Genomic DNA, 274,824 nt, shown 5'->3' on the forward strand with positions numbered 1-274,824 from the left:
CAGGATGGCTTCTGTAATTCCAGGACTGTCCCTGGAAAATAGGGGCACTTGGAAGGTTTGTGCTAGTGGACCCTGGTGTGGGCTGTGACCCTTACAGCTGCCCTAGGGGGTAGGGTCTGGGGTGAAGCCTGCTGGAACCTGATATTCACTGAAAACATTTATGTCCTTAATCTTCTTACAGCTCATCTCCTCAGTCCTGGTCACACTGAGCTCATTCAGATCCTCATCTCCCCAATTATGCACCAGCATATTCCTAATTATGGAGCCCAGCTGGCCTCCGATTTCCATCTCTCCCAGACTGAAGCCAGGGTCAGGGTTTCCAGGCAGCAGCCTCTGCATTTCAAAGGAACGATGCCTTAGAGACAAGCTAATAAAACTGGTAAAAGTGCAAATGTAGAGTGTTTGTATCTGAAACACCTTTCTAGAAGTCATTCACATTGCAAGCAGCTCAAACTGGGCTCGGTCGAGTATTTAATAATGGTTGAAGCAACATGCAAAATTCTCCCTGTCTGCAAGCATTAACTAAGACTCTTCCCTCCTGCGGTTCTCTCTTTTATACAGGAATGTGTTTAAGATTCATAGCAGAGTTTTCAGTTATAATACTGGAAAAGTGAAAAGTTAGCTTGTCATGAGAAGCTTCATTACGGGAATTTCAGTTTTTGATCTTTCTGCTTTGTGGAACTGTCTAGGTTTAGTCCCATTTCCCTGACGGGGCCCCTGTCCTTTCAACAGTGGCATGATGGGTAGAGATGGAGGAGACGCAGCTTCCCCAGCAGGGGATTCTACTGAGAGGGAACAAAGCACTTCCCAGAAGCCTCTGTCAGGTGGCCAGGGCTGTAGCTCAGTGGCGGAGGACATGCACCAGGTGGCGGAGATACCAGGTTTGATCCCCGCCATCTCCAGCAAGGGCTGGGGGAAACTGCCATCCGAAAGCCTGGAGGAGAGCTGCTACCCTGCCCATCAGCACAGTGGTACCTCGGGTTACATACGCTTCAGGTTACAGACTCCGCTAACCCAGAAATAGTATCTTGGGTCAAGAACTTTGCTTCAGGATGATAACAGAAATCGTGTGGCGGCAGCGGGAGGCCCCATTAGCTAAAGTGGTGCTTCAGGTTAAGAACAGTTTCAGGTTAAGAACAGACCTCCGGAACGAATTAAGTACTTAACCCGAGGTACCCCTGTATAGGCATTGCTGAGCTGGATGGACTCATTGCAAGGCAGCTCCTGTGTCCCTAGCCTTTATCTGTGAGGTAGGCTTACAATCTCAGAGGCGCTGACACGTCCATCCCCTCCATAATCTAACAGCCGAGCTCACATCAGCATCAGGTGAGGTGACAAAATGTGGCCGGACTGCCTAGTGCAAGATTTGGATCCCTGGACACACCAAGCTAGCATATCAAGGAGAATGCTACCACCCACAATCAGGCATAGCACGGTGGGGTGCCGTGGGTGCTGTGGCCCCGGGTGCAATTTTGAGAGGGGGCCCAAACAGGCACCCCCACAGCAGGCTCCTTCACCAGAGCCTGGCTCTGCGCCTTGGCTGCAGCGCTTGTGCCTGTTGCAGTTCCGCCCCCCGGCTCAGGCCTGGCCTGGGGAGCAGAGCAGGCCGGCGGGTGGCAGTGGAGATACCTTGCGTACACAGGCTCCAGGTTGCCCCCAAGATTGTGGGAGGCCAGTGCACATCGTGCAAAGTCACACACTTCTCCTGGAGCTATGCAAGCTAGTGATGCTAGCTGCAGTGAGGCCCGACGGGGTCCACTGCAGCCGCGGGAAGGCCTGACGGGGCCTGCCATAGGCCATGGATTATTGAGGGCACTTGGTCCCCTCCTTGCAGGGCTGATACAACTTAACAGCTTGTGATTTCAAGGTTCCCAGGAACAGTATCTTTCAGTCATCAAGCGCCTGTGGGAAAAGTTAGGTTTCTGAATTCCTCCAGAATGTAAATAGTGAGAAGGACAGACGTATCTCACCAGGGAGGGCATTCCATAAATGAGGGGCAACCACCACAAAGGCCCTGTCATGGGTGAAAGCCAAGAGGGTAGCACCCAATGGTGGCACCACCAACAAGGCCTACAATCTCTCCTGAAGTTTTAGGTACTATTTTAGGTACTATTTAAAAAAAAAAAACCAACCACATATTTTTATTAAAAATTTCTTGGTTGACAAAAGTATGTGCAATGTCTCTTTTTCAAGTTACATTTTCTACAGATCAGTTTCATTTGTTGAGACATTAGTGTTACCTTAGGAAGAAAAGGGGGAAAGAGGTGGAGGGGGCCATGGTGAGTGGGGGTGGAGTCGGGTGGTGATGTTTCTATTTTACTTAATGTATGTGTGGGGTTTTGTGGGTTCTCTTTACTATTCACTTGTGTTCCTTTGGTGGTGAGAGAGGTTGGGGTTGGCCTAAGGTGTGGTTCCTTGTTTGTGACTGGCTGTGGTGAACTTTGTTTTCATGTGTGAATGGGGTGGGTGGGTGTTTTTGAATCAGGTTAGCCATATTGATTTGTATGCTGTTGGTGGATTCTTGTTGTTGCATAGCTGTCAACTTTCCCCTTTTTAAAGGGAAAATCCTAATTGGAATAAGGGAATTTCTCTTAAAAAAAGGAAAACGTTGACAGCTTTGTGTCGTTGACTTGTTGGGCTGTGTATGTGATAAAGGGGAGCCATACTAGGTGAAGGCATCTTTCTCCATTTGTCCCTGTGTCAGTTTCAGTTTATTGGTTAGTTTTTCTAATAAGGCTGTTTCCCATACTATTGGTCCATGCTTACTCCTGACAGGTCTCTCCAGTGTCTGACTATGATGTTTCTGGCTGCTGAGAGTAGGTGGATTATGAGCTCTTTGTGATGTGAGTGGACATTATTATATTGAAAGAAGTTTGGTAGGGCTAGTTCTGGGGTGACTTCTAGTACTGGCTTAGTTATTTTGCATATTTCTTGTATGATTGTTGGATTTTGGGACACTCCCACCACATGTGGAGGTATGTGCCTGTGGAGGTGCATCCTCTCCAGCATTTTGGTGAGGTTCCTGGGTGTATTATTATCGCTAGTTTCCTTGGTGTTGGGTACCATAATTTCAGGTACTATTTAAAGTTTTGTATGTGCTAACACCTTGAAGTGGGCCCTGGAAGCTCACTGGCAGCCAGCGCAGCACTTTCGGTGAAGCTACATGTAGTAGCCACATTTTGCAGTAGCTCATAGACTCACAGAATGATAGCTACTGCTTCCAGACCAACTTCAAGGGCAGCTCTACATAGAGTGCATTGCAGTAGTCCAGATGGGTGGTTACTAGAGCATGGGGAACTGAGGGCAGACTATCCCAATCTTGGAACGTAGCAAGTTTAGTGTGAGCCTGGATCTGACACACCCAAACAAAAACTGATGGCTTAATTCAAACACAGCTCTGCCCCCCTTTTGCTATTTTCACTGCATTTTCAGTCTTACTTGCAAATACCGAGCCAGAGGACATGCTTTGCAGAGTGGCATAACGTTTTGACAGGAGGCCTTGCCTGTCCCAACGTACCAATGTGTGTTTTCGGGCTATTCTAAAATTGTTTCCTGAAATCTCTGTTGTTTACACCAAAATTACCTTGATGTTATGGGAACAGTGGGATAGAGGTCCGTGATGCTGAGCCGAGTTTGATCTAAAATTAATTATGTCAGGTGGTGCCTGGAGCTGTCTCTCTCTCCCTCTTTCTCTCCCAGGTCTCCTCATCGCTCGGTGTATGTTGCTAAGGGAAAAGCATCAGAGAGAGCTGTGGGAGGCAGGAGGCGAAGATTATGCTTGCATTTCCCCTCCTCTTTATGAGCTTTGCGCAGCTTTGCCCCAGCTCCCTGCCCAGCAGCTCTCCTTGACCTTTCCAAAACTGGGCTGGCCCCAGCCTTGCAGATGGCAGCTCTGCAGTCAGGCCACATCTTCTGCTTTCAGTTCAGCTGATTTTCCTCGAAATGCAAACAACAAACGACAAGCCACGTAATAAGGATGCCTTTGTCGGCAGAGGAGAAGCAGCTGAGAATTCTAGCAGGGAAATATGTTTCATTTTGAGAACGAGAGCCAAATGAATAAGCAGGAGGCCAATTAGAACAGCCTAAGCAGGTGCAGTCAAGAAAAGTCTGCTTTTCTCAAGGACTTAAAAAATTACCCGATGGGCCACTGTTCAAGACAAAACTAGAAAGAAATCATGAATGGTGTGGAGACAGTGGAGAGAGAGCTTTTGTCCCTCTTTCTCAATACTAGAACCTGGAGTCACAGGACAGAGGAAAGGAAATCATTTTTCACACAGTGCATAGTTTAGCTATGGCATTTGATCCTATAAGATGGAGTAAACTTAGCTGGCGGGTCTAAAAGGCAATCCAACAAATTCAGAGAGGCTGAAGTTATCAGTGCTGGTCAGTATCAGAAGCAGTATGCCTCTGAATGCCACACAAGCCGAAGAGGGCAGCGCCAGATTAAGGGCGGTTGCCACCTTTGGTTGGGCAAAATAAAGGACAGGTCAGGCAAAATATGGGACAGGTCGGGGGGGTGGGGGGAATTTTATGCCCCCTTTCTGCACACAAAAAGAAATTTGTCTCCATGGTACCGGAGCAAGCGTACGCTGCTGTAAACCCCTTGAAAGTGAGAATTTGTTGTATTGATTACTAAATTGTTTATAGCGATTTTGTTAGCTTTGATTATTCACTTTGGCAACAAACTAGATTATTGAGGCATATTGTTTTATTTATATTAGCTGCAGAAAAAGAACACACACACACACACACACACACACACATATATATATATATATATATATATATATATATATATATCACACATTTTCCCCAAAGTATCCTGGGAACTGTCGTTTGTTAAGAGGGCAGGGAATTTCATCTCTGTTGCAAAGAATTCTGCTTCAGCGCAAGATCAATGTGCTTTAAATGTATGATGCATACACAGCCAAAAATATATATAAATGCATTATACACCCATCATGGGAGGCAGCGGTGTGCATTCTGAATCTGGTGAGGTATGAGAGCAAAGAACAATGCGCTCTGGCCCTTTGTCTTTGTCAAGCGCAAGTCTGGCCTGATTGCACACTGGCTCAAAGGAGTCCAGCTTTGCACAGAGTGCCTGGAATTGCCAACAGAAGAGTGGGCAGCTTTCCTGACACCTCAAACAACTACGAGGATAAATGAAAGCACTCGCCCAAGCTTTTATCCTTATGGCGTGTGAAGCTGAAAACACAAGCTCTTCATGGAATGCACATCATTATATCTGCCTGCCAAGGTGTAGTTGAACTCTTACACTGTCATGGGGTGATGGGGGGGGGGAGTAAAGATTCCCACTGCTGAGATGAGTGAGAAAAGCCTGAGCAGGAGGGCCCTGGAATGGTGACATTTTAATGATTGTTTCAAAGCAACAGAATGTCTGTGCTGGAAACAAGCTGCCTTCCATTACCTTTGGACACGAATCACTGTCTGCTATTAGGTTCAGAACCATCTGGCAAAATCAGGCAACTAGCCTCTCCCTGCTTACTCCTGGGCATGAATTCTGGGGGCAAGGACTGTGTGTTGTGTTTTTAAAGTCTGGCAGTGATTAGTTTCTTTTAAAGTAGGTTTTTTTAAATACAAAATTTTATGAAGCTTTTTTAAAAAGAAGAACAAAATGAATGAATACAAAGAACAGCACAGAATGTAAAATACAGAGAAAGCAACAGTGACCAAAAGACCTCCACCTTCGAGATAAATAATTCCACAGAGAAAAGGATATAGAATCATATACTCTGTGTGTGTGTGTGTGTGTGTGTGTGTGTGTGTGTGTGTGTGATTCCAGCTGTAGTGTTGGAAGGCACCACAAGCGTCATCTAGTCCAACCACCTGCAAGCTTTTGTCCAGCATGGAACTGAAACACACAACACTGAGATTAAGAGACTCATGCTCTAGTGACTGAGTTATTTATATATATAAGTTGGAAAGCCTGACAGTTACAATATTGAATTATAGACTGTCTTAATATTGTCTTGTTCTCCAGCTAGAGTCACTGCAAAAATCTTCCTTCCTTCCTTCCTTCCTTCCTTCCTTCCTTCCTTCCTTCTTTTATAAACTTTACTGGAAAAAAAATAAAAAGTGTTCTGCAAATATTTCTGTAAAAGCCAGAAATCACCATCATCATGTCCACAGGCGGGCAAACATACATAGGTAGCTCAAGCAGCAACTATCAGCATTTTAAATGGGTAATCGTCTGGGGAATTTTTTTAATAATATAATTGATTTTTAAAAACAGAAATTACATTTTGTTCATTATACTGTATTTCATAAACTACAATGGGGATTCTTATAAAATCCAATAAAGATACCATCATAAATCTGATTTATCTACAAATATCATATCATATGTACTGCTAAGCAGTAATTACGCTCCTGAGTAATCATTTTATTAAAATGCTAGTATTCAAAAGGTACATTCTATAACCAATTCCAGTTTTCATATTCTTGCCTTGTTTAGCTTCTCCCTTGTGACATGAAATTTTATCATATGTGAACATTTCACTAATACACAAGGCATTCCAAATTATTTTTAACCAATTGACTAAAGAGACCTTCAGTAGCCTTCCATTTACTAGATAACTCAATTATTGCAGTTTTTATTAAGTTACTAACAATTTCTTGAATGTTCTTTATGTCCTTTATGTTCCTAAGCAGGAATCTAACTGATAGCATTGGAATAATCTTCACGTTTAAGAGATTCTTCAGTCACCTTCCAAGCAGTCCAACAGCAATATAAAGTCATGGACCAGGATATTTCTGCTGTGCCTATTCTTAATCCATTTCGCAGGAATGAGATACCATTTGTATATAAATCAGTAGCGATTTTTTTTCTTGGAGGCGGAGTATCTGATATCATTAAGGAAGAGAACTTTCTACTTTTCATCCATTAATTCCTCTCGTAAGTTACTGTGGAGTCAGTGGGGAAATTTTAATTTTAAATGTTTACCATCCAACTTTTCCTATATCATGGTCGTAAACATTTGATAAAAGATTCTGGAATTGCTATTTTTTAAATCAGCAAACATGGTTACATTTCTATTCACTCCATTTTCTCTTACAAATTGTACTAAAAATAAGCTAAAGTACTTCATGCAGCGCATAGTTAAATTATGATACTTGCTCCTATAGGAGGCAGTGATGGCCACCAATTGAGATGGCTTTAAACGAGGATTAGACAAATTCATGGAGGAGAGGACTATCAATGGCTCCTAGCCATGATGGCTATCTTCTGCCTCCAGGGACGGAAGCAGTGATGCTGAAATCCAAAGTTGCTGAAATCCAATTCAGTTGCTGAAATCCAAAGTTGCTGAAATCCAATTCAGTTGCTGAAATCCAAAGAAGAGTGTTATTGTGCTTGAGTCCTATTTGCAGGTCTTCCACAGGCATCTGGCTGGCCACTGTGAGAACAGGATGCTGGACTAGATGAGTCATTGACTTGATTCAGCAGGTTCTTATTATGTTTTTATGTTCTTAAATAAATAATACAAACATACATACATACATAAACAATTGGAAATACTGAATTGTGCGTCCTGGTCTCCATAATCACCATACTCACTAAAGTTTACCACGTTCAAAAAAACCTCCCAATTTATTCACCACATTCAAAAATCTCCCAATTTAAAAACAAATCTATAATCTAATTGTAACTATAATTTGCATATTATCAGTTCATGAATGACACTCCATGGGCAGGGGGGGGTGGAGATTATCCCTACAGATGACACTTTAGAACTAAGTTTGCCTTTTACTTTCTCTCAGCTCAAAAAGCATGTTTTCCTTATGGAATACTTACCATTACGGTGTGACTCCCCACCCCACCCCCTCTTTTCAAGCACAGTTGGTAAAATACCGCATAAAGTTTTAGTTTTCAAACACATTTTCCTCCATATAGACCTAGTGGTGAACCAGCACAAGAACAGACCAGGACAGGAGAAACATGATGGATCTCAGGAGGAAAATATGCACAGCACAACCTATGCATGTTTACCCAGAGGAAAGTCCCATAGATGATAATGGGACAAGTCTGCATTGTATTGCTCCACTGATCTGTAATCATTGTCAAATTCTGAGATCCAGTATAATGTTATATACAGGGACGGATTTAGGTTTGATGAGGCCCTAAGCTACTGTAGGTAATGGGGCCCTTTATATGTCCAGCTGTCCTTTGTCAACAACAAAATTGTCAACAAATTTTGTGTTGAATATATGCTATATGGTAATTTATGGACCTAATAGGTATCTAAAGCCATTTGCACATAACAAAATATGTATTTTATCAAAGTTGAACTGAAATACAATTAAGAAGAAGTATACAGTGGTACCTCAGGTTACAGACGCTTCAGGTTATAGACACTTCAGGTTACAGACTCCACTAACCCAGAAACAGTACCTCAGGTTAAGAACTTTGCTTCAGGATGAGAACAGAAATAGTGTGGTGGTGGCGCGGCGGCAGCAGGAGGCCCCATTAGCTAAAGTGGTACCTCAGGTTAAGAACAGTTTCAGCTTAAGAACAGACCTCCAGAATGAATTAAGTTCTTAACCCGAGGTACCACGGTATTAATAGTGGAATTTGGGGGGGACCCCCAAGAGAGTGGAGCCCTAAGCTATAGCTTGTTCAGCTTATATGTAAATCCAGCACTGGTTATGTATCTGCGCAAAATGTGTTACAATGAACAGAACTCAAAGAAAATATTTGCTATACATTGTCTCCATCTTTTGGATATTCTAGGAAATGCATTTCAGAAATCTATCCATGCAGTATATGTAAAACAAATACACCCACTAAGTTCAAAATTATGTATTATTTTGGTGTGCTTTCCACTCAGTTACTTTGCAGTGAAGTTCTTTGGGAGGGGGCAAGAGAAGTGCCCCACCCAAGTTGACTAGCATTGCCATTAAAATGGTGTGGGTGTGCTGCATCATGTGATCAGTTATGTAGAGCAGGGCTTACCTGCCCCCCCCCCCAAAATATTTTATTGGAGTTGGCACTCCTGCTACATCTTAGTTGTGACACCCTGCAGCACCCCATAGGCTTGGCATCCAGTGCGAAGGAACTGGTCACACTGCCCTGAATACATCTCTGCCAGTGAGCAGCTCTGTTTTGCGCAAGCTGCAGCTTCTGGGCCACCCTTACATAGAGCACATTACAGCAGACTGCTCTTGAGGTTAACAATGTGTGAGTCAAGAGTAGCTGTGGATGTGAATGAACCCTGTAACATTCTCATGTGCCAGATTTCCTGAATGGCAAAGTCACTTCCTGTATGGTTTCTTGAAAAAGATTTCAACGTTTCTTTATGCTTTGGGTTATATTTTGTATATTAATAAAAGGAAAATAATTTTAAAAAGAAAAATGTGATTGGAAGGAAAAGATTCAACTTTAAGTTCTGCCAGAATAAGATCAATACTAGTATTGTTAAATTGTAACGCAACACAAGCACTGTAGGAAATGGTAGGCTATTAAATCAGTGTATTCATTTATATTCTGCATTTTTACCCCATAGACTCTATGATTACATCTGCCTTCTGGTTTTGCAACATTGGAACTGGCCATGTTCCTCCTGGAGAGGCTATTTGTGGACAAACTCCGGGGTTACATCATGTGTTTCCTTCTGAGAGGAAGGGTAGGATATAAATGTGACCAGATAGGCAGACAAATAAAATAGCAAGGCATAGGCTTGCTTCTAGGAACAGGCAACATGCATGTTGCTAAGATGTCATATTCACTTGCAAACATTGTACTTCTTTTGGATAAAATGAAGCGCAGGGAAAGCCAGTGCTCTCTTTACCAGTTGTGGTTGCTATGGCAGTTGGTCTACATTGTTCATTTTAAAACAGTGCATTTTTCCATGATTCACTGAATATTCTTAGCCATTCTTCCCTTCTACTTTGAGCCATCCCTCTACTGCCTGCCACCTTATTCTCTGCTGTTAATAACTGTTGGCCAGGTTACAGCACGCTTGGAAATGTTTAAAAAGGAACTGACTCTGAAAGTCAAATTTCCTGAGCACCTCTTCTCTCAAACAAGCAGTTCAGTCAATGTTACAGAACTTACCTTGAGCTTCAAAAGACCATTCAGACTGTTTGATCTGCTTTTACTTGCTTGCTTTATTTATTTATGTTTACTGCTTTGGGGATTATTGTGATGTTTATAAGTGCTACAAATAAATAAACGAATAAGTAAGAACCTATTCCTATAAATACACAGTAAGCCCTTAACACTCTTTAAGTACTGTACTATTTGTACAGATAAAAGTTGAAATGAGTTTACATTTAATGCAACCCCCAAAGAATCTTGAAAACTGTGCATTAAACATCACTGAAGTTCATCCTAAAAAGGTTAATTTCCAACCTTAATTTCCCACTCCAAATCATGGGCTATTGCAGATGGAGAGTGGGCTTGGAGGGAGGCAGTGCAGAAGGTCTCAATGTCAAAACATGGGTAAGTTCCACTCGATGTTAAGGAAAGGGGGAGAGAGCTAGAAATGAAACTGCTGCTTATTGCAGCAGTAACATGTTTAGCACCATATCTAGTTTGGCCGAAAGACAGACTCCTTCAAGCAAGGATAGGAAACCTGTGGCCTCCCAGATGTTCTTGGACTCCAACTCTCATCATCCCTGACCATTGCCCATGCTGACTGGGGCCAAAATGAGTCCAGCAGTTTCTGTTAGGATTTTTATCTATCCAAGCTGCTCCAGCGAGTGGTACTAGGATTTGTATACATCATGTGAGTGTCTGAGAGAGCATGAGAAAGGAAGTCTGTATTATCTCTTCCTTCTGAGTACTATTGGAAGTTAGTTTCACTTCTGTGTGTGTCACAGTTTTCTGTACTGGTGTTCAGAGAGCAGAGACGTACTGATGGAGTCTCTGTATATAAGACTGCAGATAAAGTAGTTTTAGAACTACAATTGAGTCTTTCTTCTGCTATGATATGCCAGAAGACTGGCGTGCTCTTTTCAGGAGAGAAGGGTCGCTTATTACCGGCTACTCTGGACTGAAGGAGATTTACAGCCAGAGGGGGCCACCGGCGAATGCTCCGGAGACTTGGGAAGTTTGCAGCCTTCCCAGGGCATGTTTCCCACAGTTTCTAGAGGGCCACAGGTGCCTCATTTCTGCTTTCAGGGGTGACAAAAAGATGGTCTACACATCTGGTTAGATGCTCCCCCAACAACAACCTCAAATTATGGGGAAATTGTGTGAATCATACATCCCATTCCCAAGCAATGATATTTGAACATCAAGATCTGCACAGATACACAGACGCTGCACTTTCTTATATTAAAGTGTGCACCGATAATGTAACAACAGAGAGGTGCATTAGAGTCTATGGGAACTGCAAACCCTGGATGGCTGCTGAAGTAAGGTCACTCCTGAAAGCTCGGGATACTGCCTTCAAGGCAGGGAACACAGATATATACAGAGGGGCAAGAACAAAGCTCAGGAAAGGCATTAAGGTGGCAAAACAACAATATAAGCTTAAGGTGGAGAATTGCCTAGCCGATAACAACACGAAACAAGTGTGGCAGGGACTGCAGCACCTAACCAACTACAAGGGCAATATGAGGAACACGGTTAAGGCCAATGATTTGTTGGCAGAGGAGCTGAATATCTTCTTCACCCGCTATGAGGTAAAAAGATCAGGTATCATAGCTCCTGCCTGCCAGCCTACAAACTCTCAGCCACTTATTCTATATCAGTGTTTCCCAACCTTTTTTGGGCAAAGGCACACTGGTTTCATGAAAAAAATCTCGAGGCACACCACCATTACAGCCCCGTGACGTCAGCGCGCAGCGTCACGCCGGGAGGGACATGAATTGCTAGCAAATTACATAATCACCTCCTTGAGGGCTGGCTCATCTTCTCCGAAGGCAGAACCCCATTAATTAACAGCACAGACTCACACCATAGCCAAGACGAGGGGGAAAACCTCAGTCATGCACAGTCATGCACATGTGGGGGCTAAATGAGGACGAAGACCGGGCAGAGAACAGGGTTCAAATCACCCCACCTGGCCAGGACAATCCCTGGGTGCTCCCTTGGGCCACTCGCCTGACCCACCTCGCAGGGCTGTTGTTGCGAGGATAACACGGGGAGAACCACGCGCGCCCCCGGGAGCTCCTTGGAGGAGAAAGCGGGCGATGAATGCAATGCACGAAATATATGAGAGGCGACCAGGTTTTGCAGGTGAGGGGCCCCCGCCAGCCTCCGCTTCCAACACCCGGCGCAACGACGCCGAAGTTTCCCCCCGGGCTCGGCTCGGGGAGCAGCGCTGCTCCCCCCCGGCTCCCCTTCGCCCTCCCGGCTCTCTCTGCCGCCCACTGGGGACCCCCCTCACCTGCCAAGTCCGGAGCGCCGGTGGAAGTTGCATGCATGCATGCAGGGCACCGCGTTGCCATTGCATTGCACTGCACTCCATGCAACGCCTGCACGCATGCATTGCCTTGCACGCCCGCCAAGGGGTCTCCCCGCGGTCCGATGCGTCCCCTCCGGCGCGGATGCAGCATTGCAAAAATAAACCCCCCCCGACGCAGCCCTACCTGGGGGGCAGCCTCCGCCGCTCCGCCTCCGCGGGGATCCCCGGCCTCCATCCTGCCGCCCGATCTCCGCGGGGGCGCAGGCAGGCTGCGCGGGGTCTGCGCGGAAGAGCCCCTGCCCGCCCGGCCGCCGCCGCTGCGCTCATTCCATGGCCGGGAGAAGAGCGCTTCAAACAAAACGCCCGGCCCGCCAGGCCACGCTGGGAAACGTAGTTCGCGCACCCCGCGCGGGCGCGGAGCCCAAGGACGAGGGGACTACGGATCCCGGCAGCCCCCGCGCCGGGGACGGAGGGGGAGAGGCCGGGTGCAGGGATGGAGGGACGGGTGGGCGAGCGAGTGAGTGAGTGGCAGCCGCCAAGCCTTGGCCGAGAGCCAGGAAGGGCCTCCCCGGAGGAGGAGGAGGGAGGCGCAGAGCGGGAGGGAGGGAGGGAACCCCAGGGGTCATCTAGTGACGGCGCCCCAATCAAAAATTTGACTTTTAAAAAAAAATCTTTCAATTTTTTAATTTTTCCCGCGGCACACCAGGCAACATCTCGCGGCACACTAGTGTGCCGCGGAACAGTGGTTGGGAAACACTGTTCTATATGACCATCAAGTGAAAGCTGCATTGAGGGCGGTGAATCCCAGTAAAGCTGCTGGTCCAGATGGGGTGCTGGGGATAGTGGTAAAAAACTGTGCCGATCAACTAGCAGGGGTCCTGACAAGGATTTTTAACATCTCTCTGCAAACAGCTTGTGTTCCATCATGTTTGAAAGCAGCCACCATTGTCCCAGTCCCAAAGGAAACAGCAACTAACTGCCTAAATGACTACAGACCTATTGCATTAACACCTGTAGTGATGAAATGCTTCGAGAGATTAATCCTTCAACACCTTAGGACATGTTTTCCAACGGATTTTGATAAACATCAGTTCGCCTATAGGAGAAATAGGTCAACAGATGATGCCATAGCTACAGCCTTTCACCTTGCAGTGAGTTATCTGAAGAGACCGGGGAATTATGTTAGAATGCTGTCTATTGATTATAGCTCGGCTTTTAATACCATCCTTCCGGACATTCTTATCAAAAAGTTGGTGGAACTAGACCTTTCTTCTACCATCTGTGACTGGATTAAAGACTTTCTGAGGGATCGGACACAAACAGTAAGGATTGGGCCTGTTACATCTCCCTCCCTGAAGCTCAGCACTGGCACCCCACAGGGATGTGTGCTGAGTTCCTACCTGTACTCGTTGTATACATATGATTGTAATTTCATCTGATCCATCCACTGTAATTATTAAGTTTGCAGATGATGCTACCATAATGGGTCTAATTACAGGTGGAGATGAATCAGCGTATAGGGAGGAGGTTCAACAAGTCTCCACATGGTGCCTAGAGAACAACTTGCACCTTAATATCAGCAAGACAAAGGAGATGGTCAAAACAAAAAAAATTCCTTCCAGTAGCACCTTAAAGACCAACTAAGTTAGTTCTTGGTATGAGCTTTCGTGTGCATGCACACTTCTTCAGATACACACAAGGAGATGGTGTTGGACTTTCAGAAGAAGAGAGGGGTACTAGCCCCGTTGTATATTGGGGGGGGGTGGAGAGAGTCTCTTCCTTTAATTTCCTGTGAGTTTACCTTAGTGAAGACCTCACTTGGAAAAACAATATAACTCAGGTGATTAGGAAAGCCCAACAGAGACTCCATTTTCTCAGGGTCTTGCGAAAGAACAGTGTTAAACAACAATTGATGACCACCTTCTACCGGTCCACAATAGAAAGTGTCCTCTCACAGTGTGATACGTTGGCTTGACAGTCACAGACAGAAAGTCTTTACAGAGGGTGGCGAACACAGCACATGGTATTATGGGCTGTCACCTGAGCCCGCTAGATGACATCGCAAGGGATTGTTGTCTTAGGAGAGTGAGAAAAATTCTCAGGGACGATTCACACACCAGCCAGCACCTCTTTAATCTTCTACCCTCAGGCAGGAGATATAGAAGTATAATCAGTCGTGCCAACAGGCTAAAAAACAGTTTCTATCCATGGGTTGCTGAACGGAAAATAATATAGTGCAACTGACCTTCGGGGTTGGTGTGTTGTGCGACAAGCACACAGAGTGTAATGAGACTGAGTGTTTGGAGGGAAGCTCAGTTAATTTTATTGTACACAGGTTGCACATTGGCAATAAAGGTATGATGATGATGATGATGATGATGATGATACTGTTACTGTAACTGTATCTGATTAAAATTACTGGCTTTTTGTATGAGAGCTTTTGGCTTTGAGATATGATAATATGAAAAAAATTGTATATATGTTTTCATTATTTCATTATTTTAAACCCACTATGTCAGGGAAGAAATAGGCCACTCCTCTTTTTTGTATGGAGAAGCATTCGACCATGTAATGACTCTCCTTCAGTCAGAAGTGATACGACGACAGTTTGAGAACACTTACCACATGTGCAGTACATGTAGTCTGGATCAATCACGGTGATGGTCCTCTGATCTGATAGAACATCACCCTCTCAGATTTTATGTGAAAGGTTGAGTGTTTGAAAGCATCCCCAGTGTGAAAACAAAACTCCACACATCAAAATTTTACTGCCTCACAGTCATTCATATGGGATAAGTGATGGCCACATTAAAACTGCGGTGGTACAGTCAGTCCATACATGCAAGGACTGAACCACATAAAAATGAACATGTCAAGCTGGGAGGGAAGCAGTTTTGCAGATAGGCTCCCACCCCAGTGAAAGTAAGTTGGGAAAAGTGGAGAGAGGGTTTTTCAAACCCGAATTGGTTTTGAATAGTAGTTTTAATATCAACATTTGCTGATTTGCCAAAAACAATCCCCTAAGTATCCAGTAGATGGTGGAAGGACATCACAAATGCTTCTCAGTTCAAATGGTTTTCTAAATGCAGCAGAGTTAAATATATTACAGCAATCTTCTCCCCTATCCATCACCAGACATGTTTTTATGTAAGTAGTTCTGCCATTTTCATCCTCTTCATATACTATTCATATACTATTCTTACTATATAATCTGATCTCATGAAATACTGAGCTCCCTCCTGCATATGATATTTTGAAATCTTATAACCTTTCTATACACTGCACATATGTATCAATAAGACCCCTAGAGGACATATATGTGTTGTAGTGCTGTGAAAGAGAGGGAGGCTTGGTTCACAAGCACATCCTGCTACTGTGTGTGTGTGTGTGTGTGTGTGTGTGTGTGTGTTAGAGAGAGAGAGAGAGAGAGAGAGAGAGAGAGAGAGAGAGAGAGAGAGAGAGAGAGAGAGAGAGAGAGAGAACCATTAGATTGTAACAAAACTAAGCGGCTGACAAGAAATATTAAAAGTATCAACAAAAGCAGTTAAAAGCAAGTAACTAAAAACATTTTGAAACAATTTGAAAATGCCATAAACTGAAAAGAGATTAAAACACATCGACAGCTACCTTTCTGGATAGGCTTGCCTAAACAAAAATGTTTTAAGCAGGCCCCCAAAAGGATACAGTGAAGGCACCTGCCTGATGGAAGCAGTTCCAAAGTGTCGGTGCTAGCACACTAAAAGAATAATTTCTTACAAGTATGGAACACGTATTGTACCAGATCAAAGTGGTCAAGTGGTAAGGTAATCCTGAAACTAAACTGGTCCCAAGCTGTTAAGTGCTTTATATACCAATAGCACCACCTTGACCGTGGTTTACCCTGGTAACAAATCAGAAACCAGTCCAGATCTCTGAGCAGAGGTGTTAGATGCTGGCAGGGTCTCGCTCCTGTCAACAGCAGTGCTGCAGCATCCTGCACTATCTGCAGTACAGTCATACCTCGGGTTACAGCCGCTTCAGGTTGCGTTTTTTCGGGTTGCAGACCGCCCAAACCCGGAAGTACCAGAATGGGGTTACTTCTGGGTTTCGGCGGTCGCACATGCACAGAAGCGCTAAATCGCACTTCACGCATGCTCAGAAGCGCCAAATTGCAACCCGTACATGCGCAGACACGCAGACACGGGTTGTGAACGCTGTGGGTTGCAAACGTGCATCCCGCACGGATCCCATTCGCAACCCAAGCATCCACTGTATCCTGATCAAGTGAAAGGGAAGCTTCACACAGAGTCCACTGCAGCACTGAAGCCACCGCTGCCTGGCCTACCATGGTAAAGCTCTCACAGTCCAGGAATGGCTGCAGCTGTCGAACTCTAGCCACTGAGTCTACCTGACTTCCAGTGGCAGAGCTGGTTCCAGAAGCATCCCCACACTGCAAACTTCAGGGGCAGTCCAGGGAGCTTAATGGATCGATTGCTCTGACACATGAACCACTCGCTTACAGTGCCTCTGTCTTGCCAGGATTCAAGTTCAGCTTATTTTCCCTCATTCATCCCACCACTATGTCCAGGTACCAGTCCAGATCCTGCACAGCCTCCCCTGATCCAGATGTTATGGAGAAATTCTAATGACAGCTTCCAGTGGTTTCATATAGATTTCGAACAGCATGAGAGAGAAAACGGCGCCCCGTGGAAATGCCTAGCACAACCACTAGGGGCCCCCAAAAGCACTCTTCCAATGCTTGAGAATAACCAGGATTTGTTCCCAAAGGCAAGACTGGAACCATGTGATTCAGTCAATGGCACTGTAAGCCACATGAGGGACGCAGGTGGCACTGTGGTGTAAACCACTGAGCCTTGGGTATGCCAACCAGAGCCTTGGGTATGCCACCAACCAAGGTCAGTGGTTCGAATCCCCGCGATGGGGTAAGCTCCCATTGTTTGGTCCCAGTTCCTGCCAACCTAGCAGTTCGAAAGCACGTCAAAGTGCAAGTAGATAAATAGGTACTGCTCCAGCAGAAATGGCTTAGTCATGCTGGCCACATGACCTGGAAAAACTGTCTGCGGACAAATGCCAGCTCCCTCAGCCAGTAAAGTGAGATGAGAGCCGCAACCTCAGAGTCGTTTGAGACTGGACTTAACTGTCAGGGGTCCTTTACCTTTTTTTACTGTAAGCCACAGAGAGGTTAAGAAGCAGGAGCAGAGTGACAGTCCCCTTGTCCCGCCCTCTGTAAAGGTCACCCATCAAAGCTCCTAAAGGCACACACCTTCCTTTCCAATCAGTACATATCCCACAGCTTCCTGCTGAAATCCTGTTTGTACCATAGATGTTCCAGTTTATTTTTGCCCCACTTTTGTTGTGCAGTACTGCCCCTCCAGGCAGCAATAATGTGGTATCTTTGGTGAAGCATCAGAGAACATACTGAAGCAGAATAAATCTGCCAGTAAACTAATGCACAATGATTGTGCCAAGAATGCACCCACAATAAAACACCACTCTGGAGGGGCCCTTAGTCAAATTTGTGTGGGGTTTTTTAAACCCCCATCATTTATTATTTTACCTACTTGGTAAAAAAAATTAATGTGTGGGCAGATTGTTTCCAACAACTTGACTTTTAAGACCTACCGATGACACCCTGCTCTTAATGCCCTGCTTCCATGGGGCACAGAGATTTTTTGTTGTAACCGCAGAACTCTGTTCTTCTGGTCTTTTATCTGCAGCTTCTGATATTCAGTGCTATATTGCCACTGTACATTTAGCTATTGTCCCACTGATAGACCTAATATCCTCCATGAATCCCCATAATCCTTTTTTTTTAAATCCTTTTAAAATCCTTGTACTGTAATGGGGAGGAGCTGCCTTATTCTAAGTGAAACCACTGGCTCATCTCGCACAGTTCTGGCACTACTGACAGCAGCGTTCCAGGTTCTCAGGCAGAAGTCTTTCCCAGCTCTGCTACCAGAGGTTATTTACCCAGAGATATTAGAGAATTGAATGTCAAGGCATTGTGCACGCAAGGCATGCGCTCTGTGACTGAGTTTGGGGCCCATTATACATGTGCTTTGCATTTCCTTGGCCTGTGTCGACACAATAACCAAATCTATAATATCTAAAATGTATGTTTGATCTAAAAACCATTCTCTTCCACTGTGTATTCCATTTGAACAGCAATCATAAATGCATACTAGCAGAAAGAACAATCCTCAGAGTTTTTAGTTGGTGTGGGTGCCTGTAAGCCTTCCCCTCTGCAGCTAATAACAGCTTCAGAGTGGGGGTGGGGTGGGGGTGAATTTGCACTGGTGAATCAGTAAAACGACAACACCATTAAAAGAAATCACACAATGGCCCTGATCCGAATCCCACATGCACGCATATGCATGGAGCTTTATTCATGGAACCCACACATAACGTCTACTGTGGCCCTCAGAATCTACACTGGAGTAAACAATGTTTGCTTACTCTTGGGTGTTCTTTGCAGGTGAACAGATTTTTCACATAAAAACACACTAATAGGACTCAGCTATATAGCTGCAAATAAAACGTTTTAAGTGCCGTATACAATGTGACACTAGATGGTGATTGTGAGCCTTATGGAAAATTCAATGTATTTTTTTTTTAAAAAAGCATTTTCAGAACGTTTTTTATATGTGTATAGATTCCACCTATGAGAATTAGGTAAATTCCTTAAATCCATCACGAAAGTACAGGGGGAGGTGTATGTAGATGATGTGCTCAATTCAGAGAGCCATACCTATTTTAAGCAAGTGCCCAAACTGTAATCAGTGGTCTCCCAAAACAGTGTCTCCTTGTGACCACTGAATCACATATCTCACAGATGGCTGTGAGTCAGAAACTGTATGTGTGTGCATGCTCATATAGTGGTGGGGAGAAAGGCTGGGTGACTAGGATGGTGCGGTGTTTGTGCTTGAATAACCATTTATGTCTGAAGATAGCAGAGAGCTGCAAGGAGAATATCTGAAAGAATCTGCTCTCTGTGAGTGTAGAAATGGATGCGGAGTGACAAGTGCAAGTTGCAGGTTTACTTAACTGGAAAACTGGTAATACATCTAGAGTTCATGTTGTTATGTGCGGTTCCATAATAAAAGCCATGACATCTTTGAACAGATTTAAAACCCATAGGATCTGGAGAACTATTATTGCAGGTGAATAAATTGTCACCATCATATAAGCCGCCTTCAGCTGTCCATTTTTCCACGGGAGGAGGGGAAAATGAGAATAGCAGCACTCATTCTCTATCGCCTTCCATGAGCTGGAGGGCAACTGTCTCTGCAATGGGGAGTCAACACTGCAAGTGAAAGTTCCCCATGCATTTTAGGACCCTGGTTTTCCAGGACTTTAAAATGCACAGGAGTCTGCATGATAGAGCAGGCTAGGAATGGACAAATCTGCTCATTTTTCCAATCTTAAGTTCAGATCTCTACATTTCTGCATCACTTGGTGAGTTAAAAGTCCTCATGAAAACCATGAATGTATTCAGTTTTGCCTAATATTTGCAAGCATTTCCCCCTAATGTAATGCTTTAGTATCCACACCTTTTCCTAATACATGCATTTCTGTGCACATATTTTGGTTGAAAACTGCATGTCAGAATTCAGGAGCTGCTTTTCAGTTCATGTATCATCATGGGAAGTGCAAATCAGATAAGTCTGAATTAAATTGTGAACCAAGCTGGATTTCTTCTTCCATTCTTACTGCAGACATTTACCCTCCAACTCAACTGGAGCCACCCTTAGAAGTGTACATAGTGCTCTTGCTTGGCACAGCATTATCTAACCTCCCTATAACAAATCAGAATGAATGCTCAATAAATAGCTGGTGTCTTCTAACCTCCCTGCAAATTTTGTTCAAACAAATGATGAATGCTCAGTGAACAGGTCACCTGGAAATGACCTCAGGAGTTGTGAATATTTTACAATGCCACTAGTCTATCGATTGGAAACCTCCATTTGCTTCATTAAGATGACACAGTGGAACTCATTTGGCTAATGAGACAGGGTTTCCACATGAACTTCTGGATCTGAGCACAACTGCTCCTTTGTCAGCTAGCTCCCCCAACACAAAAGCCCCCGCCCTTCTCATTGTCCTGGAAGGGGTTCCTTATTGGTGTCCTTGCTATTGCCTAGCTTTGAAATCTGGCTTGTTATTTGGTTATATCTCGGGTTGCAAAAAAACTGATACAGTTGATCCGGCTTCCATTGTGAGGGAATGATTTCATGTAAAGCAAGCGAAAAGGCACCAGTTTATTGGCTGGCTGAGTGGAACTGAGAGTGTGTTGCATACAATGCTCACTTTAACAATGCAAATCTGGCACGATTCTACAGAGAAATTCAATGAACAGAGCTGAGTCAAAACAACAGTATCTCAGTCTAACACAAACCAAGAGGGATCACCTGGTTGCAAGGAGCTGATACATAAAGGAACTGAATCTAAACTCTTGTTATCTTCCTCCATCAGGAAAAACATCATTTACCATATGATATAGGTAAAGGTAAAGGGACCCCTGACCATTAGGTCCAGTCGTGACTGACTCTGGGGTTGCGGCACTCATCTCGCTTTACTGGCCGAGGGAGCCGGCGTACAGCTTCCGGGTCATGTGGCCAGCATGATTAAGCCGCTTCTGGCGAACCAGAGCAGCACATGGAAATGCTGTTTACCTTCCCGCCGGAGCAGTACCTATTTATCTACTTGCACTTTGACGTGCTTTCGAACTGCTAGGTTGGCAGAAACCATATGCTACAAGCAGCGGTAAAACATGAGTGATTCAGTGTGCATTCAGATAAGGGTTGAATAACCTTAACCAATTACAGAAACCAGTAATAATAATCACCAACCTATTGTTCGGAAGAGTCCTGCAAGGCATCTCAGGAGGAAGGGGAGAGGGCAGTATTTATTTCTTAACTATTCTTTCTACAGCTGTTGAAGTATTAGGAATTTGGCAATCCTATGGTTCTACAGCTAGCATTTCTGGAACACAGAATTATGCTTTAATAAATCCACACTGCTCCCAGAAAGTAGCCAGGATTGGCTGAAACACAGAATTTATTTAATTAGGTCTGGGGAAACCCCTGACATTGACTAGCATTAAAATGAGCATATGGTGTTGGCATCCTATATCACTAGTAGTTTTACATGAAAGAACCGCCCTCTAACTAATCTTCACTGAAAAACTGAGCTATTTGCTCCAAGAGTGAAAACATCTATTTTTCCACCAAGAACTTTGAAACAAGATACAATGTATAGGAATATGAACTTCTCATCTTTTGCATTTAACTTCAATACACCATGTGAACCCATAGCCTTAAGGCAGCATCAGTCTCAAAGTAAGATTTTAGGTGACAAGCTGCATCCAACATTTTGGGAATACTCCTTCCTTCTGCACTTAGGGCTCCACTAATGGAATGGGGGATTGCCAAATCCTCCTCCTTCTTGCAGCCCTCCACACCACTGCATCTGCAGTTATTGAGGATTCTTCTAGAACAGGTTTTGCAGGGACACAGGGGACCACAGGAGGAATGAAAAATATCCCCTTTCCCCTTCCATTAGCACAGGCTTCTGATGTATCAAAAGCCCTTCTGTGGACAGAATGACTTTTTCTGTTCATGGAAAAGCAATGTTGGATGCAATCCTTCAGCACCATTAGGTGGAATGTCAGGATACAAATTTAATAAATAAATACCAACATAAAGGTAAAGGTAAAGGTACCCCTGCCCGTATGGGCCAGTCTTGACAGACTCTGGGGTTGTGCGCCCATCTCACTCAAGAGGCCGGGGGCCAGCGCTGTCCGCAGACACTTCCGGGTCACGTGGCCAGCGTGACAAAGCTGCATCTGGCGAGCCAGCGCAGCACACGGAAACGCCGTTTACCTTCCCGCCAGTAAGCGGCCCCTATTTACTTGCACCCGGGGGTGCTTTCGAACTGCTAGGTTGGCAGGCGCTGGGACCGAGCAGCGGGAGCACACCCCACCGCAGGGATTCGAACCGCCGACTATCAGAAGGCCCTCGACACTGGACCTCAGTGTCAGGCAGAACGATGAGGGTGGAGATGCTCCTTCAGGTATACTGGGCCGAGGCCTTTTAGGGCTTTAAAGGTCAGCACCAACACCTTGAATTGTGCCCGGAAACGTACTGGGAGCCAATGGTAAGTCTTTCAGGACCAGTGTTATGTGGTCTCAGCAGCCACTCCCAGTCACCAGTCTAGCTGCCGCATTCTGGATTAGTTGTAGTTTCTGGGTCACCTTCAAAGGTAGCCCCACATAGAGTGCATTGCAGTAGTTCAAGCAGGAGATAACTAAAGCATGCACCACTCTGGCAAGACAGTCCGCGGGAAGGTAGGGTCTCAGCCTGCGTACCAGATGGAGCTGCTAAACAGCTGCCCTGGACACAGAATTGACCTGTGCCTCCATGGACAGCTGTGAGTTCAAAATGACTCCCAGGCTGCGCACCTGCTCCTTCAGGGGCACAGTTGCCCCATTCAGGACCAGGGAGTCTCTGATTCGGGTTGCGAACACTGCAGGTTGCGAACGTGCCTCCCACACAGATCATGTTCTCAACCTGTAGTAGAAGGTTATGGCAGTATGCTTCTACCTGGAGCCCCCAGGTGAGCTTCCATCATTTCTGACCATAAGTCTAAAAAGGTTGGGATGATGGGACCCAACATTGAAGAGCACAGGGCTATGAATATGTGCAGTCCTGGTTATAGCTGGATTGCAGAGTTGGGAAGACCAAGAGATCACAAAGAGCACATGGCAATAGTCCAGCATCAGTACCTGGGTTGGTGCACCATGTGAGCCAAAGGCCATGTCAAGGCTCAGGTAACCTGGAGCCAAAGGGCAGGTCATCTGAAGAGTCATTCCAGCACCAGACTAAAGCCTGATTGGGCTGCATTTGGAAAATGCATGCATTTCTCTGCAGAGTACTGTTCTGCATATAGTTGAATACAGAAAGGATGCAGGAATTGAAGCGATTTCACAGTGACTAGTTAACAGAGAATGAAGGCAATGAAAGTTACTATAGAATTCATCCGATAGAAGTTAATGTTTAAAAATGGTGAATCAATGAGCCTATTCAAGGTTATTCCCACTGAGGGACTAGAACCATGGAAGCAGACAATGAATCATACCCAAGTAGTATGGGTAACAGTGTAATAGAGAGGTATGGTAAATAAAACTATGATTCCACAGCTATGGAGCAGAGATTGACGAGACAGCCAAAAACATTATTTAAGATAGAGATCCTAGATACTTTTCCAATTAGATAACTGGCAACTTGGGCAAAAATTAAGCAGCAGCAGCATTTTCACAAATAAAGTCTCAGTCCAAAAGTCTTTCCAGACATTTTTGTGGGAGGTATTCTGGAAAAAGGAAATTGGAATATCAAGCACAGCTGATTAATTAAATTAACTGGCAGAACTGGAAAAGTCCCAAGAGTACAGATTGGATGCAGCAGGAATCACTACAGTGGTGCCCTCCAGATGTTGTTGGACTGAAAACCCTACCAAACCTGCCTATTGGCCATGCTGCCTGGGACTGATGTAGCATCTGGAAGGCAACACACTGCCTACCCCTGTGATACAAGGTGGGTAAGAAAAAGGTCTCTCAATTTCCCCCTCCAGCCTTCAGGAGCCAACATGTAGGAGGAAGTCTTTCGACTTTTGTTGCCTTAATTCATGTAGAGAAGGAGGCCTGAATTCCTCACAGTTTCTTCTGTTGCCAACCATCACTTTTAAAATTACTAAAACATAGTGGGGTTTTTTGTTTCCATGGACATTTTTCTCAGCTGGATGTGGAGAAGTAAATTAAAAATTTGTGCCATGGAGCAAAACGTGACGTCCAAATCTATAAGGGCAGCATATGCTTGGTCCCATCAGAAAACGGTGTGGTTGTACTTGAAGTAACAGATGGCATGACTAACCCAATGATATTCTGAAAATGCTAAGAAGAGAATTAATGTACAGTTCGTTGACAGAAAATACCTGATGCAAGGGACAAAGCCACGACAGAGTGGCTGTCTTGGCAATATGGCATGGCTCTAATTGTATGGTATGTTTTGTTTTTTTGAATACAAGGAGATAATTATGCATTATAACAACATATAAGAATAAGCTTAAATTTTCATGGGGGAGCATCTATATTATTATTACCATTATTTATTTGACACATTATACCCAAAAAAAGTCTCAAAAGTGTCTTACTGTCATGGAATTCTACTCAGTATTGATCCACAGTAGATTCCAATGTATAGTTAGCAGATTAACAACTTAAACATGTTGCAGGATTCCCAAAAAATAGAGGCAATTGTATTTCATCCAGCAAAGCTTTACTGCTGCTGAAGGCAAATGAGCATAATGGTCACAAATGCAATACATTCAAGATTGGCACTGTCCATAAGAAATCCAGTTGTGGCAGACTTAACTTAAACTTACAATAACTTATAATAAGTCTAAACTTTAGCACTAAGCATACTATGTATAGAACACCACACCAGAAGGAATAGAGATACAAAGAGAAAGTGAAACCCAGGCTCCTTCAGGCCCTACTTTTATAGTCAGCATGACCTTGACTGAAAGACATAAGAGAACCAGTTTAAACCAGTTGTACTCAGCTTCTCTGAAGGAATAACCCAAACATCATGAACCTTCTACTTGTTTCTTTCATACAGATAAGCTTCCAGAACCCTCTTGAATTAATTAGAATAGGAAAGATCTCTACACATCAGATCAATACTTTCTGCACTAATAAATGCAAACTGACACTTACAACATTATAAAATAAAAAAATGCATAAATTAGTTAAAGAGCAAGAAAATCAAAATATAGTGAACAAATATTTCCTGGAGTGCCCAAACAGCAATACAGTGGTACCTCGGGTTAAGTACTTAATTCGTTCCAGAGGTCCGTACTTAACCTGAAACTGTTCTTAACCTGAAGCACCACTTTAGCTAATGGGGCCTCCTGCTGCTGCTGCGCTGCCGGAGCATGATTTCTATTCTCAACCTGAAGCAAAGTTCTTAACCTGAAGCACTGTTTCTGGGTTAGCAGAGTCTGTAACCTGAAGCATATGTAACCTGAAGCGTATGTAACCCGAGGTACCACTGTACTCTTAAAAGGATACATCCTACCTCACCCCACTAAAAGATGAGAACCACAAAAGAGGCCCAAATCATACTAAGTATCATCCAAAGCTAACAGCCAGAGGCCTGGGGGAACAGGAATGCCATAGCCTATAAGTTAATAATGATGGCGTTGGATGTATTTTTCTGGGGAGAACATTCCACAGACAAGGAGCCAGCACCAAAATTGGCTGTTCCTGTGTTGTCACTTCCACAGCTCACCAGATCTGCTTCATCAGGTGTATATGAAGGAAATTCAGTTAACAATATCATCATTTTTGTTCTAAAAGGAATGGCATGCGGAATGCTGGCACTGCCAACCTAATGTGGATGAGAACAGGTTTCTAGGGGGAGAAATTACTATAGAACAGGTTTGGAGAAGTTTGGGTCTCTAGACCAGTGTTTCCCAACCTTGGGCCTCCAGCTGTTTATGAACTACAATTCCCATCATCCCTGACCACTGGTCTTGCTAGCTAGGGATGATGGGAGTTGTAGTCCAAAAACAGCTGGAGGCCCAAGGTTGGGAAACACTGCTCTAGACAGCCCCAGCAAGCAAGACCCATTGCAAGGGATATGGGGAGCTCAGCAACATCTGGAGGCCCCAAGGTTCCCCACATCTGTTTTAGAGAGTCATAATCCTGTAGACTTCTGAACACAGCAGGTGAGGCTTCCCCTCCTTTGAATTAAATATTACTTATCATTTCTGTGGTGTTCATGGCATTCCTCAGGGCATATCTCTCTACACCACAGACTTAAAGTTGTTTAACAGATATTCATTCTCTTCAGGGAACCGCTGGAACTGTAGTTCTGCAAAGGTGGCTGGGGATCTCAAAGAATTCTCAGCAACTCATCATCACACAATTCTCAGTATTCTTTAGGGAAAGCCATGACAGTTCTCCAAAAGCATAAAGCTGATATAATTTTGTAGTGCAAAGTAAAAATTTAGAGTCGTCAACTGCAATCCAAGCAAGATCACCCCAAGAAAACGCATTGAGGGTTGAATCCAGAGGAGACCCACTGAAATCAACGGGGCTTAAGTTAATCATGAATAACCTAAGCCCTACTGATTTCAGTGGACCAATTCCAATCACAGCGAAGTCTGGATCCAACACAGAGCTCTTTCCATCTCTACATTCTACATCTCAATACTCTGGGTCCTGGTTAGTCATCAGAAACTTTGACGATGGAGTTCCTCATCCTTGCTTAAAGAGTCAAGAAAGATCTCAGATGGGCCCTGGAATTGCCTTTTCACTCCAGGTGTGCTGGACTACAACTCCCATCATCCATGACCAAGGGCCATGCTGGCTGGGGATGATGGCTTCTGGAATCCAATATCTGGAGGGCCACAGGCCTGCCCATCCCTGTTTTCAAAATAAATCAGAAAAATGATTAAGTGTAATAAAGAAGCTTTATACAGTTGCTTAATTAGCATTAAGAGGGCACACTTTTTCTTCCTAAGGATGGAGAACAACAGGATGAGCTCCTCATAAATGCATATTAATGGCATCAAGCAACAAGATTTTATTATGCACTGTAGATTACCCCAGGAAAACGAAGGAGTCCCATATGGTGTCTCAGCAAGAGAAGACATCATACACCTACTACAGAAGAAGTCGCAGTGACCCACTTGAGAAGGTAAACAGAGGGCAGGCAAGAAAAGAACTGGGTTCCCTACTTTACTGAATATGAAATGTAAGTGCTATGTGACACTTAAGGAATTGTCGTTTTATCAGTTATGATAAATAGAGCAGCTGGGAATGAGATTTTTTTTAAATTCCGTTTTATCCTTTTTCTTTTTATAGAGCTTTTGTGTTCTAGCACAATTGATCGGCTCCTTTGTATTTTGTCTCCAGCAATACCATCTTTGCCATGCGGGTGGTATTTGAAATAGGTTAAGTGCTCCACGTTTTGGGCAAATGATCTTTTGTGCTCACATTTGTCTGCTGTTAATTACAGTCAGTGTTTGCTCATCGATCATTGTACTTCTGTTACTGCATATTGGTTCTCTGCTGAAGTATAGCGGAAAACACTGTATTTTTGGCACCACAGAAACACCAGCAATACAGCAACACAGAGGGCAAACCTGTCAAACACACTCAGTTCAATTGACCAGAATAACTGCTTTTAGCTAGAAAATAAAAAGGCAAGCTCAAACAACTCTGCTCAAGTAGTCCCCTTAGGACAGGGCAAAGGGCAAGCAAAACTCAGCTGCGTTCAGGATGGACAGCAGGAGCAATTGTGCTATGTTCACACAGGAAATGACAGGCAGCACCAAAAGCAGGGAGTTACTGCTTCTGGTGTGCCATTTACCAAGATTCTCTCTCTCTCTCGTGTTCTCTCGCTCTGTAATGATGTGCAAGGATTTCAGCCGAATCTTTGAGTTCAGGGTGCTTGGCTTTCACTCTGTGAGAGAAACCCTTTTTGCACCTCAGTAGGAGCACTGTTCCTGGTATCTGCAGTTGCATGGTCCTACAAGGTGGTAGAGCAGGAGAAGCTTCTGCGGACCCCAAGGATGATGGAAGAACCACATTCTCATGATGGAGTTAATGTGCTGCTGAAGGGCTCCCCCTCAAGCGAAGTGGCTGTATTATCCAAATCACAGTCCTCCTCAGGTCAACACGAGGCCTTGAAGCTGAGGACATGAAAATTTATAGCAAGGGGGTGACAAGCCCCTGGGCCAGATCCATTCCTTGAAGGCACTTCTGGTGGTCTGCCAGTCCTTGGTCAAAATTAGTGGGAGGCTATGGGGCCATTACAAGAAGGTAATGGTCAGGAAAAAGAAAGGCGCTCTAAGACCTTCTTGTAATGGCACCCCACCAGAATAAGGCAAAAGAGTGGACAAGATTTTCTGCCTCTGTTTTTCTACCCACATGGTGCTGTTGGGCTAGGAGAAGATATAGCAACTGCTTCATTTGATATCTTAAATCTTTGGTTTTGATTCACTATTCTGATGGTCATAGGATCTTTGAAGGCTAGGAGTACAAAAACCCATCACAGGTTAGGGCCATCCATCCATCAGCCCCACACAAAATAACACGCACAATCTACACATGCCTCCAATTCCCTGTAGTCTAGTATGTGGAAATTAGGACAAGTTAATAGACACAGATCCAGCACTCAATGACTGTGTCAGTCATTTCAAAGACAACGTAATAAGGTTCAAATGTAGACTGTCCCTGACGCTGAGCAAAAACTAAGGTGTAAGGTTGAACAGAAATGACAAATACCCGATGGGGTTGATTCATTTACTATTGAGACTTTTATATTCTTTTGTTTATATGCATCATTCAGCATAGTTCCTGTAATAGGAATTGCTTATGAATAGATAAAAGAAAACTGCTGTACATGAACCAAGATCAAAAGCCTTTAGGTAGGTGTGGTGGGATGATGAGCTGCTTGTGCGTAAAATGCAAGTCCCTCAGAGTTTGATCAGGTTTTCAAACCTCTGCCTGTGACGGAGCCCCTCCGGCATGGCTGCGTCAATCGCTAGTAGAATCCGAAAGTGGTTGCTTTCGGAAACGTTTCCAACATAAAAGCTCTTTCACGGAAACACGTCTTCTGGACTCTCTGCGTGACAGTTTCCGGCGAGGCGTGGGTGTCCCTATAGGAGGTCCTGAGACCTCTCCACTGTTTTCGCTGGAAACGTCTCTGAGCCACCCCTCCGACTCACTTTCCCTGGAAGTTCCTGCTCGCCCCCTACTGGTTCCCTCTTCAGCTGCTCCGTCTCTTTCAACCTGAGGGAGCCTTTGCACCTCCTGTCCTTCCGATGGCAGTTCCCTGACATCCACCTCCCCTCCAGGGCCCCCTTCACCCCCTCCCGTCTCCTCCCCTCCGGGCTGGGAGGAAGTAAAACCCCTGAAAGAACCTTCCTCATCGTCCGAAGTTTCGAACACTTCCCTCCACCTGCTACTGTCCCTCGTCTCTCGATACTCCTCGTCTTCGGAGTCTATTCCCTCTTCCAACTCCGACTCCGTGAATCCTTCCATTTCCTGTTCCTCGTCGGTGGTGCCGAAGTACTCCCTCCTAAACCTTTCTACCGGCTGTGGTTTCCTAGGGAATCTTTGGTGGAACGTTTCTGTTAAAACCTCGTCATTGACCTCCCCTGCAGTCACCCAGGTGTTTTCTGACTCCGGTTCCCCTTCCCACGCCACCAAATACTCTACCTGATTTCCCTTCCACCTGGAATCGAGGATTTCCGCTACATGGTTGCTGCGTTCCCTCTCTTCCAAGGCTGGTCCCCTGACGTGCTCCCCTTCACGTCCCCCCCTGTATGGTGACAGTAACGACCTGTGGAACACTGGGTGCAATTTCATGTGGTTGGGTAACCGGAGTTTGAAAGCCACCGGGTTGACCTGCTGAATGACCTCAAAGGGTCCCAATCTTCTGGGCCTCAATTTCTTACAACCCCCTTTGAACGGCAACCCTTGGGTTGACAGCCACACTTGATCCCCCACCCTTATGGTTTCACCTTCCCTTCTGTTCTTGTCTGCCTGCTTCTTATATTGTGCCTTGGCCCTTTCTAAGTTGAGCTGGAGCTGATGATGGATCGCTTCCATCTCTTCTACAAAATGTTCAGCCGCTGGAACGCTCCATCTCTCCCCTCCCTCCCCTGGAAATGCCCTGGGGTGACACCCGTAATTAGCCAAAAAGGGGCTCATCCCTGTGGACACATTCTCCGCATTATTGTAGGCAAATTCTGCCAGCGCCAACTTTTCGACCCAATCGTTCTCTCTGTCATTGACATAACACCTCAGATATTGTTGAAGAATGCCATTTGCTCTTTCCGCCTGCCCGTTGGTTTCAGGGTGCCGGGCCGTTGAAAAATTGACTTCCACGTGCAGCAAGCTCATGAGCTTCCTCCAGAACCTGGAAGTAAATTGTTTGCCGCGGTCTGAGATCACCCTCAAGGGAGCCCCGTGCAACCTAAAGATGTGTTCTACAAACAACTTCGCTGTTTCTTCCGCTGTGACTGCATGTGAGCATGCTACAAAGTGGCACATCTTTGTTAACAGGTCTACTACTACCATGATGGCTGTCTTCCCCTTGGACTTCGGCAGATCCGTCATAAAATCTATTGATACCGCTTCCCAAGGCCGTTCTGGTGTGGGTAATGGTTCTAATAACCCTGCCGGCGCCCGTCTTTCCCCTTTGGCTCGCTGACATTGGTCACACCCTCTTACATACTCCCTTACATCTTCCCTCACCTTGGGCCACCAGAATTCCCTGGTAACCAACCACATGGTCTTGTGTTGCCCAAAATGTCCCGCCGTGGGGCTATCGTGCAACTGCTTGAGTACTCTCCCCCTCAATTCACCTTCGGGTATATACAGTGCCCCTTTGTAATACAATGCCCCATTTCTTTCCTCAAAACCTTCGGGGCTCTCGCCCTCCCCCCTGAGTCCTCTGAGCTTATCCTGGGCATATTCATCATTTTCCGTTTCCTCTACCAGTTCTCGTTGCCCCACCAGCGCCGCCCCACACACCCAGCGGTCCTCAGGGATGACATGTCTCTCTTCAATCGCCCCCTCCCCCTCCCAATACTCTGGTTTGCGTGAGAGAGCGTCCGCCCTGACGTTTTCTGGACCTGGCACATAACAAATTTCAAAGTTGAATTTAGAGAATTCCTGTGCCCATCTCACTTGTCGTTGGTTGAGCACTCGAGCTGTTCTCCAATACTCTAAATTCTTGTGGTCGGTGCACACTTGCACCTTGTGTTGTGCCCCAATTAATAAATGTCTCCACCTCCGGAACGCTTCGTGAATGGCAAGTAGTTCCCTGTCATACACCGTGTAGTTCCTCTCGGATTTATTCAGCTTCCGCGAGAAGAAGGCACACGGTCTCCACTCTGACATACTCCTCCCCGGTTGAAGAAGTACCGCCCCTACCGCCCGGTCGGACGCATCGGTTTCCACTCTCATGGGTTTTCGTAAATCCACATGCAGAAGTTGTTCTTCCGAGGCGAAAGCCCTTTTCAGTTCTTCAAATGCTCGCTCCGCCTCCGCCGTCCAAACAAATTTCTTCTTGCTGCTGAGGCAGTCGGTGATGGGCGCCGTCAAGTGGGCAAAGTTCTTGATGAACTTCCGATAAAAGTTCCCAAACCCCAAGAATCTTTGCACATCCTTCTTGGTCTTCGGTGTCTTCCATTCCAGTACCGCTTGGACCTTGCCTGGATCCATGGCCAATCCCTTGTCTGACAAGCGGTACCCCAGGAATTCCACCTCCTTGGTATGAAACTGGCACTTCTCCAGTTTCACCCACAGCTGGTTGGCTTGCAGCCTGCCCAACACTTCTCGAACGTCCCTCACATGCTGCTCCTCATCCTCCGAATACACCAACACGTCGTCTAAAAAGGCCACACAGTTCTTGTAGAGCAAAGGCCCCAGAACGTGGTTAATAAACACTTGAAAGCACGCGGAGCCTCCTTGTAGACCGAAGGGCATAACGAGGTATTCAAAGGCTCCCAAAGGGGTGAACATGGTGGTCTTCCATTCATCTCCCTTCCTTATGCGTATCAGATTGTACGCCCCCCGCAGGTCCAGCTTTGTAAAAATCTTTCCCTTCCTTACCCTGGTCAAAATGTCATCAATTCGGGGCATAGGGAAAGCCAGGGGTTCCGACACTGCATTCAAGGCCCTGAAGTCACACACAAGTCTCGGCTTATCTGTGTTTTTTTTGTCCACAAAAAACACTGGGCTGCCCCCCACCGCTCGGGACTCTCTGATGAAACCTCGCTTCAGGTTTTTGTCAATGAACTCCCTCAGCTCCTGCATCTCCCTGTCGGACATGGCGTACAGCTTGCCCACTGGGAGTTGGGCCCCAGGGAGTAGGTTGATTTGACAGTCAAAGGGTCTATGCGGCGGCAGTTTGTCTGCTTCCCTTTCGCTGAATACGTTGCTCAGATCTGCGTATTGCGGGGGCACCTTCCCTCTGCCCATTACTTCCATCCCGGCTAGGGTGACTCTGTCTCCGCCCTGAACCTTCCCCTGCTTGCAGTGTTCTAGGCAATGCGCTGACCCAAAGGAGACCACCCTCTGATGCCAGCCCACTAGCGGATCGTGTAGCGCCAGCCAGCTCATCCCCAAGATGATGGGAGCTCCTCCCAAGGTGGCCACATTAAACGCTATCCGTTCGGTGTGCCTTGCCACCCTCATTATCATCGGGACAGTCTGTTGGCTAACTTCTCCTCCCAACAGCTCTCTGCCATCAATCGTGGTCACCTGCAAGGGATTACTTAAAGGGATGGTCTGTATCTGGTGCTCAGCTGCAAACTCCTTACTCATAAAATTACAGGAGCTGCCTGAATCCAAAAGCGCCTTGACCTGTAGGGGGTGTCCATTTGGCAGCTCTAGTGACACTTCTATCACTAAAGCAGGTCTGGGTGGTTCTGGCGTGGGCACTTTCACTGCTCTTTGGCCTGGCTGCTGTGCCCCGACGGTGGCAGCCAGGCGTTGGCTTTTACTTGCTCCTTGTTTTCCTCCTCCCTTTCCCCCACAGCTCCTGCCATCCCTTGCCATTCCTTTCTTTGTGGGCAGACTCTGGCAAAGTGCCCTGGCTGTTGGCAGAGATAACATTTCTTGGCGCTCTTTCCCTCCTTCTTCCGCCCTTCACTGGGATTTGAAACTGCGCGCGCCCGCGCTGTTCCAACTTCCATCGGCTCTGCCGGCGGGAAAGGTGGCTCTGGAATGTCCGGAATGCGCAGTTCCCTCCAACGTTCTCCTTTCCCTTCCCGCCTTTCCAAAGCTCTCGCTTCCTGGCGCGCTCCTATGGCCAGCGCGGATTTGGTCAGCTGGTCCATAGACTCCGCCCTTGGCCCCCGGGAAAGTTCATCTTTAACGGCCGAAGAAAGCCCCTCTTCAAAAAGCATTTGGATGGGTTCCGCCGATAGGTCCCACCCCAATTTATGCATCAGCATAGTAAACTCAGTCCAGTACTCACGGACAGATCGGCTCCCCTGTTTGCAAGCCATTAACTGCCTTCGTACCACCCCCTGCTCAATGTCACTGGAAAACATCAGGTCCATGGCACGAAAAAACTTCCTCGTGTCCTTTAGTATCTCATTATTCACTGCCATCAGGGGTCGAACCCAATCCTTCGCCCCCCCTTCGAGATGGCCAATTACAAAAGCCACTCGCGATTCCTCGTCGGGGAAGTCATCATACTGCAGGTTGAGAGCGTATTGCATCTCAGTTCTAAAGGCATGATAGTTTCTGGGATCTCCCCCGAATTTCTGCACCAATCCTGGCACCTTTCTGGCTATCGAGGTGGTTTTCTCCTTTCCCTTTTCTGCATCCTGAGCCCTCCTCTCCTCAAGCCTCGCCGTTTGCATGGCCAGCTGGATCTCCAACGCCCTGTACCTTTCTTCCAGGCTTGGACCTCCTCCAGCTGCTCCTGCTCCTCCGGTTCCGGCTGGGTCGCTCATGATGCCGCTGCTTGCACAAGCTGGCTTTCAGTGACTTTCGGATTGCTGTGGTGGGATGATGAGCTGCTTGTGCGTAAAATGCAAGTCCCTCAGAGTTTGATCAGGTTTTCAAACCTCTGCCTGTGACGGAGCCCCTCCGGCATGGCTGCGTCAATCGCTAGTAGAATCCGAAAGTGGTTGCTTTCGGAAACGTTTCCAACATAAAAGCTCTTTCACGGAAACACGTCTTCTGGACTCTCTGCGTGACAGTTTCCGGCGAGGCGTGGGTGTCCCTATAGGAGGTCCTGAGACCTCTCCACTGTTTTCGCTGGAAACGTCTCTGAGCCACCCCTCCGACTCACTTTCCCTGGAAGTTCCTGCTCGCCCCCTACTGGTTCCCTCTTCAGCTGCTCCGTCTCTTTCAACCTGAGGGAGCCTTTGCACCTCCTGTCCTTCCGATGGCAGTTCCCTGACAGTAGGGCTCCAACAGAGGTCAATACTGGATAATTAATTTCCAGGGAGTATCAGGAAGTTGAATTATTTCTTTGATAGTTACTGCAATCTGAAATATGAGACTCTGGAGCTCCATATAATGAATTGAATTACACTTTACAATACCCTTAACCACTGTCAACATCTTAACTGATACAGCCTGCTTGTATTAAGGTGCCTAGAAGCTTTGCACCAGGCCAGTGTGTGACACCTACTGATCCATCCAGTCAGAGCCAGAGTGTCATACCTGGGAAACTAGGGTTCAAAGACCCACTTGGCCATGAAGCACACAGGGTTACCTTTGGCCAGTCCCTGCCTCTCAGGGTTGATGTGGGAATTAAATGAGAGAACTATGTATGCCTTGAACACCTTGGAGGAAAAGGTGAAATATAAATGCAATAATTAAATAAAAATATCTTGCCCCTGCAATCCACTTGTCACTACAGCGATCACTCTGGAGAATGCTTCCATGGCTGTGTTAGTAACCTGGGGGACAGAGTTGCAACTGGATGTGTGAAATCTGGGTTTGAATTCCAACTTCAGTCATTTGGATTTGAGCAAGTGAATCTCTGCAGGGACCCACATGGCACTTTCTCCCCAAACAGTAATCTTGGGTGGATTCCTCTTTTTTGTAAGCCATATTACACTTGTGCAAAAGCCACAAGCGTGATTCCCCACACAGCCACATGGCAGATGTGGGTAGTAGGTGGCACAATCCACAGCAAAGTGTCATATACAAATAAAAGTTGGTCACTCATTTGTCTTTCCTTGTTCTCCTCCTTTTGTTAAAATGATGGCCTATTTTAAATGCTTGTGCAGGCCTCAGCTTTGCAGCTCTAATAATCTGGAATAATAATTTTATCTTAAAAGTTCTACCTTGCAGAACTTCTTTGTTTCAATTTGCACACTAGATTTTGACTTTAGAGGGGCTGCTAACCGAAAGGGTTGTTAAAAGTGAGGACTGTGAAGAATGTAAGCAGAAGTTTGATCCTTAAGAACACTGCATTCCTCCTCACTCTGAAGGCTTCTGCATCAGCTGCTCCTACATGAATATTTTTGTTGGAACAGAATGCTGGACTAGTTTGGCCTTTGCTTTGAGGCAGTTTCCTTCTCTCTCTCTCTCTCTCACTTAGTTTGTCACCCTTTAACTTTCTTGCCTTTAACAGCTGCATCAATAGAAATTCAACAGGTCCCACCATGATTACAAAGGATGTGTCAAGGGGTAAGGTAGGTAGCTGTTACTGCAAATACCATGTTCTTTCCCAGGCAATGTAAGGTAAAAAGGTAAAGGACCCCTGGACAGTTAAGTCCAGTCAAAGGCAACTATGGGGTGCAGCACTCATCTCCGCTTTCAGGTCGAGGGAGCCGGTGTTTGTCCGAAGACAGCTTTCTGGGTCATGTGGCCAGCATGAATAAACCACTTCTGGCACAACGGGACACCATGATGGAAACCAGAGCGCATGGAAACACCATTTACCTTCCAGCCACGGCAGTACCTATTTATCTACTTGCGCTGGTGTGCTTTTGAATTGGTAGGTTGGCAGAAGCTGGGACAGAGCAATGGGAGCTCACCCCGTTGCGCGGACTTGAACTGCCAACCTTCTGATCAGCAAGCCCAAGAAGCTCAGTGGTTTAGACCACAGCGCCACCCGCTCCCTCCCAGGCAAGGTGGACCCAGCTGCCCCTAAGGATTAGCTTCCCCAAGACCTAGATCTTGGGCATTGCCCCTCCTCCCTTCCTTCTCCTTTCCAGAAGGGCTAGTCATTTGGTGGGTGGAGGCGGGGAAGGATACAGCCTCCTCCTCCTTCCCAAGGACCTGTGCTTGCTTTTGGCAGGCAGAAATCCCTCAGGTTCAGCTTCGCCCCCGCCATCGCCACACCTGTTGAATTTCTGCACCAAAGGCGCCTTCCGCAGCACCATTAGAAGGAGCCCTGAGGAAGAGCCACCCCACCACCCCCACGAGCAAGGCGCCGCAGCCATGACTGCCTGGCATGGGAAGCGAGGCGCCGCGCCCCGCCCTCCGCGCGCGCCCTTCCTCGGCTCCTCCTCCGGCCCCGGATTTTGCGCCGGAGCCCCGCGCGCGCCGGCGCCCCTTCTGCCCAGCCACCCCGCCCCCGCCCGCCCGCCTGCCCTCCTCACAGCCGCGGCGCCGCTTCCAGAGCTGTCAGTGCAGCAGCAACAGCAGCCGCCGTCCAGCCGGCTCTCTCCCGCCTCCTCCAGCAGCAGACGGCGGCGACGGCCACTTCAGCAGCAGCAGGTACATGGCGAAGCGCCACCTACAGCAGCGCCCCCAGGGCAGCTTCCATTGGGGGTGCGTGAGAGAGGCAGCCGCCCGAGGTTGCTTTCCCCACCTTTTCTTTTTCTCTCTCCCCCCTGCTTTGATACAGTGGTCTCTCCTCCGGAGAGGGGGCAATGAATGCTGTATATGGAGGGTTTGAAAAGGAGGAGGGGGTTGTCCTACTGTGAAGCGGGAACGGGGGGTGTCTCTGTCAAGTATTATCCGGGGCAGATGGGATTACCTATTTGATGCATGGCTTATCTTTATGGAGCTTTGTTCTGGTCCGGAAGGGGGAGTCTGGATGGAGCCTGCGGGCTAAAGCCCCGTGCAGAATCCTGGCAACGGAGACAGAGAGGCATTTAGCAAGATATAGATGGTGTAGCCCTGGATATAGATAAAGAGCCTTGTAGGTTTTCTTAGTCAGCTCAACCCCCATCCCTATTCTAAGGTCCTTACAGGTGACCCCCTTTTCCAGGTGTCCTTCTCCCCACTGATCCACTCCCCCCCCCACCTGTCACTGATCTAAGAAGCCGCCAGATCAAAACGTAAAAAAGAAGGGATGTTTTAGAGTTGGGCTTATTGAGGCGGGGACACCCCCTATTTTCTATGGAAATATGAAAATCAGTTAATGCCAATAGAGCTAAAGGGATCAATTCATGTCAATAGAACCAAGGTCCAGCCTTTTAAAAATGAAGGACACCTCCTCAGTCTGGGATATTTGACCCCTGAGATCTCAACTGGAGCGCTGTTTTGCTAACCTCCTCTCTACACCACAAGGATGGGATATCATCCGCTCTCTCGTTCTATTTCTCATAATCTTTGGGTTCCCTGACTGCTTTCTCTGTGGGACCAGGGTTAGAAACTGAGGCAATACTGGAATTTGTGTGTGTGTGTATGGGTGGGCATTTCAATTCATGACACAACATTATCTGGGAAGGCATACAGAGAATCTCTCTAGTCGGTCTCTGGAGTTGAAACCTGAGGACAGAGTTCTATTTGGCCAATTTTTTCCAGCAGGTAAGGAGCAGGAGGAGGAACAGGGTGTTAAACCCAGGAAAAATGTCTTGAGGCTCATTTCTTAACATTTGTTTATTTGCCTAACATTGTGAAGCGATTGCCTTCTGATCAAGAGGCCATCCCGATCCAGGGCAATGTTGCCACAGTCCTTGCTGTGACCTCTTCGTGAGCCCTCCTCAAAGCTCCTAGGAAAGTGGGTCAGCTTCTCCTGAGAAATCTATCTATCCGGCACTTTCTTTGTGAGTTTCTGCACTGCCAGCTGGTTAGGAGGCTGCACTCTGGCCTCTGTGTTTATGCACATATTGAATGCACTTTGCTTCAATTATTCATTTTTGGTGCTACAGTAATTTCCTGCAGCTTCTCTTCTCCAGGGAGCTGGTGCGTAACAAGATTTTAGCATACTCTGCTTTTGAGGATATCATCCCATTTAGCCACATGGCAGCTGTCTTTATTTCTGTGCTTAATATCGGATACGTAACCAATAACAGGAAAATCATTCCGGATCTGTCTGAATACATCAAGGGTCTCAATCATAACAAGTGTGGGAGGGAAGTATCCTAGCATTTCAACGTGAGGCTGAATGTGAGGTGAAGTCACATCTAAACCAACCTTTTCCATCTTTTGGGCAGGGGGGCAGGATTACTGGACTCATTTGTATGAATGAATAGCCTGCCGTGACCATAAAGCAAGTAACTAACAGTAAAACACCAACCAAAACAGCCCCCCCCCAACCTTCAAACGTTACGACTCTTATATTTGCTGGCTTCACAATTTTGAATGACAGATTGTAAATTCAGTCTGTCCATTACATCAGAAGTAATGGAGGAATTTTATCAGGGTTCATGGATGTCAATTCCTTTCTGTGTCTGCAATTTTAGCCATAAAATCTTGGTTGCATGCTACTTATACAAATAACCATTCCCATTTCTTCATCCGAAGTTTCTGCAAACAATGCCCTTTGTACATAAATCATGCATCCCTGAGTTCCAGGTTTGGTCTCCTGACTCGGTTATGCAATCAGATTAAATAGATGCAAATATTCTCACCTTCCTACATTCTGGTGTTTTGCCCATTTAGATTTTGACACTGGATCCTTTTAAATTTTCTTTCCAAAGCAGGGTTGAATAATATGTGCAGGGAAAGAAGGAAGGGAGGCCATGGTTAGGGGGTTCAGCCATTGCAGAATAGCAGCACGTGGGATCATGACTGATAAATTTATGCTCAATGTGTGGAAGCCTCAATCACTGACCACTGGAAGCCCCCACAATTCCTTCCTAGTTTTTGAGGACCTTTCTAGACAATCCAGGTTAGTTTTGATGCAGCCGCAGTTGCAGTGGAAAAATACTCATCTCTTAATGCCAACATAGTAAAGAGGTGGAGTAAACAGTTTTCAAATGTAGGAAGGGAAGAACCAGGCAGAAAGGTAGCTTAATGGCTGGCATTTGAAACCCCCAGAATGGCGAGGGAGGAATTTAAATCATAAGCTGTTGCAATGATGTCCCAGGCACTGTCCCAATATCAGCCCACAACACCAGCACAACCACTCAAGTCTCCACACAGCATTTGCAAGAAGTGTGAGGCACACTTCATCAGCAACATTGTGCTGTTGTTTAAGCACTTAGAAAATGTGGTTTCTGCTGAAACAAATCAGCTCATCATAGAAAATCGTCTGGATCATGTATGGCAATCAGATTTCTACTCTACATTCTGCACAATCTGGGAAGGACCTGAGCCATTAGCAGATATTGCCCTCATGTTTCCAAGCCTTTCTTGACAGCCTTGTGGTCTGGACTTTTCCCCCCTCCCCACTTCCTCAATATAAAAGGTGACATACTTACGGAACCAAATTTTGCATTTCAACAAAGGAGTCTGTGTATACATGAAATATACACACCTGGCCGTGCTTAGAGTGATGCAAATTGACATAGAACAAGAATGGACATTTTTCTCCCCTTGCCACTTTAAAACAACACCTTCTAATCTGCCATTCCCTTTCAAAGGCAAACGATATTATTCCAGGACCATTTCAGGCTACATTGTTGGATTTGAAAAACAGAGAAAGTCAAAGCTCGAAAACCTAAAACCAACATTTCATCATCAAAGCCAGAGTTTTATGGGATTCAAAGCTATTTGCCTACTTTTGAATTCAACCAATTCAAGCATCAGAGCTATGTCTGATTTGAATGTTATGTGTGATTTATTTCATTTACCACTATTTAGCAAAGAGACCCCCTGATAAAACATCATACTGGGGTAGTGCCTTCTCATCCCATTCTTATGCCTCTCCTGCATTAGTTCTGAAGACAGTCTATAATATTTTGGCAGAGTCAGTCTAAGAAGCTAAAGTCTGAACTCTGCTTTATTACCTAGAAATAACAAATCTCAGTTTCGCAGGTTTATTCTTTCATTTAATCCATATATTTATATACCGCTTAAAACTTGAGACAATCTCTAATTGAGTTACAAAAAAAACAAAAATGACATGTATACCATTAATGTGGCAAGCTTGTTAATCTCACCCCATTTGTTCTGTGCATCCCTCGAATATTCAGTTCTTAAAAGTAAAGACCAAGCATTTTGAGTGAAGGACTGAGGGCTAAAACAGACAACATAGTGACCATGGAGAAAGCACTATCATTTGCATGCCAGCAGTGACACCTGCCCTGGTCACTGATCACTGGCATGTTAACCCTACATGAGTATGGGCCAACTCACATGGTAAGTGTGTGAGACACGGTAGTGCATGCATTAAATACTTGCATTGGAAACATAATGTAGGCACACACTTGGCTTATGCCCGCTCTCACATCTGCTGTCTGCCTCACTTTCTGGATTTCCCCAGAAATTTCAGAGATCACTTGATTGCAATCAGCAATCAGGAGAGGCAGAGATCCTGGCTCTTATATGTCTTAGAAGCTCATTACTCACTGAAAGCTTGAGCCTGTGGTTCTATTTACACATATAATCAGCCTATGCATTACAAAGGAGAAAGAAGCAGGAAAACCTTTGCTCCAGCTTACCTGAAGCCAGGATACAGTTGTACCTGCTCAGGTACAACTGTCCCTCCCTACCAGGGAAGGTCAGGGAAGATGTACATCAGGAACAAGAGAGGAAGAAAGATTGGCGTTGGCAGCTGCTGCCCCTGTGGATGCTGCCACCTGAGGCGGTCCCCTCACCTTGCCTCATGGGTAGGCTGCCCTTAAGCAACCCTTCTATGTTGGGGGCTGGAGGCAGCTGACATAGCAGGACCAGCAGTTTCACTGATAGTATAAGTAAGTGCAGCATTAGAACAAGGCCACAGTGCTGCAACTTAAGAATCCAGATACATGCAATGTTATGCTGCTTAACTTTTTTCACTGCAACTTGAGTACTTCAATGTTCTCCAACTGTTTTTATGCAGCCACATGCAGCCTGCTGGAAATTTCTCTCATCCCCCTTCTGTGTGTTCTTTCGTGTGCCAATTCTGGTACCTCCGTAGTCCTTTACTGTCTCTCACCAATGCTTTGTAAATTACTGGCATGCTCTAATCAGAGTAAAGAACAAGAGAGAAAATCCTTGCTGTGCCTGATCAAAGGATTGAGGCTTCCAGTAGGAATCACCCTGCTAGGAGCAGGAACTGATCACAGAGCCAAGCAGCAGAGATATCCATCTAGAGGCTGGTAATTGATTGCAAAGGCTACAGGAGAGGAGCAGGGAGAGATGAGTTCATGGTGGCAACCTCCCCCTCAGCCTCCTGTATTTGTCAAATGCTAGAATGTCTACCTTAGCGGTGCTGAGATGAAGACTCAAGAGTGGGGCAAAGAGAGACTGGCGATGACTGTAGAGAGAATATTAGTTGGAAATTACAGCCATTTTTGAACCTATGCAAATCAATATCAGGGCTTCAAGGTATGATGATGTACTGCCTCTCCCACCTACCCTTTTCCTTGCTTCAGTTTTTCCTGATCCAGTTATAAAGGGCTGGATCTGTTCCAAGGGCATCAGAAATACAAAGCAGGTAATGTGGTATCTTCAAATCAGGGATGGGGATCCTGTAGCCCTCCAGATGTTGCTGACTCCCTTCAGCCTCAGCCAGCTTGGCCAATGGTCAAGGAAGATGGGAGTTGTTTTCAAGCAACATCTGGAGTGCCGCAGTTTCCCCATCCATGCTTTAAAGAGATCCATGTATTCTTACTGTAAGGGAAGCTGCTCCCATAAACTTTATGACACAAACTATATAATTACTTCCTTTGCATCTCTGACATGAATTTGAGCCTCATGTGATCCCACTGATCAGAGGGAGGCCAGCAGGTCAAAACCTTGTTTAATCATGTTAGGGAGATGATTAGTGAGATTCCAGCAGATTACATGTTGGAATTGTAACTGTGCGTCCTAAATCTGAAAGTCTCATCAGCCATGAACTCATCAAGTGGCCATGGGAAGATAACTTTCTCTGTTTTGATTTGTAATATTGGACAGAGAAATGGCAGCCACCTAACTCATAGGCTTGCTACTGAAACGAATTGAGAGAGAATGATAAAGCATGTTGCACTCCAGAACTACTCTGGAAATTATGAACAGTCATCATATGGATATCTTGATTTGCCCTCACTGGAGGAGCAGTTACAGAGGGTGTTCGCTGAAAAAGGAGTCTGAAGTCAAGTATATTAACTGGAGGTATTGTGTCGTGCATATATATGTTGCCAAGGGAAAGTATCTTGATCTAGAAGGCATGCGATTAGTTTTTGGTTTTTTACTTTCCTGAAGCGTAGATGAGGAATGTGTCTGAAGAAGAAATCCCATCTGCACCTTTGTCAATATCAGCAAGACTTGTAAAAGGCATTAAAATGTGGAATGTGGAGTATTTTGAGCATTTCATTTTCCATTAAGACAAACCTGATAACAATTAGCTGTGCATTGTGTCTTATCCATACTGCATTTTAAGGGCTCATCCAGATTTCATTTTGTGCTGCACTCCTAGACACAGGTCGCGGCTTAATGCTCCATGTTTCAGTGGTTTTTGTTTCGCCTCTGCACTTTCCCCAAGAAAACTCTCGTTTTGCCACTGAATCTGAGCAAATGTCAACCTGCAGAGAACCCAATTGCCATTTGCTCTGATTCAGTTTTCCCAGGGGAAGCGCTGGGGAATATACCAAAAAGCTACTTGGAAACAGAGATTTAAAGCACAAACCTGTGCCTGGAAAGTGTGGCACAAAAGGAAATCTGGATGAGCTCTAAGTCTTACAAGAACAGTGAACGTAAGATCAACTGACAATACCAATAGTGGAGCAGTTTCAAACCATGGTGTCACACTTAATACTCTGTTAATGAGTTGAAGCCTTCTTTTATGACAGATACCATTAGTGACTCGAACCATCATCTGGAAACTTTGAAGATTATCTTCAGAATGAAAATTCTACATAGTTCAGTTCCTTTTAAAATAAAAACCAAAGATTCCAGAGCATATGTTTTCAGTCTTTAAACAACAATATTATAACTGGGGAGATGCAGAATCTGGCAAGACTCAGAGCTGCAGCCATAGAGAATCTGAAGATATACAGACTGATCATGAAAGTTATTATGTTTATAGGAGATTCATTCACTTTGTATTTTTTATAGGAAATGAAGCCTGAGGATCACAGCCAGGCTCCCTCTCTCATCAATAAAAATCAAAAATTACATGCTAAATCTCAGAAAAGAACAAAATCCTTATTGATAATATCAGCAATCAAAGGCTATCTGCATTGAGCGTATCATAATCCTGGCTTAGTAGAGGGTGCTTGATGCATTTCTTAACAGAAAAGGAGACAAAATTAAACCAGCCGTATGAGGAGGAGAATTATGAGATAATATCTTTGTTGATAAGGCATATACCGGTATATATTTATATATATATATCTCCTGACTGAGATCCTTTGACTAAACCCTGAAGACTAACTAGCCAAAGAGATGTCTTCTCTAGGTGGAACATGACTCAATAAGAGTGTGGAGTCAACAAATGAGTATGGTTTAGTGGGAAGAACATTGGGAAGAATTCAAAATAATGTTCTTCAGCTTGCCAAATGGAACACCTGCCAATTCCCTTTGAATGCTGTTCTGAGGGTTCTCCTGACCCCTCCCTGAACCAATTTCAGGGGGTGGGCATGTAGGACAGGGGGGAGGGGAGCCCCATTGTGCAAGCAGAAATTCTTCCACAGTGCTTCCGCTGACAGGACCCATTCAGTGAATCGTGCCATTGAGTTCAGCATCATGCAGACTATTCAAGTTTAGAATTTATGATTAATTTACAAATAGCAGCAAGAATGTGAATCGGAAACAAAGGGGATCCACATTTAAAGAGATCGGCATTTGGAAGACAGGTATGGCTATCACAGTGAAACACGCTATCTTTGTGAGAACGCTGACAGCAGAATGATAATCTTATGAATAATTGGTCTGAATAGCACCTTTTGAACCGTCAAATATCCTTGCAATTTATTTTCCATGTTGTAAAATCTGTTTGAATAAAAACACATTTGGACAGCCATAAGAAGCTCACTGAATCACTTTAGGCAAGTTCCTGTCTTACCATCTAACCTACCTCGTGTGGTTGCTGTGAAAATGAGATCACCCCAGGTATGCTGCTGCAGGGTTATTAGAGGAAGGGTAAGATACAAATAGGGTACGCAGGTGGCACTGTGGTCTAAACCACTGAGCCTAGGGCTTGTCAATCAGAAGGTCAGAGGTTTGAATCCCCACAACAGGGTGAGCCACCCTGCCCAAAGAAGCTGTAAATGTAAACTATGATATTATTGGGTATAGGGATGCAAGTGGTGCTGTGGGTTAAACCACAGAGCCTAGGGCTTGCCAATCAGAAGGTCGGCGGTTTGAATCCCTGCGACGGCGTGAGCTCCCGTTGCTCAGTCCCTGCTCCTGCCAACCTAGCAGTTCGAAAGCACGTCAAAGTGCAAGTAGATAAATTGGAACTGCTCTGGCGGGAAGGTAAACAGCGTTTCCGTGCGCTGCTCTGGTTCACCAGAAGCGGCTTAGTCATGCTGGCCACATGACCTGGAAGCTGTCTGCGGACAAACACCGGCTCCCTCGGCCAATAAAGCGAGATGAGCGTCGCAACCCCAGAGTCGGCCACGACTAGACCTAATGGTCAGGGGTCCCTTTATCTTTATTATTGGATATAAAGTAGGGCCTTATCGGTTGAATACAGGTATTGAAATAACATGGTGATAAGTGTTTCAACAAGGTAATATACCGATGAACAACAGGCTTAACAGCTTCCCAGGAGGTAGCCCAGCTGGACCGATACTTTACAGATACTTTGCAGATAATTTGCAGGCACCTGGTCTCCTGCTTTGTTTGCTCTCTCCCTCCTCCCTCCTAACCTAAAGGATAAGAAGATAGATAAGAAGATAAGCCCTCACACAAACCAGTAAACACTTTCAGCTTCACCTGTATCTTTCCACTTAGGTAAGCAATAGCAAATATAATAACTCACACAAAAATTAACAAGATTCTCTGAAATATATTCTCTGGAATATGATGTCAGTTTGCAAACATAATGCCTGGATCTGTGGCAGAGCCATCTAATGTGGTGACTTCCAAATGCTGTTGAACTACACTTCCATCAGCCCCAGCCAAAATGGCCAATCATCAGGGATGGTGGGAGTTTGTAGTGGCCACTCTGGCTACCTCCGATCTATATATTGTTGCTGTTCATTGCTTTGCATTGCCTAATGGGTCATATCTGCCATTCAAAATGTCATGTCATATTTATGACATGAATAACATATAATATGGCATGAAAGTGAATTGGGAAATGTTAGGATCTATGTGAAGAAGGAGGTAGTGTAAATACAAAGGAAGCAAGGCAGTGGTCTTCAGATAACTTGCTGCTAATGCCCACTCTAAGGTCCCAAATGAATTAGGCACAGGGGGGAAAATCATTTTCCTGTGCCTATTCATTAGGCACAGGGGAAAAAATCATTTTGAGTACAAACCTGTTTTGATTTGTTGTTGTTTTTTTGAAAGGCTCTTGAGAGAGTTTGTAGTTTTTCTTCTGCAGGTATTAGCCATTTCCAAACACCTAAAAAGACAGCTCTGGGGGAAGTTAAAGATCATCGGGTACCAGGAGGATGAGAATTGCATTTCTTCCACCAGCCAAAAACCAGAGGAAATCTCTCTGGGACCAGAAGGCTGCAGAGCAACTGCTGGAAAGGTGTTTTTTTATTACTGAATGCACAACATAAACCGAAGCTGAGGAATTAGACTCCTATACTTAAGTCTTCTCATTGAGGCTTTGCCCATTTGACGGTGGCATATTAACACTGAAATCCCATGAGGTTTATGCATTGTTAGAATGCACAAAATTGTATGGAATTTTCCCGATGTCATATTCTCTGGGATTTGTAAGAATATATTATTGGGGTGGGGAGTGCAGAAGGATCAGGTATAGTGGAATGGGAAACACTGTAAATCACTACTCATGCACCCCTCAAAAAGTGCCAATCCATACTGCTATATAATCAACCTTGAGCGAAGTGTCATAGTGAATACCCTACCACAGGCACTTGAAATAGAGTCCACATGCTGGGAAGTTTTAATGCTCTGCATTACGGTGGGCATGCACCTTCATAGAGGCCACTCTTCTGTTTGAAGGGTCCAAGTCTGGTTTAAAGACAAAGAACCCTAAGAAGAATGAACAAGAGCCTTGAAAGCAGAAGGGCTCTAACTTAGTGGCAGAAGGTCATGCAGAAGGTCCCAGGTCCTCAGCATTTGCAGGTAGGGCTAGGAATGTCCCATGTCTGAAACCCTGGAAAGCCACTGGTAGTCAATGTAGACTATGCAGAGCTAGATGGACCAATAGTTGGACTTGCTATAAAGCAGCTTGCTATGTTCCTATGCTGCTGACCATCCAGAGTTAATACCTGGACAGCAGACTGGGTAGGTACACAGGTCACCTTCTCATAGTCTTCCTCGCTCAGTTGTAGTTACTATTTCTACAAATGGATCCATGCGTATAGATTAGCATAGGCAAGGCTTATGCAAAAGTGTGTCCTCTTTTTTGGCAATGCAGACAACCAGGCAGGCAAAATCTTCTACCACGAACAGAGCCTTAGTTTCATATGGATTCAGTTCTTCTAAGGTATAATTAACTTTTTCCTGTGATGATGCACGCAAATTATAAATTGCATCAGCATCTGATACTTGGGATCAGCATCCTGTGAATGGAACAGGCAGCACACAGTATCAGGGCAAATCAAAGAAAAAGCTTTATCACGTCTCTGCTAACCACAGGGCATGCAGGCTGCTCATTGTACAGGCTTTTGATGATTCATATAATTGAGACACTTGCAGCTGTCCTAAGACATTAGGGTGATGTGTTACAGTGCAGCTGGCTAGAAAGTACCAGGATTTTTAAAAAAAAAATGCAGCTCACGAGATATTGAGAAGTACTTATATCATTCCGTGCAGCTACATCATTTCATGCGAGTTGGCATTTCACATTTTTTCGACCATGGGTCTAATCCATTAGCCATATGTCCAAAGAGTCTGTGTTTGTGGAACATCTGCAGTGTCCAGATAGAACTGTGCTGTGCCTCCTCATAAAATTCTGGCCTCATTAATTAGATGAAGGCTCACCTTTCCATAGCCACAGATTCATTATGGGCACCACCTGCAGTCTTAACACCATGAACATAAAAATGCAAGGATAAACTTCACCTACCATTTTGACTTTGCCAGAGGTCAGAAAAACTCCTCTCTAGCCAATGTGAGGCTATTGATAATTTGTTTCCCTGAGAAAATGGTGAAATACAGGTACTTAATTTCTGAGAGGGGCTGAAAGTAGTGGCTGAACATGTGAACTGTTAAATGTTTCAGCTCTTGACTTCCCGGTCATTAATTTAATAGCAATAAGATGAGTCACATGTGGGTGCACTCTGGGTGCTATAACCACATAAAAATTGCCATCTGTTCATGATTGATGGCCAAGAGGCTGACTTCATTAATAAATAACATTTACAGAGAAATCGCCATCTAATTTATGTTCTGGACTCATTTATATCCTGCCCCAGTGTGCTTCAGAAGATATGCAGCTGTATAACCTGAGTGTAGCTGTGTTGGCCCAAGGATTTAAGGTACGCTTTGCACCTTCAGGGGAGCACCTTAATTTGTGTGTCTGTGTTTTGGTTGGTTTTTTTGTTTTTTGTTTTTTTTTTAAAGAATGGCAAACTGCCACATGCAGCGCCTTACTTGGATGTGTCTGGAGTCTTGGAAGCTTGACTACCCTACGTTCTCCTACAAATGGACCTTGAGCTTGTTTGGAGGTTCTGGCAGGGGAGCGCAGCTATCGTATACCCTTGACCGAAGAACGGTACACTCCTTCTATCTGGGATGGTCGTCCTCTTCCACCGAGCGTGCAGCTTCGGGAGGGACGCACATGGAGCGGTGAGGGAGGAAGGGGACACCCGCCTAGCCAGCCAGATCAGCCGAATCAACCCTGGCGATCAATGGGGTGACAGATGTCGCAGCCAGATCGCCCTCACAGAGTTTATGGATGTTCAGACTGAAATTTCTCTTCTCTTGCCCCTCATCTTCTTAGATAGTCCAGGCAAAGTGATCCTGTTGATGTCTGGAAGTGGGCTCTTGCCTAATGATGGGACCCAGCAAATGCCTGGCTTAGCAGAGAAGGATCTAGTTGTTCAACTGCCTGATTTCCAACCCCTGGAGCAATGTGTCCACATGGAATCTCTCATCCCTTTCACTTCCATGGGAGTCTTCTCAATGGGACACACTAGTTCCAGAGCTGCACTTTAGATTTAATTCTCTTCTTTCTTTCATGCATACCTTTTTATTGGGGGGGAAATGCATTTTGTACATTAACAACACGAGGATTGGTGAAATAGCCATCAAACGCAGTAATTAGCTAAATATTCCTAACCAATGCAAACAAATCACATAACCACTTTTACTTTTGTAAGCATTTTCTTATCCGGGGAAGATTTGAGAAACTATATTAATATATGAGGACAAAAACCAGTGATACATTCAGATCTGGGTGAGCCTGAGGATAAATAGTGCCCTAGCCAAGGAGCACCTTGGTCAGTGTTGTAGTGTTGCCAAGATGTTTGGCTTGGAAAACTGAACAGTGTTAACAGCTTCTCCAGCTCCCAAACTTTTCCAGCAATAGCTATGAAAAACTGCTTCATTTCACCCCTAGCTCACAACATACAGTCAAAAAGCACCAGGCTTTGCTCAGTGCTCCTTTCCAGTCAGCACGCAGGGTGAGCCTGCAGCTCAGTCAGCTTAGAGATGGGTGAATATGTCAATGACGGTTTCTCCATTTTCCCTTTTTTCCACTTTTGAATTCAGTTCCCCGCATTTCCACATCAGTTCGTGCTTTGAAAAAGAAGTCCTTGTGAAAATTCATCGGCATTTAGTACGAATTTCTCCTAATACACACATCTTTGTATGGAATTTTGCCTAATATAATCATTTTTGCAAAGCATATTTTCCCTAATGTAATGCATGTTTATATGACATTTTCACACTAGTATATACGCTTTTGTCCATATTACTTGGCTGGAGAAGGGCACTGCAAAATTCAGAGAAGTATGAATCTGAAAGGATGGCTGTGTTTCAGTTTCCATCTTCTTTCAGAAAGCGTGAATTAAGTAGGTTGTCCCTTAATGTGAATTGAATGTATGCATATACAAAGGCATTTCATGATATTTGTGTGGTTTAAAAATGTTTGCAGATAAAAGTAGCTCAATAGTCCCCTCTATTTCTGATGAATGACTATTGATTGAGACAGAAGATCAAAAGCATTCTGACGTCTTTGTCAAAGGGAGATTTGGAATTCTGAGAAAATGCAAATAATTTGCTGACTATTTAGGAAGAGCTCTAATTCAAAATGAAACTAAGTGGCTACTTCATCCAAGAGCTGCTGCAAAGCGGCTAAATTTAGCCTTTTCTATAATGACCTTATATCCGGAAATTAACACTGAAGCAGTAACAGGGCAGTTGTTGTTTCAGGGACCGTGGGGGTCAGCATTCAGTGGAGACGTCTTCAAGTCTGCAAGGCCTTTTTGCATAGCAGCTACCAGCTGCCTCTCTGAGAAATGCTGAACCTGTCCCAGAGAATAAGACGTGCTTTGGAACAATGCTGGCTACATGCTGTCAAGCTCAGTCCTTTGCTGTCATCCCCAGCCTGAGTATGAACAAAGACATAGCAGCCCTCCAGGGCTTCCGTGCAATCTTGTGGCCATAATATCTGAATGCACTAAGGATCCACAGACTGAGACTAGAGACAGTTGAAGGTGGTTTGAAACAGATTGCTTCTCGTGACATGTACATTCATCCCATTTTCACCTCTGGTAAACATGCTTTTCAGGGTTTTGCAATTGTTTCAAAGCACCTCTGCATACGCACAGTCACACAGTCTTTCTCATACCACTTTTAATGCTCATAGAGACAATTGTGTGGCAGATACAAAGCTGTCCTTCTGTGCCGTTCAGAGCTCCTGGGTGGAGCCAGTTCCTGTTAAATGTGGGGCTTGTATTGGACACTGAATTTAAGTCTCTTGTAGGCCTCACCCCCACTATGCATCTAAAGCACTATGGTACCACTTTAAAGAGTCATCATGGCTCCCCCCCCCCCAAAAAAAATAAACTCCTGGGAACTGTAGTGTGTTAAGGTGTTGAGAGTTGTTGGGAGACCCCCTATTCCCCCTGCAGAGCTACAATTCCCAAAGTTCTCTGGAAAGAGGGATTGACTGGTAAACCACTCTGAGAACTCTGGGAATTGTTAAACCATTATGGGAGAGGAGTGTGGTGAGAGAGTCCCATTTGACAAGTGGAAACTGCTCACAGGATCTGGTTTCAACCTTATAGTATCTTAATTTAGAAGCAGTTACTTAGATAAAAACTGAAACATGTGTCTTTGCAGTAAAAAAGTGTACTTCGAGCAGCTTTGAGTGAAGGCGTATTTTTTTCCTGTTCTGCGAATGTGAAAATAGTGAATGTGTTTACTATTCTATCGTACCAGAGAATTGAGAGGAAACCTTCTGTAGACACAGTCTTCATAGCTTTGGGGTAATGAGCGTGCAAAGGTTTTACATGAAAGGGGTCTGCTTGAAAGCCCTTGCTGTTTGCAGCACATGGGGATAAAAGAGATCTGATATTTCCCTCTATTTCTAATTATGCAACTGCTGATTTAGACAGAAGATCAAACCATTCAGAAGTCCAGATTTGTGCCTGGAATTTGAGACACAGGCCTGAAAGTAAAGACAACCAGGACTGAAATTCTCACAACAGTATTTTGTCTTTCTACCAGCATCTCTCCCTAGAAGAGGATTCCAACACCTGTAGGCCACTTGCTTTACTTCTGCTTGTGCTTCAGAGTTTCCAGACACACACACACACACACACACACGGCGAACCGTATCTTTTTCATGGTACCTCTAGCACTTTGCCTTTGAAACCCTTTGATGCCCACAGCACAGCCTTCTAAATTCATAGGCTGCCACCTGGCAGTGGGCCAGCTCTGAAGTGACAGACAGTGCAGACAAGAGACCCCAGCCATTGAGCTCTCAGACTGAGTGATGTTTTAATGAGCACAAGAAAGAAAGGACAGTGAAAAGAGCTCCATGTCTATGCCATGACTGCCAGGTTTGTTCTCAGGCTGAAAGTGCCAATAGATCATGCTTTGGCCTCTTGCCATTAGGATTATATATATTGGAGTGGGGGGGGATGCATTTATTTCTTTCTCATCTGTGTTTCTCGTGGACCATCGATGGTTGTTTATGGTAGGCAACCCAATCTATTTCTATCCCGTAGTTTGGATCCCCCTCCCTTTCACGAAAGGTCTGGTTTTTACTGCTAATATAGACATTGTATTTTGTGCTCTCTGGTTCCATCCCCTCCTGTGTGTGGAGCTGCATGCAGATTGCCTCATCCAGGGGGTGGAACTGGATTATCTGTCTGGAGTTTTAGCCTACCAAATGATAAAATCAGGTTTGTGAACAATGGTGTATTCATTTTCATGTTGTCGTCCCCCCCCTCACTTTTCCCCTAATTTTCCCAGTGAAATGCCCCTACTGTTTGTGCTGGCGGTGAAGTAGCCTTTCTGGGACCAACCAGGGAGCAGCCCTAGATCTCAGCAGCTCTGTTTACATTTGCCTACTTCAGAGCTAAGGCACCTTAGGAAAAGGAGGCAGGGGAGACTAGCAGTCGAAATCAGAGTGAAATGGGAAATACATTCTAAACCAAGGAATTATTTATCACAATAATTATTATAGCAAACCCTCCAGAAATAAATTCTTAATAGGCTAAAAGCTATGCAATATCTTTGAAGATGAGCCAAACCCATTTATTTGATGCTTTGGTGGAGACCATAAGCAGATTTGGCCTATTAAGGATTTATTTTTGGAGTGCTTGTATATATGATAATTTATTTTATTGTAATAAAGAATTCTATACATTTACCTCCACTACCACCCCAAGCTCTGTTTTTGAATCTAGCCCTGTTAACAATAGTTTCCGGACTTCTTGCTCTCAATGGGCAAAGCATCTTGAATTAGCAATCAGTGTTCCTTAAAACCAGACAGCAGTGTTCAACTGAAAAGGGAGAGAAATGTCAATAGTAGGTTTAGGTGAACAAATACTGGTTAAAAATGGAGAAACAACTAAAATATTGGACAGAATTAGGTTGCCATAGCAACAAATAGAGCTCTGTTTAGACGTCTGCAGGGCTTGTCTGCAGACACATGTTGAATGCTTGGATTCACATGAAACTCCAGCAGTCTCCTCCACTATCACCCCACCTTCCAACACTGATCCATGATGACTCATGTCACAGCTGGCACTTAAGAAAGTTGGCCAGCCCAACTTCCCCCATGCCACATTTTCCCACATCAAAGGGTATTGTTCTGGATGGTTTTGATTTTAAACAGTCAGAGTTGGATATGCCCTTGGAGTTCATTCCTGAGCATGTTAAGTGTCTTCATGTTTTCAGTCCCAAGTAACCATACATAAACGTGTGGGCTGATGCCAGCCGACTGGTCAAGGTATGGTAGTCTTACACGGATTGCCACAGGATCTTTGGTGCTTGGATTTCAAATGCTTCCCTCCCTGCTGATAACCTGTTCCAGTTTTGAGTGTGATCGAGCTGCAGCGCTGAACCTGCTCTTACCTTGTTTTGAAATACTTCAACTAAAATGTTGTCCCCTTCACTTTTTTAAAAAATTCTTTAGATATGACGACTCAACTGAGAACCCAACTTTTGTTTGGCTTCCTGTGTCAAATCACCTGCTCCATTGTCTACGGCTTCCCTGCTGATTCTGGATCTGAGTTCCGGTCTGCTTTCTCCGTCGCTAGAACCAGCAGTATGGAAGGCAGCACTGAAATGGTGATCACCTTTGACAAAGTCTATGTGAACATTGGCGGGGACTTTGACCCCAAAGCTGGATTATTCCGATGCCGTATCCCTGGAGCCTATTACTTCTCCTTCACGGTTGGAAAGTACCCCAAGAAAAACTTGTCCGTCATGCTGATGAGAAACAAGAACGAGGTTCAAGCCATTGTATATGACGAGCATCACCGTAAAGAGCGGAAAGTGGCAAGCCAGAGTGCCATGTTGCAGTTGGACTACGGTGACACAGTCTGGCTGCGCTTACATGGAGATCCCAAATATGCCCTCTACAGCAATGTAGGTCCCTATACAACTTTCAATGGGTACCTCATCTATCCAGACACGTCCAGCTATTTTCAAAACAGTGTCGGCTCCCAGGAGCTAGGAGAAACTTCAGGGCCTTCTTCACCTAATGTAATTCAGCAACTTTCAACGAACCAGAACGAAATCTCAGAGAAGCACCTGTTTTCGGACCAGCCCAGCAGATCGCAGGATACTCGCTCAGCCTTTTCTGCTGCCCGTTCGGAAAGCCTCCTGGGGTCAGATGAGAAGCAAACCCAGCATGAGCCAATCACATTTGACACAGAATTTGTGAACATTGGGAAAGATTTCAATTTCTCCACCGGCATCTTTACGTGTCGCGTTCCAGGTGCCTACTATTTCTCCTTCACCATTGGCAAGATGCCCTTCAAAACCATGTCCGTGAAACTGATGAAGAACCACAACGAGGTTCAGGCGATGATCTACGATGACAACCACTCCAAAAGGCGTGAGATGCAGAGCCAGAGCATTATGCTGCCTCTGCAATATGGCGACACCGTCTGGCTCTACAGCCACCAGCACGATGGCTATGGTGCCTATAGCAACCATGGCAAGTACATCACCTTCACTGGATTCCTGGTCTATCCCGAGACAAAGACAAAACCGCCTCCAGATGCCAACATGTCTCCAGGGTCAAGAATCTAAACAGATATATGAAAAGAGCATAAGAGAAGCCAAGATGCAGTAGGCTCTGGTGCAGGTCCTGGACGGACGTCATCTTTCACATGACAATGTTAAGAGCATGCTATTGTATGTCCAGTGCATTCCTTATGCTGCACGCTTGTGTTCTGACTGCAGAGCCATTGTTGTTTCTCCCACTCATTCATTCATAGAATGACATTCACGGGATATGTGTGTTTTGTTCATTATTGATGTTTGATTTAAGCATAAAGCATGAGGTAGCTTGGGGAGTAGAAGAAATAGGGGCAGTGAAATGAGATGTGAATAAAGGAACTGCTTACGGAAATACTGGAAGAACTTATGAAAGACTCGGCAAGGCACTTGGGAGTTGATAACATCCACTGCAAATGCAGACCAACACTCTGAGAGAGGGGTGTCTGTAATGAAAATAATGAACTCAATAAAATCCTGAGAGAAAAGGTACTGGGTTTCCTTGTCTGTTTTGATTAGATTAGATATAGCTACCTCCATCATCAGTTCATGGAACATGGTAGTATGTTTTGGAGCTGCCAATTATTAAAGAATGTGAGGCAGATTGGTTACAAAGAGAGGTGATCAATTAACTAACAGGCAATTGTTAATTTACATAAATTTTAATATTGCCAAAAACTCAATATTGAAGGAAGTGTGAGTTAATAAGCATTAACTACTTCCATAAAAAAACTGGAACCAACATAACCTTAAACCCAATAATACGTCTGCCCTTAGCTGGCCCCTGCAATTAAAAATGCCCCCCTCTGATTAATCAACTAAATAGGGTAAATCCAATGGTATTTATTCACAAGCAGAATACAGATGGTGGAAATGATTCCCCTTTCCCCTCTGTGCGCCCCATAATCTGCTCTAGAGGGTTGGGGCATTGTCCAGAGCAAGACTGGAGGAAACACAGAAGACTGCATGAGAAACAGGAGAAGGATGAAACTCCATCATGCGTGATGTGGAATGTTGCCCACTTAACACTTCTGGCCTCTGTAGGTGTGCACAGCTGTGTTGTTAACACAACAATGTATTATTGGCTATTGCATATATTGATGATTACAGATGCTGCCTTCAACAGGTAGGTTAGGTGCCTGAAGAGCAACTCAGTTGTCTCCATATTAATAAGCTTTGGAGCTGCAAATGGATAAATTCTATTATCGAAGCCAGACATAGGTCCACCGGGCAAAGCTATGCGGCTGCCTAGAGCCACTTTAACAGCAAATGAATGGGACCCAAACCCACTGAGGTCTGTTCGGTGGTATACGTTTTTCTGCTGTTTTAAAAGCATTGTTTCCATGTTTGGGTGCTGGGGCATCTATTCCATGTATGCTTAACCCTGGCATGGTGCAGTTTGACCAATACAACTGGTGTAGGATTGGGATATTCTGGCACAGACACCTGCTGAAGCCCACTTCTGCAGACAGACAATGATTGATTAAGTTAAAAAGCCAAGGGCAAGACTAAAGATATTTCTTGGCTGAGACAATGCTGTCACAAGTTTATATATTCACATTTTAAAAGGTAGCATAGCCCTTAAAAGTTTATATCAGGTCCCAACCAGAACATATGCAACACCCTAGTCTCATTTGCTTACAAACTCTGTTAACTAATCCCATACAGACTGCTCCCTAAACCGCACATTCCTTAATACATTCAAAATTAAATTCCCACAAGTGTTTGATACCACAATTCACCTATGGCTTCCCCAGTGCACTGTTTATCACACAAAGGAAATTTGAGTCATATGTGGAGCCAAGCAAGCTTGCTTGCTTATGGTACATGCAGTGGTTAAAGTTGTAGGTTGTGGAACAGACTTACTAAATTTGCTAACTGCTTCCTTCAAACGGTCTGGATACAGGGGCATAGCAAGGCGGGTGCGGTAGGTGCGCCCCCCCCCCTGGGTGTCCCCACTGAGGGGGGTGACAAAATGGTGGGCAACACTCACCACAGGGCCTGCAGTGCGCCTGAGCCACGCTTCTCTTCTGGGAGTGACACGGTGGCTTAAGCACCCGCAGGCCCAGCGCTGCCCCAAAGAGTCCGCCCATTGCCTCCCCCTCAGCTGTAGGGCGGCTTAGTGGGAGGAGGCAGGCAGACTCCTTGGAGGCCTCGCTGTGCCCCCATGAGCAGCTGGCCCCGCCCCTGGGCGCAGGGCACGCGCGCCATCCCAGGTGCCCAATCGGCTTGCTCAACCACTGTCTGGATGCCCAACCTGGTAGAACTAAACTAACCCTTTTCTGACATAGTGGCTTTTAGGGCAAATTGTACACTGTACCTGAAGAATTTTATGTTATACAAGAAGAAACACTAAGCTGGAAGGACTGCCCCATTAGGCATTCAGTCTCATCACTTTCTTTCTGACAAAAAGCCTCCTGAACTGATGCTTGTCCATAATTTCGTAAAAGCTCCCTTCTAAGAAGATACATGTTCTGTTGGTAAACAGTTCTTACAATTCGTAAGATCTCCCTAGTGTTTAACATGGATCTGGTTTCTTGTAATTTTCGCTACACACAGAATTGCAGTGTAACACATAAAAATGCCAAGAGCTCTCTGACAATGGTCACTGAGCAGGGACATGTAACTCCATGTTCCTCAGTAACCCAATTCCAATCAAAAGCAAAGTGCCATCTGAATTGCGTGTCCTATAGAGAGCGCAGGGCAGAGGCCTTGAGCAACATGCTAATCATAGAAATCCAGTGAAAAGCTAAGCAGCAGCTACACCAGAGATAAGAAAACAGGAAGGGTGACACTTCTGTGCACATTCCTGGAGAATGAACCTAAAAATATATATTTGCATATTAATTTGGCTTAGAGGGACCAAGATTTCCCCTTTATGGATGAGAGTCTCTTTGGGTCCTGGCTAGGCTAGACCGGTAGAATTTCTTCAGTGCAGAAATATAGACAGGCATTTCCTGCCAAGGCCTAGAGGCCAGAAGCTGAACAGAATCCATAGATTCCTTCGAACAGAATCGTTTGCAGAGATCACGGAGTATTTCAATAACCAGCTGAGAGAAAAGGTTGATCCAGAGGTTTTTCTCCAGGCCTTGAATGGAGCGAATTTGGTAAGCACAGTAGACAGTGGTAAAGATGAGCTTCTTGAATTCCTGTGGAGTTATAGGGGTGTCAGACTGTGAGAGGAAGTCCAGGTACTCTTCAATCCCATCTGGGTTTTTTGGAATCTCATGCTGAAGAACCCGGAGTAATCGCTTGGTGGGACGCAGAGAGGCAAACTCTTCATCCTCAATCCTGATTGTCTCATTGGCCATAATTTCAATTCCTCTCCAAAGTAACTGAAAGAAAAAGAATAGAATTGTGAGGATCAGCAGACAGTTTTTTCTCTGTGGTAAGAAGTGATCATGCTCGAGAATTAATTTTTGCTCAGGGCAGAGTGGCTAATGGCCAGGAGGATAAAATTTGCTTCTATTGTTGCATGTGACTTGACTTACTTGCTTGCGTCATCTGGGTTGTGTTATTAAACTATTCCTGACACCATTCAAATGGCTTGTTGTGGACTCTTCTCTATTCACAGCATCTACAATCCAGCTTAGATTGGCTCATGAGAAATAACTGGTGATAAAAAGGACACTTGGCAGTCCTATCTTTGGGCCAATGCAGGGATGGGGAACCAACATCCAGATGTTGTTGAGCTATAGTTCCCTTCATCCCTAACCGTTGACCATTGGGGTAGTGAAGTCCAACAACATCTGGAGGGTCACAAATTTCCATAGCTGTCAACGTTTCCCTTTTTTTTTAATGGAAATTCCCTTATTTCGAATAGGATTCCTCACAAGAAAAGGGAAAAGTTGACAGCTATGCAAATTTCCCGTGCCTAGAGCTAGATTAATTTTATCTCCATTCTAGCCCTGTGACTCCTTATCCAAAGTTTCCTTTCCAACATAGCCTGTACCCATCTACAGGCATGTTGTCAAACTTGGGTGTCTTTTAGACGGCTAGGCATGGCAGATGGAGTGAGGGATCATCAAGAGAATATTGTTCACAATGGCAGGATTGTGGAACTATCCAGTACCACATCATTCCTGCTCCTAGAGGAGATTTGTTTCCTGCATTCCTGATTCTAGCTCTTTAACACAAATAAGGGCAGGAAGTTCTGAAACAGGCTAAGCAAAGCTCACGAACATTAAGTGAAGATTACTGCTCAGATACCCATCTGCATCTGGCTGCTTGAGACCTCAAAATGAATTGTGCTCCAATATAATAAACAGAGTTCATCACTGATATCACCACTGTTTTGGTGGCAATGGTGTGTGTGTATTTAAGATTATTTTTTAAAAAGGAAGGGTGTGGAAGGTTCACACATACAGAGGGAGAATAAATATTAAGCATGGGTTCCTTGTTGAAGGTTAACAGTGGGTTCCAATTCTGAAGGATGAAGACCATCACCTTAAGAAATACTGCTGTTAAAGAAAGTGGTGAAACAGCAAATGTTGGTAGCCCAGTACTGAATGTGTTCTCTGTCACTCAACTGGCCTGTTGCACAATCAAGAGTTCAGAATCTTTCCATATCTCCTTCCTATAGCCCAGCCAGCTAGCTCAGTCTAATGAGCAGAAGTAGCCCAAGGCTGCCATCTGGTGGACTATAGTTTACATAAGCAGAAAACAGTGTTTCTCGGGAGTTCCATGTCTCCTCACTGAAGCTTCAGCCGATGCCTTAGCTGAAGTAAAAGAGAACCTGAGATCCTTAGTAATGTGGAGCTGCTGTAAAAAAAGGGGGCATTGTGCAGTATAATGATCTCTGTCGAAACTGAAGAGCCAAGAGAAAACAAATCGGAGCACTAATGTTATTGAGGGCCATTGCTACCATACCCTATACAAAAATTTTGAAATTTGCTTCAAGCATTGGTAACAGTAGCCAAGTGCTGTGGTAGAGAATCTGCTGGCAGAAGGTCCCAGATTTAATCTCTGGCATCTCCAGGTAGAGCTCGGAATGTCCCCTGCATGAAACGCATAATAATAATAATAATAATAATAATAATAATAATAATAATAATAATACTTTATTTATACCCTGCCCATCTGGCTGGGTTTCCCTGGTCACTCTCAAAAGCTGCTGCCAACTCAATACAGTGGTACCTCAGGTTACATACGCTTCAGGTTACATACGCTTCGGGTTACAGACTCCGCTAACCCAGAAATAGTACCTCAGGTTAAGAACTTTGCTTCAGGATGAGAACAGAAATTGTGCGGCGGCGCAGCAGCAGCACCAGGAGGCCACATTAGCTAAAGTGGTGCTTCAGGTTAAGAACAGTTTCAGGTTAAGAACGGACCTCCGGAACGAATTAAGTACTTAACCCGAGGTACCACTGTATATGGTAGATTCCTAAGCTCCTAGATGCACAGTGACCATCTTCACACCTAACACAGCCACATTCCTTAGTACTAAAGAAGGGGCAGAAGTGTGTCATTGTTCCTACACAATGACAATCACACTTCTCCTCCTGGCACCAACAAAATGAAAGGTTGGGTAACTGTAGGCCAAGAAGTTGGAGCTGTTGCAGTGATATCAGCAGGGCATGCCAAAGGTGAAGGAACCTCACATCCTTTTCTTTGTGGATTTGCTTTTGCCTAAATTACCTCTAGTATGATGCCAGCATTCTCAACCCCATTTGTATCTGGAGCATCCTGGAGGTCAATTTGTTCATCTGGAAAAACAATAGAGAAAATAGTATTTAAATCAACATCTCTTCACCTATCCTCCTTCACATATATGCCTGATTTTCTGAGATTTATTTTATTGTGTTCAATATTAACCTGAGGTAAAAATCTCAGGTTATATATAAAACACTTATTATAAAATAATCTTTATTATTGTTTTTTAAAAATGTATACCACTTTTTATATGAAGATCACAGGGAGGTTCACAATATAAAAATACAAAATAAAAACACAAAATACATAATAAAACAAAAACAAAACGAATAACCCACTTCCCAGAAACACATTTAAAAGGCCATAGAATGTTAATCAGCCAAACAGCTTGTGAAAGGGAAACGTTTTCACCTGGCACCTAAAGGTAAGTAATGAAGGTGCCAGGCAAGCCTCCCTGGGGAGAGAATTCCACAAATGGGGAGCAATAATGATACAATCTGTTTTGTTCTCTCGGGTACACCAGTAAAGACAGATGTCAAATTTGTTCAATATAATGTGGTTTCATTTATTTAACAATCAGAGTATAGCTTTGATATTTACTTCATCATGGTCTTGTTCTCTCCTAGCTCCCTCATACACAACTCCAACAGACAGTCTGCCTCTGGCTGAGGCTCCATCCTTACATATAAACCTCCCAGAGGGTTTCCCCTTCAAAAAGTTTCAGGCCTTTTAAAGCTGGTTGGACTAAGTCAGGGGTTGGGAACCTCAGGCCCTCCAGGCCTTTTCAGCTGGCCTGAGGGATTTCCTCTAGACAATGGCTCCTCTCCAGATCATGCTCCTCACTTGTCCTACTTCTGCACCCTTCTGGGTTCTTTGTCTGACTGGAGTGCGTTGCTTGATCTGCAATAATGCCTCATTCTCATCAGGACGGAGAGACATGTGAGTAGGGACACTGGATTTTGCAAGGCTGGGTTGTGCTGTGTAAAGCCAAGCATCACATCCATTCTTCCACCCACTTCTGCCTCTGACTCCACCCACCAGTGACATGTGACCCCCCCACCTTGTGTGTGGAACAGGAAATACTGCTTGGCTTAGAGATTTGGGGGAGTATTATTATTATTATTCTGCCCCGTGGAGGACCTTAAGGTCCACAAATGACAACATTTTGGAGGTCCCAGGTTGCAAGGTGGTTAGATTGGTCTCAACTAGGGCCAGGGCCTTTTCAGTACTGGCCCCAACTTGGTGGAATGCTCTGTCACAAGAGATTAGGGCCCTGCGGGACTTGACATCTTTCCGCAGGGCCTGCAAGACAGAGCTTTTCCGCCTGGCCTTTGGTTTGGACTCAGTCTGACCCTTATGTTTCCCTCCCCTTATGGTCTTGATTTATCAGCTACTTTAAAATGAGGCTGCATTTTAAATTGCATTTTAACCTGTATTTTAAATTGGGGTGTTTTTTTCCCTCTCTCTTTTTCTCCTGTTATGTTTTTATTGTGATTTTATTGGTGTTAGCTGCCCTGAGCCCAGCTCTGGCCAGGGAGGGCGGGGTATAAATAAAATTTATTATTATTATTAGGCATTTTCAGTGGGAGATCTGTGTCCCAGTAGCCCCAGTGGACCAGCCTCCGCTGCATGCTGATAAAGTTAATAAAGTATACTGCAATGATCACAGTAAAACTTAGAACTACTGTATTTTGTTCAAAAGGATGAAATTTGCTGTAAGTGAGGTAGCCTGTTTAAAGGTCACGGAACTTCCTCCATTTCATGTTGTTGTACTGTATATTGTTTTAACTTAGCATGCTAAGTTATACTGAAGTCTTATCTCATCACTTTATGTATTCTTACTTAGCTGGTTCTGCATTTACCGTAATATTTTTCTCTGTTTAGGCATTATTATATATTTATTTATATCCTGCATTTTCCCCTGGCAGGGACTCATGCGCTCCATTGTTACAACCCGTAGGCTAGACCAGAAGTGGGGGCCCCGTGGCCCTCCAGATGTTGGTGAAGTACAGCTTCCATCAGCTGCAGCAAACATTGTGAGTGCTCAAGAATGATGGAGTTGCATTTCACCAATGACTGAAGGGCCACTAGTCCCCAAACCAAACAGTTCAGCTGTTCCCAGATTTCTTTGCTAGGGACTGTGGGAGGCAGCACCAGGCCATATTTTGCAAGTGGAGTTGCATACAGAAGCAGGTCTGGAGTGCATTATACTGTGGAGTCCAAAACTAGGCAAGTATCCTGGAATGGCGTACCAAAGATGAAGAGGTTAAAACTGTGATAATACATCGGGCTAAAGATTTTGGAAATAATATTCAATTAGAATCATGGGAAAGGTTATGGAGGGAAGGTATTAATTTTACTGCATGCAGCGCACTTAAAGAAAATGTTATGAAAATGATGTATAGATGGTATTTAACACCAGCTAAACTTGCCAAAATGTATAAGACAAGAACTAATGAGTGCTGGATATGTAAGGAAAAGGAAGGTACGGTATATTTTAGCACATGTGGTGGACTTGTAAAGAGGTAAAGGCTTTCTGGGAAATGATATATACCGTAATGAGTTAAAGAAATTGTTTAAAAATACTTTTGTTAAAAAACCAGAAGCCTTTTTATTGGGTATAGTGAGTGAAGAGATACTAAGGGAAGATAAAAGACTGTTTATGTATGCAACGAAGTACCAACAAAAGAAGAGTGGCAGTTGAAGATGATGGACTTTGCAGAACTCTGACAGGAAAAAATCCTGACAGAAGCTGACAGGAAAAATCGAAAACCAACAAGATCAAGTGTTTCAAAAGGACTGGAGTAAATTTATACGATATCTGAAAGATTATTGTAAGCAACTAACATCACTAGCAGGGTTGTTTGAAGTCTTGCAATGAGAAACTTTCTACCTTTCTATATTTATTTAAATTTTGAGTTATTTTGTAATGTGTGTAATTAGAATCGGAAAACATACAAAATGCAATGATATAAAGGTTAATTCTGAAAGCCATGAGGCGGGAGGGAAGGAGGTTGACAGTCTCTAAAAAGCCAGGGACGTAAAGTGGAGTGTAATGATATATATAAACTAGGCAAGTACCCTTGGGAATAAGGCACAGAGAGGCTCAATGTATTGTTGGAATGAAAAAGCCAGTGGGAACTCCTGATCTACAATATTTTCATTTTTGGCACAGATGTAAAAAGTTAAGGTTCTCAACTCACAGAGGCAAGATAAGAACTAAAATAGAGGTTAGGCTTGCTCTAGAAATGTATTTTCTGAATTTCATCATTGGGATTATTAGATTAAGCTAAGGAGGTGCCTGCAAGAAATATAACATCTGCTGTTTCTGTAACTTTCCTTATTGCAGACAGCTTCCAGCTTTCCCTTCTAGAGTAATTCTCCCCAGAGTCGTGGAGAAAAACTCGCAGAAGTTGCTTGGAGAATGAGGCTGTGCACTTTTGCTTAGAAAAGATGATGCCTCTAGCCAGGTTGCAGTCTCCTGATCAAAGCCATCTGTCTTCAATTTTGGATTAAAGCTCAGATTGCAGCTGCATTTCATTTCTCCATAATACATAATTCAGGAAGTCTTTTGAGACTGACAGGCAGGAACAGAAATATTCCATTAAAATAACACTAATGGTGAAGGTAGTATAGTTCTCAACATCTGTTTTGTTGAGTTCACCCAAGTGACTTCCAAGCCTTTAAAAAGAAAAAAGTTCTGTTGGCAGTGGCAGGCATCCTATGCCTTCAGTAAATGATATGAAAAGCCCTATTTTGTGCTACCTTTAAAAATATTGCTTTTCCCCTGGCCATTGCCACCCGAGGTGTATGTTTTTGGGACCCATCCAATTATTGTGAATGTGGTTTGTTTTAGACGGCTGTATTTTAAATTGTTGTAACTTAACCTTTAACATTTAACTTAATCCTTGTGGTGAAGTATAATAAATTAATAATAATAATAATAACCCTGCCACTTTTTTTTAAGGCACAAGAGTTGCTTTCCTAACCAGGACCTGGCAACTTCACATTTGATTACCTTACCAATGCAATCATATCACTACGGTAAATTCAAACTCCTGCTTCTGAGAGTGAGGTATCAAGAAAACGGCTACGGAAATTCAGTATATAAATAGACCAGTCAGAAACTAGCCCTCTCTGGAATTGTTAGTCCAAAACCATTTGCCATTTTGTGAATGCAACAGTGCGAGCAGCAATTGGAAGCAGAATACAGCAACAGAGTAATCCACTGCAGAAATAATAATAAAGTCAAGATTTTCCTCACAAAGCACCTGCCTCATAGCTGCCACCTATGTTTGAAGGCTGCTGGAAAATTCCCAGATGATGTTAACATGCTATTAATTCCAAGAGAGAAGAGCTGCATGAGTGTCCCATACAAACAGATGCTTGTTTCAGAGATTAAACAGAGGAAAAGTCGTTGATACGTATAGCATTCCTTAGAAAGTATGTGAAAGGGGTGTGTGAAGACTCAGTAGAAAGTATCTGTGTCTGTTTAACTGTCTCACTCTAGCAAGATCCTGACTTATTTTCTTTGGCACAGTAGCAGTCCTTTCTTGAGTTTTATCAGATAACCTTAGTCCTGAAAAAAGCCCATGAAAAACCCTCCACTGGCACTCATGCACAAAATAGCCCGATCGGTTGCATTGATAATAACAGAAATATATTGGCTGCCCACTGCAGAGCAGCCTTCTCCAGTTGTGGGTGAGCTTCCTACCTGTCTGTCTCCGGGATCCAGCAAACACACAGAGCATCAGAGCTGCCCACAGGCAGGTTCCAAAGTGCAGCTGCAGCATCTGGGCCATGTCAGGAAGAGTCCTTACCCCTTTCTGCAGATAAAACACTTTGGGTGAACCTGAAGTTGTTTACTGCTGTGTAGTTTCTTTCTCCTCTCTTTACAGTCCAAGAAGTTGCTGCTGAGACAGCTGGCCTTTCTCCAATTCCAGCCCAGGGCAGGGCTTCCAGTTCAATTCCCAGTTCCTAACAGATAGTTTCCATCATAATGAAAAAGAAAAGAAAAGAAACTTTGAAGGCTCAGGCTCCAGATTCTCCAAATGCTCTGCCAATGCAAGTCCCATTTATTTCCACTTGGAGCATCGGGCTGTTCCTTATTTGGTTTTTGGCTCACCAGGTTAAGACTTTTATGATTCTACCCCTTCCCCCAACCAGCTGCGAGCTTTTAAGAAAAGAAAGAACATGCTCTTAATAACCAAGGATTTATACTGACAATTTGAAACGTGCATGGCCATAAACTAGTCCTCCTTAGAAAGGCCCATTGATACTGCCTGAAGGACAATGGAAGTGCAGCTTGTTTCATTTTGCTTCAAGTCATTCTTTTCCCCCTCAAAGTTTGCTTTCCAGCACTGAAATCCAACAGAAATTCTGACGTGCCACAGGAGGGTGGGGCTGGCAAATCTATGCCAGAAAGTATTCAGTAGAGAGGAAAGAAAGGTTCATTTCTTCAACTCCGTTGCTCTTGGAGGAGAAAGAGTACAGTGACCTGTCAGAAACCAACACACACCCAACCGTCTCCATCAGCCAGCTATCTCCACATGGGAGGACCAGTTTTAAGAAGTTTGATATTATCATCCGTTTCAGCCATTCATAGGAATTTTCCACAGCACTTTCCCACCCCCACATTTCAGGAAAAACAGGATTTATGACCTATAACCCTGCAAATCCACTACGGCACTCCAATTGTTGTTGGCACTACATTTCCCATCATTCCTGAGCATTGGCCGTGTGGGCTGGGGCTGATGGGAGCTGGAGCCAACAACCGGAGGGCCTCAGGTTCCCCATCCCCTGCTGTAGGATCTCTCTCTTTTAGCACCATCCCAATGTTTTAAAAGGCTTGCTGGATTCTATATATTTAAATAATTTCATGGAGTGGGGGACTGGTAAGAAACTTTCTGCACGTACCCAGTTCTCCCCCCCCCCCCTTGTACCAATATCAAAAGCTTATCAAGTTTGACCCAATGCTGTGGTTCAGTTTGCACAACAGACGTTTGCATGTGCAATGGAATTCCCCCTTCCTCTCCCCTGCAGCCCCCTCATGCACCCTCAACATGTATCCCAGAGGGATGTGGGTCCTTCCAAAGCAGATAGGGCAGCATTCAGACGAAGGAGAGGAAGGGCAGTGCCAGTGTGCAAATGGCAATCCACTTGTGCAGTGTTGAAATACAACCCAAATCCCATATTGATACACCAATATCTAGAGGGCCTTGATGTTGTGTGTATTTCAAACCTATAAAGACACCTGCAGTCAAAACAGTATTGTTGCCCACAATCCTCTTCATTTTCATCTTTCCCAGCTACTGTATCATTTTCAGGTTTGGTGCCTCCACAGGCTGAATCTCTTCTTCCTCTCATTAGGAATAGAGACAACAAAAGTGCCACAGTATCTTAATGCTACCCTTCTTTCCAAAACAGGTCTAAGCACACACTAATCCATGGAGTTTGATTCATTGCATCTAAGCCAGTTTTCTGGAAATTTTACCAAATTGGGTACTCCCTAGAAGTGCGTGTGAGAAACCTCTAGAACATGTCTTGTTGACAAAGGATCGCTGAAACATCAAAAATGGCCCTGGACTTGTCATTTAAGTTCACTCCAGTAATTCTTGACAATCTGCAAAGTGTTGCAAAGGCACAAATCCATTGTAAGGAAAATGGCAAATGCTCCCCATTATCTAGAAAAGGGGAAGATGTTTGGGAAGATTCACCCACCCTACTCCCTCCAATGCAAAGTGGAAAGCACTCTGTAGCTGATTAGCGCCACATGTGCTGAACTCCAGCTGCTCAAATCTCTGCAGTGAGCTTTGGCACAACTTCTGTTGTCTCTCAGAAATCCCCCATACTGCTGCAACAGCAGCTTTTTTTAAACAAATGAAATTTAACTAGAACAAAAGCTTAAAACATCTGGATTCCAAACATTGTTCTGGGTTCAAACCCTCAAGAAAGGAAACTTTCCATATAATATATCTGAGGTCAAATTAAATCTATTGTTTGTAGCCCTCCACCCGCTCATCCTCCCCCTTCTCTTATATCACACCCGGTCCTCTATGTTACAGCCTATGCTCAGGGATGGGGAACCTGTGGCCTTCCTGATGTTTCTGGACCGCAATTCCCATCATCCCTGACTATTAGCCATGTTGGCTGGGGCTGGTGAGAACTGGGGGTCCAACATCCAGAAGGCCACATCCTCCCCATTCCTGTCCTAAGCCCTGCAACGATCTATGCCTTGCTTCTGCAGAGTGTTTGGCTCACTTTTGGTGCTTAATGTTTATTCTCAGTAGAGGGGCAACCAGAAAACCACAACTCATATTGCTCCACATTTCAAGGAGCAGCCTCCTTTATGGCCACATTCATTATTGAGTAACAAAGCCATATGCTTGCGGTCACATTTACTGCAGCATATTGGGGTGGGGGGGTCACAAATGAATTGGCAGATAGAGACATTAATAAAATGTATCCAACTTCATGGCCTAGAGAATTTCTCAATAACCCGCAGACACTGCTGCCAGTGTCCTCCAACAGCAGCTGCGTGACCACAGCTTGTTTGAAGACACACAAATAGGCCTAACAATCCAATAGACTTTGTGTGCAGAGTTCCATGGGACTTCTCCTTCCTCTCTGCTCCCCCATAGCCTCAAAATCGGCTTGAGGGTCTTTCTGGATATTTTGAGGGGGGGGCACAGGGGAGAGGAAGGGAAGTTCCACTGTGCACGTGGAAGTCTGCTGCACTAGCAGTTGAATGCGACCCGTTTTGCTTGTTTCAACAAAAAAATATCAGTTTTCCAGCTACACAGAGTATTCAATAATTCTAGAATGGAGCCTTTTACCAAAAGTGAAAAAGCAAGGCTGGAACTTTGGTGCCTGCAGTGTCTCTGGGCAACTGAGGGTCTGTGCTTGCAAACAGTTGATGGTCATAAAGCATGGGATCCTTCTTTCTTGAGGTTTTTGTTTCTTTCCTGAAGGGAAGCAGAGTCTACTGTTCTCATAGTGCTCTTTTAAAAAACAAAAAACACAACCTCCCCAGTTCTTTGTACTCTTCCCTGCTGCTCCTTTGTATACCTTGAACCCTGCTCCAATCTTCTGGATATTAATAACACCTTATGCATGTTTCACAGCCAGTCTGAAAGCTGCATTTCCCGCACATATCAGACAGACAAAAAACCTTATGTCAAGTTTTTTTATTGATATTTAATATATATAAATACTTAGATCAAACAGGAAGGTGGTAACACAAGGATATCTCTGGCTTCCTCTCCTTCTTTCCTGCTGCTATTTCTCATCTCCTTTCTTCTCTCCTGCCTCTATCTTGATGGTTTGCGGAGCCTCGCGATAGGCAGGGAAAGTCTCCCAGGGACTGTTCAGATCAAATTTGCGGAACTCCTGAGACAGCTCCACAGGCTCTGCCACCACTCGCTTCACCTCATCATCATACCTGACCTGAAGGAGGAGAAAAGGCATTAAGATGAGCGATGGTGATGGCGGTCAACTACAAAAACATACCTGGAATTTTAGAATTAAGCTTCCTCCTCATTTGTAGGTTGCTTAGTATAGATCAACAGTCAATTTTCCAGTTAGTTAAATTTTCCAGTTAGGCGATAAAAGCAGTATCTCCAAATCTACAACTCCTATCATGCCTAGCTAACAGGACCAGTGGTCAGGGATGATGAGAGTTGTAGTCCCAAAACATCTGGAGGGCTGAGTTTGCCTATGCCTGTGCTAAAGCTTCTCAAGTGGTTTGTGAGCCCAAAAGTCATAAAGTGTAGGATTCTCAGGACATTATATTATGTAGCATCAAAGGCACTTAATCAAAGGCATGTCTCAAAGGGTGCTTAATACATGGACTTTTGGTCACAGGGCAGGACACCAGGCAGGAAAGAGTTAACCCACCCACCCACCCCAATCAAAAGCATTGCCAGCAGAGTCAATGTCCCTTCTGAGGATGAAGTTCCTCCCACGTCCAGGACATGACTTCATCCATGCAAAATAGGAACTCATAAACCAAGGGTACAACATGCAACAGCAGAACCATTGCCCTAAGGAGGCTAATGAACAAATATCAGAGAACATATCCACAAACAGGTGAGCTTCCTTTCCCTTTTCTTGAATTCTCTGTTGCCTGTACAGTAAGACTTCAATGTAACTCAGTTATAGGGTTTGATGTTTATTTAATATTACATTTATATCCCACCTTTCAGCCACAGAGCTCATACATGCTTCTCCCCTTCCCTATTATATCCTTCCCACAACCCTGTGAGAATTAGGCTGAGAGCTGCTGACTGGCCTACAGGACTTCCTTGAGCTTCGAACCATGCTCTAGTCCAACACTTGAACCACTATGCCATACTGGGCCTCTGGAAGGATTCTGCAGTTGAGTCTAGCTTTTCCAAATGCTCATACCTCCACGTATCCAGAAAGAGGGAAGTCCTTCCGGAAGGGATGACCCTCAAACCCGTAGTCTGTGAGGATTCGCCTCAGATCAGGGTGGTTAGCAAAGAACACTCCATACATATCCCAAACCTATGAATATGGGAATCAAGTAAAGAAACAGCAAAGTATATCAATTTTGGTCATATATATATATATTCAAATTTTACATTACAAATTAAACATATTTTATTATACCATACATTTATTGACTTCCCTCCCCTTCCAAGGGTCATTTAACTTTCTCACCATTCCTCCATATATTGATATATCCATCTAATTCTATTTTCCTATCTTACATCACTTCAAATTATACTGTTGAATTTACTTTAATACTGTCAGCGTTTTCAATTGTTCACAATTATTTTCAATATACCCGACAAAAAATTTCAACTCCTTCTTGAATACCTGTTCTTTTTATTCTCTTATTCTACTTGTTAGACCCACTAACTCTGAATATTCTAACATCTTAAGTTGCCAATCCTCCTTGCTGGGGACACCCCTCACTTTCCATTTTTGGGCTAGCAAGATCCAAGCCACTGTAGTTCCATAATTAAGTATTTTTTTCTGTCTCCTAGGAACCTCTGTCTGAATAATTCCTGACAAAAATGCCTGTTTTTTCCCCCTGGAATGTTGTTTTGAACGTTTTTTTATCTCATTATATATCATTTCCCAATATTCTTTTACATTTTTGCATGCCCACCACATATGAAATAAAGTTCCTTCTACACAAATCCAATTCTACATTATACATTTTAGCCAATCTACACAGAGTTAGATACCATCTATGGATAGAGTTAGATACCATCTATGGATAGAGTTAGATACCATCTATGGATAGAGTTAGATACCATCTATGGATCATTTTCATAGAGTTTTCTTTCAGTGTGTAGCATGCAGTAAACTTCAAATCATTCTTCCAAAGTTTCTCCCTGGCTTCTCCTCAGATTGTATAAATTTTTCGCCTTTTACAAAGTATAGCAGTTTTGAAACCTAGCTTGGGCCGATTTATATGAACATTTTTATTACCTCACAAATGCAAAGCATCAGGCACTCATTGCTAGCTGGCTGAGACACCTCATAGGCAAGGCAGCAAGTGAGATTCAATTGTATAAATGCTGAAGATTTAAAAATACATCAATCACTTGCTTAAACTCTACTATTTTACATCATTTATATGCTGCTTGGATAAAACATCTAAGTGGTTTCAATTGTCCTGAAATGGCAACAAACACTCTCCAAATAACGCCAAACAGAAGTTATCCAGGACCTTAAGGCCTATAGAATTGAGATCATATCATTGGGAAGGAGTGATCACTGATCAACACCTAAAGGGCCATTGAGCCAAAAGGGACAGAATGTGATGTTTGCAGAAAAGGAATGTGCACACAGAAAAATGCGAGCGGCACCAGGCCCTTTAGGGCAACCTGGGCCACAGGGACTGTGTTCAACTCAAATTAAACAGTGGGCTCCCTTTTCTTCCAAGAAAACATACCAGATCTGTCCCCTCTTCCCAAATGTCAACCACCTTGCAGCTTACCTCTCTTTCATACCAGTTTGCTGCTTGGTGCACTGGGACTGCTGATTCAATGGGTGTCAATTCGTCAGTATATGTTTTCACACGAATCCGGGAATTATAGGCTATGGATAAGAGATTATAGACAATCTAAAAGGAAAAGGTAAAAAACAGCATTGTCATGTATTAGTACACATTATCAGATTGTGACATCACAAAAAAGAATAACATGTATGATTATAGTACAGCCACATAAAAAGACACAGGGAATTTTTTTTTTTTAAAAAAGTTCCTTAATGTTGAAATGATTTCCAAAGCTAACAGTATATGCAACAAAAGGTCTTGTCTATACATGAAGAAATGGCTACTTCTGATAATGATCATATACAGTGGTTCCTCGGGTTAAGTACTTAATTCGTTCCGGAGGTCCGTTCTTAACCTGAAACTGTTCTTAACCTGAAGCACCACTCCTGCAGCTGTGCCGCCACACAATTTTTGTTCTCATCCTGAAGCAAAGTTCTTAACCCGAGGTACTATTTCTGGGTTAGCAGAGTCTGTAACCTGAAGGGTATGTAACCTGAAGCGTATGTAACCCGAGGTACCACTGTATCTCTGGTTTATTCCCAAGATATACAGTGGTGCCCCGCAAGACGAATGCCTCGCAAGATGGAAAACCCGCTAGACGAAAGGGTTTTCCGTTTTGGAGGTGCTTCGCAAAACGAATTTCCTATGGGCTTGCTTCGCAAGACGAAAATGTCTTGTGAGTTCCTGCAGGTTTTTTTTCCTCCCCCCCCCTTTTCCCCCAAGCCGCTAAGCCGCTTATCAGCTGATCCGCTAAGCCACTTATCAGCTGATCCGCTAAGCCGCTTATCAGCTGATCCGCTAAGCCGCTTATCAGCTGATCGCTAAGCCGCTTATCAGCTGATCCGCTAAGCCGCTTAACAGCTGATCCGCTAAGCCGCTTAACAGCTGATCCGCTAATAGCGCTAAGCCGCTTATCAGCTGATCCGCTAATGGGCTTGCTTCACAAGACGAAAAAACCGCAAGACGAAGAGACTCGCAGAACAGATTCTTTTCGTCTTGCGAGGCACCACTGTACAGATTTCTTAAGAGCCCATCTGTCAAAGTTTGCAGCACTGTGGCTTTTTGATCAACAGAACAAAAACTGAGAAAGTAACCCAGAAGTAATATACTAGTAGTCAGTGAGCATAAAGCCAAGGCAGTTAGCAAAACGGAGGGCTGGGGCACCAACATGGGGGGAAACTAGGATACTCTCACATTCTTGTTTAGCCATGTGAATTTTTTTGGAAGACTGTGTCTTCCTTAGAATCTTCTTTGTAGCATAGCTTGAAGAGCAGCTCCTACCTCAAAGCGGTTCTGTCGAGATGGAACATCGATTGCCGTCAGATCAGCTAAGTTTTTGAACTGGGCGTTGGTGTGATCTTTAAGAAAGGTCAAAACTGGAATGATCCCATCTGGATGAATTAAGATTTCTAGCTCGTTGAAACATGTCACCTGTTAAAATGAGAAATAGTAAAATTTTGTATGGATCAACTTCATCCAAATTCTAAGAACTTAGACAGAAATCTCGTTAAAACCAATGAAATGACTTCCAAATAGATGTGTTGAAAACTGTAAGCAGTTCAGGCTGCAGAACAGCAGACCAAGGAACAATTGTATACCTTTCCAGCTCCTTGTAGCACTCATTAGCTTTCAGAAAAGGCTTAGTACTGCCTATTAAAGTTTCAAGAGAGAATGATACAGTTGATGGAACCCACCTGGACTTGTTGAACGTACTTGGGCAGAATTTCAGCCACATATTCTCCAAAAGCACACAGCTGCTTTTGTGTCACTTCATCCTTTGGTCTAACAGTAGCTGAAAAGAAAGTTTACGGTGGTGAATTCTAAAAAGAACAGCACCAGCTCATAGCCAAGCCAGCTCAATGTTATTCCAACTGCTACCACAGGGATGGGAGCAGTTCAACACTGGTCAACATGGTCAGATATACCTATTGTACCATTAACTTTTCTGCTGTGTGTGGGGTTCTTTTTTGGAGGGGAGTGGGCCAATCAGCACTATAGGAAACGTAATTATTCAAACTCTACAGCAGATTAGTGCATGCCTGACAGATAATATAATGTCTAGTAAGTATTCAGTGTCCACGAAACTGATAGTATTGTCTCAGAAATCAGGAAGCCTCTATAAACATTAAGTTTACCAGGAACTTAAGAATGAATTAGATGAAGTCATTTGCACATGTCCTTTTTAACATCAAACTTCATCTGCTTACAATCAGTTGGTACATAGTTTTCACTTAACAAAACTGTACTTATTGTAATGCAAAATAAAGGATGAGTTGATCAAACACTAAGCAAGTCAGACTTACGTTGAGTCACAGCAGTATTCCCTTCAAACCGAGCTTGCAGTAGCATTGCAGATCGCCCAGAAACTATAAAGAGTGGGAAAAGTGTTAAATTGCCATTATTTACAGCCATAGCATCTACTGATCTCCACAAAGACGTAGCTTCAAATATACCATAAAAATGTACAAATAATAAAAGAAAGATGGTACATTAATATACATTTCTGCAAGCAGTAATAAACATGGAATTAAAGGTATTTAAGCAGACCAATTGTGAGTAGGATTGCAGTCAAGATAATCAAGTTTAGAATGGAGTGCTGAAACATAGCATCTACAGCACTGATCTTCAACTGGTGGACTAATCTGAAGCATATTACAATAGGAGCACTACCATCATGCAAATATATAGTAAAAGGTTAAGAAATGGGTCCCCAAATGACTGTTTGGGTTAAAAGTGCTTACTAGGGCTGAAAAGATTGAAGTCTACTATTCAGCTCAGCAGGAAACTGCTGACTAGGATACATAAACTCAGGGCCCAAAAATACTTGAAACATCTATATCAGGCCTGCTCCACATTTTACTAACACCTATACATAAAATCTTTTCATCTTTTGATTAAGGGTGGTATAAATATATAAGAAATAAATGGAAATACCTTATTTTATTTTTATTTCTTATATTCTTATACCACCCTTAAGAATTATTTTTAAATGGTTTAAAAACCTATGTATAGATTTTATTGTGTGATGACAGCACGTGTGGATTTCATATAGATCCCTTCCATGCATTTTTTTTTAAGTGGAGCGCTAATTACTGGGAACTGTAAGTGGTGTCAAATGCTTGCAGGGTTTCTATAGGCATTTGGCTGATCAGTGTGAGAACAGAATGCTGAACTATAGCTGGGACTTTGGACTGATCCATCAGGGTTCTCCTTACGCTTGTAGAAAACCAAGGACTGCACTGTGAACTCACACTGAGAACTGTTTTATAAAACAGGGATCAACTGCAGTTACCAGTGTCCCTCCAGATGCTGCTGAAAAGTTTAAAACCAAAAACCCAGCAAGGGACTGCCTCGGGCAAAGACCGATAACTGACCCATCTAGCTCGGTAAGTATTGACCCGTGCGCTCGTTTTGTGGTTTGTCCATTTATTTGGCATAACCTAAAACAGGATTTCGAGGAGCAAAGTGTGCGGCGGCGGCGGAGACAGCAGGAGGCGGTGAATCGGTGGACAGAACGCCAACTGTTTCGCATCGCTTTCCCCATCATGGCGCCCTCCAAAGCATTCTGGGAACTGTGGTTTCGTGAGAGAGCTGAGAACACCGCAGCAAAGCCTGGCCCCCTCCTGACGGAACTACAGCTCCCAGAATCCTTTAGGAAGGAGGGAGGAAAGGAGGCTATGCCCTCTGCAGACAAACACCCCAGCGTCCCCTCACCAGCAACGGCCACAGCCCCTCCAGACGGGAAGCCCTCAGTCTCCTCCTCCCAACAGACCCCGCCAAGTCGCAGGCTCACCTCTCAGGCCGGCCCGAGCCAGCCCCAGCGCGGCCGTTAACATCTTTGCCTGCTCAGGGTCCGCAGCCGGAGCCTCACAAGGACACCGAGCGAACTCGTAAGGCGCACGCGCGCCATCGAGCGCTCTCTCCTATTGGTCCGACGTAGCAGAAAGCGCTGCGTCCCGCTCGCGCAAGCTTCCACCACCGGAAAACCAATCCGCGCGAGCGGGGCGGGACGAAATGATCCGGAAGTCAGAGGCGCGCGCGGGCGGATCGAGTGATCGGCCAGCTTCCGGGAGCGCTTAAAAGAGCGGCGTCGGGAAGTGCAGCCCCTTCTGGCGTCCCCCTGAGCCATTCCCGGTGCGAAGTTCCGAGCCGGCGGAATGAAGGGAGGCGCCTCAAGTAAGAGCTGCCGCCCGCCGAGGCCGGGGCGCTTCTCTCCTCGGGGCTCAGCCCTGCCCGTTGCGGGGGCGGGAAGGTTCGGTTGTCGTCCGCCGGGGGTGGGGCGGCGCACCCGGACGCCGGGAGGGGGCGGCGCCGGAGCCGCCTTCCAACGAGGCGCCTCAGGGCCCGGCTCGGGAGCGAGAGGCCCTTCGCGCCCCGGCCCCGTGAAGGGCTGGGCTCGCTCGGGAGCTCGGCGCCGCCGCACTCGGTGCAGAATCGCCCGGGATCTCCGTTCAAGTTATGTTCGTCACGATGTTGGGACGGGGCGCCTCCGCTCAGTGAGCAAAAGCATCGAGAGACCTGTTTCCAGATACCGTCCCTGGCAGCTCATTGAGCCCTAGCTGCTTTAAAGCAGATACCGAAACAACCGCAGGCAATTTTAGACTGAGGCTTCATTGCTATAGAGTACATTGCTTGGTCTAGGTCTTATTGAACTCTAGGGGTCTCATTTCTGAGTAGCCTCATGAAAAATTGCTCTGCCTTGTTTTTGATCTGTCCAATGGTCAGCTTTCCCCTTCCATCTGCCTCGGTGGTCTTTAGGGCTGCTTCGTGCACTATAGAAACCAAAGTACCTTTTTAAAGATGGTGTATGCACGGCAGTCAAACCCAACCCATCACAAACTTCCCAATGTCGGTGTACAACTTGTATACGTCTTTCAAAATGCACATTTGTCATTCTTCATATATTGCAGTTGTAATGCGCTCACCATGTAAGCAGAGCACAAAAGGCTTCTGAGCTTTTTAGTGTTCTGGTGATATCTGTACAATATTTTGGGGATAGTTTTTAAAACAACATAAACTTCCTGCAGTTCATGGGGAAAGGAAGCCTTGTTAAGAGTACTTCTCTTCAGGTTAGCCAAGTTCCATTGATTCATACTGGGGTGTATTCCCAGTATGTTCCTCATACTCTACGAAGTCTGTGATTACCCACCGTTTAAGGATTGGTCTAACTTTTGAGTTCTTGTAAATATGGTGCACTATGTCACATACTACATAAATGACTTGATCCTGTTATGGTGTTACTTGGATACAAAACACTGGTACACAAAGAAGTAACACAATCTTTTGGCTGCTATTTCTACATGATAGGACATGTGTTCCTTATCTGTAGCATTTGTTTTTCCTTTCCTTTCCTTTTTATTTGTTTGCTTTAGTTGAGATACAGTACAGCACAAGTCTGTGATAAAAGAATCTCCAATGTCTGTTGTATTTCAGATTACTGGAGGTCAGATCTAAGCGGCAACATGGACTCACTGGAGGAGACTGGAGGTTCCTCAACAGAGGAAACTGGAAATTCCTTAACTGAGAACTACTTTGTAAATTACACTTTCACTGACCGTTCTCATTCAGGCCGTGTGGCCCAAGGAATTATGAAGTTGTGCTTAGAGGATGAGCTCTTTGCAGATGTCACCATCTCTGTAGAAGGCAAAGAATTCCAACTGCACCGGCTAGTTCTCTCAGCTCAGAGCTGCTTCTTTCGTTCTATGTTCACTTCCAATCTGAAGGAGGCACATAACCGGGTGATTGAGTTACAAGATGTTAGTGAGAGTGTCTTTCAGCTCCTTGTGGACTACATTTATTATGGAACTGTAAAGTTGAGGGCAGAAGATTTGCAGGAGACTTACGAAGTAGCAGATATGTACCAACTAACCGCCCTCTTTGAGGAATGCTCCCGTTTCTTGGCTCGAACAGTGCAAGTGAAAAACTGTTTGCAAATTATGTGGTTGGCTGATCAGCACAGTGATGTGGAGCTCTATACGGCTGCCAAGCACTGTGCCAAGTCATACTTATCACAACTTCAAGAAACTGAGGAGTTTCTGCACCTTCCTCTCCGTCTCCTGACAGATATTGTCTCAGGTAGGTAGTATGGTTACTGAGACCTGTGGTTACTAAGGCCTTTCTGAGAGATATGGATTAGTACCACGGCATTTCAGTTTCAGACCTAGTTTTGAGTCAGATGCCTTTGATTGCCCTGGTACATGGCTCTAAAGTGGACAGGAGGAGCACCTTCCTGTTGGATCTGCTGCACCTCTCAGAGGCTTTTGGTACAATAACGTGTGGTATTCCAGGTTATTTAGTGAAGATGAGGCTTGGAAGCACTTTTTAAACAGATTCTAGTCTTTCCTGGAGTAACAGTTATTTAAGGTGGTACTGGGGGCCTCCTCATCTCTTTTGCTTATGAAGTTCCACTGGGCTCTGTTCTGTTCCCCGCCCCCTTTCCCAATTGTAATTTGTTTTACACATTTCTATACCCTTGTTGTTTAGTATCTACATGAAACCACTAGAAGTGGTGATATAGAGACTTGGAGGTCTATGCAATCAGTGTGCAGATTACATCCTACTCATTCATCACATTCCAGGGAAACTAGCAGTTTTAATAGAAATGGGCTGGATGGCAGTTAGTAAATTGAAGCTTCAACTAAATACAGTGGTACCTCGGGTTAAGTACTTAATTCATTCCAGAGGTCCATTCTTAACCTGAAACTGTTCTTAACCTGAAGCACCACTTTAGCTAATGGGGCTTCCCGCTGCTGCCGCGCCGTCGGAGCACGATTTCTGTTCTCATCCTGAAGCAAAGTTCTTAACCCGAGGTACTATTTCTGGGTTAGCGGAGTCTGTAACCTGAAGGGTATGTAACTCGAGGTACCACTGTAATAGCCAGTAGTATATCCAACCTAGAACTAGGGGGCAGTATCCACCAAAGTAGAACCACTAGTTACGATCTTAAAACCCTATATGGTTTGGGGACAAGATAAATTTCTCCTGTATTAGCTTACCCATGCATTCAAATGCTCTGCAGAGGCCTTTTGTTGGTTCTACATTCATTTGGTTGGAATGAAGGGGAAGGTTTTTTGTTGGAACTCCCTGGATGTTGATACTGCCCTCTCCTTGACCATCTGCTGCAGTGCAAAGCTCTTTCCATTTAAAAGGGCTTTTGGCTTTTAGTAGCTGGACTATACTACTATACTACTGGTATGTACTCTTTCTGTCTCATATATATTTTATTGCTGTTTAATTGCTTTATTGCTTTTTGTTGGGCCTTGTTGTAGTTTATGGGTTATCTGCCTATGGGTGTTAGCAGATCTCTAGACATTGACTTCTGTTCATTCAAGCAGGGCAAACCCATAATCACCAATGCCAAGCAAGCATCTTGCTGTGAAGCCACTAGGCCTAGAATGCAAGATTGCTTGCTATGTCTTGCCTATCATATTTACACCTTCAGAAACCCCACAGCAGCGAGGTTATGAAAGCTGTTTATAACCCACAGCTCTAATTACCCCATCCCCTCAATCTCTGGATTAAGACCTAGCAGCTCTGTTTGGTGGTTGTGTGCTTTTCTGCTGTGGGGAACATGAAACGGACCCTTAGAGCCTCTGCTCTGTTATCCTCTCGAGGGAGCTCTTTTTTTAGTCCGCTATCTCTAGGAATAGCAAAAATCCATTTTGCTTGCTGTTGAAAGAACCACCTACATCTAGATTCATGTTACCTAGGAGTATGTTTTCATAAGCTGTAAAATGTAGTTCAGAGTGTTTTGTTTTCTAGCTGCTTAAGAGGTTTTGTTACAGTCAAGCAATATATTACATTTTGTCAAAATAAAATAGCTCCTTCTGGAGATAGATTTTACAGTAGCCATGCGTTCTTCAGTAATGCTAAATTCTTAAGTTTAATGTGTTTCACATTTGAGTTTAACATAGTTAACCCTGATAACCACAAATACCCTTTTGTTACTAATGTTATAAAAATATTTCACTTCATGCATCTAATACACAGCTCTTATGTAGTAAGGGTGTACCCCTTTTCTTCTGCTCTTTGTTTTTACTATCGCAAAATTGTTCTATAGGAAGCATTTGTGGACAGAATGCAGTGAACTTGTTCTGTCAGCGCAAGAATTTCTGCTTGTGCAACAGAATTCTCCTCTCCCCCATGCGCACCCTCCACCCTCCCCAAATCATCTGCAGAGGGCTAGAGAAAAACCCAGAACAGATTTAGGGGGCACACAGTGGAAGTTCCATTGCACAAGTGGAATTCCTCACTGACAAAACAAGTTACTCGCATCCTGCCCTATATGTTTAGCCAGGCCTGTGGAAACATGTCAGCCAACATCACCTAATACAGTGGTGCCTTGCAAGACGAAATTAATTCGTTCCGCAAGTCTCTTCGTCTTGCGAGTTTTTCGTCTTGCGATGCACGGTTTCCCATAGGAATGCATTGAAAATCAATTAATGCGTTCCTAGGGAAACCGCCTTCAGACCAGGTCCGGGGACAGTCTGTCCCCCGACCTCTTCTGAAGGCTGGGGGGGGGCAAGGGCTTTTCTTCCCACCCCCAGCATTTTAAAAAACCCCGGGACAGCGGAGGACTTCTCCGCTGTCCGGGGCAATCTTAAAATGCTGGCGGGCGGCATTTTAAAATTGCCCGGGACAGCGGAGGACTTCTCCGCTGTCCAGGGCGATTTAAAAGCCCCTGGGAAGGCAGGCAGGGGGGACAAAGATTTTCGCCCCCCGCCCGCCTTCAGAAGAGGTCCTGGAAAGTCTTTGCTCCCCCCTGCCTGCCTTCCCGGGAGAGCGGAGAAAGGCAGCGCGTTTCTCCGCTGTCCCGGACGGCTTTTGAAGGCAGGCGGGGGGGAGCAAAGATTTTCGCTCCCCGCCCGCCTTCAGAACAGGTCCTTGACCTCTTCTGAAGGCGGGCGGGGGCGAAAGTCTTTGCTCCCCCCTGCCTGCCTTCCCGGGAGAGCGGAGAAAGGCAGCGCGTTTCTCCGCTGTCCTGGACGGCTTTTGAAGGCAGGCGGGGGGGGAGCAAAGATTTTCGCCCCCCGCCCGCCTTCAGAAGAGGTCCTTGACCTCTTCTGAAGGCGGGCGGGGGGCGAAAGTCTTTGCTTCCCCCCCCCTTCAAAAGCTGTCCTGGACAGGCTTCGCGGACCTCTCCGCAAGCAGCGGGAGCGCTCCCGCTGCTTGCGGAGAGTTGCCAGCATGCCAAAGCCTGCACGCGCTGAGATCAGCGCGCCCAGGCTTCGCGGCCCCGCCGCCCGGCATCGGAGCTTCGTTCCGATGCCGGGCGGCGGAAGGAGGCGTCCCTGCCCCGCCGCCCGGCATCGGAGCTTCGTTCCGATGCTGGGCGGCGGGAGGAGGTCCGAGGACAGTGGGGAAGACGTGCTGCGCTTCCCCGCTGTCCCGGAGATTTCCCTATGGGCTTTTGTCTTGCGAAGCAAGCCCATAGGGAAATTCGTTTTGCGAAGCGCCTCCAAAACGGAAAACCCTTTCGTCTAGCAGGTTTTCCGTCTTGCGAGGCGTTCGTCTTGCGGGGTACCACTGTATGTTTGGCTGAGGGAAGGGCGAATTGTATGCAGCTCTGGGTGGTCATGCAAGAAGACAAATCATATGTCAGTATATCTTTGTGAGGAATTGAATAAATCTGAAATTTGTTGACTGCAGCTCTGGTAAAATTAGCATTGAAAGGGAAATCCCCAGATCCACCAATAGTTAGGATAAATGTCCGGTTTCCTATGGCAACCACTTCTGGCTCTCTTCATCATCTAAAGGTCCAGCCACCTCCTATCTGGTTTTCTGATATTAATGTAGTTACAGAACTTCTTGCTGTTGGTCTTTGTTTTTAGCAATGTGCTCCTCAATTTCTTTTTTTGCATCACTTTTCGTCCACTTGCATTTCTTTTGCTGAAGTTTGTGTTCTCCTTTTGCTCTCCTAATTTGAACAAGGCTTCCATTTTATAACACTTGCGTGTTAACCAAGTGGGCAACCTCTTGGCTCTGGTGGGACCTTTCTCAATCTGAGCATCTAATATTGTGATTTTAAACAACTCCCAAGGAGTAGCATCCTCCTTTCCATGACAGCAAAGGAACGGTCATCCTTGGAGCGTGACGAGCTATCACGCTTCCTGAAGGCCTTGGCCACCAAACTCTCTTCCTTTCTCAGACTCTCTTGGTCAGCCACTTTGGCCTCAAGGGAGTGAATCTGTTCCCTGAGAGCTCACTGCATCAAGGACAAACCCATTTTTTTACACCACATACAGGGGTCAGCAGACTTTTTCAGCAGGGGGCTGGTCCGCTGCCCCTCAGACCTTGTGGGGGGCTGGACTATATTTTTTGTGGGGGGGAATGAACCAATTCCTATGCCTCACAAATAACACATAGATGCATTTTAAATAAAAGGACACGTTCTACTCATGTAAAAACACGCTGATTCCTGGACTGTCTGTTGGCTGGATTTAGAAGGTGATTGGGCCAGATCCGGCCCCCAGGCCTTAGTTTGCCTACCCATGACATAGATGGTGCACGTGACAAATTGTGTAATACACTGGAAAGCAACCCCCCCACACCTCTGCTGGCATTCTACCTGCATATCTACTTTTGCAGTTTGTTTGGGTTTACTTTATTTGGAATTTGTTACGTCAGAGGGTGGAGGAACAGTGTGCTGAAGAACCTAGAAAGGGATTGGACATTACTTCCTGAATAATTACGTACTAGGTTGAAATTGATTTAGAGACTGAAGACCTCGACACACAACTCAAAAATTCTATGCAGCTATGTACTCCAGGTAGTTTTTAATACTCAGTTACAAGGGTCATAATTAGTTATGATTTGTAACATGATAGTTATATTACAAAGTTTATTAAAAATTTAAACTGAGACAATACATTGCTTAGTCTTAAATATTTATTTATTCAATTTATATCCCAACCTTCCTCCCAAAAAAGCCCAGGATGGTGCATGATGTATGTAGTTTCTCTTTAAGCAACAGCTAATGCCAGAACTCAGAGCTAGAGGAAACTCAGAAAAAAGCAAGCTTAATGGCCAGCATTAATACTGAATAAAGTTTAAGATTTATCTGTTGTTTGGCCTATTGACCCACTTTTTCAACTGAAATCCCTATTAACTTCTGCTGGTTTCTACAGCCACTGATCTTATTACTAGTAATGGGATTAACCAAGAACCAGCTTTCCCACAGAAGCAAAGGCCTGCTATCCTGAAGAGCAGGAAGCGGAGTACTTAATTGAATCAGGCAATGGAACTGTATTTGACTGGACTTACATCATTGTACTGAAAGCACGGAATATTTAAAATTATTTCCAATGCAATGCAATGCAGTAACTTAAAACATGTCAGGATTTGTGACGTGGTTAAAAGTTTCTTTGTACGCAATACTGTCACCAAAAAATATACTAAATGTTCTGGTGAATAGCTTTTCTAAAATGACAACAAAATTCATGTCTGTTGCAGCATCACTTCTTAAATGTCGTTCTTTGTGAGACATATGACAAGAAAATATTTTTTAAAAAATAAACCAAAAATTAAGCAGGACAAAATGAAGGCCTAACTGTTTAACTGTGGCAAGCAGAGAATGTAGTCTGGTCCTGTTAATAATCTTGAGGCTATGGTTACCAGATAACAAATTCATTAAGTCGATAGCCTTGGGCAGGAAATATTTTTGCTGCTTCTGTAGAATAGGAATGCTAACATGCAATGGCTCCTGCTCTTGTTTATACCAGCTAAACCTGGTATGTGTTGGGGGGAAAGGGAATACTGTACTTGCTATGCCCATGCCATGAAAATTGTATACTTTAAACATTTTTTTTTATCTGCAACCCTACAGATGGGGTTCCATGTTCACAGAATCCAGCAGCTGCCATAGAAACCTGGATTGGCTTCAATAAAGAAGAGCGTGCAGGTTTCTCAGAGATACTGCGATCAAGTTTAAAGGTACATGACAAAGCAGTCTACTCAGTGTTTCAGCCTGCCTCCCTTAACTGTAATCAATGTAGAAAGGTTTCCATAGTTAGAAACGTGGGCTGCTCTTGACACTAGAGTGATGTAAGCAGTGGCAATTAGTCTGATGTCATAATAGAATTGTAAGTTCATTTTCAACAGGGGGTGGAGGAGGATCCACTGGTGGGTTGCTTCTCCTACTCGATCCACTAGGGGGAATCAGCCCTGCCCTTTCAGTTCCAGAAGGTACAACAGCTAGCTGTAACCAAAAAAACAAAAGCATGGCAAACCAAGAAGGAAAACAAAATACCCCATGAAACAGAAGATTAGAATTGCAGAAAGTTAACAACTGCACTATCATAACCTCATTTCACCCAACCATGGATACACTTCTATGGTGGTTCAGAAAATGAACTTATCACTGTAAGTCCAGTGTTCGGTTTTCCTGCAGTGGAGGACGGGATCTGTGGTTGGGATATAAAACAGCAGTAGCCAGGAGGCCACTGCAGGGACCTCCTACCTTGGCACCACTTGCCAAAGCACCTTCCTGCCAAAAGACAACACAGCAGAATTAAACGTAATCCTCATGTAGCGCTTCAATAATGTGAAAACAGGTGGTCATTGCTGCTCTGCAGATGTCAACTCAAGGGGCATTAGTGCTAAAGGCAGCAGTCAAAGCACTCCTGGTAGTGTGATCCAGAAGCTACATAGCACTTAGCTATGCACGTCCATATCCATCAAAACAGAGTTGAGGAGACATTTTTTCTTGCAAAGTGCTTGGCTAAAACAGAATCAGACTGTCTCAACTCCTTTCCTCATCCTAGGTAAATTCACACCAGCCTATGAACATCTAGTGACACTACTTTTCCTTAGGACCTGGCCAAAAATGATGGCAATTAACTTCCTGAGCCCTGTGAAAAATAGAATTCCTTTTAGGAATGAATGTAGGGTGAAGGCCATTGAATCTGAGTGGAAGATACAGAGTTCTTTCCAAGATGACAGGGCTCTCTGCTCTGAAATCCTTACAGCAGAGGCAATTAACTACCAAGAAAACCACCTTATGGCTCAGACACTTTTAAGGCTATGGTTATAAAACTTGAAATGTGATTTTGCGAGGGCCTTGTTTAGGTCCCAGGTAGAAAAACGATATACCAGGGGAAGTTTCAAGTAACTCCTTATAATAAAAGGATGTGAGGATATGCAACCCTTGCATCCCTGAGACAGGAGAGAGAGCTGCCACTCGCCTTTTTGGAGTATTAGGTGTCAAGCCCCAATCCAGACCATCCTGAAGGAAAGTGAACACCCAGTTTGATGTTTGCATGCAATGTGTCCTCATCTTTTCCTGCACCACCTCACAAAGGCCTTCCAGATTTTCTCATAGGTGCAATGTGCACGAGTTTTATATTAGTTTAGAAAGGTAATGACTGCTCTGTGGTCAGAGCCTTTATGTTCTAGACCCCTCCTCTTTCAGTTGTTAAACAGGAAGGTACAAGGTCTGGGTGGAGAAAGTGTCCCTGGGATCTCTCTTCTCTCTACCAAAAGGATCCCAGTCCCATCAGATTGAAAAACCAAGCCATGCTGACCCAGAAGGGAGACACAAACAACAATTTCACCCCCTCTGCACACACCCTTCAAATAACCCTTTAAGATCATGGTTGTGGGTGGAAATGTTTATAACCTGCTCACCTTGGAAGTTGTCTAAGGACACAAACAGATTACCTATATATGGATTCCCTTCTCAGCTGCTGGAAAATACTCAATTGAAATGCTAGTTTAAACTTGCTAGCTACATAATTCAGTAACTGAACCTGCATTTCTTAACTGTTTATCTAGTTTTCATCTTGCTCATAATATAGGAAGTTGTCTGTAATGATTGACAGCAAGTCTCCAAAATTTCAGACAAAAGTCTTTTCCGGCTCTACTTGGGGGTGTTAGGGATTGAACCAGAGGCTTTCTGGATGCCAAGCATTGGCCTGGAAAGCTATATACATTATGGTTATAAAATGAAATGGAAAAAAATAAGAGTCACAAAAGACTTCAGTCCCAGCATGTCGGCTATCAATGGCCTAATTCATTGTGGTAACTGTGGAATAGGTTACTAGTACAGTGGTGCCCCGCAAGACGAAAAACTCGCTAGACGAAAGGGTTTTCCGTTTTTTGAGTCGTTCCACAAGACGAATTTCCCTATGGGCTTGCTTTGCAAGACGAAACGTCTTGCGAGTTTGTTTCCTTTTTCTTAAAGCCGCTTAGCTGGTAATAGCCGCTAAGCCGGTAATAGCCGGTAATAGCCTTGCTTCGCAAGACGAAAAAACCGCAAGACGAAGAGACTCGCGGAACGGATTAATTTCGTCTTGCGAGGCACCACTGTAATTTGAGCTGTGAAACCCCAAGCTAATTTGCCGTAGGTATTTCTTTGCACTTATCATTGGCCTCCTCTTGACTGAATTTCTGCATGCATACCTATGCACAACTTTAATGAAATTTTGTTTTATTGTTTAGGAAATTGGAGAGAACGTTCATATCTACCTGATTGGAAAGGAGTCATCCCGTACACATTCCCTTGCTGTCTCACTGCATTGTGCAGATGATGACTCCATCAGTGTTAGTGGTCAGAACAGTTTGTGTCACCAAATCACTGCAGCTTGCAAGCATGGTAGTGACCTCTATGTTGTTGGAGGATCCATTCCACGGCGCATGTGGAAATGCAACAACACCACGATAGACTGGGAATGGTGTGCCCCCCTGCCCCGCGACAGGCTACAACACACTCTGGTTTCTGTGCCCAGCAAGGATGCGATCTATTCACTGGGGGGCAAGACACTGCAGGACATCCTCTCAAATGCCATCATATACTACAGAGTAAGAGACAATGTATGGACAGAGACTAGCCAGCTGGAAGTTGCAGTGTCTGGGGCTACAGGTGTAAATCTCAATGGTGTCATTTATTTGTTAGGCGGGGAGGAGAATGACCTTGATTTCTTTACCAAGCCCTCTCGGCTTATCCAGTGTTACGATACCAATACAGAGAAGTGTCATGTAAAGCCTTACGTGTTACCCTTTGCAGGCCGCATGCATGCTGCTGTGCACAAGGACCTGGTGTTCATTGTGGCAGAGGGGGATTCGCTGCTGTGCTATAACCCTCTGTTGGATAGCTTCACGCGGCTCTGCTTGCCAGATGCCTGGAGCTCAGTACCATCTCTTTGGAAAATTGCTAGTTGTAATGGCAACATCTACATCTTCCGGGATCGTTACAAAAAGGGAGATGCCAACACCTTCAAACTCAATCCAGCCACTTCTGTGGTGACTGTCACCAGTGGCCTCAAGGTGCTACTCACGAATTTGCAGTTTGTGTTGGCATGAAGGAAGAAAGGTGCAGTGCCAGAACAACAAAGACATTCCTTTAAACAGCTCAGAGATGTATAGACCCCATAGCTCCAGCTCCTTGAGAAAGATCACAATACTTTAGAGAGTTCCCTGCCCCACCTTCCAACTCCTGCTCACAAGCAGCAGCATTGTAGCCACACATAGGCGGCATCCGCATTCTGTCTGGATTACTGCTGTCACTGTGGTCCCCTGCTGGTCAGCTTCTTATGTCTCAGAACCCCACAGCTAAGAGGCTTCTTGGGCCTAAACCCTTTACCAACAAGCCCTATGCAAAATAGATGAAGTATTTATACTGTCTTACGTTGCAGGCTATCTAGTGCAGCAATCTGTCAAGGTACAAAACATCCCTTAGAGCTGCAGCTAGCAGATAAAAGTGAAGGCTCCCTCCTTTATCAGGGCTACGAAGGACAAATCTAGCAAGAGGTACTGAAAGTAACATTAGCAATGCATTGAACTAGGAATAAAGGAGGCAGCTATCCCCGACTGTGTTACTACCTGGCAAAAAATGGAAAGCTTGGACCCTTGCCCTCATTTAGAGGGCTCATGCTGTGACATACGGGGGGGAAAGACCATGTTAAAAGAGGAGAATCATGTCAAACCTATTTGTTGATACTGTAAGATCCTTGGGGTGCAAGTCTCAATAAAGGCCTTCCGGAACACCACAACTTGTTTATAATTGCTTGTATTTGAGAGGGAACAGCACTGGCAGTGGTCCCATGCTGGTGCACTGAGATAAGTAATAATAGAGACCAGCAGTAGAGGCAAGCCATGTTCAACTAGCAGTGATAAAGCTGGAAGCTACCAGATCTCCTTTGCTCTCATGCTTCAAGAAACTTTGTGGTAGCTGAGACAACAGTCTACACCTAAACAATATGTTAGGAACCAGATGTTTTCAGGGGACGGTTCTGCACGTTGTGTGTTGGCTTGTTCTTTCCTTGCTGAATCTTTGGTGGCTCTTGCTGTGCAGGAGTTCCAGCAGATACACACGTATGAAAGTCCTCCAGCAACTTCATTTGCTTTTCACGTATGATTATATGAGGACGTATCTTAAGAATTGTGGCTATTGCTTGTTGAGGGGTACAGTGGTGGAGCTGCAAAGGCAGAAAATCCAAATGAAAAACTATCTAAGCTGGGAACTAACTAGCTTAAGCAGTGGAATGGAAAAACAGATAGTGAGAAAGGGAAGTTCAGAAACAATGCCCTCACATTTAAAAGAATCCCAAATATTTGTTGTCATTTGTGAGTCTGTTGGCTAAAATCTGCCTTGTCTGATCCTAGCAGATTACTCAACAAGTGTTATACTTAACTATCTCTTTTTTGCTCCTGCTGGAGGAAGAATGGCTTCTGCATTGCTTTCCATTCAATCTCAAAGCATAATTGATTATATTTGAGCTATATGCTCTATCCAAGTATCCCAGCATGATGAATGTATACAAGCCTAGACAAAGATCTTATTTTCAAAACTAAATGATGTACAACTGGTAAGGAAAAAATGCACTAATAGTCGTCTATCTAATATCCTACACATTTTCTCCCCACTTTCAAGGCAGCAAGGGGCTTGCAAGTGCAAGCATTTTTCATTCATACTGCCAACTTTAATACAGAAGTGGAAATGACTCCAAGTACATCCCAGTCACAGGGAAGCTGACAGTCATACTCATTTTCTCTCCCAATGAGTACTAAATGAAGTGCTATAACCTAATTAAAGCCAATAAATTAAGACCATGTTGGAAGCAGAGTAGCAGTCCTGGGAAGAGTTCCGCTTCTCTTATTCTTGTTTAACAGAAGCAGTTTGTGTACAATTGATCCATTACCACTTTCTCAGTGTATTGGAAGCTTTCTTACCTGAATTAAATATGCAGCAACCATAGTGGCACTGCGAAAGCGGCCAGCTTTGCAGTGCACATATACTGAGTTCCCTGATGCACGATGCTTCATCACAAACTCAACACCTTTATGCAGGTTTTCCAATGATGGGACGCCAGTCAAATCAACAGTACTAAGGCGCAACTGTTCTACACCCATTTCTGCCCATTCCTGCAATTAACCCAGAAAACACAGAATCATCCATTTGGAAAAGAGAGGCAATGACCACTGTCACCTTTTCATAGGGCACAATGAAAGTCAAGGGAAAGATGCCACAAGAAAAAGTTGCTAATTTGGGCTGCATTTATCTTCTGAACCCTACTGAACTCCATGAGACTTGGAGTAGACACACATACAATTGCACTGTTAAAAGTTATCGAGGAAAGCTGAAATGAAGACTGCAAAAACGGGACTAAGAAAATAATGCGGGAGACAAAATGGTAAAATTAGGTAGCAGTACAGTGAGGGTAACTAAGTGGGGAAAGGGGGAAATTTATCTGAGAATCATTCCCACTGACCTCTGCATTTATTCAGAAGTATGAACAATTATGTTCAACATGTCTTTCCACCAAGTAAACATGCACATAATTGCAGCCCAAGTCAAGACGTTTCAGTGAAAACATGGCCTGAGGCTTGCGCACCATGGGAGGGCAGTTTGGTGCTAATGCAGCAGTTTGCCTTCACCCCCAGAGGCACACTCCATTGTCTCTCAAGACAGACGGGTGCCAACAATGTCTGTGTAAACATGCACAGATATGGTAGCATAACATGCAGTTCTGATTCAGTAAGATTGTGGGCTGTCCTGTACAGTGGTACCTCGCAAGACGAATGCCTCGCAAGACGGAAAACTCGCAAGACGAAAGGGTTTTTGGTTTTTTGAGTTGCTTCACAAGACGATTTTCCCTATGGGCTTGCTTCGCAAGATGGAAACGTCTTGCAAGTTTGTTTCCTTTTTCTTAAAACCGTTAATACAGTTGCGACTTGACTTCGAGGAGCAACTCATAGCACGCGGTGTGGTAGCCTTTTTTGAGGTTTTTGAAGACTTTGGTGATTTTTGAAGCTTTTCCAAAACTTTTCCGACACCGTGCTTCACAAGACGAAAAAATCGCAAGACGAAAAAACTCGCAGAACGAATTAATTTCGTCTTGCGAGGCACCACTGTATCCCCCTCAGACAGCATTCTATACTGATGTTTAAATATTCCCTTCTGAGGGAGCTTGTCAGTTGGATCCCCTCTTTTCTTGGACACAATGGAGCTTGTGGGGGGACTCACCTCAGAGGAATAACACAGGAAGCGAGTCTCATACTCTTCGTTCATGGTGACCACTCCTCGGACATTCTGCTCCTCTACCAACTGCAGGAAGAACAGACAACTAAGTCCAGGTCTCAATATATTTCAGTATCTAGCCCATCCTCTCCTAATGGTTCTCACTCAATATGTGCCATAAACAGAAGCTTCCAGACCGAAGGCCATAGAAGCAGGTACCCTTTTTTAACCACTTTTGGTGGAATCTAAATTGTTGTTCTGATTTTAATTTATGCTTTAGTTTTGTCAATATGTTCTGCTGCCATTTTAGCTATAATTTTTGCATATTTTATTTTGTTCACTATTGTTCAGTTTTCTTCTATATAATGTTTTATACATTTATTCTGGAAACTGCTGTGTGATTACCATACAATGAATAGCAGTCTATTATTATTATTATTATTATTAAATTTATATACTGCTTAATGCCAAGATGGCTTCTGAGTAGTTTACACAACATAAAAACCAATTGTACAACATTGTTAAAACACACAGCAAAACAATCCCATAAAGCAATAAAATATAATCATCCACGATGATTGAAATATGCAATCAAACAATTCCATTCAAACAGCACAGCAATTAAAACATGTATCTTCTAAAGCAAGTAGAATGTCAATACAGATGGGGGTCCTCTTGTATTTCTGCAAGGTATACATGCCTCAGCACTGATACCAGCAGTTTAAAAGTCCATCTCTGCATCATCACAAGCCAACAATCATCAGGTTGTGGCAGGACTAACTGGGATCTTAATGCTTTTACCTGGCAATGGAGCAGAGGTCAATCAGATACCTGGTTCAGGGTTGTTTAGGACTTTGTTGTTGTTTAGTCGTGTCCTTTACATCAATCAATCAATCAAAGAACTAAAAACTGGCTTGGTGGCCAATAGGCAGTAAGTGTTGATCCCTTCACAGTTGAGGTGTATATCCAATAATGGAACACTACTTGCCACCTGGACCTCAGCATTCTAGACCAGCTGCAGCTTCCAGAGCAGCTGTCAGAAAAGTTCACAGTGCATTATAGTAGTCTAAACATGAGGTTACCAGTGCACATGTCACAGTGGCCAAACTACATTGTCCAGAGTCCAGGAAAGTTGACTAGGTGTTCTTCACCAGCGAAGTCCCTCAATGCTATTCTCTGAGATCCATCATGCAAGCTGGAGCAGAACCACCACCACGGAACAGTCTATAAACCTGATTTATAAATCTACCATTGCAGGTTACAAATTGATTTGTACCATTAGTGGCAAGAGATAATTTATTCCTTCTCCTCAGTGCTCCACTGCAGTGGGCCTTGGACCCAAGAGGGGCAGCTGCCCGCGCTTGAGTTGAACCAAAGTTGGAGAAAGGCTTGCTCAGGAACGTTTCCAGGGCTCACTGCTCAGCCCTTCACATGAAACAACAGAAGCAAGGATAACTTGTAGCTCTTGTACCCCCTAAAGAATAGCCCCAGCTGTTTGCTGGGTTCGAATCACGATGTGCTTGCAAACTTTGAGTTTCTGACAGATTTCAGCCTCCATCTTCTTCCATGTTGACAATCCTACACAGGCTACCCTCTTGTTGATGGGGTCTTGAGCACTTTTGCTGGCAGATACCTTGGTATCTTTCAACAGCAGAAATCAAAGAGCTAAAGGTTTACCCATAGGATCTACCGAGCGTGTCCAGCGCAACAGAGTAAGCCCGAGCCGAGTTCAGCATAGCAGTGGGCGCAGGGCTACACCTGAGTTTCTAAAGGGAAGGATGCATCTAAAGAAGCAGAAACCTCGTGCGCCGTGGGAGCTATTCCGAGGGACCTCGCTGCTCCCCAGCCGAGTGACCCGCAGAGCCAAAGCCTTGGGAAGAAGGCGAGGAAACGGCGCCTCGCGCTGAGCCACAGCTCCCGCCCAGCAGCTGAAAGAGCACCCGCGGGCGAGACGCCTGCTCCGCCCGGCCCGGCCCTCCCGTTACCTGGCGGCTGCGTCCCCGCAGAGGCAGCGCCCCCAGCAGCACGGAGCGGTCGACGCGGCTGAACCAGGGCCGCTGCGAGCCGGGCAGCCACTCCCGCACCAGCGTGTACAGCAAGGTCGGGTAGAACAGGACCCGCGCGGCTCCGGGACCCAGCGCGCTCAGCACCATCGCCAGGCCGCCGACCTCTTCGGGGCGGGGAGGGCCGGTAGGGCAGCTCATTGCGCTCGGCGGAGAGGGGGCCGGGCCGCAGGCATCTCGGCGGCGCGGACGAGCGCGCGCGCCCAGACGCAGCTACAACTGTCGCGCGGATGGGCGGGGGAGAGCAGCGAGCGTGCTCATTCGCGGACGGAGGGGCGCGCGCGCGGGGACGAGTCCGCTCGTTCTCTCGCGCGCCTTTATCTCGTTGGTGCGCCTCCTGCCCTGGGATGGTCTTTCCCGGAAGTGCCGCCATCTTGCGAAACCGGCCTGAGGCGGAGAGAGCCGAGCGGGGCGCGGGCGGATCCCCCGGGGCAGGCGCGAGGGCGGCGGCCGCCAGGAGGAGCCCGGGAAGGGCAAGGAAGGGAAGGCGCGCAGCCGACGGTGAGTCCGCTCAGTCCATTTCTCCGCCTTATTAGGACTCTTCTCCCTCTTTTAATTGGGCCTCGTTAGGACCCGAACGACTTTCGCTTCCCTTCCCCGCTGGCGAGACGGGAGTTTGGGCGGGGGGGGGGGGGAGGCTGCGCTGTCTGCCCCTTTTCTCTGCCTCACAACGGCCGCTGCCTTGACGCTGACGAGCCGCCAGCTGCGCGGGTTGCCTGCCTTCCGCGGGTGGCGGGGCGGGAGCGTCTCATGACCAGCCGGAGACTGTCCCAAACCCTGGGGGGGGGGGTTGAGAAGGAGGGAGAAGCGGCTCTCAGGCGCTTGGGTGGCGGGCAGCGGCGGGTGTTGACGCTTGTCCCTTCTTCTGGTCTTTGCGCTTCTCCTGAAATAGTTGCTGGCGAGACATTCCGGGGTGGGGGAAGAATTTCGCAGGCGCGCTTTATCGCCCGCGGGGCTTGGGGGCACCGCAAGCCGCTGGCGTCGCCATCCCCGGGCCCAGGGGGCGGGGCTCGCCTCCGGGAGGCTGAGGGTCTGACGCCACACGTCTGTGTCTCTCGCCTCCGTTACGGAGCTCCGCTTTACCTTTGAGATATTACTCTCAACTTCCACTCCCTCGCCGGCAAATTTGATCCCCCGGGCCGTGATGATGACCCGCTGGAAAGTGATTCCGACGAGGGACGGGATGTACGATGTATTCCTGGCGGTTTAATGGACCCCAAGTGGAAGGAAAATGAGGAGGTCGGAATCCCTGGAAGATCGACCACGTGCTGCGATTTAAATGACGACCCCCTGACTCTTGTGAAACGTCTCCCTGGCTTATAATGGCAGCCCCCTTAGCTCTCCCCTGGCCACTTGGCTCAGTCAGAGTAGTGCGCCACAAGTAGTTGGGGTGTTGTGTTTCGAAAGGCATTTTGCCAGTAGGGGAGAAATAAACGCAGTAAACTTAGAGCAGAGGCAGATGAGTGAAAAGGTAGTCAGTGAAGTACAAATGGAGGAAAGAGGGACATGAGGGAGATGCTTTAAAAAATCTGGTGTTTGCGCTTCTCCTGAAATAGTTGCTGGCGAGACAAAAAATAAAATAAAGTATGGGTTGTACCAATACTTTAGTCATGTTATGTGGGTATGGTTCAGTGCTAAACTACAAAGATACTTGCATGGTTCATATATGTGGTTTCTTGTGTGGGAATTGCTGTACTGCACTTTCTCCCATAAATTTATTAACTTACTCTTCGGATACTAATATATGAGAAAATACTGCATGTATATGCTGCTTCCTTGTTCCATGTACTGCTCCATTGCAGGAACATACAGTACTAGAACAGTTTCTCTTGCTGCAGAAGAGGGAAGTGTTGCTGGGAGACCATTTTCTGTACAGTTTTACATGGTCTGGAATTTACTTCTTTCAGTTTGCTATAGCTTGGTCTTTATTCTTCTTCAAATGCTTCTAGAACTATTCACTTTTGCCACTTACATAAAACATTCATGTAGTTCCTAATGTTTCGTTTCCTTACTATGTTCTGAATACAATAGAGAAACAGGATATTGGGAAGTGGCTGTCAAGGTGGACAAGAAGAGAGGGCATTATCTATCCCAGTGTTTCCCAACCTTGGGCCTCCAGCTGTTTTTGGACTACAACTCCCATCATCCCTAGCTAGCAAGACCAGTGGTCAGGGATGATGGGAATTGTAGTTCAAAAACAGCTGGAGGCCCAAGGTTGGGAAACACTGATTCTATCCTATGCCTCTGTGTAATGTGTTTTCATTGCAGTATACTATACTGCTATGATGGCTGCTGTTTGCTTTGCCCCTCGATGGGGTGGAAGCATACTGAAGTTGGCTGTCAGACAGAGTGGTCCCTCTGCTTCCTCCAGGGTCACACTACCTGTTTCAAGGCAAGGGGAAAGGTGTAGTATTGGGGTAGATGGACAGAAAGGATAGGGCACAGAATGGCTTGAAAAACTGATTTGAGGAGGGAAGGGGTGGAGTGAAGGGAAATAAGGCAATGAGCAAAGAGCGCTTCCTCCACCCCAAGGGAAAATGGGATATTGGTTCCTATTTCTAAAAGTGTCTGAAACTGCATACTTTTTTACTTTCTCTCAGATATGTGGAGTGGCTATCTTGAAGAATACTGCTCCGGGTAACCCTGAGATCACAGGATGGAATAATGTTTTTGAATGAAATTGCTCTTTGAATGTTTTAACGGTTTTGGAATGTTTTTGTTTTTAAATTGTGGGTCTATTTGCTGCCCTGGACTCCTTCAGGAGAAAGGGTACGGTATAAATTCAATCTATCAGTCAATAAAAATGCAACACTTAGATATATTACTGAATGATGGTGGAGACTGGCCTTTCTCCTATGGGGAGGGGATAGAGTTCCTTAGTCCTTCCACTCCAAAATCATAGGCATTCTGCTAGTTGATTGCTAAACCATTTTGTGGTGGCTTTGTCTACTATTCTAGAGTTGGATTTTTGTAAACTGTAAATGCCCAATTATTCACTTGATATACATTTGGCAACTGAATGTTTGTGCAGATTTTTGCTGCCCTTACAAATTATTTAGTGTGATTCCTGACTGCATTTTTGTGTGCATTTGGTCATTAGGTTTGTTCTTTCCATACTTGTTTCATCTAGTTAGAACATTCCAAGTGGAGTGTTAAAAGTTAAAACACACTGAGCTGATTTGCATGTCATGTTCAAGCCAGGGGTACCTAATCTGTGTCCTCCAATTGGTGGTTGACTGCAGTTTTCACCATCTCTAAGAACATAAGAATAGCCTGCTGGATCAGACCAGTGGCCCAACTAGTCCAGTATCCTGTTCTGACAATGGCCAATCAGATGCCTGTTAAAAACCAGGATTCCAACAACTGGTATTCAGAAGGATTGCTGCCTCCCAACTGTGGAGGTGGAGCATAGCCATTATGGCTAGTAGCCATTGAGAGCTCTTTCCTCCATGAATTTGTCTAATAATCCTCTTTTAAAACCACCCAAGTTGTTCACCATCATTGCTTCCTGGGGGAGTGAGTTTGACTATGTGCTGTGTGTAGACCAGTGTTTCCCAACCTTTTTTGGGCAAAGGCACACTTGTTTCATGAAAAAAATCTCGAGGCACACCACCATTACAGCCCCGTGACGTCAGCGCGCAGCGTCACGCCGGGAGGGACGCACGAAAGTGTAAGTTTCAATTTTTTCCCCTCCCCCTTGCCTTCCTTCTGTGCCAACCGCCAAAAAGCCAAGAAAAAAGCCAAGACTTTAGGGCAGCAGGTCAACACGGAAGAAGCTCCTACCTAAGGACAGGTGTGACGGCCGTGTCCTCTTCTGCCACACTTGGCAGCCCTGCCTCACGGTCGTGACTCCCACCCTGATTTCTCCCCGCAGGTCGAGCGGCACCGGCAGCCCAATGTGTCCAGCCCAGACACAAGCCCCGCTTCCCCACTCTAGATCCTGAATGCGACCAAGTGCTCTGGACTCCCGAGCAGGGTGGGAAAGAGGACTCGCATCTGGTAGCCTCCGGGCTCCTCGCCTGCTCGAGGGATGGCATTGCAGGCAAGCTGCCGGCCGTCGCCATCGCCGCCCCCTCATGCGAGTGGACCTGCCCGGAGTGGTGGGCCGGGGGAGGCTCACTCTCTGTGGGGATGTGGCCCGCACGCGCGGCCCCGCTTCCTCCTGCCCAGGGCTGAGCTCCTTACCTGCGATCTCGGTCTCGCGCACGCGGATCCCACTTATTCCGAAGCTCGCGCCACTAGCCGGGGCTCTCACACCGTGCCAGGGCGAGGCGGCGAGGCCCACTGACGTCATCGCGGCTCGCCGCCGCCCTCGACTTCCCTGTTCCCTCCCCTCCCTCGGGTCGCCATAGTTACCGAGGACTGCAAGCTGCTCGGGCGAGCGTGGGGCATTAAGTGGGAGAAGGAAAATTAAAATTAAAACTCGCCTGAAGGCCGCCTCTCCGGATATCTTTCGAATTTTTTAATTTTTCCCGCGGCACACCAGGCAACGTCTCGCGGCACACTAGTGTGCCGCGGAACACCGGTTGGGAAACACTGGTGTAGACGTACCTTCTTTTATCTGTCCTAAATCTTTCAACGTTCAGTTTCATTGGATGTTGATAAGTATTATGAGACAGGAAGAAAAAAAATTATCTGCACTTTGTCCATTCCATGCATAATTCTATAAGCATCTATCATGCAGCCAAGGAAAGCCCTCTCCCTGGTTCCAATAAAAAAAAGATATATATTGGTGGGACCAGAAGTAGGACCAGAAACAAATACACAATCTGAGTCCATATTTGTTCCTGCAGCATGGATTAGATCATGTGTCTCTGTTTTGCTTTAAATGAGGCTTGATTATTTTTTGCTTGCAGTCATGCATAGCTGTCAATGCAGAGATAGAGGTAATCCAATCTATGTGTCTCAGAATGAAGGCTGATTGGTTGAAGGGATTTTTGTCCTGTGTAAAATGTGATACACCAGAGTGTGTATCATCCCTGACACATTTTAAAGCATATGGAATCTGGTGCTTTCCATATGCACTTGTCCTTAATATATTTCTTGCTGTAAGAGTAGCTGCAAAATTGGAAATGCCCATTTTGTTTAATTCAAAAATACAATGTCCTGAAGATGTCTTCATTACTTCTTCATCTCTGGATGATCTTACAGAGTCTCTGGACACTTCCTATTCCACCACCATTTGTGTTTCTGGGTATCTGGGCAATGCTTGTTTAACTTACCGGTAAATACAGTACCATTGTTTATGAAGAAGTCAGCCTAGTCCTTGAAGGCCTCTTCTTACCCAGGGTCTAACTTATTTAAGAGCTCAACCTTATCAGCTTAAATCCTGCCTTGTTTTCCAGCAATTTTTTCATGCCTACCATCCACTTCCTTTTTCCCCTAGTTTGAGCATGCTGCATAGTGATTTTCTTGCTGCCTGTCTCTGAAGCTGAGTTGCATGGCAGTGATAACCTCATTGCAAGGCCGAGAACATTGCAAGGCCGAGAACAAGGCCGATACTAGTACAGGCCCCAGAACTAGTATCCTTAAAAGTATTATTATTAAAAAGTACCACTCATTTCTTAATTTTACCATTGTGAAACTGTAAAATTTTCTTACGCTGTTCAACCTAACTTTATTTTTAAATTTATGCATGTGCTAAGAAAGACAGTTACCTTAATTTCTGCCGCCCCATTTATTTTTCACAGGAAAGTGAATATCATAATTCCTAGACCAAGCTGTCAAAATTATGTCTGTATTTGTCACCTTGCTCCTGAATTTGTCTGTATCACTCTGTCTTTTTTTATGAATGTAACTAGTCTGCATGCATGCATATCCTTGTCTGTCCCATTGTTCAGAAATTTTCTGTAGTATCCACTTGTCCATTAACATTTGAAAAGTGGGTGAGTTTAACACATTTTCCCCTGTCAATTAAGTTTCCTTGCATCTGTTCATGGCATCTAGATTTTTGGTTATATAAATTGGACATTTTCTTCACTAAACATATTTTGCTACATTTCTAAATGTGAAATAGCTTTGTTAACTCTCACTGGGTATGTATATATTAGCGGGCAGAGCAGAAGCTAGTTTCTCTTAGCAACCATGTAAGGGTAAAACCGCTGAATTTTTTGCTCCTCAAGAGAACGTGGAGCTAAAACAGTTCTTCGTGTCTTCTGTATTGGTACAAATGCTGCAGACTAGCTTGCAGAGTGGATGGCCTTGTGTGTCGCATTGTATTTCAACCAGGCTTCCAGTCTCTGCATTTGCCAACCTGTTAGTTTGTATGCATTTTTGCTACAACTGGGGGCCCAAGCAAAAGATTATAATGTTGGTCTCTGGCAGTGCTAATGGACTTGGAATATATCTTGCTGATAAAGTAACTAGTCTGTGAATGAGTTAGCTCAGAAGATCGGAGTTTTAAACTTTGAAACAATGAATATTTTTCATCGGGGGTGTTTGAAGACCCTGTCATCGGTTGGGAGAAATATATTTATGAAAGGGCATTATAAATTCTGTAAATATTTGATAGTGTGGGCCCATAAACTTTGAGTTGGCATACACACCAACCATTATGATACGTACTTAGAAAACTTGGGAGAGGGGTGAATTCGTGCTTGGGTTGGAGCTACCAAACCAGGGAGACTTGTGCTGCTTCTGCCTTTGAAGTCCAGTGCAAAATGAAAGGCACTGCCCCATAGGACACTGCGTTCTAAGGTTTTGCACCACATATTTTTACTGCTTGCTTCCTGTGATGGTATCTCAGGAATATAGTGTGCTGCATTTTGATGCAATATTATCTCCCAGATAACCAGAGAGATTTAACATCCATGAGCAGTTCAAAAGCATACTGGCTCGACTAGGTAAATAGGTATTACTGTGGCTGGAAAGTAAATGACATTTCCATGCACTCTGGCTTCCATCATGATGTCACGTTGTGCCATAAGTGGTTTACTCATGTTGGCCACCTAACCCGGAAAACTGTCCGTGGACAAACACTGGCTCCCTCGGCCTGAAAGCGGAGATGAGCACTTCACTCCATAGTCAAATTCAACTGGACAATGGTCACGGTTGATGGGAGTGCTATTACTACTACTACAGTTTATTACCCCCCCCCCCTTTATCCTAAGATCCCAGAATTAAAATGCAACATTAATATTCATACACTGGTACCTTGGAAGTAGTGTCCCAGTTTGAGAACTTTACCTCGGTCTAAGAATGGAATCTGAATGGTAGAAGGGCACCGGCGGCGGGAGGCCTCATTAGGGAAAGCGCACCATGGTTTAAGAATAGTTTCCGTTTAAGAACGGACTTCCGGAATGGATTAAGTTCATAAACCGAGGTACCACTATACAAGATTTTCCACAATATTAAAAACAGTTTAAAACAACTTAAAATTACACAAATAAAATGTGTCCTTAAAATATACATCAATTGTCAAAAGCAAGGCTAAAGAGGTGTAGTCCAGAACATATGGGGGACACCAGGTTGGGGAAGGCTGCTCTTTTCCCACTTTCTGTATACAGTGGTGCCCTGCAAGACGAATGCCTCGCAAGACGAAAAACCCGCAAGACGAAAGGGTTTTCCGTTGTGGAGGCGCTTCGCAAGACGAAGTTCCCTATGGGCTTGCTTCGCAAGACGAAAACATCTTGCGAGTCTCGCCATTTCCCCCCGCTTCCCCCCCCCTTTTTCAAAGCCGCTAAGCTGTTAATAGCCTTTTAACAGCTTAGCCGCTAAGCCGCTAATAGCGCTAATCCGCTTAGCCGCCAATGGGGTTGCTTCGCAAGACAAAAAAACCGCTAGAAGAAAAGAATCGCGGAACGGATTCTTTTCGTCTTGCGAGGCACCACTGTATATATATATATATATATATATATATAGACAAACATTCACAAACATGCACACTGATTACTTTCCTCACATCTTTCCCCCTATGTTACATGTTAACTGGAAGACAGTAGCCTCTTGGAGGAGCCAGAAGGTTTAGCCTGTAAGCCTTGCCCATGAAAAATAAAAACTTTGTTATAGCTGTAGCTGGTGTCCAGGAGAGAGTTCTGTTTAGTTGATTGCTGTTGTTCATTGTAGATCAGCTTCAGTGGGGTGGCCCCAAAGAAGAGATTGCCCCTTTGGGTTGGGTGTGTGGTGAAGGCAGTTGGGTGTGGATGGGCTTGCTCCTACAGCCCTAAGTGAGATATTCAAGCGAGGCAGGAGGGATGGATATGAATGTACTGGCTTCCAAGTTAGAAATGCAATGCTGGGGAATTGTGTCTGTTGTGAGAGCAGATTGCACCTGTGTGGTTGGAGATATTTGTTGATATTGTGATCTTATATTGTTTGGCATTTACAGTCGTACCTTGGTTTTCGAACAGCTTAGTTCTCAAACATTTTGGCTCCCGAATGCCACAACCCCGGAGGTGAGTGTTCTGGTTTGTGAACTATTTTTGGAAGCCGAACGTCCGGCAGGGCTTCCGATTGGCTGTAGGAGCTTCCTGCAGCCAATCAGAAGCCATGCTTTGGTTTTCGAACGTTTTGGAAGTCAGACTTCCACAATGAATTCCGTTTGACTTCCAAGGTATGACTGCACAGTACTTTTATACTTTTTTTGAATTAATATGCTGTTCATCACATCTGGGGCCTTCAGACCAAAAGCTGTTTATATACAAATCATAACATGAATATTTGCACACAAACATGCAAGCATTCACAACCATGAAACTTAACAACATCATAACTTACTTTCAACACTCTCCATACCCAGTGCATCTGGTTGAAGGTATGTATGAAGATACAGAGTGCTCTGTGTGTGTTTATACAAATATTTGCCTTCTACTTACCCAGTTTGAAATGTTTTATCTCCCTTAAACAATACAGTCATACCTTCGCTTACCTAAACTTCAGGATACGTAAGCGGCAAACTCGGAAGTATATTTCCAGGGTTTTGCCACATGTGCAGAAGTGGTCCCTCCAGTTGCGGAAACCTCAGGATCCAACTGGAGCTCCGGAACAGATCCCGTCCACAACCGGAGGTACCACTGTAGAGAATTTTAACTAGGTCAAATAAAGATGTCCTGTTTGGGTGTAGCCAGTCTACTACGTGACTGGCAGTCTTATGTTATACCATACACTCTTGCCTGGAAGTAAGTTTCCTTTGAGATCAATGGGATTTACTTATAAATTAGTATTGCACTGATACAGTTATCTACATTACAGTTGTATTCCATCTGAGGACCTTAGTGTTCTAGCTTCGCTAGTTGTCCTGAGAGATGTGAGCTCCTTGTCCCAGTAAATTTCATAAGCGAGTGACCCACTTTCTCCAGCCATAGGCACTGCCCTACTAGATCACCATCTAGTCTAGTCCATCATTCAGTTTCCAGGAAGGAGAAACAGGGAAGATGGAACAAGCTTTTTTTCCTGCTATTCCAGAGGGTAGGAACTGAGCGATTGGATTCAAATTACAAGATTCCAACTAAGCATTAGGAAGAACTTTCTGATGATAAGAGCTGTTTGACAGTGGAACTGACTCCTTTGGGAGGTAGTGGACTCTCCTTCCTTGGAGGTTTTTAAGCAGAGTTTGGATGGCCATCTGTCATGGATGATCGCAGGGAGCTGGACTAGATGACCCTTGGGATACCTTCCAACTCCATGATTCTATGAAACCAATTGAGTCCTAGGAAGATTGCAAGCAGCCTTCTTGTATTATTAATCTTCTAGTCTCTGGCATCTTGAGGTATGTTTCCTCTGACTGAAAAAGCTGCTTAGCTATCATGGCTGAATTTTGTTAATTTTAAATTCTTTTAAAAAACAATCTAGGCTATTGACCATCACCACGTTGTAATGAATTGTAAAAGTTGTTGATCCATTGTGTGGTATGCTGCTTTTTCCATTGGTGACATAACCTGACCCTGAGTTCTAGGGTAACTCCCCAGAACAGATTGTCTTTTTGGGAGGCTTCCAGGGGCATAAGCAGATTTCTGTTGTGCAAGTGGGTGGACATCATTGGTCAGCTCACATTTTCTATACTGGGATGGCTAATCTGTGGCTGTCCAGATTTTGTAAGGCTACAACTTACATAGGGGTTGTATCCAGCCAAATCATTTTGCATGTCAAACAACTTCTGCAGGTATAACAGAACTTCCACTCCCTCTTCTCTCTGGTGTGAAGCCCCAGTCTGATCTGGGGTTTTCCCCAAGCCTCAGAGCAGATTTGGTGGTGTAGGGGGAGGAAGGGGAGAGGGAGTTCCATTGTGCTCACAGAAGTTGCATACACAGTGATTTAGGTGGAGTCAATTTATAATTGCTGACCATTGACCGTGCTGGCTAGGATTGATAGGAGTATGAAGTCCATCAACATGTGGAGGTCACAAGTTAAGGTCCCCTGTCTACATTATTTGAGTGATTACAGCAGGGCTATCTTTAGCATTTGCACCGCCGGGGTGCAGAGATCCGCCCAGCGCCCCCAATTTTTTTTGGGGGGGGGGCGAACTCAAAGTTGTTGTGCTTTTTTGGGAGGGGGGAGCCAAAGTTGGGTAGGAAATAACTGCTTTTGTTTCCTGACTCGTTGGGAATATTTGACACTATGGGGGGGGGCAGGAACTTTCGCTCCATTGCTTTTCAGTGCCCCCGATCGAGAGGGTATGCAGTTGGTATGCATTTGGCACTCCCCAGAATTCGGTGCCTTGCACCCCTGGGTAAAGACAGCCCTGAATTACAGCTAGTTTAGACACACCTAATTGTATGTGTGAAGTTAGGATTTTTTGCTGTAATGAATATCACTTTGCTACTCATTTGCTATTTTATTGCCCATTTAGTATGTGTGAAATTTAGCCAAATCACTGGGGGCTTGATAAAATTGCTGCAAATGCAGGATGTGATCCATGAGCTATCAGTTGACCATTCTTGCTGTGTATTATAAAAGCATGAAAGAATGATTTCTTTAGCATTGCCCAAACCTCATGGGGGACTGTTAACACGAACAACCTGCCACATGGAGCCATACCCACTTGGTTGAATTGCAGGTTGCCATCTTCTTTAGTTTTTGTACATAAACAAGCCATTATCTCTTGTGGACAGACATGTTCCTACGCTGCCAAGGATATTGGACTGAGTGTTGCATTCCCTCCCCCTTTAGTTAAGTAAATTTAATAAGCAGCAGAGCTACTGTGGCTTAAAGGATGTCTAGAGTAGTTTGTAAACTAAAGTTGTATACTACCATGAACCAGTGTCAGGAAAGTGACTTTGGTTCTGTTATGAGAGGTCAGTTCACTGGATCTATAGGTTTTGGTCTCAGAGAGATGGCTCATATATCACAGAGAAGCACACTTTGTAACATGCAAAGTGGGACTCTTATTTACTGCTTTTGCTGCAGTTAAATATACTCATCCCCCATTTTGCATGTAATGGCAGAAGCACAACCAATTCATCCTTCTGCTTCCCCCCTCTTGAGTTTAGAATCCTCTGTCTTTAACCTCAATTGCTGATTTACACACCTCAAAAGAGAGGAGTATTGAGTGTGATGGGGGGAAAGATTTAAGGAAGTTGGGTTACATAATCATAACAACATAAGAGACTAGCTGGATCAGACCAAAAGCCCATCTAATCCAACTTTCTGTTCTCACAGCAACCAACCAGACGTCTGTGAAAAACACTCAGGCAGAACATGACACATAACAGCACTTCCTACTTGTGTTTCCCAGCAACTGATATTCAGAGGCATATTGCATATTGCCTCTGATAGTGGAGATAATATACTTATTTTGAACAATAGTGATTGATAGCCTTATCGTCCATGAATTTATCTAATCTCCTTTTAGAGTCATCAGAGTTGGTGGTCATCACTTCTTCAACTTGTACAAGTGAATTCTGCTGTAGAAAAAAGTGATTTTATCTGCCCAGAATATCCCACCATTCAGTTTTAAAGCAAAAAGCCCCAAGCCTAATCTTTCCTCACAGGGGAGATGCTTCAACCTCCTAATCATTTTGGTTCTCTGTGTTCCCATCTTCAGTTATTTTTATTGAGGTAAATTATACTGACTCATACTTCAAAGAAATCCATAAGCGGTTAATCATCTATGTATAGCTAGTAAGTTTGAGTACTACAGCTTTAGGACAATGAGCACGCAACTGCCTTTAACATGACAGTCATTCTCCAGAAGTGGTTGTTGAAGCAGTAAATAGAAGCCATCATATTACCAGGCACTTAGCTTCTGACCTGGTTTACAAGTAAGAACAATAGAAGTAATAGAGACTAGCCAGGAAATAAGCAAGCTAACTAAATGGAGATTGGTACATTCAACAGGTATCAGAGTTGATTTCTACGGTAGTTCAGAATTAGCCTTGAAGGCACCAAGGAACCCGAACTTCATATGAAAGAAGACACTCCATGGTAGGTGTAGGAAAGTTAATATGCATAATTTACCCACCTTTTTTTTAGAACTCTGTGTCAGTTTGGTAAAACTTGCGTCTGAAGAAGGTTTTAACTAATGTGTGGGAAAGCAATTTTGGAAAAGGAGAAAGGACTTCAACTTAATGCCAGAGCTTGAGAGTTTAACACTGTGAGAATTTCAGACTGAATTGTGTATTGCAGTGAAAAATGCAATCGATGATTTTTTTCATATCTTGTAGCTAGCATATTAAGAAATGACTTCTTTGGCCAGGAGTCTCTAAATTTCACCTTGTTTTCCAAGTGAAATTGGGAAGTTTACCAATAGGTTCAATTGGGATTTCTCCCTGTTCTATATGCAATACTCAAGGCTGAAGTGAAATGTTGTTCTATTGAAGGAATTAGAAATCTTGCCCAGCCCCACATAGCAAGCATGTTGAGCCTGGTTATATATATGTTGAGCCAGGATTTAATAAGCTTCCACCATCTCATGAAATGTGATTAGTTGACCTCAAACCAGGAAAGCAGTGTAATGATGCTTGGTTTAAGAATATTCTACCTAAAGAAATATTTAAGGGCTCATACTTTTGTGGTAGTGAGTTTGATTGGAAGCTATGAAGCTAGTTTGTGTTCTTTTCTGCTCTGTTGCACACAACTATCTTCATGGATCTGACACTCTGTTTATCTGACAGTGCACTCAGTACTGCTTTGCCAGGGAAAATTGCACAAAACAAGCCCAGTGCATCAGCATTTTCATTGTGTACTGAGCTGAGTCTCTCTTCACATGGTCACATCCCCTTTTTAATCCTGGTCCTCATGTTTCTTTCCCAGTCCAGCCTGTTTTTGTGGTGTCTGTTGCTGGTCTCCCCAAGCTTGTGTTCTTGTGGTTTGAGTGTTATTTTGTGTGGATCACTGTGTTAAGACTCTCAGAAATTAAGTGGTGGTGTTCAATTGGTTCGACAGGACAGTGATCTAGCATTAGTGGTTTGTGGTAAGCAGAGAAGTGATGGCTGCTTTTAAGTTGGATTTCCTCCCAGAAATGATGGTGGATCATTGCTCCTTGAATGCCAGCCCTATGTGAGTATTTTGTTTTCATAGCTAATCTACATTAATGCTGATTGCTTTCAATTTGTTCTTTTGAAGGTAATTGGTGGGGAATTTTATTATTGTTCTGTATTAAGGGAAGAACCAAAAGAAGCATATAAGACCCTAGAGTTAATTTATGGAAGAGAGCCTAAAAAATGCTTGGAGTTGATACAAGATGAATAAGAACTCAATTGGGGACAGTATGTTAAGTTTGTACCCAGCATAGGATTATGTTCCAGGGTGAGTTAATTTTAGAGAAATACACTTTATGGTTCACATAGCCCTTAAGATACAAATAAATTAAATTCTGCACTATATGTGGCACATCCTTGCAGTTCAGGAGGGAATGCCAAATACATTCTTGTGAAATTTCATAGCTTGATTTGTAACTATTGTACTTTTTTAGCATGTTAGATTTGCAGTTTTACACATTAAGTTAATTTTCTGCTCCTTGTATGTGCAGACACCTTAATATACTTCAAACACAATAGTAAAGTTTACTGATCAAAATTATATGGTATGGATGCATGTAGCTATCAAAGCATCATTCAGAGGCATTTAATGGTCGTGGTATTAGCTTCATTGGAATAAACTGTTTTCAGGTAAGTGTGGGACATCTATTTTCTTGATTTTAATCCAGAAAGATCCCAAATGTGTGTTTTAATCCCAAAGGATCCCTATTACAATTGCATTGGGGCTACTTCTGGCCCCTTCGATATCTAACTTTGCTCTGGGATAGCAATTTAACATACATAGTAGAAAGCGACTAGCATGGTTGGTTGCACTATGTGTGTGCATTGTGTTTCAGAGTACAACAGAACAAACTCTACATAGGGAACTTACAAACACTCATAATTCAACACTAGGTGATGATGTAGTGTATTCATTGGAGTCTGAGTACATGGGGGGAAATAGTATTATTTCAGTAACATGTATTTGGACTTGGTTACAAAAGGGCAAGGAGACACACCTGTTTATACCTAGATCCAAACATGTTGTTTGGGGGTTGTATCCAATTAATTATACTTGGAGTAGACCCATTGAAATTAGTGAACCTAAATTAGTTATGTTTATTGATAACTTTGGTTGATGTTTCATTCGTAACTCTTAGTAGTACCTGCATTGGATACAACCTTAGGAGTCTGTAATCCAGTCAGTTTTGTACAACTGACTACACTTGTTAATTTATGGATGCCAGAAATCCTGATGCATAGGCCTTTTAAGAATCAGCTATCTGTATCAGCTGCACTTTCAGTACTTTCATGTATCACAAGCAATATGTGAAAATAAGGGCTGTTGATTTTATTAATCGTTTAGATATGACTTCTAGAACTTAGCCCCTCTCTTTTTTATTAAGAATAAAAAGGCAAGTTATTTTCTCTCAATTGAGTTTACGGCTTCAGATTATTTTTTTAAAAAAATCAAATATTTTCCTGTTGAAAAATGCTGGGAAGCTTATTGCAATTTCTAACATTAAAAATACAAATAAGAAATTAATAACACATAAAACAAACTCATTGTAAATATAATATTGGGAAGCACAGCAATGAGATAAAATATTGAAAGAGTAATAATATTATCTCTTAGGCTTCAAAGCCCTGTTGAAGAAGCCTTCCTTGGTTTTTTGATAATCAGTAAAGATAATTCACATTTGCTTGTCCCTCACAACTGAATTTCACACTTCTAGGGCAACTGCATAAATTGCTCTATTACATCCTATTGCGGTTTTAATTTTCTTGAAAGATAGGAATTTGAAATGCATTTTAAAAAAAATTGGACCTGTAACATAAAAAAATAACTATTTGATGGTTGAATACTTCAAAACTTTTTACTTCAAATCCTTAGTTCCTTTAGTTCAAGGATTAATGTGAGGAAAACAAGTTCAGTTTTCCAAGATTCATTTTCAAAATGTTTTTAATTATTCAGAGTTTGGCATATTGGATCACTATAAGATGCCATCTTAGAGTAATTATGTAAAGTAGACATAATTAAAAATCCAGTTTTATTCATTTGAAAAATAACTGGCCTGCCTTGTTCTGATATTTCTTGATTCTACATAATCTTACTGTTCTCTTAGGTGTGGAATGGTGGGTAGCCATTTGAGGTAGCAGTGAGATCACACAGATCCAGTTTTCGGAGCGTGTCCTAGAAGTGGGATTGAAGGCAGTCCACAAACAGGCAATGCGTGTTGCACACCCAATCCAAATTTGGTTTTATTCTTTTCTCTCTCTCTCTCTCTCTCTCTCTCTCTCTCTCTCCCTTTCTTAAAAAATCTTTTAAAGGTGTGGGTCCCCTGAGGAGTCACAGATCGAGTTAAATGAAGCATATCCACACTTACTGATACTTTCATACAACAATATCTACAGCAGAGTAGCATACAAGTCCATAAAACATACTAGCAGTAAAAAAGGATTTATTTCGGAATAAATCCTTTTTTACTGCTAGTATGTTTTATGGACTTGTACCTGATTATTTAAATTTTTTTTAAAAAAACATACAGTCAGAAACCCTTTAAAAGCAAAATAAAACACCAAAATCATACCATTTTTGATAGGAAAGGGGTTAAAAATAAGTTACATATATAAAATAAGAAAAAGAACAAAACCACCCAAATCTCTTTATAAAACTTTGCTGTGGAAAAAATAAATCAACATAACCTATAAGAGCAGCAGCCTGAAAGAAACATAAATGCTTTTCACTTTGTAAAGTCTTGCTGTCTGGTTGCCTGGAGGCAATTCTTAACTTTCAGTATTGGAGAAAACTAAAAACATTTTTATAGAGTTTATGAATAAATGGGTCAGCCATCCCCTGATAATAATCACTTGAAAATAATGGCACTTAACGTGGTTCACAAGAAGGAAAGTGACAAAAAAAAACCCCACTGAAGTTAATACTGTACAAAAAGTTACTCCCTTGCTGTTGCAGCATGACTTTCAGATTCTGCAATATTAGCCCTGTGTATGTTGTATGAAGTTGGATTGAACAGTGTATGCCTTTGGGTAGCATGATGTTAATACAAGTCTACCTCCTGTCCCTTCACCACAACCTTATTCTCCTTTTTCCTCCCTGTAGCTAGACTGTAAAGCAGGGATGAAAATCTGTGTTTCTTCAGATGTCATTGAACTCTATCAGCACCAGCCAGCATGGCTAGTGGTCAGGGATTTTGGGAGATGTAGTTCAGCAACAGCTGGAGGGTTGCAGATTCCCTAGTCCTTATCTAGAGAAACCACATAGGCAAAGGAAAGCTTTAGCAGTTTTTTGGTGGTCTGTGGTCCAGATGCCTAATTCTTTGATACTGAGATCTGAAACTCAACTGCCTAAACAATAAGTCCATGGTGGAAGCAACATCTAGTAGGGGCAATCAGTATGTTCATACAAAATTCCACAGAATGGAAGAACCTGGAAGTCTTAGTAAATATATTATTTACAGTCTGTTCCAGTATTCTGAATAGTGCTTCTTCCTTTGTCTCAAATTCACAGATTATCAATAGGATTGACAAACAGTCAGTTGACTGACTGTTGTTTGACTTTGATCCAGTAAAGCTAAGAACACCACTGTGGGTTTTGTTATTTTAAATTTTGCAACTATACACTGGCCCTGGCATTCTATGGTAAAAGTCAAAAGACAAAAACTGTTCAGTGAATTATTTCAGTCAGTAGAAATAATACTTGACATGGTTAAAAGTTATAATAATTCATTATTATTATTAAAAATCCAATGTTTTACAATAACAATTTGTTTTTATAATTAATGTAAGTATTAAATGTTTTGATGATGACAGTTAATTACTAGGTTGAATCTGTGTGCCTTCTGATATTAAAGCAAGGTTGCTATTTTTCTTCCTGTTCAGTTTTGAAAAAATATGTCACAGTGTCTGTGGATTATGAAATACTGGTTTAAATAGGAAGACACTGAATGCCTATAAGTGGAATGATCAAATGGGAAATTCAAATTCCTTTGTACAATGCCCTGCTCATTTAAACCTGAAACTCAGCAATCTACCATTGTAGCACAATTACCCTAAAGTGCTGACTACTGAGGTTTGGGGCTAGGGAACAGGAAGGAAGCTGCTCATCTAGCCACAAATCTGAGTGGTGCAGTGCAGTGAATGGATGTTCCTGTTTTCTTCTCATCCTCCCAAAATATGCTGCCTTTAAGCTTGAAAGGTGAAACAAGTTTGAATGTGCACCTCATAGTGCAGGGGTGGGTAACTTCTGCTTAGCAGGCGAAGTTTGGCTTGCTGCTGGTCCAGTTTGGCTCATGAGGCCGTTTCCCCAAAACCATGCCTGCCCGCCCATCTTATCAACATCAGTTGATAAGCAGGAGGACAGGATTTTATCCTGCATTGGCTGTGCCACTCTAGTGTCTGCAGGGAACAAATCACGCTGCTGAGGCAACAGGATTTAATATCAACTCATTAGATGACATCACATGACTGACAGGTGGAGAACCCTTGCTGGAGCAGTGTGAAAATGAGGGTGGAGGTGCTTCAGAGAGCAATTGGCCAAGCCCGCTCTCTGCCTCTCTTCAAAGAACAAAGGGTCTTAACCTTTGCCCAGCAGCTGATGGGTGAGCCTTGGCTGCACAAACCTCTTCCCAGCTCCCCACCTCTGCCATAGGGGCGTATCTGTTCCCCATCTTCCTTTTTTCTCTAACTGTCACTGAATTGATCTTCACATGTCATTGCTCCTGGATGTCTGTTCAGTCCATTGAATTGCCAAAGTATACAGACACAGTTCAAGTTTGTGCAAATAGTAAACTCAGTGATCCTAAGTGACCTATCAAGGATGATGCTGAGTTTGGTATTAGTATAGATATGTGGCACCTGCACAAAAACGTTGCAGTGTGTCGTCACTTCTGAATATGAGTGCTTTTCAGAGTTTCAGCTGGTCTTTTCTTCCATGCAGAGTATTATACCCAAACCAAACCATTGGTCTATTTTTAGAATTCCCATTCAGGAATTTTATTTTTATGGTTTTTAATTATTTTTTTTAAAGTTCTATATGTCTGCAAACATTGGGTTCTCCCAGGCAGGTTGACACCTCCCTTTTGTTTCTCAGTGGCCCTGTTTTGGCTCCTATTTTTGTTGACACTCAGCACTTTAGTTTGCTGTTAGAGGGATTGGTGATATTTTTTCATCTTTATGCTTACTACTAACTTCATTAGTTTTAAGTACACCAACTTTTAGCTCAGTTTTCCTTTTTCAATAAACCATTGTTTACCCTTTATACAAGACTATAATACATTCTATTTCTAAGCTGCTAATGTTTCTGGGGGAGAAAACGGCAAATTCGTCTGAGACATCTGAAGGCAATCAAGTCTTTGGAGAAGTGTCTCTTCTCTCTTCCCACCACGTGCTTGGTTTTCAGTGGACAGAATATGTTCTCTGAATATCTCAGATAAGCAACACTTTGAGTTTAAATTATTATCTTTCTAATACATTTGAAGAAGGGTTGGTTGGGACAGAGTCTAGGAGGACCCTTACCATATGTTTGTCATTGACTCATGCAGCTCAAAGAAAATGAATGGCACACTAGACCATCCTGACCAACCGGACATTGATGCCATCAAGATGTTTGTGGGCCAGGTCCCACGGAGTTGGTCTGAAAAAGATCTGCGAGATCTGTTTGAACAGTATGGTGCTGTCTATGAAATAAATGTCCTGCGGGACAGGAGCCAAAATCCTCCTCAGAGCAAAGGTGAGAGCCCTCTCTTTTCTTTTTACTGGAGGTTTTGGTCCAAGATCATTATGAGTCTTCTTGACACTTATTACTCTGAGAAAGCATGTCTTTGTGTTGTTTTGATATCACAATCCATGCATGATCTTCATGTTACTGCATTTGCTTTGGTAGCAAGAAAAGCAGATAGTAGGAAGGTTAGTTTAAATGTCTGTTGTTCTTCACATGCAGATGCAAACTTGGGCATGTCACTACATGTTGACAGTTTTATCGTTGAGCTGTACCTGCATAGTTTGCTTATTTTATAGGTTTTCTCCTGAAAAAGCATAAATGTGTGAAGTAGCCCTAAGTTGGGGGGCATAATTCACATAATGTTATTCCATTTGGGTGTCTTACTGATAAGATTCAGAAGCAAGGAGTGTCCACTTGATGTCCATTGAAACATTTTCTACAAGATTGATCTGTCTTTTGACCTGTGCAACTCAGTCTCAAAGTGTGAAACAAGGCTCTCAAGAGTTTCAGGAAGTTGCCACAAAAGGTGTAAGCTCCTGACCCCCCCCCCCATCTACTTCTGCCTTGAACTATTGACCAGGCCAGGAGGTAAGACTGTAGGAAAAGGTTTACTCTTAGTGTTACTAATAAGCATCTGATGAGGTGAGAATAAGGTGCAACCATCAGCAGTTAACTTGCAATAGTAAAAAAAGGGGTTTTATCTGCTGTATTGTGAATTCTGAAAACTAAAGAGTCATGCAGTGGAATGAGACCTCAAAATCCAAATGTCCATAGTGAAGGACGTTGCTTCAAGATGCAGATAAAGGGGACATTTTTTTTGCTCTCTCACTAAAAAAAAGCTCCCTGCAAGTTGGGAAAAGATACTATTGTATTCGGGACCCTGTATCTTAAAAAGCAGAGGCATCACCTTGCCAACAAAGGTCCGTATAGTTAAAGCTATGGTTTTCCCAGTAGTGATGTATGGAAGTGAGAGCTGGACCATAAAGAAGGCTGATCGCCGAAGAATTGATGCTTTGAATTATGGTGCTGGAGGAGACTCTTGAGAGTCCCATGGACTGCAAGAAGATCAAACCTATCCATTCTTAAGGAAATCAGCCCTGAGTGCTCACTGGAAGGACAGATCATGAAGCTGAGGCTCCAATACTTTGGCCACCTCATGAGAAGAGAAGACTCCCTGGAAAAGACCCTGATGTTGGGAAAGATAGAGGGCACAAGGAGAAGGGGACGACAGAGGACGAGATGGCTGGACAGTGTTCTTGAAGCTACCAGCATGAGTTTAACCAAACTGCGGGAGGCCATGGAAGACAGGAGTGCCTGGCGTGCTCTGGTCCATGGAATCACGAAGAGTCGGACACGACTAAACAACAACATCATTCAAATGAGGAATAGTTGATTTCTTGTTAGTTCAAGTTCTGCATACCTCCAGCCTTGGGCCTTGTGAATACGTAAGTCACTTATATAATTGGGGCTGAAGTATGTTAAATAGTGAAGGCATTAGAAACATTAATTTTGATATGAATCTTACCCTTAAAATATTCAGAATTCAGTTAGTGGCAGCTTTTGACTTAATGCATTCTGCTATCAAATAATTTATGCTGGAATGGATTATTTTTATATGTTATGCATCATGTAACTTGTTTGCATTACAGGATGCTGTTTTGTTACATTTTATACCCGTAAAGCTGCACTAGAAGCACAGAATGCTCTTCATAACATGAAGATTCTCCCAGGGGTAAGACAATAGTTATCATGTATTTAATCTGCTCTTTCAATATTTCTGCATGAATCCACACTCAGGATGCCATCTTTTCTGGGATGGGGTATGTGGAGCCCCTTGGCTTGACTAATATAAATACAGGCAACTCCTCACGTACATGGGGGTTACATTCTGGGCCCCCACGTGCACAAGTGAAAAAACACATACAGTGGTACCTCAGGTTACATATGCTTCAGGTTACATACACTTCAGGTTACAGACTCTGCTAACCCAGAGATAGTACCTCGGGTTAAGAGCTTTGCTTCAGGATGAGAACAGAAATCGTGCTCCGACGGCGCGGCGGCAGCAGGAGGCCCCATTAGCTAAAGTGGTGCTTCAGGTTAAGAATAGTTTCAAGTTAAGAACGGACCTCCGGAATGAATTAAGTACTTAACCCGAGGTACTATTGTAGTTGGGAGTACTCTCTCAACACCCTTTAAACACCTTCTCTGCTGCTCTCTCTTCAATCGGTACCAAAAATAATGAATTGAATTGAATCCCTGGGGCTGGCAAGAGGACATACGGGAAAGGGGCAGCTGCTGTTGAGCTATCCTGCACATCAGCTGTTAGGTGGGAAGGCTGAGCAGCATAAACAAAGTCCTGCTGCATTTCGGGTCTCTTCAGGTGCTTCCTCTGTCCTCATTGACATCCTCTTCCGGATTCAGGGAGGGTCTCCACGAGGACTCTCCTGCTCTCTCCCGCCATTTCCGGGTTTGAATTGAATTACTGAATTATTTCCTGGCACTTCGTGTGAGTTGATTGTGCAGAAGTGGGGAGACGCCTGTACTGTCTTCTCTGTCCTCTGAATTAGTCTCTGTAAAAATGGATTTCTAAGTTCCCTGGTTACAACAGCTTTGAAAGGAATGTATAGTTGTGGCTGGAGGTGATTTACTCCCTAAAACTTGATTTCCACCTCTGCACCACTCCCAATCCTAATTGCTTTATCTTTGTTACAGATGCACCATCCCATCCAAATGAAGCCAGCCGACAGTGAAAAGAATAATGGTAAGTGTATGTAAAGCAGGCTTTTTTCAGATTAATAAGTCTGTTATATGGAAAGTTCATTGATTTTGACTTAGAAAACAGCATCCAAGTTACTACAGCATCCCATACTACTACTGCCTTTGTGCATTGCCTTTTGCTTTGCACTTAAGAAGTGAAAGAAGCTGATCCGTCTCCCTTGGTTGAGGAAATGCTAATAATACTTCTACAGGTTCAGCTTCAAGTTCTATAAAAACATATTCATTGCAAAGGCTTCATTGTGATCCTAAAAGAAAAGGGGGAAAGCAATATATTTGCTTTCTCAGAACGATTTTGTTACCTTTGCTGCCTAGTGAATGAAGATAATCTCTGGCACATAGTTTTGCATCTAGAATTACAAGGCTGCTCTATATACACAACTTTCTCTTCTCTTACTATAAACCCTTCTGTTCTAAAAGAAGATTATAGTCTATTACAGTATGCAAAGATTTATTTTTTTAATGGAGCATTGTATTCAGGCTTGCAAGCTTGTTTCATACTGGAAATTACTTTGTAAAATCCACCTATGTTAAAGGAGAAATCACTGTCTTCTATTTATATTAAGAGGATAATCAATTTCTTAGTGATAAAAGCTGGTCAGTGTTTTTTGCACTGTAGACTAAGCTTTTCATTTTCTGTGGTTTATTGATGTGTAATACATTCTTTGTTACAAATTATGTAATTATATAAAATACAAATATGTGCTCATTTGTCTATCAGCTTGTTCAAGAACGAACAAGTTGTTCATGGTTTAAATTCATGGTTTACATTTTAAATATGGTTTTACATTTTTGTGTACTGGAACAACTTATTAATATTGCCAACAAAAATATGCCAAATAGCAATGTACAATGAGAAGATCTCTCTATTTAATCAATTCTTAATCTAAGTGACGGTATCCAGTGCTCCTGTTCTGCTAGTGGAGTTACACTACAGAACAGAACTTCACTTCCTCTCCCTTACAGCCCCCCTGCCCCCTCAAAATCTGCTTCAAGGGCCTGGGGGACCAGATGGAGAAAATTTTGGGTTCATGCGGTGTGTTTGTAGATAAACTGTGAAGAAATCTAATTATATAACTTTACTTACTTCTTTAGTCAGGGCAGATAAGTGACTTCCCTTTTTGTTCTTCTCTTAGCTGTGGAAGACAGGAAACTGTTCATTGGGATGATATCAAAGAAGTGCAATGAAAATGATATCAGAATGATGTTTTCCTCCTTTGGGCAGATTGAAGAATGCAGAATTCTACGGGGTCCTGATGGCCTAAGTCGAGGTAAGCATGGGGAGCTGGTATGAAACTGTTGATCGTTTTGCAGATCTCTCACCCCCAAAGTATCTTACTGGAAAGCATTTTAAATCTTTGAAGTCAGCAGAATGTCCACCTCCGCTTTTTTTGTAAAAGTTTTGTGTAAACTTAGCAAGTGAATTTGATCCTATTATCTTCCCAGGTTGTGCTTTTGTGACTTTTACAACAAGAGCTATGGCACAAACAGCAATCAAAGCAATGCACCAAGCACAGACCATGGAGGTAAGAAACGTTTTTTAGAGTAACTGGGATAGTTTGCATTGAGCATACACGGGCCTTAACGGTTGGAAAGAGCAGAAGGTTCTGTAACTCTGAAGTTTTCAAAGTGTTGCGGTATTGTTTCTTGGTTTGAACCCCAGCTACTGGCACGCCCACACATATCCCCAATTTTATGATAGATTAGATAAGATACATTAACTTTAAAACATGGGAAAACTGGGCTAGAACTCGGGAAGCTAGGAGATTGCTTTAATAAGATTGGTGTATTTTTCTAAATGATCAGAGTTATTTGTGGCATTTGGAGGTAATGTATAAAGTATAATTATGTGAATTGATATTGCAGGGATGCTCTTCTCCCATCGTAGTGAAATTTGCAGATACCCAAAAGGATAAAGAACAGAAACGAATTGCACAGCAGCTCCAGCAGCAGATGCAACAAATCAGTGCTGCATCAGTTTGGGGAAACCTGGCTGGACTGAACACCCTTGGACCCCAGTACTTAGCAGTGAGTTTCCCTGGCAGTTTCTGTGCAAAATCATTTGGTTTATCCACAATAATTTCTGTTGCAAAACTCTGTGTTTCTGTTCTGTTGCAAAACTCTGTGTTTCATGGGCAAGTTGGTGAGTGTAGGTAATTAAGTTGCTACCATTTAACAGCATTCATGTGCTCAGGTTGGTGAGGAGGGATCTGTCACTGTTTCATGAGGACTAAAGTACTGGCCTTCTAAAGGTTTTCATTTGGCATAAATACAGAAAGGATCTGTGTTATTTTCTGTGTTTAGTATGTGCGTAGTGTTTTCTGTGGTGTGAGGCATTTTTGCAATTACACAATCAGTGGCACACTAGCCATGAATTGAGAGAGAACATTTTGCATGCAGTTGTGTGGGCAGTGAGATTTCACCCTTTTAATGGTATTTGGGAATGCTATTGCTTTGTGTGCCGCTTGATATGGTCTGTTTGAACAGTGGCTATTCCACTTAGGACGGCGCTCTGGCTGTGGTGTAGTGCAGTGTCTCCCAGCAGTGGAGCCAGCCCTCATTCTCACTCTTGTTCTGTTTTTGGTGTAATGTCTAGCTTTATTTACAGCTCCTTCAGCAGACAGCAGCTGCCTCCTCTGGAAATCTGAACACACTGGGCAGCCTCCACCCAATGGGAGGTGAGTGTTTTCTTTCCTTGCCCCTTGGAATCTGAAAGTAGGTTCGATGTCATATTGAAAAAGAATCATGAGAAGGCTGTTAAGAAAGTGTGGCATGATATACTAATGTCAGTGAAGATGGCTCTCATTTGCTTATGATAGAGAAGAGTCCGGAGTTGAATTTTTACTCTTCTCTCTGCACTGCCTCTTCATTATTTCTAGGGATTTTATTTCAAATGTGCAGGAAGTGTTCTAAATGCAGAAGAAGTAAGAAGTACAGTTGCAGTTAGGTGACTGTCCAACTCATGTTCCTCATACTCAGGCATATTTAATATATCTACTTTTCTATCTATTCTGGAATCTTTGTAATGGTCAGACAATAATAGGAAAAATATTGCTTCACTTTATATAGTGAATTTCAAGCTGTGTTTAATTTTAGAATCTACATATGTCTAGCTCACTAATATGGATTTTTCTGGGGGAGGGAAATCAATTGGAATTAATTTATTTTGGGGGGAAGGGGATTCAGTTTGCAATAGAAAATTTACTAGAGTAACTTAATTTGGCATGCTTGTTTTTAGTTGTATTTCGTAAGTATAGATATAGCTTTAAAAAATAGAAAGTGGCACCCATTCATTGTTACTAATGAATCTATAAAATTAAGAATATTCACAGAAAAATAAAGCACCAGAAAACTTCAGAAATTTTTCCACCTCACATCACTTGTCTAGCATCTGTGCTTTTGTGTTTGAGCAATATTTTTGTTGTATCTCTTACAGCTAATAGCTTCTCTTTTTTTAAGAATGGAGAAAATTAGCCAAATAAGGCAAACAATTCCTGTCCCAGTACCTACAATTTACCATCAGGGTAACAAAAGCTTTACATATTAAATGTAAAGTAATTTTTAAAATACTGCTTTTGAACAAGAGACTACAATCATCAGTGAAGAGCCACAGCTATCTTTAATAAGCTTTCCATTTGAAAGTATTAAGGGTAATGGAGAATGGTTACATGGAACAATATTGTAAAGGATAAAAATGTATAAAATTAGATGGTGCATACCTCATACGCTGAATTAGAGGTGGGATGACAGGTTAATGTCAATACAGTGAATAAGGGGAAGAACATACAGCTGTGGTCAGCATTTTTACTCTTCTCTTTGCACTGCTTCTTCATTATTTCTGTGTTTAGTATGTGCGTAGTGTTTTCTGTGGTGTGAGGCATTTTTGCAATTACACAATCAGTGGCACATTAGCCATGAACTGAGAGAGAACATTTTGCATGCAGTTGTGTGGGCAGTGAGATTTCACCCTTTTAATGGTATTTGAGAATGCTATTGCTTTGTGTGCTGCTTGAACAGTGGTTGGACTATATGTCCCTTAGGATCCCTTCCAACTCTGCAATTCTATGAATCAGAATAATTTGAATTCTGCTTTTTCCAGACAAGATACAGTCATACCTCGGGTTGAAGTAGCTTCAAGTTAAGTATTTTCGGGTTGCACTCCACGGCCACCCGGAAGTAACGGAGTGTGTTACTTCCGGGTTTCGCCGCTTGCGCAGACACTCAAAATGTCGTTTTATGTTTACTTCAGAATGCGAACGGGGCTCCGGAACGGATCCCATTCATATCCAGAGGTACCACTGTACTACAGAGTCCCTCTTTAACATGCTGCATTCACAGGGATTTCAAGTCATTGGCAGTTGTAACTGGGAAATGTAGGACAGCATGATCAAGAACTCCTGCACCATTTAGGTTAAGTCCCTGGAGAGGTTATGGAATCATAGAATTGTAGAGTTGGAAGGAACACCAAGGGTCATCTAGTCCAACCCCTCGCAATGCAGGAATCTTAACTAGATCATATATGACAGATGGTCACCCAACTGCTGCTTAAAAACTTCCAAGGAGAAAGAGTCCACCAACTCTTGTGAGAGTCTGTCCTACTGTAGAATAGCTCTTACCATCAGAAAGCTTTTCGTGATGTTTAGGTGGAATTTTGTTTCTTTTCACTTGAATCCATTGGTTCAGTTCCTAAGCTTGTTCTATCTTCCATGTAACTGGCCATTAGATATTTGAAGATGGCTGTCATATCTTCTCACAGTCTCCTCTTACCAAGCTAAACATTCCCAACGCCCTCATAATGCTTGGTTTCCAGACCCTTTATCATCTTGGTCACCCTCTTCATGTGATCTAGCTTGTCAGTATCCTCCTTAAATTGTGGTGCCCACAATTCATCCTGATTTGCTTGCACCAGGCTTACATAGCACATAGTTAAAATACAGTGGTGCCCCGCAAGACGAATGCCTCGCAAGACAGAAAACCCGCTAGACGAAAGGGTTTTCCATTTGCGATGCGCTTCGCAAGACGAATTTCCCTATGGGCTTGCTTCGCAAGACGAAAACGTCTTGCGAGTCTCGCCATTTCCCCCCCCCGCTCCCCCCCCCTTTTTCAAAGGCGCTAAGCCACTAATAACCTTCTAGCAGCTTAGCCGCTAATCCTTTAATAGCCGCTAAGCCGCTAAATCTCTAATAGCGCTAATCCTCTTAGCCGCTAATGGGGTTGCTTCACAAGACGAAAATACCGCTAGACAAAGAGAATCGCGGAACGGATTCTTTTCGTCTTGCGAGGCACCACTGTATGTAACTCACTCCCACAGGAAGTAGTAATGGCCACCAACTTGGATGACTATAAAAGAGGATTAGACAGATTCATGCAAGATAGGGCTTTCAATGACTACTAGCCATGATGGCTGTATTCTGCCTCCATGGTCAGAAGCAGTATACTGAATTCCACTTGCTGGAAATTGCATGAGAGGAAAGTGGTGTTTGCGCTCCGGTCCTGCTTGCAGGTTACTCACAACCACCTGGTTGGCCACTGTAATAACAGGATGCCGGATGAAATGGTCATTGGTCTGATCCAGCAGGCTCTCCTTACGTTGTTGCCCTGTAGGTCAGAATATTATTTTTTAAAAATTCTTGCATCAGGAGGTTGTGGTGCTTGAGAATGTTAGGCTTCACTCTCCTCCATAAAGCAACTTCTGAATGCTGTTGCATTCACTAGTGATTTAGTGCTTAGTGGTACCAGAACAGAAACACTATTCATTGATGTGTTGCAGGATTGAATGCAATGCAGTTACAGAACCTAGCTGCATTAGCAGCTGCAGCCAGCGCAGCTCAGAGCACACCAAGTGGTACCACTGCACTCAATTCTTCTAACAGCCCTTTAAGTGTGCTCACCAGTTCAGGTAAGAGAGCCATGTCTTGGTATAATACAGTTTTGCATATCTTAAGGCCACATGACAATGAGCCGGCTACTCATTAAATCATAAGCTTTTTTGTGGGGAGACTTGATTAGGCCTGCCTCCCCAAAACACATTTCTGCTGTTTACACAACATGAAACAAATCAGTGTAGGTGTCTTCAGCATATGTGATAGAAGTGGGTGTATGTTGCATCTGTAAATAAAATACATTTCTGCTTAACATGTGAAGTAGTCCTCAAACATCGAAGCCATCTTCCACAAGAAGGTGTTCTTTTTCGGAATATAGTTGATCTTCTCTCCTGTGTTCTGATTCTCCAATTTTCAACTTGCTTTAGAATATTGCAGGGTCAAGTGGAATTGAGAGAAGGGTTGCATGTCATAATTAGTTGGGAGAAGATAATTTGCATTCTGATCACAGATGCAGGCACACCAGGCCACGTATTGCCATTTCCTAAGTGCAGTGCTGTACTTTGATACATGGAAATGAATGGTGGCTTTGAAGGAAATTAAGGGATTTCATTTAAGGACTTCATGAGAAAGAATGGAAACTAAAGTGGTCCCAGTTATCTAGCAAGTCCGATGCCAGAGTAGGAGTGGGAAACGTTTTTCAACGTGAGGGTCACATTCTCTTATGGGCAGCCTTCTGGGGCCTGCAAAGCAGTGATGAGTGGGATAATGGATGTGACTCTTTACCTTTGTACAGTAGGCTACAGTCCAGTCACGCAAAAGGTCAGATGTTTTGACACATGCATCTCTCCATCCAGTCAAGCAAGAGGTATTATTACAGTTTAAGGACACATTCCAGCCAGGCCAGAAGAACTAGAGGGGGGTGAGGAGCAAGGCTTTGAAGGGCTGTGGCCTGTGAAGAGCCCTAAGAGCCTGATAGAGAGGCCTGGACGGCCACATTGGTCCTGGACCAGACATCCCCCACCTCTGTGCTAGAGTGTAGGAAAGGGGAAGTACTTGGGAACTGATTGGGTATATCATGATCAACTACTGAGCAGTCAACAGTTCTGAGGTAGTAGAAGAACTAAAATGTCAGTAATGCAGCATGGTACAAATTCATGTCAGATCAGCTTCCATTGTGCATGCATCAACATATCTAGCTGCCAGTTGATCAGGGAAAGTGTTCCCAGCCTCTGTTGAGCAAGGCACCCAATACTGTGCAGGTCCCTACCCAGAGGTCTCATTTCTACTGTGGTTTCCAAGCAGGTTACCAAACAACAAAGGTCCCTTCTCAGCAGTCCTGCTGGTTTTTTATTTTCTCCATACACCATACAAATGAGAGAGACTCCATCTCCCAAGGCATCTGTTCATTTCAGAGATTCTGAGGAGGAAATTGGTGATGACCTCAAATAATGGCTGGCTTGTAAACTATGCCAACATTTGTGGACCCCTGCCTGCCTTAGTGTCTAGGCACAAAGTTACCAGTGAAACAGGCTTTGAGGTTTGCACCCCCAAGATTAGCATGTACTAATATGCTCAGAGTTCCATACAATAAAGTGAAACATGATTAAATCTGAATTTTCTAGGGTCATACAAGTTTACAGCTGGTCAGATCCCAGGGCTTCCATTTTGTATAAAAATACACTGCTGTACACAATTGGGGAATTTTAAGTTTTGGTATTTTAACGATCCTTGGTATAAATTACTGAAGCCTTTGATGCAACATTTTTTAGTGCACATTTTGGAGAAAGTAGTAAGATGTGATTGTGTTGGAAGCAGCTATTGGTGTCTAATGCTTTCATTTTAATAGCAGGATCATCACCCAGTTCCAGTAGCAGCTCCTCTGTTAACCCAATGGCTTCTCTTGGAGCACTGCAAACACTGGCAGGGGCTACTGCAGGCCTCAACGTTGGCTCTTTAGCAGGTATGTTTAGCATGAAGAAAAGAATGAGCCCTTTGTTCTGGTTGCCTCTCAGCTTCCCTTAATAATAACATATGATTTTAAAACTGGTTGACAAATCAGTCACTGACATTTATTCAAATTTTCTGCTTAGGAATGGCAGCCTTAAATGGTGGACTAGGCAGTGGTGGTCTCTCAAATGGCACAGGGAGCACTATGGAGGCCCTATCTCAGGCTTACTCTGGGATCCAGCAATATGCCGCTGCAGCTTTGCCCACACTTTACAACCAGAGTCTGTTAACGCAGCAGAGTATTGGTGCAGCTGGAAGTCAAAAGGAAGGTAGGTGAAAGACAGTGGCGGGAAGGTTGGTTCTCTAAGAGCTAGAGTCCTGTACTTTTGCAAGAGAGAGAAACAATAGAAACTACAGACAAATATTATGTTGAAATATCAAATATTTTGGCTCCCTGGCCTCAAATGGCTAATGTACATAGACTGTTTCTAGTAGCCTTTGGCTATTGTTACGCATCCAGGTACACACACTCTCTCTCTATATATATATATTCCTTTCACTGCTGCATTTAATTTTGAAAACCTTCATAAATTTTGTTTTTATCCCTTCTTTTAGAATCTTTAACAGTTCCAGATTCCTGGGAAAGTGGGGAATGGTTTTCATATTTCAAGCGGTGCATTTCATACACAATAAATTCTGTCTGTACAATAGTCTAGTAAGGTGGTAGGACACTGACTTTATTGAGAATGTAGAGAGCACATTGGTGTGCTCATGGTAAATGCATCATTGATGACTGGCTTTGAAAGGTATAGGAACTTGGAAGCTAGTTTTGTGCCCACATAATTAGCTGTAAAGATTCATTTCACATTTGTATGAAGTTGTGAGATTTCCCCCCCTACCTGCTGAAGACATGATTTAGAAACTAAGACTGAGAAGACACACTTTTAAAAGCTGCAGCTTTTTGGCAGGAAGTGGACAGATTTTTCACTGACAGAGCCAAGTTTGAGTTGAATGACTCTTAGTACTCTGGAACCATCCCTAGCTCTTGAGAACTGAATGGGTTTTGATCTCTGCTTCAATATTAATAGCCAAAGAGTTGTGCTTTCTTTGAATTTTTCTCTAAATGGATATTTTCAAGGTCCAGAGGGAGCCAATCTGTTCATCTACCACCTCCCCCAGGAGTTTGGGGACCAAGATTTGCTGCAGATGTTCATGCCTTTTGGGAATGTTGTCTCCGCCAAGGTTTTCATTGACAAGCAGACTAATCTGAGCAAATGTTTTGGTATGTTGGGTATATTTTGCAGAAATGTTCTTAATTCCTTTCCTTAAGGTAAAATAATATGAAAGAAACTTTTGTGTGCATAGCTCTTCACTGCTGTGTGAGCATGATAGAATCACATGAGCCACTTGTATCTCTCAAAACCTAGCTTAATGAGATTCAGACCATGAAGATTTGTTTTGCTACCTTGTAGGATTTTGCCCCTTCATGAAGTAATATCTGATGAAACTTCTTTGATAACTTGATATTCACCAGTTCATTGATATCTTTGGTAATGAGGACAAGCCTGTGCAGCTTCATACTCACCAGTGGGAATGCAGCCCACGAACCATAAAGCTTGGCCTGACCTATGCTTGACAACCCATCCCAATATTTCTTCATGTGTTTAACTTATTTCAAACACATGAAACACCTTTTGTAGATGTATGAGTCTTGTTCTGCCGATTTTAAACCAACTTATCACATCATTGCCTCCCCCTTTCTGTTCTAATGTAGATTGTTTTGACACAGTGGCTTATGTGTAGATTCATTGTGGAGGCAGGTGATACCCTCCAGTATGTAACATAACTTATTATAGCAGAAGTAAACATGAAAAGAATAGTTAATAATTGGCACATGTTTCGTATGACATCAAAACTTTATCTTAGTTACCCTTTCAATTACCTTCTTAATACTAGAATTTCTTTGCTATCAGACAGGTCCTCTTTTTGGCATTTTCAACACAATTCCTAGCTTTTTCCAGACCTAGGTAGGTAGCAAAACAAGGTTTATGAAACCCTTTTGGATCAGGATATGGTGTTCTGTGTTTGCACAGAGCTTTTCAGTTCCTTCCATCCCACAGTAGTCCGTCAGAGGCCTTTCAGAATGGCACTCCAGGAGGCACCAAGGGCTGCTTCCAAAAGGGAAAATAGACCCCACCACCATATCTCACTTGCACTCACACCTCACTCTACGTAATAAACAGATAGTTTTCTAATGCAGTGCACTATTGGCTTAACATTATCTTATAATCTTGTGGCTTTGAGTCCTGACTACTTACAAAGTTCTACGCAATTCCCATTGACATTGGTGTGACTTGTATGTATTTAACTGGGTATATAATTGCAGGCAGGTATATTTAGTGTTAATGTGTTTTGCCTTCCTGGGAACAGAATTTTAAATTCAGCAGAAGGGAACTTGACAGAATCCTCCTATGCTCTGCAATTTAGTGATTAAAATGCCTATTTGTTCAATCTCCAAACACACTCTACTTGGTGGTAGCCTTTAGCATTGTACTGAATTCAGCCGTTTCCCTATTTATACTCGCTAACACTTTACGTTTTACCAGCTGTCTGCCACTAGTCATCTCAGCTCTCCTTAACACAGCACCCTGTCTGGTGGTCACAATCCCTGGCTGTACTGGGCTAATACTGTACTGAACTTAATGTTTAGAAGCAGCTGGAGCAGAACTTCAAACTCTGCAACTTACACTTCACATAAAATATCACTGTTATGTAAGAAGTCATTTACTATAGCTCAGAAAAGCACCTGCGTACTCTTTCGTTTGAGTCATAAGGAAACTGGCCTCCCTTGTGATTTTTTTAATAAAAAAAATATCGTAGCCCTCTTATATTCTCTAAACCTGTGAACAGTTCATACACTTCATGGTTGCAGTACCAATGCAAGCACAGATGATGATGTCAGGATACAAAAACAGAATGGGTTATTCCCATTCCAGTCTGGCCATAAATGTTTTAAATGTATGTTTTCCTTTTCTTAGGTTTTGTAAGTTATGACAATCCAGTCTCTGCACAGGCTGCCATCCAGTCAATGAATGGATTTCAAATTGGCATGAAGCGACTGAAAGTACAGCTCAAGCGCTCTAAGAATGACAGCAAGCCATACTGAGCGCCCCTCCCCTCTGGAACTGGAGTGAGAAGGATCTTCTGGTAAGTTGGGGAGGAGTGTGCCTGGTGATTCAAAAACTCTTTAAGGCTGTATTTTTACAGTCACAGAAGCTGATTGATGTCATTCTAACTGGCACATCTTCCCCTGAAGACTCGGCTGCAGCCTCTACTGGGAATTCTTCGGATGGAGGACGAGTTTGTGATTCTGTTTCCAGTGTTTTACTTTGGAGTTTAGGTGCCATATCGCTGATTATTATTTTTTTAAGTTTGCTGTGTTTGTAACCAGTGTGTTTTGAGAAGGACCAATGCCAGCCACCTTGGGGAGATGGGGAGATACCAGGTGCAATTGGAACTGACATTGCATGACTTAGACTTAAGAAGGAGAAAAGACCTATTGCCAGGCCCCAAGTTATATTCATGAAAAGAGGGAGGGAGAGAATCTGAATCCAAATCACTTGGTGGCTGGTTAGTGAACAGACCCTCAAGGAACATTGCCAAATCCTCATTTGCCCAGCTTTACTTAATTAATGCCTTATGGGAGAATGTTACACTGAATCAGTCACTAGGGTGGGAGAAAAGTAATTGGGCAAACAGATTCATGTATTAAAGGAAAACTGCAGTAATTATGAGTGTGTGGTCAGCTTACAAAATGATCCAATTGTGTTTCTAGAGCAAACATTTACAATCCAGCCAAAACAACCTTTAAAAATTGGATACTTCCAGTTTTCCAGTATTTGTTGTTTAATGGAAACTAGGCAATTTATAATGGAGGTATACATCTTAGCTCCACAATTTGCTCACGATCTGCTGCAAATTCTGTATGTCTTGATTGAATTTCCTTTGCGGCTTCTGCCCCAGTTTTACAGCTTGTACATAAAGATATTACTAGAATCAGTGTTCATAAAGCACTATTTAAATCCTAAGTACTAAACTGACAGATGGCTTCTAAATAAGCTCATGGTTCTTTGATTCCTGACATTCTGCTTTTTTGCGCACACTCTTTAGCTGAACATTCAGAATAATACTGCCCCAAAGATCAAATTTTTTGCTTATATAGTTTGATTTTTCGTATGTTGCTGTTTTGCTACATTGCAGTTTTCCTTTGAGTGCATGGGCCAATATAAAACACAAAGGGCTGAATCTGCTGCACAGGATCTTGATCCTGCTATTGTTTATCACCCAATATATTTTAACTCACAACTCAGAATTCTTCCCCTTCTAATACACACTTATTTTTTTCCACACGTATGAATTTGCCAAAATGTTAAAGGGTGGTTTGTTTTTTTTGTACACACTGATGACATGGGACTAAAGGGAACTTTGACATTCTGGCCTCAGCCATGGCAAGAAGTCAGTGTAGAAGCTAGCTCTAAAGCTACAAAAAGCCACCTCTATCTGTGAGGAAATGAACGGTGTTATATATAGATTCACTGCATTCCTGTGTCCTCAGTCTATTCGTCTCTTTGGCCCCATTTTATTATTATGTTTTTTTCACAGCACCCCAGTCAATCCACAAATTTTGTGTTTGGGAATCGTGTTTAGGGGAGCAGGGAGCAGGTTGCTTTTTTTAAAGGCTTTCAGTTCACTCTGTCAGGAAGAGCCACAAGGCTTGTTGAGCCTGAAATGCCATTTAAGAATGTGCCAGAAACTTGGAAATCAAACATAACCAGGGACTGGGTCCCCTGGTGTATCAAACCTCAGAAGTATAAGATGTATTGGGCCTTCCTTCTCAGGTTCAAGTAATATTTTTCTTGTGAATTTGGAAGTATTGTTAATGCAAACTGTCAGTATTATAAAGCACACAGAATGGTGGCAAAAAAGGTTGAATGGTCAGATTGCCAAATTTCCCATTTATGCTGGCATATGGTACCCTTCTGTGTTCAGTATTTGGGTCTATTCAGAAGCATATGCATACATTTAGGTGAACTGTATACATTTGAATTTTGTGCACTAGGAAAAGTTGTGTCCTGATATTCTGAGGGGGGGGGGGAGTATTGGAGTGTTGAGGCTTCCAGAGTTGTCATGGGATTTTTTTTAAAAAATAAATAATATACTTTTCGGGGGGCGGGTGTCATGGTTGGGAGCAGCTGCTCCATTTGCAACCTGATATAACCAAGAATGTTGTTTCTATTTTTATAGAAGTTTTATACTGCTCCAGGGTGGAGAATATTTATTATCTAAATTATTTCACTGGAAAAAACAGGGTTTTGCATAATCCTGAATGTGATTGTGTTACACATACATACAGCAATGTGCATGATTGAAACTACTGACTTTCAGTGACCTGTCTGCAGTTGGAAAAGCTGCTAAATAGGAAAAGAATTAATGCTGTGAACTAGCGGAGAGGGAAAGCTGTGCTCAAGTTTCTCTATAGTCACTTCTCCCAGTACTTCCTCTCCCCTGCTCCCTCAGTTACATTTTTGTTTTTGTTTTGACTACCCAAATTAGTTTTCTGTGAATTATCTGTTCGCTCACCCTTTTATTTAATGTCCATAATATTCCTAAACAGCATATATGCTCTCATCATGGAAACTGTGAGGCAAATCACCTCCTGTTAAATTAACATGACAGCAAGTGGGTATAGATGGTTTTATAATCTGAGAAGTGTGATTTATGTGAGTGCTCTCATCCCACCTGAGAATTGCCAAAGTAAACTTTCCAGGTTAAATTCCAGAAATCAGGACTCTGGTGTGTATTGGCAAAGTTGCTGCGCCTTCCCTGCTGGTGCTCTGAATTACTTTTAACTAGAGGAATTTAACCCCATATTCCTCTCCTCTCCCTCAGTTTAATTCTGATCTGCCCATTCATGCTTTTCAAAACAAGCAATAAAACTAAGTCTCTGGAGTAGGTTCTCTATTGGCAAGGAAATCGTGCACACAAATTCAGCTTTCCACTTGTAGGATTACGGCCTATTTGTCACATTGTTGGTTGTTCTGCACAGTTTTTAATTTCCTCCATCCTTTTTCTTTTCCAAGTTTGAACAGATCCTTTGACATAAAACCCTGAATGTTACCTTTTTACTATCCCTCTGTAGGAGACCAGATTATTATCTATGTTTGATCCAATATGACAAAGGGATCAAATTGGGAAGCACAGCCAATTTTAGTTGTTCTTTATTAAGAAATACAGGCTGCTATGTATCAACTTAAGTTGTATTTAACCTAAAACAATCATAGATGTATTTTAGATTAAAACAAGTTCTCAGAATAAATTGGGTGTCTGGTAACATGCAGAGACAAATCTGTAATCAATAAAAGAAGAAATGTTGAACTGAAAAGTATTTTGGGCTGACTTTGGCATTCCTGAGGCATATCCCCCCCCCCAAAGAAAAGCCTTATTCTTGTAATTAAAAAGAGGCTCTCAACAACTGCTGATGAATTTGCCTCACAATAGTGTGCATTTCCTCTGTAACATTTTAACTTGAGTAAATATATGTATATCCTTCAGCCTTGTGAGTGTGTCCTGGGGGCTGGGGGGGGGGGAGAATCTACTTTTCAGATTCTGCTTGATGTACATGTTAAGATCAAAAATCTAAGACAGTAGAATAGCTTAGCACTTGTAAACAGAAGCTCAGTTTTCATTTGGGAATTCACACACACAAATAGAAAAATAAACTTTTTAACACTGAAATGAAATGCAACCGTATGTTTTAAATCAGAATATTATATGCCTTTAATTGTAATTGGAATAAAAGTTACAGTAAACCTAACAAGCCTGCTTTTTCCAGTAATCACATGCTGCCTCAGACAGTTTTCCATGTCATTAACAGAATGCTTAAATGTATTTGTCATGCAAATCACATCTCTTGTGTTGTGCCCTTATTGGAGATTCTATCATTTCTGAGAAAATGTCAAGATACTCAGACAAAATTCCTTCCACTCAAACTGGTAACAGTGACTGTAGAACTTATGAGAGCCCAGAATTCCACCTCACAAAGTCAGGGAGAAGGATTTATTTATTGAAAAAGTTGCAAACGTTTATTTGTAGGTATTAAATAAAAAGGGCTCAGCTGAGGCAAGTCTTGACTTGCAATAAAGTCTTAATTCCTTCCTATTTCAAAGGGTTTCACTTCTATTTATGTATCTTATGTCATTTTTTGGTTCTAAAACCAACAGCCAGTATCCTTGTTTCCTAAAGAATAGCTGAAACAGAGGATGGATTTCTTAGGCTAGTACTGCCTATGTATGTCGCATGATAGGAAAGAAGAAAGTATAATCAACCATCAACCCCAGTGGTTCCTCCTGTGTCCCCCCATCTCTTAAAATCACCCTGGAACCACATTTTATGGATTCAAGATCTAACAGAGGAGGAGTTCTGTGTTGTCTTCCTCAAGCAGAGGTAGCAGGAGCACTGGCTCAGGGCTGTGGTGACTGCACAGCTGTCTGTATGCCACTAAGCCATAGTCCATTCTGTAGCTAGTGTCTAAAGGAAATCCCAGGCCTCTACTTCTATCTGGTTTCTGGTCGTTTTGATATTTATTTGGTGTCTTATGCACTTCAACTTTTACTTGTTTGTTGTTGGCATGTGCTGCCCTTCCCTGTCAACTCCCCTCCCCAAGAGGTCTCATTGTACAGTGCCCATTCTTGTTCTCTCTTTCTCACTCTCACTCTCTTTCTCTCTCTGTTTGGATGTACTGCTCTGTGTAACTCAGTGGGTCTCCTTCTTTCTGGTTTGTTTTTTTTCTAGATTCCTGCCGTTTGTTCATCGTTGTGCCTAAAGCATGTCGATGTGGCGTTCAAGTACATCGTCCAAATCCTTGTCTCTTCAGCTTCTCTGATGCTTGAACTCTCACCTTTGACCTTGTGTTGACTTTTTGATGCTGATGTGTATTTTTATTATGTTTGTTTCTTTTCTTTTCTTTTTTTTTTTTCTTTTTTGTGCTGCCAAATTGGTTTTGCTAGAAAGACTGCTGAAGGGGAATATTTAAACTTGCATTTGAATATAAAAGAATTCTATTTTTCTAGAACTTCGTAAGATAACCACTTGATTTTGTGATTCTGATTCTTTGTAACTGTCTTCAGAGCAGCCTTGCTAGCATACCTCGTGGAGTATTGTATTTCTGTGAACATACAGCCAATCACTTTCTAGGCTTAGTTTTTTCTGTGTGCTTAGTTTTAAAACAAATCTTTGAAGGAAAAGGTAAAATGATGCGACTTTAAAAATTTAGGAGGCTTCTGGTCACATTTTGCTGAATCTATTTTCTGTGCTTGAGGAGACAGCATGTATTCTTTGACTTGAGTAGCCTCAGCAGAAAACACTTGAACTACACTTTCTCCTGATTGTAGCTGCATTTTTGCCCTGGCACTTACTGTTTTTTTCCTTCCTGTGTGATTATCAGCCTTTGTCTGCAGTGAAATTTAATCAAAGTTGATGTTGTATTTTGTTAAACCCTAGCATGCTTAGTTTTTTGTAACTACAGTATCCTCATTAAAATGTGAGATTTTTTTTCCCTTTAAAAACTCAGATAACACCCTTGTAAACGTTTTGCATGTTTCCTGCTGTGTTCTTCACAACCTTGTGTATATAAACACCCTTCACCTCTGTTTTCTATAGTTTGTGCAAAAACTGAGTAATTCAATAGGTTTCAGATCTATCCTTTTTTGGATGCCAGACTTGTGGTCATATGTCACGTAATGACATCTCCTGTGCATTTAGACTGCTTTACACGATATCTGCACCTTGCTCTATCATCACAGCTATTGAAAGGTCTCAGGGGGCTTGATTGCACTGTTCAGGTGGTGGTGGCGGCGGCAGGGATAGAAGGAAAGGTGTGGGGTGTTTGCAGTAATATTGCTTCTAAGATCCATTGGAGCGAAAGCTCTTTTGGGGTAGCCTTAATTTGTACCTCTTGTTTAATATGTGGCTTGCTTTGTGAGGTTTAGCACCATTAAAGCTCAGTGGATGGAAGCTTGATTGCTCTCCAGTCTTTACACTTGAAGTATCATGTTCTGCATATCCCATAGAAGGAATCTGTAAGTTTAGGCACAGAACTGCTGACTCTTTCCCCAAGCGACAAGCACAATATAACAGCCTAATAGCTGTTGCCTGAACAGGGTACCAACCCCGGCTCCTTTTCTCAGGGGCCTTAGCTGGGGGATGATCTCTACAGAGATTTTTTTTTTTTTTAAGTTCTCAAATTGGGTAAGGAGTCATGCAGTCTTTCTTTCTTTTTTTCTGGCCTGATGAAGAAATAGCACGGATTATCCTTCTCTGGGAAGCATGCGTCAGCCTTCCTGCATAAACGACCTACTGTAGAAGCTGAGACTTAGTACTGGGTTTCACAGCACCTGCAAGAAACTCCTGTGGTAGGTGCCTAATCACAAGGGGCAAAGGGTTGGGGAAGCTATAAAGGAACTTCAGACAGGAGAAAGGAATGTGAGCAAAACTTCATAGAGTAGGGATGTTTAGGAGACCTGTCTCTAGGCCATATGGAGTGTTCTAGTCTTTAGGACAAAAAAAAATTCTGCTCCATTGTTGGGTGGGTAATATTTCTCCATGCTTGTTAGATAAATATGCATAGGTAGCTGTTCCCTCAACCTTGTGGTCTTCAACTTTTGAGGGTGAGAGTTGCTTGCAAAGAGATGATTGCAATATCTGGGTATACAGCTGTGAGATAGTTGCTCTTAGGCTCACAGTCGCAATGCACAGGGATGTCTGATGGCAGGGAATGTGAGACCCTGCAGTGTATTGATTAATTTTGCCAATACATTTCTTTACAATGCGCGTATAGTTTCATGAGGAACTCTGGGGGAGCCTGTGGAAACAAAAATCTCTGGAGAAAACCAAAATGCCAAACGTTGGATGTTCCTTTTCTTCTTTCCTTTCTTTCTTTGGTTGTTTTAATTATTCTGTGGTGGTTTTAATGAATTTGAGACAGTAACGCAGCAGCTGCCTTTTATTTCTGGCTGCTTTTTGTGAATAATTTAAAAAAAAAAGAAAATTTACATTTTGGAAACAAACCTGTGGGCTTTTTTATTGGTACACACATTGTATTTAACACTAGGGGTTTTGTACAGTTTTTTGGGCTTTTCTACTAGAAAACAATGTAAAGTGATTCACAAATGTGACAAGAAAACAAATTGCCACTATGACCAAATGTAGAGTCTGTTCTGCAGTAACAGGATTTAATCAACTCAAATTTGTGATTCTGTTGTAGCAATGCTTTTCTTTCCTTGTTTGAGCTGTTCCTTTTTTCTTGTTTGATTTGCAAAATGTCCTTTTTGTGTGAAATTGTGTTGTACTCTGTAGAAAATTATGGCTTTTACTTTAATGGTTTAAAAACAGAAGCACATGTTGCTTTTCTGATCACGGAGTTTGTGTAGTGGATTTAAAAATGAAAGTTTTGTTAAGTTTGGAACAAGCGAGTATGTATTAAGGAATTTTCTTCCTTTTGTGTGTGGTTTCTTTTTGTCCCACTGGGGAACCTAATGCCGTTTTAATTGCACAGACACACAGACAAGAAGTCATTTTGTATATGCCAAGTGTGGTACCTCCCTTTGTTTATTTGCTATTAAACTGTTTGAGAAGAATTTTCTGTGTCATTCTTGTTTTTGCTTGCACATGACTGGCTAGGTGGGTACATGAATTCTAGAATATGAGAAGGAGGACTGCTCTGACTGCCAAGACTAGAAGACAGAATAAAATTTCTTAATTGTATAAACATGGGCATAGCCAGGATTTTTGTTAGCGGAGAGCAGTCTTTTGTTAGGGGGGGCAGAACCTCAGATATAAATTGAAGTTTATTGATTTAGGGGAGCAGCTGCCCCTCCCCTTGGCTATGCCCATATGTATAAACCAGTGGCCTAGTGTTCGTAGGTACACCTTGTAATCTGTCCTTGGTTCTTTATTTTTCCTTGTCACCCTCTCTTAACTTAAATTAACCTCTTGCTGATCACATTTCCTATCTGTGTGTGAGTTTTACTTCCTTTCATGAATGGTAAGTTTGTCAGACTAAGGATGAGTTGCCTTTCTGGAAAGCTAGTACAGTCATACCTTGGGTTACAGACGCTTCAGGTTGCTTTTTTTGGGTTGCGGACCGCTGAAACCCGGAAGTCCCAGAACGGGTTACTTCCGGGTTTTGGCGGTCGCGCATGCGAAGAAGCAGTTGGAATACTTTGTGTGAGTGTGGTTGCATATACACTTACACACTTACTTTTCCCTGTCTGTATGCTGGATTATTTCAGTCCAGTGATTCATTAAGCCTTGGCATTTTCTGTTCTGACAATGGCTATTCCAATGCCACAAAGTAGTACATAAGTGAAGCAAGATGGTGATATTTCCTCCTTTGTCTTTCATCTCCACAGCCTATTAGAAATGGGTATAACATTTCTAAATATAGACTTTGACAGGGCTACGTACAAGCTACCTCTGCTAGTAGCCACTGATGTATCGGTCCTCCATGTTTTGTATTAAAGCAATTATAATAGGCCATCACAACATTGCTTGATCGCACGAGGCAGTATTTTTTCAAATATGGTGGTTATGACTGAACATTTTCATTTTGAGTGATTTAATGTCCTAACTCTCATGGTCTTATAATTCTCATTAATGTCTACTGGTGATTTTATAACCATCTAAAGTAAAATGTTACAGATTCTCAAACCCTTACTTATAAGAAAATATACTCCGTCCCTCTGATCATACTAGATGAACTCTGCTGTAACTTATTTTTTTTATTAGACGAGGCCATGTATCGCATAAAAATTGCTTTGCCAGTTCAGGCATCTCGTAACAAACAAGCACATCCTTGGTACGGATACACAATAAACTTGTATAATGACACTCTGTTGCTTGCTGTTTTTTCCCATCTGTTCCCTCATTTCAGATACTGCATTTGCTTCTGGTAATGCCACAGCAACTCACATTTGTTTTCAGAGTGCTTTCTACTATAACTCATCTTTAGTAAGTACTTAGCCATTTCATAACCCCTCTCAGTATTCATGTACAAATAGGAGCATACATCCTGCAAGTGAACAATTCTGATTTGCATTGAATTTGTCGGTCTGGAGACCACCTGTATTTTTATTGTGCTGATTACTGCACCCTCTGCATCACTACCAAGTTCTCAATTTATTGAAAAATGGATGTTAAACCAGCTGTTTTCTTTTACAAAATGGCTTTCAGTACATTGTAGGTGCTCCCCAGAAACGTAAAGCAAAGTGGACTCTTTTGCAACAAAATGACTTGCATAAAAATATGAGTATCAGGCAGAATTTCATTTAGAAGCCAGTTGGGACATAAGGAATCATGCCCTTAAGGAAAGTACAGTTAAAATGAAACATCTTACTTTTCTTAGAATCAGGGTCTTCTTGTTTGAACAATTTAGGAAGTATTAATAGTTTTTCCTCTTATTGGATCAACACCTTTAAACATTTTTAAAGCAATGTTGTCAATTTAATTACTGTAACAGTCACTGTAAGGTAGCAATTATTCAGTCATGCATTCCATCCAGTCATCCAGTGCAGCCTTTTAAGCATACAGCAGATGGTTGTATCACCTTTTTGTGGTACACAAAACAGCAGAAAAACTAATAGCTGTTGAAAGTCCAATAAGGGTGAGTAGAAGATGGAGGAAGCAACTGAATGACCCATTTCCCTTCAGTGAGAAATGGGAACAAAGCATCATTATGCTCACTGTGTGTTATTACCAATGTGAAGCTGTATTGCTTGTATAAAAGAAGATCAGCTGAAACCAGGCCAGTGTATTAAAACAGTCTGGCTGTAGTATTCATTTTCTGTCGTCCTACCTTGGCTGCATGTTCAATCCTTCCAAACCTCAAGAAAGATTGTTTTGTTGTTCACAGTTGCTCTACCTATGGAGAGATCAAATGTGTTCCCTCTTTCTGATCTACAAGCATACACTTGTCAGAGGTCAAAGGGGCACATTGGTTGCCTGATGTGAATTTTTTTCCAGCTCTCCTAATCCACTAAAAAAAAAAAAAAGCATCTTGGAGGTCACAAAAAGATTTTGGAGAGGCTATCTGTGGCCTATAGGCTAAGAGTTTGCCACCCCTGCACTACGGTAAAGAGTTCTGCATGTACATAGCACCACCTACTGAAAAAGCTGGCCTTCACAGTTCAGCCATTTTCATTAATGAAGCTGTGCTGTGAGAGATGGAGAAACTTGTGTCTTTTTCTTCTAGTTTCTTCTAGACCTATTAGTATAGTTCTCTCTTGTGAACATGCTACAAAGAATTTTCTACCACTATGCATGTGGCCCTAATTCAGCTAGTAACTAGTCAACCACTAGAGTCCAAGAATTCCAGGATTTTGCTCACAGGACTATTAGATCTGACCAAAGGCCCATCTAGTCCAGCATCCCTTTTCTCACAGTGACCAGCCAGATGCCTTTGGGAAGCCCACAGTCAGGACTTGAGCACAATAGTGCCCCCTCACTCATAATTGCAAGCAACTGGTATTAAGAGGCATACTGCCTCAGATATGATAGTCATAGCCACTATAACTTGTAACCACTGACAGCCTTAGGCTCCATGAATATATCTCATTTGTATTAATTTGTACACTAATACACCACCTTCAGTAAAATATGGATGTGCCACAATCTGTCATGCTGAGTACCAGTCATAGCTATTTTTGTCACGTGCGTATCTGTACTTATATAAAATATTTTTTGTAATGTAGGGTTTCCCCCCATGAATGCATTCATTGAGAGGCTGATAACAGGAACTGACTCTCCATTGTGCTCTGGGCCAACCAGCAGTTTCCGCATTACAAAACACATGCTTTCATACAAGTATGGACCGGAGAATACCGAAATACAATGTGAGGATTGGTGCCAAGTTCCCTAAGCTCAGCTTTACACTTGCATGAAAAAGGTCCCAGTTAAGTTCATAGCTGGCAAATAATGTTTCAGAGCCACTTCAAATGTTACACTTTAAAATGTACATCTAAGATAAAGTGTGTTCCTAAAATTAAGAGGATGAGTGCCACAAATACACATAGCAGAGACGTTCACTCATTAGGGAGCTGTGACTGTCAACAGCCCTCTGAGGAATGTATGTTATGTGGCAATCTGAGGTTTGCTGCTGTTTAATGTGCGAAATGATCCTCGGTGTTAATTCCTTCTGCATTTAATACTCAGGTTTCCAAGATGTGTGTTTGGAATCCTAAAGAAGGCAGCGTTCTTGGCCATTGTGCTTAACAAGCACCACGCATCTCATCTCACGGTTAGGCTACTCATAAACCCTTAGTGCTCTTAGAGTCTATTTAATGCTAGAATGGAAATGGATGAAGGCCTTAATTTGCTCTACCGCAGCAGCAAAGGATGCCTTCTCTGGTATATTTATAAAAGCAACGTAGAGGGAAGGACAGCGGCTGCCTCTGGCTTGCTTTCTGACCTTGGGAGTTACCAAGACTGGCATTCCTGTGAAGTCATGTGACCAGGATTGGCGGGCACAGCTGTCACCAATGGAGGGGAGGGGCACAGGAGTGGCCATTCCGATTGAATTTCACTCCAGCCACTTGAGATTTTTCTCTTCTTTTCTTGCAGTGGTTTTTTTTGTCTTCCGCCTCTTTTGTTCATTGATTTGGGTTTTAGAAAGTTCTAGCAGGACAGCAGCATCCAAGATGCTAGCCTAGAATATTACGATGGTTGCCCTAAGACCTTGGTGGCCACATTTGCCATCTCCTGCTGACATTCCTTCCTCTGAATCGTCCGAGGTTCCTGTGGTCCAGAGCTTCCGAATGGTTAAATCTGCCTTCCAGTTTTAGCACCAACTTTATTGTGTTTGACGGTGTGTCTGCTGTCCTGGCAGGTTAGTATATGACGCTCTTGAGCACAAAGGAGATGGGTCAGGACCAGACAAAGCAGCAGATAGAAAAAGGACTCCAACTTTACCAGTCCAACCAGACAGAAAAGGCCCTGCAAGTTTGGTTGAAGGTTTTGGAAAAGAGCACGGATGCTGCTGGCAGGTTTCGAGTCCTGGGTTGCCTCATCACCGCTCACTCAGAGATGGGCAGGTACAAAGACATGCTAAAGGTAAAGCAGATTTCACGCTGAATGCCTGCTCTTTTCTCTCACTAAAAAGGGGGTGGGAGCTGTGGTGGGCAAGCAGGCTTTGGGGAGCAGTTCAGCAGACAAACTGCAAATACAGTGAGCCTGGATTTGGTAGAATTGCTCTTGAAAGGTCCTGTAAATTGCTTATATTTGTAAATTGCCATCCTGCATCTCTGCTCCCAGTTCTCCATCCCCAGAAATTCTTAGATTTTCCATCTTTGATGTTTAATTCCCAGGAAAGTAATTGTGCTAGCCAAAGCATGTTGTGTTATTGTAGCAGATTGTTCAGTTTTGCAAAGCATTATTTGCGTGTGAAAGTGTGCATAACTGTTCAGGAGGCAATGCCTTGAGGCTATCCTCTGATTTCAGTGACTCATCTGTCATATTATGCAATCTTCAGAAGAAGGGGGTTATACAAATTAAATAAATGAGCAACAATAGCCAGACACTCCTTTCTTGTTATCATTTTACTAGCATTTATGGTCTGATGCCAGTAAGGCAGTGACTCCCCAATGGTGCTTCATCAGGGTTGCCAGAACTTCCCCTAAATGTTCAAAGCACCCTGCATACCTTCTTGTGATGACCTAACCAGGGGGTGAGGGGTAAACAAAAGATGAGCCCTTATAGATCAGACCAAAGAGCTATCTAGTCCAGCATCCCCTTTCCCACAGTGGCCAATTAGATGCTCCTGTTGTTGTTCCCCAGCAATTAGTATTCAGAGACGTGCTGCCTCTGATGCTAGAGGGAAGCTATACAACCATCATGGCTAGTAACCACTGGGTTGTAAGTGATTTGCAAAAGGCCATCCAACGAGACGAGACTGGAATTCAGATCTTCCAGAATCTCTGTTCTTATTGGCCACTCCATGACACTAGTTCTTTTGAAGGCAGGGGTGGTGAATCTGTGAGCCCTCCATATATCATCAGCCCCAGCCAGTCTAGCTGATGTGTGGAGGCTGTAGTTCAGTGGCAGCGAACATCCAGCCCCCAGGCCTCCCCCTTTGGCCTGTGGGGCAGTTTCAGCCAAGCCACAGCCACTTGCCCTGCACTTACGTCTTTTATGACTACAGTGTAGTTCAGCAACATTTGGAGGGCCAAAGGTTAAGTCACCCTTATTTTAAGGCAATTGTAAGAAAAGTGCAGTGTAGACAGTTGTGGGAGGATTAGTGGTCCCTTCAGTAAAATACTTGGGAACCTAATTTCTTGCTAGTGCAGCATGTACTAGTAGCATTTGCAAGCGTTTCATTTGAGGGTTGAAAGAGCCCCAAGACCAAGTGACAGCCACACAAGAGATTCTATAGAACCAAAACACTAAAGTCTGAAACATGGGCAGGTGGATACAGCCCTGCTTCAGAGAGCTCACAGTCCAAATAGGTATGCACACAAACTTAAAAGAGCGGCTGCAGAAGAACAACAATTAGCCACCCCAACAGTTGTTTAATGTCATTTCCTCAGTTTGGTGTTTCGTGTTTAATCTTGTTACATCTTCCACAAAGCAAGTGCATTAATCTCTGTGCAGGCCTCTAAGTGATGCAATCCATCTTGAAGAGCTCACAGCCAGGTGCTTCTTAGGTAAGAACAGATGCATTGGATGAGGAGATGCTTAATGATGCTCAAACCCATACACAGTGGCCAGGAACATTCCGGTTTGCAAAGGAGGGCTCTTCTTATGTTCTTAAGTGTTCTGGGAGGGCATTCCAGGACAGCAAGGGGGAAAGGGGGAAGGCATTGCAAGGAGCAGGCACCCTTTGGATGGCTGAGGGTTGTAGGAATGGATGAGTGAAGGTCACAAGAAGGTACATGTTGGGAGATCAGTGCAGAGGGATAGGCAGGAGCAAGGCGATGGAGGCTTTGCAGATAAATGGAGAGCAGGAGAGATTCCAAATTGACCAAAATATTGACAGGAGCTTTTAAAAGTTTAAAGTCAGGGTTTCCCAAATTTGGGTCTCCATCTGTTGTTGGACTACAACTTCCATTATTCCTAGCTAGCAAGGCTAGTGGTCAGGAATGATGGAGCCCCAAGTCTGGGAAATACAGGTTTAAACCATAGAAAAACAAATGAGACAGCAGGCTTGAAATGACACAGTAGAATCCAATTTGTGAGCAGGCTTGCACTTGAGCAAGGAGACTTCCCTTCCCTCCAATCTCCCCACCCCCGTTATACCCCCAAAATCTGCTATGGAGGGTCTACCAGCTCTTTAGAGCAGATTCTGAAGGTGAGAAGAGCAAGGAAGGTGAAGTCTAGTTGTATGAGTGCATGAGTTCAGCGCACGCACACACACACACACACACACACACACACACACACACACTGCATGCACAAACATGCATTGACAGCATTGGCTTAGATCTAATATTAAGTCTTAAAATAATAAACAGGGACGATAACCTGTGAAACATTTAATTTAGCTAAGATGACTTCATCTCTAACGTGTGCTTCATCAAGATGCTGGAAATGATACAGATACCTTGCCTTGAATACTTCAGAGTCTAAATTAAGAGACCTGGACCTAAGTTTGGAGAACCTTCTGGAATAAACAATTTATAAATGGAAAGCCTTGCCAAGCACTTCTGTTCATCAAGATGGCGCTTAATTCTTTGCCTCAAATCTAGCATGGGAGCTGGTTTTAATTAGCTGGGAAAGGACATAGTTGCACCTGTTTAACACTAAAGGAGAGAGACCACAGGCAAAAGTTCTGGATGACAAAAGCTATGTGAGTTGAAGAGGGGCTGGTCTAGGGTGCAATTCCAGGGATCAGCATCCTGGATGCAATTAATCCCTTTCTTAATGATACACAGAAGGGAAGCAAGTTAATGGAAAGAGTTGTTAGGACTGCTTTACCCAGGACACGCTTTTCGCTATGGAAGGGAAGCAGCCCACGGTAAGGAGACGCAGCAGAGAGAGAAAAAGAGTCGGAGTGGTTTGTTTTACTTAATTATATTGCATTTGGCTTTTGACCAGCTTAATTTAAAAAATCAAGGCAGCAATATCCTACCATTTCTGACTCACTTGTTTCTTATACAAGAAAGCCCTTTCTTTGCCCAGCGTGCTTCCAGATTACCTGCAATCATCCTGATTTCTTTGCAAAGGAGATGAGGCCATGTTGGCTATTTAATGAGCATTCTTTCTTCTTTGCTTGTGGGGAGGTTAGATGTTACTGCATCCCATGTTTCTAGTCACTTTTCTTGCCGCAAAAAGTCCAACCTTTTGGGGAAGCACCTTTGTTTCACCAGATCTCTAAATCAGCTTTAGTTATACCACTGAATTTGCTGGTAGCGCCCTCTGCCCTCTTAGCTTCCCCACATGTAACAGTTTTCTTCAGCAATTAGTCCTTTATCCCCGCTAACCTCCACTCAAATAACAGGGTTAAACCAGAAAGCAGACAGAGTAGCCATGAAAACGATTAGTTTTACAAGCCAAAAAGCAGCAGACTGCAGTGCAAGGGGAAGAGTGAGCCAGGGAGGCATGAGAGTGATCGGATATCACAGTGTTTAGTGGTTGAGAGCGGGACCTGCGCAGCTATTTAATTATTTAAGAAAATTAGTTTCGTTAAAGCTGTTCAATATTTCATGTAGTTGAAAATAAGCCAAAACAAATTATTTAGGGAGCAATTCAGTCCATTCTCATACTGCTGCCCTCTTTCTGAAAATGCCAGAACTGAAATATAAAAAGACAGGGTAGGATATGGGTAAGGACTCTCGAATTTTACTGAAAGATACTCACTGAAAATTCCCTCACACAGAAACTCTGGTAAGGATAATTGAGTAGGAAGAAAACTGACCTTAGCTAGCAATAGACTGAACGGAATCATTGGAGTTTACAGTAGTATAGCTGTGAGGAATGGGGATTAATTACGGTGCCCATTGAGATTCATAAAACGATAGAATCATAGAGTTGGAAGGTTCCCCATGCAATGCAGGAATCTCAACTGAAGCATCCATGACAGATGGCCATCCAAGCTCTGCTTAAAAACCTCCAAGGAAGGAGGTTTAAATTCCTCCCTCTCTCACCTTCTGTCTCCTGTGACCATTGGCTTCTCCTCCTTATACCTACTATTGAGGCTTCTTTGTCATGAAGGTCTCCCGCATCTGCTTAAACCACCACCTCTGGCCTTAATTCACCCAGTGTATCATACCTCTGTATTCTTAACTCCAAGCTCCTCAGTGCATCATGCACCTGAATGCATCAAGGTATCTTCTCCAGCAACAGAGATGGTGTTCCTTAAATGTTCTGTTCTCTGCTGTAAGTTTGCAGTTGTGCAGATTGACACAGCCCGGGAGCTGGAGGATCCGGACTACCTTGCAGAGAGCTACCTGAATCTGGCTCGGAGCAATGAGAAGCTCTGTGAATTCCAAAAAACCATCTCCTACTGCAAGACCTGCCTGAACATGCAAGGCACCACAGTGAGCCTGCAGCTCAATGGCCAGGTCAGCCTCAGCATGGGCAATGCCTACCTCGGCCTCAGCATCTTCCAGAAGGCTCTGGAGTGTTTTGAGAAAGCCCTGCGCTACGCCCACAACAATGACGACAAGATGCTGGAGTGCCGGGTCTGCTGCAGCTTAGGGAATTTCTACACACATCTCAAGGTGGGTACTGCTCAGGCAGGAGGTGGAGAGGGACTGGGCAATATGACAGGAGCAGAAGGAATTTGAGGCATGCGGACAAATGTCCATGGGCCTGTCCAGACTGTGGTTTGGTCATGTAATGTGCAGGATGAGGTTGGGAAAGTATCCTGGTGACAGGCAGATACCTTTGCCCCCTCTTAGGCTGCCCCACAATGAGTGTGGGGAGCCATCATGCAGGCTGAAAAGATCCTGACAACCCTTGCCAACAATAACAGGAGGAGCAGGGCACTGATTGCCTAGTTAGCAGAGGTGGCAGTGCCAAGTTGGCAGTCCTTAAAGAAGGGCTTGACTTTGAGGCTGCTCCATATATTACAGTTTTGGTATAGGAAGCCTGCAAATTACGCAGGGGTTACATTCCAGCAATCACGTCTAAACCAAAATCAAAACACATTGCGTGCAGTGGCGGGAGGGATTGCCAAAGTCTTTCCCCCCTGGACAGCTGCCCCCTTTCCACCCCCCTTTATTTATTTATTTATTTATTATTTATTTATTTGCCAAGCAAATAAAGCTGATTGTGCACAAGGTAAATGTGCTTAAGGGGGACTAACATTTATAATAACTTACTTACGCCATCATTTTTAAGGTATTATAACTGCAGTTATAGCACCTTTTGGTCATGTGGTGTGGTTGTGTCTGATTAGTTGTCACATACAGAATTTTCTGAGAAAGTGAATGCAGTGCCCATCAACATGGACAATGTTTTATCAAATAACTCAATAAACTACTCTCTCACTTGTGTGAATGAATCCCAAAGTACTAGTACTCAGTGCTTTTTGTCGAGAAAAAAAGGTACTCGCCATAAAGTTGTTAGAGTAAGTGCCACACTTAATAAGTGCTTTTCTTCTAGGAAAGAAAAGGTGCCGGTACTGCGTACCTTTGAGCACCCCCCCCCCCGGGGGGGGGGAAGCACTGCTAGTACCAGTGTTTTCCATTGGAGAGGGTTTGGCAGGTTTCCCTCCGAATGCTTTACATTTCTGAGAAGGAAATTCTCCCAATTCTGGGGGAAACAAGCATATTCCTATTCTGGGGCAATAGCCCCCCTGACCCTGGGTGTAACCTTGGCAACGCTTGTTTTTAATGCATTCTCACTTTAAATTTGGGGATTTGTAAAAGACTCAAACCCTTTTCTCAAATTGGTGCTCACTAAAATCTATACAATGAGATGCAAGTCCCTTTGAAGAGCAACAGCAGTGTGCAGAGTAGGTGGGTTTCCCTAAGTTACTGCAAATAGGTGAGTTTATAAATCTGCTAAGTTTTATCTTCTAATTAATGAGAGATCGTGGAATTAAGAGATTGATCAGAAATAGGCATGTCTGCTGTACATACCATACAATGCATGCACCTTACAGCCTGGCTGATTAGGGACTAGATTTCAGCCTGCTTGCAGAACTGGAGATAGGTGCTCCCATTATTACCTTGACAGGCTCTTTGCTGCTCCGCAAGCGCTCTTAAGGGTCTCATGCTTCTCTCCCACCCACCTCTGTCCCTGCTTTTGTCTCTTATCTTTTTAAGGACTATGAGAAAGCCCTGTTCTTTCCATGCAAGGCTGCGGAGCTGGTGAATGATTATGGAAAGGGCTGGAGTCTAAAGTACCGAGCGATGAGTCAGTACCACATGGCTGTGGCCTATCGGAAGTTGGGGCGCTTGGCCGATGCAATGGAATGCTGTGAGGTACAAGGTGGCGAGGCGCTAAAAAAAGAGAATGAGAGGTCTCTGCAGGTCAGCAAGGGATGGACCGTAATTCTGTGGCAACAGACCTGCTTTGTGAGCAAAGGATCCTAAGTTCACTCCCTGGCATCTCAAGTTAAAAGGTCATATAGACCCTAGAGAGATTCTGCCAATCTGAGTGGACAGTATTGAGCTAGATAGACAAATAGAAGGTCTGACATAGTACAAAGTATATTCCCACATAGATAAAGGCATCTATTGCAATATATGCCCTGTAGCTCATACAAGTATACTCCTGCTTTCTCTTATTGCCAGCAGATAACTTGGGTGAGGGCTCTCCAGTGCAAGTGGGGCACAAGACCAATATACAATATATGAACACCGTCACCCCCAAGTAGATGCAAAATTCTTAGAGCAAACTGGATCTATGGTGTGGTTGAAAAGGTTTGAATTCTGATTCTGTGACATTTTCTTGCTAGGAGTCAATGAAGATTGCCCTTCAGCATGGAGATCGTCCTTTGCAGGCACAATGCCTGCTTTGCTTTGCTGATATCCACCGCAGCCGTGCAGATATACAGGTATGCAGGCCCATGTGGAGTGGGGTGGGGGGCAGCCAGGTACACTTGCCCACGACTAAGCCAGCTGAGGTGCCTTGCCAGAGACCTACTGCTTTTTTGTTTGAGTTTATGACTTTATTCTAACAAGACTCCTGTCCTGGGCCTCAGAGAAGCTCTGCATGCTCCTGCAGGTATGAAACAGGCAAAAGCAGTCTGGAGATGAAGTTATAAGGCTTGGAGAGTGATTGACCTCTCTTATACCGCAGATAGCATTCCCCCGTTACGATTCCTCAATGAGCATCATGACCGAGATTGGGAACCGTCTGGGACAGATCCAGGTGCTGCTGGGCGTGGCCAAGTGCTGGGTGATTCAGAAGGAACTGGACAAGGTCAGTGATAGGCTAAACTGAAAAGCTGAATAGATGACACTTGATTCCCCTTCGATCTCTTCCCTTTCAGTTCTTTCCCCTAAATCCCAACAACTTGGCCCTCGCAGTTACCACCTTAAATATTCTTAGTACTGGTAAGGCTAGCCTGTACCAATCCAATGTTCCTGTGGCCTGATTTTTATTACATGAACTAAGAAGTAGCCTAAGACACCAATGTAGCAAATGGGGAGCAGAAGGGGATTGATCTTTATCACCATGGCACTTTATTTCTTCAGTTCTATGCTCATTTTACAGAAAACTGTAACATCCAGTTCCAGCCAAAGATCCTTGGTTGTGGCTGGGGAAATTCAAAAGTTCATAATAAGGCAAATCAGGAGATAACCGTGAAACATTAAGATTACCTGTTCCCATAATAGATACAGTATGGTGGTTTTTCTTCCAGGGTTAGTGAGCATGAAGAGACAGAGCCAATGCCTTCCTGCTCAGATATGTTCACGGACCATTCACAGAGAGTATGACTAAGGATTCCTTCATGGCAGGGGTAGATGGGAAATCTGCAGCTCTCCAACGTGGGAGGCAGCAGTTACAAGTTACCAGTTTCTGCAGCCACTGTGGGCGCTGTGATTCTCCAGCGGTTTGAGTTCGCCCCTGGAGACACACTCCATTGTCCCTCAAGACAGATAGATGCCAACAGCAATAAATCAGATGTGGCAAGCAGGACCATGTAGCTGCACCGTAGATTTCCACAAAAGGCCTTACCAAATTGACCATCTTAGTTTATGTTCCTTCACTAATAATCTCTAGGGTGGAAGTAGGCTTTCTCACTGCCACTGCACGGTTGAGTTGAAGTTTTCAGTGAGCTATCCAACATGAGTAGATATAGGAACTCTGACAGAAATGCACACAATAGATTGTAATAATTTTTTTTTTAAAAAAATTCAAGCTAAAGCCATAGCCTTTTCACCTGAGGTGTGTTTCGGCATGCAACATGAAAGCTGCATAAAATGGATTTATTTCTGTCTCATCTACAGTAATATGCAGCATAGTGAGCTTGTTTCATTTCCCACAGGCACTAGAAAGTATTGAGAAGGCTTATGAGCTGGCAGAGGGACTAGGAAACAAGGTAAGTCCTCTCATTGCCAATTCATTGTGCCAATTATGAGGTAATCTGCTCTATTTATTTAAAATATTTGAGTTGTGTCCATCTAAGTCATATGCTGAGGAGACTCGCTGAAATCAATGACCATTGACTTTGATGGGTCTACTCTAAATAAGAAAGGATATAAAAAGTTGAATCCAGCTTTCTGCTTAACAGGCCTCCAAGGCAGCTCCCTAGTGAAAATGAATGCACAATATCACCATAAGAAGACACTTTTAAAAGGCAGTGGTGATTGATGAAAGTCCTGGCGCTGATGGAAAACTATAGACTTGTAATTGGTTAACAGTCAATTCCTTTCACCAGGGTCCTTTTGAGGGAGCAGGAATAGGAATTCCTAACAGAAACTGCAACACCTCACCAAAATACAATTCCCAGGATTCTTCAGGAGAACACTTTAGTGTAAATTGATAATGTAAGCTGCGCCCTTGGTGGAGGCAGGCCATTTTAATAGAAAGGGAAGAAAAGAGCTATTCCCAGCTTTTTATAACTTTCAGGAAAATGGAGTTAGCATGGTAGCTACTACACTGAGGAGAAAAAACCTCTCTCATTTTACAGATGGTTTAGGAGAGGCAATCATTGTAAATGTCCATAAATTTCATTGGGTCTCCTCTAAGTATGGTTAATGTGGGAAAATGTCCACTGAACCTGAAAAGAGGGACATTTTCATCAAGCTTGATTAATATGTATGTTGTAAGATTTTCACCTTACAAAAACAAGAGTTCTAGGTGAGAGAAAACTAACCTGGCAGATGGTAGAGGACAAGGAGGAGCACAAGGGGAGACGCAGGAGGTGATAAAGGTGTCAGAAAGTTGTAAAAGAGAAAGTTTTATTGCTGATTAAGGATTCAAATGGTTGGATCCACAGAAAGCCAGTCTAGTCCTCTGTGATGCCCTTTCCGTCTTTCCCCATCTCCGCACAGCTTGGCCTGCTGAAGGTTCACTGCCTGTGTGAAGGCATCTACCGCACAAAGGGGCAGCAGCGGGAGCTTCGCAACCATGTGGTGAAGTTTCACGAATGTGTGGAAGAAATGGAGCTTTACTGTGGCATGTGTGGCGAATCCATTGGAGATAAGAACCACCAGCTCCAAGCTTTGCCCTGTTCCCATGTCTTCCATATAAAGTAAGTAACAGAAAGGGATGCATCAGATCATAAGTGATAGAGCTGAATTGACTGGGGGATGTTGGTGAATGAATGAATTCTTTATTAACTAATGAAGGTCTGCTGTTAATGACACAACTCTTGTTTTGTAGTGAAGTTGGTAGGGAAGTATATTGAAGTTTATGACCCAGTAGGAACTAGGTCATATTGCACCACAAACTAGTTGCAAAATGTGGGGAATTGGAAATGGAAGAAAGGATGGATTGTGTTTGATGTCTACTCCAAAATGAGCAAATAGAATAATAAAATCAGGAAGTAGTTGAAGGTCATCTATTCCAAAATGTTGTCCAAATTTAGCAAATGTTGTGCATTAAAAAAAGGAGTTGAAAGGTAATCTGTCACTGTGAGTTACTAAATCCTGCCTTACATGGTGGGAAATGCAACAGGCAAGTGGGTAGAGCGAGTGAATGGAGCAACTCCATGCTTTGCAGAAGCATGGAATGAAACTAGGTGAGTTCAGGAGTGGTTTGGAAGTCTGATTGTAAACAAAAAGGTCCTGGAGGCCAGCATCAAAAAGAAAGCAAATGACCTCATGGATGAGAAATCTTGGCATCCATAATCTGGCAAGGCTAACTTTAGCATGTAGTAAATAGCAGATCAAATATTAACAAACAAAAAAGAGAATGTGAATAGGTTGGTAGCATAGCCATGACTAATGGTTAATGTGAGTGGATAAAACCCACAAATTGCAGCAAATGAGTTGCTTAGTTTTCTTCAATGAAAAAGAAAGCATCCCTGTAACAGTTTTGGAAAACAGTGAGTGACTAAGTTATACTCTGAGTAGATGCATTGAGATCAGTGGGCTTATGTCCTTTAATTTCAATGAGTCTACTCTGAATATTGATTTGTGTGGCAGTGTTTTTTTAATGGTACCGTTATGTGCCTTATTCCTGTATCTTAAATACTGTACTGAGATAGCTCAGTTGGTAGACCGTGAGACTCTTATTCCCAGGGTGGTGGGTTTGAGCCCCATGCTGGGCTAAAGATTCCTGCATTTCAGAGGGTTGAACTAGATGGTGCTTGTGGTTCTTTCCAATGATTCAATTATGAATATAGGTAATCAGTAATTATCAGGTCCTATTCCTCCCTAAGGACTAGTTATTTAAGTTAGAACCTCCTCTACACTCCAGCTTAAGGTGTTCTTCTTTTTCACTGCAGGTGCCTTCAGACCAATGGGACACGTGGTTGCCCCAATTGCCGGCGCTCATCTGTTAAACCAGGATTTGTGTGATCCACTGAATCCATGATTTAAGAGAGCTCATTCGATAAGTGTCAAATAGCTGGAACATTTTAGGCTCATGGTATGGAGATGGGGAACCAATGGGTAGGAAGAGGGTCTCCTGCAGACTGGATGCAACATGTGGACCTAGTTCTCTGCTCCCTGATGTTCCACACATCTGAGTTGTGGATGTCTACCTGGAGTTCTCTGACATCTCTTTCCTCAAAACTAGTTATCACAACCAATATGTCACCTCTGTTCTTTGAAGGGAGTTGGTTAGCATGTCTTCCTACGATCCCAGTCCTCTCATTCTCATGTTCTGCTGCTTCTGGTAGTTTCTACCAGGTCCAGTTCTGACACTCATACCACACACCTTGTTTTTATTCATTCCTTGTGGGAAACAAAATTATCATGACAACACACTACTTGGATGATGTAGCTATGGAGAGGTACCAGCCATTTCCCAAGTACCGCTATAAGTTACTTCCTCATGGCATGTATTGGATGCCTAGCAGCAGTTCCCTGTATATACTTTGGGAAATTAATATGATATCCGTAATATAAAATAGGATCCTTTGATGAGCTCACCTGACTTATCAAATTCAAGCTTCTTTTGCCTTAGAATGTTCAGCTCTGTGATGTCTCCACCTGTCCTTCAGCAATGTGTTTGTGTCTGCCACAGTGTACTTGGGATTCTGCCCAGAGTATTGGATTTATTTGGCTTGAGAGCCACTCTGTTCTGCTCCTGCAGAAAATCCAATTGCTGCATGGGACTACAAAGGGAAAGCCTCTTGGGCCAGGGTGGGGGAAGGTGTTTGTTGGGGGGATGTTTCTTTTGTTTTATTCGTTTGCCATAGTATTGTGATGTTACACAAGCAGAAGCAGTTATCTGTCTGCAATTATGTTGTCTTCAGTATATTTATACATTCGGTAAAACTATTTATACTGGAATCAATAAAGTTGTATCAGCCAACGACTCAGTATTTTCAAATTACCTTGACACAGTTCTCTCTCCCATCACCACCGCCCACAAACATTAAAAGCAGTTTTTAACCCAGTAATGCATGCTGTAGTTAGCATCATTTTTTATTAATATACTGTTGCATTTTGTGTTCCTATCAAAACAACAACAAGAAGAAAACCAGAATGTAGAGAGAAGGGAATGGCATCATTTTTAATGCAAGACCTATTTGAGGAGAAATGGAAAAGGCTTGTGAGTAACCCTAAGTGCAGATGAGGGATTAAATCAGTATGTTTGTTAGGGTTTTTGTGGATTTCTTATGCTATGTGTGTGCAGAATCTTAGCAGATTTCCTAGCATGGGTTGTGGAGGGAGGAGAGTGAGGCTGAGAGTGGCTTGCAACAATCTCTTAGCATGATGTCACCCATTATTAATAATCCATCTTGCCGATGTGTTGGTGGCATGCTGCGAGAGACAGTGGCTTATATGACAACACTCTAATGAAGTCCACTTTTAGCATCCCTATATTGCAGACTGCGTGAGAATTTTAACCAAGTGTGGGTCACGATCTCCACCTATCTGATGGGGGACTGAGTGAGAACGACTTATTGTTGAAACATGACTCAGATCCCGGTCTCAACTGCTCTATTACACAGTAAACACATTTTACGTAGATAACGGCGATTGCAAAGGAGAAGAGCGCTAAGGGTGTTCTTTCGTCTGAACCACCTGACGTTGAGCGTATGGGAACATTGAGACGCTGCCAATTAACTGAGCACTTTAAAGGGAAAGTTCACAGTTAATTGACTGCCTGAATATTATATCCCTAAAAGGCTTTAAAGCTAAGCTGGCCTCCGGACTCATTCTTCCCTCGTCTCTCTCCTTCCCTGTTGCTGGCCCCCGTTTTCCAGCCCTGCCAGCAAACGGTATATAATAACCTCGTTTAATGAACTTGTTACGTCAACCACACGTTTTGGTGGGGACGAGGCAGCATACTGTTAAGAATAAAAAGCTTGCATCAGGTTGTTATAGCTAAGGAAAACCTAGCTGAGCTGTCCATTCCTTCGTTCACATACGCGCAAAATAATACCAGGCGCATTTGTGCTTGTTTACCCGCATTCTGAAACGGGGTGTTTCCCTCCTCCTCCCGCAGTGTAAAACCGAAATCGAACTGAGGACTAGGGGACGGGTGCTCCTCCTAAGGTTTTTATCTCTATGAAGCTAAGTCGTCCGAGGTTTCCGCCGCTGCCCTAAACTAAGATGGCAGCGGAACCGCTCGAAGTTCTACTAAGGAGCTAAGGAAAGACCATCACTCAGCGAATTTGAGCGCGTGGTCACATGACTCCAGTGTAGGGAAATCGCCTATTCCACCTGCTTCGGCAGATTCGACTTCCCCATGTTTTCTCGCTGGGTTAAGGAAAAGGCAACTGTGGTAACTCAGCTTTAAAGAGAGACGGGGAACATTGAGAGACGTCGGTCACCACTGCAAAGAGAGTCATTATCGCTGCTTTCGCCAAGCGCGTCGAATCTGCTGCTTCGAAGGCGGAGCTTGGCTAGTGTGGCTAAAGAAAGATGGCGTCGGTCTGGGATGAAGCGGAGGTGAGGAGATGGGGGGACGGACGGATGAGGGCGCAGGGGGTGAAAGGGGACCCCGTGGTCTCGGTACTGTTCGGCGGCAGAAGCTCCCCCGGTCGGGCCGCCCCGTGGCTTCCGCGGAAGGGTCCTGGGTGGGTGAGGAGGGCCGGGCCTGAAGAGACGGGCTGCTTCTGGCCATGACTCTGTGTTTCTGCCTAGGATGGGATCGGCGAGGAGGTCCTCAAGATGTCCACGGAAGAGATCGTGCAGAGGACCCGCCTGCTGGACAGCGAAATCAAGGTGAGGTTGCGCTGGGCTGGGCTGGCAGAGCCGGTGGCTCCAGGTTGCCATTGTCCCTTTTCAGTCTTTTCTGTTGAGTTCCTGTAACCGAGACACCCACACCCGGCTCGCCCTTCCCCTTAAGGCCGTTCTCGTCACCTAGCATACCTGTTCTTTGGCCTGCCTTTCGAGGCAAAATGCCCAGTCACTTAAGTGTGACTTAAGTCCTGGCTGCACTATACATTTAAAGCAGCATCATAGCGCTTTAAACAGACATGGCTTCCCCTGAAGAATCCTGGGAAGTGTAGTTAACAGTCCTGAGCATTGTTAGGCCATCCCTATTTCCCTCACAGAGCCACAATTCACAATGGTCTAACAGTAAATCTGTCTTCCCAGGGAGCTCTGAGAATTGTAGCTCTGTGAGAAGAATTAGCTGAGAGTTGTTGGGAGACTGTTCCGTTTTCTTCTACTATGGCCAAATTATTTTTGCTGCTTCTTTTTTTCTCAGCAGATTTGTTTCCTTTCATTTTTTTTGTTTAGTTGTTCCTCTCTAGACTTGCATGAACATACTTACGCTGATGCTTGTTTTTTGAAGTAATATCTTACTTGGAATTTACAGATCATGAAGAGTGAGGTGCTGAGAGTAACCCATGAGCTGCAAGCCATGAAAGATAAGATCAAAGAGAACAGTGAGAAGATAAAAGTAAACAAAACACTGCCATATCTTGTTTCCAATGTCATAGAGGTGAGTTTCTTATGCCAATTGTAAAATGGATGCTGCTAAGATTGATTGTTTCTTATTTGTGCACATGAGACGATCCTTTGGTGCTTTAGAAGATGGCTTAAGATGGTAGTGCTAAACAGGTTCTGCAAAGAGAACATGGATGGAGTCTGTGGAGAAAGCACTATAACAACTTGGCCTGTTAAAATATGTATGTTTGTTTTAAAAGGCATTATTTCTAATGTTGTCGTTGCTGCAGAGTTCCTTTCATAGTTTTCACTAGCTTAGTTTGATTTCCTGATGGAACTTTTTGGCTGCAGTGCTAAATAAATTTATTAGGTAAACCCCACTGAAGACAATGGAACTTAACTTCCAAGTATATATGAAGACAGTTGTCTCTCTCCCTGTGCTTTAATTTGCTAGTCTGAAAAATAGTCATAAATGAATCAACTGCAAAGAGGACCTACATTTCTTGGCAAAGGCAGCAATCTGCAGTCTCCCTTTGCATTTCTAATGGGGACTACTTTTCATTTTAAAACTTAGGGGAAAATACTGAGACAACTTTTGGACACTGGTTATTAGCTTATATTTTGCAGTGAACTACCCTGGGAGCTGTTTGGCTAAAGGGTGATATAAGTAAATGCTTAATAAATTAAATGGTGTCTGCCTATATTACACAATATTTCCTAGCTGTTGTGCAATAGGCGAAACTACCTACTGACTTGTACCTATTTATTTCCCCTGCAAAGGAGTGATGGACCAAGATAATTCTGGAGGCCTCAAAGACTCTTAATAGTTGCAGGATAACTTAGTGCTTCTTTCCATTGCTGTGTGTAATTGTCAGTCAGGATTATGATGTGATTAATTGTGGTATGCTTGCACTCCTGTTGGTCTCTTTGCACCTCTAGCTGCTAGATGTTGATCCCAATGACCAAGAGGAGGATGGAGCAAATATTGACCTTGATTCTCAAAGGAAGGGCAAGTGTGCTGTGATCAAGACCTCTACTCGTCAGGTGAGAACAGCTTGTTGAGAGTGCTGTCATTTATACACACATATATGAAGCTACCTTAAACCATTTTAACTGGAGGTGCAAGGGATTGAATCTGGGATTTTGTACATGCAAAAAAGTATTATTGTTTCATTATTTATTAAATTTGTTAGTCACTTTATTTTGCTCAGGGCAACCCAAAGCAGCTTACAACCAACCAACCAAACAAACAAACAAACAAACAAACGGATCCATTGAACTCATTGAAAATAGCTATTGAATTATGCCCCCCCTCCACAAAACACTAAAGATCATGACATTACCTCCAAATAGCTTACCTGGCATATCTTTTAAACCTGTTTTATTTCAGCAGGCATTTTTAAGCTACGGCTTTTTTTAGGTTTTAAGAGTGCATTTTAGATTTATTTGTTGTGTTGAGCATTTGGAGAACTGATGGCACCTAGGTCAAATCCAAATGTTAATACTTTGTTGCATTTTCTTCAACAGACTTATTTCCTGCCTGTGATTGGGTTGGTTGATGCTGAAAAACTGAAGCCTGGAGATCTGGTGGTGAGTAGTTTCTGCTCTGCGCAACCATAAGCAGCCATTTGTTTTTCATGATATACTGTTGAGGGTAAAGGTAAAGGGACCCCTGACCATTAGGTCCAGTCGTGGCCGACTCTGGGGTTGCGGCACTCATCTCGCTTTATTGGCCGAGGGAGCCAGCGTTCAGCTTCCGGGTCATGTGGCCAGCATGACTAAGCCGCTTCTGGCGAACCAGAGCAGTGCACGGAAACGCCGTTTACCTTCCCGCCGGAGCGGTACCTATTTATCTACTTGCACTTTGACGTGCTTTTGAACTGCTAGGTTGCCAGGAGCAGGGACCGAGCAACAGGAGCTCACCCCATTGCGGGGATTCAAACCTTCTGATCGGCAAGTCCTAGGCTCTGTGGTTTAACCCACAGCGCCGGATAGTTTACCATAAATGAGGTATCCCTAATTGTCTTGAGAATTATTATGACATTTTAGTAAACTGCCACCCCAGGCAATCTGTTCAGCCAATATTTCTTAGCTGTTTGATTTAAGTCCATAGTAGACTTCCCTTTTAATGCAGCTGAGGTATGTGTGAATGCTGTACAGCAGGGGTGGCTAACCCAAAAGTGGCCCTCCAAGAGTTTTTTGTAGCCTATCAAGACCCCCACCTCCCCCCAAATTCTATAGAATAGAATTCTATTTAAAGAAATATTGGATACTTATGAACACTGAGATTCACTTCACAAAAGTACTGCTTGGTGTCTAATTACGGGGTTCTTGTTTACTCCTCTGATGCTGAATCTTGGTGCATACAAGAATTATTTTTCTTATGCCTCAGACTAGTGGTTATAACATGACTTATGATGCCAAATATTCCTTTTCATGAATGTCCGTGGCTGTTCGCTTTTCGCAGGTTAGTAACTATTTTCTGCTTTAAAATAAAGACTAGTCTCTTGTTTGATTTCAAAATGGAGTCCAAAATTAAACCAGTGCAACAGTGCTTGTTGGTTCATCTAATGCCCAGAAATAGTAACTCTAATGTTTAATTGACAGATTCTTGATGGATTTGCAACAATAACACAAGAGAATTTAAAAGGGGGGGGGGAGGGGCAGAGAGCATGACCTGAGTATGAAGATGTTGGTTTTGGAGTAAAGACTAATTCCTGAACTTCTATCTGCAGGGAGTGAACAAGGACTCTTACCTGATTCTGGAGACCCTGCCCACAGAATATGACTCAAGGGTCAAAGCCATGGAGGTGGACGAGAGGCCTACAGAGCAGTACAGTGATATTGGGGGACTGGATAAACAGATCCAGGAGGTGAGAACAAGAGGCGGGGGGGGGGGGAGCAGTCTTTTAAGCTGTAAGCCTGCAAGCAGGGATTGTCTTGTTCTTAATATGTCTGCGGCATTGGATACATTTTAGGTGCTTTATAAATGATAAATAATACCTGTCCTGGAGTGTGGATTAACGGGCAGCATGGTCCATGGTAGGGATTCATCATCTCTTTCTGTCTTGGCAGCTGGTAGAAGCGATTGTCTTGCCAATGAATCATAAAGAAAAATTTGAAAACCTGGGTATCCAGCCTCCTAAAGGGGTCCTCATGTATGGACCTCCAGGAACAGGAAAGACACTTTTAGCAAGAGCATGTGCTGCACAGACAAAGGTAAGATTTGATGTTGAATTCCCAAAGTCCAGGAACTGCCTTAGTATTGGGTAGGGGTCTGTATGGTGATTCCACAGCTGCGTAGTCCATGCTTCAAATCCAAATCCTTTCATACTGCATTTGATTTGATTATTTTATTTCAATATTAGTTTTTTAAGTTGTTTTACTTTATGGAAGTGTATACTGTTAGGATGCAAAATACTGTATTTAGTACAAATTTTGTTTGCCTGGGATACCACACTTGTGCAGAACCCACAAGCCTGCATATACTTTCCTTTTCTGCTACCCACTCTCTAGGCTACATTCTTGAAGCTGGCTGGCCCACAGCTGGTGCAGATGTTCATTGGAGATGGAGCCAAATTAGTGCGAGATGCCTTTGCATTAGCCAAGGAGAAAGCACCTTCTATCATCTTTATTGATGAACTTGATGCCATTGGCACAAAAAGGTAAGATCTTGGGACTATGTGATCTGGAAATCATGCCAGGCTCCTTTGTGAAGCCAAATAAGACTGTAATGTACAAGCATTGATAGGATCGTTCCTGATTTCTGTAAGAATATATGTTAGATGAAAAGATGGCTGAACTTTTGTAGTCCTAATTGAGATCCATGGTAGCTGTTGAAAAACCACCCTCCTTATAAGCTAGCTCTGTATAAGGCAACAGCAGATTTGCATGGGGTTTCGGTTCCTGACCCCTGTGTGCATCGGCACAGCATGCATAAGTCCATTTTGCCCCATCAGGCCCCCTTTTCCAGCCACTGCTAGGTTGCTGCGTTCCTAGTCACACATCAATTGGTGGTTGCCTGTACATCAACTACAGCTGTTTTTGGACAGGAATAGTCTGGCCATAGTGATTCATACATTGCTATAATCAAGTCTTGAGGTTACCAATGTGCTCTGAATGGGGCTACCCTTGGGCCTGGTCTGGAAGCTCCAGCGGGGGCTAGACTGTTCATGGGGACAGACTTTCACCAGCACAGAAGTCTGGTGTTCAAAAGCTTGCATTGGCTGCCTGTAAACTACTAGGTCAAGTTCTAGGTTCTTGTATCAACCTTAGCAACTTGGATCCAGGAGACCACAAGAACTGCCTAGTATCTCTGTCCCATCAATGAAGTCTTTGGGGTAATCACTGTTAGTGCTTCCCCATGGCTCGGATGCACAACTTGTATCCACCGGGAGCCATGTGTTCCGCATTTTGGGCCCAAATTTGTGGAACTTCTTTCCACTTGAGGTCAGACAGGTCCCCTCCCTGTTGAACTTCCAGCACCTACTGATGATTGTTGTTACAGCAGGCATTTTAATTGAAGTCAGATAGAATTGTCCTAAATCATACCTCTGTTTCCCATGTCAGCAGCATAGACCCAATCACCTATCTTGATTAGCCCATTGATATTGGCCCATTAACACTGGCACAGTAACTAATAGTATGTTTACATGACACATGCAAAATCCATGCTTCTGAAGGTTCAAATGGTGGTTGTGCTACCAGACCATAGGGGAGTCATTTGCTTCACTGACTATGATGACATTGCAGTAACAATTAGATTAGGCTTATACTTGTATGGTGAACAAGAAAATAAGGTTTCTGCAAGGGATATGCTGTGTAACAAAAGTTGACTTTATACCATGATTTCTTCCAGATTTGACAGTGAAAAGGCTGGTGATCGGGAAGTACAGAGGACCATGTTGGAATTGCTGAACCAGCTTGATGGATTCCAACCTAACACACAAGTCAAGGTAACTTTCCTTTGCTTGAGGGTACGAGGTGGGCATGCTGCAAGCAGAGATTACAGAGTGGCTTTCGAAGCCATTTTGATGAGAAAGATGTTAATAGGTTCACCTGCATCTCAGAGCACTAAAATCACTGTTTCTGGGTTCTCTCTTATCCAGGTGATTGCTGCGACTAACCGTGTGGATATCCTAGATCCTGCTCTACTCCGTTCAGGACGACTGGATCGTAAGATTGAGTTTCCAATGCCCAATGAGGAGGCTAGAGCCAGGATTATGCAGATCCATTCACGCAAGATGAATGTCAGGTATTAAAAAGGAATGAAGCCAGCTTGTGGAAATGGCTGGGTTGCAGGCAATAGTACTCTTCCTTTATTCTCCAGGCGTTGTCATAAGTAAACTATAGAGTGTTTTTGTCTTGGATTCAGTAGGAGCACAGGTTATGCTATTGGGCTTAAGAATCTTGACTTTCTCAGAGCTCAGTTCTGATCTTTATGGCTGTAAACACATGTTAGCGCTGGGTGGTACTTGCTGTAATCTCAGAAATCTAAGAGACAGCCAAGCAATATTTCCAGTGATCAAGTGGGGCTTTAGTACCCCTCATTGTTTCTTTCCTTTCCCTGTGACTTGTCAAATCAGAATAATTAATTCAAATTTAAATACAGTAAGTGTGCTTAATTTTATACAGAGGGCAGTTTTTTTGCTTTATGTGGTGCAGAAATTAATTTTTATCACTGAACATTGCACAGCCCTAGCTTTCACGTTGAAGCATTCTCAGGAAGTTTTTGTGTGTCCTTTCCAGTTGAGCTCTTTTTCCCTTTTTAATTTTGAAAACATAATTTCTTTCTTTGCAGCCCTGATGTGAATTATGAAGAGCTGGCTCGTTGCACAGATGACTTCAATGGGGCACAGTGCAAAGCTGTGTGTGTGGAAGCGGTAAGTAGATCTACCCCACCCCACCCCCAATGTTGCTTCCTTTGAGAAACTGTCCTCAGCAGCTGATGCTGAACTGGGGAGAGTGCCTTCAACGCAAAAGAGTGGCAATTTTCTGTGGTGCATTATTAGGGTTTTTTTTCTGAGCCATCCTTTTTCTCTTTGGATCAGGGGATGATTGCCTTACGGCATGGAGCTACAGAGCTTACCCATGAAGATTACATGGAAGGAATCTTGGAAGTCCAGGCCAAGAAGAAAGCCAATCTACAATATTATGCCTGATTCTTGCACCTGAAGCTTATTATTCAGGCTTTGGCTGAGAAACCAGGATCAAGAGTTGGATCTGGAACTTTCTTACTTTCTATTATTACCTGATGGGCTAAAATAAAGCATTTGCTTTGACTAAGGCAGCTGTTATGTTGCTACACCTTGAAGAAAAAGAATTACCTTTGTGGAATGGTACCCTTATGCATGTATGAGGCATATGTCTTCTTTTTAACCCCTTAAAAACACCAAAATTTGCACAAAGAACCCAAATTTGTCATTTGCTGTGTATGTGATTGAATTCTTAATCTTTTAAAAAATTACTCCTTCACCACAGCATTCCAGTTCCTGCTGATGTATGCTTACACCCCCTACAGAGCATTTAAACTAAAGGCACAGGTATACTAAAGTCCCCTAGAGGGTGTAAGGTTGCACCAATCAACCTGCTTATTCTCTGGAAGTAATTTTTATTTGAGGCAAAACTTGTCCCATACACACATTAGGCTTTGTGGGCAGGAACAAGATCAACAGCTGGGATTACGAGGCCGGCTGCCAAATAAGTGACATTCCTGTCTCCCTGCATGACAGGGTTTCTCCAGCAGCTGTGATTGTGTAGAAGTGCAGAAAATTAATGTCAGTCTCTCTTAATGAGATCCAAAAGGCTGAGAATCTCCAGCTTCTCACTGGACCCAAGCCTTTTAATTTAATGCCTCTTGAAACTTACAACTTCCATTTAAAAATCACACTTTCCATGAATACATTGACTTTAGCACTGAGTTATTAATTACATGCCACTTAAAAATACAATGTAAACAGCCCTCCAAAAAAGGCTTCTGTGTAGTCTTTTGAGGAGACAGAAAAGGAGTACAATGAGGAAAGACCAGTTCCTCCCCTTCAGCACCATTGTTGATGTTCCTGAGTTAGGCCCAGCTCTCGTTGTTCACGTGCGTAGTGAGTCCATTTAATAAAAAGTGCTTCCTTTTCTGTTAGAAGAGGATGCTACCAAGCGGGCTGTCTTTTCAAGTTTCTGTGCTCATTATCCAAAATGGTAAAGTTCTACACTCAGCCTGGAAGGATTTGAAGCAGCTTGCAGATCTCATTTGCCTATTACAGCAGTTGCTATGACAACATCATTTCTAGGATGGGAGCCCTGGTCCACTTTCTTCCCTCAACCAGAAACCTGTTGTTTTGTTCTTTGTGTTACTTCAAGCAGGAATATCACATGTGACTAAATAACTTAATTAGGTTCAGCCACCCCTGCCATCCCCAAAAATGCTTTTCTGTATGCGTGTGAGTTATCTTGACACTAACTCAGCCCTGATGCCTTGGTGGAAGAATTCCTCAAGCACTGAAGTCTCATTTATTTGCTGCTTGCTCTAACTCCCTATGTGTTATCCCAGAAGTAACCTTTCATGAGCTACTGCTATACATATTTGGCTCCCAGAACTGGCATAGGTTAGATACTGTGTGGTCCAGAGGAAGAACTTGCTAATGTTCCTCTCTGAATGTCTATAAAGCCCCCACTTAAGCTGGTGTCAAAGGCTGAAGCAGTAGGCTGTGTTAAGCCTGTAACAGCATCAGGTCCCTGCTGCAGAAGAGAATCAGTAGGATAGCTCAGTTGGTTAGAGCGTGGTGCTGATAACACCAAGGTTGCGGGTTCAATCCCTATATGGGATGGCTGCATATTCAGGTTGGACTAGATGATCCTCAAGGTCCCTTCCAACTCTATGATTCTATGAATACTGAGACTGGCTGGATTTCCCTTTGGTCTTTACCTCTGACTGGTCCTCAAAGATTCTTGGAAATGGAGTTCCCTGGAGTCACAAGGACGCCAAAGGGAATTCACAGTGGCTTCTGCTCCTAGCAGAAATCTGATTCAGCTTAAATGGTACACAGATCCTACAGCAACACACCCTATTTAACAGAAAAGTTCCCTTTAGGCAAGCCAGGAATAAAGAATTAACCTGATTTGGTTGGTTGTATCAGACAGGCAGGCTGAAGAATCAAAGGAAGGAAGGGGTCCCCCCCAAGTCTTTGACATAGCAGCTGAATTCCTTCGTTTGTTTGCAGTGGGAACCTCCCTTCTTCATGAATTTCAGATGCCCCCACTATTGGCAGTAACCCACTGCCAGACCTGGCCTGGCCTGTGCTTGCTAGAGTCCTTTGCTCCCTTCTCATCACACAGTACCATTTTCCTGTCTGGGTTTCTGTACGACAGTCCGGGGGCTATTGAGAGAGGGGGCCAATGTGCATAAGAATCCTGCCAGAAGCGTCAGTCCCAGGCCTCCCCAAGCACAGAACATGGACCAGCCATAGCCATGACTGATGTCCTCTGGTAACCCATAGACATAGCGAGGGTAACGAGACAGCTCAAAGTTTATCCCAGCCACACATGTGCAAAGGGAGATGATGCAGCAGGTACCTGAAAAAGAAGAGAAGAAAGATAAAGCCAATGTTTCTCAGCTTCCTTGCAAAGGGCTGCCTCAAATATGTAAAGCTCCCATTTTTTGTGACTTGAGGAATTTTGTTGTAGAAGGAAACAAACGTCCACAGCCTATTATCCACAGCATCTGATTCTCAGATTCAAGGGCCTTTTTCCTGCCCCTTTTCAGGCTACTGTCAAATCTGAACTATGCTTTCACATTTGTTTTGATCTCGCTGTTTGATCTCTACAGAGAAAAGAAATCTGTTTTGAATATCTTCTTCCTCATCAGCTGCTTTTCTCTCTAAAGGTTATGCTGCTCTTTTCATGTTGTACTGTACAAGGAAACGGGAAACTAGCTCCTTTGGAAGAGCAGGATATAAATTTATAAAATACATAAAAACCATTAGAGGGTTTCAGGCTTCACCTAAAACCAGTTAAATAAATAAAAATAAAAATGCAGTTTTCTACTAGCACACCTATGAAGTAGCCAGTCACATAGCTACAAGCACAGCATACCCACTTATCAGTATTTGACAGATGGTCAGTGCCACCCACTGGTCAATCACATGCTACCACATGAATGACAGGTGGGTTGTCCTACCCATCTGTCACAATCCCTCATGGGGGTTTCCCAGGGTAGAACTGGTCCAAGAACTGGGTAAGTACCATTATCTGACACATGTTTCCATCCCGGTCCTTTTTGTCATTTGAAAGACTTATCACACATTTTAAGTTCATTGAGACAGTCCAAACAATTATATCACCTGTTCCCTAGTTCTTGTCCTGTGAGCCCAGGTCCCCCCCCCCCAAGGCTTTAATTCATTACATATAGGGCACAATACCAAATGCATTTCTTCAGAAAATGGCTCTCAGCCTACGAAGAAAAAAGAACTCTCACCTCCCATAAGGAAGAGCAGTCCAGCTACATATTGCATGAGCTCATGCTGTTTACAGCAGCCCAGCGTACCAATGATCCACCCAAAGAGAATGATGGAAACTGCCATACCAATAAAGCCAGCTGTCATTCTCCGCAGATCTGAGGAGGTGTTGGTGCAAGGAAGAAAGAAGATGGAGAAAGAGGGAGAGAAAAGAGAGTCTGTGAAGAGTAATTTGGAGACCGCAGAGGAAATCAGAGGTGGAGGCTCACATTTGCACCAGTGATCCATGAATATGAGTGCTTCCATCTTGTGAAATCTTATAAAGCATTTAAGAAGGCAAAGTCTCAGCGCTTCCTAAAAATATCACGCCTTTCCGTAAGAACCCCCAAGTCAAGAACATAATCACTTTGGAAAATGAGCCAGATTGTGGAAATTTGCCTTCTATATTTATTACAAGTGGTTTACACTGTGCTTTTATGGCTCTTTACAAGAAAGCACATAAAGAGGCAATCTCTTTGACTATCCATGCCATCAGGCTCCCATTCAGAAGCATGATGTGCTCCTGGGTTACACAGACCGCTGATGTGGTGCTGTTACAGGAGCAAGCTAGGTTGCTATTGACATGTGTCCTCAAAGAAGTCTAGAAAAGTATCCATGAAATTAGGCAATGAAGAGGAAAGGGTTAGATACTCATTAGCATATGGCTAGTGGGTTGGTGGAGCAGGAATGGTAGTGAAGAAAGGAAAGTAGTAATTAAAGTACAAGGTATGATACCACCAGAAAGGAAAGCTATATGGGGAACCAGCTGTTGAGTGGCAGTATTTAGCATTCTAAGGGGGTTCCAGTTTGGAGCACAAATGTAGGAAAGCCCTGAACAAAGCTATACAGAATTAAGGTTGTCTCACTGGCCACCATAACTGAGTAGCTCAGAGGTCAGAATAACCTCCGAGCTAAACCACCACTCCAAGAATACCTTAACCATGTTTTTGATTGCATAAACTGGGTTAGAGTTGGTAGTGGGTAACACCGTTTGTTCTTCCATTCAGTTCTCTCTCTCTCTCTCTCTCTCTCTCTCTCTCTCTCTCTCTCTCTCTCTCCCTCCCTCCCTCCCTCCCTCCCCCCCTCTCTCTGACACACACACAAACACACTCATTCTCTCAATGTAACCTTCCTGCCACCAGCTGTGGTTTTGCATGAAAAAAGGATCCTATTTTAGGAGGCTTTTTCCAAGCCTAACTGCAGTGTGGGAAGTGTTTTCAGCAGCTGTGACCCTCTACAAAACACTGCATTTAGGCTTCAAAAAAGCCCTCCTATTGGAGCCAATAGCCGGTAAAATTCAAGGCTAAAATAAATGAATACAAGGCATGGTGGTCTTGGGTGGGCTCAGAAAGTATTTGTTTACTCCTGTGCATCAAAAGACCATGTACATGGAAAGCTAATGTGTCAAGAAGAAGGCTCCTTGATATGCTAGCTTTCATGTGCATGATGCTTTCAACAGGAATAGTCAAACGTGTGATTTACCCCACCTGCATTCTGAAGCAGTACAGTTCCAGGAGGTACATCTGATTCTCCTGAACTTTGGTGAATTCTGGTAACAAAGATACAAGAGAACTATGTTCAGCGAGTGCTTCGGATACTCACGGAGGGCATGCCACTCATCCTGGCGAATAGTGTTGGTAATATTAACAGGCAAGTTGCGTGGCAGGGAAGATGAAGTGTAGTGATACTTCACAGATGTGCAACGCTGTATGACTCCTGAAAGAGAAAAAATGACAAAAAGAAACACTATATATCTGACGTTAGGCTTTATTGACATTGCTTTCAGTTTACTGCCTCCTAAACTATATTAGGCTTGCTTTAGTTTGTACTCATAATGCTAAGCCATCATTCAATGCAGGGCCAGATTTAGGTTTGATGAGGCCCTAAGCTACTGAAGGTAATGGGGCCCTTTATATGTGATATTTTAGGGAGCAGGCTAGCAGGCAGGGGCCATTACTTACATCATAGGACACAACACAAAACACTGTTGCTGTATGTGTTTTTTTATTTTAATTTTATCTTATATTTTGGAAATGTACATCCAGTTGTTTTTTTCCTTTAAATTTTTTGGGCCCCCCAAAGAGAGTGGGGCCCTAAGCTATAGCTTGTTTAGCTTATACGTAAATCCGGCACTGATTCAATGTGAACCATGTCACTTAATTTCACCCCTGCCACAAATTCAGTACAGAGTATTAGGCAAACCACTGATTCTCAACAAAAGCCCAGCATCTGCAATAAGGGAACTACAATACAGATCCTATTTATAGTGTTGTAAGGATTGCAAAAAGATAATATATGTAAAGCACTTTTAATATTCAGAATTATGATGTATTGTGATTATTATTATTATTATTAATAATAATAATAATAATATTGTTATGTTTATTACTAATTATCACATTTCATTATTAAAGCACGGCATCAAATAATCAGCAGGACCTATAGTAATATACTCTTTTCTAGGTTGATGTTCTGGTTATAGTGGACAGGAACAGAATAACAGAACAAGATTATTTCTACTATGGAAGAAACATGGAGAAGCTGAAATGGGACCTGAAGTTTCTAAAAAAAAATAACAGGATGAAAACTGTGAAGAAAAAATTAGAATGAATATTGTGACTGTGGCCTTTGGAATCACTGTTCATAACCATTAAATAGAGGCAACCTCTCCACAATGTAATCCATGAGTCCCTCCTCTTATATCACCCTTAAGTGGCCTTTCCAAATTAGTTTGTGCTATGGAATATTATAGAGCCAAACCAAAGAGTTATCAATTCATGATTTTATCATTATGATAACAGTGAATTACGTCTTTCAGATAGACCCCCAACTCAAGTCAGTTTCTGGTGTCTTCTGTAGGCTCCCAGGGGATTCTGTTATCACTTGCTAGAGCTCTTTGAAGATTTGATTTAAATAACTGAACTTCTCTTTCCTGCATTTTCATTGTATTTATAATTAACTGCTTAGCCATAGGACAAGGCAAATATGTGCTTAAACGTCTTCTACCGATTTTCACCTGCTTTAGGAGATTAGGGAGTATCAATTTCTTACCCTATCTTTATTGAGACATCAAATCCAAGGTAGTCTCTGCAAACCTACTTTTTATATTGGAAAAAAAATTGCTTTGTGACAAGCAGTTCTCTCTCTCTCTCTCTCTCTCTCTCTCTCTCTCTCTCTATATATATATATATATATATATATATATATATATATATATATATATTTAAAAAACTCACTTTTAGGAGCTTGAAGAAAATTGTGAAAAAGAATAAACAGGGTTGCATTCTCCCCCCATAGTGGTTAAAAAGCATATATTTCATAGTTCAAACAGGTAAAAATTAATCCTTGCCAGTTTTTCACAAGTAGGAACTGTCACAGAAAATTGATGCATTGCATTTAAATAGCAGAAGTTTAAAAGATGGTTGCATGCATGCTCACCATGAATAAACTAAAGCTTTTAAAGAAAGATACTTCAGTAGTGCACAGCAGAATAGGAGATGTTTATCTCCAGCCATGGGACGCGGGTGGCGCTGTGGGTAAAAACCTCAGCGCCTAGGACTTGCCGATCGTCAGGTCGGCGGTTCGAATCCCCGCGGCGGGGTGCGCTCCCGTTGCTCGGTCCCAGCGCCTGCCAACCTAGCAGTTCGAAAGCACCCCCAAGTGCAAGTAGATAAATAGGGACCGCTTACTAGCGGGAAGGTAAACGGCGTTTCCGTGTGCTGCGCTGGCTCGCCAGATGCAGCGATGTCACGCTGGCCACGTGACCCGGAAGTGTCTCCGGACAGCGCTGGCCCCCGGCCTCTTGAGTGAGATGGGCGCACAACCCTAGAGTCGGACACGACTGGCCCGTACGGGCAGGGGTACCTTTACCTTTACCTTACCTATCTCCAGCCATAATGTAGTGGTAGATCACATGCCTTGCATACAGAAAACTGGCATCTCCAGTTAAAAAAAGAGAGCTGGAATCAGGAAGGGAAAGCCTTGTGCCTGTGATCCTGGAGAACCACCACCAGCCAGAGTAGAAAACACCAGCCTAGCTAGACAAATAATATAAACTGGCCTATCTAATCTCTTATACCTTCTCCTATAATAGGGCCTGTGCATGAAGAAGCAAATAAAGATTCTCATGTCAGCTCAAGGGACCCAATCACAGAATAGGCTTCCCACTGCTTGATCCACTACTCCAGTCTTGTCTCCTTCATCCAAGCAGCTTCCAATGCAGGCAGATCATTCTTCCAGGTCTCTGCACCAAGTGCGAGTGGCTCTTTCATTTACTCCTGATGCAGAGATGCAACAGAATTACCTGCCCTCAGAAGAGGCACACTCAGAACAGTGACTCACAGGCATACCTAGCAGGGCTACACTGAAGAGAGATAATTCTTATCCTTACATGCCTTGGATGAGATCTAAGTTTCCTCTACTTCCCCCTGCAGCCCCACATGAGCTCAAAATCTAGAGTGATCTTCCAGAATAGATGGAAAGCTGGAGAGGGTAAAAAGAGAAATTGGAAGTCCAGTTGTACAAGTGCATTTCTATTGCACAAGTGGTCAGAAATCATTAGAGGTTGATGTTTAGAAGTAAGCCTTTTCAAATGTAAGAATGAAGTATGCCTACAAGTTTATTGATTGATTGATTTTTAAGTGTCTGAGCACACTGCTCTAGTGACTATAAGTACATGATGAGACACACACATGAGCTCATTACTTTGAATAAGTATTGTTTATAGAGGAACTGACATGGAAACGGAAGATAGGGAAAAGTTGAACTAAGAGACTAGAAGAAGTACAATAATTTGCAGTGCAATACCATACATGCCTACTCAGAAGTATATCCCAATGCAGTCAATGGGGCTTGGTTGCAGGTAAGTGAATATAGGATTGCAACCTGAAAAAACAAGGCTGTTTTCTTTTATGTGCAAATATATCCACACACAGAAAAATATTAATTACAGTGCTGCCCCGCAAGACGAATGCCTCGCAAGACGGAAAACTCGCTAGACGAAAGGGTTTTCCGTTTTTTGAGCTGCTTCGCAAGACGAATTTCCCTATGGGCTTGCTTCACAAGACGAAAACGTCTTGCAAGTTTGTTTCCTTTTTCTTAACACCATTAATACAGTTGCGACTTGACTTTGAGGAGCAACTCATAGAACGCAGTGTACATAGTAGCCTTTTTTGAGGTTTTTAAAGACTGGTGATTTTTGAAGCTTTTCCAAAACTTCTTTTGCAGCCATTTGGTAAGTTAAGCTTTTAAAACTTTTTTGGGGGGTTTTGGATTTTGGGTTGGGGTGTTTGGAATTCAAGGACTTGGTGTTGGGGAGGGGTTTGCAAGAATCTGGAAGCTTGTTTCCCCCCCCCCCCTGCATTTTTATGATTTTTTGTGACCATTGGGGCACTCTGCTGGTTTTTTTTTTAAAAAAATCTGGGTTTGAATTTCTGTGTGGTGGGTGGCTGGGGGAACAGTTGGGGAGGGGTTTGCAAGAATCTGGAAGCTTGTGTGTTTTTTTCTGCATTTTTATGATTTTCTGTGATCATTGGGCCACTCTGCTGTTTTTTAAAAAAAATTCTGGATTTGAATTTCTGTGTGCTGGGTGACTGGGGGAACAGTTGGGGAGGGGTTTGCAACAGTTGGGGAGGGGTTGGGGGAGCTTTTCAGGCGATGCTTCGAGGTGACTGATTGCACCACCATCACCCTGCGGGAATTCTGGAAGGACCACTTCGACATTGTCACCTGCTTGAAGATGATCACCAGGGCCTGTGACGGGATCAGCCAGAGAAATTTGAATTGCGCTTGGCGCAGCCTGTGGCCGGACTGTGTGGCACCAAGTGACTCTGATGCACCAGAGTCAACAGTGGTGCAGGACATTGTTGCCTTGGGGAGGAACATGGGCCTGGAGGTCACAGAGGAGGACATCAGCGAGCTGGTGGAGGAGCACGACCACGAGCTGACCACCGTGGAGCTGGTCGAACTGCAGGCAGAGGCTGCGCAGGAGCAGGCCTCGCTGGAAGAGGAGGAAGCAACTGAGGAACGGCTGTCCTCCAAAGAACTGAGGGACATTTGCCTGAAGTGGAAGGATGTGGAGGCTTTTGCACAGCGGCACTACCCTGACAAGCATGTGGCACATGACCTTGTGAACACTTTTGATACGAGGGTCATGTCGCCTTTCAGGGAGGTGCTGAAAAGGCGGATGAAGCAGGAGACCATGGACAGGTTCTTCAGCAAGAAGCAAAGAGTGGAAGAGGAACCTTCTTCGAGTTGTCCCCCAGAGTCTTAGAAAATGTACTGTACACTTTGTTGATTTTTAAATGTTTTTCTGTCATGTTTAGAAACTTAAATTATTGCTCCTTCAATTTTTGAAATGCTCTTTACAGTATGTGTGACTTTAAAGAGCACTCAATAAACTCTTGTTGTACCAAATTTGGCTTTGTTTGGACTTTTTTTTGACCATAGGAACGCATTAATTGATTTTCAATGCATTCCTATGGGAAACCGTGATTCGCAAGACGAAAAATTCGCTAGACGAAAAAACTCGCGGAACAAATTAATTTCGTCTTGCGAAGCACCACTGTATGGAAAAAGACACAAGACTATGACTATGAAGAGTTATTTTTGAAGGCATACTAGCCAGGAAGGATGCTGGCCCTCCAAGCCATAAGACAAAGGAACCCAGGAAGGCATTTAGGCCACAATCCAACACAAGGGATGCGGGTGGCGCTGTGGGTTAAACCACAGAGCCTAGGACCTGCCGATCGAAAGATCGGCGGTTCGAATCCCCACGGCGGGGTGAGCTCCCGTCGTTCGGTCCCAGCTCCTGCCTACCTAGCAGTTCGAAAGCACCCCTAAGTGCAAGTAGATAAATAGGGACCACTTTCTAGCGGGAAGGTAAACGGCGTTTCCGTGTGCGGCGCTGGTGCTGGCTCACCAGATGCAGCTTAGTCACCCTTGCCACGTGACCCGGAAGTGTCTTCGGACAGCGCCGGCTCCCGGCCTCTTGAGCGAGATGAGCGCGCAACCCTAGAGTCGGTCATGACCGACCCTGATGGGCAGGGGTACCTTTTACCAACACAAGAGCATGCGTAATCCCACTGAGTTTAATGGGTTTACCCAAAACTAGCTCTGTCTTGGATTGTAGGCCCATTGTCTGACATGAATTAACTTTTCATAAAAGAGAGAACATGCTGAAAACAGTGTTAGAGAACAAGCAACAGAGTTTGTTTTCAATCCTTCTGGAAATAACAGTGGGAGCAGAAGGCCTTTGGCCAAAGTGGAGGAGGGAGAATCAAAGAGATGTAAAACAGCATGATCCACGACAATACTAATTACTGTAATGAAGTAAATGAACTGCTTTCAACATGGAAACATAAAAATGCAGAAGATGGATTCTAGTGAATTAAATGCAGGAAAGCAGCTCTGATATTACAATGGGTTCTGTAAAGAGAATCTACATCTATATCTTAGACATGATACAGGATCAGAAACACCAGGTTAGCAAAATAATATAGCACCATTCATGGACATCAGGCTTCACAAAGAAGAGTTTTGACAGGTTCTCAACTCAGTGATGTTCACAACCTAAAAAACATGCTGTGAAGCCTTAACAGAAGGGGCAAAACAGAGGTTAGGATAGGGCATGCTATTATTTTAATTACATGTTACACAATAGTCTATGAGCTGTTCCAAAGGCTTTCTGGAAATGATGAGTTTTGAGGAGAGACCTGAAGGAAGTAAAGGTGTTTTCAGGGGCAGTTCTAGGTGTAAGGGGCAGCAAGGGAGTAGATAGTTTATTGGTGTATATGTTCAAAGACTTTTAGAGCTAGAACTCTACCTCAAACCATCATCTTGCCATCTCTATATGTATCCTTAAATAATCACTGAGAAAGAGATTTCTCAAAATGCAGGGTATAAAATACATAAATAATTTTAAAACACCCCAGATGTTTCTCCAACAGGCTTTCATTGTTACCAGTTTTAATGAGCAACATCTTTTACCCTTGTTGCTGTTTTTTTTTAATTTGTAAGTATTGGTTGTAGAATATGTTTTTTGTCATTTTTTTCTAAATTCATTGCTAACTGAACTTTTTACTGATTATGCCGTATGTCATTCTTTTAGCAGACGACTGAAATATATTTTTATTGAGTGATTTAACTATTTCCTATTGTGAGATGGAAATGCCACAATCTCTGCTATTAGCAATTTCTTCAACTGCCTGGAAGACTATACTTGAAATGTAAGGAAACGGCTGAAGCATCTTGTGCTGCCAGCATCGGAATATTATATAGCTCATGTTTATTGGAAGCATGAGCTTCCATCCTGTTGCAATTTCCACAACTGTTACAGGTAAAGGAAATCCTCTGGAAAAGGTGTGAGATTCAACCACTCGATGTCCAATGCAGCACAATGAAGACAACCATTGCCAAATTTTAGAAGGGTAAAGCAAGAGCTGCTTTCTATGTGCAGTTCCTGGGCATATGTCAGGAATGCCAGGTACATTTCTTAGCCTCTCATGGTGGAAAGTGGAACAACACATAGCAGCCACAAAAATATTTTGCCTGACAATCAAGAGATATACCTGACAGTGACCTGCAGCTGGATATGGTGGAGCCATGTGGCAGTAATGGCGCCCAGCATTCAGATTTGTCACACATATATAGACAATGCCACTTACAAGGCAACATCCCGTTCTGACACCACACTGCACGACTCCGGAATTGTGCATAGCGTCCCTGGAAAATGAAGTCATGTTTTCTTTCGGGGCAATCCCATGTCTAAAGCAAGATCTTCCTTGTGCATAAAGCACATCCCACCCTGGCCAAACAAATTGCACCTCTCACCCAGGTGGGTACAGCACCCCCTGCCCATTTATTTATTTTTAACTGTGTGCACACTGCATTTTGTTTGGCAGACCTGACCACCTTTGAGCAGGTGGAAGAATGCATTCCCAGGGAGAAATGAATGGTGATGGACAGCTGTGAACAAGCATCACTTTTCCCAATGGCTGCAACCACAGAAACCCTGGCAGGTTGTACCTGAGGTCTTCCAGAGGAACATATACAGGAGGTATCTTGCCCGGATTATTCTCATGCATAAAGAGGGCATTGTGAGCGTTTGGGAAAGGACCCTAAGCCCTGGAGATCTAGGCCAGTGGGAGACATGGAAATAACCACCATTTTAGGCAGCCTTGACTTGAGAAAATGCAATTGTCCCCCCCCCCCCTTCCAGCTCTTGTTGAGCCCTCTTGCCACCATGGAAGGAGGAGGAGAAGAGAGCCTGCAAGGCTCTGGGACACCTGGCGCTTGGCTAGAAATCTGTGAGGAGAGCGGGTGAGGAGGTTACCCTGAGGCGGGGACTCGGCCCCACAGCCCCAAGGAGCTCAGCAGAGGAGAAGGTCCCTGGAGGCGTCTCCCTCCCTGGCCTGGGCGGGGAAGGCAGCTCTGCAGACTCAGCACCCTGGACAGCAGCAGCAGCAGCAGCACCCACCCCACCGACGCCCCTCAAAATGTTCCCTCGGCGGGAGCTCTCGCTCTCACTCCCGCGTGCGCGCGCCCTCGACCCCCGCCAGCGCAGCCCTCCCTCGACCTGTGGGGCGCGGCCGCCGCCCCCTCCCCGCGCACCTTTCTGGATGAGCTCCTCGCTGTCGGGCTCGAAGCCCGCGCGGTGGCAGCGCCGCCAGAGGCCGGAGACGGTGGAGTTGAAGCGGCGGCCGCAGTGCGATTCCAGCGCCAAAGCGGCGGCGACGGCGGCGGCCCCGGGGAGCAGCAGCGGCTGCGCTGCCGAGGGCGGCGGCGGCGGGGTTTGCCCGGGGAGCAGGGCCCTGGGCGGGCGGGCTCGGAGCGGCAGGTGCGGGCTGGGCGCCGACATGGAGCCGGGCGGGTCGCTGTTGTTGTTGCTGTTGCTGTGGGCGTTGCGCTTGTGGCCGTAGCCGCGGCAGCGCTCGCGGTGTCGCCGCGCGTCCGTCTCGTACCAGGAGTCGGTGCCGATGGCCACGGCCAGCAGCGCCAGGGCGGCGGCGGCCAGCAGCAGCCCGGAGCAACTCAGCGCCTGAGCCGCGGCCGCCATCTTCGCCGCCGCCGCCGCCGCCGCCGCCTCCTCGGAGTCGCGCCGCCCGCCACTGCTCCCCCTGCAGCCCGGCCGGGGGGCCGCAGCGCCAGCCAGCCTCGCTCGCTCGCTCCTCGCCTCCCGCGCTCTGCAGGAGGCCCTCGTGGCTGCCCAGGCCCGGCCGCCCCTCGAGCAGCGAGCGGGCCCAGCACGGGGAACCCGAGGGGAGGCGGCAGAGGGAGCAGCCTCGGGGAACCTGAGGGCAGCGGCAGCGCGTTCCTGGTCTGGGCTCTTCAAGAATTACTTGGGTTTATTTTGTTCGCAGTCTCAGGGCTCGGCTCTCCGGGTTCATTTTTCAAGTCGTCCTAGTGAATGCTTCCGTGCACGTTTATTTCTCGCGGGTCAAGCCCACGTTTTCCTTCAGGGAGGCCTACCTGTTTCTCTCCCTCCTGGCACAACAACCCTGTCAGGTAGGTTAGGCGGAGAGGCAGTGACTGGCCCAAGGTCACCCAGTGATATTCGTGGCCCAGCAAGGGCTTGAATCATGGTCCCAATCCGACACTCTGGCCATTACACCACACTGGCACAAAGTGCATCTTTCCACCACCCCACCTGTCTTGGTAAGAGTTTCAAAGCAGTTGCTGAGGAATTAAAACACTTTCTATGCTGGGCATGTTTGCTGCTGTACTTCCCGGAGCAATCATGTGAAAGGAGAAAGATGGATACGCATTCCTAATGGAGACACATGCCAAGAAACTGGTGATCTGTGGCTCCTTGGCATTTCTGTTGTTTCAAGAGCAGGGAAAGGAACCTGTGGCCCTCCAGATGTTCCTTGATTACAATATCAATAATCTTTGATGCAAGTTGAAGTTAATGGGAATTGGAGACCTCCAAATCTGGAAGGCTACCGGTTTCCTGGCTCTTGTTCTAGAGCAGGCATAGGCAAACTCGGCTCTCCAGATGTTTTGGGACTACAACTCCCATCATCCCTAGCTAACAGGACCAGTGGTCAGGGATAATGGGAGTTGTAGTCCCAAAAACATCTGGAGGGCCAAGTTTGCCTATGCCTGTTCTAGAGCCACTCAGCTTTGGGCAAATTCCCTGACTAGGAAAATTAAAGAAATATGAAATGATCATACTTAGAGTCACGAGGGATTAGACCAGAGGCTGTTTCTTTTTGTTCCTTCCAACCATTGAGTAATGGCAGAGATGGTTCTTTCCATGATTTGTCGTTTTTTTCAGTGATTACATTCTGGAGTCCAATAAAAGGGTGAAAACATCTATGCTGATGAAGAAGAGGCCACACTCAGTTTTCTTTATTTCATCTCTACTGCCTCCATGCCAAGATCAATACTGATGAATGAGAAAATGCACAAGAGCTAGTGCAAAACAAAGCCAGAAAGACAGGATTCTCTCTGCATTTCCTGAAGTGACAAATAGTGTGGAGAAATTAACTGTACTCCCCCCACCCGCCCCCAATCCTGTACGTAACACTGGGGTTGGCCTCTTCCCTTGGACCCTGAATGGCCACTTTAGGCAAAGCTTCCCAAGATCTGCAAACACAGTCCAGCCCAGGCAGTCTGGGCCGCAAGCCAGAAGCAACAGCTCACAGAGATTAATGAGTCAATGTCACCCACTTTGCATTCCTGAACTGTGATCAGAAAATTCCTGCTGCAGCTTGCAGCCTACGCCAAACCGAACCCTGATGCAAATAACATACGCTTCTGGGTACTCCCTCTTGGGTATGCACCAAAGCCTCTTACCAATGCCAACTGGATTTTTAAGGACAACAAATATCCTGGAAAAATATATTGGGTACTTTGTCTTCCATGGTAGCTTTCCCTCCTTCAAGCCAGGGCTTTGCTAGTCCGCACAGAAGCGTGGCAAATTAGAGTCCTGGAGCAGCACTAACTGCCTAACAGTGAATAATCACACAGGATGCCTGGGAATAGGAAGGGTGTCTGTTTTGGAACAGTGATGTTCTGAAGCTGGATGCCTAACAGCTGACAACAGCTGTTAAAGAAAGGCTACTTTCCATGGGCAGATCAAGAGAGACAGCCTTTTTCATGATGAGAGTCAATGAGGCAGACCAGATGCATTCACTGCTGCTTTCTGGAAAATATGTGATTGAAACTTTCCTCTACATGGGTACTATAGGCAACCGTCCTTCAGATAAAGCCACAAAAATAATGCAGAATCACAGTGTTCCCATCCCTGCAGATTTAAGGCTGCATAAGCAACAACATATGTTTCCACTACAAAGCAACAGGGAGCAGATGTTTAAATTATTCTCCATACCCCGCTTAAGCAGAGAGGATGGTGCATGAGGTGATCCAACAGTGGATGTTGTTCCTGCAGCTTATGCAGGCTACAACCAAGCAATTGTCCTAACGATTGTTCTGGCATCCCATGACTCAGTAGCACATCAGATGCATATTCACTGTGTCACATGTGATGTTGAGTTTTGAGCTGCCAGCTGTGCAATCATACAGAAACACCCACCCACCCCTCAGGATCTAGAGAGAGTCCCCAAGGGGCATCTCACCTTTAGGCTTCACTAGAACTCACCAAACAAATGATCTGAGGATTGAAAGCACTGAGGAGTAAAGGCATGTTCAAACCAGAACAAAATTCAAGAACTTAATACAGTCTGAACCCATGTGACCTCTCTTTTAAACATCCTAAAACAGGAATATAACAAAAAGACTTGTCAGGACAAAAAACTGCCAGATCATTTGCACTTCCCCACGTGTAATTAGCAGCACATCCACGCTACTGAATTAAAACAAACAGCACATACAACAGATGCCTGGAGTGGAGAATGGCAGCAGAGTTTTGTGCTGATATTCTCCCAGTAGTGTTTTTGAAAGAAGAAAAAAAAGTAGATAAGAAAATGGTCATCCATTTGCTGGAGTCAGGATGCAGATTTAGCTGCTGCCGTGGAAACTACTGTTTGTTCTAGGGCTGCTTGTGTCATTGGTGCAACACTGTAAAATGCTGAGGGCGGCTCCCAGGGAGAAGAGAAGCTGGTCATTGCTACAGTCAGGCAGCTTTTAAATGCTTTAATAACAACATATTGAATTCCCAAACCCTTGTGGCACAACGGGTCGGTGTGCCTGGCTGTTAATCAGAAGGTTGGTGGTTTGAGCCCACCCAGGGATGGCTGTAGGATTCCTGCATTGCAGGGGGTTAAACTAGATCAGGGACGTCCAACTCCCAAGAGATTGCAATCTTCTCCCAGAAAAAAAAAAACAAACCATGGGGGGGCAGGTCTAAGTTGTTGAGCTTTTTTGGAGGGGGCACCAAATTTGCAGTCCTAATTAGTTAATGGGAATGCTGAAAAACCCTCACCAAAAACAGAGCCAAGCAACGAGCTTCTGTTTTAGCGATCTTGCGTGAATGAATGACACAGAGGGGCTGGGGCCAGTAATGAGCAAGTGATCGACCAATATCACCCGGGAATCAACCTATCGATCACGGTTGGACATCCCTGGACTAGATGATCCTCATGATCCCTTCCAGCTATACAATTCTATGATTCCAAGGAAATGCCTCCTTAGAGGCCCAGTGATAATCAGGCCTGTGCCCATTCCACAATTTGCTTGCTGCACTATGCAAGTACAGAAAACAGACACACAAGCACAGATGATAAAAAGTTAGGACTACAAAGAAAACCATACATATCTGCAACTAAAACTGTAACTATTCACAGAAAACAACATAACTTCTACAAATAATGATAAAACATTTATTTATAAACAAGTTCAAATAACGAAACAGCTCGTTATATAAATGTAACATCATTGTATTCTTTTATTTTGAAGAGCACATAACCTCACACACAATTTACCTTTGTGCCACTGAAGTCAGCTTGGTCAAAATGCATTTGACAACTGAAAGTGCTGTTTATTTGCAACAAGACCATTTAGTCATTTGTTCTTCTGTCTTTCAATACACACGGAATCTCATTGCTGTTTTTAGACGCCATTTCATCTCACTGTTTGGCAACTGAAGGGCCTATTCGAATTAGGCTGTCAAGCTGCGTTTACTTCCGTTTTTAAACTAGAAGTTATAACACTTAGTTTACTTGACAGTCCTGACTTTAATCATCTGTGCTGACGCTGACTGGCCAGAAGTCATTCCTCTTTGTTTAACCCTGCAACAGTTGCACATCCAGCAAATCTTCCTTTTCCTCTATTTTTGGTAAAGCAAGCCAGCTCACTCAGCAAGGAGCTACCAGGTCAGCCCAAAGGAATGCAAAATGTGTCACAGGGGCTGAGACAGATCCAGAAAGGCAGAGTCTGCTGCTTCCATACTACCTTACGATTTGAAAGCATGAGGAACTCTTCCCAGTTTAAGCTGTACAGCCGTAAACCAGGCATTATAGCCAGGTTCTTTGGTTAGAGGCAGGCATTGAACAACCTCTCCAAAAGTTTCCAGCGTGAATACTGATTTCAGCTATAATGCTTCAACCCAACTGGATCTTCAGTTACTGCTTAGGGAGAGGCACAGGATCAGGCAGTAGCAGACCTCATCCTAGAAGGTTCAGAAAGCAATTTTATGGCAGGGTGGGAGAAGGTTTCCATAGCTCAAAGGTAGCACTTACGATTTCCATGCAAAAGGTCTCAGATTCAATCCCTACTATCTCTAGTTTGAAAGGGATCTTGGGTACCAGAGCCTTCCTTGCCCAAGATCCCGGAGAGCCACTGCAAGTCAGAGTACATAATGCTAGGCTAGAGGGACTAATGTAAGTCTGACCAGGTATGTGGTTTCCTATATGAAACAACCAGGTATTTTGGCCTGGGATGGAAGATAATTCTTTCATCTCTATGCTTACATTGCAACCTGCCTTTTTATTCTAGCACACATCAAGTCCAAACTGGCAACACTGCCCCTTTCAGCAAAAGCAGTTCCTCTCTTCATTGCTGGTTGTTGTTTTGTGTTCATTTAAATTATTATTTTTTAACCACACACACACAACTTGAAAAGAAAAATCCAGCCACCCCACTTTCTTTTCTCAATACTTTGGAAGTCCTGGCCTGTGAAGCTTTAGAAACAAGAAATGGAGTCCAGTATTCTCCTCCAGAACCAGGCTTCCCTGATTTGCCTCTCGTAGCAGCAGCCAAATCCACAGGCACACAAACAAAAATTCAATGGTGTCCCTTATTGCTCTGTAACAGTTCAGAATGAAGGCAGCTTTGGGAAGCAGCAGAAGGCAGCCGGAGCAGGAGTCGCTCATTCGGTAGTGAATGAGAGAAGCACCATGACAATGATGCCAGTACACAGGAGGAGTACTTGTTGCACTGAGTTCCTAGGCAAAGGAAAAGAAGAAGAGAGGATGGGCTGAAGATCAGGCATGAGGAGGATCTGGATCGTTCCACCCCCCACATTTTTATTCCTCCTGGGACCCTCAAGGCGGCTTATAATGGCTCCAAGACTTTGGTTCTTCAGATGTTGCGTGACTCCAACTCCCATCAGCCCCTTCAACACAGTCAAATAGGGATGATGGGAGTTGTACTCCAACAATATGGAGGGCCACAGATTTCCCTTTGCTGCCCTGGAAGTTATGCATGGGGTGTTCCCCACCCCCACAAGTTTTTCTTCCCATAAGTAGATGTGGTGAAGACACTTACCAAGGATTCTTCTCTTCTAAGAGATCGGGCACGACATTTACCAAGGCGATGTATAAAAAGCCCCCCGAGGTAAATGGGAGAATCCAAGCAATGGTTTCCCCTGTGTAGATAGTGAGAAACACATCAGTGACCAGGAGGTGGCAGGAGAGAACTGTATTTGGGTAAGATGGGATGGATATGGGGGTCTCTCATTCATCCCTTCTGCATACTCCAAGTCTTACCTGTCCCTTTAGGTGACTGAGCACAAATTGCAAAGCAAGCACCGAGAATGCCTCCAAGGGCCGTGGAGAGCTGTAACTTGGCTGCGCTCCAGCGATCAAAGCCAGCACGAAGGAGGATGACAAAATCTCCCACCTACAGCAATAAAGCGGGGACAAAAAAAAAAAAAAAAGAGAACTGCACAGAAGCTGACAACAGTCCCAAAGCATGGCACTGCAAGCTCTTTTCCAGAATTCCCATCTACGAAAAGTCCTTTCCTGAACAGATAACTCTGCGGCTTGGAATTAGTTAACAAGTGGGGAAGTCAAACATGGAACATAGTTAACTCATTTATTCTAGCCTCATGGGGAGGAAAAGTATTCTTTCCAATTATTTGGTTGGCAGTAAGTAATTCTAAGCAAACAGAACATTCACCATCTGCCGCCACAGCCACCAACACTTTGGCTGAGAGAAAGCCTAAGGATGTGCAAATATACAATATTTGCTTATCCCTTGTCTCTCCCTTCCATTCCATTCACTTCATTCATTGTCAAAATTCAGATTGTAAGATTCTTGGGGCAGGTATCTTTTTGGATTTTGTTACTCTGGAAAGTTTTGTATGTTATTGGTAATGTGTGTGTGTATGTGTGTGTGTGTGTGTGTGTGTGTGTGTGTGTGTGTGTATTACAGAGTGTGTGTGTGTGTATTACAGAGTGTGTATATTACAGAGATTTGCTCACTCTTTCAAACAAAGCCCTGGTCTCCCACTCAGACAAAACGTTGAGACAACTTCCCAACAAGCCTATTACAGATCCTGCTTACCTCATGGGGAATTTCATGCAGAAGGATTGCCATAGTGGTCAGGAGCCCAACCTACAGCCAATGGCAGAAACATGTTAAGACATTCCCTATCACTCAACAGGGGCACAAGTGCAGCAAAGCAAGACTTTTCTAAACATTTTTTTCCTGGGGGGGAAAGGGGAGATGCTGACCCTGCCCCCCTTTGAATGGTGATCTGTGCAGTTTTAGTGTTCAAAGCAATTGCAAGGGCTTTTAGTGTTGGGTTTTAAGGAAGAATGTGGAAAAAGCTGTAGTTATTTAATACATATTATATAGATATTCTGCTAGAGTGAAAGTATTAGGAAAAAGCTGTACAGAAACAGCACAGAATTGCTTCTTATTTGTCTACTTGCTTTTAACACCAACCTCTGGGATCTGAACATTAGGGGAGAGTCAAACAGGTCCCCTAAACAGGGAACTTACCTTTCTGCTAACCAAAAAGCTGGCTGCCACTGCCAGGCCATGTGTGAAATTATCTATTGTGTTGGCCAAAAGATTGAGGTATCCGCTGATCTACAGTGGCAGGGGAAAGAAAGAGAAATAAAATCAGAGCATCTAACACCTGTAAGACAAGGAGACCACGGACAAAGGCCATTTTCACAAACAAAGGTAAGAATGCCAATTTTATCCACAAGGTAGCTTATATCAAACTTGTGAATGTGGTTAACGAGGCACATAACATAGTAAGTAGCAGTCTTTAAAGTGACTATCGTATTCTAACAACCCAATGGATGTGGGTTATCCTGTTTTGACAAGCAGATGCAGAAATTTAAAATATGGGTTGTCAGCTGTCAAACAGGAATGCAGCACGGGGCTTTTCTCTTAGTGGATGTGGTCCAGCTCTCCTCTCCTGAACTGGAAAATGGCAGTTATATTCTTAAAAACACAGAAAGAAGTTGAGAGATGGCATTTTTGTAAAGACGCGGGAATTTTGTTTTTAATGATAGAACCTTTTAAAGAAAGCAGCTTAAATTCAGGTAAAGACTGTACATAAAGGATCAAGGAGAAGGCAGGTGAAGGTCCAAACCAAGCAGGCAATGATGGAGTTGAAACCATCATTCAGTGGTAAGATCCAAGGCTCAATCCCTGCCAATTATGTGGGACTGGGAAAAACCTCTGGCTTTGACTCTGGACAACTACTGCCAGTCAGAGTGGATGGGGCTAGACAGCCCAACAGTCTGACTCACTATAGGGAAGATTCATACATGTTTAAGAGGAAAGCATCTGCATGCCTGATCTCCCCTAAAAGTGGGGGTTTGGCTATTATTATTTTTTAATATTGCCTGCCATCTTTGCTTTCAGGAAGTTATCGAACTTCCTTTTGAGTTGTTTTTGCTTAGACACATATCGCATTTTCTCCACTGGCCCATGGACCCCACCCCCACCACCAAATGGTTTACCTTGATCTTCTGGGCTGGTAGCGAAGACAAGTGAGAAGAACCATTACTCTGAGCTGAGCCCAACTTCTTTCTTTGGACTGGACTGGCTGCCTCCTGCACAGCAGAGAAACTGCTCCCATTTGGAATCCGTTTAGCAGGTGCTTTGGAATCACTGACCTAAGTCACGGAGAAGCGGCTGGTCTTTTTCCATGTCCATCAAACAGTGGCCCAGAAACCTTTTCCCATTCCCTTCATATAGTGCTATCCTGAACTCAAATAAAACTATAGCTACTTCACATCTGATGAACTCCAAAGCAGAAGAATGTTTGCAAAAAAAGGACACAGAAGCCCAGAGACTGTCATTTTAAGTGGTTTGTTAGGCAAAGTCACACAAATCAGACAAGGACGACCTCCACTTTGCTCATGCAAGGTTGACGGGGAAGCAAACAGATATCCTGCTTTCTTGACTCCCTAACTCTAACCTAAACACACACACACACAATTCAAAACTTGAAAATCCCATACTTTGTATTTTGCATAATGTATTCAAATACCATATTGAATGCATTTATGCCAAATATAGAGGAAGTTATGCCAAGTACAGAGGAATTGTGCACATGGTGGGGGCGGGAACTCATATAGGATAGGGGTGGTTAAATTGTGGCCCTCCATATTTTTGGGGAGTCTAACTCTCATCAGCCCCAGCCAAATGGTGAAGAATGATGGGAACTGTAGTGCAACAACATGTTGGAAGGCCACAAGTTAACCATTCCTGCCTTAGGGCATTATGGAGCCCTTCTGTTCTCCTGCTGACCTTCACACCATGAGTTTATGTCATGCCTCCTGAATCACCGAGGAGGCTACTGGGAGGGATAGGAAGTTAAGCTTCATGCTGCGTTTCCAAGATCACATGGCAACATCACATGTCATAATCAAACTGGGATCTTGCGCCCCTCTCAGAATCCACTCACCAAGCTGGAGCTTCCTTCCTTTCCACTGTCTGGGAACATCTTCTGGAGGCTCAGGAAGGTCAGCAAACCAATGATCACCCAGAGTCCCAGGAGCTTCTGCTGCTGGAAACTCTGCCCTTCTCCTGTAGAGGGGAAAGAGGTAGAATGGACAAGTCTCACCAGAACTTGAAAATCAGGAGCCCCCAAAACCATTTTCCCCACCCAAAAGCAAACAAATTAAAACACACACCCCCTGCTTCATTCACACAAAAGGCAAACTGGTTTCCAGAAGAAACATACAAATCTGGGGCCAGTGCACTCTAGAGCAGGGTTTCCAGACTTGGGTCTCCAGCTGCTTTTGGACTACAGTTCCAATCATCCCTGACCACTGGTCCTGCTAGCTAGAGATGATGGAAGTTGTAGTCCAAACACAGTTGGGAAACCCTGCTCTCCCCGAGAGGGGGCAATGACAATAAAGATATTATTATTATTATATTATTATTATTATTAAACAACACAGGTAGGCAGGGGAAGGATGGATGAGCTCTGTGCATGATGCTGGAGTGGGTGAATCTATAATAAATTGACCCAGCAAAGCTCTTCTGTTCTCAAGCACTCTTCTCAAGTGTAGAAAAAAGAAGCCTTGAAAATAGAAGAGGACTCTGTAGCAAAGGGTGGAAGGGCACCTGTGCTTTCTATAGCTCCCTCTTCCTATGGCTAACACACTCTGTCTCTGTATATCTCTCCCCACCCATCTTTTCCTGGGTACCTTTACGCCCCTAGCTCCCTGCCAACCCACTTCCCGTGACAGAATGTTGATTCCTTGAAAACTCAAATCCTGCAAGCTGGAGATGCTTTACTTGCAAATTCATTAACTCTGCATGTTTTATTTGGAGAACAAAACTGGATTATTATTATTTTGTGCAAAGACATTGGCAGCCCCTGGTTACAGCCACACGTTTACCAGTCAAATTCTGAAGCTGAGCCTGCCTAAGCTGCGTGCACAGGCATGAAGTCTGTGCTCTGGAGAGCTCATTCCTCCTCCTCCTCCCGCCACACCCTGGCAAAGTTCTTTGCCTAAGGACAAAAGATGTCCTTTTTGATTAGATGGAGTGCGGTCAGCTTCCCACACGCTGTTGAGACTGGCTGTAGGCAAGGGAGAATGACAGGCATGTGTGGGGTGACGCAATCCTGAAGCCCAAAGGCCAGATAAAGGCTGACAAGGCGGGGGAAGTCTTCCAAGGTCACATTTTCAGGAGGCAGCAACACCTGCGGACTCAAGGCAGGTAGCAGCGCAAGGGCAGGTGCCCTTTTTATGGAGGGAGACCTATGCAGACCTTCAAGATCAGAGGAAGTTGTCCTTTACGAATCAAGCAGTTAATTGCAGGGCTGCATGGAAGAGCACCCTTTCTCAAGAGAGGCAACAACATGCTATTCAGGAGCAAAGGCGGCTGTGTTTGTTTCATCTCTTGCATCTATAGAAGAGAATTCCTTCCTCAACTTGGTGCCTGATTGTTGGACTACAGCTCCCATCGACTCCTGCCATAGTGGTCAATGGCCATGGAGAACGGGACCTGTCCTCCAACAACATCTAGAGGGCTACAGGTTGGGGAAGAGGGACAGGGCATTTTCCCTATGATAATCATCCATGAAACTCACTGGGTGACCTTGGGCCAGCTATTCACTCTCAGCCTAACCTACCTCACACAGTTGTTGTGAGGATAAATGGGGAAGAGAAGAACTATGTTCACCATCTTGAGCTCCTTGGAGGCGAGGTGGGTTACAAGTGCAACAAGTTGATTAGTAATTCATTTGACATAACTTTGGAAGAAGCATGACTATGTTATTAGTATTATTAAGAGTCAAAGCATAGAACAGAGAGAAAACAAGCCCTGGCGTCCAGGAGTCCCCTTTGAAAAGATAACAAAAGACCCCAAATGGAACACAACAATCTGTGCAGACGCAGGGAAAGAAATGGCTTGCAGATCAGTGCCTGTGCGATTTCAAGGCATTTGCACAGTTCCAGGCATTACCTGCAGTGGCACTGCAGGTGTAGGCCCAGGCCTCTGGGAGCAGGTGCAGAAAAACATTTCCCAGGAGCCCACCAATGGCAAAGCTCAAGAACTGCTTCATCCGATGGGATCCCTCTGAAAAGACAAAGAGCAGCCAGTCACCAAAGAGCTTGATCTCATCTTGCTATGCTACTCATGGGAAAGCTGAGGAAACAGTCATCTCTTCCCCCATGCATAGGGTTTGCTGCCATAGCAGCTGATCAGGATGCTTTGTCTACTTCCAAGAAAATGCTGAAACTGGGAAAGCCAGTTGAAACACCTAGTACATTGCTCCCACCCAATGGGGCGGTTGTGAACTTGCAAGGAGAGGTAGGGCCAGTGGGAAAACTGTGTCCGCCTAGTGTCTGGAGAAGAGAGCAGGGCTGTGTTTATTCCACAGTTTTGAGCCTGCACCACACAAACACACAACTTAGTGTAGAAGTCAATATCCTGTTTCTAGCCCTTAAGAGTACAAAGATAAAATCAAAACCATACAAGTGGCGCCAAGGGAAATCTCAAAAGCCACAGAAAGGAGGCATTTCCAACTGGATTTCCAGTGGCCAGAAGACAGGGCTTCATTGTTATGCCTGATGCTTTGCCCTTTCCCATGGCTAGTAGGAAACAAAGGCTTACAAAATACTTATACCTATACATCAGTTACACAAGTCACAGAATCCACCGCTCTTGACATGAAATTTGGTTTACTACTAGAGGGTGAAGGTCCTATTTTAGAAAATCCACCAGCACATGCTCAACACCCTAAACTTAGCCATTGTCCGCCCACCTGACTTCATGGAATGACTTGATAAGAGCATATTGCTCCTGTATTACAATAAGCATGCCGCATCCAGGTCTTGCATTTAAAAGCTGTGCTACCCCGAGCAATCCCTGACTGGGATGCTGAGCCAGAAAAAGAAGGCAGAAATCATCAGGGGGTGCTTACCTTCTGACTTCAGTGCTGCCCCTGTCTCGAGAGGAATCACCAGCAGGGGAAGGACCCCACTCAGCCCAACCATAACTGAACCAATCAGAGAACAGACCCAAGCATCCAGGCGTTCCTCGCTGAATATGGCCCCCCAGGACTCAGTCTCCTTTTCACACAGGGGACTAGCCTCATTGTCAGCCTGGGTCAGTGGAAGGTCGTGGGCCTGGCAGGCAGCCATAAGCATCAAGAAGGAGAGAGTTCCATGGAGAAGCAGTCGTTCCCCCATCATCACTGTGCAGCCTCAGCCTGGCTGGTCAATCCCTGCATGGAAGAGAGAAAAGATGACCAGTCCACGCCTAAGACCCTTCAGTGCTTCTCCTCTTCACCCATCCCTTTTGAAAGTCAGTCCCAAGACACTTGTTCTTTTTTCCCTCCTGAACTGAATTAGTCTTCCCATTGTTGACTTCAGGGGCAGAAAGGATGAGTCATACTTCTTTCTCTCACTTTTTTACTAGATGGAAAGCTCATAATGAAGCAAGATGTCCCTGCAACTCCTAGACAGCTACTTATTCTTGTATGTGGGATCTTCATATTGTGAAAAAGAGGTATCAGCATGGATCTCGGCAGACCTTTTCTGTGTCTGAACATCACTTTCCTCACATTGGGGCTGTGTGGTTCTGAACCATTCCTAAAAGAAAATTCACATATCTCCTGTATGTATATACACTTATTGAGCTGGTGGGATTTTTCTGGTGTGGCCTGCTGGCCCATTTAAATTTGGCCACGTGGCCCAGTTAGACCAAACAAAGGTTCCCCCACCCATTCCAAGCATAGATGCCAAGGGCACCTGGCAATATACCAACCAACCATCTGCGCTCGTGACAGCAATGGAATCTGAGGTGGAGTGGCAACCTGACCAGTTCACCATGGGTGGCTTGAGGCAACATGCTGACTGATGAGGACATTACAAGGACAGCAGCCCAGCTGGAAACCCATCAAAATGGTAGTACAAAACTAGACCCAGAGTTTAATGGCTTCTGCAGATACTAAAATTATGTAAAAGAGGAATTCAACATGCCACTAAGCAGATCTCTGTCAGCACAAGTATTTCTGCTTACCTAATGGAATGATCCACTCTCATCCCCCACCATGCCATACCCTCCAGCATTCCTCAGATGAAAACAGGGACATTTTCATCTGAGGAATGTCGGAAGGTATGCTGCCCCTTCGGCACCTGTGTTTCTGCTGCCACGGCCCCAGGAGTTCTCACTCTCCCCCAACTGACCCTCATTGACCCCCACTTTTTCTGCCCCCCCCCCAGCCCTCACATAGAGCATTTCCTACCAAAGGAAGTGCAAGTGCCACCACCAATATGCAAATGGATGTATTGCCCTCCACCATCCTGAAAAAAACACCTTAATCCCAATTTTGTTTTGTTTTATTCTTTGGTAGATTTACAAAAATAAAAACACACACCAAAAAATAATTTGAGGGAGGGAGGGGGAAAGCCCCATTGCTATAGCAGAAGTTCTTGCATAGGCTTCTGCTGGCAGGGCCTGTTAGTTGAATCCCACCCTTAGTGGTTAAAGATGTTGGACTTTGCCTGGGGAAGCCCATGTGTAAGCGGCTGTTGATAAGCAACTCCAATCTCCAGACTGCTGTGGCCTCATCATGACCAAGTACAAACACAGACCTAGGGGATGGGGATAGGAGTGTCAGACCCATCCTTATCAGTAGATAAAGACTCAGAGGAACAACGAGAGGGAGATGCAGCAGCAATATAACTGGGAACCTCCACAGCCTACAAAGGCAAGCAGCAGGAAGTCTTTACCACCTGGGGGAGGAAAGCTAAATGAAAGAGAGAAGAAGAAAGAAAGAGAGAAGTATTCCAGACCCTGAAGGGTGGTGGTGGGGGAGTCAATCAGAAACTGTGAGTTATGGAACTCTAGAGAATCAGAGAGAGAAAGTAAACTTTGGGGCTGTATAAGAATTTTAACAATATTTGAAACTAAGTTCCTGCTGATCAGAAGAGGCTGGGACTACATGTAGGAGAGGGAGACCTTCCCAGCTCTCCTCTAGAATCCTGAGGCCTACTTGAGTCTCTGAAGGAACCTAGGTTCCCGAACGTTGCTGGACCTCTCTTGAAGAGAAAGTAAGCAATAACACCACAACAGATATATTGCAAGTGTATCTGTATATTTTTGTAATCTGGTCAGGGCTGACCTGCTTCCTCCCTCTTTGCCCCATCTATGCACTTCCAGCCGGGTTTGTGGTGGTGTGAGAGAGCCAAGCAGCAGCCAGTTCCACAATGTATGCTCTGTCCTGTCCTGACACATGTATATCCAAGACACCATGTGGTCAGGAAACACCTTTTGGGAAGTCACCGGAGCAACCACTCAGAAACGACAGCTCAGGGGTTTAAGGCTCTTCAACAGGGATAGCCGCAGAATTTTTTAATATTTTGTTTAGCCCATCTGTTGGCCCTGCAGTTTGAAGCTAGGAATTTCTGGTCAAACTATTTCTTCAGCCAGCCCGTCCTGTCTACTCGAGTCTGATTGGCATCAGCTTTTCATGGTCTCAGGCAAAGATCTCTTCCGGTCCCACACTTGCTTTGTAGTAATTCAGTGGAAGTATTTATATCTTGCCTTTCAATCATACTAAAAAGGCAATTAACAACATTTTCAGTAACCCAAGATACTCTTGGCTTGAGGTGCCAGAGATTAATCCCGAGACGCTTTTTGCATGCAAAGTGTGTCCTCATCCAATGAGCTCTAGCCTTCCCCTCTCCACCCTCACACAGATTCCATCCCTTCCTCTCCTTCCTAGATTTGTATTCTACAATTACTTTCTCCCCAAGGTTTTCTGCAGGCAATGCAGTCCCCTCTCCTGCTCCCGCTCCCCCAAAGAGTTAAGCTGGCAAACATGGGACTCCCTGCCCCTCTGCCTTCAGAGCAATCCTGTGAGATAAGATTAGAATCAGACACAAGCCTTATTCACTCAGTCTCCCCACCTCCTCCAGCCAATTACCATAACACAAGGGGGTGAGCCCATTGGCCTTGGCTTCTCACCCCTGGCACTGTTCCTACAGCCCCCAATTTGCTGAGGACTAACTTCTGCAGTGAAGAGTCCTACTCATGGGGTCCCCATCATGTGATCTAGAACCCCAATCTTCTCAAGACTTCTTAATTGCATGGGGAGCTTTGTGTCAGTGCAGTTTGCCATCTTTTGGGGTTCCTTTTCCAGTCAGCAGAGTCGCCCAGAAAGTCTTCCAGAATCCTCCACTTCGCAGTTCAGCTCTTCTCTTGGTGAACTCCCATGTGGGAATAAACACCTCACCCATTTTGGCTCTTCTTAAAGTATTTATTGTCAAAGTAACACTACAGTGTATTTAATTTGTACAGTCATACCTTGGAAGTCAAAGAGAATCTGTTCCGGAAGTCCATTTGACTTCCGAAACATTTGACTTCCAAAGTGCGGCTTCTGATTGGCTGCAGGAAGCTCCTGAAGCCAATCGTAAGCTGTGGAAGCCCCATCAGGCATTTGGCTTCCAAAAGAATGTTTGAAAACCGGAACGCTCACTTTTGGTTTTCAATCGTTCGGGAGCCAGAATGTTCAACTCCCAAGGCGTTTGGAGTCAAGGTACAACTGTATAATTACTGGTCTAATAAAGTAAAATAAAACTATATGCAAATAATCATTCAGCCATCTGGCCAGAGCAACAGCCTCTACACCACACACACACTTTCTCATCCAGAGCTTGCCTTATAAAGAAACCTGTTGCTAAGAACAAAATTTGTTGCTATGGCAAAACTTTTCAAGGATCATTTCAAGTTATTGTTATATTACACTAACACTTTCTCAACATTATGCTCCAACATATGGGGCTTTGCAGAAAAGATGATGAAGATGATGGCGGAAGAGATCAACAGGTAATCGAGAGCAAGCAGGAATGGATGGATGGATGGATGGATGGGGCTACAATTACTGTTTGAAGATCCATCAGGGAACTTTGTGGCTGAACCAGGCATTTGCTTCGAGGTCTTACTCATCCACTGCACCCTTCTGGCTCCAGTGATTTAAAAGAGGCTTGGAAATAAACACTTGCCTTATACTACAGAAGAGTAACTACTAGGCAAGGCCATTCTGTCATTTGGGAGACAGCTCTCTTTTTCAGTCTACTCACACCTGCCAAACATGGGACATGTGAACAAGCAGGCAAGGACAAACATTTGTGGCTTAGCAGCCCATATGCACTTGCTTGCAAGGCCCATGGTGGAATCAGTGAGTTATGGAAAATTCCTAGAAGGCAGAGTGCCAGGGGGCTAGAAGGCCTGGGAAAACACTGGGGAGGGGGAGGGTTACAGAGCAGGGCTCCCTTAGTCATGCCAGTGCCAACTAATTTGGGGGACCTATGTAAATAACTCCATCTGAGACATGTGAGGTATCAAAATGCCTCCCGAAATCCCTTCTCTGAGTCATCCTAGGTTGAACCTGCATGTGATGCTTTGAGTAATCTGTTGTCCCCATAAGAGCATAGGAAGCTGTCTTATACAGGTCCATCAAGCTCAGTACTGACTGGATGCAGCTCTCCAGCAGTTGAGACAAGCGTCTTTTGGAGCCCAGAGGCCAGAGGCCAAACCACATTTCCCCTAAAGTCAGCACACCTGCTTTCTGCAAACCTAGCAGCACCAGGTGCTCAGCCCACAGAAGCTCCCTGCTCCCTGCTCCACATATGGGTGGAAGAAAGCAAAGCTCATGTGGGGAACACACTCTGCACTACTCAAGTTTCCTGCAGGATTCCCTCCAAACCATCAGAGCCTTTTTCCTCCCGGGGAATATTTCCCCTGTCACACACACACACACACACACACACACACACACACTTCTTGTTTAGCAATAAAACGGAACAAGGAAGCACTATTTTTAACTACCACAACCCCTCTAGGGAAGATGCCTATTTATAAAAGGATTTAACCAATTCATGGCAGAAGATGTTGATCAATGGCCATTTCCCATTACAGCTCCAAAGGAAGTTCCATTTTCAAAGGGAGTGTACCGGATCGTCAGATGTTAAGGCCAACTATCGGAAGATTTCTATTATGTTCAGGACCTGCTTGTGAGTTTTACACAAGCATCTGGCCAGCAGAAAAAGTGCAGAACTAGGTCAAATGCAGCAAATCAGTTCTTACATTCTCAAGTGGCAAGTATGGGAATAAGGAGCCTATGGCTCTCCAGATGATGTTGAACTAAAATTCTCATCCCTGACCACCAGCCATGCTGGCTGGGGCTGATGGGAAATAGAGTCCAACAGCATCAGGAGGGCCCACAGATTCCCCAGCTCTTCCCTAGGTGTTTGCCTAGTGACTGTTAGGAACTCTGAGCCAGCGTACAGGTTTTATGGTGTTTTATATTTTGCTGGAGGGATGTGGGTGGCACTGTGGGTTAAACCACAGAACCTAGGACTTGCCGATCAGAAGGTCGGCAGTTCGAATCCCTGCGATGAAGTGAGCTCCCGTTGCTCAGTCCCTGCTCCTGCCCACCTAGCAGTTTGAAAGCACGTCAAAGTGCAAGTAGATAAATAGGGAACCTCTGGCGGGAAGGTAAACGGCATTTCCGTGCGCTGCTCTGGTTCGCCAGAAGCGGCTTAGTCATGCTGGCCACATGACCCAGAAGCTGTATGCCGGCTCCCTCGGCCAATAAAGCGAGATGAGCGCCACAACCCCAGAGTTGGCCACGACTGGACCTAATGGTCAGGGGACCCTTTACCTTTATATTTTGCTGGAAGCCCCCCAGAGTGGCTGAGGCGACCCAGTCAGATGGGTGGCATATAAATAATAAAATTATTATTAAATTATTATTATTATTACACTTGCCATGAGGTTACCACCCAAAGGCAAGTGATCTCCAAACCAGCAACCATATATAGTAACAGGTTTTAGGTGATCCTCAATGGATCCCCTTTCCACTTCTCCAAGGTACTGCTGCCCACTCACTCTCACTCTGTGCACAAACTGAACAGCCTCCAAGGTACGGACAGTGATGTGCAAGGGAAGTGGAGGGTGTTGTTCCATTTCCTAACTCATCATTGCTTGCCCACTTGGAGAGGACCGATGAACAGGCACCAACGGCAAGTAGATGGATCAGCAAACTTCAGAGCATGACAGTGGACCCTTTCCTGGAGTGGGGTGGTACCCAGGGATGCCACCTGCTTCTGCCTGGAACTCCATTATCATATGGTGAGCCTCCAAACCTTCAAACAATGAACATGAAGCCAGGGGAGCAAATAGTTCTACATATTATGACAGAGAGACGGAACATTTGCCATGGAAATGAGGGGGGGGGGATTTTTGGCAACATCCCTCCAGAGCTTGAGTGATGAGGGCCAGCACAAAAGATTCTGCATCTCTCCTCTCCTGCAATTGCAACATGTCACATTAGTAACATAAAGAGGCAATGTGTTTGTGGGATTGAACCATCACAGGTCAGGCACCATGGTCAGAACTTCCATAACCTCTCACAACAACTCAAACTCAATGTTTTTCAACTGAGTAAATTCCCATTTCCAGCAATGAGCCATCAAGTATTAAAAAACCTATGTTGTGTGTGTGTGAGTCCTAAGAAATCCCCATTATTTACCGTATTTATTCTTCTAAAAAAGAACTCCAGTCCTTGGTAACTCAGGGAAACAGCTTTAATGCAAAACACATCTGGCCCAGTGACCCTTTCATAATTCCCAGCGAACAGGATTGAGGTCATGACCCACACAATTTTTTTAAAAGTAGAAGCTTGACTCAGAGCACATTCCATTTGGGGGTATTAGAAGTGGGAATTGTCCCAGAGGAGAGGAGACTCTGCTTGCTAGTGAATAACTCTGTTCCCTGGAGGATTATCTAAATTGTGAGGAGCTCCTGAAATAGCAACTGGAGGATGATTGATATACGTAAGATTTTTTATTTTTTTCCAATTCAGAATGAGATGCTGCAGGAAAGAAACCCAAAACCAGACAACAAGAAACAAAAAAGTCTTCTCATATGGCACATGTAGATGATTGGAGTTGCTATCTGAAAAAACACTTCTGGTTAAGCATGCTTAGGATTATGTTATTAACACTGTGAAAAGTCTGCATGCCTCTCTAGACAGGAGACCTACACCCACTCCATTCTCTTGGATGGTAGAATCGATAGCCAATGCCACTTGAAATATAAACCTACACCAAGAGAAAGAAAGAAACGGAAAAGGGAAATAGACCAGAATGTTTACTTGAGACATTTCTGAAACTGCTTAGTCTCCCTTGCAAGAGATTTCCAGTCTATTCTAGAAATGGCCTTTATCCAATGCACCTGGAAAATCCAGCTCAGCTCTCCCCACAGCAAGCTCTGTGCAGCTGTCAAGAGTTTCTTCTGCTCCTGCCTCCTCCCCTGACAGCCAGCAGCTTTACCCTTTTGCTGACCACACTGTTCCAGCATTTTTCCAGTCTTGTATCCTACCACCATGCCACTCTTAAAATATATATATTCAGGCATATTCCTCTGGAAGCCCAAGGCTCATCTCTAATTATGCCAGAGAGCCCAGACAAAATGTCATCCTATTCCCCCGCAACGGAAATAGAAACAGCAACAAACAAACTCTCTTCCAGACCCTTTTATGAGTCCAGCAGCAGCAGCAGTAAACGCCTGGAATCCTACTGGAAATCCTGACCTTCTGCCAACAGCTACAAGGCTTCACAGCTCCCAGCCGCACCAATTCCGCCACTGTGGGGTTTGAAGCAAACCACTCACCCTGGAGTGACCCATTCAGAACCAAAGCCTAGCCTGATGCTGGAAGCAGGCCTAGCTCTAGTCTGTGGCTGGATGTAAGTTTGCCTGGAAGCCTCGTTCCCATGTCAGGGTTCCATGATAGAGCTCTGTTAAATAAACAAACTTCTATCCCTGCAGAGACAAACTCCTGTCAAAGAACATACAGATCTGAACTGGAAGAAACATTACAGCTGTTGACATGTTTTTATGCCACTTCTAATTTTGCAAAGTGCTCCAGATCATATTAGAGTATACAACTGCCTTATGAGGTAGGCCATGTTCCCATTCTACAAGAGACAAAATGGGAAAAAACAAGTTTGATTTGTCCATCCAGTGAGTCCATGGGAGTGATGGGCTTGCCCAACAAGATATTTCAAGAGCCATCATGGAATTCTCAAAAAGCACCTAATTTAAGCCTACCAGGAGCATGAGTCAGTCACAGGTAGGACTGCGTGGACTCTGTGCTAAAAAATAAAAATAAACTTCAATATCCCAAGCAATTCTGCACCAAGAAAAGCAGAACTATCTTTCTTACTTTGCCTAATTTATTCTTCAATACTTCTTCTTTTGCATAATTTATTCTGGTTCTGCAGGTCACTGAAACGCAGCCATTGGAAGCCTTATTCAACCAACTCCCTGACTTCTGATATTTCAGCAGACATTGGCTAAACAATCTGAAACATTTTTTGTAGCCATAAGGACCCGAAACTTAAATGAAAGCTGAGGGGAAGGTGGCTTCTGCATGCAATACCACATTATGTGTTTCCCCTCCATTTTCACAAAGTCACAGCAACATACAGGCTTGACTATTATTAGTGTGGAATTTTTCAGCAAGTGGAGACATCTATGAACTCATCCTATGAACAGAAGTGCAGCTAGCAATTCATGGGGGGATATGTTCTGCACCTATTCAGCAACCTCTAAAGGAGGAGAAGTTCTCCAAACTGCTCTTTGATTCTTCTTCTTCTTTTGCACCTTATTTTGCTAGCAGCGTTGTCCATTAATTTCTCTAACCCCCTTTTAGGGCCATTATCACAAGCTGTAGCAGTGAATCCTATCACTGTGTGAAGAAGTGCTTTATGGTGCCTGTTCTGAACCTAAAAAAGTTCATGGGAGGACCCAAATTCTAACATTATGATGGAGGAGGAAAAAGGTTTCTGTGAGTTTTGTCCACACTATTCATAAACTTCATTGATGCCCCACCTTTACTCTAAAGAGAAGCAATTATCAAATCACCACACCAGCAGTCACTAAGAGAGTAGGAACATAACGAGGCAAATGACAGGTGAACTTGCTCCTACTTGAAAGAGGATCAAGTCATGTGTCCTTCATAATTTAAAACATTTCCACTACATGGGTCCACCATTCACCAGTATTATACAACCTCCATGAAGATACAGCTAATCACAGATCTTTGAACGGCATGTGTCCTTACTTAGCCTCAATGCAGATGTTCCACTGTGTTTCTAAAAACTTGTGGAAGGTCACAGTGAAGTATAGTGGGTCATGCCTTCCATAAGTTAATATAAACTACTTGTGACACAGTAACTACTCTGCACCAGACCAAATCTGCCCATTCCAGTTTCCTATCCTATTATAGGTAATCAACTTAGCACAGCTAGGATGATTGGGTTAGCACCCATAACTACTATTGTGAATGGATCACTGTGCTCATCTTATATGCATTTGAGCTTTAACAGACTTGTCAGAAGCTTTTTGCATTTCACGGCTCTTTGATCCCACTTTTTACATTCCACCCTCCCTCCTCTACATATTTATGTATATATTTTATCTGTCAGTTGAGGATAATACATTATGCATCTGGTGAAGTGAACTCCAGGTCACAAAAGTTTATACATGGGTGGATAACCTGTGGTCCTCCAGCTGTTGTTGGACTACAGCTTCCATCATCCCGGACCATTGGCCATACTGGCTAGGGCTGATGGGAGTTGGAGTCCATCAAGATCAGGAAGACCACAGTTCCTGATCTGTATAATTATCAGAAAGGCTGCAATCCCACATGTACTTGGCTGCAAATCAGTCTTGTTGAACTCAGTGGGATTTACTTCTGAGTAGACTTGCAAAGGCTGACACTGTAAAAGTGTCTGTATTTAAGATGCCACAACACACTTGTTTCTGCCTATAAGAAGTATCCAATTCTGGGTGGCCAAGACATAAAACTTCTACCAGATGGAATACACTTCCATTCATCCCCAGTGCAGGTGCCTCTATGTACCAAGCCATTATTTTGCCTTTGAAATTCTTCTCTCCTCATCTCCCATTATAATTTGTCTGAGCTGGAAGCTATAGTTTTGAGTGGGCCAGCTAATATGCTAAAGCTGTCACCACAGATGTTCCTTTATTAAAACACGTGTCTATTTATTAAGAGGCACAGTGGGACATTATCTAAGAAATTGTTCTATGCAGAGTTGCCTTGGGAGTAAACCTCATTAAAATAGCTTCGGAGCAAACATGCAGAGTCTATTTAGCGGCGACTTCTGCTGGAAGGAAAACTGGTGGAGGACCGGAGAAGTGAAAAGCGATGGGGTACGTGCAAGGCTCATTAAGCACATCAATATGGTCTGCGTGCCGTATGGATCAGAACTCTATATTATGGCTATTTTCCTTCTGAAAACAAAATTACCAGGCAGCTCTTGCTCCTTGGGAGAGAAGAGCGCTACATTATCCTAGTATCACCCACTCCTAGGAAGCCGGTAAAAGGAAACCCCTTCTCTCAACAAACCATACCGAGTCTAGGAAACACACAGTCAGAAGATCTCAAAAGCGCAGCAGTTTAAAAAAAGGAAGAAAGTGAAGGATCAGGCTATAATTAACGGCAGAGACAAGGAAGCTAAATGCAACATCTGTCAGCAAGTGATTAAAGGACATGGGGGACGAAGAACCGAGTTTCCCCGAGGCATCAAGTAACCCACCTGGTCTATGAAGGATCCCCCTCCACACACGCACTTCAATCCCGGGGTGCTCTTTCTTTTCCTATTGCTGCCCGGACACAGGGTACCACTCGCACCTCCTCTGCCCTCGCCTCGCCTCTTCCATCCCGCTCTAAGCCCCGGCCGCGCTCCGCCCGCCTCTCTGCCTCAGCCGCCCCGGAAAAGTTGGGCTCCCTCGACCCCGGGGGTGGAGGGCAGGGGTGCTTCCCCCCCAGGGGCAGCTCAGGGGCTGGTTCGTTACCGTGCGACACCGGGGAGCTCCGGGCTGCCCCTGCCATCCAGCTGCGTCTCCGCTCGGGACTCCCCCCGCCTCTTCAGCCTCGGCTCCGCCTCCAGAAGCCAGCCACGTCGGTCCCATTCTCCTCGGATCAAAAGCCGCCGCTCCGGCGGACGCTTTAGCGCGCGGCACCGCTTCCGACGTGTCCGCCAAAGGGGGACCGGATAGCGAGAGCACACGCTTCTTCTCCTAGAAACGCTAAGGGAGCCGGCGGGGAACAGGACATGCTTCCGGTCAGGGCAGGATGGGGGACCGGAAAAGAGTCTTACTCTGCCGTACAAGTGACAGAGCGCAGGTCTAGGGCTGCTTGCGGCACGGCTGAGTCTTCACCAAAGCTAGGACTCGCCGGCGGAGGTAGCCGCGCAGAGAAGCTGCTGTTGCTTTCTCGTGCCCCACGCCTCCCTATGTTTTTTTTTAAAATAAATTTTTATTAGTTTTCCAAACACATAATAAAAACAAACAATACACAATACGCAAACATACAAACATATAAACATGTATAATTTCATAACCTTACTTCCCGGACTTCCCCATACCTCCCCTTTTCTGCATCCTTGTTTTACATTTCTTCAGCAACTCCTCCAATTAACTAATTATTCAAATTCAATTTCATTTAAGCTCTTTTTTAAAAAACTTATTGATTACAGCTGCAATTCTCTATTTCCAAATTCCTTGACATCTTAACACTCAATTTTACAACAATTTTTAAGATATGTTTTAAATTTCTTCCAGTCTTCTTCCACTGTCTCTTTCCCCTGGTCACGGATTCTGCTAGTCATCTCCGCCAGTCCCATATAGTCAATCACCTTCGTCTGCCATTCTTCCAGCGTGGGTAGTTCTTGTGTCTTCCAATACTTTGCTAAAAGGATCCTTGCTGCTGTGGTAGCATACATAAAAAACGTCCTATCCTTCCTTAACACCGATTGGCCGACCATGCCCAAGAGAAAAGCCTCTGGTTTCTTAGGAAAAGTCCTTTTAAGGACTTTCTTAATTTCATTATAGATCATTTCCCAAAAGGCTTTAATCTTCGGGCAGGTCCACCAAAGATGGTAAAAAGTACCTTCAGCCTCATTACATTTCCAGCATTTGTTATTGGGCAAATGATAAATTTTTGCAAGTTTGACTGGGGTCATGTACCACCTGTAAATCATTTTCATAATATTTTCTCTTAAGGCATTACATGCCGTGAACTTAACACCAGTGGTCCATAACTGTTCCCAGTCAACAAACATGATGTCATGACCGATGTCTTGTGCCCATTTAATCATGGCTGATTTCACCGTTTCATCCTGTGTATTCCATTTCAACAGCAAATTATACATTCTTGACAAGTTCTTAGTATTGGGTTCTAACAGTTCTGTTTCTAGTTTTGACCTCTCCATCTGGAAGCCAATTTTCCTGTCCTGTTTAAACACCTCCATTATTTGATAGTAATGAAGCCAGTCTCGTACCTTAAACTTCAATTTTTCATAGCTCTGTAGTTTGATTTTTCCCTCATCTTGCTCTAAAATTTCCCAGTATTTTGGCCATTTAGACTCCATATTAAGTTTTTTCACTTCTTTGGCTTCCATTGGTGATAACCACCTGGGAGTTTTACTTTCCAATAGATCTTTATACCGCATCCAAACATTATATAATGCTTTCCTGACAATATGGTTTTTAAAGCCTTTGTGCATTTTTACCTTGTCATACCATATATATGCATGCCAACCAAATCTGTTGTCAAACCCTTCCAAATCCAAAATGTCCGTGTTCTCAAGAAGTAGCCAGTCTTTCAACCAGCAAAAAGCTGCCGATTCATAGTACAGTCTTAAGTCCGGCAGGGCAAACCCCCCTCTATCTTTTGCATCAGTTAATATCTTGAATTTTATTCTGGGCTTTTTGCCCTGCCAGACAAATTTAGATATGTCTTTCTGCCACTTCTTGAAACAGTCCATCTTGTCCACAATCTGCAATGTCTGAAATAAAAACAGCATTCTAGGCAATACATTCATCTTGATGACAGCAATTCGGCCTAACAAGGAAAGTCTCAACCTTGACCATATTTCTAAATCTTTCTTTACTTCTGTCCAGCATTTATCATAGTTGTCTTTAAATAAGTTCACATTCTTAGATGTTAAATTTACCCCCAGGAACTTCACTTTCTTTTCTATCACCAAACCTGTTTCACTCTGAAACCTCTCTTTTTCAGCATTTGTTAGATTTTTCTCCAAAACTTTAGTTTTCTGCTTATTCAGTTTAAATCCTGCTACTTGACCAAATATTTCAATTAATTCTAAAACTCTTTTAGTACTAGTTTCTGGCTGTTGCAAAGTCAATACTAAGTCATCTGCAAATGCCCTCAATTTGTAATGTTTAGCTCCGACCTGAACTCCGTTAACCAGCTGGTCCCCTCTAATCATATTTAACAAAACCTCCAAGACCGAAACCCCACGCCTCCCTATGGGGCAGCATTTGTGTTAAAGACTAAGGAAGAATCCCTTTTGGGGTCTATTTGGTTGATAGGCATCCGATGCCCTTTTAAAATGTGTTGTGGACAGAGGAGATTCTTGTTCTTGTTTTTATTGTGTATTTTGTGTTCTTACGTTGTGAACCGCCCTGAAACCTGCAGGTATAAGGCGCTATACAAATTTAATAAATAGTAATTGAAATATACTCGGAGTCGAGAGTGGATTTCATGCTCTTTATTCAACTCATAGTGGTGAGGCGGAATGGAGTTCCCCCACACTGTCTGCTTTATATATACAGTATTTACACAATGGGCCCCACGTGATTGGCTAATTCCGGGATTCTCCTGTAGGCCAATCAGGTTGCGGATTCACTTCCACCTGGAGCTGGATTGGGTGGCTCCTGTGGACCAATCAGACTGCTGCATTCTGGATCCTATTGTTCTAGGACCAATCAGACTGCTGCATTTTGGATCCTATTCAACTCAGTACATAATAATAATAATAATAATAATAATAATAATAATAATTGCAAACCTTATAAAGAAGCCTTCCCCAACTGGTCCCCTCAAGAGATTTCGGACTGCAACTCCCACTGGCTGGTGTTGAGGGGATTCATGGTTCAAAACCTCTGAAGGGCACCGGGTTTTGGAATACTCTTCTAAAGAGTGGCCAAGCACATTTCTTGTAACCTAGATTTTTTTAAAAATTTATTACCTGAAGCTAGTTCTCCATGTCCATTCTTTGATCTTTAAAATGCTGGAACTGGCTAAGACTTTCAATTGGGATAAAGCAGGGATATGTGTAAACAGCAACCTGTGTAGATTGTTGCAATTAAACTTTCAACAAAACCTTTGTTTTCAAAGTGCCTGCCTTCACAAAAGCAATGTCTGAATGATAACACAAATCATTGAGGAGTGAACATGAAAGGTTTGTGAGGGGAGAAAAGATCTGAAGGTTGGAGCCACTGAAAGCACGGAGAGGTTTAACCTGGGTGCTGGTAATGACTGGAAATTTCTGAGGGTTATCAGATGTCTCCAGGTGTTTGTTTACAAAGTACAGTGGTACCTAGGTTTTCGACCGTAATCCGTTCCAGATGACCATTCAACTTCCGAAACATTAAAAAACCGAAGCATGCATTTCTGGAAGCATTTACATCTGGAAAACTCAATACAGAAGCCGCATGGCGCATTCGGCTTCTGAAAAGCATTCAAAAACTAAAGCAGTTATTTCCAGGTTTTTGGTGTTCAAAACCCGAAACGTTCAATTTCTGAGACGTTTGAAAACCAAGATTCCACTGTATCTCCCTTCATAAAATGATGCTTGAACAATAGGTAAAGGTAAAGGTACCCCTGCCCGTACAGGCCAGTCTTGACAGACTCTAGGGTTGTGCGCCCATCTTACTCAAGAGGCCGGGGGCCAGCACTGTCCGGAGACACTTCCGGGTCACGTGGCCAGCGTGACATCGCTGCTCTGGCGAGCCAGAGCCGCACACGGAAACGCCGTTTACCTTCCCGCCAGTAAGCGGTCCCTATTTATCTACTTGCACCCGGAGGTGCTTTCGAACTGCTAGGTTGGCAGGCACTGGGACCGAGCAGCGGGAGTGCACCCCGCCTGCGGAGATTCGAACCACCGACCTTTCGATCGGCAAGCCCTACAGCCCTACAGTGGCTTTTACCCACAGCGCTACCCGCATCCCTATTATTTATTTGTTTATTTAAATTTATATACTGTCCTTCACCTGTAGATTTCAGGGTAAAAAGATAAAAAGATAAGATAAAAAACACAAAATACATAACAAAAATAAACCAATAACCCCCTAGTTTAAACAGCTGCACAGTTTAAACACTTGCATATTTCTGCACAGTAGCCTCTGTTGGTCCAATGAAAGGTGAGCTTTTACCTGCTTTGTATCTCCTCAGAGTTGTTAGCGGCAAGAGAAGCAGCCTTATATTCTTACAGTGCAGTCCACTGAGTTAAATGGGGCTTACTCCCAGGTAAGGGGTTAGCATTGCAGCTTTAGTAAAATAGTCTGCCTATCCTTCCCCATATTCATCCCTCCTTTTCAGGGGATGAGCAAGGACTGGAAAATACCATTATGAACTGATGGGAACTGCTTCTAAGAACCCTGTTGATGTTTCCTAGGTAAAGTAAAGGTAAAGGTACCCCTGCCCGTACGGGCCAGTCTTGACAGACTCTAGGGTTGTGCGCCCATCTCACTTAAGAGGCCGGGGGCCAGCGCTGTCCGAAGACACTTCCGGGTCACGTGGCCAGCGTGACAAAGCTGCATCTGGCGAGCCAGCGCAGCACACGGAAACGCCGTTTACCTTCCCGCTAGTAAGCGGTCCCTATTTCTCTACTTGCACCCGGGGGTGCTTTCGAACTGCTAGGTTGGCAGGCGCTGGGACCGAGCAGCGGGACCGCACCCCGCCGCGGGGATTCGAACCGCCAACCTTTCGATCAGCAAGCCCTAGGCGCTGAGGCTTTTACCCACAGCGCCACCCGCGTCCCTAAATGATGTTTCCTAAATGGGAGCTAAATTGTTAGGATGCCTTTCTTTTGATATCTGATCTCTCTCAATTGTTCAAGCTTAGAGGAGTTGGCACCTGAACCACCACCACTCTGTGTCAGTGTGGATATTATAAAGTATGCATTCATGAACAGGAAACAGAGTTAGTAGGTTTTGGAACAGAATCAGCATGTGAATTAGATTAAGGCTGGAAGCATCTTGTGCCCATACAGGACCTCTCTCTGGAAATCTGAGGTAGGGTAGTGGATCTGCCCGTTTTGAAGGAGTGCTTGCTGTTTGCCTCCACTTGTGTTCTACATTTATCTAGTTTTGTAATAAATAAAGGAAATAAATTTTAAAAACCATCTTCTCCAAAGGAAGTAAATGCCAAGTAGAACAAAGCTTCTTGTGACACTTTAAAGACTAATAAATGTTCTTATAACATGATTTTGTGGTGTGGATTGGAGCCTGCTTCATTAGATGAAAGCAGTGTGATCCTCAGTTGTAAAGGGGAGAAACATAAAGGTTGATGTTAAACGGCAATGGAATGCAGAGATACATTCTGTGATGATTTAATCAGAGCTTAAATGTATGCAAAATGTCCTGTCACAGCAGCAGCAGCATGATAATACAGTCATCTTAGTACAGTGTAAAGTGACTATGCAGCTATAGCTTAAATATATATCTAAATGAGCACAGTGACCCTTAATAACAAGAATGATTGGGAACTGTATTTACAACAACATAAAGAGGTTTGCCACTTTAGCATTATGGCAAATCATAGAGAGATAGGCTGTGTACATACCATACACACATTCAAAGCACATCTGCCCCCAAAGAATTATGGGTACTGTAATTTGTTAGATGTACTGGGAATTATCAGGGGACGCGGGTGGCGCTGTGGGTAAAACCTCAGCGCCTAGGACTTGCCAATTGCATGGTTGGCGGTTCGAATCCCCGCGGCGGGGTGCGCTCCCATCGTTCGGTCCCAGCGCCTGCCAACCTAGCAGTTCGAAAGCACCCCCGGGTGCAAGTAGATAAATAGGGACCGCTTACTAGCGGGAAGGTAAACGGTGTTCCGTGTGCTGCGCTGGCTCACCAGATGCAGCTTGTCACGCTGGCCACGTGACCCGGAAGTGTCTGCGGACAGCGCTGTCTCCCGGCCTATAGAGTGAGATGAGCGCACAACCCTAGAGTCTGGCAAGACTGGCCCGTACGGGCAGGGGTACCTTTACCTTTACCTTTACTGGGAATTATAGCTTTGTGAGAGGTAAATTACAGTTCACAGGATTCGGGGGGGGGGGTAGGGTGCTTTAAATGTGCTTTAAAGATATTGTATATAAGCAGTCATAGACCCATTCACAATAATCAAAGATGAAGCCCCAAACAAGATTTGCTTAAAGTTTATTTCATTAGTGAACCAGCACCAAATGGGGAACATGTAGATAAATGGTGCCTCCATGTGGCTATTCTATGATGCTACAGTCCTCAACCTCCTATTTTGCTCATTCAGTGGAAGTCAGAGATTGTAACTTCATAGAATAACCACACGGAGGCACCATTTATCTATATGGTTTTATATCCCTAACACTTCACTCCTTTCTTTCTCTTCCTTCAAAATATTTATATTATAACAATGCTAAAATATAACAAGTCAAAGCTACCAGCAGATTAAAACTTCATACAGATAACTCAGTCACATTTCAACTTGTGTAGCATACTCCCTTTGGGACAAACCGTTGCCATAGTCCTGGAAACATGCGGAATTTATATACAATGGTACCTCAGGTTAAGAACTTAATTCGTTCTGGAGGTCCATTCTTAACCTGAATCTGTTCTTAACCTGAGGTATCACTTTAGCTAATGGGGCCTCCCGCCACCGCCACCGCCGCACGATTTCTGTTCTCATCCTGAAGCAAAGTTCTTAACCCAAGGTACTATTTCTGGGTTAGTGGAGTCTGTAACCTGAAGTGTCTGTAACCTGAGGTACCACTGTATTTATGAGTTGCAAGTTAGTTGCTTCTACAGTTGGGAGTAAGGTGGTTGTTGTTGTTTAGTCATTTAGTCGTGTCCGACTCTTTGTGACCCCATGGACCAGAGCACGCCAGGCACTCCTGTCTTCCACTGCCTCCCGGAGTTTGGTCAAACTCATGCTGGTAGCTTCGAGAACACTATCCAACCATCTTGTCCTCTGCCGGCCCCTTCTCCTTGTGCCCTCAATCTTTCCTAACATCAGGGTCCTTTATACATGGTGTTTGAGTATGTAATGTCTCTAAATTTCTTGGAGTAACTTTGTGTCTTTAGTCTCACTGACATGACCCAGCCCCACTGTTCCTGTTGGAAGAGCTGGGTGATGGTTTGATCTGTGTAAGCCGGGTTTGTCCAGCCTGCACTAAGATTGCATTTCCAGAACCCTAAACATTACTAGCCCCCTACACTCATTGTTCTCTTCAGGGGGCGACGAGAGTGCAAAGGGGTTGTGGAGCTGTGTATTCCATGGGTTCTTCCAGCTTGCTAACTTGTTCAGGGGGGATGCCAGCAGTGAGGAGCCTCATGGACTTAGACATCTCTGAGCCCCCTTCTCCTCCTAATCCCCCTTACTCCCACCGTTACCATAGGTTGGCAAGGGTGGTTACCTCACCCTCTCACCCCCCAAAACTACATGGAGCTGAAGGAGGAAGCTGGAAAGGTGAAACTCCTTTCCCCTCCATCTTTCACCTAATACTAACTGAGCTGGCTGAGGTCAGGATCTTGCCCAGCCTGACTGCTTGATATTGGTCTGGACCACGTCTGCACCTACTAATCTGAGGAGTCTTGTTTCTAAGAGAGAGGGTTAATGAACCTGAAACCAGGTAGGTTTGGCCCAGATTCATCCATTGCTAGATCAGTCAGAGGTGGTGGTTGTTACTGGAGCTGAACAGTAGGCTGTTAATGGTCAGCTAATATCTGAATGGGGTGCCTCTTTTCGCTTCCTCAGGAATGTTGTAATCCAAGTGTGTGTGTCAGAAAGGACACAGCCAGTAGCTTGAAACAGACTCTGTAAATTTTGGGGGATTTGAAGGTGCTGGCTGTTCCCCAGAAGGCCTGATATGGGTGCAGCGAACTGGGGGGGGGCGTCTATTAGGGTGTTTGATGCTGCACCTCCAACAATGCCCAAGCCACATACTTGTAAATAAGGACACATTTTTACAAAACACCATATAACCCTCCGGTGACCTGCTTTCAAAGGAAACCAAACCCCTGAAACTTCTCATGACTTAGAGAAAAAGTGGAGTGAGCAAAAGAATATCCTTGAGTTGGGGTTGCCCAAACTGAAACTAGGATCTCACTCATGCACATCATGTGATCTTCCATAGCCTTTGTCCTGGATACACTGCCTTTCTTTCAACACATACCCAAAAAGCACCACAATTGAAAACCAGATGGGATGGTCTCCCTTGAGCAAACCCCATTGCTCAAACTTTCTCTTTCCTCTACATGGCTTATCTAGAAACACCCTACCCTTATCCAGAATTCTTTAAACACTCTTAAGCTTATAATTAACCACATAAAGTGATTTCTAGAAACCGGTCTAATGAGCATTCATTTTGATTTGCTTTGGGGAGACTAGTCAACTTGTGCCAAGCAAGTATTATCCCATACTTTCCAGTGCATCTTCTTGTCGCTTTTTATGGCAAAATGTCTGATCTTCTGAGGAAGAGGGTTTGTTTCACAAGAGCTCCAAATCAGCTTTAATTGCTCAGCCTGAGTTTGTTCGGCTGTAACTAAATCCCACCTGAAAAATAGCGACAGTCTGGAAGCAACCTTGTGTTAGTAGGATGGGAAACTAGACAAAAATAACCTGTTACACAAAGTACAGTTTGGAGAAGCAGAAAATTCAAATTTCTTATTTTGCTTGAAGTTGTCAGACCACCAAGATATTCATATGTGCATGGGAAACATGTGAATTAGAGAAAGGCAAACCTGTGGTTTCTCCAGTCTTAAGTTCAGTTCACCCTATTTCCACATCAGTTGGCAAATTTCACATTTAAAGTCCCCCACCCCTCCAAATGTCAGCATTATCTTAATGTATATTTCTCCTAATACATTTTTGTATGCAATCTGGCCTTGCACACATTCACAAACAATTTCCCTTAATATAATGCATTTTTATGATGTATATCATAATGCATATATATATGCATTATGCACCCCCCTGCAATCCCTACACAGATCTGGCTGGCACAGGCCACAAAACCACAGCTCGCCCCTATACACGAAGCCAAGCCAGAGCACAACTAAATGTAGTACACCCATCTTCTCAGAAAAACTCTTCACAAAGTTCAAGAGGTCAAGACACAAAGGCTTTAGCAACTAATCCACACCTAATGACCCACCTAAGTGGTACTCAGGATATCACTCAAGAAATCACGCCAAGATATCCCTCAAGCAATTAAGGAACAAAAGAAGAAAAGGCACATACACCATACCTCCTCTACAGTATTTATAGGAACTCAAACACTGAGATCCTGCTCTGTTCCAGTAACAAGAAGCCGAAAGCACAAGCCTGAAGATGACGAGTGAGACCTCGTCGAAACGTCGCCTAGACACCCCAACTTTTACACGGGAAGATACCCGAGGACACCAAAACCTGCATTCCTGTACCCGTGAAAATCTACGAAAGCAAATATATATATATATATATATATATATATATATATATATATATATAATGCATATATATATTCAGACTCACTTTCCCCTAATATACAAGAGAAGAGGCCTGCTGGATCAGGCCAGTGGCTCATCTAGTCTAACATCTTTTTATCACAGTGGCCAACCAGGTGCCTGTGAGAAACCCACGAGCACCACAGCACTCTCCATTCCTGGACTTTCCAGCACCAGATATTCAGAAACATGTACACATTTTGGTACATATTTTTTTGGCTGGAGAAGTGCACTGCACAATTTTGAGAAGTACAATTTTTAAAGGATGACTGCATTTCAGTTTACATACTGTTTTGGGAAGTTTGAATTAGTTACGTACATTTGCATATAAATGTGAACCGATCCAAATTTCTCCCCTAATATGCACCATTCTGTGATGTATTTCTGAAGCAAGTCACCTCTTCCTGGAAAGAATCCCAATATGCCCTTTAAAAGTAAACTGCTGTTCTTAGTGGAGTCTGAGAAGGGCCTAAACAAAGGACAATAAGTTGTTCTAAAGCCTAGAAAAGCTTTGTGTTAGAAAAAGTATAATGAGAACAATTGGAAGTTATTTTTTACAGAAAACTTTATTGGATAAGACATGATGTTGTATAAACATATGGTTCTTTATTGTTATTTTTCCTTTGTTTCAATATTTTTAACCCTTTTTTGCATTTTTTGATGTGATGAATTCTTTTTTCTTTTTTCTTTTTCTTTTTCTCTTTTTCTTTTTCTGTACATAATTTTGTTATACTTACCTTCGTTGTATGACTGTATTTTAAAATAATAAAGACTTATTTTTTAAAAAAGAAAAGGTTTGTGCATATCACAGAATTGTAGAGTTGGAAGGGATCCCAAGGGACATCTAGTCCAACGCCCTGCAATGCAGGAATCTAAACTGAAGCATCCATTACAGATGGCCATCCAACCTCTGCATAGAATTTTCAGTTGCAATAAATCTTCACATTCCACTTGTTTTAAAGACAGTTGTGGAATTTTGATCAGCAAATGCAAATCTGTCTGTCACCCAGGCTGGCTGGGGGGGATCAGTATAACAAAGGGATTAGTTTCATTCTGAAAATAAATGGCATGACAGAAGTGGAACATGAGTATGCAAATGTCTAGCACTGTCTGAATCCATTGTGATTTGTAATGGGTAGTTGTATGCAAATTATTCAGGGCTCTTAGGATACATTTTCTTGGCATTTCCAAGTATTGTACAAACTATCCACAGCTTTGTAAATAAAAATATTTATTAATATTATTGAAAGAGCCAGACAACTTTCGTGGTAAGCACCATCTAATATGGGCCATTAAGGTAACAAAGAAGTGGCTCTATGACAGAAAGACAAAAGCCAGAATAGAGTTGGTGTGTGTGTAAACTAGAATCTGGAAGCAAGTCTGCAGGCCGAAGCCTGTGAGGCAGAGCCATGCTGGACTTCTGTAAGAACCTAAAACTGTGGCTATGGGAGAAGAAAGCCCCTCTTGGAGTTTTACTGCTGTGAGCCCCTCCATCACATGCTCAGGTTGCATATATGTGTAAATAAACTATACAGCCTAAAGACACCATAGTCTCCACTGTTTCTCATTCAGATCAGATCAAGCAGGGACGGAGAAGTCCTGATCAAAATTACACTCATACACCTGACTGTTGTGTGTCCTGCAAGGCAGGATGGGGAAAATATGTTTTCTCTTGCCAGGCATTGAGGTGATGCCATTGATTGAGAAAACATATACTGTACAGGGAAATCAGAGGTTTTCAACCTTTTTGAGTCCACGGCTCCCTTGACCAACTGCATTCTTTTTGTGGCACCCCTGTGGGGCTCAGGAGCCCAGTTATGTCACCGCTTGCTGCTGAGCTGGCAGCCTCTCACCCTTTTTCAAACACCCTCCTTTGTGGAGTGTTCCCTCAGCCTCCTCTCCCCCCTCCTTGGGAGTCCTCCAGGCAGCCACCACAGCCCCGCCCCCAGTCTCTGTGCTGCCTCAGCTCCTGGCTACCAGTGCCCCCTGATCAGCCCCAGAGGCACCATTTGCCTGGGGAGCTTGCACCCAGGGCTGCTGCAGCAAACAGCTGTGCAAGCTTTGGGGAGGCAGAGATGTGAGAGGGCATCAGAGGAGGGAGGGAGGGAAAGAGGGCCAGAGGCCAGTGTTGCCCACGGCACCCCTGGCCATCATTCAAGGCGCCCCAGGGTGCCACAGCACACTGGTTGAAAACCACTGGATTAAACACATCCATGCTACTTTGATCAAATTCAGAGACGCCCACTACCCATCACCACCAACACAAAGCTTTGGGAGATCCAATGGCAGGTGTCTCAGACAACCTGTAGTTTAGCAATGAGCCCTGGGGAGCAAATTTGTGGGTGCTGAGGGAGCAGAGTGCCTGAAGATCATGGGTTGGCTGTGCTGTTCTGACTCATCCCAGGATGCAGTTCTGCAAGGCACAGCAGAAAAGGAGAAGTCACTGCTGGAGAAGGAGGAGGGTCCTTGCCCCTTGGAAGCACAAACCAGGGAATTTTAGTCTTACTCATCATATTATTTTTATATCTGGTTTTTCAGACGTAAACCTCAAGGCTTCTGTCAGCACATTAACTCTTGAGTTGACAGCCGCACACCCAGCAGAGGCCTTGATTTCTAATTCCTAGTACTTTGCCAAGGCAACAGATATACAACTGTTAAATAATCTGCTGTGGGGAATCCAGAACGCTTTCCTCAAGGCAGCTTCTGCGTTACGGGGATTTGTCACATTTTTCCTAGCGCTCCTAGCACAATATTTTGTCACTAGGGGAAAATACTTATTTCTCCCTGCCCCCACAGCCAGTTCACGCTGAGGGCTGTGAGGAATGTGGCTTTGTGAGTATGAAGGGCATCTCCCAGATGGTTGGTTGTTTATTTAAAGCATTTTAACTTTGGTCTCTCGTGTGGCTTTAAAAATATCAGAACTACAATCTAAGGCTGCATACAAAGCACAACTCCCCCACCCCACCCCCGAGTTCTGGGTACTGTAGTTTATTAAAGGATGCTAGGAATTAGAACTCTGGGAGGAGTAAACTACAGTTTACTACAGTATTACCTCGGGTTAAGTACTTAATTCGTTCCGGAGGTCTGTACTTAACCTGAAACTGTTCTTAACCTGAAGCACCACTTTAGCTGCCGCCATGCTGCCAGAGCACGATTTCTGTTCTCAACCTGAAGCAAAGTTCTTAACCTGAAGCACTATTTTTGGGTTAGCAGAATCTGTAACCTGAAGCGTATGTAACCCGAGGTATCACTGTACTTGTACAACAATAGTAGAAGCAGCATGAAAAGAGAGAGAGGTGTGGAACCATGGAGTGCTTCATCAGACAAAATTAATTTGGAAAATGGGTATGTTCAGCTTTGGAACTAGGTCTTCATCACAAAGGTGACTTTTTCGTGCAAGGACTTCTTAGTGTGTGACAGAACTTCCTCTCTCTCCCCCGAATGCCTGTATGCCACCCCCACCAAATCTGCTCCAGTGGGTTGGGAGAAAGGGAAACCCAAAACACATCTGGGGGTCAGGTGGTGGTGGGGAGGAGAGGGAGGGGAAGTTCCGCTGCTCATAGGATGACTTCGCTAGATACTATTCAGTGTTCTTGTAATAATCAGCTGAAATGAAAATAATTCAGGGAGGAGGAGGGGCCAAACATTGCTGGTCTCTGACAGAGGGGCCTTGTAGTGCTTAAGGTGGTATGGGATGCAAGTAAATGTCAGGCTGCTGTCAGCAACTTCCATGGCCAGTTGCCCAGGAACATACAAAGACAAGGAATGTTCTTACCATCCGCTTTTTATTCAGTATTTAGAGAGAGAGGCTTTAGAACCGAGCCTCTTGGATAATGGTGAATCTCCCTCCCCGCTGTCTCTCCCACTTCTTCATTCGTCACCCTCCACCTCCTCTATGGATGCCATAGCTGCCAACTTTCAGATTTGAAAATAAGGGATCAGCAGCCTCGAAAATAAGGGATCAGCAGCTTCACCTGTCCTGGGGACAGTCTACAGGATAGCTAACAATCTGGGATAGCAGCGGGAAGCAGCGGGAAATGGCGCTGGAATAAGGAAATTTCCCATAAGAAAAGGGAAGGTTGACAGCTATGATCGGTGCTGATGAGTGCCCTCTGTCTATGAGTTCTTTGCTCTTCTACTTTCAATGATCACCGAGTTCTGGGAAAGGGAGGGTCTGGAATACTTTCTAAAGACACAGCGTTTGTCAGCTGTCCCCCCCCCCCGTGCTTCCTCCTCCTCCTCTCCCATTATTTCCCAACTTTCCCCCTCAACTGTCTCTGAGCTGTGACCTCCCTTAAACCCCTGTTGTAATTCTAAACTGTCTTCCTCTTCTCTGGAAGGGTCAGGCTTTGGAAGGCAGTCTCCATCATTCTTCCTCTGCTCAGTCCCGGACAGTAAAGCAGTAATGCAGGGGGTTTTTATACAGCAAAGCACATACCAATGAAAGATAAGAGAGCAGAAAAAAACCAAGAAATTTTGCAAGAAATAAAAAGAAAAGAAAAAGAATCAATACATTCTCCTCGAAAAGAGATAGTGAAACAGGATATCAAGATGTTGCAAATGCAATATTCAATTATAATAGACCAGGAAATAGAGCTGAAAATTAAACATTTGAAACAGAAACAATTTGAACAGGTTAACTACCCAGGGAAACTATAAGCTTGGCAAAGAAAAAAAGGGAAAAAACCCTGCATTAATAGAATAAATATAGGAGGCAGAATTGTGGAAAATAAAAAAGAAATAAGAGATCAATTTGTGAGTTTTTATACATAACTATATTGAGCCAAATGAGGTAATTTAGAAGAAATGGGTAAATATTTAGAAGACAGTGGACTACCTAAGATACCAAAAGATAAAATGTAGTTTCTGAATGGACCTGTGACAATGATGGAATTACAGCAAGCAATTTTACAGCCAAAATTAGGGAAGGCACCCAGACATGATGGACTTTCAGCAATCTATTATAGAAAATTACAAGATTACCTAATACAACTTTTAAAATATATTATGAATATAACTTTGAATACAGGAGTTACCAGAATCCTGGAAGAGTGCATACACAACTTTGATTCATAAGCAAGATAGAGATCCAGAGCTAGTTAAGAACTATCAACCTATTTCATTGTTGAATAACGACTATAAACTGTTTGCAGACATATTAGCTAGTAGCTTGAAAAATGTATTTAAAAAGGCAATCCATCAAGATCATGCCGGATTTTCGCCAGGCAGACAAATGAAAGATAATATTAGAAACATAACTGATGTAATAGAATATTTAGAAGTGATATATGAAAAACAAACAGCTTTAATGTTTTTAGACGCTGAGAAAGCATTTAACAATGCTTTCGTGGGCATTTATGTTTAAGGATTTGGAATATATGGGTTGTGGAAACACTTTTATAAAAGGAGTTAAGACAATATATACTGATCAATCAGCAAAATTGATAGTAAATATTGTATTGAGTGAGAATTGTAAAATAACTAAAGGAACTAAAGGCTGTCACCATTATTGTTTATAACAGTTTTAGAAGTTTTGGCACAAATATAAGATGTAATCAAGAATTTAAAGGAATAAGGATGGGACAGAGACAATATAAATTAAAAGCTTTTGCAGATGATGTGGTGATATCTGCAGAGGAACCAATAGAGTCAATCACAAAGCACTGAAAGAGATTTTTTAAAAATTGGAGAAGTAGCAGGTCTTAAAATTAATAAAGATAAAACCAAGCTGCTGGTAAACAATATGAATGATGAGAGTAAAAATAAATTACAAAGTTTATCAGGCTTAAAGTTTGAAAAGAAGATTAAATATTTGTGTGTGTTGTTAACAGCAAAGAATATAAATTTGTATAAAGATAATTATTTAAAAACTTGGGAGGATATTAAAAGAAATTTGCAAATATGGAGTAGAATGAAACTTTCATTACTGGGTAGGGTGTCAACCATTAAAATGAATGTATTACCAAGGATGCTATTTTTGTTTCAATCAATACCAGTGATTGTCAAGACAGATTGTTTCAGCAAATGGCAAAAAGATATTTCTAAAAATATCTGGCAAAGGGGGAAAATTGAGAATAAAATATAAAATATTCATAGATGCGAAAGAGAAAGGTGGTTTCTCCCTGCCGGATATGAGATTATATTATGAAACATCTTGTCTATGCTGGTTGAAGGAATGGTTGTTATTGAAGAATCCACATATTTTAGACTTGGAAGGTCATGATAATATTTTTGGTTGGCACGCTTATTTATGGTATGAAAAGGTGAAAATACATAATGGTTTTACAAACCATATAATTGGGGAGGGAGGGAATTGTATAGAGTATAAAAACTTGTTGGAGACAAAAACACCACTATTGCTTTCACCTTTGGAAGCCATAGCAATGAAAAAGAAAAGATGTGATGGAAAATTGGGCAACTTATAGAAATTTATTAAGAGAAGAAGGTAGGGAATTTAAATTAGAAGAATTTAAGGATTTATCAGAGGTGTTAACAACATGGTTACAATATCATCATTTGAATGAAGTATTTAAAAAGCTTATGAAGTGGGAGTTTGGGGAGCAAACATCACAATTAAAAAGAGACTTGTTAAATTGTAATGTTAAAATAATATCTAAAATGTATAAGATGTTATTGGAATGGGAGACAAAAAAGTGAAATCTTCAATGATACACTGGGCAATAGATATTGATCATGATATAGAAATGGATGCATGGGAATGTTTATGGAATGTGGATATAAAATTTACAGCATGTTATAATTTAAGAGAAAACTATATGAAAATGTTATATAGATGGTACCTAACACCTAGTAGGGTTGGGACGTGGGTGGCGCTGTGAGTTAAACCACAGAGCCTAGGACTTGCCGATCAGAAGGCCAGCGGTTCGAATCCCCGCGACGGGGTGAGCTCCCGTTGCTCGGTCCCTGCTCCTGCCAACCTAGCAGTTCAAAAGCACGTCAAAGTGCAAGTAGATAAATAGGTATCACTCCAATGGGAAGGTAAATGGCGTTTCTGTGCACTGCTCTGGTTCGCCAGAAGTGGCTTAGTCATGCTGGCCACATGACCCGGAAGCTGTATGCCGGCTCCTTCGACCAGTAAAGCGAGATGAGCGCCACAACCCCAGAGTCGGCCACGACTCGACCTAATGGTCAGGGGTCCCTTTACCTTTAACACCTAGTAGATTGGCTAAAATGTATAAATCCAAATCAAATATATGGTGGAAATGTAAAGAGAAAGAAGGTACCTTATTACATATCTTGTAATAAGATTAAAGTTTTCTGGGAAATGATATATAATGAACTGAAAAAGATGTTTAAGATAACATTTATTTAAAAAACCAGAAGCTTTTCTTTTGGGAATTATGGGATCAGAACTACCTAAACAACACTGCTGTTGCAGAACCTGATATTTCAGAGATCTAAAATAACATCCTAGTCAAAGCTGCATACATCTCTCTCTCTCTCTCTCTCTCTCTCTCTCTCTCTCTCTCTCCTGCTTGTCTTAAAATGTAAGGTGAGCTATTAGGGTACACTGGGTGGGGAGGGATCTGATTTTCAGGTTTTATAACATTAAGAAATCTTATATTGGAAGACTACACATTTTTTTTAAAAAATGAACACATACACCTGCTGCTTGCCAGCACCACAAAAAGTTTGACCCAAGACAATAAACACAGTATGATTATTATAATGTCCCATGAAGGTCAGGGATGATTCTGTCCTATAGACAATCCGTTACTAACTTTTTCTTTTCTTTTCTTTTTTGCAGACCACCCAATGTTATGTAATCTCTCAGGACTGCTGGTGGTTGTTTGAGAGGAGCAACACAGGGTACCCTGAGCTATAAGAATAACAGCAAAATTAGGGCTCTTGCAGAGAAAATGCCTCCACTGATAATGCCTTCATTGCGTGATACGCAAGAGCCAACCTGTGACAGGCTTCTCTTCCCCCAATATGGCTCTTTTTGTTGAGTAACTGATTGATTTTGCAAGAGACAATGACATGAGGAGATGACAGCAGATTCGCACATCCAGGTTGCCATAATGAGTAACAGAATTTGTGGGTTTTCTTTCATTTCTTAGATTTTCATCTTTTCTCGGACGATGAAGGATCTGGAACACACAGGGCTTTCCTCCTTGCCTGCCCTCAGCCCAAGTCCACTCCATGGATTGCAAGACCCAAGGTCAAAGGTTCTCACATCCTCCTCTCTCTCTGCATTCTGGAGTTGGGCTACGCAGCTGCCCAGCACTCCTGACAGAGCACAGAGGAAGTTATACAAGAACACTTTGTCAACACTCGTTCCCTTACGGGCCAGCTCTTGTCTCCCTTGTTACTGTAAATTGGCACAAGAGCTGCTGAATCATGAGATGAGAGAGTCTCAGAAAAGTTATGAGATCTTCTCTCCCCTCTCCACAGCTCAGAGTTTCCCTTTTGTCTAGAAGTAGAGGGCCTGAGTTTGCCTTTCAGACCCACCTCCCCTTCCCACACAGTTTTCCATCTGTGCAACTCCTTCATTATAAGAGAGCTATTTAAGGGTTTCTATGGACAATTACTCTTGAGAGTCCCATGGACTGCAATAAGCTCAAACGTATCCATTCTTAAGGAAATCAGCCCTGAGTGCTCACTGGAAGGACAGATCGTGAAGCTGAGGCTCCAATACTTTGGCCACCTCATGAGAAGAGAGGACTCCCTGGAAAAGACCCTGATGTTGGGAAAGATGGAGGGCACAAGGAGAAGGGGATGACAGAGGACGAGATGGTTGGACAGTGTTCTCGAAGCTACCAGCATGCGTTTGACCAAACTGCGGGAGGCAGTGGAAGACAGGAGTGCCTGGTGTGCTCTGGTCCTTGGGGTCACGAAGAGTCGGACACAACTAAATGACTAAACAACAACAACATGGACAATTACTTTTCACAGAATCATAGAGTTGGAAGGGATCCCGAGGGTCATCTAGTCCAACCCCCTGCAATGCAGAAATCTCAATGCATGGTGCTCCATCCAATTTGAAACCATACTGGACCCTGCTGAGCTTTGCAAATGTGTTAGCCGTTTTATTGCTGCACCACTAACACAAATGTGTAACTCCTATGTTATAAGAAATGCAGACATCTCATTTTAAGGTTTTTGCCTCTGTTGCAGGAAAACGGCCTTTTTCTATAATTCAAACCACAAATTGTGGTTGCCGGGAAAATACAATTCTTCTTCCACAAGCAGGAAAAGAGTTGTGCAACTGGTGTTAACTTAGTTGTCTAGAGTGTGGGTCAAGAAGTCCCCCATTCAATTTTTACATCTGCTCTGAACTCGCTAGGCAAGTTGGTGTTAGGATAAGATATGCACTCACATAAAAGGAACAATCTCATGTAAAGATCTGCCTCAGAGGGCTTGTGTCATGTGTCCCCACCATCAGATGCACAGTGGGTGATTACTGGGGCAGGGCCTTCTCAATGGTGGCACCAAAATGAAAGAATTTCCTCCCTAGGGAAACATAAAAAACAAAGGTAGCCATACTGATCCAGAAGACACCCCTGCAAAAAAATTCAAGTTTGCTTTGTGTCTTACCAGGTGGTTTTGGCACTATTTCAGATGTGTGTGGGGGGGGGGGAGGGTCCTCCAGTTGATTGGGTTTTTAGTTTTTATGATACTTTGTAATTTTGTTTCTTTTATGTCATTACTGTTTTATAAATCTTCCTCAGGAGCATGGGCATAGCCAAGGGGGCGTGAGGGGCAGCTGCCCCCCTTAATCAGTAAAAATCAAAACAAATCTGCGGTTCTGCCCCGCATAACAAAAACTGCCCCCCCTAACAAAAGCTTGCCCCCCCCCCAACAAAAATCCTGGCTATGCCCATGCTCAGGAGCATGTATTTGCTAGAGCATTGCCAGTACTGATCATTATCAAGCTTATACCCTGTTATTCCCCCATTGTGCAAGTGATGCAAAACAACTGAACCTATTTCCTTCCATCAGTGGTGATACTCAAGACTCCAATAAGCTCCAGTACATGACAGTTTGGAACCAGCCCGTTCCTCTACACTCTGTGTACACACCAGAATGTCCACGTTAATGTCCACATGAGTTGCACAGAACCAATTTTTCAGTGTGCAATTTCAGTAGAACTCAGTGGGTGGAAGTCAGCACTGCCCTGTTCTTTGCAGCCTGCCAGATGGAACAAACCCCTCTGCTTCCCCACACTGTTCTTGGGGTTCTCCGAATCCTCCCAGAGCCAATTTTGCGGCATGTGGATAGGGGGGGGGCACAATCTGCTGCACAAGTGGAAATCCTTGCGCAGGGCTTCAATGACCAGGCTTGTTAGGTCAATCCTGCCCAATGTTTCCTCTCCAAACTAGTGGCTTGTGTTTGATGGGATGCATTTGCACTGTGTGCCATTGTCCCCTCCCCTCACTTAGTGCTTCCACAACCTACCTGAATTCCAGTAATCTAAGGTCCATTGTGTGCACAAGGCCATTAACAGATAATAACACTGAGGTATAAGTTTTCCAATATACCAGACTTGCATAAAATTTCCAATATACCAGACTTGCACAAAATTTCTAATATACCAGACTTGCACAAAATTTCTAATATACCAGACTTGCACAAAATTTCCAATATACCAGACGTGCACAAAATTATGGGTGAAAAGTTAAAACACCCAGCCCTACCAACAGCTCACTGAGGAGCACTTCGCCATTGTAGGCAGAAGCTATGATGATACATGATAGATGGCACAATGTGTTTTTAAAAAAACACATACCAAATAATGCACATAAGTTGACTTCCGGTTTGGATCGCCTGCAGTATGGGAGCGCGGAGAAGTTGCTCCCGACTTCTCCGAGCTGAACGGGGTTTTGAGGGGCAACGCAAAGGCACTGCGTCCCCCAAACCTCAAGGGGGGCCCCCTTGAGGGAAGCGTAACCAGCAGCGTTGGAGTGGCCCGAAGCTCCGTGGGATTTTCTCTATCTTCGGGGAAGACTCAGGAGCGATGGGACCGAGAGGCGCATTTCGGTAAGCTCTGCGTACCCCGCGCAGCTATGCCTCAAGCCCCCGCTGAAAGAGGCGACAAATCTCCGTAATTTTAAGAAAAGCCGCCCTTGGAGCTGACTGATAAATGTTCAACTGAAAAATTGGAAAATAGAGCCCAAGGAGCGATGGATGTTGACAGATTGAGTTAAGGAGCCCGACTGGTTTTTCGGATCTAAGATGGCGCTGGGACATTAATCGGGAGAGTGAAACAAAGAAACTAATACTCACCCGCTGTAGAAACGCGGAAGGGAAAGTCCCCGTCGGAAGTTTGAAGGGGCGAAAGTAACCAAACAGAAAAGTAACTAATTGGGAAAAAAACTTTAAAGACTTTGCATTGTATAGGCTGTCTAAGTAAGACGTTTGAGAAAGTTTCAAAGGGAATACTGAGAAGACTTAAAGGAGGTATCAGCCAGAAGCGGAGGAGGCGAGAGGGGGGGGAGGAAAGCTGATCAGCTCGCGGCTTTGAAAAAGAGGAGGCGGCAGCAACGGAAAGTGGTTTTGAAGAAATAAACCCTTTTCCCTCTCACCAACCCTGACGGTGGGGTAAAGAATAAGTCCGGACCTTCGTTCTCCCCTTCTCAAAGGTTCTGGAGTTCCCGACTTCTGCCTCTCTTTATATTTTCCCCTTTGCATTTTGCGGGCAGCGGGAGGAGAACCTCACGTGTGTGGTCCTTGGCTGGAACCTGGTTACCTTGTGGGACTCTAGAGGACCTGATTGTATTCTTGGAATTAATTTTGTGCTACGGAAGCGGCGGTTTCTCTTTTTCTTTGTTGGACCTTCCCCGGGCCTGACCTACTCGCGAAGCACTTCTCCTAGGAGAAGTAGAAGCAGAAGCCCCATCTCTTATGCCATCTTTGTCGAAAAATTGGACCTTAATTTAGACTACCCCACCCTCTTTTGGTGGAACATCTAAATCCGGCGAAGAGATCCTGAAGCCTTTGGGACCTTAAGCCTCGCTTTCATCCCACGCCCCCCCTCCCGCTCGCTACCTTCTCAGCCTTGCTTGCCCCCCCCCCCCCGCTTTTTCTCCCCTCTCCTCCCCAGCCTCGGCGGTATCTACAGGAAGACGAACTAGAAAAGAGTCTGAATACTGTCCATAACGTGCAGATACGGATTAAGCCAAACAAGTGGCTGAAATTTAATCAAAAGAAAGACTCTTATTGTACTTTTCATATCGCCATCCTCTTTCTGTACACCTTTCTGTCTTCTTTCTTTCTCATCTTCTTTCTGTTTTCTCCCTTTCCTTGTTGGCTTTCTTCTAACTTTTTACTGCCTTCCTTCCTTTCCTTTTCTCTTTCTTTCTTTCTGTCTTTTAATTTTCCTAACCACAGCCTCCTCAGTAATAACTCCCCAAGCTGGAGGTAGTGCTCTAAGGCTACGCACTGCCACCTTATTAAATTTGTAATAAGCTGTGAATATACCGGCTTATGGATGAATTGTAGATGAGACCCTAAGAAGGGGAGGGAGAGAGATTGGTTGACTCAAGACAATACCAATAACGTGGAAACCAATAACAGCAACCTCTCCGGTGATACTCAAAATTATTCAATACTGTGATACTAAAAATTATTCAAGATTGTGAGCCCCTTAGGGGAGAGCCACAGGAAATCTAGGTCTGTCTATTATTAAAGATAGGGGGGAAGGACTAGAGGAGTGGGAGGATGATGGGAAAGGACGGGAAGAAGATAGCAGGAACACCAATAGAGAGGAAAACCTCAAGGCAAGAGGAAATAAGAGATTTGGATGCATTATGGTTAAAAATAAAAGAGGAATTTAGACAGAATGAAACCCACATGGGAAAAAAACTAGGAGAGATGCAGGAATCCTTCGACAAAAAAATGGAGGACATAGTAGGGGAACTGTCAAATAAAATAAAAGATTTAACAACCCGAACAAAATCTTTAGAAGACTCAAACAAAAGAATGCAAAAAGAGATGAAAGACCAGAGAAAAGAAGCCGAGAAAATTAAGGAGAACTTTGGAGAACTGAGTAAGAGCCAGGACCAAGTCTTAGATAACTTAGCTATGATAGAAATGAAACAAAAACAGTTAAATTTAAAATTTAGAGGAATAGGGGAAGAAAGGGATGAAGATATCATAAGAAAAATGATCAAAGAACTGGCGACATGGCTAGCACTGAAAGAAGAGGAGGTTGAGCAAACGATAGAAAATGCTTTCAGAATCAAAATAAAATCCAAACAAAACAGACTGAAAAAGATTCCAGGAGACTGCTTAGTGATCTTTAAATCGATAGAGATGAGAAACATAATCCTGAGAGAAAGCTATCAGAAGAGACTAGTAATTGATGGAAAACCAATCATCATCTTCAAAGAAATACCGATTAGACTCCTTCGCAAGAGAGAGGGCTACAAACAGATAGTCAACACGTTAAAAAGGAATGACATAAAACATAGATGGGAATTCCCAGAAGGGATTTCCTTTTTTTACAAGGGAAAAAGATTCAAGATTACGGAAAATCAGGAAGTCAGTAAATTTTTACGTAGATATGAAAAAGATTTCGGGGGGATGGAGGAGAGATTTGGAGGAGGAGGTGGAGAGAGAGAGGGGAGGGGTGGTACAGGATTGGTGGGGGGATGGAGGGGGCGGGGGGAGGGGGGAGGAGGATGAAGAAGAAGAGGTGGAGGAGGAAGAGGTGGGAGAGGAAGAAGAGGAAACAGAGAACAAACTCACCCGAATCTAAATCAGTTAAAACCTAAATCGGTAAATTACTGACTTAACAGTAAATAAAAGTGATAATGAACCTGAAAATTTTAACATGGAATGTAAACGGTCTGAACGACAAAACCAAAAGGAATAAAATTGTAAATGTATTGAAAAAGAAAAAATTGGATGTAATCTGTATGCAAGAGACTCATGTAGCTAGAAAGCACAAGCATGTATTAGTAAATAAGAACTTAGGAACAGAATTTATAAACGCCACGGTAGAGAAGAAAAAAGGAGTAGTAACATATGTCAATGAAAAATGGAAACCCAAATTGATATATAAGGATGAAGATGGTAGGATATTGGGGGTCCAAATCAGTTTTCAGGGAGAAAAGATTAACGTGGTAAATATTTATGCCCCAAATTCAAATAGGCCAGAGTTTTTCAAGAAATTAGAACAAGTGTTATTAGAACTTGAAAATAACAAAACGATATTATTGGGAGATTTCAACGCAGTCCCGATATTAGAAATGGACAGACAAATGGAAAAGAAAAAACGTAAACAAGGGAAGTTACTGAAATCATTCCAAGATCTGGAAGAAAACATGGATTTAACAGATATATGGAGACATAAGCACCCAACAGAAAAACAGTTTACTTTCTTTTCTGAGGTACATAAAAGTTGGGGCAGAATAGACCAAATATGGATCTCGAGGGAACTTACCTTAAGAACCACAAAATGTGAGATTCAACCGAGAACCTTCTCCGATCACAATTCAATAACACTGGAAATAAAAGGCGCAGCGCAGGGAGGTTTCAGATGGAGACTGAATGAATATCTACTAGATGATGACGAGGTCATTGAAAAAGCCAAAGTCACCTTAAAGGAGTACTTTGATCTCAACCTCAATACAGGAACAAACATAGAAGTGGTGTGGGACGCTAGCAAGGCGGTTGTAAGAGGCCTTTTTATCCAGCAAAACAACTATAAGAAGAAAATAAGACAGCAAAAGAAGGAAGAAATTCTCAAACAGTTAAGGGAGAATGAGAAAAAATTAATAGTAAACCCAAAAGACGAACAAAGTTCACAGACAATAAAAATATTACAAACACAATATTCAATGCTAACAAACCAAGAGATTGAATGGAAAATCAAGACAATGAGGCAAAGATATTTTGAATCAGCAAACAAAACCGGAAAATTTTTAGCTTGGCAATTAAGGAAAAAACAAAAACAGAACGTGATAAACAAGATAATGGTAGAGGAAGAACTGATAGTAGACCCAAAAAGAATACAAAAAAACTTTCTTAAATTCTACGAGCAGTTATACAAGAAAGGAGAAGAAGATCCAGCCCAAATAGAACGATACCTTGAGAACTGCAAAGGGAAGACCATCACAGAAGAAGAAAGACTCCAATTAAATAGACCCATAAACATAGAGGAGATTCAGAATGCGATGAAAAAAATGAAACTGGGAAAAGCACCAGGGCCAGACGGTTTATCGGCTAAATATTATAAAGTCTTGGGAAACCAACTGTCAACAGCGCTGTGTGATACCATGAATAACATTTTAAGAGGAGGGAAAATACCTGAATCTTGGAGAGAAGCTTTTATAACATTAATCCCCAAACCAGATACAGACAAACTGAACATTAAGAACTATAGGCCAATATCTTTGCTAAATAACGACTACAAAATATATGCAGACATTATGGCAAATAGACTGAAAAAGTGTTTAATAAACTTAATTCATAAGGACCAAGCGGGTTTCCTCCCAAATAGGTTCCTGAAAGATAATGTGAGGCATGTTATAAATATAATAGAACATTTGGAGATCAACAACGACATACCCGCAGCCCTAATTTTTATAGACGCAGAAAAGGCGTTCGATAACGTCTCTTGGTTGTTTCTACTAAAATCCATAGAAAAGGCGGGGATAGAGGGCGAATTTTTGAAAGGAATACAGGCGATATATTCAAACCAATTTGCCAAATTGGTTATAAATAACAATCTTACAAACATATTCAAAATTGAGAAAGGAACAAGACAGGGTTGCCCTCTCTCCCCGCTCTTATTTATAATGGTTCTTGAAATCCTGGCGAATAAAATAAGATCAAAGCCAGAGATACAAGGGATTAAAATAGGATCAAAGGAATATAAATTAAAAGCCTATGCGGATGATTTGATACTATCTCTGGGAGAGCCGCAAGGAAGTATTGGCAAAGCGCTGGAGACACTAGAGGAATACGGCAAACTATCTGGCTTTAAATTGAATAAATCAAAAACAAAAATGTTGACAAAAAATTTGGACAATGATGCGAAGGTAAAATTAGAGAGGCAATATGGAATCAAAGTGGTTAAAAAAATAAAATATCTAGGAATTTGGCTCACATCGAAAAATATAAATTTAATCGAAGACAATTACTTGGCAACATGGAACAAAGTTAAAAAAGACTTGGATGTCTGGAATAGAGTCAACCTCTCGTGGTTGGGCAGGATGGAAGCAATAAAAATGAACATACTACCCAAGATGCTGTTCTTATTTCAAAATATCCCAGTTATTAGAGGGCCCAAAATATTTAAAGACTGGCAGAAAACTCTCTCGAGATTCATATGGCAGGGAAGAAGGCCAAGGATCAGATTTAAATTGCTTACAGACCGAAAGGAGAGAGGAGGGCTTGCTGTACCTAATCTAAAATTGTATTATGAAGCAGCCTGCCTATGTTGGGTTAAAGATTGGATAACCCTGGAGAACACTGATTTATTAGACCTAGAGGGGGCAGATAACAGGTTTGGCTGGCATGCCTACCTCTGGTTAAACAAAGGAAAGGCACATAAAGGATTTTCGAATCACATCATCAGAGGCCCTCTATATGAAGTTTGGGGAAAAAACAAAAAACTGCTAGAATGGAAAACACCTTGGTGGCTGTCCCCAACAGATATCCTATCAATTAAGAAAATAAATTTGGAAGAACAAAGACTGACATATGAAGACTTATTGGTAAGATCTCAAGATAGTTGGAAATTAAGACCGTATGAGGAGTTGAAGGAGAAGCTGAAGGGCTGGTTACAGTATCATCAGATCAATGCATTATGGACAGAAGATAAAAAATTAGGAATGAATGAAAAAAAATCCAAATTTCAGATTGAAATAATTGAAAGTAAATCTAAGTTATTATCTAAAATGTACAACATACTATTGGAATGGGATACAAAGGATGAAGAAATTAAAGAAGTCATGGTCAAGTGGGCGATAGACCTGGGGCACAACATAGAATATGAGAAATGGTCAAAATTGTGGAACGAGGGAATAAAGTTCACGGCAAGCGCTGCAATTAGAGAAAACTTAGAGAAGATGATATATAGATGGTATTTAACACCGGAAAAACTAAGTAGGATATACAAGACTGGAAATAAGGCCTGCTGGAGATGCAAAACAAAAGATGGTAATTTTATACACATGTGGTGGACATGTGAGGAAACGAAAATTTTTTGGAACCAGATATATGACGAACTAAAAAAAATACTCAGATACACATTCCCCCAAAAACCAGAGGCCTTCCTAATAGGGATTGTTGGAAAAGAAATACGGGGAAAAGATAAAACCTTATTTCAATACTCAACAGCAGCGGCCAGAATGTTAATCGCCCAAAATTGGAAAAACACAAACCTACCAATGGTGAGGGATTGGCAATTAAAATTATATGGCTTCATTGAATTGGCAAAGATGACACAAAGAATCAGAAATTAAAAAAATGCAAAGTTAAATGAAGAATGGAATAAATTCACGGCTTATATTGAAGGTAATTTTAGAAACCTACCAACTATAGCAGGTATGTTATAAAACTTCCGATGTATAAACTAAAAACCAATACCAGCTGTAAAATAAAATGTTTAAAAGTGGAAACCCGAAACCAGTAGGGAAGGAAGCAGACGTTGTATGTTATTAATTTTCTTTTTTGTCCTTTTTTTGTGCTCTCTTCTTCTTTCTTTTTTGTCCCTTTTTATTTTTCTTTTTAGTGCCTTTTTTATGTCAATTCACTACGGTATTATGTGAATTGTATTTTTTGTCCTTTTTCTTTAAATGTATTTGCTCATCTATTTTTCTTATCCTTTTGTTGGTGTATGATAAAGGAAACTTAATAAAAAGAATTTAAAAAAACAAAAAACAAATAATGCACATAAGTTGTTTTAAACTGTTTCTAATATTGTGTAATATTGTGTTTTAATATTAATGTGTTTTAGTTGTTGTAACCTGCCCTGGGACCTTAGACTGAAGGTCTAGAGTGTTGTAATAACAATAACAACAATAAAAATAACAGAAGAAGCAGTCCAGAGTTGGGTAACATGCAATTTTATGTTGGATTCGTGCCCTGCAGATCAGGGGAAATCTGAATTGAACAGGAGAAAAGTTCAGGCTTCCATTTGGATGAAGGCAACACAAAAAACATGCACACGTGGTATGCATGGTAAACTGTTAAACTGTTGTGTGTACACAGACTCACACACAGCCTGATCATCTATGATGGCATGCACTGTATGCCCTCATCCTCTCCTGTACCCATTGGAGACAGGCCTCTTGCCACAGTGCTTGTGGGAAAGGGAGGAACTGGAAGCTGTCTGAGAGAGATAAGAGGCTGAGGTTAGGAACAGACCAACTGTTACACCCCAAGGGATTTGCTGCTCTTTGTATAACCTTATTGTGGCTAAGCGATACAGATCAGCACTATTTTGATAAATTCCTTCCACTGAGGCAACCAGCAGTACATTTCCAAACCCTTTATCCCCTCAAGATAGTAACGCTGGACTCCAGAGGAGCAGTCCTGTCAATCCACCGCAAGGAAAAGTCAAAGAATATGACAACACCTTCAAGGTTCACATTTCTTGTTGCGTGGATTTCCATAGCAAGGAGGTGTTTGTGTCTGACACATACATTTGGACTGAAGAACATTTGATGGAAAAAAAATGATAGTGGGTGCTTACCTGTATATTATTGTCACAGATTTCTAGCCTGCCTTTTAGGGCGTTTACCTGTAAATGTCTGTGCCTCAATAAACTAATTAGTCTTTAAAATATCACAATTTTCTGTGACACCCCCCCCCCCCGTGAAAAGCTATCAAGGTGAAAGAACTAGGGATAAGAGAACACACAGTCTGCTGATGCGTCAGAGAGAATAAAGTATGTAGCCAAACGAGAGACTATGCTTTCTTCACTGACAGGATGATACAACAGATGTGTCTGTTAGAAGAAAAAACTGCTCCTTTTCCCTTATAGGGTACCCAAGAGCCTATAGAGTCCTTATGTAGGTTCTCTATCGGTAGGAGAAAATAACAGAGGCCAACCAGAGAATACTGAGAAGCAAAGCAGCTAGTAAGCCTGATCTTTATTAAACTGTTGCAAGAGGGTGCTCACCCCCCACCACCACGCAGGAGGAAGGAGGAACACAGAACGATGGTGTGCAAGCTCTTATATAGACTTTTGAAATTGCCACCCTGTAGCTCAAGACCACCCCCCAATACATCATACATACATCACAGAAGAGGCAGTCTACAGCAGAATCCTGTCTGCCAGGATACCTTATAATGGTCACTGATTGCTTTTACCAGGGCATCCTGGCCATTCTTTTGTGATGGTAAATACTCAGTTCCTGAATCCAGGTCACAGGCTCACCCTATTCATACACAGATACACCGTTAATACAGGATTTGTGAGCAAAGAGACAATGGGGAGGCTTTCCTATTTCCTTCCTCCTTGCAGAGAAACATTTGAGGTCAATTTGGGAGAGTCAAAATGGTTTCAGGACTGTCTTGCTGTACTGTTTCAGACATGTGGTTTATATATTTATGTACATGTTTGCCTTGCACATTTATGAACCTTTAATTTATATATTAGAGACCATAAATTCTTATAACATGTCTATGTAGCTGGCTTGAAGTGGATTGGATGTAGTCACAAGACATCGGTGTCTTTAGCCCACTGTCCTAATCATAGTTTAGAATGCCTTCTTTGGCTGGGAAGAGCACGCTTTGACCCTGCATAGTGAACGGATGGGTGTTGTCTCTCAGATAAAGAGTCCAATCAAAGCACTTTCATTTCATTTCATTTCTTTCTTTCTTTCTTTCTTTCTTTCTTTCTTTCTTTCTTTCTTTCTTTCTTTGTTTGTTTAAAAAACCCACTAGCACAGATCAATTGGCATACATATTCAGAGGGAAACAGTTCTCTATTCTTTTCCAGCACACCTTTCTACTCTGCCTAACAGATTGGCCCTATGTCAACTCTGTCATTAATAGGAGGGCTGGTCCTTTAGACTGGGCGAGAGGTGAGATCACACTTGTAACAAAGCAGGCCAGTCAAGTAACAATGGCCTGCTCGTATATTGTTGGGAATGGCACTGAAAAATTCAGTTGTGGAACCACGAATCCTCTAGAGCAGGAGTCATATTTTCACCATGACAGTGTGTGACCTATATGGGAGTGTGGAAATGAAATTTATAATTGTGATGAAATTTGGTTTGAGGTGGCACTTACGAACAAAATGAATGTGCTGGCTGGCAAGAATGTCTCCCATTTCCCCCCACAATACTGCAGTTTGCGTGCTGTGAAAATGTGGCCTCCCTCAAAACACAACTGTAATAGCAATGACCAGAAAGACTCTCATATGCTATTTGGCAATTTCACAGTACCACAGATGTTGTGTTGCAACTTTCTGATGCTTCAGATCAAATTAACTGACAGAAGGGGGGAAATAATAATTAAAACTTTCCAAAGCACGTTCTAGTAAGAGCCTGATGAGGTGGATCAGCAGAGAAAATAAGTAATTCTGAATTACTGATTCAGTCTCTGTTCTGTAATTGATTTATTATTTAAAAAATTTCTAACCCACTCTTATCCCAGAGCAGACTTGAAAGCAATATATTTTATTTTGAAGCAGAGCACAGAATAAAAAGCCTCCCAAGAGTTGTCATAAATCCTTCTCAACTGTAAACAAGAGCCTGGCTAAAGAATGATGACTAGAAGCCATTCCCAACAATCGCCTTTTCCCCCAGAGGACATCTTCTCATTTGTTGAACACGATCTCACCCATCTCCCTTCAAGACTGCACTTCTGCGGTGAGGATAGGACATTCCCTATCAAGGGGGGGAAGTGGTTTAATACATAAAAAGAAATGCATGCATTTAAAGCACATTTAAAGTACATGGCTTCGCCCAAAGAACCCTGTGAGTGGTAGTTTAGCCCTCACAGAGCTAGAATTCCCAGCATCCCAGAGCACACTTTCCTCCTCTCAGATGCCAGGGGTGGTGCAATCAGCCGGGGGGCTTGGGGAACAGATGGCAGGTGTTGCAAAGTCCTCTCCTTTTCCCCACTTCTCTGACTGTCAGTATTTCTCTGCTGTTGTCAGGAGGAGCTGCAGTGTATCTCCTTTTACGGATGGAACCTGGATGTGATGATGAACAGCATTCTATCCACCCAAATCCCACGTACCTTTTTCTTTTTACCTTTACACCACCTCTGCACACTTTCAAGGTTTTCCTTCCTCCATTCCCCATTTTGTATCTTTTCTCGCTCCACCTACATGAATATAATTGCTTTCCCAACACTATTCACCACATTCTGCAACGATTCTCCTGTATGGATTTATTTAATTGTTTTAAATGCCTTTTGATGATTACCTTAGTAAAATTATTATACACAAAGAGAAAATCTTATTTCTTAGCACTTTTGTTTCTGTTGTCCTGGTTACTGTTTGGGCCAGTAGTTCTCCAAACAGAAGATGACATCATTTTGGTTTCAAATATAACACAATACGCTGTTGGGTAATTAACAACTGAGTGTTCTTTTATTATTCACATCCTAATGAAGGATGGTCTCTTTGGAACAAAAAAGAACGACAATGCAGCCTTACTATAAGTAAAAACAAAAAGCAGGCTACAAGAAAATACACAGAACCCAAAAACTATATGTGGTGTTCAAATATGTTTTATTCAGAGTAGAGCCACTGAAATTTATGACCAGGACTAAGTTAGGTCCATTAACTTCAGTGGGTCTACTCTGAGTAAAATTCACTTGACTACCATCCCATATCTTTATTGACAATACAAGACAGGCATAAAAATGAAGAATGGAGCACAATTGGTGATAACTTTACAATTGTTTTGATACCAGGTCCAATGAATAGAGTTCCAACTGTCAAAATTCGACCCGTGAGGCCAGTCCTGAAAAGAATTTGGCCCATGGAGCCAAAAAGGTTCCCCATCCTGGTCAAGGAGGATATTGTAGCATTGGGAAAGGTGAAGAAAATGACAGTTAAAATGATCAAGGGGTTAGAGCAGTGTTCCCCAACCTTGGGCCTCCAGCTGTTTTTGGACTACAACTCCCATCATCCCTCGCTAGCAAGACCAGTGGTCAAGGATGATGGGAATTGTAGTCCAAAAACAGCTGGAGGCCCAAGGTTGGGGAACACTGGGTTAGAGCAACTCTCCAGTGAGGAAAAGCTTTTTAGCTTAGAAAAAAGGTGAGCTTAGCTTGGTGTGCACAGTGTGGAGAAAATGCACATGGAGAAGTTTTTCCTCTTTCATAATACCTTGTGTCATCCAAGGAAGTTGAATGCCAGATTCAGGACAGGCAAAAAGAAGCATTCCCATCCCCCTAAGTGCTTAGTTAAATGATGGCATTCACTACCACAAAATGTAGCAATGGCTGCCAAAGTGGGCAGCTTTAAAAGGGGATTAGACAAATCCACAGAAGAAAAGGCTACCAGTGGCTATGAGTGATCATAGATGGCTGCACACAATCTCTATGATCAGAGGCTGCTGGAGGACGGTAGCAAATATCAAGAGAGGGACGTCCATTGTGCTCATGCCCTACCTCATCCTATAGGCACCAGTTTGGCTACTGTGAGAAATGGGAGAAAGCTGTACTGGACAGGCCATTGGACTGAAATGTACCTGTTCTTTTGTTCTTGTTCTTGTTTTTATTATGTATTTCGTGCTTTCTTTCTTGCATTTTTATGTTGTGAACCACCCTGAGATCTACGGATTAAGGGTGGCATACACAATAAATAATAATCAATAATACACAGCAAGCAGTAGAGCAATCATTTTCTAAAGTGATGCTCTTTACACCATAGTGGAACTAGAAGCATGGCAAAAAGTCTGAAATATCATTTTAATTAAGTCAAAATGGATATACTGGCTAAATGCAATAATTCACAAGCGAACAGCCTGAGCTTTGTTAATTAAGAAGCAAAAAACCCCAATGAAGCTTATTCAAGTGACAACAATCTGACCACATAGATTATTACGGGTCTGAGGAGTTGATGCCCGGAATTGCACAGAGGCTGATGGGTCAGCAGATTTCTCATTGCTTTCCCTCTGGAGCTCACCAAGTGTTCTGTTAACATTTTGCAACAGGTTCTGCAGCTCAGTTCACTGGGAGGGTGTAAGAGCCCACTGCTTCCTGTGGTGGTGGTGCTTCCTGTTTTCTCAAGACTGATGGAGACGAGCTGGCGGGGCTGATGATTTTGAAACCAGGACAACTGCATGATCGCCTTGTGAGAGTCAAGATGGGAACAATGAATCACCACCATCATCCTCACAAAAAAATCCAAAGTTGGAATTTAGAAGGTGCAGAGCCTCACTTTCCAATATCAAAGATGAGTAGGGCAATGATGACTGTGGCTAAATCAACCAGATATACATTCTGTCTTGAGCTGTAAATGCACCTACCAGAATATTAAGGGGATATCATCACCCACTGGAAGGAGCAAGACAAACACATTTTCATGTGAATGCATGTGGCTGCAACTATGGTTAAAATCTTAGTTCCTGTGGAGTTTCCAGTACTACCTACTGCCATCCAATCCCAAAAATCTGAACAGGACTTATTGATGGACAAAGCATAAATTAAAGGTTAACCCAAAAGGCTATTTCTCAGTTCCAAACCAACAGGACTGCTGGAACTAGATAGCTCTCTCTCTCTCTCTCTCTCTCTCTCTCTCTCTCTCTCTCTCTCACACACACACACACACACACACACACAGAGAGAGAGAGAGAGAGAGAGAGAGAGAGAGAGAGAGAGGAGGAGGAGGAGGAGGAGGAGACGAAGAAGAAGACAGGTCCCTGCCCTAAGAGCTTAAAATAAAATAAAATGAAAACAGTGCATCCAAGAGGAAAAGAGCAAGGAAGCGAAAACAGAGGTAAACAAGGAAGCAACATCTCATAGCTTCAGTGACACATGCTTAGGTTTATTTTCAGGGAAAAGATAGGCTACTGTTCTGCCCTTGTCACATTTATTTATTCAGTTCTGTAGTCCACCCACACGCCTCTGTCCCAAAGGCCCATGGCAATTAACACTAATTAAAAATTGACAGAAACATATGCACCAGATCACATAAGCACATATTTATAACAGAGGATGGTCAGAAGGCATTTGGTACAGATTCATCTGTCTTTTCCCCAGCAGACAGACCCGTGGAGGCAGCCTGAGAAGAATTATTTCTGGCAAGGAAATGGCCCAAGAGGAAAGGATTAAGAAGCCCCTCTCCATCCATGCCAATCTTCTGCATCAGATTACAGTCTCCACAGTATAAAATACAGTTTTGGATATAAACCTTGGAGAAAGCTACATGCTATTCAGAGTGACTTTTAGTTTGGCCCTGTGGTAACAATATGTGAAATGCTTTGAACGTTTCCCCCTCCCCCTTTTTACTCTTTTTTTAAAAAACAACAACACACAAAACCTTATGGTGTATCTAGTATGGCTGAATGCCCACCTGTGTTTTGAAATTCTATCATGGGCCCTTCCTGACTGTTCAGAAAACAAAGACTGTGAAAGAGAAGCCTCCAGTTTCCTGTTGGTGCAACTCAGGCGTTCCACTTTCTCCTCACCTCATTCACTAAAGCAAACCAGAAGCACTCTTCATCTAACTTAGCTTTCCCTCCTGCTTTGTTAGAAGGCAAAACATGGTATGATAACGGTGGGTGAGTGAGGAAAGAGTTAGGGGGGAGGGTGAAAAGTGGCCAAGATGAGAGATACCAAAGAAGATGGAGGCTGAATTTCCCCACACAAATGGAGGTGAACACCCTACAACTTCCTGCGGCAGCGCAGAGAACTCTAAGGAACACCTGACATACATTAGTAGCATTGCGTTCATAATTAACCAGTAGCCATAGGAGCCAACTCTCCCCAATGAAGTATTTGAGGGGGCCGGCCCGCTCCAAGGTTGATGGGCATTGTCATTCAAATGGTGTGTGTGTGCTGTGTCTTGTGATCGATTATGCGGGGCGGGGCTTACCAGGCCCCAAATTTTTTATTCAAGTTGGTACCTCTGCCAGTAGCACAGGTTTTGTGTCTTAAGAACAAGCATATAGCCACACAGTCATTCACAGTACAGTGGTACCTTGGGTTACATACGCTTCAGGTTACAGACTCCGCTAACCCAGAAATATTATCTCAAGTTAAGAACTTTGCTTCAGGATGAGAACAGAAATCGTGCAGTGGTGGTGTGGGGGCAGCGGGAGGCCCCATTAGCTAAAGTGGTGCTTCAGGTTAAGAACAGTTTCAGGTTAAGAACAGACCTCCAGAACGAATTAAGTTTTTAACCCAAGGTACCACTGTACTCTTACTGTTTAAGGTGGGATAGGAATCACTGCAGTGAAGGAAACAACAAAGTGGGGTGATAATGAATTCTGAAGGGTTATTGTGGTCCTCCCAGGCTTGCCAACTCTAGGAAGCCAAGGTGTCTTCGGAGCCCTTGATATTTGTTTGAAGGGGCCCTGGCCCCCTCAATGTTGAGGATGTGATGTCACTTGTCGGGAGACCACATGGGGACTAGTGCAGCCTAGCAGAAGGCTGCACCACTTGGGGGGCGTGAGTGATGTCACACACATGCAAGGCATCCTGGGCCCTCTCAAACCTGGGGGCAACCTGGCGCCTCTATGTCCTTCAGAGTCCAAAGAAAAAACAACTCAGAATCAGGGCTATTTAAAGGCAATATGTTGGGTTTTTTTTCCCCTTTTCATTTGCCTTGGTTGTCACTTCCTCTTTTCTCTTCACCAGCTCAGCAGTGCTAGTAGCTTTTTATAAACCATGATTCCTACTGCTGTCAGCTCAGTTAGCAACTCCATGTTCAGTTGTGTTCTGTAGTTTAAAGTGCTCAAAAGGGTGGGGAGAGGGAAGAGGAGAGCAAGAGGAGAAAACAAATTCACCCATTCTGTGCATTTATTCCCATATGCCACATAATTTAATCCTCTGTTAGCACCACTCTCCACCTGCATACCATGTAGAAATTACATTGGAAAGCCAGAATGAGATGCTTCATCAGTATATTTCATGGTAAACCTACAAGTCTCCTAGTAGGTCACATTATGCTTCTGTGGGCCATGCTGTCTTGATGGATGGATCAATGCCCTATTTCATTCCTGGTGAGGTCTCATCACTGACAACAGACTGCACCTTCCATAAGCATCTGAAATATGAGGCACTTGCCCAAGGTGGAAGCTGAAACCAATCTTTGCTCAGGCTGGCAGAGCTATTAAGAGATTTTGGGGGAGAAGCAATTTTTGCTTTGGAACTACTGCTGCCTATCTCTGTCCGTCCCTCTGGAGTCTCATTATCTCTACTTATTCTGTTCATTTGTAAATAAACAGACCTCTTGGTAATCAGACATGTCAGATCAGTTTGTGCTAACCATAGGCGAGAGCCAGCACCATGGGTGGATCTCCTAGATGTATAGTAGTCAAACCACAGTTTAGAGCTATTTGGTTGGTTTCATTTCCCACCTAACACTTAGCTATACTGCACATACATTCCTAAATTCACATCATCTTCATGGCACAGCAACCTCTTGAAACAGACCAGTGGCCATAACTGTGAATTGTCAATGGTTGTTGTTGTTGCTGCTGCTGTTGTTATATTCATGATAAGATCTCAGGGTGGTACACAAGATAAAAATACAAGGTAAAAGCACAAATAAATAGTTAAAACGAAAACAACAAAACAATACTCCCCCGCCCAAAAACACATTCATTTAAAAGGCTGTAAATATTAATCAGCAAGGAATGTTTTCACCTGGTGCCTAAAGATATATAATGAAGGTGCCAGACAAAACTCCCTGGGGAGGGCATCCAACAAACAGGGAGCCAATGCAGAAAAGGCCCATGCTCATGTTGCCACCCTCTCAACCTTTTGTGGAAGAGGCCCATGAAGAAGGGCCTCAGAAGGTGAACAGGGAGTCTGGGTCGGTTTATATGGGGAGAGGCAGTCCTTGCGGTGTTGCAGTCCTGAGCCATGAGTTGACGTGTTAGGACATGAAACAAAGCATGTCATGGCATCATATCTGAATGCAGTTCTGAATTCTCCAGAGCAATGTCCTCCAAGCCAAATGTGACAGTGGCTATTTCATTTGTTTAAACCAGGCTTCCTCAACCTCGGCCCTCCAGATGTTTTTGGCCTACAACTCCCATGATCCCTAGCTTGCAGGACCAGTGGTCAGGGAGGATGGGAATTGTAGTCTCAAAACATCTGGAGGGCCGAGGTTGAAGAAGCCTGGTCTTCTTTAAATATGATTACCGGTAAATTTGGAGGATCTGGTTTTTACAGCAAAAAAGGCGCACTGGTAAGGCATGCTAATTTTGTACCCACCCACCGTTTACTCCTTTGCATTCTGTTCTCAGCTGAGCTGCAATATACCAAAAGCGAGCATGGCTAGAAGAAAAACATTTATGAGGAGAGGCTACAGGGAGGAAAGTGTAAAATACAGGGACCATTCATCTGCCCCTTACCCATGCACTCCTTTGGTCCTAAAAAGTCAACCCCACACCAACTTCTGCTTTAGATATCTGAATAACCAAGTCTGTGGTGTCATGTCTAGTTTGATTCTAAGCTGACCATGCAAAGTTTGCTCTGAACTTTCCACCACTTGAGGGGAAGGGGTGCATCGGGGCTGCCCCTAGACCATGAAGGAAAGGATTTGACACCCCCGCCCATTCCACATGCAAAAGTTGGCCAGACTGCCAGATGGATCTTCCATTGACAATGAAAGAGGGCAGTGTCCCCCATCACATCAGAGGGCTAGTTTAGGAGGTACAGGGGAGGTCACGTGACACACACAGCTCTATCTATTCCCCACCACTCTACATTTGCCACCAGAGGTGGCTGCTACACTTTGGGGGCCCTCCACACATCCTTTTTATTATAGCACTTCATGATTATTTGCACTCACAATGCCATTAGGGCGGTCACGTGCAATCCTGCTTCGAATACTGTTTGCTCCTGCAAAATGTTTTGGAGTGGTCACACTGCTTCACTTCCAATCAGTGTATATCTCAGAACTTCTTGCTGAAAGCACACAATGTTTTTACCACAAATGTTCTGGTTTATTTTTGTCCCGCCTTTGCTGTTCTGTAGGCCGTGCAGACAGCAATAATGTGTTAACACTGGGGAAGCATCTCAGAACAGCTGATAAATCCACCACTAATACACTATTATTGTGTGAAGAACATGTACAGGATACCCTTGGAAAAACAACAACTCCAAAACACTCATCTGGAGGGGTTTTCTATGTCATGGTAGGGCCTGTTCCAGGGCTCATGAAACAATGCTCTCTTTCCAGAGCTTCTCCACCTGTACTACAGTTTTGGAACTAAAGCTTTAAAAAGCTAAGTGTGGAAGAAGCACCAGAAGTCTGAATTTTCTTCCAGAATGCATACAGCCCTCAGTTTCATATTCATGCTGTTGCATTGTTAAGGGAGGACTTCTTCTCTTGCTTCATCCTGGAACTCACAGGACATGGTTGTGCAAAAATGTCTACAAAGCAGCCACTCAGGCTTCTTACATAGCAAGAAGACTGTGTGAAGTTACAGTATCTTGCTTTCCCAGCTGCATGACTGTTGGTCAACGTCACTGATGCAGAGTTCCATGTTAATGAACACATACCAGATAGCTTCTGGCAAATTGTTATCACCTGTGGAGGAACTACATGTGACAGTGGCAGACCTGCTTCTTTGAACCACTCAGTCAAGCAGCAGTAAAACACGGGTTAGGATTTCCTCTAGAGCTGTTGTAAGTGGATGGGAGGTGCTGAGCCCCTCCGTCATCTCTCCTTCTCTCCCCAACTGCTTCTCTGTTGTTCTCCCAGACTGGAAATTAGCCCAGACAAGGGAAACTACGTTGTGGGGAAAGATTTTGGAGGGAAGATGATGGGCTGAGGAAGGATTTGGCACCCTCACCTCATCCACCACTTTCTGATTTGAAACAAATCTCCTTCAAAAAAGGACATAGGTAAAGGGACCCTTGACCATTAGGTCCAGTCACGGATGACTCTGGGGTTGCAGTGCTCATCTCGCTTTACTGGCAGAGGGAGCTGGCGTACAGCTTCCAGGTCATGTTGCCAGCATGACTAAGCCACTTCTGGCGAAACAGAGCAGTGCACAGAAATGCCGTTTACCTTCCCACCAGAGCGGTACTTATTTTTCTACTTGCACTTCGTGCTTTTGAACTGCTAGGTTGGCAGGAGCAGGGACCGAGCAACAGGAGCTCACCCCGTCATGGGGATTCAAAATGCCGACCTTCTGATCGGCAAGCCCTAGGCTCTGTGGTTTAACCCACAGCACCACCCGCATCCCTCAAATAGGACATAGAGACCAACAAACTAGAAATTCTAAAGGGGATTCTTCCACAGAATCATTGTGGGTGGTAATAAGGAATTTAGCATTGTGGACATGCTGTCATTCCCCTGATGAAAATGCTCAGGGTAATCTTGAGATGGAGAATGAAATCAAGGAGGTATTCAAAAGAGGAGATGCTGTAGTTATAGGTGACTTCCATTACCCTTACATAGACTTAGTATGATGTGTGTTCTGCTCACGACAAAGAGGTAAAAAGTCTAGATATACTAAATGACTGTAGTCTATTAGAGACAAGCTGTTAGAGACAAGAAGACTTCATTTAGAAAATGGAGATCTCATCCGCATGAGGGGAAGAAAAAGGAACACAAACCTTGGGTAAGCATCTGAAACCCCTGGAATCTCACACCACTTGGGAGAGTGGGATGACGTGTAACAATATGATTAGTAATAAATGCAAGGCATGGCCTGGTTCAGAACTTGTGGGCATCATAGAGGTTTGCCTACATAAGAACCTTTCAGCAGAATTCAGGTTGGTTTTAAAGTGTGCATTCATCATCTTCTTCTTCTTTGGTGATCACTCGTAGCCAAGTAAGATTGTCTTCCATAAACACGGTTTTAACAATGAGTCAGTAAGTGACTGTGGGGGCCAATTCTGGATCCACACGTCCTTCCACAGTGGGGACATTGGTTTCTGGGTGGGATTTGATCATGGCAAGGGTTTGCCAAGCATGCCTTCCTCTTAGCGCATTTCTCCCTTTCGTCCTGAGTTCGAGTGTCTTCAAAGCCCATGATAACTTTGGTAAAGGCTGTTCTCCAGTTGAAATGCTCACAGGCCAGTGTTTCCCAGTTGTTGGTGTTTATACTACATTTTTTAAAGATTTGCCTTGAGAGAGTCTTTAAACCTCTTTTGTTGACCACCAGCATTAGGCTTTCTATTGTAAAGTTCGGAATAGAGTAGCTGCTTTGGAAGACGATAATCAGGCATCTGCACAACATGACCAGTCCAACGAAGTTGATGTTGAAGAATTGACACTTTGCTTCTTTCAGTACACTGGCATTAGTTCTTCCCAAGTGATGTGTAATTTTTTTTGGAAACACTGTTGATGGACTCTTTCGAGGAGTTGGTGGTGGCGTTTATAAGTGGTCCATGTTTCACAAGTATACAGTAAGGTTGGTAGTACGATAGCTTTGTAAACAAGCATTTTGGTTTCCCTGCGAATGTCCTGGTCCTCAAATATTCTGCAATTTAATTGGGAGAAAGCCGCACTCGCAGAGCTCAGGCGATGCTGGATTTCAGCATTAATGTTGGCCCTTGTGGAAAGATAACTGCCCAGGTAGGAGAAGTGATCAACATTTTCCAACATTACACCATTGAGTTGAATTTGTGGCGCTGCAGACGGGTTGTTTTGTACTTGTTGGGGCAGCATGCATGTTGGTTTTATGGATGTTGAGCGATAGACCAAGCTTTTTTTTAGGATGGTTTGAAGGTCATCCTCTGAGTGTGCACACACTACGTTGTCGTCAACATACTGATGATTCATAGTGAGCCATTTGCAAACTGTTTTCAACATGCCCAGCTAGGACTTAGTACTAGTTATGGAGGAAAATCCAAAGAGCTTCCTAAAGGTTACCCAAGAGCTTGGGCAGGCCAAGTGGGCCTATTGACCTTTTCCCTTTGAATGGCATATATCTCCCACCCTTCAGTTTTAAAAGAGGTTTCCCCGTGTTTCATGGCAAGCAAAAAAGAAATATGAGTCCAAAGCTCCCTGAGGCATGTCATACCAGTCATGTGGTTATTTGGATGCAGACCTGATGGTTGAATTTGTGTGTGGACAAGGCCTACCCAAACAAAATGGAGAATACTAATTTCTTTAGGATTAACTGCTGAATACTGCAACAAAGAAGGTGACTAAAAAAAGGTCTTCCTTAATGACCTGATTAACAGGAATTCTGCCTTTGTACAAGAGAAGCCATAAGAATTATAAATATACAGCCTTGGTTTTGTTTTAGTGTTGGCTCCTCCTCGTCTCCTACCACCATCTCCTGCTATGAAACAAACCATTTCCCTTTTTTCAGTGACCACACACATCATTTAGGGAAATTCCAGAATATGCTGTGCAAATTCTGATTCACTTTTACCCCCACAAGGATTTAACTCATTCTGGGAATTGCCACAAGCGAATCCAGTCCAGCACGCTAAAGATATCGCGACTTCCCTTTTCTTTGTTTGATTGTTGTCAGATTTCATGCAACATCTTAATGTCCCAACTTGTTGTCACCCAAGGGCCTGAGCATGAGGGGCAGGCAAGGTAACAGGCCTCTCTGGGGTAGTTTGAATTTTCACACCATAGGAAATGTAGAACCAATAGATACAACACCGTGCACACAGCTCAGATTGTGGGTCCTTTGTACTATTTTTTTATAAAAACCACAAAATTCCGTAGCAATGTACTTAAATTATTCTCACCAAGAAACTTAAAAAGTCAATAATTTAAAATGACCTAACATGCTACTGATTATATATTTAATGGCCTTGAAGTAGGGATTTAAAGCAGGGGGACCAGCGCTGAGATGAAAAGTAAAAGTGAGGGCGTGTCTGACAGCAGGAAACACAGAAAGATAGAAAGTAATAGTGTACCTGTCTATAAGTTCAACTCAAACAGCAGGTCAGGAAGGTAGCAGAGCAACATAATTTGAACAGAACGGAAAGGGAGGTAAAGAGAAGAGCAATCAAGGAGCATGTTCCATACAACTCCTTACTCCTCTCCACTTGACTGGCAAAAACAGCATAATCTATGTTCGCTAAGCAAATAGGCTTCATTTTCACAATTTATACATGAATTTTACGTTTCTTGGAGAAGAATTTAAGTACAGTACATTGCTACAGAATTTTAAAAGTCAGTGCAACTTCTGCATAGCACCCAGAACTTTGTATGCCCTTGAATAAAAATTGGGACAGTCTTATCCCCCTCCTCTTTAGGTGGAAATGTGCACTACTAGTTAACCTACTTCAGAATGTGGTAATGGCTACTTACCCAGTTCATGGGTGAGTCGTGGTTGCGACTCAGCACAGCGCCTCCTTCATCCCCCCAGAGCCACACCATTTTTTTGCGGCTGTTGGCCCCTCCCCCCTGGCTGCCATAGTGCATCCTGGTTCCCGCCAAACCCAGATTTCAATTTTGAACCAATCTGCAGCGGCCTGGGGGCAAGGTCAGGGAACAGACCTTGCTTCCATAGTCTTCACTCAGGTCTGCTCCCAGTGTATTTAAGCAGGCCGGAGTGGCCTGGCTCCTGGGGTAGAGGGTGCTGTGACTGGGAACACAATAAGCCAAACTTGCTGCCTTTTGGGCCTTCCTATTCACACTTCTTACTAGGGCTCTGGACTGCCACCCCAAAGTCCTGGAGTTGGCCCCACTGTAATGAATTACCTCTGCACACCAGTCTTGAGTTTTATTCAATGACATACAAAGTTCTAGGTGCTTTACAGAAGTCACACTGACTTAAAAAAAAACACAACACTTTATGATGAACAATTTTATAAATTCCAAATATACCTTCCTTGTCACTCATGACTGTCTGCAGCAAGATTTTAAAAAAGGAAACAAACATAAAGACAACATAAAGCTGCAATAAAACATCAGCAGGAAGCATAAATGACCTACCACACAATCCTCTAATACACATAGACATCAAAATACATAATTTCATAGTAGTAGCCAACATTGCAAATGTTTACTGAAGTGAGCCTTGTATTTCTTCCTGAAAGTAAATTACTAAATGGCATTTCCATAACTCAAGAACGCCAGCATACAGAGGATCAAGACACACACAAAGCTACCAGCCAAGCAAGCACCAACTGTAAAAAGTAGAATGACGTGTATTTCACAGATGTTTCCTGTGGGGTTGGTGAGCCAGTGTTCTCCACATCCAGAAACTAGCAAAATAGCAAGTAAAAGTTTTTTTGGGGGGGGCAGAGGGGAAAGGACATATCTACAATATAGACTTAAAGTGATTTAACAGTCATTTCCCACTTCCTGGGAGAGGGAATTCTAAGGACTATAGTTCTGTGAAAGGGTTGGTGGTCTATGGACATTTAACAGAGAATTCCCATCACCCTCCACAAATGACATCTCCCATAATTCTTTGAGAGAAGCCATGACAGTTAAGCCACATCTGCATGATACATTTAAAGCACCATTATACCACTTTAACTGCAATGGCTTCCCCCAAAGAATTATGGGAGTTGTAGTTAGTTAAGGTTGCTGAGAGTTGTTAGGAGACTCCCATTCCCCTCACAGAATTATAATTCACAGAGTGGTTTAACAATGGATCACTCTTCCCAGGGAACTCTGGAGAGCAATAGAGAAGCCCTTTTGTATAGAACTCACTAGTTGAATCCCACCCAGTGTTTTCCTCTTTTCCAATCTCTTTCCTTCAAAACTCCAGTATCCCTCTCCTCCCTCAGACATAAGAGACTTAGAACCCTCATTCAAAAAGAAGGTTTTCTTTAAATCCTGGTCTGTTTATTGGCCTACAACAGCAATTCCTATATTTGGCATTGAGAAGCTTTTGCCAAACTGGTGTGTGCTAGATGTTTTGGACTACAACTCTCATCAGACTCAGTCACCATGCCTATGTCGGCTGATGAGAGTTGGAGAGCACCCAGCTGGTGAAAGCTGACATACAAGGGCCGACAATTCTTCAGAATCTCAAATTTGCACGTGAGTGAGGAGTTTCATATATTACTTCACATTCATTATGTCAACAATCCTTATAACAGCCGTGAAGTATTATTGTCTGCGTACTGCAGTTGTGGTGGAAAATGAGACTAAGAGATAACAGCTTACCTAAGATCACCTACTGAATTTGTGGCAGAGATTGTTGTATATTTGAACAGGGGACTTCATAGATCACATGTCAGTTTCTTAACCTTTATGCTACAGTACAGTGGTGCCCCGCAAGACGAATGCCTCGCAAGACGAAAAACTCGCTAGACAAAAGGGTTTTCCGTTTTTTGAGTCGTTCCACAAGATGAATTTCCCTCGTTTCGTCTTGCGAGTTCTTGCAAGTTTGTTTCCTTTTTCTTAAAGCCGCTAAGCCGTTAATAGCCGCTAAGCCGCTAATAGCCGCTAAGCCGCTAATAGCCGTGCTTCGCAAGACGAAAAAACCGCAAGACGAAGAGACTCGCAGAACGGATTAATTTCGTCTTGCGAGGCACCACTGTAGCTCTGCAAGAAGCATAGTATAAGGGGGAAGAGATACTATGATCTATCCATAGACCCTGGGAGATTTACGCTGAAATGCTAAACACATGGGAGGAAATCCCATCAGTTAAGAAGGCTTCTGATAAACTGGAACATGTCTTGAGGAAGGTGCATGGCTCAGAGATCAACTTCTATCAGGAAAAGTTGAAGGAACTGAGTATGTTTAACTGGGAGAGGAGATTATTAAGAGCTGATATCATAGCCATTTTCAAATAGCTGAAGGGCTGTAATATGGTAATATGATGGAGCAGATCTGCTTTCTTAGCAAAGCAATGGGTTCAAATTACAAAAAAAAATGGTTTAGGCTAAATGTCAGGAAGAACTTCCTGATGATGCAGGCTGTTTGACATAGTGGAGTAGATTATCTTGAAAGGTGGTAGGCTTTATTGGAAATTTTTAAAGCAGTGTCTGGGTGGCTACCTATAAGAGATGCTGCAGAAGTAGATTTTCTGCATTGGTAGATGGTTAGACTTCAATGCCACTTCCAACTCTATGATTCTATGGAGTAGATTACCTTTGATGTTCCTTCCAGTTAAATGACGCGCTATGAACTGAAGGTAACTTCTGAGTAGGCATGCACAGCGATGTGCTGCATTGCTGCAGTCCTACCCACGTACTTAGCTGATAATAAGTCTAATGGAGCTGAATGGAACTTAATTCTGAATATATATATATATATATATATATATATATATATATATATATGATAATCTTATATCCAAGATGATTTCCATGCATGCAGGCACACATGCAATGAGATTAAATGTAATTTTTTGTGTGGAAATATACCGTATCTTTGCAAATCATGTCAGTGAAAAGTGACCTTCAGGATGCTTTGGTCCCCTGCACCTTAACTGTCTTGAAATGTACACATTACCTTTCAGCTGAGAGACATGTAAGCAAGATTTGAATGAAGATCAATATCTGTGAAAAGGATGAGATATATGGAAAATCTCATCATTCCTATTCCTTTGTCCCGTGACTTGTTTTAACTGTCTTAATACTGTGTTTTAAATTGTTGTAACCCACCCTAGGGCCTGCTGTTGAAGGCCAGGTAATAGTAATAACAGTAATAATCGTAATAATAATGACTGAGAATTCTGCACTGTGCAGAGAATACTTCTATTCTAGCACAGAGAAGGCATGAAAGAGGCAAAATCTGATTGTTAAGAAAGTACGGTAACTGAAATAAAAATCAGATAGGTGATTATTGATGTGGTTTGGTTGGGAGGAAAAAGAAAGCACCTTACATTGTGTGCAGGACTTGAGGGGAAACCACCTCAGTCTGATGTGGCTGGCAGCTATTGGGAGGGGGTAGAAGAACTGCTCTTCATTTCTGCAGTGGTATTTGCTTCTGATGTGCAGCATTGGATCATAACTATTCAGTATAGTGATGTTGAAGGAATATGATGTTCCTCCACACCAAATCTAACAACACAGGTGTCAAAGCTTAGACCACTTTCACATGAAACACATCTTCATCACAAACATATATTAGTTTTATTCCAGCCTAACTAGCATGGTGTTTCTGACAGAATCCTGAAAACTATAGTTTACTGAGGGCGTTGAAACCTCGCCATTAGAGATGTGCAGATTGGTTCAGAGTTCTACACTTACTAGAGTTACCTCGACAGAAGTTATAATGAAAACAGAAAATTTAAAAAGCACAGAATGGAAAGAGGTAAAGTACTGGGTGGGGCAGCTCATCACTAATGCTGCCCCACAGGCACTGTTCAGTAGGTGCCTATGGCTCTCACACTGACACAATCCCATGTAACAGCAATGTGTGAACTCCCTGCAGGAAGAAGTGTAATGACAAATATATTAGTGTACCAATGTCCCCAGGAAGCTACAGTAAGGTAGTCTCCCTTATACTTCCTGTCTAAGCTTTCCTAGTTCTTTCCCTAATTCCTCCCTGCACATCCCTGGAATCTGAGTCTTTTGACATAGTTCCATCTTTTCTATTTTAAAGATGCATTAAATATATAGAAACAATAAATGTTTATACTGTACATCTTAATCAATTCTTGCTTGGGATGGGCAAATCTGTGACTTTCAGTTTCCCAATCTTAGTTCAGTTCTTTACATTTCCACATCAGTTTGCATTTTTTTTAAAAAGTCATCGTCAAAATTCATCAGCATTTGAGTGTGAATTTCTACTAATGTACACATTTTTGTATGCAATTTCCCATAATATAAATACACCAGCAAAACAATTTCCCATAAATAATGTTATTTTTGCTAACATACATTTTTATGGTCACTTTACCCCAGTGTATGCACTTTTGTACACATTACTTGACTGAAGGACTGCACTGCAAAATTCAGAGGAGTGTGAATTTCAAAGGATATCTGTGTTTCGGTTCTTGTATTGTTTTGGAAAGTGCAGATTAGAGAGGCTTGCCTTTAAAACCAAACTGAATCAAAATTCCCCGTCACTCCTATTTATGGCCCAACCCAGCACAGGCTTGCTAGTATGTAGTGGTTTTGCTTTCGTTTTGCTGTTTCGTTTTGCTTCAGCCAACGTCTGGTGGCCACCATTTTATTTTCCTCAAATTCCCCTACTGTTGCATGATTCCAGGTCATTAGATGTGGGGAGGAAAATTGGTAGGGCAGGTCTCTCCCAAAAAATGGCAGCAACCAGTTCCCCTCTAGAAAGCCCTAGAACATCCTTTCTCCATCTTGGTTCCCACTGGAAGTTTCAGATGACAACTTCCAGTAGCCCCAGCCTCCATGTGCAAGCACAACATCGTGGGCATTCTAGAAAAAGAACATGGTGGCTGCAAGGAAGCAGCCAGTGATATCAGCTGCTACCACTGGAGAAAAGTAATCCCCACTGCTGAGTAAGCTATTTATGTGCATAAATGGGCGACAAAAAACCCTCATGCAGACTCATTCATCACTCATGGCATACGTTTTGAATAGTTTCCATGTTATTTTTTTTCATTCAGAAGGAATGAATATGCACAACTTCTAGCACTAAAAATTTCTCAGGGCGGCACCTGATCTCTCTACCTAATAATAATAATAATAATAATAATAATAATAATAATAATTTATTATTTATACCCCACCCATCTGGCTGGGTTTTCCCAGCCACTCTGGGTGGCTTCCGACAAAACACTAAAATACAATAACCTATTAAACATTAAACGCTTCCCTAAACCAGTGTTTCCCAACCGGTGTTCCGCGGCACACGAGTGTGCCGTCAGACGTTGCCTCGTGTGCCGCGAGATGCCTGGAGGGAGGCGGGCGAGTCGGGCGGCGAGAGGCGGGGCGGCGGCGGCGAGGAGAGGCCGCGCCTCCTGCTGCTGCCTGGCGCTCCTCCTCGCAGCCGGCAGCGCTGCCTGGGCGCCTCCGCGCGACTCTGCCTCGCTGGGTTTGGTCTCCCAGCAGAGACGGGTCACACGCGCCCCTCCCTCCCTCCCTCAGCCTGCGCGGAGGGAGAGCCAGAGAGAGGCATCGCTCCTGCGCGGCGGGAGAAAACTTTCACTTTTGTGCGTCCCTCCCGGCGTGACGCTGCGCGCTGACGTCACGGGGCGGGGCTTTAATGGTGGTGTGCCGCGAGATTTTTTTTCAGTAAACAGGTGTGCCGTTGCCCAAAAACGTTTGGGAAACACTGAAACAGGGCTGCCTTTAGATGTCTTCTAAAAGTTTGGTAGTTATTTTTCTCTTTGACATCTGGTGGGAGGGCGTTCCACAGGGCGGGTGCCACTACTGAGAAGGCCCTCTGCCTGGTTCCCTGTAACTTGGCTTCTCGCAGCGAGGGAACTGCCAGAAGGCCCTCAGCGCTGGACCTCAGTGTCCGGGCAGAACGATGGAGGTACCTGATACTTCTTTAGATACACCAGCATGCACTTGAACCAGCAGTGATTTGTGGGCTGGCACAAGCAGGGCACTTGTCTTTCCAACACTAAGTGTCAATGCTGCTTACCAAGAGTAGTGGGGCAAGGAACAGTGGGCTCAGTGTGGCGCAGTGTCAGGAGTGATAGACTGGCTCTGCCACTGCCACTGCCCCTGCACCATGCAGAGCTCTCTGTGCCTCAACACCCTCCTTTTGGGTAAGCGGCAGCGATGATTGCTGCCAGGAAGCCAGATACGCAAAGCCACCCTACCTGTGCCACCCCACTGACCACTGCTGACCGCAACCATTTAGGCGGACCGAGGAAAGGTTTATCTGTATTGGTCTCAACTGATTTGTAATCAGAAGGAACTATTGTGCGGTGTGAAATGTACCAGGAGAAACACTTCATTTGATAGCCAATTACATCTTTTCTTTCGTGCACACCATTGCTCTGTCTCTGATCAGGATCTGCTTATGTATTCAGCTGGTCGCTTCTGTAACAAGACTGCAATCTCTTTTCAGATGCAAAATTGCTTCTTCTCCTAGAAGATTTGTTTTTCCACTTAGCTGCATTATTGAAGATACAGAGAGTAGAAATTTGATGAACATACTGGAATATACTGAAGAATCTCAGCCAAATACACTAGGAGTCAGTTTCTCCCACTCACTCATAGTTACTAACAGGTTTTGTATGTTGAAGTTGGAATCCTAAAAGGGATAATTTTCAGTACAGGAAGGAGATAAAGGCATATGGGAGAAATGCACCCCCCCCCCAATTTATTTAATGCATTAACTGAGGAAGGAACACAAAAGATCTCAAGGTCTCCTCACAAGTTTGCATAATTCTCACTTCCCATGGAATTATGGCAGCCTGGGAATTGTAGTTCTGTGAAGGAGAACCAGTGCTTTTTTCTGGGGGGTCTCAGGGGTACGCATACCCCTAAACATCTTGTGAATCTTTGTACTTTTGTCCATTTACTGTATTTATTTTTACTGATTTGAAATATAAAATGGTGATTTTCTTGAGTCAAAATGAGAGTACCCCTAAACATTTTTAATAAAAAAAAGCACTGAGGAGAATTATGATTTTTAACAGATTTCAGTATCCCAAGCTGTCCCCACCCCCTTTTGGGGGATAGTGTGGGGAGGGAAACCATGACAGTTGAGGTGGCATAATTCAATATATACTCGCAGTGTAAATAGATAAGGTCTCACTCTTCATGGCTGTCTATTACGATTATGCAAGTTTCCCTCACCATTGTTCGTTAGCTCTCCGAGGAATATTTATTGGTGGATGGCCATATAAATTTAATAAATAAATATTCAATAATATTATTCACATGGTTCCTAACAGGGCCTCACAGACCCAAGGCCTCTTTCCAGGTCTTAATACACAGTATGATAAACGTTAATTACCCATTCACCAAGTTTCTTTCTAAATTCTTGCACAATTTTAGATCACGTTTTCTGTCTTTTATCACCCTGGCAGAACAGAATCACAAAAACGGGTTCATGTTCCTGAATTCGTCCTATAGACAGTTGTCACAAATGACAGCCTGCCTAACTTGGTTATTCTGGAGAGAAGTGCAAATATCACAACATAAACTCATCATGGTTTCATCTAGAAATGTTATCTATCTGTACCAAGTTGCTAGTTCTTGCCTGGACTGGGCAATAATGTTTGCTGTTGGTTATGAAGCAAGTACCCGATCAGGCTGGCGACAGACTTCCTGTTAACAACACCACAACTCCTTAAATGTAATTTATGCAAACTGGTTGAAAGGCTGGGTTTTGTTCTGATGTCACACTGGGCTACAACAGCTCAAGGGCTATCTCCATCCTACAGATATGTAGTGAAATCAGGAACTTCAGATACGTCGAAGGGAAGAACTCACCTCCAGACCTTTTGAGGGAAAGTATGAAAACTAATTAGGGTCCTTCCTGTCCTGAGGTCAATCACTGCAAAGGGCCTTCAAGGAGTTCTGTTTTAATTTTAAAAACAGGATTGATGTTTTAATTTTTATTTATTTTTATTTGTTTGATGTCTTTTTACAAAGCTGGATAACTGAAATTAGAAAATTAGTTCGCAAAGAAGTTGACTGAATGTTGCAAACTTGCAAGATGGAAGGATTTTCCCTCATTTCCCCTGTGAGTATATGGCATTAATCCCAGTTTTGTGTCTTTGGCTTTGCCAACAGACTGCAAAACAAAATATGTATGATTTGTTGTTGAAAAAATGCCGTTCTTTTGTTATTTATAATACTAGAAAGTTTTCTGCTGGCTCGTGGGCTATAAAATTAGTGATTTGTTATTTAATGAATGGATGGGAAGTTAGCATTTCCCCTCTGCTTCTTTTATCTCTTCTGCCTTTCACTGATATGACCCCATACAGTATTATTTTATGGGTATAATAAGCCAGCAGGCATCTAGGGGGGGAAACTTGGCTTTGTGGTTGACTGTTGGGTTTTGTGTGATACTGTAGGTATATTGTAATCTATAGCTAAATATAGGTTTTGGTGTTCATACTATATGGTTTTAGGCGACAAGGGAGAAAACAAAATACAAAGGAAAGAGAGTTATGTTCTAAGCATTTTAGGGTTGTCCTCTCTTTTTAGGGACTGTATTTTCTTGTCAGTATCCGGATATTTGAGAGGAATTTCATATCTTTGTTTACAACTCTTAGCTGTTACATTAAACAGAAGCAAAATCTCTTGAGCTCATCTGGTTTTCCCAACTCCTCCATCTTAAATGAGACAAAGGGGCAAGACTTTCCTGCTTAGGTCGATCAGATGGAATGTTCAGGGGATAAAAACCATTCTCTCTCTTTCCCCTCCTGCAGACTGAAGCATTTATTAATATTTTACTATATGCTTGTTCCAATATTCTTGGTCGTTTTTATTTTTATGTTAATTAGTATCAAATTAATAATTAATTTGGTTGGCATTTATAGTTTTCTAAGCACACAAATGCTGTCTTATATATTTGGAGTAGATTTCATCCGTGCTTGGAAAACTGGCAGGCCAGAAGTCCATTGAAATACGACCCATTGCTAAACATGTTTTCTCAGAAATACGTCTTTCTTGATCAAGTGGGACTTCCTTGTAAAAATATTGAGGTTTGTAGAATTTAAACAAATGCATATTTAATTTCAAAGGTGCCAATGAATCTTGCTTAACTGTGTAGGAGTACATATTAGGAAAAACAAGATAAGCAAATTTGATTTTTTCTTATCACCTGACATATGGCTGTGTGGTTGAGTAGGGCAGGCTTGTTTTCAGTTGCACTTTAGGATGCAGTGAAAGTAAGCAGAATACTAAATAATTTTGGATGTATCTTCATCAACATCTCCATCACCACTGTAAAGTAGTTAGACTATGTAGAATACTAAATCATTTGGCATATAGGTAAATGCATTTGCAAAACCACCCCTTAAAAAGTCAATATGAACTACTTTGCATTATCTCAGGCTACAATTTTTGCACACTTAGAAGGAAGCCTCACTAAAATATGTGGGCTTAACTTCTGAATAACCATGTGTAGGTTAGCACTGTAAATTACTTTTATTGCAGAATATTCTACAAGTTAATATATCTCATTGCACTATTTGCCAGGATGGGAATACTCCATGAATACCGAGAGCCAACAAAACATATACCTAATACTCTGTGTTGCTGGTTTACTTGCCTACTTGGTCTTCAATCTTCAGTCTCTTCCAGGCAACTTTTTTTATCGAGCATTCACCCTGATTTGTTTGGACAAATTTTGCATTGAAGTTATACCGCACCACTGTAGTTGTTTGTAAACTTATTTTATTTAAATTTACTGTTCATGGAGCATTCATTAAGACTTGCTTGTGCACGGCAATTATCCCACTGTGTCCGGTGCACTTCCCTATCACTTTTCTCATCACAAAAGTTCATGTTTGTTTTTGGTTTGGGTTCTTAAAAAAGCACTACATGCACCATATTTGTGCAGCATCTAATTTAATCATACCCACAAAATAGTGGTAGTTTGGAAGTGGCCTTTGAGTATTTTCACAAAGGATGCTTGGACTGCAATTGTATGTACACTTATTTGGGAGTAGGTTCTATTCTATACAGTGTTATCAGGTTGCAGTAACTGCTTTGTAATGCAGCATGTGAATGGTACACAAAATACGTAGCATGACTTTTGAAAATAAAATGTACATTCTAGTCAACGTAGAGATCTCATGGGCAAATGTCCCATCCTGGACCCCTCCTTTGGAAGTGTTTGATTTAAAAATTATTATTTATCAAATTTATAAGTTCAAGCCATTCCTTGCTAAAAAGAAAAAGTTACAGAATGCTGAAAAATTAAATAATGCTTACTCAGTTTAAAAATGCCAAATTGTGGATACAGTGGTACCTCAGGTTAAGTAGTTAATTCGTTCTGGAGGTCTGTACTTAACCTGAAACTATTCTTAACCTGAAGCACCAATTTAGCTAATGGGGCCTCCAGCTGCCGCCGCACCGCCGGAGCCCGATTTCTGTTCTCAACCTGAAGCAAAGTTCTTAACCTGAAGCACTATTCTGGGTTAGCGGAGTGTGTAACCTGAAGCATATGTAACCCGAGGTACCACTGTAGTCACGACTGCCAATTGTGACAGTTTCCCATGGAATGACAATTGCATATTGGGATTTTCCTGATTTAAAGATGATTGGAGTTATATTCTGATAAGAAGTTATCTATAATTCAAAATCCCCAACATCTTGTAGCCTTGCATGTATTTACCCTAGGTTGGGGTTGCAAATTCTTGTGTGTGTGTTTGTGTCCACGTCGGATAAGGCAATATCCTGCTTAACAGGATGTAACCAGAAGCAGTCATGGGGGTATATGATATAACTCTTTCCAGTTAAGTGTTACTAAAGTTGCAGCCCTATGGACACTTACCAGAAAGCAGGGCCAGCTCAAAGCATATCACCACTAGAGGCAGGACAGCAAATTACACTCTCCCCCAAGTCAAAGAAGTTAATAATACAGAAAGTTAAGAACATAAAACAAACCTGCTGGATCAGGCCAATGGCCCATCCAGTCCAGCATCATGTTCTCACAGTGGAAACAGCACTCGGCTCACCTGCGATTCCCAGCAACTGGTCTTCAGAGGCATAATGCCTCTGACAGTGGAGGTAAAGCATAGGCATTGATCCCCTTATACAGTGGTACCTCTGGTATGAACTTAGTTCGTTCTGGAGGTCCATTCTTAACCTGAAACTGTTCTTAACCTGAGGTACCATTTTAGCTAATGGCGCCTCCCGCTGCCGCCGCGTGATTTCTGTTCTCATCCTGAGGTAAAGTTCTTAATCTGAGGTACTACTTCCGGGTCAGCGGTGTCTGTAACCCGACGTGTTTGTAACCCGAGGTACCACTGTACTGCATGAATTTTTATAATCCTTTTTTTTAAGCCATCCAAAATGGTGGCCACTACTGCCTTCTGGGAGAGCAAGTTCCATAGTAATTGCATGCTAGGTGAAGAAGAGCTTTCTTTTATCTGTCATGAATCATCCTACATTCAGCATCATTGGGTGTCTATGACTTCTAGTGCTGTGAGAAAGGGAGAAAAAGCTTCTTGACCGACTTTTTCCATGCTATGGGTGGCCACTTTATTTTTCATCTGAGGCAGAGAATTCCACAAGCACCTTTCCCTGGCAATAAACATGAACGTGTCTGAAATCTTAAAAATTGCCATCCTTTCATGATATCCAGAAGGTAGCTGCCCAATTTTGATCTTTGGTAGGTTTAACCCTGCTGGAAAGTAAGTTCCACTGAAGTCACTGTAACTTACTTCTGAGTAAAAATGCATACACTTGGACTGAAAGAGCTGTATGGCTGCCAAGACAGGTTTCATGATGTGCCATTACAATTTTTTAGCTCCCTCTAAAGATTAAGCATGTTTCTGTGCACTTCTTTAAATGTATTTTTTGTTGTTGTTGTTGTTGTCATAGGGGTGTTTAAGTGGCTCTATGTGCACATACGTGTAGAAATGTTATGAGAGAATTGTCTGTTTGCATAACTCCTCCTGGGCAGATACATTTTTAGAACCCTAAATATTTGTTGAAACCTGTTCACAGATTTGTCACTGGAAATGGGACATGGACAACCAATTTCCATGTAGTGCCATTTTGGCTAAAAGTTGGGAAACAAATGTAACCAACAAATAAAACAAAGCATCTGAAAAAGCAAGCTATAGAGCTTGTTTCTGATTTTACAATGAAACTCCTGTTTTGGTGCTAGTTGAGGGAACAAAAATCTTTTTCTTTTTCTTTTTATAACTGTTTCAGTCTTTAAAAAAGGAATGCATAAGAGAGGGAGGGCAAGGGAAGGCCCATAAATTGTTTTCCACAATCCCTAGTGTATCTTTTTTGACGTAGATAAAGTACTACAAAAAAGGACAGGATAAAGCGCTGAAGCTTCTTTGTGGGGGAGGGGAGGGATTTGACTCTTGCACCTTTAACAATTGAATGACAAGCTATACCTGCTGAAATCCCATCTTTTACACAACTATTAAAAGTGCAGGACTTCTGTCCTCTTTTTCACCTGGCCACCCTAGTCGCCAGTAACACATAGGTGCAAACCCTGCCTTTCCAAATTGTTGCAGCCCCAATAAAATTACAAGCTCCAAGCTTTCTGCCATAGAAATGCTAGGTTAATCCTACAGCCCTAGTGTAAAGCAACCCCATGGTATATGAGGGCAAGAGTGGTTCTGCGTATTCCACTGCCAGGTGGCTGACATGGCTGACACATACCCTTGTTGAAGTTGTGCAGATAATTTAGTTGACAGAAGTCTTCTGGGGTGGGTTCCTGCCTTTTCCAGGGATATTCCCCACGCTCCCACTTTTATTAGGACATGAATATCTTCATTTCCCCAGGACAGCCCATCTATTTGTCATTAGACCTTACGAGGGTCCTTTGCCACCCCACCTGTCAATGATTAGGGCCAGGCTAAGTAAGTAAGGTGACTGGCCACAAGTCGCACATTTTGAGGTACCATTAAATAGCAGTGACTAGTCAATAGGAACATAGGAAGCCGCCTTGTACTGAGTTAGTCCACTGGTCCACCTAGCTCACTAGTGGCTACACTGATTGGTAGCACCTCCAGGACTTCAGGAAGGAGTCTTGCCCAGCCCTACCTTGGAGATGATGGGCTGGTAAAGGTAAAGGACCCCTGACAGCTAAGTCCAGTTGTGAACGACTCTGGGGTTGCGGCACTCATCTTGCTTTACTGGCTGAGGGAGCGGACGTTTGTCCGCAGACAGATTTTCCGGGTCATGTGGCCAGCATGACTAAGCCGCTTCTGGCGAAACCAGAGCAGTGCACGGAAACACAGTTTACCTTCCCACTGGAGTGGTACCTATTTATCTACTTGCACTTTGATGTGCTTTCAAACTGCTAGGTTGGCAGGAGCAGGGACCGAGCAACGGGAGCTCACCCCATCGCAGGGATCCGAACCGCCGACCTTTTGATCGGCAAGCCCTAGGCTCAGTGGTTCAGACCACAGCGCCACCCACTGCGCTGGTACATCCTCCTAATTATTTAAGTTTATGTAGTACTATATTTTAACACCACTGTATGTGACATTTGGCTTTCCCCTGTCAGGCACCTTGGCCAGACTGTGGCTGGGTCACAAACCAGAGTAGTGGCTCAGTGTTAAAAAACAGTATTGCCAGCAAAGCTCCCCAGGCTTCTCCTCATCTGCCTTCTCATTTGCCTTTCACTGTTTAGTTAATAACTTATTTGTTCACTGGGGCTTTTAAAAAAAACCAAGCAAAAGTTGCTCCCCTTGTTCTGCTGCTATTTAAATGTTACTTATATATTTTTTAATTTTGCTTCAGTTTATTTTTTATTTTCCTTTATTTTTATTTTATGTATTGTTTTTATTGCAGAGGTTAATGGTTGGTTGCACATTGCCCTTTGGCAACTTCTTGGGAAGATGATTTTGTACCTATCATGCAAATGAAATCTAATTAAGGTTTTTGACTACGCGCTTCATCACTGAATCCTACTTTTCCCTGAGAAGATGTTTGGAAGTGCTGCTCATGCAGTCAATATCACAGGCTCAAAATGTAAGATTAGCAGGGAAGAAAGAATCCAGGACGAATAATGAGAGATGTGCATAATAAATAAATAATATCCAGAAGTCAGGGAGGTTGATATGCTCTGAGAAGGAACATTTAATATGATCTTCTAATCCTTTCTAAAAACCATACAGTTATTTTGTAATTCTTTCCAAGGAAATGAGGTTAGGTCTGTCCGTTAAACCAGCCTCAGCTGTGCATCACGGGGAGTCATGTTGGGTATTTCTGAATCATCTGCCAGAGAAAATTCATATCATAATTTAAAATAGCAAGATTAAACTGTGGTGCATTTATGGAGGAATTGGAATTGGCTGTATCTGGAGATGGACAAATTTCTCAAGTTCAGCTCTCCAAGTTTCTCAACATTTCTGCAACAATGTGTAATTTTAAATTCTTCATGAAAATTCATCAGCAAATCTTAGTGCAAATTTCTCCCAATAAACCTATTTTTGTATGCAGTTTTGACTAATATACAAATTTGTGCAAGCAATTTCCCCTAATATAATGCATTTTGTATTCTTCTTTCACTAATATATGCATTTTGTGCACACTTTATCCTGGTAAGGTAAAGGTAAAGGGACCCCTGACCATTAGGTCCAGTCGTGACCGACTCTGGGGTTGCGGTGCTCATCTTGCTTTATTGGCTAAGGGAGCCGGCGTACAGCTTCGGGGTCATGTGGCCAACATGACTAAGCCACTTCTGGCAAACCAGAGCAGCGCACGGAAATGCTGTTTACCTTCCCGCCAGAGCAGTACCTATTTATCTATTTGCACTTTGACATGCTTTTGAACTGCTAAGTTGGCAGGAGCAGGGACCGAACAACGGGAGCTCACCCCGTCGCGGGGATTTGAACCGCCGACCTTCTGATCGGCAAGTCCTAGGCTCTGTGGTTTAACCCACACCGCCACCCGCGTCCCTACTTTATCCTGGTATATACACTTATTAGTTCAGATTTGTTTCCTGGAGAACCTCATTACAAAATCTGAAGACGTGTGAATTTTGAATGGTAGTTGTGTTTCGGTTTGCATATTATTGTTATTTTAAATGGTAGGTTCACCTTTAGATGTGAACAGAATCAATTTTCTCCCCAGCTGTATCAGATGTTGCATAAGTCATATATTGTTGCCACTCACTGTCTCCCATAGTTATGGTCTTGACTAACGTTCAGATTGTGCCCTAAAAAAATATTCTATATTACAATTTCTCTCAATGCATAAGAACTGACCTGCAGACAAATGCTTTTTAAAAACATACAGTCACAAGTCATTGTCATAGCTATTGGGGGCGGGGAACTAGCTGGGTTTTTTTTGCCCCGGATGAAGTCTCCAGAGGATCACCATTGAGGCTCACAGCCTGTGTAAGCAAATCTGCATGGGTATGTGTACCAAATTGGGTATTTGGCCCAGGGAAAATAAAGCCTAGTTTCGCCCGTGCACAACATAATATGGGATTCCTGCCTGATAGTTTAAGGATTACCAACTTAGAATAGTGGTAGAACAACTAATGCCAAAAATAAACTGAATCTGTACTATAATGATTTATGCACTGGTGTGAATCTAGGAGATTTATGAAGCATGCAGTAGAGCTAATTCTGTGGGGAGGGGCTCGGAGCTCCTGAAAACAGGATTGACATCAAAATAATAACTCCATTTGTACATAAGAAAATAGGAGCCTAGGAAGAGACCTTCTGGATCAGACCAAAGGCCTATCTAGTCCAGCATTCAATTCTTGCAATAGTCAACCAGAAGTTTACTGTCTCCCTCACATGCCGCTGCAGAAAGTACTCATCGTGATTAGCAGCCATTGAGAGCCTTTTCCTCCATAAATGTGTCCGACAATCTTTTAAAGCCATCCATCATGGCGACTGTGTCTACAGTCTTGTATTCTTGTAGCTCTGTAATCTGGTGTATGAACTTAAAAGGCTCCTTCAGCAACAGCTAGGATGTTCTCACTGAATAACCTCCCAGCTTGCACTGTCATGGGGTTCCAGTATGAACTTTTTACAGAGTCACTTGCATTCCAATTTGTTTCCTTGCCAGAATGGCTGCTCGTGCTGTTAATAAGGCTTACAATGAAAGAAAGAAACCTACAAGATGGTTAAGCGTTTCACTTTAACTCTGCTTCTTAATGACAATAGGGTCATATGATTTACTTTACTGTTCGTCACTGTAATGTACTTTATGGGGGAAATACAAGCAGACCCCACCAAGACTAGAAATATAAGCAAAGAATCGGGGGTGGGGGGTGGGGGTGGTTAGAATGCAGGAAGCACAGTTGGTGCAACAGTTCAGAGCAAAAAACCACATCAAGCATTACTTTCTTTCTTTTTTTGCATTAGAGAAAGTAAAATCACATGGACTTTAAAAAACTATTATCACAATAGGATGCCTTCTAGATATATACTTTCTTGTGATCTGAATAAGAACTGAGATTTAGTTTATGGTAGGAGATGGCTGTTGATCTGCAAGGACCAAATACACCATAAATACATATTTGTATTTAATATGCATATTTTTTAAAATGCAAATAGCCACTGGCAGGAGCCCGGCAGATAAATGTTTGAGACTGCAGCATATGTGGAGGGAGTGTTTAATTTTTTCCTGCCCTCTTGTTATTCAGATGAAAACTGATCTTCCAAAACTGCACTTGCATTAGGATGGAAGCTCACATGCGTCTCTGTATGCAAGTACCCTGCTGAATCAGACCAAAGGTCTATTTAGTCAAGAATCCTGTTTTCTAACAGTAGTCAAACATGCCTCTTGGAAGTTGTGACGGGACTATATTCTATCCCTATGTGTAAGCATAGGAAATGTTGTGGCACTTTGGGGAGAAGAGCCATAGCTGAGTGTCTCTGATCGTGATTTGTATGCAGGAAATCCCGGGTTCCACCCCTGCCAACTCCAGGAAGTTCTGGGAAAGACTGTTGCCTGAAGACTGGGATAGCTGCCTCCAGTTAAGAGGAGAAGAACCAATGGCCCGATTTGGTATAGGCCAGCTTCCTATATATTGTGAGAATGCCACAGAGCCCAGGTTGCACTCCACTGTGCCCCTCTTGTGTCTTGTGGAGTGTTGCCAACTCTTCTCCAGCCTGGTAACTGGAGCCAAACCCTCCATAAGATACAGGAAGTTTCAAATATGGTGTAATATGCATAAAAGTGGCACCCAAAGGCTGCCCACCCACCAATGGTTTCAGAGGTATCATTTTCCAGGAGTCTAGATGTTCAGGGTGTGTGAACTCCTGCTGGTTCCTGCCTGTCCACCAGCTGGCACAGATATGGTCCTGTCAGCAAGGCCTTGTGCTGCCTTCGGGGTTTGTTTCCTCAGCTTGTTACAAGGTTGCCCAATGAGAAAACAGACTTTTCCCCAGCGCATTTCCTGAGCTCCTAGTGAAGGCGTGAGAAGCCTCCATCTGGATGAGTCCATAGTCCACAAAGACTGGCCACAAGACCAGAGAGAGGAAACAGCAGGCAACTTTCAGATCCCTTTCTGACTTACAGTTCTTTGAAACGCACATAGGCTTTTCTTTTCTTGGCATTATAAACACAAATGTTGAATGGAAAAAACCTAAGTGGGGACTTGCAGGAGGGTTTTCAGGGCGGACTTTTTATCACCCAACCTCTCCAGTTGTACCGATTTGATTGCCATTGCATCTGCTATCTAACTTCAGTGGTGAGTAGCACGTTCTTAGCATTTATTTGCAGGGGTTTACTGTCACATTCTTAGGCTGAAGGCGCCTCTTCTTGCACAAAAGGAGTGCGTGCTGCTGATCCACACCTGCAAAAACATGTGACTCACCAAGCCAAATACTGCAATGTACTGTGGTCCACCAGGTGTTAAGCAACCTTCCTGCTTACACAGTCTTAGTCAGACAGCATGCACAGGTGGTTTCTTGAGCTCCTTGTTGGGTGCTGTGCATGGACTGATGGCCTCTATTCCTCTTGTTTGGTCATGATTTGTACATGCCCACTTTAGTGCCTGTCACTGCAGTCTGATTGAGCCACGGAGCTGTGAATAAAAATCCCACTTCAAAACTGCAGAAAAATGCTCAGGGCCTTTAAATAACTCCTTTCTCCTAGAATTACATAGTTACTTTGGACTGGAAGGCTGTAAATTAAGTTTCTGTTTTGGTTCTAAGACCATATGGTATCATTTTAAAGTCTTAGACTGGTATATCACACTGAAATTACACAGAGAGTGCTAATGAGATCCACTTTTGTGATACCCCAGAGGGCTCTTCTGAAAAATACCAGACACAGGTCAGTTGAAAGCTTATAGTTTCAAGGCATGAGCTGCTTACTCCATGTGCAGAATGGCTTCTTCACAACTGCTGCATACTTAGGAAGCCCAGCTGATCTTTCTATATTGAACAGGTTCTTACAAGCATCTTGTAGACAAAGTCTAGAAAAGCCATGTCAATGCCAGTGCTTGAGCATGCTGGCTGGGGTGAAAGGGACTGCAGTCAAGCAACTTGGAACACCTCTAGTTGTCCCTTTTCTTGTGTGGGGGCGGACCATGTGGATCAGCCCCACCTCCCTGCAGAGGGGAAAGGTCATGGAAAAGTCTAGTTGTACCAGGAAGCGATCTGACCATGGCACTTCTTTGTTATGCTGGAACTTAGTGTCAGATCACCCGCGTCCACAGAGGTAAACACCAGATCTAAGGCATGTCCACGGCAATGAGTCAGGCCACACTTATTCTGGGACAGCTTCATGGAGGCCTTGCTTTCCAGAAAGTCGTGAGCGGCCCCTTGTGAGGTTGTGTTGGCATAGATGTTCTAGAGCATGAGACATCATTGGCTAGGTGTTGTGGATTTAAATTCCTCTATCACATCATGGTAACTAACTGACAAAGCCAATTCTTGCTCAATGTACAAAATCATGAATGAAGGATGGTCAGGGTGGGGTAGACAACAATGCAAACAAACAAGGACAAGAAAGAGGTAAAGAGGCAAAAAGCTAACAGAGCAACCACAATAAACAGGGTCAAGAAGCCAAAACAGGAGACCAGAGGCAGGGCATATCTGGAGGGATGAGGGTGGGATGGCTCCTCCCCCCTGTTTCATGCTGTAAAAGCAGCCCCTCACCCACAAACAGTGGCAAGCCAAGCTCAGATGGAGACAGGGCCATCAGACAGGCATAGACAAAGGCAGAACAAAAAGGATGTAAAGAATCTGCAGCTGCCGCCTGTGCCACTTCCAGGGACAGCAGAAGATGCAGATCCATTCCAGCCTTTTTGTTCTGCCTGTGTCTTCTTCCCTGTGAGTCATGCTAGGTGAAGGAGCTGGGTTGCCGCTCCATACTCTGTCCTTCTCACCATGATTATCAGGTTGCTGTTGTTGTTGTTTTAAAAAAACTTTGTCAGATGGTCTAAGGCAGGGGTGCCCAAACTTTTTTCAAAGAGGGCCAAGATTTGATGAAGTGCACATGCGTGAGGGCCGACCAAAGTTGCTGAGCTTTTTTTAGGCCCCCAAAACGGACTTTGGACATGCCTGGTCTAAGGCCAGGGTGAAAATGTGTTTCTTCAGATGAAAACTACATAATGAGGATGCCAGACACACTTCTGTGGGGAGCAAATTCTACACCTTAGAGGCGATGACAGAGAATGCCCCCTCCTGGACTGCTACCCCCTCCCCCCAGCTTCTAAGGGTGGTAAAATGATCAAGGCGGGCCCCCTCTGCCTCCCTGAGCCTCTAAATGCTTATAGTTTCTTATTGATTGACAATTGGGTTGGGGGATGCACATCATGAGATTAAATTCCCCTTCCTACATGATACAGGGAGTTTCAAGAGGGAAGAAAGAGGAAAGAGCACTTTTCCCACCCTCTAGGACTTCCCCTTCCACACTACATAGAAATAAATCAAAAACTCAGATTCAGGGCTGACACTAACAGTCACAAACCTGAGTCCCAAACCCAAAACAGTCCCAAAACAGTCCCATACCAAGGCAGGAGAGGTTTCAGAACAGGGGTAGGGAAAAAAGTATGTTCCCCCACTCTCTTTTATAAAACTTTTTTGCCCCTCTGCAAATATCCAACAGTCCTTCAAAATTGCTGTTCCACGATGACTGGATCCTGTTAGCGTCTGGGAAGTACATTGATATATTTTGTGGTATTTTGTGGTTCCCCTTTGTGTGCATTTGCAATATCCTATCATTTTGTTAGCCTTTTATGTTACTGTATCTCCTTTTTAAATTTTTGCTTTTTAATAACTTATTTGGAGTGTCTATTGCTCCGACACACACATCCTTTTTTCAGCCTTTGTTCACTTGCCTTCTATGGAGAAATCTAGATATTGTCATCATCACCATTTATTTATTTTTATGCTGCCCATCTAACTGGGTTGCCCCAGCCACTCTAGACAGCTTCCAACAAATTAAAACATCAAACTTCCCTATACAATCAGCACCATCCAACGTTTTCTGTGTTTTCTCTGAAGTGTGGCAATTATTTTTCCGCACAATACAATTGCAGCACCAGCCTGTCCAGTGTGGGCAGGGAAATATACATCTCAGGGCTTCTGTGCCTTTCATTTAATATTTCCTGTTTGCAGGTCTAACCTTGCAATTGCTTCTCTTGCAGAGGATTTCTTACAGATAGCTTCCTGTAATTACTCCAGAACACATTCCCAGAGGGGAGGCTTTGAAAACTGCTTTCTTCTCAGTATTCTCTTTTTGTTTTTCCTCACATAAAACAGAACTACACTGTAAAAAAACCACAAAAACTTGACAAGGAAAGCAGTTATAAAGACCTCCCCTCTACATAAGAAGAGAGATGATTTTGCTTCAAGTAACAGAGGTCATTCAAGAGCAAATGAGACCCTATTCTTCATTAATCCCACCCAACCATAATCAATACCAACCATCAATCAATAGGAAACTATAAAACAGGCAGGACCTGCAGGAAACTGTCTTGTTTCAGGCTAGACCCAGACTGGTGAGGATCCACAGCAAGGTGTGCAGGCAGTCCAGCAAGCAGTGCAAGCAAAGTGAAGAGCCATCTCAGTCTGGCCACACAGAGGTAGTAGTTCAATCAAGGGCCCATAAACAGTAGGCCAAGCTAAGTGTCCAAGAGGAAGGCACAGGGTTGATGGGAATACAATCTTCCAGGTTACTCAAACGCTGGATCTAGACACATCAAAGAAGCGTTTCAGTTAAACACATTGCAAACTTTGTATGAGAAATCAGGTTAGCAAAAACAGAACTCCATAGTACCATCTGGTGCCACAGTGTTAGAATGCATAAACAACGCATATAAAGCACTTTTTCTTTGCCAGTGTAGCTGAATCCCAAGACTTGTATCAAGGCTTTTAAGACAGGGCCCAACCCAGAGCCCAGCTAAAGCCCAAGGTTTCTGCAGAAAGCCCTCCTTATGAGGAGAGCCCTACTCTTGAGGAGCCTTTTACTCACAAGGAGTCCTTCTCTGCAACTGAGCACTTCTCATTACTGTGGGGACCTCGGTGTGCCTCTTGAGATGCTATTGCTCTCGGGGGATATTCTGTCTCTGCTTCATAAGAGGAGGCATCTAATGTGAGCATGACAGGCAATGATCTTTGGCTGAATGGAATTTAGAAGTGAGCAAACATAACAGAGGGCGTGGGGGCATGGAGAAAGTCACTGCTGGATAATAAAACTCCAAAGTGTATTGCGGGGCCTCCGTTTTAATTTCACTCTCAATTTCGTAAAAGCAATGCCTCAGCAACATTAAAGAGCTTTAACATGGGTGTAACCAAACTGCTATACAGACGCAGTATACACTGTTACTCATTGCATACGTAATACCAAATCTATTTATCTATTATTGTTTCTGGTTAGGGCTAAAGCCATAAATTGAAGATTTTTGCTGTATACCCAATGTGGGCATTTGTGGGCTATTCTTGTTTTCATAATTTGAAAGCTACAGTGTTTCCAGATCAGTAAAAAATGTCCTTAAAAAAAACTTGTAGCAGGTAAATATAGAAATCAGTTTCATAATATTCACAATATTCCAAGCCTTTCTATAACTATTGAAAAATGCTACATTTCTGCATTCAGCTTCTAACTTTTAGTTTAGACTAATTTAGCAGCTCTAATAAAATTGCTCAATAAAGAAAGGTTTTCCATTGCTAAGCATCTGAACAGTAATACTGTTGGGTTATTTCAAAATCTTTGTTGAATTCTGAACTAAGTCCATGCCAATTTTGCATGGACAAGATATTGCAATATTTAAAATGGAAAGAGAATTGGAGCATTGAAAAGAGAATTGCAGAAGAGCTAAAATTTTGTGGTAGTTACAAACATAAATCATATTAAAAAACCAAACACTGTTTGGGAATTGTGTCTTACTGGGCAGAAAGTCCCAGAAAACACATACTGTGACAATTAGCTGTCTACAGAAGCACCAGGACCAAATTTCAAAATACTCAAAGAAATGCAGTGCACTGACTGAAGAATCAATTTTTCAATTGCAGAAAATGAAATGGTTTCATTCATCCATTCTTTTTGATTCTCTGCCATCTCAAAAATGTTTCCCCAAAAGTTGAAAGCCAGTTCGAATCCTATGTTTCCAAGAATGTTCTGTTGGCATAAGAATAAGGAGATCTACAAGTGCTCTGTCAAAACTGGGCTAGGACAATCCCCCAATATACTTCCATGGTCTGATTTACCGGTACTTATTAACCCCCTGCATCTGTAATACCAAACTGCTTTTTAATTTTAGCTTGGATTCTGTAATCTCCCTAATGTTGTTATAGTTTGTACCGTTATACCCTTCTGATTGTGGTGATGATACATATTCTGCCCCCTACTGTATTTCTCCCTACTAATACCACTCTTGTACTGGATCCCTAAAAATTGCTGATAAGCCCCAGCTAAGGCTCTCAACTATTCTAAGGTCTAACCACATCGGAGAGATAATGTTTTAATGCTTTCCAATCACTGCTTCAATACTTTCTCCACCATTCATGCTGATATGTATTGTTCCAGCCGACATACATATCTGCAGTGTTTTGCTCTTCCCCAATCCTATCCTTTTCGATTGGCAGAGGACATAATGTTGGTCTTTGAATGCTCATGTCTAACAATTTCTCCCTCTTGCAGCCCTCTGAAGATCTGATATCCTATGAGTCAGACATCTACAGGCAATCCCATGACAGTTACCAGTATCTGAACAGTGATGCAGATAGTCATGGCGGTAAGTGAGCTGTAAGGCCTCTGGGAAGAATAGAGTGATGGGTTTGGGGACATTTGGAGGAGGAATGATGTGTCTTGTCTATTAAGCACATTTTTCAGTAATGATGTTTCATATGCTTAATGCCAGCACTGCCACTGAGTTAAAGCAACTCCAGACCACTTGGATTACATTAAAGAACACAAGTAACTTTCAGGAAGTAGTTAACTGTTGCACCATCATCTCATAGACCAGGTGCTGGGAATCTTTAGTCCTCCAGATGTTTCAAAACTACAACTCTCATCAACCCCAGTTAGCATGTTCAATGACTAGGAATGATCTCAGTTATAGATCAGCAATGTCTAGGGAGTCAAACGTTTCCTGCTCCAGTCATAGACCATAAGTTAGATGCTTATTTTCATTGCAGCTCCCACAACACAATATATTGGTGACAAGGGATTGTTTGCTGTAAAGCAGGCATGGCCAAACTTGGCCCTCCAGATGTTTTGGGACTACAACTCCCATCAGCCCTAGCTAACAGGACCAGTGTTCAGGGAGGATGAGAATTGTAGTCCGAAAACATCTGGAGGACCGAGTTTGGGGGTGCCTGCTGTAAAGGCACCTCTGAAATTGTTAGAACAACATTCTGGAGTCAGACTAAAGCTGCATACACACAAAATTTTATTCTAGAATCCATGGAATCCAAGTCCACGCAGTCTAGATCTATTGCAGGCATGGCCAAACTTGGCCCTCCAGATGTTTTGGGACTACAATTCCCATCATCCCTGACCACTGGTCCTGTTAGTTAGGGATGATGGGAGTTGTAGTCCCAAAGCATCTGGAGGGCCAAGTTTGGCCATGCCTGATCTATTGTATATATTTTTGCCCTTGAAAAGCACATACTGAGAAATTATTAAAACTGATTCTGTATTACTCAGCAGTGTATCCATTTGAAAACCACAATAGGGGGCGTATCCACACCTGTCCAATGGCATTGTTGGTGGGTGTATACCAAGATCACAATCACCACTTCCTTCTTTATTCACCTGGGGCATGTTTAGGGAGGAAAAGATGTGGATAATCTAATCAAGAGGAGAATTTTCACAGGTGTATCTAGAAACCATAACCATCCTTGTAGATGGCAGATCTAGACTCAATCTAGATTGAAAGCAGCATGTTGAGGACGAACAGGAATTTTACCGGATTGAGAAAAACTACATTTTTTGTGTGTGCTACAAATGGATCAGTGTGACTGCAGCCTATGTCTGTTAGAAAGGAAGGGAAGTTCCCCCCGCCATCTCCACTATGACTAAAATGGCTGCATTAAGCAATATTTGAAGTGATTAGGCCAGCTTCTTGTGACTATTCTCCTGAGTGGCTTTCCTGTTTCCAAGAAGCTAATGAATGCTATTTCTTAGGAAGAAAAAAATTCTTTTGATCATTTAGCCCTATTTGGCATTCCCCTCCACAAAACTGTAACTTTATTGAGAGGGAGAACAGAACTCAATCAACTAGAGTTGACCCCACCATCTTGTTCCCTTGTATGTTTCTCCACTCCAATGGAGGACACAATCACATAGAGGATAAGAGAGTGAAAAGGCCTAAAGTGGTGCCCAAACATTTGCCATTGCTAGTTCCCTTTACAGAGCCTTCACGAAATTATAAAGACACAACACAATTTTATTTACTGAAGAATCAATATATTGCCTTTCAAAAGAGAGTTTTCTCAAGGTGGCTTGCAATTAATAGAAACATCTAAAACTGATTTCTAAAAATATTTAACTTAAAACAACAGCATATAACACGTTCTAATCAGCCAAAAAGCCTTACATTGTTTTAAAACAGATAAAAGACATATCAGATCCCACATCATCATTTCAACTGATTTGAAATAAAAAAGGCATTTCAAACCCACTTAAAAGCGAACAGAGACGAAGCACACATTTCTAAACTGGCAAAAATAGCTATAGCCAACCATCTAATATGTAGATTGTTGTTGTATCTAATACTCAGATGGTGGTGGTGGTGTCTACAATTTCTTGGCCTCGTGAAATAATACAGGTCCTGCCCTTATAGAAGAGAATAGGGAATGGAGCTCTAAATCATGGGCTGTTTCCCCATTCCTGCTAAGGAATAATGCATGTGTCTACAAAAAAGAGCAATCTCTTAATTTAGGTGTTCCTGGACTACAACTCCCATCATCTTTGACCCTGTTGGTCGTACTGGCTAGGGTTGATGGGCACTGGAGTCCAACAGCATCTGGAGGGACGCAAGTTCCCCGTCGCTGCCTTAATTGGTTCATCTTTAGCTGTCAGACTAAAATGGGTTTATCTGCACACTGTTATCCTGATTGTAAGGAGTCAAGCGTAGGTTAGCAATAAAACACCCGGTGTCAGTGAAGTTAACTTTTTATTCAAAGAAGCCAAAACAGCACAGGCCTAGTGATCACAGCAACTCTTCCCAGTATGTATTGCTCCAATGGGGCAGTTGTGAGGACTGAAGGTTCCAATCTTCCCACAGCTGCCTAAGTCCCCTCCTTTCCAGCATCTTCCCCAAGCAGTCATAAATTGTGACTGTGTACAACCAATCTCTTTTCATTTCTCTGCGTGTTCTAGGACACCAAGGGGAAGAGGAGCTTGTTGAGGCAGGAGGGGGAGACTCTATGCTGCCTCTTGGCCCTCATCCACTTCTGCCTCTGAGCCTGGACTGCTCTCTGCCACAGACTCGTCCTGCTCACTAAACCCTGTTGCCCCTTCAGCTTCTGACACCTCCTCCTCCCAGTCTTCTCCTTCTGACCACTTATCATTGTCCCACAACCAGTCCTCTAGATCTGAGCCTTCTTTCCCTGGGGGTTCCCTTGGGGGTTCCCCAGCTGGTGCCTCCCACCACTCCTTTGTATCCAGTCAGCCCATAAGACTGATGTGTACAGGCACATGAATATATGAACCTTCTTAAGTGCATGGAAAACAAATCCCAAGAAACCTACTGATTTTTGTCACTGGAGTGCTCCCCACCCCACCCCAACCACAGCCAATGGAAAGTATAGAAAAACATTTGATGGGAATTCTCAGACAAACTTAATGTATTCTGCCACCACACATGTGGATTTGTTTTGAGACATTTTACTGTTCTGAGATGCTTTTAATTTGGCTTAGGGTAGTAAAATGTCCTCAAACACTGTTTGTGTAAAATATTTTGCCCTGCTTAAGAGGCGATATTTATGTTCTGCCACTTAGCAAAGCTTCTGAGGGGCTTACCCACACACCCCAACTCCAATCTCCTTTGCCCATAACAGTTGCCCTGTTAATTAACACATGGGAGAAACAAGCCACCTGAGCTGTTCTCTTGTCAAATAACTATGATATACGCAGAGGAACTAGACTTCTTTGAAGAAAGAGAAAAGAGAAAGGTCCATGCTAATTTGTATTTCTCTCTTTTGTTGTCGTTCTTTCTCTTCCCACTTTCTGTATCCTTCAGTCTCTCCTCTTGGGTTAAATCTTGTTACTATTGTCAATATGAAAATCTGACCAACTTTTGTTTGAAGTTCCAAAGAAGGAAGGAAGTGGGTTACAGAAACACCCCGTGTGTAGCAGTCACCTCGAAAGAGGGAGGGGTAGGCCACAAAGAATTTTGCCGATCATACCTGACAACAGTCACATTTTGATTTCGGATTGTTTTGTAAAAATCCTGTGTTAAAGTTTGATGAAATCAAGAGTGAAATATAAGAAATATGGGTGATTTATGGGTAGCTAGTTGCTAATATTTATTAAAAGACAGAAACATGTAAAAGTCCGCCCGTATGAATGATTTTCTATGTTGCTGCGGACACACTGTACCTTTAAAGCACATTCAGAACACATCAATTATGGGTGCAGCAGTTTGTTAAGGGTTGATGGGATTTTTAATTCTCTGAGGGGTAAATTACACTGCCCAGAATTCTTTGAGGGGAAGAATGGGCTTCAAACTTACAGTGTGTACACAGCTGAAGTGGGGAGCAAATATACCACCACTCTACCCCATGGGTAGAGATAGGGGAAGTGGGTCTTGTCCTTCCTTTAACCTTTCACTATATTAGACAAACACTTTCCATGTCTCTACAGCAAACAATTCTCTCACATCCTCTTTCATTTCACATGACATTTCTCAGAATGACTCTGGCATTTAAAAGCCACCCAACTCGTACGGATATTTCACTGGAGAACAAACAAACAAAAACTTCACCCTTTCCCCACACCATCTTTAGAGCTGGACATAGGAACCAACTTCTAGAGGCCGTAGGGGCTTCAGCCCCCACAATAAAATATTTGAGGGAGCTGGGCCCCCCACAAAGTTGATGGGCATTGCCATTCAAATAGTGTGTGTGTATCGTGTGATCGATTTTGTGGGGCAGGGCTTACCTGGGCCCCCACAATATTTTATTCAAGTTGGCACCCCTGGAGCTAGAAGCGAGGGAAAAGACAACCACCACCACTGAACATTTGTGAATTGCAAAGAATGTGTAGGAGTGTAAGTGTCTTAGCTTAGTAGCAAAACACTTTTGCATGCACAGGGAGTTCCAGATTCAGTCCCTAACATCTCCAGTTGGAAGGATCTCGGGACTGGAGGGCTGGGAAAGAACCAGAACTTTCAGTTGGGTTTGGAAATGAACCAGGACCCAGCAAATATAATAAAGTACTGGCATAACATGTTTCTAATGCCCGATGTGTTAGCACGCTTGCAGCCACATTGTGTACCAACTCAAGTTTCTGTACCATTTTCAAAAGCATTCTAAGTGAATAACTCCAACCAGAAGGTTACAAGGTCATGGCTCACTGAAGCCAGGCTCTCTCTGCCTAGATCAGGGGTAGTCAACCTTTTTATACCTACCACCCACTGATGCATCTTTCTTGATGGTAAAATTTCCTTACTGCCCACCAGTGCTCAATGGAAGGAGGATTCAACTTGTGGCATAGAACCCCCTACTGCCCACCTAGAATCCTGAAAGGCCCACTAGTGGGCGGTAGGGACCAGGTTGACAACCCCTGGTCTAGAGTGGTAATTGGCATACCACTCTAAGCCAATAAAAAGTGTTCTGAGCCTTCTTGTGTCTCTAGGGGCCAAGCAGCTCCATACTATGAAACCTTAAACATGAAACCCCCTCTAATATGTTGTACACTACCCAACCAAGCAGACAGATCACACAGTTATGGCACCTATACATTGACTTGGGTTTTGCCATCACCCAATCCATTACCATGGGCAAGAACTGATTTAGCACCCGACCTGAGTGGAATGAAAAAGAGAGATAAGTGTCATCCATCTACACAAGACAGTGCATTCCAAATTGCTGGATCAAAACTGAGATCCAGGCACTGAGTGCCTGTCGTGCTGCTCCCTGTACTTCCTTGGGCCTACCAAACAAGGATTGATCCAGTGGAGAGTGATGGTGAGCCCACTGCCTTTTAAATGTCCAACAATGCTCCAGAGTGGCACTTTATCAGGGCAGTGTGGGGAATTTTAAGTGGTGAGCAGCTCACAGTTGCCTGCTGATGATTGCAGTGCTGTTGTTCACTGCCAACAGTACGTCGCACACGCACAAATGACTCATTGCTCTGAGTTCGTGTTTCAAACCTGTTGAGATCTGCAGAAACCTAAATCCTGCCCCAGATAACAAGATCCAGTTCAAATTCCACGTGTTTGTCTGGAAACAAGATCTATGTCGAACGATACTGGAAAGAGTTGTAGCTAGCTCCTTGGTACTGTTCATAAACAGAGAACTGAATGATTTGCTTCTGTGTTTAGCAGGTGAATTGTTTTTATGTCCATCAGACCACTGCTGGGAATATCACCCCCACCACCTGCACCCGGAGTTTGAGACCTTTGGGGACAACCACTTTGCAGAGCTCCAAAGTGTCCAGCCACCTCAGTTGCAGCAGCTGTACCGGCATATGGAGATAGAACAGATGCATGTTCTAGATCCTGGGATCCCTGCCACACACTTTGGGATCAACCACAACCATCAGGTACAAGAAGCACCTTGTTATGTACCTCTGTAGAAATGCCTTATCGCTTTTCTTTCTTTTCTTTTCTGAACACCAGGTTTCAGTATGAGGGAGAAGAGACCCTGGCAGGAAAAGTTATGGAAAATCTGATCCACAGTAGAAACTGTTGCTGTGCAATCAAACCATGATACTGACATAGATGAACAGAGATACCAAATGAGGGTTGAGATAGGTGTTGCCTGCAGTAGTTTGTAGCCTTCCCTTGACTTTAACAACAACACAATACAAGCTGTCACTTCAAGAGCCAAATTAAATGCAGCACTTGAAGTTGCATACTTATTCTTTTACTAGAAACAGTAGGCATGAGGACATTAGGACCCAGACTCTAGGGCAGGCATAGCCAAACTTGGCCCTCCAGCTGTTTTGGGACTACAATTCCCATCATCCCTGACCACTGGTCCTGTTAGCTAGGGATGATGGGAGTTGTAGTCCCAAAACAGCTGGAGGGCCAAGTTTGGCCATGCCTGCTTTAGGGCATAGAAGTTTTAATAATCCCTTTCTTCCTTGCTGTTGTCCCAACAATAATCACCCCCCTGAAGGTGCTATTAGCTCCAGAAGGGAAGTACCCATTGGCTCCTTATGGGGAAATGACAGAATGGAAGGAGTTGCATGACATTTCTTTTATCCAATCCAAATCCCACACACCGCTAAGCTTACCCCCCCCTTCCATGCCTTCCCTCCTACCCAGCCTTAGTAGGCCAGCAAAGAGAAGTACAGTGGTACCTCGGGTTACAGGTGCTTCAGGTTACATACACTTCAGGTTACAGACTCCGCTAACCCAGAAATAATACCTTGGGTTAAGAACTTTGCTTCAGGATGAGAACAGAAATCGTGCTCCAGCGGCACGGCGGCAGCGGGAGGCCCCATTACCTAAAGTGGTGCTTCAGGTTAAGAACAGTTTCAGGTTAAGAACAGACCTCCGGAACGAATTAAGTACGTAGCCAGAGGTACCACTGTAGAATGTTTTGCCCAGTGCTTTTTTCCTTAAAAAAATGTTTAGGGGTACTCTCATTTTCCTACTCATATTGAAATACTGCCCCTCAATGAGGCCAAACTTAGATTCACAGAATGTTGAGGGGTATGCATACCCCTGTGCCCCCCAGGAAAAAAGCCCTGGTTTTGCCTACACGGTGACTCAGAGAGCAGCTGGATTCAGTGGCCACTATTGGGTGTAATCAAACTGTTATGGCTACTCTGTTGTAGAGATGGGAGTTTCCTTTCCATGGCAGAGAACACCAGCTCACCAAAGAGAGGAAAGGCACTAATATTTTTGGACCGTAAATTGAAATGGATTTAAAAAAGGAAAAAGTGGAGCAGAAACCTTATAAATAAATAAATAATATGAACACACAAGAAGAGCAGCTAGGCAGGACAGAGTTAAACATCCTTTCCTTGCGCGATGCAGTCTCGAAGGAAATCTGCCATGCACCCACCTACCTAGAATTCCTCATGACGTAACGTAACGTAACATAACCACTTCAAGGTTTCAACCACTTTGAGGGTTGTTGTCCTTTTTGCAATCAAGTTGAATATAAATTTTACAAAATATATAGTAAAATAACATGTAGGCCCTCAGAAACTGGCTGTGTGTTTGTGTGTAAATATTACAAATTAAAACAGAGTTTCTTAACTCCACACTCACTGGATCCTCTTGTGCCTTAGGGCATCACGCTAACTTTATCTGCACTGCTTCCCACTCGGCATTGCTGGTGAAGGAATACATTTTCATTGCCTCTAAGAGCTTTCATAGGAAAGCAGATCTGCAGTTCTATGTGAGGGAGAATAAACATGTTACTCACATGGCACAGTGAAACAGTTACATTATCTTGCTGCTACTCAGCCCAGATGTGAAACCCATAATAGCTTTAATTGAAACCTCTTGAAAATTAATATTCCACTTGCTATCACCTCAGTAAATGATACTAGAAGGGGAAAAGACAGGCTGGCTGCATGAGGGGCAAAATTTCACAGGCAACATCATCTTCCCTCTTGGCAGAGAGATATTATTTATTATTATTATTATTGTTGTTGTTGTTGTTGTTATTACACCCTTCATCTGCAGACATATAGAAGCATATATTAGTTTAAATAACTTACAAAAATGCATGAAACTCAACTTCCCTTGCCTCTCTACTACATAAACACACACACCCATCTCTAAGGCTGCAGTTTTGTTTAACTATAAGGTGCTCAGTGTGACTCAGTGGATAAGGTCAGTAGTTTTACCCTTGAATACTTGGCAGGAAATGTGCACACACAGTTACCCAATCCCAGCCCTTCCAACCTTACTCATCTCCAGACAATTTGCCAAGTCATTAACCGCTTGTTGCTGTGCCCCTGAAGCAACATAATTGCACATTCTTTACTGAGGCATTTCGGAATAACATCAACAGAAAAACATCAGATGTCCAATGCCTGACCTACTGGGCAACTGAAGTCATGGGCAAAGTTCCTTTACTTATCTTATCTTTCAAGGTGCCCTTTCTGTCCCTCTTTGTTCCAAACACACTTGTGACATATTTCTTGTACATATGACCAAAGACAAGGACCAGGCATTTGCTTTTATGGGCAAATGAAACAGTTCTCTCTCTCTCTGTTTCCCCCAGCGAACACTACTGTGCCTTTTTTGCAGGTAAATGCACCTGTGAGTTGGCACGCCAATCAAAATGACATATTTCTGAACTTCTCATGAGTTGTTTGTAAGAAAGGGCCACATCTACACTAAGAAGAGAGCTCAAAGCATGCTCACAGTGCTACAAGACCCTTTTAGTATTATAATATTTTGTTGAAAGCTGCCCAGAGTTGCTGGAGAAACCCAGCCAGATGGGTGGGGTATAATAATAATAATAATAATAATAATAATAATAATAATAATAAGTGTTCGTCTGTATGGATCCTGAGCATGCTAATGAAAAGAAATAACTTAAATGTGATTGACTGAGAGTTCTTTAATTTCCCATGTCACTCTTGCTGCGACATCCACCTTCTTTAATTGGAGTAGTTTCCATTCCCACCACACTCCTTTATCCCTAATACTTTTTTTTTTTGCATCTGACAGGTTACATTTGTGCCTCGTACCGTGTGTGTGTATCCCTCTCACCACCGCAGTTCTGATGACGAAGATCCAGACAGACAGAGTCCACCACTGGAAGTATCAGATGGGGAGACTGATGTTAGGGAACCTGGCCCTGGGATTATAAGTGGAGAAGCAGGTAGGTGGTCAGTGCTAGGGATGCAACTCACTGTTGTGTACCAGTTCATCTTTTGGTTGCTTTATCATTACTCTAACTTGGTCTGTTGTGGTTCACATTTCATCAAATCTGGAGTATCCCAGCTTGGCATGGTGTTTTGCAAAAATAATATTATTTGTTATTCTCTTGACAGTAGCATGTTCCCCTTTTACATAACGGATATCATTATATTCCTATATTTTTCACTATTTACAATACTGCTACTGCTATTGATTGCCCATTATCAAGCAGCCATCCCCTGTCCCCCCCCCCCAGCAGTTTTACTTTAAGCCTTATTTACTTGGGGTGGGAAACAAATCTAAAGATTTAAAAACATTGCCTGCATGTAAATGACAGAGATGACTAGCAAGACATCCCTGATGGGAATGGGCATTGTAACACAGTAACAAATCTCTATTGACTTCCCTTCCTCACGCAGAAGAAAAGATGGCAAGGCAATTGCTGCAAAATGCAAAGAAAGCAGCATTTTAAACTGACCTATATTTTGGATTATGCCATGTGTGCAGCAGCGGAGCTTCATGCTCCAGCACCAGGGGGCAGAGAGCAGGCTGGGCATGGCTGGCGCGCATCCCGGGGGTGTGGTGTGCCACCTGCAGGGGTGTGGTGCCCAGCACGGGCGGGGCCCCACCAGGACCTCGCTGCCAGGGGCGGTGCACTCCCCCTGCCCCCCTCTTCCTCCTCCAGTGCATGCGTTTGAGTCTGGTACAGAATGTTCATTGATGATGATGAAAGGAAGGATACAAAGTACACAGATGGGGTAACGTCTCCCTCCGCCCAGTGAAATGTTGCAGAGGCTGGATGGGTGGATTTTTCCTTAGCATTTTGCAATAGTGAAACTGACATAGCTTTTGTGCAGCAATGTATGAGACGCTCGGAGAAACTCAGAGAATAATCATTTATTTTTTAAAAAGAATGCATATGTGTTTATAAAACTACTCCCATTCAATGTTATTACTTTAACTCGCTGCCCAAACATTCCCACACACAATGATGCAATGCAGAACTATTTAAGTCGGGAGACAGGGTAAGAAATACAACAATGAATGTTAATGGCTACCATTGTCACCTCAATAAAATAGAGTTCAATGGGAAATAAACTTCAGCATATCTGAATTGCACAACCAAAACAATGACAATAAAGAGAGTAACGTTAGTTTAAGAAATCATTGTTCAATATGGCAAGGTTTTAAGGAAGCAGCATTGTTCATTCCATCAGTGTGTGTGTGTGTGTGTGTGTGTGTGTGGTATCAATAAAAACAACCTGCTTGCCTGGTAAGTGAGTGAACTGCTGCAGAGCTCGTGTCCCTGTTTGATTATTGCAAAATCCCCTACCATCCCTAATCAACACCTTGCCCCATTCTACCTTTCTGTCCTTATTTCCTTCTCTAGCCTGCCAATGGCCATACTTCCCTCTTCCAACTCATCTATACTGAAAACCTCCTGTTTTCTTGAGCAACTCCCTTGCCATCCCTTGCTGCACATGCAAAAATTCCAGGTTCAATCCTGGCATCCTTACGTAGGACTTAGACTCCTGTCTGAAACCCTGGGGAGCTGCAGACAGTCATTTTAGACAACACTTCAACAAATTGTCTCATTTGGTATAAAGCAGTTTCTAAGGTCCTCACTAGAGCTGTGTGCAATTTGCCTCTCAAAATTCCCCACCTCATTTGTGAGGAGAAAAATTGGGGGGAATCATTTAACTGAATTACCTCAGCATGAAGAGAATTTCTCTAATTGTTTCTTGAGGGTGGTGCTCCCCATTCAACAGTGGCAATAATATTGTGCCATTCATTTTTTGTAAGTTTCTGTGTTTGTGCATTGCTGCAAGTGGAATCAGCAGCAACTAGGATGGCAGTTTGGCCACCATTTTGCAGCCTCTTCCAGTGCTCTGAATCTAGCGTTGTTCTGGGCTAGGGGTGGGGGATAGCAGCAGCCACAAATATGTGGCCTTTTTTTCTAGAAGAGGGAATGAGAAGAAGAAAAATCCCAGGAATCTTCTTTAAAAGATGTGACGTTTTGGCTCCTTTTCAAACACGGCTTACTTTATTTCTTCCTACAGGCAGCAAAAAGAAAATCCGACTGTACCAGTTTCTTCTTGACCTGCTTCGAAGTGGAGATATGAAAGATAGCATCTGGTGGGTGGATAAGGATAAGGGCACTTTCCAGTTCTCCTCCAAGCACAAAGAAGCACTGGCTCACCGCTGGGGCATTCAGAAAGGCAACCGCAAGAAAATGACCTACCAGAAGATGGCACGGGCACTGAGAAACTACGGCAAGACTGGGGAGGTCAAGAAGGTCAAGAAGAAGTTGACCTATCAGTTTAGCGGAGAGGTGATGGGAAGGAGTGGTATGGATAGGAAGCACTATAGTCTTTGAAGGAGAGACCCCGGAATAATGAAAAGCCAGATAATAAAGACACATGAGTTGGACTTAGCAGCAGAGGTTACCAAACACATCTTTTACTATGCTTCCAAAGCCCTCATCTCTATCTCATTGAGGCGAAATTTCAACAGTGTTTCTGGTACGAATTCCCTTCTTCAGCTTTGAATTTCCTACAGAACCCAAATGCAACAGGTTGGACACCGCAGGGATTTTCTTTTTTTAAGGGAATGTATAGATATATTATTTTCAGAAAATATTTCATTGTGCTGTAATTAAAATTTGCAGCTGACGGAAGTTTTTTGTCCTTCACAGGCAAGTCGCATTTCACCTTCAAAGACTCTGCCTTAGCTTACAGCTTAAAACTAGCATTAATACAGGCTCTGCTATAGTTCTCCATGGCTAGAGAGAAGTTTGCAGATCTTGGGAATATCTTACTGTGCAAATATTAATAACGTGTAAATATTTAATAAAATCAGGTTTAAGAAAAGCGTATTCCTGTAGTAATCTGTAATGGCTCATGAGTAAGTCTTGCAATCACTGAGTATCTATCCACAACACAGACTTATTATTAATCTGTAATGGTGCATATCTGGAGCCCAGATTTATTATTAATCATTCAAGTATAAAATGGTTAAATTGTAATGTGGAATTATCCATTTACTTAGAATGATATATATGATGATTTCAGGTGTTATTTTCACAATTTCCTGGTATATGATTCATCAGTGGCAATCTTCAGGTTGTTAAAGTGTTGGTTTAACTCTCATATTCTCCCCCTTTTTCCCCTTTAAAAAAACTGTAGAGGAAAAGTGATTCCCAGTAATACCATAGCAATGAAAGATCCATAAGAACACAGGGAGTTGACTTATAGTATACCAAGTCAAAGCAGTGGTCCAATACCAGCAGTATTGTGTACACTCTTAAGGGGTTTTCCAGACAAGGCTCCTTCCCTTCACTGTCTGGACTTGGAGATAGCAAGGTTTGTACCTGGGGTTTTCTTTTTGAATGTTCAGACCCAGAAACCTCCCCCCTAAATAAATTCACACTTGACTCAAATTTTGGTTTTTGGCAGAATTTAGGCCACAACTTTATTGATTACATAAAGTGAATGGTTGCATAGGCTCTGGTTTAACTAGCTCCCTGCCATGCAGGTAGCGCTGACCCAGGGTTCCAGCATAGGTCAGCCGAGGGTGAACACCTGGATAAGTGGAAAGCCGGGAATGGGCTAACTCTGCCACCCAAATGTCCCCCTGGACTCAGGCACAACCCCCTCTTAGGGGTTGACCAAACCATCAAGTCTCTGGATTCCTTTAGCGGAACACCCTTCAAATAGGGATGGTGAGAGCATTCTCCCATCCCTATCACCAGAACCAGAGCCTATCCTCAACCTTACAAGTTGTGACGATTTGCTACGCGGTAGATGAAACCCAAATGGCAACAGCCAATCAGCAAAGTGGGGAAAATTCCTGCCATGCCCCTGTCCCAATGACAGATGACACACGACAGCATAGCAAGGTCAAGCCCAAAGCCCTAAAAATAGGGAGAGGTGGGTGGGTGTTCCGAATGCATGGGCCGAAAGAGGAAGCTCTGGGTCATGTGCATGGGTATAAATAGGTCACTCAAACTGTTTGGACTGCATCCCATTGGCCAGATTGTACCCAGCTACAAGGGACCTACCAATCGGGTGTTGTGGCTGACCACTCGTACCCACCCACAACACAGGGGGTCGGTTGTCCAGGTCTCACCGCAATACATGCCCTCTTTAAGGGAGGACCCGGTGTGCAGATCATGTGCTACAGACCCAGCCGTCAGGCTGTATACTCTTCACCATTGTACCATGTAAGTATGACAAGCCAGAGCAGCAACAGCAATAGCAGAGCTGGAGCATCTTTCCCACCTGACCTTATAAGTCTCTGTTTCATGCAAACATCAAGATTTCTATATTGTTTCATTCCAATCTTCCTTTCTGTATATAGGGTGAGAGTTAACACCTGCACTCTTTCTCATGCCACTGAGTAATATATTTTGGTAAAGGGGTGCATAAAAATCAATATATTAATAAAAATAACTTACAGAAAATGCATTTTATGTGGGAGAAATTGCATGCAAAACTCTAGTACATGCAAAAATGTGTTCACCAGGGAGAAATTCACACTAAAATGCTGAATAATTGTCATGGTAATTTCTACAAATAAAACATGCAAATTGCTGTAGAAATGTGGAGAACTGAACTGAAGACTGGAAAAATGAGAAACTGGAAGCAAAATTGGCAGGATCTTTCCATCCCTTGTTTTCACTCATTAACATTGTTTCACTGAAAGTAATTGCAATGAAATTTCAGGACTTCACTCACTGCATAGGGGAGGGTAGCGCTGCGACGGGTACCTCAGTGTCAGAGTAGAACAAGCAGACATTTTATGATAGCACACATTAAAAATAATTGTGGATATAATTTCATTTTCATTTCAAAGATTTCCCCCCTCTTCCTCCTCTTTTCTAAAAATATTACATTTGAGATTGGTTAGAGTTTCCACCACAGCTGTGAAGGGAGCCTCATGCTCTATCCAGCTGCATTTATCAGTCTACATTTGTTTTACACACCTGCATTTTTCCAGACTGGCAACCGTTCCATCAAAGCTCTGTCACTCTGATCTAGTAGTTCTTTATCGTTACACACACACACTCTCCTATATTCAGGGATTCCTGATTTCTGTGTGCACATTGCTACTTTAGAGCACAGGGAAGTTGTCATCCCACCCCAGCAGTATGTTTCACAGCTCTTTTCACATCAGCACGGCTTCATTAGTGTCAAATTTATTTCAGTTTGTGTATAAACCAGGGAGTGTTGATGGGGCAGGGATGTCTTTACCCTGTGCAAAGGTGTCCACACCTTGACTAGAGATTAATTAGGAACCACTTAAGGATTCCAACTGGAGCGAAGCTTGTTTGAGAAACAACACATCAAAGAGTTTACACTTCTGTGTAACAAATGCTTCGGACAAGCAACACATCAGCAAAGTGCTTCCTGTGTTCTTAGAGCATCGGTGTCTATTACTTTCACAATTCCCATATCACACATTGGAACAAACAACCATTAAATGATTATGTTTCAGCCTTATTGAGGAAGACCTTGGGGTTATAATGGATTACATGTTACGTATGAGTCAGCAATATAAACTTCTTCCTAAAAAGGCAAATGCCTTGTTCAGTTGCAGACGTAACACACGCATGATACAGGAACTGTGACAGAAAGGCTGAAATCTAACCCTGAGGCAAGGACTTCCTTTCACCCTGCTGTTGGTAACGTTAGTTGAGAAGTAACCAGAATGCAATTTGCAAGCTTTTAAGATGGGCATAAACAAATGGAATGAAGTGAGCCCCACTGAATTCCATGAGATTGCTTCTTGGTAAGTATGTACAGGATTGCAGCCTCAACAGTTCTCAGACTCTTGCAAGTGTAGGAACCAACTCCTAGGGGCCAAGGGGGCTTCCCACACAATAAAATATTTGAGAGGGCTGCCCCCCCCCCAAGTTGATGGGCAATGCCATTCAAATGGTGTGTGTGCAGTGCATCATGTGATCGATAGTGTGGGGTGGGGCTTACCTGGCACCCCCCCCATATTTTATTCAAGTTGGCACTCCTGTTTGCAAGTGTTTAACTGCAATTCTTGCAAAAGGTTTGAAGCAAAGCACTGACCTCTGCTGCCCCCCCTTCTACCAAACCCCCAAACTTACCCTTGGGAAGATGACTACAGTGGAGGCAGGCACTGCCAGAATCTGCCAGATTCTCAATTTCTACAAAGGCTTGGAATCTGTGGCAAAATTTATAAAAGCTAGCATCAGCTTCTAGCCAGGAATTCTGAGACTAGCCCCAGCGCCTGGTAAAAAAAGATGATTTGCGGGGATCCTGTATTGTTGTAACCCCCACTACCTGGGTAAGTTATTGGTTTAGGGGAAGGGGGAAAGGACTTACAGGATCCACGTGGCACCATGGGATCTGCAGAACCATACTTAAATGCAAAGAATACTGTATAGGATATCTAGCCAAGTCCAACAGACAGCAAGCAATTGCCAACTCTTCTCACCTCTGAGCAGCAGGACTGGGCCTTTCCATCTCTTTCACCTGGCCTGTGAGTAATAGCAGGAGGCCCTTGTGCCCTGGGGGTGGCGATATCAACTAGGCTCTGCAAGCTCACCTGCTGCAATGGGAGTGGCAAGAAATTGACAGATTTGAGCTAGGCCCCAGAAGATTAAGGCTCACCTAAGTCCTACTGCTTCTGGTGGCTTAAGAGTCATTTTCTGGGAAGTTGGGGTCACTGTCTTGCCTGGTCTGAGTTCCTGTTGCTGGTCATTTTGGACATGGTAGTCCAACTCTTCGACTCCAAGCGTTTTCTTATCTAGCTAATATGCTGTTCCCAAGCAGCTTTGCTCTTTACATGACACCCTTTTCTCACCTATAGTCCCCTGGAAAGAGTCATATTCCAGGGGTCTCCACCAAACCAAGTAAGTAGGGTAACCAAACCAAGTAAGTAGGGTAACCTTTTTGGTAATAGCACTCTATCCCTGGGAGTTTTGTCTGGCACCATCTTCATTGACTTTTCAGGTGAAGCACTCTTTATTCACTCAGGCCTAGGCCTCTCTGTTTTAAATTGAGTTTTAAACTGTTTTCATCATGTTTCAGCTTCTCAAAAATAATTTATTATACTCCCCTCCTTATTTTATACTGTATTTTAATTTAATGTTGTATTCTTTTGCTTTGCGGCAGATGTTATGTGGCAGCTATATAAATGTAATAAATAAATAAACATCAAAATAATAATAATAATAGTAATCATAATAATAATAAGTGAATAAATGTATAGCCCGTCCTTCCCAGTTCAGAAAACCAGGCTCAGGACGGCTAACAACAAATTTAAAACACTTAATTGATGCAATAGTAATAATTAATAGCAATAATTCTGTAAAATTTTACGGATATGTAT

At 43.5% G+C, this 274,824-nt stretch overlaps 11 protein-coding genes across 38 annotated transcripts; 6 read left to right on the forward strand and 5 right to left on the reverse strand.

Moving 5' to 3' along the window:
• The first annotated feature begins 36,494 nt into the window (after positions 1-36,494).
• On the forward strand, positions 36,495-54,486 carry C1QTNF4 (C1q and TNF related 4). The gene is made up of 2 exons (XM_028726017.2): positions 36,495-36,642; positions 52,904-54,486. Exon 2 carries the CDS (start codon positions 52,906-52,908, stop codon positions 54,025-54,027), a length of 1,122 nt encoding a protein of 373 aa, XP_028581850.2. The 5' UTR covers positions 36,495-36,642; positions 52,904-52,905; the 3' UTR covers positions 54,028-54,486.
• Positions 54,487-54,822: 336 nt separating this feature from the next.
• On the reverse strand, positions 54,823-64,995 carry FAM180B (family with sequence similarity 180 member B). The gene is made up of 3 exons (XM_028726029.2): positions 64,361-64,995; positions 59,632-59,699; positions 54,823-57,329 (listed from the first exon to the last, which is right to left on the reverse strand). Exons 1-3 carry the CDS (start codon positions 64,446-64,448, stop codon positions 56,871-56,873), a joined length of 615 nt encoding a protein of 204 aa, XP_028581862.2. The 5' UTR covers positions 64,449-64,995; the 3' UTR covers positions 54,823-56,870.
• A 2,822-nt stretch (positions 64,996-67,817) lies between these two features.
• On the reverse strand, positions 67,818-74,641 carry NDUFS3 (NADH:ubiquinone oxidoreductase core subunit S3). Of its 2 annotated transcripts, none has more exons than XM_028726216.2 (7): positions 74,472-74,641; positions 72,982-73,044; positions 72,373-72,470; positions 71,960-72,109; positions 70,619-70,744; positions 69,052-69,171; positions 67,818-68,091 (listed from the first exon to the last, which is right to left on the reverse strand). In XM_028726216.2, the coding sequence occupies exons 1-7, from the start codon at positions 74,512-74,514 to the stop codon at positions 67,924-67,926; spliced, it is 768 nt and encodes a 255-aa protein (XP_028582049.2). In that variant the 5' UTR covers positions 74,515-74,641; the 3' UTR covers positions 67,818-67,923. The 2 variants fall into 2 exon arrangements, with proteins under 2 accessions (XP_028582049.2, XP_028582058.1); XM_028726225.2 differs by lacking the exon at positions 74,472-74,641 and adding an exon at positions 74,053-74,072.
• A 60-nt stretch (positions 74,642-74,701) lies between these two features.
• On the forward strand, positions 74,702-86,664 carry KBTBD4 (kelch repeat and BTB domain containing 4). Of its 3 annotated transcripts, none has more exons than XM_028726042.2 (4): positions 74,702-74,854; positions 76,112-76,753; positions 82,503-82,609; positions 85,115-86,664. In XM_028726042.2, the coding sequence occupies exons 1-4, from the start codon at positions 74,836-74,838 to the stop codon at positions 85,973-85,975; spliced, it is 1,629 nt and encodes a 542-aa protein (XP_028581875.1). In that variant the 5' UTR covers positions 74,702-74,835; the 3' UTR covers positions 85,976-86,664. The 3 variants fall into 3 exon arrangements, with proteins under 3 accessions (XP_028581875.1, XP_028581885.1, XP_077784563.1); XM_028726052.2 differs by lacking the exon at positions 74,702-74,854 and adding an exon at positions 75,017-75,133; XM_077928437.1 differs by lacking the exon at positions 74,702-74,854 and adding an exon at positions 75,153-75,174.
• Position 86,665: 1 nt separating this feature from the next.
• PTPMT1 (protein tyrosine phosphatase mitochondrial 1) lies at positions 86,666-91,471 on the reverse strand. The gene is made up of 4 exons (XM_028726237.2): positions 91,118-91,471; positions 89,139-89,219; positions 87,845-88,036; positions 86,666-87,090 (listed from the first exon to the last, which is right to left on the reverse strand). Exons 1-4 carry the CDS (start codon positions 91,334-91,336, stop codon positions 86,875-86,877), a joined length of 708 nt encoding a protein of 235 aa, XP_028582070.2. The 5' UTR covers positions 91,337-91,471; the 3' UTR covers positions 86,666-86,874.
• Positions 91,472-91,548: 77 nt separating this feature from the next.
• On the forward strand, positions 91,549-131,570 carry CELF1 (CUGBP Elav-like family member 1). 17 transcript variants are annotated; one of them, XM_077928452.1, is made up of 16 exons: positions 91,561-91,696; positions 103,469-103,555; positions 104,516-104,629; positions 110,151-110,338; positions 111,979-112,061; positions 113,042-113,090; positions 114,241-114,375; positions 114,551-114,630; positions 114,971-115,132; positions 115,701-115,782; positions 118,875-119,003; positions 120,776-120,889; positions 121,020-121,204; positions 122,002-122,158; positions 123,915-124,083; positions 128,728-131,570. In XM_077928452.1, the coding sequence occupies exons 3-15, from the start codon at positions 104,559-104,561 to the stop codon at positions 124,040-124,042; spliced, it is 1,563 nt and encodes a 520-aa protein (XP_077784578.1). In that variant the 5' UTR covers positions 91,561-91,696; positions 103,469-103,555; positions 104,516-104,558; the 3' UTR covers positions 124,043-124,083; positions 128,728-131,570. The 17 variants fall into 17 exon arrangements, with proteins under 17 accessions (XP_077784600.1, XP_077784578.1, XP_077784588.1 ...); XM_077928462.1 differs by having other exon boundaries at positions 121,020-121,205; positions 122,015-122,158; positions 123,915-131,570; XM_077928449.1 differs by having other exon boundaries at positions 123,915-131,570.
• Positions 131,571-133,648: 2,078 nt separating this feature from the next.
• RAPSN (receptor associated protein of the synapse) lies at positions 133,649-147,804 on the forward strand. Of its 2 annotated transcripts, none has more exons than XM_077928496.1 (8): positions 133,649-136,038; positions 140,304-140,642; positions 142,194-142,400; positions 142,829-142,927; positions 143,173-143,295; positions 144,365-144,418; positions 145,374-145,573; positions 146,771-147,804. In XM_077928496.1, exons 1-8 carry the CDS (start codon positions 135,823-135,825, stop codon positions 146,841-146,843), a joined length of 1,311 nt encoding a protein of 436 aa, XP_077784622.1. In that variant the 5' UTR covers positions 133,649-135,822; the 3' UTR covers positions 146,844-147,804. The 2 variants fall into 2 exon arrangements, with proteins under 2 accessions (XP_077784622.1, XP_077784624.1); XM_077928498.1 differs by having other exon boundaries at positions 133,657-136,038; positions 142,194-142,352.
• A 1,428-nt stretch (positions 147,805-149,232) lies between these two features.
• On the forward strand, positions 149,233-156,745 carry PSMC3 (proteasome 26S subunit, ATPase 3). The gene is made up of 12 exons (XM_028726261.2): positions 149,233-149,390; positions 149,586-149,666; positions 150,265-150,390; positions 151,275-151,379; positions 151,863-151,925; positions 153,071-153,208; positions 153,411-153,554; positions 153,852-154,000; positions 155,194-155,290; positions 155,444-155,589; positions 156,136-156,217; positions 156,386-156,745. The coding sequence occupies exons 1-12, from the start codon at positions 149,364-149,366 to the stop codon at positions 156,494-156,496; spliced, it is 1,269 nt and encodes a 422-aa protein (XP_028582094.1). The 5' UTR covers positions 149,233-149,363; the 3' UTR covers positions 156,497-156,745.
• Positions 156,746-157,122: 377 nt separating this feature from the next.
• On the reverse strand, positions 157,123-169,913 carry LOC114595706 (transmembrane protein 178B-like). The gene is made up of 4 exons (XM_028726284.2): positions 169,430-169,913; positions 161,423-161,536; positions 159,802-159,939; positions 157,123-158,900 (listed from the first exon to the last, which is right to left on the reverse strand). The coding sequence occupies exons 1-4, from the start codon at positions 169,872-169,874 to the stop codon at positions 158,656-158,658; spliced, it is 942 nt and encodes a 313-aa protein (XP_028582117.2). The 5' UTR covers positions 169,875-169,913; the 3' UTR covers positions 157,123-158,655.
• A 3,674-nt stretch (positions 169,914-173,587) lies between these two features.
• On the reverse strand, positions 173,588-192,969 carry SLC39A13 (solute carrier family 39 member 13). 3 transcript variants are annotated; one of them, XM_028726295.2, is made up of 10 exons: positions 192,818-192,969; positions 181,848-182,150; positions 180,887-181,000; positions 178,875-178,996; positions 177,925-178,080; positions 176,948-177,037; positions 176,507-176,557; positions 175,708-175,840; positions 175,487-175,586; positions 173,588-175,164 (listed from the first exon to the last, which is right to left on the reverse strand). In XM_028726295.2, exons 2-10 carry the CDS (start codon positions 182,116-182,118, stop codon positions 175,089-175,091), a joined length of 1,113 nt encoding a protein of 370 aa, XP_028582128.2. In that variant the 5' UTR covers positions 182,119-182,150; positions 192,818-192,969; the 3' UTR covers positions 173,588-175,088. The 3 variants fall into 3 exon arrangements, with proteins under 3 accessions (XP_028582128.2, XP_028582138.2, XP_028582147.2); XM_028726305.2 differs by lacking the exon at positions 192,818-192,969 and adding an exon at positions 192,559-192,811; XM_028726314.2 differs by lacking the exon at positions 177,925-178,080.
• A 49,777-nt stretch (positions 192,970-242,746) lies between these two features.
• On the forward strand, positions 242,747-270,334 carry SPI1 (Spi-1 proto-oncogene). Of its 6 annotated transcripts, none has more exons than XM_077928258.1 (5): positions 242,747-243,081; positions 258,099-258,192; positions 263,953-264,170; positions 267,268-267,421; positions 269,520-270,334. In XM_077928258.1, exons 1-5 carry the CDS (start codon positions 243,037-243,039, stop codon positions 269,834-269,836), a joined length of 828 nt encoding a protein of 275 aa, XP_077784384.1. In that variant the 5' UTR covers positions 242,747-243,036; the 3' UTR covers positions 269,837-270,334. The 6 variants fall into 6 exon arrangements, with proteins under 6 accessions (XP_077784384.1, XP_077784378.1, XP_077784386.1 ...); XM_077928252.1 differs by having other exon boundaries at positions 242,748-243,081; positions 263,950-264,170; XM_077928260.1 differs by having other exon boundaries at positions 242,748-243,081; positions 263,977-264,170.
• The last annotated feature ends 4,490 nt before the right edge of the window (positions 270,335-274,824 follow it).

This window comes from Podarcis muralis, chromosome 1 (genome assembly GCF_964188315.1).
Source record: "Podarcis muralis chromosome 1, rPodMur119.hap1.1, whole genome shotgun sequence".
NCBI lineage: Eukaryota > Metazoa > Chordata > Lepidosauria > Squamata > Lacertidae > Podarcis > Podarcis muralis.

Coding starts and splice junctions, on each gene's coding strand:
- C1QTNF4 (XM_028726017.2), top strand. CDS start 52,906: ATGACGACTCAACTGAGAACCCAACTTTTGTTTGGCTTCCTGTGTCAA.
- FAM180B (XM_028726029.2), bottom strand. CDS start 64,448: ATGGCCCAGATGCTGCAGCTGCACTTTGGAACCTGCCTGTGGGCAGCT. Junction 59,700..64,360: donor TGGATCCCGGAGACAGACAG/GTAGGAAGCTCA, acceptor TTGTTTTTCCAG/ATGAACAAATTGACCTCCAG. Junction 57,330..59,631: donor ATGCTGGCATCATACTAGAG/GTAATTTAGGCA, acceptor TTTTTCTTTCAG/TTACTTTGGAGAGGAATTGA.
- NDUFS3 (XM_028726216.2), bottom strand. CDS start 74,514: ATGTTAACGGCCGCGCTGGGGCTGGCTCGGGCCGGCCTGAGAG. Junction 73,045..74,471: donor GGCTCGGGCCGGCCTGAGAG/GTGAGCCTGCGA, acceptor CACTCTTTATAG/TTTCTGGGCGATCTGCAATG. Junction 69,172..70,618: donor CAAACTGGTATGAAAGAGAG/GTAAGCTGCAAG, acceptor CCATATTCATAG/GTTTGGGATATGTATGGAGT.
- KBTBD4 (XM_028726042.2), top strand. Junction 76,754..82,502: donor CCTGACAGATATTGTCTCAG/GTAGGTAGTATG, acceptor GCAACCCTACAG/ATGGGGTTCCATGTTCACAG. Junction 82,610..85,114: donor TACTGCGATCAAGTTTAAAG/GTACATGACAAA, acceptor TTTATTGTTTAG/GAAATTGGAGAGAACGTTCA.
- PTPMT1 (XM_028726237.2), bottom strand. CDS start 91,336: ATGAGCTGCCCTACCGGCCCTCCCCGCCCCGAAGAGGTCGGCGGCCTG. Junction 89,220..91,117: donor TGCGGGGACGCAGCCGCCAG/GTAACGGGAGGG, acceptor TTCTTCCTGCAG/TTGGTAGAGGAGCAGAATGT. Junction 87,091..87,844: donor TTGCTGCATATTTAATTCAG/GTAAGAAAGCTT, acceptor CTGCCTTTGCAG/CTCCACCACTGTACCCCTCA.
- CELF1 (XM_077928449.1), top strand. CDS start 104,559: ATGGCTGCTTTTAAGTTGGATTTCCTCCCAGAAATGATGGTGGATCAT. Junction 113,091..114,240: donor CGACAGTGAAAAGAATAATG/GTAAGTGTATGT, acceptor TTCTTCTCTTAG/CTGTGGAAGACAGGAAACTG. Junction 120,890..121,019: donor CAACGTTGGCTCTTTAGCAG/GTATGTTTAGCA, acceptor TTTTCTGCTTAG/GAATGGCAGCCTTAAATGGT.
- RAPSN (XM_077928496.1), top strand. CDS start 135,823: ATGACGCTCTTGAGCACAAAGGAGATGGGTCAGGACCAGACAAAGCAG. Junction 142,928..143,172: donor GCAGCCGTGCAGATATACAG/GTATGCAGGCCC, acceptor CTTATACCGCAG/ATAGCATTCCCCCGTTACGA. Junction 145,574..146,770: donor TCCCATGTCTTCCATATAAA/GTAAGTAACAGA, acceptor TTTTCACTGCAG/GTGCCTTCAGACCAATGGGA.
- PSMC3 (XM_028726261.2), top strand. CDS start 149,364: ATGGCGTCGGTCTGGGATGAAGCGGAG. Junction 149,391..149,585: donor CGGTCTGGGATGAAGCGGAG/GTGAGGAGATGG, acceptor GTTTCTGCCTAG/GATGGGATCGGCGAGGAGGT. Junction 153,555..153,851: donor CATGTGCTGCACAGACAAAG/GTAAGATTTGAT, acceptor CCCACTCTCTAG/GCTACATTCTTGAAGCTGGC.
- LOC114595706 (XM_028726284.2), bottom strand. CDS start 169,874: ATGGCGGCCGCGGCTCAGGCGCTGAGTTGCTCCGGGCTGCTGCTGGCC. Junction 161,537..169,429: donor CGAGGAGCTCATCCAGAAAG/GTGCGCGGGGAG, acceptor TTTCTCTTTCAG/GAGTCATACAGCGTTGCACA. Junction 158,901..159,801: donor ACTGCTCTTCCTTATGGGAG/GTGAGAGTTCTT, acceptor CTTCTTTTTCAG/GTACCTGCTGCATCATCTCC.
- SLC39A13 (XM_028726295.2), bottom strand. CDS start 182,118: ATGATGGGGGAACGACTGCTTCTCCATGGAACTCTCTCCTTCTTGATG. Junction 181,001..181,847: donor GGCAGCACTGAAGTCAGAAG/GTAAGCACCCCC, acceptor TTGTCTTTTCAG/AGGGATCCCATCGGATGAAG. Junction 175,587..175,707: donor TCAGTCACCTAAAGGGACAG/GTAAGACTTGGA, acceptor CTATCTACACAG/GGGAAACCATTGCTTGGATT.
- SPI1 (XM_077928238.1), top strand. CDS start 252,574: ATGTTGAATGGAAAAAACCTAAGTGGGGACTTGCAGGAGGGTTTTCAG. Junction 252,697..258,098: donor TCTGCTATCTAACTTCAGTG/GTGAGTAGCACG, acceptor TCCCTCTTGCAG/CCCTCTGAAGATCTGATATC. Junction 258,193..263,949: donor TGATGCAGATAGTCATGGCG/GTAAGTGAGCTG, acceptor TTCTGTGTTTAG/CAGGTGAATTGTTTTTATGT.